Source organism: Triturus cristatus, chromosome 6, assembly GCF_964204655.1.
Source record: "Triturus cristatus chromosome 6, aTriCri1.1, whole genome shotgun sequence".
NCBI lineage: Eukaryota > Metazoa > Chordata > Amphibia > Caudata > Salamandridae > Triturus > Triturus cristatus.
In genome coordinates, this window is record NC_140589.1 from 873,207,537 (window position 1) to 873,495,894 (window position 288,358).

Genomic DNA, 288,358 nt, shown 5'->3' on the forward strand with positions numbered 1-288,358 from the left:
CACAGAAAAAAGGGCACTGCTTTTTAGTGCAATTGCCTTTGGTGTTGGAAACTAAATACCTTGACAAAAGTTTGCGCCTCTTTGTATCACTTTGTGTCACTTAGTGCTGCTTCAAACACTTAATAAGTCTGGCACATTGTAGCTGAAGCAAGGACCTTGTTACAAGACCTTGTGAAAACCTTGGAGATTGTTGTAATGCCTTGAAGGTGTGATTCGAAGCTCAAGCTGACTACAGAGACCTATTCTAATGAAATAAGTTGTGTTTTGGAAACTAACTTAAGTACTAATTTCCATTGCACAGGTGTATTCTAATATCTGAAGAGATGGAAAAGATGGTCCTCATCTTCAAAGATTGTTGCCATTACACAACGCATACATTTAGTGCTTAAGTGAAATATATGTACTTAGAAAAGTGATTCCTTGTTACGAATGCAGACCATATAATTAGGATAAAAGGAACCTTGAATATATATCAGAACCAGAAAGTCTGTACCCACAAAACATGATAGTTGTCTTTACATAAAAATCCAAGTAATAACAATTACATACATATTATTTATTTATCAATTTCAGGAATGGCAGAGTTCTACCAGTATGCCCGTGAGTCTGAGCCATAGAGCTATTCTAGAGGTATATAATTTGTTAGAGAACGTTTTCGATGGGTTTACGCTGACTTAAGATATTTGAAATATCAAACTTGTTTTTAGGTATCCACTGTTAGTAAGTAGATGTCAGTACGCAGTAGAGTGAGGAATCAAATACTGAGAATTCCTTAAAATACTTTCAAGCTGTAATTCTTGATTAGAAAGGAGTAGCTGCAACATGTTTCGTATCTTTGGAATGTTAAAGATAAATACTCTTTACTGGTAAAGTTGGATTTAACATTACTGTTTTAGACTCACCCACTTCAAAGGCACAACTGGGTATATACGTTCTGGGGCTCTGACCATACCAAGTAGTACACTACTGGGCCTGAGTAAAAACTGCTGTGCGACAAGGATTGCCACTTTGCCTGACTGCAGCTCTGAAGGAACTGCATTCTGCTGAGATGCCCTGCTGCCTCCTGATCTCTGCTCGGCTGAGGAAAAGGACTGGACCCATCTCACTTGAACTCAAAGTGACTCCAAGAGCTTGCTGGCTTGCACCCTGTTCTGAAGTTTCAGGCCTATCAAATACTTCCATAAAATGTGCAACAGCAGCTGGACTCCTCCATCTGTGAGTCCTTGCAGGTGGTGCCAATCCAGTCCTGGGCTCTTGAAAGGTGATATCTGTTGTCCAGAGCCATCAAAATCAATGCTGTGATGACTTTGTGCCGATCAGAAATGACACATTAACCTTCCACACTGACACAGGTGTCGGTCAACGACATCCCCTCCGTGGACTGTGCAGTTCGATGATGATGGACAGAATGGCTCGACGGCGACGCAACATCTGCATCGTAAAGGGGTTCAACATCGTAGGCATCATCGACTGCACGAGTCGGTACTGTATTGCATAATCACAGTTGACAGTTTCTATGACACCTGATCTCCTTTTGTTGCACCCCACTCAAACTGACTGGAAGATAATTTTCAAGATCAATACTAAATAATAGTGGGGTCAGAGGACCACAAATAACCCTCCCAGTACTCAGTAGATTTAGCCTTGCTTTAAATGAGAGCCTTCCAAACAGCCAGGAACACCTAATTCATTGAGTTGTAAGCCAGGGATCTTGGTGATGACTGAGATAGGAGAAGGCAAGCTAAAGATGTATGCATTGAGGTGAGTGGGAACACAACTGCAATGGCTGCCACTTACCTCTGTAACCTCACCCATTCCAACGCAAACACATGGGATTTAGGCAAAAGAGAAGTAAGATGCATCTGCAACTGGCTGGTTTTACATTGAAAAGAAACATAAATTTGTGTTGACGACACAATGCAGGTATGCTGAATTCGGAATAGGAGAAGGTATGTAGTGGAGGAGCAGGGAAAACCGTCCCCAGCAGCCTCCTCAGAAAAAATATTTTATGGGAAGGATTATTTTCTTCTCATATTGTCATGTCTACTGCATGAAGTCTACACACACCAGCCTCTGTAGAACATTCATCATTACTTCAGGGTTCGCTAATCTAAGTTTGGAATAGAGGACTTTGCGAGAAGGAATAAATGTGACTGCCAGCTTATTGAATGTGACCCAACCTGTTTTCCCTCATCTGGGCCTTTATCTGGCCTCAATCACTTCAGTCATTGGGTTATAAAAAAGGAAAAGATACCTAGATACCTGATACATTAGTAAAGTGGGGGATGGTCAGTTTTCATGGGTCAAGTGGATTGAATTCCTCTGACTCCTGTATACATTGCAACAAAGAAGATGGAAGATGTGAAAATAACTGAGAATGTTTCTATTAAAAATATAAATAATGTGAGCTCTGAAGATTATTTATCTGCTTGGGAATAAGAAACTCCCAGACCAGTGAATGTCAGTGCCCTTGCTAGAGATGAACAATGTGTACATTATAACTCAGCAGGTGCGCCATATGACCTTGGATTTGTCCTTTTAATAGCAGCCCCAAATCCCGAATTGCAAATCCCAAATTCATGCAAAGACCTTGGGCCAGGGAAGTGCATTGTTGGTAAAAACAGATCAGGGAACAGTTTTGAACTCTACTTCCTTAAGTGTTGCAAACTTACGCTTACCTTGACAATATTGTTGGAATTGCTACTGTGACATACAGTGCCAGAGACCACTGGCCTACAACAATATTAACAGAAAGAAATGCTAATACCTCGGACACTCCAAGAGAACGAAACGTCAGCTAAATACGAGGCAAGCGGTATGGCTGTACCGGACAGCTCTTTTTTTTTTCAGTTTGAAATGCTTTATTGAGAAAATTTTGAAAAATAAAGAGATACTGACCAATACATATGATATTAACGATGATGGGTTAAGGGTACAGTAGGCCAATACCATCTAGTAAATAAACAAAAAGCATTTTATAAGATTTTATAGGTGAGACGGGAGGGACAGAAGAAAGAAAGAAAAGAAAAAGAAAAGGGGAAGAAGGAGAACAGAAGAAAAGAAAAAAGGGAAACAATATGAAGGAGGTAGGAAGCAAACATGGCAAATAGAACAAGCAGATAAGAAAGTCAGAAAGAGATTATCAGTTGAGTGTAGGAAAAGATAAACAATATGAGAGATATGATAGGGAGGACAGAGCAGAAAAAATCATTCATGGAGGTTTGAAATTCTCAGAGGAAAAATGTGAAGTGCGCTTCGAAGCCATGTGATCAAGGTATGTTGTGAGGGGCAACCAAAACAAGTCCCTATTAAGAGAGGGAGTGGAGGAGGCAGCAAAGCGTATATCAAGCCTGTGGTGATGACAAAGAGAGTTCCACCAGCATTTTATGGATAGATTGGTGAGAGATTTCCAGTTAAAAGCTATGTGTTGGAATGCCAGAGCAAGCATAAGGTCTAATAGACCAGAACAGTCTGAGGGGATATCTAAGGAGTCAGAAAGGCTGCCTAAGAAAAGAAGAGGAATAGAGTAGGGGATAGAGATGGAAAATAATTGAGAAACATAAGACCAAACCTCACCCCACAGAGTAACAACAGGAGGGCAGAGAAAGAAAAGGGGAAGAAGGTCAGCATCAGTGGAACCACAGGTCCAACAATTAGAGCCATGAGTAGGAGAGAAACGAGAAATAGAAACCGGGGAAAGATATAATCTGTGGTAAAGAAAAAACAAAGACTGAGTCAGGGAAGCAGAGCGAGAAGTTTTCAAAGATCTGGACCACATTTTATCCCAAAGAACAACCGACCAGTCACAACCTGGATCTAACTCCCAAGCACATTCCAGCTTAGATTTAGAGCGGCTCAGAGGAGGGGACGAGAAAAATTTATAAATAAGAGAGGCTTTGGGAAGGTTGAGCAAGATTTGAAGGAGAGGAGGCTGGGAGATAGGAGATGATGATGAAGGGAGGGAATAGTAAACGTTGAGAATGAGAGTCATGAGAACATTGAATTTGTGCAAGAAAGATTGAGGACAGTGAAATAAAAGACGAAAACTAGGGAAGGAGCATGGAAGAAACCCATCAAAGAGCTGTTTAACCCATACGAGACCCTTTGATCTCCAAGAAGACCAATAAATAGGCCTATTGTTTAGGAGGATAAGCGAATTATACCAAATAGGGGATTCTAAAAAGGATTCACGGTAATAGGAGTAGAACGGACCAAAGAATGTAGAAGGGAGGAGGTATATCTGAATAAAGGACGAGAAGTAGATGGATTTTTAACAGAGAAATGTATGGTTTCAAGAAGAGAAAACGGAGAGAGTAGTGAACGTTCAATAGAAAGCCAAAGAGGGTCAAAAGGAGAGGGTTGTGAGGTAAGCCATCTAGAGGCCTGACGTAAAGAGAAAGCCTTATGATAGAGACGGAAATCTGGGAAATTGACTCCACCGTTCGACTTAGGTTTTCGAAGAATGGCTAAGGCAACCCTGGACTTTTTATTCTTCCACAGAAATTTAGAAAAACAGGAATCAATGCGCTTAAAATGAACATCCGGAATGTGTACAGGGAGCATGGATAAAGTATATATGAGAATAGGAGATATCATCATCTTAATCGAGTCAAGCCGACCCCACCATGAAAGATAAAGAGGGTTCCAAGAGGATAATAATTTATCAATACGGGAAAGAACTATAGACATATTCAATTGAATGGATGTGGAGATGGAATTAGAGAACCATATACCGAGATATTTAATTTTAGAGGAATTCCATGCAAAACCAGTAGAAGAAAACTGATGGGGGAAACAAAATTTTGTAAGAGGAAGAATCTCAGTTTTATCAGAGTTGATCTTATATCCAGAGACTTGTGAAAAGGAGTTAAACTCAGATAGTAGAGCTGGGATAGATTGTTCAGGGGCAGAAATAAATAAAAGAATGTCATCAGCATATGCAGAGAGTTTCAGATGTGTCTCGCCATACAGAAAACCAGAAATAGATACATTATTCCGAATAGACGTCAAAAATGGCTCAAGGGCAAGAACAAAAAGAAGTGGGGATAAAGGACAACCTTGACGGACACCACGTTGGAGAGGGAAATACGAAGATAGATGACCGTTGACTAGAACAGATGCCTTAGGGGCCGAATAAAGTAAGGAGATAAGGGAAATAAATTTAGGACCAAAGCCATGCCAGCGCAAGGCAGCAAACAAAAAGGACCAATCCACTCTGTCGAAAGCTTTCTCAGCATCAACAGAAATAGCAGCAAGAGGAATGGAAAGAGATGCGACTTTATTTAAAACGTTGAGGAAGAGGCGAGAATTGTCCGAAGTGAGTCTACCTTTAACAAAACCACACTGTTCCTTCCCAATAAGATGGGGCATAAGAGGGTCCAAACGCAGAGCAAGGAGTTTGGCAAATAATTTATAGTCCACGTTGACTAAAGATATCGGACGGTAGTTTTTACAAAGTTGAGGATCACGACCTTCCTTGGGGATAAGGCAGATCGTGGCCTCATGAAAAGTGCCAGCCGCAGAGCCGGAGAGAAAGAAGGATTGAAAAAGTGATAGAAGTTTAGGGAGCAAAAGGTCAGAGAAATGCATGTAAAATTCAACAGAGAAGCCATCGGGGCCCGGTGCTTTGCCTTTAGTGAGAGTCCTTAAGGCACTATCAAGTTCAGTAATAGAAAGGTCATGCTCAAGATCAGGGAAATTAATATGGCAGGTGGAGGGGGCAGGGAGCTTTTCAAAATAGGATTGAAGAAGTGAAGCGGGAGGAGGAGACTCGGGCGTATAAAGGGACTGATAGAAAAGTTGGAATTGGGTAAGAATATCCTGTTCCTTATGAAGAAGTAGGTTATCTGAAGAGTAAATGGAGTCTATAGAGGTACGCTCCTTACGGGTTTTAAGATAGTTAGCTAGAAGCTTACCGGATTTATTGCGACCCCCATAGTAACGAGCACTACTCCGAAGCAAAACTGAAGAGGCATTGTCAGTAGAGGTTTTATTAAAATCCAGTTTAGCACGTATAAGGTCTGGCAAAACAGAATTGTTAGAGGAAGTATAGAATTTATGCTCTAAAGATTTAATATGAGCCAACAAGCCTTTCTGTTTATTAAGAAAGTGTTTCTTCTTTTTAGAAACAAAATCAATAACAAAGCCCCATGCAGTCGCTTTAAAAGAGTCCCAAATAACATGAGGAGCCAAAGAGGGGTCAGAGTTAAGTAAGAAGAATTCCTTAGCAAAGGAAAGAAAAGAGGAAGAGAAAAGAGGATCTGTGAGGAGAGAATTATTAAATCGCCATCGGGAAGGCTTAGGAGGTGCAGGAAGAAGATCGAGGATCGTGACAATAGGGGCATGGTCAGAAATAACTATGGGTTCGATAGAAGAGGATAAGAGGTTCTGAGAAAGGGGTTGAGAAAGAAAGATATAATCAAGGCGGGAGAGGGAGGCATGAGGAGGCGAGAAAAAGGAGTAATCAAGGGTATCAGGGTGTGAGAGTCTCCATGAATCAATGAGATGTGACTGTGAAATGGTGTCGAGAAATTGTTTGTGTGATTTGTGAGGATTAAAACGGACAGAAGATTTGCGGTCAAGAAACGGATCAACAATCTGGTTACAATCACCTCCTAAAAAAAACATGGTATCTCTATGCTGAAAACATTTCGAGGTAATTACAGGCCAAAAATTACAATCAGGGTGAGTAGGACCATAAACATTAAGAACAGTTAGAGATACAGAATTGATTAACAACTTAGCTAATACCCATCGACCTTCAGTGTCAGTATCTTGGGAAACAACTTTACATTTTAACTTTTTATGGCATAAAATAGCAACACCATTCTTTTTATTAGAAGAGGGAGAGAATAAGACCGTACCCACCCAACTTCTTTTCAACATAAGCGATTCCGCTTCAGTAAGATGAGTTTCTGATAAAAGTACTAAATCGGGGTTATAAGAAGCTAGGTGGGAAAGGACTCTCTGTCTCTTAATCGGGTTAATAAAACCTTTTACATTCCATGAAATAACTTTGAAGGCAAAAACAGTAAATTATGAACATAGAAAGAAAGCCATAGTAACAGGAAATAAGAAAAAGATGCCAATAAATACATGTGAAGAAAGGACAGAAAAAAAAGAAGAATGAAAGGTGCAGTTAAAAGGGAATAAGAAAAAAGATGTAATAATAGAACAAGCAGAGGAAAGATAGAAATAAATAACAGGGGAAGCGAAAGAGAAGGGGAAGAAAAGGAAGGACAGGAAAAAGGAAGTGCAAGAAGAGACAGTACATATCCAAAAAGGATGACTGAAGGAGACATACCTGAGAGGGGAAAAGGGGAGATATTGGGGTTATGGAAGGATTCGACAAGAATGACCACCCAAAGCCAGGAGAGCCAACTGCACCAGGACGGGGAAAGAACAAAACGAACCACATGGGATGGAGAGTAATACACCAGCCAATCTAGGTAAGGAAGGAGATAATGCAGACAATTAGACTAAAAACGACAATATAAAAGCAGAAAATATACATGTGAAAAGAAAACACAATCCAGCAGCTAATAAAGAACAACGACAAAAGTGACAAAGGAAAGCCAACACGAGAACATTAACCGAAAAAACCTGCAAGAGAAGAAAGAAATTAAAATAGTCAACCATTAGCAGAGTTGGAGGTATCCATGCCAGCATTAGTTTGAATATGAATGAAATTTTTGAGTTCGGCAGGATCATGAAAAGTCCAGGTTTGATTCTGATGGGTCACCTTGAAGAGACAGGGATGGAATAAACCATACCTAGCACCCAGAGAACGTAGAGAAGGTCGAAGACTCAAAAATTCCTTTCTTCTCGCGGCAGTGGCATTAGAGACATCTTGCGAGAGGAACACCCTCTGGCCCATCCAGGAGACTTGGCGTTTGGATCGAGCTGCAGAAAGAACCAGAAGGAGATCAGTGAACTTCAGAAAGAGGATGATGACTCCTCGTGGTTTAGTTGAGGATGAGGAACGAGGGCCAAGTCTATGTGCTCTCTGAATACTAAGAGAAGTAGTAGTAGGGATGTCCAAAAGTTTCAAAAGAAAAGAAGAGAAAAACGCAACAGGGTCGTCTCCCTCCAAAGATTCCGGCAGACCATAAATACGTAGATTATTCCTCCTGTTTCTATTTTCCAAGTCCTCAGTATGTTGTTGAAGTGTGAGAACAGACTTTTCCAGCGAGGAAATGCGCTGAGAATTAGTGTGAATATCCGTAATCTGCTGCTCCATGGAGGATACCCGGCTGTCCATAGTCGCCCATCTTGCCTCAAAAAGTTGCATTTTTGTATTTGTCTCTTCCACAAACGGGCGTAAAGCGCGAATTTCCTCCAGCAGTAGCTCCATAGAGATAGGAGACAGTGGTTTATCAGGAGGAGGAGAGTCCTGTTTCAAGCGCTTAGAAGAAGTAGTAGAGGGAGACGATTTGTTTAAGGCTGATGATGGTGGAGAAGGGCGATTGGAAGCCGCTGCCGCCATTGTGTCTGTGGATGAAGATTGATCCGCTGTTGATGAAGAAGAGGAAGAGGGCGTAGAAGAAGTCTTCGAGGGCACAAAGACGAACTTTGGATTACGTAGCTTGCCCATAGAGACTCAAGCGTGCAGAAAACAGAGTGAAAAGGACCCTGGCGCACGTCGTGTTCCACAAATAACAAGATTCCAAAAGGGGCAACAATGTTCAACTATGTGTGATAATGTTCAATAACGGTCCATAAAGACGTGTGGAAACCAGCGGAAATATTAAAAGAATTACTGAGGGGCAGCAGCACACCAGGTACCGAAGGTAGTCCCAACCAACGGTGAACTGTCCATCAGAGAGTAGCAAAAATGACCTGTGGACAACCAGGAGCTATGAAGGGTATTTTTTAACTGAAGTGGGAAAGATATATCCCTTTGACATGGCGTCTAAAGCTGCTTTTTCATGATTGAGGCAGAGAAGCAGAAGTCACCCATGAGGCAGGAATAATGGCTGGTGAGGGAGAAAAACTGCAGCTTAACATTAGAGAGACTAGGAAGCAGCTGTAAAAATATAGGTAAAAGAGGAGGTGCAATTGTTCAGAGGCAGCGGACATGTATAGGAGGAGCCATCAGGCGCTATCGACTTGTCTCCGTGTGAGGAGAATTTCATACAGATCGGCCTCGGGCGAACATCGCGCCAGCCTCAAAATGGCGGACGCGCTGAGGCACCTACGGTTCCAAGCGAGAACGGAGCATTACCGCATGAAGGTCGGGTCTGGCGGTCACATCAGAGGCGCACCGCGGTCCGTAGGCGGCAGCCGAAGAAAATCCACAGGAACGGCCGAAGAACAGCAAAAACGGAAGAGAAGTCCGTCTCGGTGCAGCGGAGCTCCGGGATCAGGCAGCCATCTTGTTCGGCGTCCAAGCCACGCCCCCCGGACAGCTCTTTTATTTCACCAGGCAGTTCCCCAGTGGGTTGGAGCGACTGGTGGCCGATTTTGAAGAAAAAGGGGTGCTGCGGGTGCCCCATCACTTCTTCAGCTCCCTAGAAAATTATATTAGTTATGAGAAAGGCGAGAGAGGAGGAAGAAATTGAGGGGCATATCATCAAGGACCGGCGATAGTTATCTCTAAGCGCACTTAGCGCTAGGATAATTATCGCCGGGTAACGTGGGATTTTATCGCTGAGATAACGTGCTATTAGCAACGCTTATCTCAAAAGCGATAAAATTCCAAGCGCTAACTGCCAAATGTGAGATTATCGCTGGAAATCCAGCGATAATCTCACAAAGTTTGGCGATAGCTTGTTGATAGGGCAGAGCAGACTTAGCCATGATATCCACCTTACATAGGATATCATGTCTAAGTCAGTCTTGAAGCAGGCGTAAGGAAAGTAGCGATAACAGAGGTTAGCGCTACTTTTCTTATCGCTATGCCTGTTAGCGTGCCCCTTGATAATTGGAGAAAAGTCAGTTAGCGACATTTCTCCAGTTATTTTGGGACGGAACGCCCACTTTGCATCTCATTAGAGATGCAAAGCTGGGCGTTATGGGAAAGGGAGCTAATGCAAGGATTCACGCGATAGCGTGACCTTGCTGATGAGGCGATAAAATTATCGCCGCTTTTCGTCCGAAAACGGATGCAAAAGAGGCGATAATTTTATATCGCCTCCTTGATGATATGCTCCTGAGTGACAGAGACGAGAGAGGAGGAAGGGAGTGGTGCTGGCATAACATTTTCGCCAGAGCAGCTTTTGGTTCACTGTCCTGCCCTGGGTATGGAGATAGGGCGACCAGATTTTAAGAAGCAAAAACCTGGACAGGTCAGACATAAAAGTAGGACTAATGCCATCAGCCTTACTTTTATGCCTGTCCTGTCACGATTTTTGGGAGGGAAAAAAACGCACGCATGCACGGTACATTCACATAGATTAGCTATGGCAAGACTTCTAGCCCCTACCCTGACTACCCCTGCCCTCCTCTCCGCTGCAGCATTCATGCAGCCGAGGTCAACCTGCCTGAAACAGATACATTATTTATGGAAAGCATACGTTTAATTTCGCCTTTGCAGGATGACTTGACCGTTGTCCCAAAAACCGGGACATTTTTTTTAAAATGAATGAAAGCGTCGGGACACCGGGACAGTCCTCTGGAAACCGGAAATGTCCGGGGAAATCAGGGACGCCTGGTCACCCTACATGGAGAAGAAAAACATGGATTACATGCTTACAGTTGATGGAAAGAGGAAGATCACGCGTGCCGCTGAGTAATCCGAGTCCTTGACATGAATCCAAATGAAAGGAAAACTCATTGAGAATTCCAAGCTGAGCACAGACATAAATTCTATCACAATGGAGACAAATGATAATAGAGTGTTAGTGGCAGCCGAGACAATGGGAGCTTTCTTCTCGTTCTCTCTCTCACGGCTAAAGAACCACGTCTAGATAGAGCACATAATGGGTTTTAAGTACTGTTTAAAATGTGCCAATGAAAACAACGCATCTTTTCACGCTGTGGATACCCTAACACCCAGGGGATAACAGCAAGGCGCCCATCTACTCCAACAAACATCAGCACATTGTTTTTCAATTCCCCCCTTCAAGACTCGAAAACATGACTGTGCTCCTAATTGTAAAGGATAAAATAAATATTTGTCTGGAAAATAATGATTTAATATAGCCGACGAAGTTAAACTGGGAGCTCACAGGAGCCCTAAAAATTGATTATAACACTAGCCCTGTACTGCATTGCAAAGTTGTGCATTCTCAATACTTTTTTCCAGAAAGAAAGAATACAAAATATATGTTTGCAGGTCAATTTGTCATATTCATTGGGTAAAATTGGTTAAAATGTCATGTTTTTATGTCAGTTAACCCCTTTGCTGCGGCGCGAATTCCGCCGCAGCGCTGGGGGTGTTTTAAGTGTGCGCGGCGCCGCCATGCTCATGACGGAACCACGCCGTCATGAGTCACGGGTGAGCTGTGCTCATGACGGAGTGGTTCCGTCACGGCGCCGTCCACTTACGTTAGACGCCCGCACAGGCGGGGAAAAGGCGCCGCGTGGGCGGAGCGGCCGCCAACGGCCGCGGCATGACAGAACCACTCCGTCATGAGCACAGCGCGACCATGGCTCATGACGGAGTGGTTCCGTCATGAGCAGGGAAGGAGTTAAAAAAGGAATTTATGAAATGTCCTAATAATCCGCGACTCTGCACTTTTACTAGGAGCATTATTTATCCGCAGCAGCAAATCATTCATGAGCCAAAATGAAAATGGTATACTGCTTTTGGGACTGAATGGGTTGAGTGTAGGTTGACTTCCTCCCTCCATGCAATGATGGACACGGTTTCCAGTCCTGAACTTTTGTGGGATAACCTATTGCATTCTGGGAGTTGGAGTCTCACTTTTCTTCCATTTCCAAATACAATTTAAATCAATGCTTTGTTACTTGTGAAAGGTTCAAGATTGGAGCAGTTGTGGGCGACTCATATTAAAAGTGGTGGGGTGGGGGAGTGCAAGGAGGCACATGAGGGTTAATAATAAAGAAAGTAAATGTACCTGATGCTGCTTCTGTCGCCTCGGTGCAGGGCTGGCTTTAGCGCTGGTGGTGCCCTGTGCGACAATGTTTGTTGGCACCCCCAAATGACCACCTCCACCACAGATTCTCTCACTAGCACCCTTTAACAGTGACCAAGTCTCCATAACCGCACTCTCTCAGATGCATTGAATTAGTTATATAGCGCCACTCATACCAGTGTAGGGTGTCCGAGCACTTTGCATCACACACACATTACACAGAGAAAATCAATCATACGTGTGTAAATCAGTGTATAGGAAATGTTACATAAGCCAAAGGACTAAAAGTGTAGGAGTCACATGTCATGCATACTGGTAGGCAGTATATTTTAAGAGAGCTTGGTGTGGAGAAGCACAAACTCAGAGTCGAAAAAGAAACAGCATAGTTGAGAGTTTTCTTTAATAATAAGAATCGATTTCTAGCCAAATTAACCCTTTTTGCAACATTAATCAATGTTCTAATAATGTATACTTTGCAGTGTGTATGCAGTTCTGGGATGAAAGTTAATAGCTCACTATTCTATATTAGGACTTTAAGTTATACATTGCAAGTAACAAAAGGAGGTTTCTTTTGAAAGCAGTAACCTGCTGGTCTGTTTACATCATACGCACTCTGTAATCTACTTGGCACACGTTCTTTGCAGCAGGCATATTAACCCTCTGCACTAACTTCACATAAGTCAAAACCTCAACTATACAAAATGCTGATCTCTCTCCAGGAAGATAATGAATCACACGAGTTATCTTGACATTTATGTGAGGCCTGTCCATTGCCGGGGAAAGAACGGCTGCAGCAGGTGCTTCAAAAGCATAATAAACTTTCAACAGGGCGCCCCCAGGAAACCAGCACCCGGTGCGGTGGCACCGGTCGCACCGCCCTAAAGCCGGCCCTGCCTCGGTGCTCCACTGCTTCCTGTTCCCAGCAGCCCCTGGGACAGCATCAGAGATTCCCTGTGCAATCCCCACGCTTTTCTCATATAGCATGAGAGCAGCGCAGGGATTGGCCTGGGCGGGCTTGTTTAACGCTTGCTCAAGGATTCTGTGCTCTTCCTGCAACCCGGCTGTGCTACACAGCTGGGTTGGAGAAACCTAACTGCGCATGTCTGTTTGGCTAGCCCAACCAGACATGCCCAGTTAGCAGTGCACATCACTTCACTCCATCTGCCCTGGCCCGGCCCTGCCCCTCCCCACACACGCTGACTCAGGCTGCTGGCTCTGAGCCAGTGGGGCGACGCTCGTCTGCCATTGCGGAGGAGCCACTGCTGGACTGGAGACAGTGTAGGCAGTGACCTGGAGTGGGGTAGTCAACCTACTTGAAGGTCTTTCAGCCCATTGTGCACTCAAAGCAGCCGAATCTCCTCTAGCGACCGAGGTGGTTCCAGGCCATCATCAGCTCCATTTACTGTGCAATCAAGTCTTAACAAAGGCCTTTTTCAGTCTACAACCAGCAAGAGCTGGGCGACTGAACTGGCCTAGCCGGATCTGAACTTATAAATCACTGGGAAACTGAGGAGGTGCATTAAAGCTGACTTACAAGAGAAAGCAGACAAAGTAAGCCCCTAGTAGAATATGTTTTACTGTATCTCGTTACCACTTAATTACTTTTCATTGCATCTGTTTCAGGTTAAAATGTTCTTTGGATATTTGTTTGAACGTAAATGTCCACTTTATAAATACATCTTAAAAAGAAAAGGATATTTCTAACAGTGTCACCAAAAAGAAAAGTGGGCTCTGGAAGGTTAGGTGAATACAGATTGTAGCTGCGGCCTAGGATGGTGCAGATTCCTGAAGCTCCTGTGTCAGATACTCAAAGGACAAGAGTGGCAACAGAAACACCAACATCACCGCCATCTGCAAGTAAGGCAATAGGGGAAACGGGAAAAGGCTTGTAGAATGTAAAGAATTTGCATTATTCTTCAGCATTTCCTATCTGAATTCCTGCAGCTCAACAGGCCCATATTCTAATAATGCCACCCATTCATTGAGGAGAGGAGTTGGCCTAACGGCCTGTGCTGTCGACCTCGAATCTAGGGAACTGGGTTCGAGTCTCAGCAATGACGCTGAACATCCCATGATTCTGGGCAAATCATTCAATCTCCCTGTGCCTAACAAAAATTAATGTGTCCTCATGTAAGCAACTGGTGTTTTATAAAGCGCTCTGATACCCAATACCTTCATGTCAAGTTCGCGCTATATACAACTCTTTTTTAACACCTTTCCATTTTGGCCATCCATTTTGAACTATTAGTAAGATGATACACAACGACACCGCCTTTCAGCCTCTCTGCTATTGATGGCCCATTGCATGACATCACATAGGCCACCTTTGAATGCCTTTAGCATGGCATTTTGGATCAACAGCTCATCCACGGACTAATGGCCTACACCAGAGGTTACATTCGATAGGAATTGAACCTTTGAGGCACAATTGACATAGCTGGTCAGTCACTATAGTCCTCTGTACAACATTTCCCACACAGAATTCAAAGGGTAACATCTGAGCTATTATAACCACCACTGCAGACTATACTAATATATGGGGCTATTCACAAAGGTAAGTGTTAGACCTGACACCTTTGGCGGTGTATTCCCCCAGACTTCTTTATTTTCACTGCCTTGTTTTACAGAACCTGTTTTTGTTGGCATTAGGACTGTACCCCTGCTAACCAGTGGTAAAGTGGTTGTACTCTCTCCATTAAATATTGTAAAATTGGTATTCACCTAACTGGCACCTTTAATTTACTTAGAAGTGTCTAGTATCTGATACAACATGCGATCAGGGTTTGTAATTGAAATGCTACAAGTGGGCTGCACTCTTCATTGTGCCACCCACTAAAGTGGCACTGTAAAACATGTCTCAAGTCTGCCATTTAAGCCTGGAGTACAGTTTTAAACTGTCATTTCAACCTGGCAAAAAAAAAACTTTTGACAGGTCTAAACCTTTCTTTTTAATACTTATGTCACTGCTAGTGTAGGCCTTAAAGGATTCTGGTGCAGGGTGCATGGCATTTAAAAAGTAGGACATGTGTACTTAAGCTTTACATGTACTGAAAGTGAAACCCCCCACACATTATATTTCACTGTAGCAAGGCTACCTCTCCCATAGGCTCACACAAGTTTACCTTATCACACTTAATAAGTCATAACATGATATTGGGAGCTGATAGAGAAATACTTCTTCCACTCACTTAAACTGTCATTTAAAATCCTCTTTAACTGTAAAGTAAGATTTTGAGTTACTATTCTCAAAATGCCACTTTTAGTAAATTGGATTTATTCTGCCTAAAACAAATGTACCTTTAAGCCAGTGTCCAGGGTCCCATGACTGTTAATAGCTCTCCTGTGGAGTGATGTGTATTCCTTGCAGACAGGGGACAACACAGCTGTGGGTATGTGGAAGAGTGGTCCTCCCCTGAGCAGGATGGCATGGGGGTTGCACTCAGCCCCTCCTGGGCATTTTAAGGGTAGCCTCAGGACTGTGCCCAACCCCTTCCTGACTTCTGAAGGAGCCTACTCTGTCACTGGCAAATGCAGCTGACATCTAGGCCTTCCTGCCATTTGTAACCCTAGACAGATTCGAGTCACATCCAATTGAAGGGGAAGAACTTCCCAGATACAGTTTAGGGTCAAACAAAGAGAGAAGTCCCCATACACAGGTTGGGATTGGGTATAAAAGTGGAACTTTCAGAACCTTTCATCAGAACACTCTTGGACGTGTGAAAGATTCAGAAGAAGGGCTGTCCTGCTGCCTGAAAAAGGAAGAATGGACCTGCTTGCCTTGAATCCCCTGCAACTGCCCAGATGATCAGCACTAACTAGATATGCCTGTACCCTGATACTGGCCTCTGCTGGAGCAAGTGCTGATCCCCAGGAGGTGCCTCCCCAGGTTCCAGGCCCTTGGCAGGTGTCAGAGTATGCTATTCCAATCTACAAGAGCTGGAGTCTCGGTGGACTCCCGGTGAAAATAAATAAGTTCTGAGCTCTATACGACTGCAAATGAATGCCTGGGTCTCCTCCCAATACGCAGCTCCGACTGCAGCCTGCACTTCACAGCAACAACAATCTCTTTGTGCTCTCGTCAATGTGGAACCCCGGCTGAGGCTCCTCGTGTGGAACTGAACTGTGTGAGAAGGTAAACTTTCCACCGGGACAAATTCATACATCTGGTTCCACCTCTTGGATCTTTGCTGTTTCAGTGCCATTTTAAGAATAATCACAAAAGAAATCCCTCTGCCTGTATGCTAATACAAACAGAGCAAAACAGTCACTGATAAATAAAGACAGGCCAGCTGTCCTGGCCTTCCAAATTATGATATGGACAACATAATGTGCTAACAAGTCACATTTATTTATTTTATTTCATCAAAATAATACGAAACATGATGATTATCAAAAATTCCAAGCACATTCAATGTCACACACACACGACCTCTCAGTCAACATAACCAAGACACATACCCTGACAAACTCTTACATAATACCATTTCAACAATCACTAAACAACAGCATGACGTTATTATTAAATACATATAAAACTGAATACAAAACCCTCCCACTGGATAGGCAGACACAAAGATTGAAAGATATGATTAGAGAGAGTCCATAACAGCATCTGAGGATCCCATGATCAGTTGGTCAGTTGGTCATTCAGTTCATCATCCAATTTCTTCTCAAGAGGGTAGATGAGAACAGGGAAACTAGAATCAACTCCAGCACCGATGTGCGTTTCGGTGTCTAGACCAGTTGTGGGTCGCACCTTCTTCAGGGCACAAGGGTCATGTGGGGGGCATAAAAAATGATGCGCCTGGAAAGACAAATTGGGAAACAGGTCACCAACAGGATCATACAAAGCGAGGAGTCCGCGGAGAATGAGACTTCGCACTTGGATCCAAAGAAAGGGAGAAACTGGGTATTTAAATCAATTCAAGACGCCTCAGCAGCGGGGTTCCAAACTTGCTGAGCAAAAAGTCAAGAGGTACGAAACAGTTCAAGGAAACCGGGCTGTGGGGTTCTTGCCGGTTGGAGACCCAGGCCGGGCGCTATTCTGTGATTATGAAGTGTGAGACAGAGACAGGTTAGATACACCTGATTTAAGTGGGACCGCAGCGGCTGACTGTCTGCTTTGGATAGGCGCCAAACGGCCGGAAAGTCATCAGGACTCCATCGTCCTCAGAGGCACAGCTGCCTTTTATCAGCCTCAGGGGGCCCCTTCTGTGTGAGTGGCATAACTGCCTTTGTGCCAAGCTACCAGAGCATTATGCACATGCTTGTTTAGTGACTTTTGTGGTTGAACCTGACATGTATTGTGTTTATTACTTGAGTGGGGCTCTCAACCCTCTCAACTTTTAACTCAATGTCTTACAGGAAGTTAAACTTGTGAGTAATTTACACTTGTAAATTTACTCTTATATTTTTGAGTAACTTTACTTCTTTTAGCTCATTATAAAACCTGAATGTTAAGTTACTCAAAAGTGTAGACTTGCATGTATCCACCCTCTGAATAAAGGAGTGGAGCCTAACTTACAAGGGTAAGTTATTACAACAACAAAAATATCACTAGTAAGCGAATAGGAATTAGTGTTAAATTAAATTAAATTTGTTTAAATAGTTAAAATAGACATAAATATACTTTAATGTTAAATATTTAAAAACTAGTACTTATTTGAATTTTAATAATAAAATATTTTAATAACTTTTTTGGTTTTAAAAGTTGATGCAACGATAAACTTGATTAAAGATAGTTAAATTACATTTAATTAATTCTGTTCCTCACTTTTGATAAACATTAATGCATAACAAAACACTATTTTTTTTCCTTAGTTTGGAATCTATTTTTTAATTTAAACTTCAAAGAAATAATTTTAATGTTATTTAATATATTTTAAATAATTTATTTTCTAATCTAAAAATCAGTTGATAGTGCTGTAGCATTTTGTTCTTTACAATGTATTGACAATAAATATATAAAATGAATATTGGGGGCGACTCCATAACCTTGGGCACAGCGAAAACTAAACCCGTCTGCTCTCCCTACCTGGTACTGGTGCGGGCTTGCTCACTTTCCTGCCGCTGCCGCTGACATGCTCCCTTGCGTATGCTGAGTGCAGGACCACAGCCCCCAGGAGTCCTAGCGGCGGAAGTCCGCTTGCATCACCAACAACGCGCACGGAGGCGTATAAATTTGAACACAGCCCCCGCCTCGCGGCGCCGGGAGAAGCCCGGGACAAGGGCGGGACCGTCTGTGGCCGTCCGGGGCCGACAGAGGCTGGGCTGGGCCTAACCATTTGGTCCCTGAGGCAAGACTGTCAAAATTTTTCAAGGCCAGCCGAGCTAAGTTGAGGGGGGTCCTGTGGGTCTTTTATTGTGGGATTACTGCCAGACTCCCAACGAGGGGCTTATTTGGGTGATTTGCTATATGTGTCAGATGTGTATCTGGGTGTTATCCGCGGTTGGTTAATCAGCAGGCATTATTCACTATAGCTTGTCATTTTAACATCTTGTGATTTTTTCTTTTTCTTCTATCTTTGGTCAGCTAGAAGTGGTAGTTTAAGATCACGTAACCTACGGACTTTGATTCCCAACACCATACGTCTCTGAGCCCAAGTTGTGATATGGGGAAAACTAAAAAAAACCAAATTAGAGCGGGGGCGGGAGTAAGAGGAACTTTGGATGCATTTATCACAAGAGGCGAATCCCTCCTGACGCACGAAATACAGCTAGCAGAGCGCAGGTTGTCCCTTGATTCCCTTTTGGCTCATAAACGTTCCTCTCTGGGGAATATAGCTGAGTGTGTTACACCAGGGGTAAGCATTCATGTAGATCAGGGACCTCCTGTCCACAGCGAAATTCAGCACGTAACCACAGCACAAGTCCACATAAACAAGCGAGTGGGTGGGGAACAAGAGCCATTGTTATTGGAGGGGCCTGCAAACAATACTAGCCAACATGATACCTCTCCCACGGGAGTGCTTGAACATTCGACCACTAATGTGGAGGCAGACATAGCATCCAGTGGGGCTAAGGGAACCCACGAGCAGGAAGAAATCACTCCCGGGGGGAAGAGGGACTCCAATTCATTATCAGGAAGGGAAAGGGAAGTCGTCACCCGTTCAAAAAAAGCGTTATTGGTGCCAGCCCTCTCTATAGAAAATATCTCCATAGAGTTTACAAGGCCTACAGCTAGTTCACAAAGCAAAGGGACAAGTATAACGAAGAAAGACGGTAAGGCGAAAAAGGGAGGCCACAGAAAAGACCCAAAAGTTGTAGAGGAGGAAAGAAATAGGCCATCATGCCAACAGTGTGAAATCTGTTCTCCTGCAAAAAGAATGGAATGGTCGCAGGAGATACTGAAAACACTTGAGGCCAATTTGGAAGCCCTCTTTCTTAAACATCTGGCCCCCTTAGCGGAACACAGAAAGAAAATCGAGGAGAAAGTCAGTAGGTTGCTTGAACCGAAAAATGGTGAACACTCAGAGTCCCAGACAACCATGAATCATGAAGGGATAGAGATTGTACCCCGCCCGGGCAGAACTTGCACGAATAGTAGTAGGATGGTAGGGAATGAGCAGAGAGCTATCCCCATTGCGAGCAAGGATAAAGGCTTACCTTCTATTATAGTGCCCCAGAGTTCACAACAAGAGGTTAATAAAAAAGGGGCGGCAGTAGTTCACAGCCCCCCGAAGGATCAGGTGCAGAGCACACCGGGCTTGCAGACGTTGGATCTTCCCCCAGCCTCTTGCCCTTACACATTAGTTTTAGCTGGGGTCCCAACCTATAACCAGGTTAGAGAAGAGTCCACAAGCTCCCTGATAAACAAGGTTAACCATTGGCTCCACAACAATGTGAAGGGAGTCAACCTACAGAGTAGGCATATTCTCATGGCAAGGAGGGTAGCTTGGATTGGACCCTCGGAGAAAAAGTTTGCAGGGGACTGCGTTATTGTAAATTTTAGTCACCCAGAGTTGGTTAAAGATTTGCTTTTCCACAGTTCCGGGGTTTTTGAGAGAGGGATGACTATAAAAATGCTTCCCCTGAACTTTTTTTATAGGGACCCTGCAAAAGAGTTATACCAAGGGACATGTAGAAGAGGGGAAATTTCCAACACGAGGCCTTATAGACTGGGGTCAGTTTCAAACAGGTTCATCCCACTGTCTGATGTGGCAGTGATGGATGAACTAGATTGACTGGCCCAAGATCTGAATACAGAGCCTTTACCCCCCCCCCAGTTAACTTAACGTTAAGGGAGAATGTGGGCACTATAGGAAACAATTGCTCAACTGATATCCCCCTAAATGAGGCTGTATCAAGTCCCCCAGTTGACAGTCTAGTACCAGGAACGAGTTGTCTAGTAGGACTTTCGTCCCAAAAACAGTTAACCCCAGTGAGGAGTGAGACAAACTATGTAGCTGGAGAACTCAGGGTGGTATCGTGGAACATTGCAGGGATTTCGTCCAAATTAAGAAATAAGGAATGGTTGAATTTCACCCAACAATTTGATATTATCTGCCTACAAGAAACGTGGGAGACGGATAGCAGCGTCCCGCATTTAGAGGGGTATAAAATGTTCTTCGTGCCCGCCCAAAAATCCAAAAAGGGAAGAGCTAAAGGGGGATTAATAATGTATGTGTCTCTTGCCCTACGAGGGAGTTGGGAGGTTGTGGGCTGGAACTCGGTCAACATACAGGGTGTCAGTCACGGCAAAAAGGGCTCAAAATTTGTTCTGATAAATTTTTACAACCCGAACCAATCATTACAGAGACTGAACGAACTCAAGAACAGACTGGCCGACCTGCACTCCAGGGGAAATACCCCCCCAAATTTGATCTTGGTGGGCGACTTTAACTGTCATCAATGCCCATACTTGAAATGGGGTGGGGGAAAATGGGACGCTTGCCCAACTGTTTTGGACTGGCATCTAGAACACACAATGCAAGGCAGTGAATTGAGTAAGATCCTGGGCATATATGATTTAGTCCCTACAATGGACTTAATCAACCCCAGGAACTCTAATAGTATCAATCCATCCTTTAAAGGCAGGGGAAGGGACACAATTATTGACTTTATCTTTGTTTCACATGGTTTTAAACGTAAGATCATAGATTTTAATATAGAGATAAGTATTTTTAGTGATCACAACCCTCTGGTGTTGTCACTGATGGATGTGGTTTCACCCAGGCAGCCAAGGCAAAGGATGACTAGGGGAAAATTGGAAGCGACTGCCCAGGGCAGGCAAATTCGCTGGACTAACATTGATGGGGATGCATTTTATAAAAAACTTATTGCATCCCCAGAAAGTAGGATATGGGAGTGCTTGAATCAAGAAGTCAATGGTATAGAATTGATAAGCGCCTTTGAAAGTATGGCAAGGGATATTGACAGGTTATTGAGGGCCAATCCATCACCCATGTCTAACCTCTCACCAAAATGGTTTGATAAAGCATGCTCCAGAGCCCAAAAAGAATTAAAACAAGCACTCAAAAAGGTGCCTAAGGATAGGAGTAGGATAGCGGACTGTAGGGCTCAATATAAACTGGCCTTAAAGAAGAGGAAACACACTATCCAATATGAGGCCTGGGAGAATTTAAGGGAGGCTGCTGAGAGGAGAGACATGTCGAGCTTTTGGAGGGTGATTGATGATCCTAGTTTCCAGCCCCCGAATAATGAGAAGGTCGCTTGCAATATCCTGCCAGAAGTGTGGGTCTCTCATTTTAAAAAGTTGTATAATCAGGGCAGCGCCATTGTTCAACAAATTTCAGTTGTGGGCGCTTTACCGAGCACATGGGTGCAATTCACAGTGAGCGAGATTAAAGATGGAATACACGCCCTGACAAGGAATAAGGCCCCTGGCCCAGATGGAATTTCCCCTGACCTATTTTTATCTCAGGTTGACTTGTGGGCCCCGATACTCACAAGAGTTTTTAACACAGCAGTGGAAAGGGGAATGCCCAGGTCTTGGTCAACGGCTAGTATTGTCCCCCTATTTAAAAAGGGCAACAAAAGTGATCCTCAATGTTATCGCCCGATTTCATTAATCGACGTGTCAGCAAAGGTTTTAGGGAAGGTAATCCTAAACCGCTCAATGGATTGGGCGGAGGAAAACAAAATTATCACAGACACCCAGTATGGTTTTAGAACGGGCCGTTCCACATCAGACCAATGCCTCAATTTATATAATTTAGTGGCAAAGTACACCGTGGCTGGTGAAGGGACAGTCTTTCTAGCCTTTATGGACCTGACAGCAGCCTTTGACCGGTCAACCGAGAAAAACTATGGGAGATTTTAGAGCTGCTTGGGGTGAATCCATGCTTGATATTCATCTTAAAAACACTTCACAGGAACACAACAGCCCAGGTTAGATGCAGTAATGAGGGGAACCTCACAGACCATTTCGCTTGCACTGGGGGTGTGAGACAAGGCTGTATCTTGGCGCCTTTTCTATTCACGTTGTACATAAATGGTCTGGACAAAGCATTGAGAGAATTGGGGGTAGATTGTCCTAGGGTGACCAACAGAAGCATTCCTGTCCTTTTATATGCGGATGACGCAGTACTCCTCTCACGTACAGGGAAGGGACTGCAGTCTCTCATTGATGGTTTTTGTGGGTTCATGGCACAACTAGACTTATCCCCCAATTTAACAAAATCCTACATTATGGAAGCAGGGAAAAAACCAACGAGGAACTTTGCTTTTAAAATTGGGGGCCACAAACTAGAGAAGGTCGAGGTTTTTAACTATTTAGGGATAATCTTCGACTAACACCTCAATTTTAACACACTGATCGCAGAAAAATGTCAACAGCATCTGAGTATAATGGGCTCAATTATGAATCAAGCCATGAGATTAGGCCATTGGTCATTGAATGAAATACTGAAATTATATAATTCAATCTGTTGCTCTAAAATTATGTATGGGAGCGAAGTTTGGGGTCTTAGAAACACTTCCAAGATACAGTTGGAGGAGAACAAGTTTCTCAGGAGGATTTTACAAGTGCCCCAAAGCATCCCGGCTTACATTGTCCATGAGGAGCTAGGGCTCCCTTACATCTCTGACAGAATCAGTTTCAAACCATTAATGTGTTGGATTAAAATCTGGACCAATCCCGATGCTAGTCTCAGTAGAGAAATAATCAAAGACTGTATTAATAGGGACAAAGGTCACAAGATACCATGGCTTAAATATGTGAAGGATAAGTTGAATTGGCTGGGCTTTGCTAGGTATTTTGAGGAGCCCACGTCTATGACGCCCCAATTAAAAGTAGCTATAAAAACAGAATATCTCAGGCGACTAGCCTGCGCCCGGGAAGATAGTGAAATATTGAAAAGATCAGTGCGAGCACACATACTAACGAAATCTGTTGTAGGTTTAGAACCTTACCTGGCGCAGATTTATAACAAAAATGATAGATTTTTAATGTCCAGATTCAGACTGGACCTTTTACACCATATTTTAGCTGTCCCCGCAGGGTTCACAAAAGATATTGGATCAAAGGGTCCCTGTGGCTGCGATCTGGGATCTCCACAGGACACCCTCCATTTTGTATTCTTTTGCCCATTTTATGAATATCCGCGGGCTGTCTTTTTAAAAACCATCCTAAAAGCGAATAAATTTACCCAAGTTAGGGTTGCACTTTTATATTTGAAACTCTCTGCTGAACCTCTTACCCTGTTTTGTACTGTGAATTTTTTAAGACTAGCTACAAAACTGAGGAATTCTAGACATGAGGCGTAAAGAGTATTTGGGATGTTATATGGCTTTTTTAATATGTTAGAGTCCTTTTATAATATACTGTTTTATGTAGGCTATGATCTTGCAGTTTATTTATTTTATTGTGATGGCATTTCGCACTTTATAGTTCTCAGCACCCTGCACTTTAAAAAAGCTACAAATTGACTGCCTTTTAAGAAGCCACTGTGCATTACTGTTATTAAGGCCTTAGACAGGCCTACTAGAATTGTCTTATTGTCAAGGGCTTTTTATGATAAGTTGCCCACACTATTGTTTTGTGATATGTGTAAATGTATTGTGATATGTGTAAATGTATTGCTCTTTTCTTGGATGTTTTAATATCCGAATAAAGATATATTGATTGATTGATTGATTGAATATTTGTCATTAAAATATTTTAATACATTTTTTCCAAACTGAATAAACTTTTAAAAACTTTTCACTATACTTTCCCAACAGATACTCCAGAATCAGGTGGAGCTCTCCGCTTTGCAAAGTAAAAGAAAACATTTTGCATTCTATCCCGTATGGAGATATCAACACTTAAAGAATAGGGAAAACTATAAAAGGTTATTCAACTTTGAAAAAAATAGTTAAAATATTTTTATGCTACATATTCATGTAAATCAATGTTTTATATATTTATTTTAAATGTAGAACTAAATAAGAAAGTGCTGTGGAACTATTAACAAAATTTTGAATTAAAAATTAAAAGGATAAATTAAAAATAAATTCCCACTTAAAGTAAAATGATTACTATACATTCATAATTCTTAAAAGTTATGTATACAATTAATTAAAAGCAATTAAATTATATTAAATACAAATTATTGTCACATCAATTTTTAAATGCAAAAAGTGATTCAAGTATTTTACAATTTAATTACAAATATGTACTATTTTTTTAATTGTAAATTATATTAATATTTAGAACAACTGTGTAAGTAATTTAATTTGAGTTAATTTACTTAACACTATTTTCTACCGGGTTTACATTTAGTTCCCTACCTCCATTATTTTCTATTGGATGTTGTTGCAGTATCAGGGGTTGGCCAGCTGTGGTGGTACATGCACTACTGTGTTTTTTTAGCACTAACTTACAATTAGAAGTTAGACTCCAATGCCTTTTTCAGGGAGTGGAGACATGTATGTTTATACTGTTGAGTAATTTTACACTAAAAATTTATGAGTATCCAAAAGTAGTAAAGTTATTTGAAAGCATGAGTCAATGTACATGTATAAATTACTCACAAGTGTAAAATCTCTTTGTGAACATCCTCCCTGAATCCTGTACATGACATGAAATGCCACCTCTAAGTTCACAAGTCTCAGAGGAAAGCAGACTGCATGCACACTAGCAATGCCTAGAGCTCAGGCATGAAATGACACGTACAGTGATCAAATAGCAAGAAACCCTTGAAAGCAGTTTTACTAGAATGACCCAGAGTTCATAAACACCTTCACTCTCTGAAGTGATCTTGTCAGTAGTAGAGCAGTGCATTAAATGGACATGTACTGACTGGTACTTTGCAGGGTATATCATGAAATTCATGAGCACTGTGTGTTATGAATATCATGAAAAAAGCAACCACAAAAATATATCCCTTACTTGCTTAAATTGTGAAGTAGAAAAAGAATGTTGTCAAAAAAGTTGTATTTCAAATGACCAACATTACATTGATTACTATATAACATTGTTATAATTACAAAATGTTTTTATTCATATATATATATATATATACATTACCTACTGGCAGTCACCAGTAGGTAGTTATAGTTAGGACCTATTTTCTATAGGAAATCCGCAACATTCTATTTGGAATAACGTTGGCGCCGATTGACGAATCCTCGTGAAATTTTCCAAACTTTTGGCCAGCTTCGGTCCGCTCCTATCCTGAAAATTTCACAGTGATTCGTCGCGCGGGGGCCAAGAAAAAAGGGGGGTCCTAAAACGCGTTTTCCCCATGCATTTTCCCATAGGATCTGTTGACGCAGCTACAGCCTGAACTGCTGAACGGAATTACACCATATTTGGCAAAGAGGTAGTCCTCAGTTCAGACTCGTGCCTTTTGCTTAAATGGTGTAAATCCGTTCAGTAGTTCCTGAGAAAATCAAAAGTAAAATCACATATATATCTGGGCGGAGCGTAACCACACATCTCATCGTGAGATCTGATTGGCTGTCAGCACTTCATCCAAGAAGTGTTGGCAGCCATCTTGGGACCAATATACATGATAGCACCTCATTAAAAAGCATTGCTGTTAATAGAAGGTTTTAAGACTTTAGTTACATTATAAATCATTTGTTGATGGTACCATACTCATTTTAGGAATTGTGGTGTGTTCTAAGGTGATTTTACCATGTGAAAAAGCCTTCTGCTGTGATATCATGAATCATGTTTGAGAGTAAACTATTTTCTCATGCTTTTCCCACAGAAGTTTGGAAGGTGATCTATAAGCTAAACTGAGAGCATATTTTCTGTAAATTCACATTATCTTTCTCAGTCATGTGAGAATGAAGTCTGACATTCTCAGTAAAACATGTACATCCAACAAGGGCAGAGACTGTCAGTTGATTTCTTTGTGTTCTACTGCAGCTTCCCAGAGCGTTCCAAAGAACAACTAGAGTGCTAATAGTCCTACTTATGACAAACGTATGGCACACCTGAAGCCATCTTGATTGGAATAAAGTGGTAACTCTTAAAACATTTAATTTAAAAAGGAACAAAATGAGGGGGTTTATTTTGCCATAGAAAGTGTGATTAGTGCTGCAGAAAGAAAAATTAGGGCACATTTTGAGTGACTTCTCAAATCCTCTTCTATTTCATAAAAAAATTCTGACATGCAGACTGAAACATGCACTTTTAATACCAGCAGCAGACTTCCCTGGTGAGCAGTAGCTTTACTACAGTGATTTAATGAGCAACTAGAGTGCTAACATTCTGAATTTATGGCAAATGTGTGACACATCTGAATGCCTTCTTGATGGAACCAAAGTAAAAAACTGAAAGTATTTCCTACTGAGGAGACTGTAGTAAATGAGGAAATTAGGAAACTTCATAACAAATAAGTCTCCCAAAATGGCCACCAGAGACAAAAGAGCCCAAATGTAGCCCAAATATCACCCAGATGTAGCCCAAGTATAGCCCAATGACAGAATGTCCAGGAGTGTTCTACCGAACAACTAGAGCTCTAACAGCCTTACTTATGACAAAAGTATGGCACACCTGAAGCCATCTTGATTGGAATAAAGTGGTAACACTTAAAACATTTAATTTACAAAGGAACAAAATGAGGGGGTTCATTTTGCCATAGAAATTATGATTAGTGCTGCAGAAAGAAAAATTAGGGCACATTTTGAGTGACTTCTCAAATCCTCTTCTATTTCATAAAACAATTCTGACATGCAGACTGAAACATGCACTTTGAATATCAGCAGCAGACTTCCCTGGTGAGCAGTAGCTTTACTGCAGTGATCTAATGAGCAACTAGAGTGCTAACATTCAGAATTTATGGCAAATGTGTGACACATCTGAATGCCTTCTTGATGGAACCAAAGTAAAAAACTGAAAGTATTTCCTACTGAGGAGACTGCAGTAAATGAGGAAATTAGGAAACTTCATAACAAATAAATCTCCCAAGATGGCCACCAGAGACAAAAGAGCCCAAATGTAGCCCAAATATCACCCAGATGTAGCCCACATGTAGCCCAATGACAGAAGTGTGCAAAACACTTATTTTTTGTGTATTTGCAGTTTTATACAGTGCAGACTTGTCAGGTATTGGAGTGCTTTACATGAGCATTGGTTACATCACACAAGATCAAATTCATTTTGGTTGTAGACATGGGGAGATTAAGTGATTTGACCAGAATCACAGAATGTTGAGCTGAAGCAGAAACTCCAACCTGGTTCCCCAGTTGCAAAGTCTGCAGCTCTGGAAGTAACACCACTTCCTCTCCCCTAAGTGCAACATTTAATCAAGTGGTCAACTGGATAAAAAAACATAAAGATTATAAATAATTTAAACGTTCTTTGTCGCTATTTGAAAACTCAGAAAATATGTCCTCATTTTAGTTTTTTAGAGCACTAACCATAATTTTGATGCAGATAAGACCCTCTCATATATGTAATTTCTAAAGGAAATGCTCTAGGTATTACAGTTTTGATTACATCAAGATGACATCAGGCGTTCCACACTTTTGTTATAAATATAAAATGTTAGCAATCTAGTTGTTCATTGGGATACTGTTGAGAGGCAGAAACCAAGGGGCACGGACTCTGAAAATGGAAGGCAGGTAGGAGAGGGCAGAGGCAACAATTTGACCCCACTGGGCAGGTAGGAAGGGCAGTGGCAGCACAACAGAATATGGAGGGCAGTGGAAAGGGGGGCAGGGGCAACAAACCAACAATACAGGACTGGCAAGAGAGGCTGTGGCAATATAATAGACCATTGTGGGCAGAAGGAAGAGGCAGTGGTAGTACAACCATACATGCCAACAGATCCGTTTCAGCCAGGAAACGTCCAATGTTTTTAAGCTCAAATGGGCTTTATTTGATCTGTCTCCTGTCTACAATCTCCTCTTTTTCAATGTAACTCAAAGGGGAAAATCAATACCCCAGTTTTTTTTCAAAATCTCCCTCTTACCAAGTTCAAAATGTTCGCAAGTATGGTACATTGGATCATGGTAGGCATGAGGAATTGGGGTAGGGACATGGACTCGGATAACAGAGGACAGGAGGGACATGGAGAGGTGCATCAAACTGACCCTACAGGGCAGGCATCAGGGTTTGCAGCAGCACAATACACCACACAGGGCATGCGGGACGGGAGTGCAGCACAACAATCCATAGAAAGTAATAGGGAGGGGACGGGACCATGCACATGGACAACAGAGAACAGAGGGGAAAGAGGCAATGGTAGCTAGCTGACCATAATGGACAGCCAGGAGAGAAAGCTGCAGCATAACAGACCATAAAGGGCAGGAGGGACGGATCAGGGGCATTACAATGGAACAGCCAAGTCAGGAGGGAGGGAATAGGGGTCTGCACATGGAAACAGAGAGCTGGGGGCAAGGGGACAGGGCAGGAGCAGCAAAATGACCATGGAGGTCAGGCAGGATGGGCACTAGAAACAAGACACACCATGGAGAGCAACAGTGAGACTATGATGGCATACACACAGAATATGGAGGGAAGGTGGGAGGGGGTCATGGGCAGCTAGCTGACCACACAGGGAAGATGGGTGGGGCCATGGCCGCACAGAAGACCATGCATGGCAAGCGGGAGGGTTAGTGGCAGCACAATGGCTATGATGGGCAAGAAGGAGGGTGCACAGGCATGCACAAAGGACCATGGAGGATAGAAGGGAGGGTCAGGACCTGGGCACAGACAAGACAGTTCAGGGGAAGGGGCCTCACAACAGACTGCGTGGGGCAGGCAGGAGGAGCAGTTGCAGCACAACAGACCAGGGAGAGCAGAAGGGTGTGGCAGTAAAATGGACCACGGAGGACAGGAGGAAGGGGATAGGGGCATGGCATGTGGACAGGCAGGGTGGAGGTGACAGGGACAGGTTACAGTCATCTGACAATGCTAGGCAGGTGGGAGGGGAGTGGCAGCTCAACAGAACACTCAGAGGAGATAGGAGTGGCAGGTCCATGGAACATGGTGGGCAAAAAGGATGGAGCAGGGGCATGCACAAAGACATCGGAGGGCAGGGGGAAGGAGAATAGGGGCAGCAAGCTAAGCACAGAGGCTAAGCAAGAGGTCAATGATGGGCCATAGAATTGGGCAATGGAGGGCAGGAGGAGTGGACTGGTACATCATGCTGAATGGAGGGCAGTGGCAGCACATCAGACCATGCATGGCAGGAGGGAGGAGGCTAGTCCATGGATTCAGACAACAGAGGATACGGAGGAGGTGATGGGGCAGCAAGCTAACTGTTCAAAGAAGGTGGGTATTAGGAACTTTATTGTTTCTAAAATGTGTGCCTGGGTGAACTACTTAAAATATGAACAAGTATGCAGCATATTCTCACGTTTATTCAGGAAGAAGAGGACGTTTGTGACTGTGACTTCGGGCTCACTTGGCAGAAACATCCCCTGACCCTCCACCTCCCATCGCAAAATGTAATGCCCGTGAAAAGGGTAGGTGGACGCAGTGTTATATAGAACATAGTCCTGAGAGCACGATTGAAAATGAAAACTAGATATAGTATATGGTATAAACTATGCACCAAAAAGTGTGATATAAGATGAACTGGGGCGTGAAATATAATATGCAATACATTGTACGCAACGACAGATTCATTGGAGAGCGCGAGATAGCACAGGCACTAGCGCGTGCTATGCGATATGCGCCTTGGAGTATAATATGCACAGGGCAGTGTTGTGTAATCTAACTAGTCTCTAAAGTTGTAATATAAAATATGTGCTGGGGAGTGTAACGTTGCATATGCACTGTGACAAAGATATGGATCCCAGATTGTAATATGTATGGCATAGCGCTGTGCGTTATAACATAGGCATCGAGGAAGGCATTTTAGATGGGGCAATATAACCCGTGCGAAGGCAAGTGTGGCATGACATATTTACGGGGTGGTGTTACAGTGCACATGGGCTAGAGAGTGTCATAGCATACGCACTAGCTGGTGGAATACAACACAGAGGTGTGTGGCACTCGGCGGGCAATTGTGGGTGTTACACAGCATTGGGCTCAGCCAGGAGCACGCTATGACTCTCAAGTGAGGTTCGTCTCCTTTCCAGAGAGTAAAATAAAAAGTATTACACATCCGGCGGTGGATGTGTGTATTATTAACCATGAGGGGGGTGTTTCTTGCATAGTTTGGTCGAATTTTTCTCAAATCCCCTTTGAATGGCTTGGTGTGCGTGTGTATTAAATGTGCCCGTCAATAGCTACCCATGTTTGTATAAATAAACGACAAGGGTGTCTACTTGGAGAGTACCCACCGGCAGGGGCGCCAGGATTAGGCACGGTAGGGCGTCAGACACGTCAGAGCTTCACTAGCGGTGTAAATACATTCCACGTGGATTCATTGTATGCATAGTCGCCTTTTAATGAATATCACGCAAATCGTCATGGTGATAGGTTTATACGGTTTGTCCAGCATGTCCTAGGTGTTTCTATAAATATATATTTTTTAAAAATAATAAAAAACAAAGGCCGGCCCCTGGGGATGGGGTCCTCGGGGCCATAAGTGGCCTGTGGAGGGGGGCAACGCAGCCCCCCTCCTAAAGAATAAAAAAAAAAAGGCCATGACCCGGGGGTTGGGGTCCCCGAGGCTGATTAAGGCCTTGGGAGGGGGGCCACGCGGCCCCCTTCCAAATTAAGTTTTTTTCAACAAAAAAATTAGGGTGCAGGCCCTGGGGGATGGGGTCCCCAGGGCCAATAAATTTGAAAAAGAAGGGGGGCCACACAGCCCTCCTTCTTAATAAAATAAATAAAAGACAGGCATCGCGCTGGAGGCCACGCCCCCTCCTTGCAGCACTCTGCAAACGCACCCCCTGGCCAGTTGTAAGTTGGGGAATTAATTCCCATTCAATACTGAGGGTCCCTGAGGGCCAACTACCCCAACAGGTATCTCCAGTATGCACCAGGGAGCTGCGTTGCAGACAGGTGTTCTGAGGCCACACTTCTTTTTCACCTCTATGCAACGCAGCTCTGTGGCGCTTACTGGGGTTACCTAGTGGGCTAGTTTGACCCTAGGGACCCTTAGGATTCAAGGGGACTTAATCTCTCAACTTAGAATGGCCACAGGGTGCGTTTACACAGTGGTGAAGGGAGGGGACGGGGCCTGAGGTGACGTGTGCAAACACGCCCTGTGGCGCATTTTAAGTTGGGGAAATAATTCCCTTTCAATCCTGAGGGACCCTGGGGGCCAACTAGCCCACCAGGTGCTTCCAGTAAGCGCCACTGCTCTGCGTTGCAGACAGGTGGTGCAGGCCGTGCCCCTTTTTACACCTCTCTGCAATGGCGCTTACTGGACGTACCTAGTGGGCTATTTTGCCCCTAGGGACCCTCAGGATTCAAGGGGACTTAATCTCCCAACTTAAAACAGCCACAGGGCGTGTTTACACAGTGGGGAAGGGAGGGGACGGGGCCTGAGGTGACGTGTGCAAACACGCCCTCTGGCACGTTTTAAGTTGGGGAAATAATTCCCCTTCAATCCTGAGGGCCCCTGAGGGCTAACTAGCCCACCAGGTGCTTCCAGTAAGCGCCACTGAGCTGCGTTGCAAAGAGGTGGTCCAGGCCGTGCCACTTTTTACACCTCTCTGCAATGCAGCTCTGTGGCGCTTACTGGAGGTACCTAGTGGGCTAGTTGGACCCTAGGGACCCTCAGGATTTAAATGAACTTAATCTCTCAACTAAAAACGGCCACAGGGCGTGTTTACACAGTGAGGAAGGGAGGGGACGGGGCCTGAGGTGACGTGTGCAAACACGCCCTATGGCGCGTTTTAAGTTGGGGAAAAATTCCCCTTTAGTCCATCTCTCTGCAATGCAGCTCTGTGGCACTTACTGGAGGTACCTAGTGGTCTAGTTGGACCCTAGGGACCCTCAGGATTCAAGGGAACTTAATCTCCCAACTTAAAACGGCCACAGGGCGTGTTTACACAGTGGGGAAGGGAAGGGACGGGGCCTGAGGTGACTTGTGCAAACACGCCCTGTGGCGCGTTTTGAAGAGGTAGTTTTAATCCCCTGCCCTATTATATACTATGGGCTTACAGAGGAGATCATGCTAATCACAGGGGGACCCCAACACATAGTGTTCCCTAGTGTATGTAGGTGTTTTCACTGTATTCTGAGTGTCTTTTAACATAGCACTGGCTCTAGGACTGGTTAGTCAGACTCAGTTACCACCAGTATCTGTCTGAAAAAGTTGAGGGTACAGGATGATTTTGCAACAAGGCTTCTTTCTGCTCTTCTGTTTGATCTTTCTGCACGTTATCCTTCTTCCTGCACTTTTCTTCATCTTTAAGGGCTTTTGTTGCTTCTTTCTGCATTTCCTTTTTTTCTTTCTGTGCGTTTTTTCTTCTTTCTTCACATGTCCTATCTCTGTAGGCATAGTTAGAAATTAGCATTTAAAAAACCTTTGAAATTCACTGAAAAAACCATAGGTTTCAGGCACTTTATAGTTAGGAATTAGCATTCAAAAAACCTTAGAAATTCAGTGAAAAAACCATAGGTTTCAGGGGCGTTATAGTTAGCTGGACTTTTCCCTCGTACAAAACCATTGAGATTTTACCGTTATAGTTAGTTTAGCTAACTATAACTCGCGCGCCCGCAATGCACTGCTGATGACGTCACATATTACATCACTCATGACATGGTCAGTGACATCACTCATGACATCACTGATGACATCTCAAATGACATCACTGATGACATCACTGATGACATCATCCTTGTGATAGAGTGGCAGACCTCCTCTCCCCTAATATAACCTTTGATACACACATTCAAAAATAGAAACTAAAATTTTCAAAACAATGGACATACCAATACCAGTTACAACAACCTATTCAGTAATTCTAAGATCCACATACACATCCACTCATTCACCAACAGTCCTATACAGTCACTCATATGTGTACTCACTCATCATATGTATTCATACACCTATACATCCTGTTACACAGCGCCACTCATCCATAGAGTTACTCACACACATAGTCACTCATGCTAATAAAGAATCAAACATCCATTTACTTGCATATACAGTTATACACACACCACCACACTTACTTCTACAGAAACTTACACATACTTAGTCTTTTAAACAATCACTTATCGAAACACATACTTATTCATACAGGAACTCTTCCAATCTCTCACTCTCACATATACTCACTTATATACACCAATAGTCACATATACTAGTTTAAAACATATGTAGTTACTCATAAAGACACTATTGAGACAGTCATTCACTCACTAACACACCCATGCACACACTCATCCACCCATACAGTCCTGCACACATGCTGTCTTCAACACATACAAACAGTGAGCCACTCATTCATGCACCTATGCACTACGTAATACCCCCCACCGAACCATACAGGCACTCAGACACTCATACTGATACTCAAAAAAACAACTAATAACCTATATAGACACTCATGTAGCTACTCACTAACCCATGCAGCCACTTATACACAGATATTTACATATTTAAACATCACTCACTAAGCAATGTATTCACTAAGATACACTTAATCAGTCAGTTATACAATCAATTTTTCAAAAACAAATCATCCATTTAGACACTTATATACCCATTTATTTTTCCATCGACCTTGAGATATACATATATAAAACATATGTAATTTTCAGAACAACACACATTCACTGGATGATGTCATGAGTGATGTCATCAGTGATGTCATTTGAGATGTCATGAGTGATGTCATGAGTGATGTCATGAGTGATGTCACTGACCATGTCATGAGTGATGTAATATGTGACGTCATCAGCAGTGCATTGCGGGCGCACGAGTTATAGTTAGCTGAACTAACTATAACGGGGGAATTTCAATGTTTTTTTACGAGTGAAATTTTACCGTACGCGCCCGGAGCGCGCCTATAGATATATATATGCTTTTAAATGCTATTTTCTCAGGAAATACCGAACGGATTTACACCAGACCTGCAAAAGGCACATCCCTGACCTGAGGACTACCTCTCTGCCAAATTTCAAGAAATTCTGTTCAGCCGTTCGGGCTGTAGCTTGGACTAAAGGTCCTATGGAAAAATGCATGGGGAAAACGCATTTTGGGACCCCCCTTTTTCTCAGCCCCCGCTTGACGAATCCCCCCGAGACTTTCAGGGAAGGAGCGGAGCGCCCCACCTATTTTGAAAATTTCGTGAGGATTCGTCAATCGGCGCCAAAGTTATTCCAAATAGAATGTTGCGGATTTCCTATGGAAACACGGTCCTAACTATAACTATCTACTGGCGACCGCCAGTAGATAATATATATATATATATATATATATATATATATATATATATATTCAATGAAAAAACCATAGGTTTCAGACACGTTATAGTTAGAAATTAGCATTTAAAAAACCTAGCAAATTCACTTAAAAAACAATAGGTTTCATAAATGTTATAGTTAGCTGGACATTTCACTCAAAAAAAACCAATGAAATTCCCCCGTTATAGTTAGTTCAGGCAACTATAACTCACGCGACCGCAATCCACTGCTGATGACGTCAGATATTACATCACTGTATTTAGACACTTATTTACCCATTTATTCTTCCATTAATCTTTAGCTATACATATATTATAAATATTTATTTCACCGAAAGACACATATGTCATCAGTGATGTAATATCTGACGTCATCAGCAGTGGATTGCGGTCGCGTGAGTTATAGTTGCCTGAACTAACTATAACGGGGGAATTTCATTGGTTTTTTTCGAGTGAAATGTCTAGCTAGCTATAACATTTGTGAAACCTATGGTTTTTTAAGTGAATTTGCAAGGTTTTTTAAATGCTAATTACTAACTATAACGTGTGTGAAACCTATGGTTTTTTCAGTGAATTTCAAAGGTTTTTTAAATGCTAATTTATTTATCTTTTTTTTTTATGGCATTTACAGCTTGCGCGCAACATGCGCACACTGTGCGCGCACCTTTCCGATTTTTTCTCACCCTTCGGGGTCCTTCTGTGACCCCCTGACAAAGGCTAGGGGGTCAGGAACTACCCACCCTGCCCCCTTTTCACGTTCTCCACCTTTGTTTTTCACTGCCTCAGACTGCGAGAGACAAAATTGCGGCTGACACTTCCTGATTTCGACCGATTTGAATGTTTACTGACATCTAACAACCAATCAGAATTTCGCCCGCGCACGTCACCGTGCGCGCACAGTGCAAGTACCGTGCGCGCACGGTGCGCGCGTATAGATATTTATATGCTTTTAAATGCTATTTTCTCAGAAAACACTGAACAGATTTACACCAGACCTGCAAAAGGCACTTCCCTGACCTGAGGACTACCTCGCTGCCAAATTTCAAGTAATTCTGTTCAGCCGTTCGGGCTGTACCTTCGACTAAACGTCCTATGGAAAAATGCATGGGGAAAACGTGTTTTGGGACCCCCCTATTTTCTCGGCCTCTGCTTGACGAATCACCTCGAGACTTTCAGGGTAGGTGCTCAGTGGAGCGCCCCATTAGTTTTGAAAATTTTGCGAGGATTCGTCAACCGGCGCCAAAGTTATTCAAAATAGAATTTTCAGATTTCCTATGGAAACACGATCCTAACTATAACTCTCTACTGGCAATCGCCAGTAGATTATATATATATATATATATATATATATATATATATATATATATATATATATATATATGCCTTATAGCCGACAAATAAACTGAAAATTAAGCACTTACTTTGTGGTTCGGGCCTATATATATATATATATATATATATATATATATATATATATATATATATATATGGTGGGACGTTGCCTTTTGTGTTCGCCGCAAGGAGGTACAGGAAGTGTTGTGATATATATATATATATATAGTGAAAAAAAATTATTTAGTCAATGAAAAAAACAAATGTTAAAATGTAGTTATAGTTAGCCCTGCTACATTTACTAGAGCTCGCTCTTTTGCGATGCACTGCTTATATATACCCTTTCATACTACATCAATTGTGCAATGTGAAATCATAGCTTTCATAACAACATGTATAACATCTCAAATGTGTCATTTGTGAGAACGCTGTGCATAGTAAAGGCACGAGTTACAGTTAATGTAGTGTGGCTAGCGAGTTGACCACACTGTGTTTGAAGGTGTGCGAGTTGTGGTAATTTGAAGGTAATGCATAAACTATACATTTAAGGTATGACTATTGCTTTAGAATTTCTAATGTGTGTGCCGTTTCAGTTTGGTTTGTATAGAACAAATAAGAAAGGTTTCCCTAAATATAACTAAGTTCAAAGCTTTATTTTTTTCATTGACTTTTAATGTTTTTTAATTCAAAACGTATAGTGTAATGTTGTCAAGTGGACTGTTGTTAAGTGGAGTGTTATATAGTACATTAGAGGACAGTGTCATGCAGTGTAGTGTCATAGAGTAGAGTGTTAAGGAGTGGAGTGGTGTACAGTGGAGCTGTGTACAGTGGAATAGCGTAGAGTGGAGTAGCATAGAGTGGAGTGGTGTGGAGGGGTGTGACACTCAGGGGCCGATTCCGAAGGCCGGTCGGACAGCTGTCCGTAGCCTTACCCTGCGACCGACACGTACCCGGAGCCGGTCCGTCCTGTATAGGAAGTACGATGCGCAAAACTGCCAAAAACATGACCGACACGTAGGCTGTGAATCAAGACCCATTCTCCGTCCGAGCCGTAACTCCCAAAGAGGAACCGTGTCGCCCGGAAGCAGTATCCATAGCAGTTTCCGGCATGACAAGTACGATGCGTACTTCCTACACGCCGGACGGGTCGTCACGTACCGCACGTCACAGCATCCGGAAAACAAGCATATCAGCTACGATTCGCGCCACAAATCAATACACGGCTACGAGACGGACCAGCTTGCAGTGGGTACGAGACGGAGCAACAAGCAGCGTGTACGACACAAACACATCATGAATCCCATTGCGCAGGTCATACCAGTACTCTACATCTATGACCGGATCAGGGACCGACGCCGACGGCGCAGACGGTAAGTCAGACACCTACCACATAAACAAACGACACGTACCCGCAAAAAAGCACACACACACAGGGGATACATATCCTGGCCACTAACAACAGCCCACCATAGGGGTTGCATGGCCAGCACCACTAACACAACCACCCATAGGGGGCCTGTTGCCCATCACCCCTGCCACCCCCACTCACAGGGCTTATGTTGCCCATCACCCCTGCCACCCCACTCACAGGGCTTATGTTGCCCATCACCCCTGCCACCCACACCCATAGGGGGCCTGTTGCCGATCACCCCTGCCACCCCCACTCACAGGGCTTATGTTGCCCATCACCCCTGCCACCCCCACTCACAGGGCTTATGTTTCCCATCACCCCTGCCACCCCCACCCACAGGGATCCTGTTGCCCATTACCCCTGCCACCCCCAGCCATAGGATGGGTGATGCGCAACACATCCAGCATACGCAAACATCAGGTATGTCCGCAAAATACATCCCCCACGACATCATGACAACAGTGTGTAGTCTGTGACAAATGTCCACAGCAGTGAATATGGCTACGAGCATACAATGTAAGTAACAGCACATGTGTGTCCAACACATGAGTGTGACATACACAAGGCAAGCATCACTATAGCACTGTGGCAATGTAAACAGAACACCCCCTCACTGTGTAGAACAGAAGTCAAGTGGGGGCTCACAAAATGCAGCAGATGTGGAGCATTGTAGTGATGGGGACCAATCCCCCCTCAACACAGTGACCAAAAGGTAAGTGTCATCATGGTCAAAGCTGCAAATAACAAACAGCATGTATGATCCCTGCTCCCAACACATCAAACACCTCTGGTGCAAAATAGTGGTTGTGTCCCATACACACAGAGATGTGTTGAGGCAAACAGTGCTTTGAAAACATAACACTCTCGGCCATATGCAGACAAGCACAACACATGGGGGCTGACAATGCACACAGCGTACAATGACACAACAGCAGAAGTGACCATCACCAAGCATGCACACATCTTGAAAATAGACACACCAACCAAAACAACATGTGTAGACTGTAGGTGTCAGCTCACTAACTCACATTCCATGCCAGCAATGGCACCCAACAACCAGGATGAATGTGCACAATGATGTGAAATGACTCACAGGGACAGCATGCAAAGTCACAGAAACAGCATCTAGACAAAGACCCACAACAGCAATACAAATGCACTGTTGCAGATGCACAAACACAAACAGGCAAACTCACACTGCACATCGGACACAACATGTGTGTGTGTATGTGTGTGTGTGTCTCAGTGTCCCCAGGCAACTACACAACACATGAGGGGGGCTGAACCACAGTGACACAGATGTGGACACAGTGCCATACAAAAGTAAACCATCATTGGGACACCCTCAGTGGGCAATCAGGTGTTGGGAGATGAGAGGAAGCACAACAGACATATGTGACACTAGCTGGAATGAACACCAATTAACACAGCAAGAGACTGACACACAACAGCACAATCCCCAGGGACAAGACATTGGTGTCACACAAGCATGCATGACACCTCCACTGTGATGACAAAGGCAGATGTCATACAAACTGGGTAACCCAGACATGTGTCCTGAGCCACAAATGCACATCACACATACACAAAAACAAATCACTCAGCATGAGCACTCATCCATGGACAAACAGAAGCTAGGGGACCATCCATACAAACATTCACATCAGTCCACCCTCAACACCACACACCTGAACTGCAACAATGTGTATCTGTGAAGCCCACATGGACAGGTGACATTGCACATGCCCACATGACAAACACAGGAATGTTTGTGCAGGAACTAAGGTGCACACACACATCACACAAGGACTGCTTACAACCCTGGGGAATGACAGACACACTGCACAGTATGCGGTACATGGCCATGATCTCAAAGCTCATGTGGCCTCCACAATCCCTGCCACAGTCCCAGGACTAGGCAGATGCCAAGGAGGAACACAAGGCACCCATGCTGACACCTGCCAGCATCGCTGCTGTGAACCCGACAAGTGGGAGCAGTCAAACACACATACAAATGTCGCAATCACTGAAAACTACCACCTAGGGACAACTACATGATATTGTGAACAAACAAGTGCCTTGAGGAACCCTCACTGTGTCCCATCTGTGTCTGACAACATCATCAACACTCGGAACTGACAAATTACAATGATGATACACCAATTACCAGTAGTGAGTCATGCACCCACACATCTGGTAGCCCATTGGAAAAGTAGTGGGATGGACCCAGTACCACTCAGCAAGCATCAACAACAGGAACATATCAAGGGAACACTGTCTGTGTATGAACAGGGATGTGGACACATGCACATACAACACACACCATGGTCCCAGGCCATGTCACTGGACAACACACTAACTTGAGGGGACACAACTCCTGTGGGAGCCCAACTGTGCCAAACATATTCACCGCAAGTCCCACTCATGTCTGCAGAACACTTGGTCAGCCATCAGTTACCGCACACTGAAGGCTCTGGTCACAACAGCCTGGGTATGGGAGTCACCCCTAAGTCAGCTGCACATACCCCAAACATATGTCTAGCAAGTTGCACAGAGGACCCAGTTTCCCCTATTACAATGATGCCCACACCTGTAGGGCCAGTAGTGATGAACACGAAGTATGTGGAAGTGACAATTTGGACAATGGGAAGCACATCATGTGTGCAGGGGTGCAAGCCACAGATGTGACCATGCCAATGAAATGCTCACAGAGAGACGTACACAAATAGTTGATCCAGACACACCCAGGTAGCTGCAAAGGATGACATGGATACCCACCAGAATAGGATACATATCTCATGGACCACAGGGAGTACCTCACATCAACACATCAGTATGCAACATTATAAACCAAGCATTACAGGTGCAAGGGCATCTAAACAACCTCAACATGATGTACAGCTAAATGAAGTTCACAGGGACAAAGTAAAAAGCTTTATTCAGCATATGAAAAGTGAAACGTCTGTTCCAACAAAAGGCCAATGGCCAGTACATGTCCAAAGGGCAAGGAGTGAACTAGAGTCACAAATGCAGTATATGAAATTTGAAACGTCTGTGTAAACAAAAGGCCAATGGCCAGTCCATGTCAAAATTGCCAAGGAGTGAACTAGAGTCACAAATGCAGTATATGACATTCGAAACGTCTGTGCAAACAAAAGGCCAATGGCCAGTCCATGTCAAATTGCCAAGGAGTGAACTAGAGTGACAACTGTCACACCTCGCTTGCCTGCACTGCTACGGACCGGGGTCATCCCCTCAGAGGGGCATACATGGGGGCAGGCCAGGCACCGCAGGGACAGGATCAGGGCGCAGCAGAAGGAGGCAGTGAAGTGGTGGGGGATGCAGGCGAGACACTTGCAACTGCAGTGGAGATGACTGAAGTGGTGGGTGCTGTCACAACTGTGGGGCACAAGTCAGATGGGGTGGGTGCCGGAACAACTCCAGTGGGCAGGTCAGATGGAGTGGATTGGCTCACCACTGCAGGCCCAAGTCAGATGGGGTGGGCGTAGACTTCAAAGCAGTGCCTACATCCATGGGAGCAGAATGGGGGACAGGTGAGGTCTGCAGGGTAGGGGGTGGTGACACGGTCCCCACATCAGTGGCAGCAACTGTCTGACCAGGTGTGGAGGAGCAAGTGCTGGGGGGATGGTCTTAGCATTTTGGGGATGGTGTATCTGTGTGTGGGGGAACCCGGGGCAGGGAGTGGCGGGGAACCTCTGGAATGGTGGCCTGGGGGATGGAGGACGGAGACTTTGCCTTGGAGCTGCGTGCTGGTGGGGGGGTCTTGCTCTTCTTGCGCCGGGGGGACTTGCGGATGGTCGTCTCGGTCTGACTGCGCCTGGGGGAGGGTATCCGGATGTGAGGGGCATTCCCTTCTGTGTGTGGGGACTTCCAAGGTCACAGAGGAAGAGCTTCTGGAGGGATGGGGTTGCAGGTGAGTCAAGGGAAGGGGGCTCGGAGGGAGAGGTCTCGGAGGACTGTGGAGTGGTTGTGGATTACTGTGTGTGTGTCAACAAACCAGCCCCTGTGAGTGTGGAATAAGTCCCCTGCGCTTGCTTGTGTGCACGTCTAGACCTTTGTTTGAGGGTTTCTGTGCTTTGGACTGGTAGTGTGCTAGAAATTGTGGGTGCTGCAGGGGTAGGAGGGGTGTGGGACTGTTGGAGGAGGGACACTGCTGCTGTCAGGGGGAAGGCCACGGACTGGTTGGTCCTCTGTAGGGCAGACATGCCCAAGGAAATGGCCTCCATGAATGACAGCAGTTGTGTCAACAGACCTGTGTGTGCATGGAGGACCTTCAGCATCGACGTCTGCCCCACATGCATCTGTCGAAGTAAGTCCACAGACTCCTCACTCAGGGCAGCAGGGCACACAGGGGCAGGGGGTGCGGTGCCTGGCACAAAGGAGACATGCTCACGAACATGGGAGCCCACAGGGACCTCTGGGATGGGAGCCAATGGGAGGGGGGTGGTGGTGGCGGAGACAGCCTCACTAGCTGGGGTTTGGTGGCTGCTAACACCCGCCTCCACAGGGGAATCATCCTCAGAGCTGCTGTGGCCTTCAGCTGGGGGGGATGGTGCTGACGACTCCTCTGTGTGGCTCCACTCGCCCTCCGTGCCACAGGGTCCACCTGACTCCTCTACTTCTGTCCCTGTAAGGCTCTGTGGCTCCTCCTGTTCCATGGAGCTGTCCCCTCCTGTGGCCGTGGATGTATCTGGATAGGAATAGGAAGTAAGAGAACAACATCAGTCACCTGCACCGACTGCACACACCACAGTGAGTACATCACATCACAGGGCAAGCCCTGGCATCATCAGCTGAACGCAGCTCAAAGTGCCAACACTGTTTAGAATAAGACAATTGTCATTTTCAACATCAACCATGGCACACATATCCCTCCTTGACTTGCACACATATATCTGTTGCATGTTGGATGCTAATACCCCAATGTGCCAACATGCACTACCCACACATTAGTTGTACATGCAAGTGAACATGTAGGAGTATGTCACTAGACCTACAGCACATCTCTTGCGACTGACTCAGCACAGGTGTCCGTATGAAGGGATGGGCAGAGACTCATTTCACATGCTTGGGATGCATGCCAGCAACACACACTATGATGTACTCATGTCCTGATGGGCAAGGCCACAATGGGGTGCATGGTGCACACTTGAACAAAACGCAGGCTCACTCACAGCAAGTTCAATGCCATGGCACTGGGATGCCCTGTCAGTCAGTCAACACTGTCTCCTGTCAGAGGGGCAGGGCATTCAGACAACAACAATATGCACTGACTCACAATCCTAGCTCAGGGGCAAATATGACTCTGCAGATGACCGGCGCACTTGCCCATCCCATGCAAACACCATATCCAGGACCCAGAAGTCCCCACATCATGAAAATCAGACATATGAGTCTCAGCAAACACAAATCCATGTACATTAACATATCACAGTCTGCCATGCATATAACCCAGCTGCATGAGGGACACAGTTGCATACACCATTGTGCTCTGTCACATGCTCACACACCTATATGTCACACAGGTCTTGTCTCCCACAGTCACATTGCAGATGTCATGCTGACCCTCGGAATCATGGACACCCCAGTTGTACGTAGCAACAAGCCACACCCTAATGACACAGAGGCACACACCTGAGGGCACATGTCACTAAGCACAACCTGCAATTTGACACACAGGAGTGGGATTACAGAGTGTTTCTAAATGCCCTTGAGGGGACAGGACTGGGCAGGACTAATTGAAACAGTGTTTTGCCCCGGACAGTAGTCAGGTGGCTAAGCAATTGTGGCATACTTGTGATACCTACTCCTGATGCCCAAAAATTGGAGTACCCTGCTGCATGGTTTTGTATTGAATACCCCGAAACATTTTGCGAGTCAGACCAGCAATTGGTACACATCTCAAGGGCTCACACAGTTCACATGTCAGATCTCAGGCATTGTGTAAACAATTTACCCACCCATGACACACACAACAGAGTCACGGGAACTGATGCTGACTGGCACCTGATACATAGCTGACTGCAGGGACACAGTTCCCTAGTGACACAATCAAATGACTGTAGGGGCCACACCTGTGGAACAGATGAGGAGGGTGCATCACACAGATGAGGGGCCTGATTTTGGGACTACAAGTCCTACGTAATGTGGAAGTGTGACAGGGACAAAAGACTGCTATTTGCATGTCAGACATAGTACGCAGATCAGGCATGGACTTACCCCCTTCCTGCTGCTGTCTGGCCTTCAGCTGCCTATCCAGGTCCGGGAAGACCACCGCCAGTATCCGGACCATGTGGGGAGTCAGGGTCCGGTGTCCGCCCCTCCTGCGTGGAGGTGACAGCTTCAGCTGGACTCTAGCTATCCTCCGGGTCCAGTCCCGAAGGTTCTGCCACCTCTTCTGGCAGTTGCGGATGTGGCGCTTGTAGACCCACACAGAACGAACAGCCCGGGCAATGGTCAGCCAGATCTCCTGCTTCCGGTGGGCATCAACCTGTGAGGAGGACAAAGTGAAAAGTACATCAACACACATGCCCCAGATTTGTGCAGCACACAATTAGATATACATGTCATCATCAGAAAGGGAAAATAATTACACAGGTAGTGCAACCCTGGGGAATGAAAACTCACATGCATGTTTGACATGTTAACAATGCATGGATAGTTTAAGCTGGTAAAAATGCACTTTAGCAGCAGGAAAAATATTCAGTACATGTCTCTACACACTTTGGGGGATGAAAGTAGTCAGTGATAATGCTTGCCACTGCTGTACACACTGCTAGTACTGCTAGTCAGACAACATGCTTAATTAGGAAGGCAGTGGCCAGCACACTCACCTGCTCCCCTGGTGTCCCATAGAGCTTTCTGTACTCTGGAAGGAGCCCGTCCAGCAGGGCCTGGTTCTCCTCCTCAGTGAAGGCTGGGGCCCTCTCCAGTGTACGTGCCATAGCAGGAGCCAGAGGATGCGTTGACAGCAGCAGTGGTAGCAGGGATGTGGTCCAGTAGCATGTAGTGCAGGCAAGTGAGCTCCCTGGGGTCCAGCCAGCCTTATATCTGTGCTGCAGAGGCAGACTCTGTGCCATGTGTCCAAAGTGATAGGTCCAACACGGTTGCATTCTATGAATCTGGCCAATCCATTTAAAAGAATGACTCGTATTCGTCTTCCGCATCGTTCAAATCTTCACCTTCATGGAACACATGAAATTGCAACATTGTTTTAGGCATCCAACTGAATTTCCAGTGCACAACTTGTACAAGTTTTGAATCCGCATCCGTCTCCATGACAGTCCTGAGCCAATGGGTGCGCCCGGCTTGTTCAACTGACTGTACAACGCGTATTTTGAATGTACACATGCACCCGTCTCCATACGATTCAATGGCCAAGGCGTACGCACGGCTCGGACATGACCCGTGCAATGCGTACACATTGTCACCCCCGTCGGACCTCATTGCATTCAATGACAAGGCATACGCACGGCTTGGACATGACCCGTGCAATGGGTACGCATTGTCACCTGCGTCGGACCTTATTGCATTCAATGACAAGGCGTACGCACGGCTCGGACATGACCCGTGCAATGCGTACGCATTGTCACCCGCGTCGGACCTCATGGCATTCAATGAGAAGGCGTACGCACGGCTCGGACATGACCCGTGCAATGTGTACGCATTGTCAACCGCGTCGGACCGCATTAGTGTGACTATTAGACGGATGCAACACACATATTCTCGCCATGGACACCTGCACACACCTGTCACACTATAGCATTGCCCACATAGTGTCCCATGGCATGTGAGGCTGCATTCCCTGGGTGTTTGAGGGGACCACAGCAGTTTTTTTGTCTGGCACTTTGTGCAGCCACTCCCAGGCTGTTATCTTGTACATGGGGGCAGAGTCCTTTGTGTGTTGTGCACATTAGCACTGTGATGTGCAATTGGACAGTAATGGGCATGAGTGAAGGCCACAGTGTCAGGTTGGATATGTTTGGGGCATGTCACATATACCCTGAGTCCTGGGGGTGATGACATGTACGTCACAGTTAGACCTGTAGCCCCAATACTGATGTGCACCCACATTCTGTGTGCAAGTTGTGTCTCAGATGTGTCTGATCACATGTTACCAATGGGTGTCAGTCTCCAAATCCATGTGGTATATGCATCAACCTTGATGGGGTGTGTGTCTATGAGACATACATGTAGGGCCGGCATGAACAACAGTGGCCACTACCTGTGGGACTTACGCTTGCCTTGTGGTGTGTACGTGCTACGCCATGTCCATTGCTGTGTTGATGTGGCAATACAGGGAGCCTGGGTTTCTGCATGGCAAAGATCTGTGATGCCTGGGAGACATGAGTCCTCATTAGTCACTGGGGTGGGTTTTTTGAACGTTGCAGCAGCACATAGGTTGGGTGACACAGCCAGATGATTAGCCCATTGCACTGCATGTGACTCATGTGGACATGTGGAATTGAGATGTGAGGTGGTGGTCTTGTAGGTGACATATGTGTCCATGACCAACAGCACACACCTCAGTACATTGTGTAATGTCATGAACTAGCATGTGAGAGTGATCGTGGTCATGGCCACATGGGGGATGTACTGACAATCTTCCTTTGTGCATCTCTGTACTGCAGGGCACCAGCTGTGCATCGTCCGTTCCCAGACCTTGCAACCATGCAGGAACGCCACAGCATCAGACGGTACCACTTCACCAGGCCACTGATTGAGGAGTTGGTGGAGCAGTTGCAGCCACATCTGCTACCTGGCCAGACATACCCTACAGCACTGACCCCAGAGGTGAAGGTGATGGCAGCCCTGCACTTCTTTGCTACTGGTACCTTCCAGTACACTGAGGCTACTGCTGGTTGTATGTTGCAAACAATGTTTATTCGGGTGCTACGCGATGTCTTGGAGGGGATGTTGCAATTCCTCGACCTGTATATCAAGATCCTGAGCCAAGATGAACTCTCTGAAATTAAGGATGCCTTTTATGCACTGGGGAGGATGCCAAACGTCATTGGATCCATTGACGGGACACATGTTGCCCTGATACCACCACAGGCACATGAGCAGGCATACCGCAACAGGAAGCACTACCATTCGATCAATGCTCAGGTGGTCTGTCTTGCTGACATGTTGATCACACATGTGTGTGCACGGTTCCCTGGTTCAGCGCACGATGCCTACATAATGAGGAGTAGTCACATTGCAACGCTGATGTCACAGATGCCAGCTCAGCGTGCCTGGCTTGTCGGTGTGTACTGACTGTTTCTCATTGTGTGTGTTTGTCAGTGTTGTATTCCACACTCCTACCAAACTCATCTACTTGTTCATTTTTGTGTGTGTAGGTGACTCCGGATACCCCAACATGCCATGGTTGCTGACACCCCTCAGGAACCCTGTGACACCAGCCGAGCTGTGCTGAGGCACATGGTCGGAGCAGGAGGGTGATTGAGCGGACATTCGGCCTCCCGAAAAGCCACTTTCGCTGCCTGGACAAGACCGGAGGGGCCCTCCCATATGAGCCTGCAAAGGTGTGCAAAATAATACTGGTCTGCTGCATGCTACACAACATGGCGGTGCGGAAGGAGGTGCCTCTCATCCTGCATGAGGATGACGACTACCATGTTATGTCAATGTATGGAGGTAGCCAGGAATGTGTTGAGCCACCTCTGTTGCTGTTTGAGTGTGTCTGTGTGCCACTTGACTGGATGCGTACTGTGATGTGTCCATTCAGGTGGTGTGTACTCCACAATAGGGTAGTACTGCTAACTAGTGTTTGTGTAGGTGTTTTGTAACATGTTTTGTTCATGTGTATTGCATTTCTCTCCTGTTCGTCTGTGCTTTTGACTGTATCTTGTCTGTCCTTCCCAGGGTCCTTTGCCTGTTGTGTGGTCAACACTGACCCCAACACCCAGAAGCCAACACCAGTGTGTAAGTTGACAATTCCCATCAACTGATGTACCACACATCCCTGGACTTCCATTCTCCAAAACATTGTGAGCGTGTGTCCACTGTCACATAGAATTACCGTGCAACTATTGTTGCTGATGCGTAATGAACCTGTGCTATGCTTTGTTATGTGTGTTGTCTGTCTTCCCACATCTGAGTGATATCTGCTTACCTCACCTGTGGACTTGTTACCACTGACTGTGCTTGGTGTTGTGCCTGTGCATGCCAATGTGTTTCAGGTCAACATCATTGTGTGTGATGAGTCACATGGCGAGTATATTTTGTGTTGCCATAGTGGTGTGTCTCCCTCACATGTGTCACATCCCCATGACTGACCTTACATTGGTCACATTGTTGCAGTATTTGGCATGCGCTGTGTTGTGTAGCAGATTGACTTTGCCCTGAACATGACAAGTTTGAATCACAACAGAAACAAGTATGGTGTACTGGTGAGTTTATTTACAAACATGTGTGAGTGAGGTGCACAGGGTGGTGGGTGCTGTACAGTGGTTTGGGAATCCAAAGTTCACATTTGAGTTGGAAGTGCTGGTAGATGAAATGTCCAGAGTAAAGTCCACAGCCATCTGATACATTGGCCCAACATGAACCCTCCATGTCATGTGGGCGAGGTGTGTGCGATTGGACAAGGTGAACGGGTTGTGCACAAAGAACATTGTCCAGAACAGGTTTAGACGCCCTGGGGGATGTGCTGGGACATCTGCCTCTCACATGTCCATCTTCGGACGACCCCTCATCTTCCGGGGGGGGAGCCTCATTTGCAGGCCTCTGCGGTGCAGGGGACTCTCCGCCAGAGTCCTCCTCCCTCCCTGTGGCGCTGGCAGATGGTGTTGCGACAGATGTTGTGGGCACACATGGGGTGGGGACAGGTTGGTGTTGATCTGGCGGAGGCATTGTAGTATGTCCCGATGCACCACAGTAAGGGCATCCCACTTTGCCTCCATGCGGGCATGGTGGGTGACCTGCTCCTGTTTTATGTCCTTGAGGATCCCCACTACCTGGCCAAATCCTCCGGTGCTATCCTGGTACGCATCTATGATGCGTGCCAGTTGGGGGTCATCATGCAGTCCAGACCCCTCTGCAAGGCATGCCCTGTGCCTCCCACCCCTCTCGGTACCCCTCTCCACATGGGCAGGACCAGCGGTGGTACGCACAGGTGACGCTGGGACCCCTTGGGTGGTGTTGCTGGTGGTGTTGGCTGTAGCTTCCGGGGGGTCCTGTGTCCCTGTGCTGTGGGTGTTGATTGTCCTTGGTCTGTCCGTGTTGGCGGGGGTGCCCTGTCGGTGTCCAGATGGTGGCGGCGTGGGTACAGATGGTGACAACAATAAGGGTTCTGGCTTCAACGCAGTAAGGCTGCGCCAATACAAGATTCAACAAAAAAATGCCAGTACTGCACTTTGATTCAATAATTTCTTCTGATTGAGTAACAATCCTCAATTCATAAAGACCAATCTTTTAGTCTGGCTTCTTATAAACATTTCTTTTATTTTGATTATTAATCCTAGAATTTTTTAAGTTTTTTAAAAAAAATTTTTATAGGACTTTCTTTAAACAAAAATTTAAGTTCACAACAAAATAGAGACTTGAAAGGTATATACAATAACATACAATATATACAAAGACATAAAAAATGTCACTACTTTCATGCAATGTATATCAATTTACAAATTATTTGGTGAACACATTAAACATTCAAAAAGACAACATTGAGTGCACTTAGAGACATAAACATCAAGACTAAACAAATTGACGACACATTAACACATATAGCCTGTTCAAAGACAAGAGAAAACGCCCTGGATTTAATAAAGTTTTTTTGAGAGCAGGTGCGGATTCTAGTGATTAGTACAAAATTAATTTGTTCTTGTTTTCATATAATAGACCATCAGATAATTTAATTTTTAAATTATAATGCTGGAAAGATTGGTCTATTTGAGAAGACGGAGATAAAGGGAACAGGGGTCGACGCGTTTCGAATCCCTTGTGTAGCAGGGATTCTCATCAGGACCATGAGGATTCAATCTATAGAAAAAATAATAATAAAAACATTCTGTCAGTCATACTCAGAACACTCGACTTCAATCAATCAAGCACACTCTCAGATCATACCTGTATTTACGATTCAGTGGTCGATCTCCCAATAAAGTTTTATCGTGTGGCTGAAATGTTAAAAATTCAATGGGCTTAATTAATATTGGTGAACCAATGGAAAGGAAGAATAATGACTTTCGTTGAGGAACTTACATTGAGATGCTGTGTGGCCGCGTGGTCAGTTCCTAATTGTTAGTTTCTTCAAACAATTCTGAAATATAAAAAAATCTTATTTACTTTGTGAAGAAAAGACACGCACGAGCGGTTTAGTGAGTGAGGTTGACTCGAGCTCCTAAGTTTGTTAGCACGCGGCGAGTCTGATTCCTTAAAGAGGTGTGCCCATAGATGAGATGGTTTTGCGTTCGGTAGCATCCATTAATCAAAATATATTCAGGCGATGCAGTGTCTATACTCGTTTTAAATGTGGCCGCTTCCCAATTGCACGGATGGGTTAAAACTTGTCTGCTGCGCGCTAAGAAGATCTTACCGGTATTGGTTTTTCGAGTCTCCTCCATACGCGTCCATGTCCATCACTGAGGCGCGTTTGTAATTAACCCGGTTGAACCGGTTGTATAAGTGATTGAAGACTGCAACTAAGGATTCTGGGTATCGTAGTTTCCAATGTTTGTTAGCGCGGAATATGAAATGCTGTCTACTATATACTATACTGATTCCTTAAAGAGGTGTGCCCACAGATGGGGCAGATGTTGCTGCTGCTGCATGATGGCTCACACCGGAGGGGCCAGGTTGGCCGTCGTCATCCGAAGAGGACAGTGAGAGAGACCAGAGAGCTCAGTGTCCAACAGAGTCTGGGACTGGGTATTCTCGTCACTTTTGGAAGAGACACACAATGTGATTTATGTTTCTACATGCATCATTGGTTCACAAACATGACATTTTCTACTTTTCTAACAGATGCCTGCCTGTACACTGCTTTTTCCCAGCTTGTCACAGGCAAAGTTTGATCTTGTTGTTGGCCATTTGCCAGCATGGCCTTGTGCTCCCCACAACAGAGCCCAGTGTCAGACATCTTGTCGGTCCCTTCCCACTCCCTGTGAGGCGAGTATGGTTCAGGTTGATCTTGCTGGGCCATGTGGGTGGGTGTAGGCTGTCTGTTACTGCGAGTCCAATCATACTCTTGGCTACACCCCCCCTTCCCAGCATGCCCATGCTTCCTCCCTCTTGACTCTGCTTCCCTGTGAGGGGGTGTGACAGCAATGGCAAGATGGCTGACTGTGAAATCCTGGTGTTTGTTTGGCTACAAGTCCCAAGTGAGCCCCTGTGCTTCACACAGCAGCACCCAGTACGGGGGATCTTTTGCTGATATTTCAATGAGGTGTGTATCAATGCATTGTACCCAGTGAGTTGTGTGGAGTTTGTGTTGGGGGAGTCTCCCCATGCTGATTAGTATGGTCAGGGCTGTCAGTCCTCCTTCCCATCATGACACGTGCTTCCATTGTAGGGCGTGCAAGTTGTCTTTCAGGATGTCAGTCAGTGGTGTCCTGCTTCTGATTTGCGCACATGCCCTAGCAGGGCCTTGTGCTCCCCACAGCAGGACCCAGTGTCAGCCATCTTGTCAGTCATTTTCCACTGATTCAGAGAGGTATTGATGGGCCAATCAGGAGGGGGAGCATTATCTGTGACTACAGGCCCCATCATGCTTTTGTCTACACTCACTTCACCTGCATTCCCACTATTCCTTCCTGACAGTCAGCTGCACTGTGAGGTGGTCTGTTTGTGGTGGCAAACTGTCTTGCTGGATGTATTTGGCAAGTGCCAGCGGTTTGCTCTATTTGTTTGTAGGTTGGTGCTTGTCATGACACAGTTCCCAGTCACTATGAGATGGCAAGTATTGTGTTTGTGTGACTGGCATACACATCTTGGGTTGATTATCTATTGGTTAGTGTAGGTTTGCTTGGGGTGCATGGTTTCACTGTCCCCTTGCCACACAACCTTGGGTTTGTTGTTTGTGTACTCACCAGTCTCTGGGATGTCTGTTAGGCCATGGACGTTCTCTGGTGGTAGGATGTCCCGCACCTTCTCCTCCCAGGTCCTGAAGTAGACTGGTTTGGCAGGAGGGCCACTGCCGGTGCGCTGACTCAAGGCGTGATCTTTCTCGATGAGTTTATTGACCCTCCTGTGTACGTCATACCACCTGTTCTGAATATCGTCCTTTGTGCGCAACATTGGTGCTTGTGCGTTCACCTTGTCCACAATCCTCGCCCACATCTTGGTTTTCTGTGAGATGGGGGTCCTTTGAACCAATGTACCAAACAAATGTGGCTCTACTCTGATGATCTCGTCTACCAGCACTTCTAACTCACTATCTGTGAACTTTGGATTCTTCTTTGGAGGCATGAGGATGGGTGGTGGTGGTGAGGGATGTGTGTGTGAGGGTGCAAGTGATGGTGGGTTGGTGTTGGTTTAGCTGTGTGTCTGCGTGTGTGCTTTTGTATGGGGTGCTGATGGTGTGTGTGTTGTGTGATGTGTGAGTTGTGAGTGTGTCCATGGTTGCTGTGTACTGGTGTTTGCTGCTGGCTGTGTCTCCTGTTTGCAAAGGATGATGGTAGTGATTGTAGTCCTTTATATAGTTGTAGTTCTGGGTGTGTCTTTGTCCAATTAATTTGTGTTGTGTATTTATTGGCTTAGTCATTGCTTGTTTGGTCCATTTTTTGTGTTTTTTCCTTTGTGTTTTGTAGGCATGTAGGAGACGTTCATGTGACGGAAACGGACGCTGCTGTTGTCTCGTGTGGGCTTCTCCGCCTCGTTCACGCTGCCTGTCTTCTGTGTTTGGTAGGCGTCGTTCGCGGGGGTCTCTATTGCTTGTGTGCTGGGTTGTCTGTGTGTGTCGGTCGTGCGGCTTGGTCTCCGTGTGAGTCGGTCTGGTTTTACACGCATCGTACTGCGCTAATCGTACATCGCTGGTACGGGTCGGTCGGGTTGATTCCGGGTTCGTGTCAGTCGGTGAAAATCGCGTCGGTTTTCCGGACGGATCACTATTTTCCCTCCGGCTCGGTCGTACAGCTTGTATTCCGTACGTGTCGATTGTAATTCACTCGCGTTGCATCTTACTGCACGGGTCGTATGGCACTGGTCCGTGTCGGTCGGTATTCGGTCCGGGTCCGTGTCGGTCGGTTAGTTTTGCGGCCGGAATCAGAATCGGCCCCTCAGTGGAGTGGCGCAAAACGCACTGGCATAGAGTGGAATAGCATAAAGTGGAGTTGGGTAGAATGGAGTGGTGCAGAGTGGAGTGGCACTGAGTGGAGTGGCATAGACTGAATGGCATAGAATGGAATGGCATACAGTGGAATAGCGTACAGTGGCTTGCAGTAAAATGGCATATTGAATTTCAATGTTTTTTATTTTTTAATAAAAAAGTGTTTCAAAGTGAATACTGTAGTATCATTGAGTGGAGCATTGTTAAGTGGAATGTTATAAAGTACAGTGGAGGACAGTGTTGTACAGTGTAGTGTCATACAGTGGAGTGTCATGGAGTGGAGTGGCATATGGAGGAGTAGCATAGAGTGGAATAGCATAGAGTGGAGTCTCATACAATGGGGTGGCATTTAGTGAATATTGTAGAGTGGAGTGGGGTAGGGTGGCATAGAGCTGAGGAGCATAGAGTGGAATAGCTTAGAGCAGAGTGGCGTAGAGTGGAGTGACATACAGTAAAGTGGCATTAAGTGGAGTAGCATAGAGTAGAATATCATTGAGTGGAGTGATGTAGAGTGGTGTAGAGCCAAGTGGTGTAGAGTGGAAAAGAATAGAGTGGAGAGGCATAGACTAGAGTGGCATAAAGTGGAGTGGCATAGAGTATAATAGCATAAAGTTGAGTCGTGCAGGTGTGGAGTGACATAGAGTGGAGTGGCATAGAATGGGATACTATAGAGTGGAGCGGCATGGAGTGAAGTGGAGTGGCATAGAATTGAGTGGTGCAGAGTGGAGTGGCATACAGTTGAGTGGTGTACAGTACAGTGGCACACAGTGGAGTGACGTAGGGTGGAATAGCAGAGAGTGGAATGGCATAGAGTTAAATAGTATAGGGTGGAGTGGCATACAGTGGAGTGGCATAGATTGGAATAGCATAGAGAGGATTGGCATAAAGTACCACATTGTCAAGTTGACTAGCGTGGAACAGCGTAGAGTGGAGTGGTGAATAGTGGAATGGTGTACAGTGCAGTAGCACATAGTACAGTGGCATAGAGTGAAGATGCGTACAATGGAATAGCATAGAGTGGGGTGGCACACAGTGGAGTGGCATAGAGTGGAATAGCGTAGAGTGGAGTATTGTACAGTGGAGTGGTATAGAGTCAAGTGGCATAGAGTGGCTTGTCATAGAGGGCAGTGGTGTATAGTGGAGTGCCATAGAGTGGCCTGGCATAGAGTGGATTGGCGTACAGTGTACTGATGCACAGTATAGTGGTGTAGAGTGGCATAGCACATGGTGGAGTAGCATAGAGTGGAGTGACAGAATGGAGTGGCGCAAAAAAGGGAATAGCACAGAGTGAAGTGCTGTAGAGTGGAGTCACGTAAAGTCAAGTTTCATAGAATGGAATAGTGGATTGATGAGTGGCATAGAATGAAGGGCCGGAGTGCCATAGAGTTCAGTGTTGCAGAGTGGAGTGAAGTAGAGTGGAGTGCCATAGAGTGGAATAGCGTAGAATGGACTGGCATGGAGTGGAGTGGTGTAGACTGGAATAGCATAGAGTGGAGTGGCGAAGTGTGGCTGGTGTACAGTCATGTAGTGTAGAGTGGAGTGGTATACAGTGGAATGGCGTACAATAGAGTGGCATAGAGTGGAGTGGCATAGAATGGAAAAGCATTAAGCTTAGTGATGTAGAGTGGCATAGATTGGAGTGGTGTACAGTTTAAATATTGTACAATGGAGTGGCGTAAAGTTTAGTGGCATTCAGTGGAGTGGCATAGAGTAGAGTGGAGTTGTGTGGAGTGAAATAGCATAGACTGAAATATCACATGTGGAGTGGCATACAGTGTAACCGTATAGAGTGCAATGGAGTACAGTAGAGTGACATAGAGTGGAGTGATGTAGAATGGAGTGGCATAGAGAGGAATAGCATACAATGGAATAGCATGGAGTGGGGTGTTGTAGACTAGAATAACATTGAGTGAAGTTGCATAGAGTGGTTGGTGCATAGTCGAGTGGTGTAGAGAGGAATAGCATAGAGTGGAGTGGCTTATAGTGGAGTGGCATACAGTAGAGTGGTGTTAAATGGAGTGGAATAAAATGGAAAAGCGAAGAGTTCAGTGATGTTGAGTGTAGTGGCATAGAGTGGAATGGTGTAGAGTGCAATATTGTACAGTGGAGTGGTGCAAAGTGGAGTGGCATACAGTGGAGTAGCATAGAGTTGAGTGGAGTACAGTGAAGTGGGAGAGAGTGGAAAGGAGTGGAGTTGTGTAGAGTGAAGTAAAGTGGAATAGCACAGGTGGAGTGGCATACAGTGGACTTGAGTAGAGTGCAGTGGCATACAGTAGAGTTACGTAGAGTGAGTGGTGTAGAGCAGAGTAATGTACAGCAAGTGGCACAGAGTGGAGTGGCATAGAGGGTAATGGTGTAGAGTGAAGTGACGTATAGTGACATAGTATCTGGCATCCTACTGTGGAATAAAGTAGAGTGGAGTGACGAAGAGTGCAGAGGTGTACAGTAGAGTGGCATAGAGTGGAGTGGCATACAGTGGAATAGCATAGAGTGGAGTGGCATAGCATGGAGTGGCACAGAGTGGAGTGGTATACAATAGAGTGGTGTAAAATTCAGTGGTATAGAGTGGAGTAGCATAGCATGGAGTGGCGTATAATGAAATGGCGTACAGTGGAGGGGTTTACAGTGGAGTGGCGTACAATGGAGAGCATAGAGTGTAGTAGCTTTCAGTGCATTGGCGTACAGTGGAGTGTTGTAGGATGGAGTGACATTGAGTGGAGTGACTTACAGAGAAATAGTGTTGAGTGTAGTGGCTTACAGTGGAGTGGAGTGCAGAGGCATACAGTGGAGTGGCATACAGTGGAGTGGCATACAGTTGAGTGGCATACAGTGGAGTGTCGTAGATTGGAGTAGCGTACACTAGAATAACGTAGAGTGGAGTGGCATAGAGGGGAGTGACATGGAGTGGAATACCATTCAGTGTTGTGGTGTACAGTGAAGTGGCGTAGAATGGAGTGCCATAGACTGTAATATTGTAGCATGGAGTGGAAAAGAATGCAGTGGAGTGGCATGGAGTGCTGTGCTATAGAGTGGAATAGCGTACAGTGGATTGGCGTATACTTGAGTGGTATATAGGGGAGTGTCATAGAGTGGAGTGAAATAGAATGGAATAGCATGGAGTGGAGTGGCATAGAGTTGAGTGGTGTAAGCTGGAATAGCATACAGTGGAGTGGCATAGAGTAGAGTGGTGTAGAGTGGAGTGGCATGGAGTATAGTGGTGTAGAGTGAAGTGGTGTGTAGTGTACCAGAGTCTAGTTTAAAGAGACATAGCGTAAAAGTGTCTGACCTGAAGTAGATGAAATCTAGCAGGAGTATAGATTATGGGGTGGAAAGGGTTATTTTTGGTAATAGCTGTAAATTGGTTAAGTACTGTTAATGGTATAAGTGACAAAACACTTAGCGGCCTATTATGATGGAAGTCAGCCTGCCACCGTAACGGAACACGGGACCGGCCGCCAGAGGTGCGGTGGTCCCGCAAGCCTAATTAGGATGCGCCCCCCACCCTGGCGGGTGCATCCTCAACTTTAACATTGCTGCAGGCGGTGCTGTAAGCAGCACCCACCGCAATGTTAAAGCCCATGTTGTGCATTGCCATGCACAACATGACAAGCACCGCGTGGTGCCTGCCACCTTGTGCATGGCAATGATGGGGGGATACCATAGGTACCCCCCAGTGCAGCCACCCCCCGGGGGCCTGCAATGTTCTCCCACAGTGATTTCCTGCATGCCTTTCCATGTCGGAGGCTCCGCCATGGAAAGGCATTCCATCGCAGGCATCATAATATGGATGGCGGTGCCTGCAAGGCACCACCACGATATTGTGTGCCTTTTCCGCCCAGCCGGCAATCCAACCGGCAGAAAAGCGGTGGACGGTCTTTCCATCTGCCACAGTGCCCCTCGCCATACTAATATGGCCGGGGGTGACACAGGGACATTTGCCTGCCGTGCGGTCCTGGGCCATAATAAGGTGGCGCCCGCCATATTATGATGACTGCAGATTTTGGCCTTTCCATGGTGGCGATGCCGCCATGGAAAGGCATGCGGTCTTTGGGGGCCTGTAGCAACAGGCCCCCGTGGTGTTTGAGGGGTGGGGGTGCACTTAGGTACCCCCCTACATTGGCATGCACAAGGTGGCAGGCACCGCGCGGTGCCTGTCACGTTGTGCATACCAATGCACAACATGCATATTTCACATTGTGGTGAGTGCTGCACAAAGCACCGCCCGCCACAATATTAAATATGGGGGATGCGACCAACAGGGTGGCAGCAGCATCCTAATGGGCACAGCGGGACCACTGCACCTCTGGCGGTCGGTCCCATTTACCGTTACGGTGACGGCCGGACTTTGTCCGCCCGCCATTGTAATGGACCCCTGTGTTTGTGAAATATAATGCAGTACAGTATTTTTTACCAATGTAATGTAATAAAAAAAAAAGTACTGCGGTACTTTCTAGGTGGTACTGCAGTACTCATTTACCTTTTATTAAAATATGTAGAAACTTATAAAAAATCCCTACCTATCACCACTTTAGTAAGTAGTGATAGATAGGGGAAAATATACCAGGATAAGGTCAAATGTAGCAACGTAACTCCTATAAAAAATAATAAAATGATTCCTAAATAAAAAACAACTGACATACACTGTTCTAAATAACATCTAACAAAGAGGGGGGGAAATGCATGCATTTGGGGGATTATAATGTTCTACCCTAACACCGATCTACAAACATTTGGGAAACTGCATACACAAGCGGCAGATTTACTATTCTAATTCCAGTCTAACAAACATAAACAGAGCATCCACTGATTGTAGGAAGCACTCAGCCAGAAAAACAATAAATTCACCCATCTTCATAATAAATGATGGAACAGATATTGTCAATTATATCATGTCTGCAACTGTAATACTTTTAAAATAGGCAGCTCAAAACTTCAAAACTCAAATTTGAGCACATGTCTTCTTCTCTGTATGATTGAGATCATGGGAAAATTCCACAAAGGCCATCAGCTGCCAAAAATTCCTAACTAATGTGCGATGCTAGGTGGGCTGTTTTTCCTCCAATATATTGCTACCAAAGTCCAGTCTACCCCAAGCTTGTGCCATAATAGAGTTATTTTCAGAGGATCACTAATAGTCCTAATAATATCATCCCTGAATCTGCTGGAATCCCATATCTCATCATCCCAAACCTCCTTAATCTGGCTTAGAACCTCCTTTTGAAAAAGAGTAATTATGAATCACGTCACCAAATGTGTATCATAGTTCCTTTTTTCAACAAGCACTACCTGCAAATATCAGGCACAGCTGGATAGATCTGGTGAAGGTGTTTGGGGAATCAGATACCATTGATCTACAACCGTGTTGGTCAATTCTTTAAGAGGCACAGTCTCATAGGTTTTACAGAAGTTTAACCATGTTTCCCTCCAAGCCTCCTCAGAAATGTCATTGTTGAGGTTTTTTGTCACCTAACCTGAACATGAAACTTCCAAGGGGTCATATTCGAGGCATACCATAGAAACTTAAAGAAGCCTGAATCCATCCCTCAATACCCAGGAGGGTCCTCACAAACATTTCCATCAATGTTAGTTCTCTGATAGCCTCATGTCTAAGTGAGGAACACATAAACCAGTTTTATATCTGGAAATATTGTAGCCTATCATTTTCTGAGATGGCGTGTGCTGCTGGCTAGTTATAGTTGGGTTAGCGTTTTCATAGCACATGTGTTTTTGTGTTGCTAATAACCATGGCACGTTTGACAAATCTCCACAATATGTTCCAAATGCAGGCAGGGAAACAGATCAACAGATTTCTCCAGCCCACAGGGTGTAGCATAAAAAGCTGCTGCCTCTGGGTGGGAGCAATGCCGGCTTCCCCAGTATGACCTGGGGCTCCCTTCTCAGCCCCTAATTTTATGTACGGCGGGTGCCCTGGGTGGGCATCGGGTCACCCACCTGTACTAATCGCCCCGGGCCCTCCTCTTTGAAACAAATAAAGCCTGGGGTCCCCAGCTCTAATGAGATTGGGGAGGGACAGCTGCATGCCCCCTCCCCTTTTAAAATGCATTGTTTATTAATTGTAGCGCAATCTCTTCTGTAGTGACTGTCCAAGACGAGTGGGTTCTTTCTTGTCGTCTCCTGGTCTGAGAGTTGAATCCACAGTTCTTCCTTTTAATTGCTGCTGAGTATGCAAATGCGCCAAATCACCTACAAGGTCTGTGCATTTGTCCCCGCCTCTTCCACGTTAGTAGTAAGCAATGGTGCAGGCTCCTGGTGGGTTGTCCACAGGGTCTGGCCTTGGACAGTGCACCACATGGAGTTGGCTTTACGTATGGTAATAAAATACTGCTTTACGTTAAAAAAAATTCTAGACATTTACAGAAAAAAACAAAGGTTAAAGTAATATTATAGTTAGGTGTGATAAAAACAGTTGTTTTGGTTTAAAAAAAAAACCTTATAAATTCACTGAAAAAGCAAAGGTTAAAGTAACGTTATAGTTAGGTGAAAATTTCAGTGACAATGTTAATGTTTCAAACTAAAAAGACTACAGAAATTTAGCAGTTTTAGTTAGCAGAGTTAACTATAACTGCACCTCTGCCATGCACTGCCTATGACCTCACATTTTACATCACTCATGACATGTTCTTTGACATAATTTGACATCTCTGATGACATCACAAATGATTTAATTGATGACATCACTGGTAACATCATCCAATGAGTGTGATAGTTTGTTTTATAGTGTATATAGCGGTGGTTGTTATACCTGGCATCATTGGCGTGGTTTTACCCCAACGTTTTGCCTTTAGAGCTCCTGTTTTTGCTGACTTCAATTGTGCTGACCTGAGGACTCTGACTGATAGCCAGTGCTAATGTGCTTGTGCTCCTCCCCTAAAATATGGTAATATTGGTTTATACCCAATTGCCATATTTAATTTACTATAAGTCCCTAGTAAAGTGGTGCTACCTGTGCACAGGGACTGTAAATTAAATGCTACTAATGGGCTTGCAGCACTGAATGTGCCACCCATTCAAGTAGCACTTTAAACATATCTCAGGTCTGCCATTGCCACCTACAGTTTCCATCCCCTTTTGGCTGGGTGTTCGCACTCTTTCCTTGTCTCGCGCATGCGTGCCTGACGTATACATGGCATCGCTTCAAGGCTCATGCGCAAGGCTATGGCAGGAGCCGGTGTGTGCTAGGGGTGGCTTGTTCGGCGGCTGTAAGTGAGTGTCGGCAAACCATATTGAAGAGTGTCGATGGAAGTATGCTCTTCTAATGGCTCGCTGTTTTTGGAGGAATAAGATTACCTGAAACGGTGAGTTGCCTGACGCGCTGGACTCTTCTCGGCTCTGAACTCTTGTTGGTTCCTTTCGTGAGTGTTTGCCAAGCTGCGCTAGTCCACGCGCGTGACTTGCTGCTTGCATTCACCATGGCTTTGACTGGCCACTTGGGAGTCCTGCGTGCTTGGAGCAGCTGCCACTTCCCTTGTCTTTAGCATGTAACCCACTGCCCACGCTCACCATGGCCGTAAGAGTTCGATCGCGTTAGGAGCATGGGCATGTGTTGAAAGAGCATCTACGTCTGTATGTTGGAGATGCATTGGTACAATGAACTGTAGCAATCCGTGTTGTGTTCTATTGCTGTGTTTTGTTGTTCGTGGTGTGTTTGGGACGCAGTGCACAGGCAAGACGGATTGCATTATTGAGGGTCCGGCAGCGCAAGAATACAGTCTGTGTTTTACTTAAATATGGTGATTTGCTAACCATGGCCTCTGCGGCAGTGTTGGGTAGAATAATTTGCTTGGACAGCGTGTTTGGAGCTAATAAAGCTTTCTTCAAAAACTTCTGACACGGCCTCTTGTTGTCATATAAGGGCATTGCAATAAAGTTTTCCTTCGCGGGAAGGTTTAACTTCTGAAGGAGTCACAATACGCCCCCTCCGTGTGCAAATCTCTGACGTGGCATAGTGGCATAGGTCTTTATCTCACTTTGGGAGACACCCCTACTTACATCAATGTGTGACGGTGTTTATGGAGATTGGCTTGAATACTTTCAAATTTGAATGGATGCGGTACGCGAATTGGGAGACAAACTTCCCACACCACTGTTGGCATCTCTCGGCATCTTGTTGTGAGGATATTGGCAGATACAAGTAAGCCTTGGGGCTGGTTTTCTTTCTGTTGGTCATACTATTTTTCGCCGTTTTCTTTTGGTATGGATGTGAATTTAGCTGAACATGGTGTGTTCTGTTGAGGGTCTGTTGATTGAGGTATTATCTGTACAGCGGGAATATTCTTCCGGAGTACAGAACTACGGTATGCATGACTTGTACAAGGTATTGCGAGAAGAGTGCTAAATGGGCCAATTGTTTTGTGAAGCACTGCTCGTGACATAGGGGTCGTTTCAAAATGTGGCATGCCTCCAAGGTACTTGAGGAATTTAAAGGGCACACGGCGATATGACACTCATTCGTCTGACTCTATCGGATATAATAAACTAAACCTTACTTCATAAACATTTGATCTTCACCAGATATGAATCAAGCAACTGTTTTTCACAGGATATAATGAACTAGACTTTGTTTTTGAAGCAAACATCAGGTGAAAATATGGCTGTGTATTACATTTGCGGGTCTAAGGATTGCTCAGACTGAAGGGGGCCATCCATACTTGCTTAGTTAAGCAAGCCAATCAGCTGTCATTTAGAGTTCTTGAGGGATGCCGGGCAGCACGTGTCTTTTTTCTAGTTTCTGTGAATTTCCTTTCTGATTTCTTTTTTTTATGTCACCTTTTATTTTCCTTCCTCCTCCTGTTCAACTGGCTTCTTTTATTTGCCAAAGCACTGGGCCTGAAAGGGCCACACCTCGGCTCTGCAGCACCAGGGTTTGGCAGTGTAGGGGCTGGGTATGCAGTCACCGAGCTACAAAGGGCTGTGCCTATGGTATGTACTACCATTGCACAGATCCACTCCAGCCCACAAATCGCTTCCACACCCAAACCTGCACATATGCTCGCTTACTCCATTTTAAACTACACGCCATGCATGTTTGGAATTGCAGAATTTTGAATGGGCATTTACCAATTAAATCCACCTGTAGCTGAGGTGCTGCAAATATGTTTGTTTACTAAATTACCAACTATGCCTTTCACAACTCTATTTTATGTTCTTTTAAATTGGACCAACAACACCCGAGCGCTTCAGATAAGCACTAGTTATTTTAGATATCCCACTGGCAGCTTGCTACCTGCCCCTCTAAACTCTTGTTGCACCAATCACTTCTCCAACCCACATACCCTCCGACCACCAGTTCCCGCCATCTGTAAACCTGCTTGTTTAATTTGGGGACTGTGTTATAAAGCGCCAACACTCCATGAAGGTATTGGAGCGCTTTACCTTTTCACCACTTCCTTTATACAAACATCGAAAGGGCTTCTTGCATTTGGCTGCCTAACGGTCAGAGCAGCTGACTTTGGATCTAAGGAGCCAGGTTTGAGTCCCGGCGGCAGCTCAATATCCTCTGCTTCTGGATAAATCATTTAATCTCATGCCTATAAAAACTAATCTGGTCGTGTGCAGCAAAGCTTTCCATACCACACAATTCAAATGCACGCATTTCCAATCCACACGACATAATAAAACACCAAACCACATACATATACTCAACAAAACAATTTCACTACACACCACACACATCCAATCCACACTACAAAATTCCACATCATGCCACAAAAAATACAACAGCACACCACATAATTAACCTACACTGCATGTGATTCAACAAAATAAAATACCATTCCACATTATTGCACTCCAAAACCCACAAGGCCAATCCACATAATTCCACTACACTCAATACCACATAATTACTATCCACATAATTTCTACAGCACACCATGCCACATAATTCCACTACACAAATCTACTCCACACAACACAGTTCCACAACACACAATACCAACACTAAAACAATACAACCCACAAAATTCCAATGCACACCATATACATACACTCCATAACACATAGGGAAAAGGCACTGCCATTTACAGTGCCAATAGCTCTAACTCAAACAATTGCGAGACCTATTGCATTTCCAATGCTTGTTGCCATTGCATTTGTTTTTAGAATCATATCATTAGTATTTGTAAACATTTAATTATTATTTCATATAGTTATTGCTAATATGTTTGAAACATTGCACCTACATGAAATGAAAAAAGAATTTGACCCCAGCCAAGAAGTCGACCAAACATACATATATATGTATATCAAATTTCTTTATTGCACAAATAGAAATAAAAAACGTTTCTGTCATCAAATTACTCAGAAGATGCAACGACTGCCTCATTGCACAGTGCCTAAAGAAAAATAAGGGAAACGTTTTTCTAAATTAATGGTACTAGAAATACCAGCAGTAATCAATTACATTTGCACATTTTTTCTCATACTACTTCTTCCATAGTCAGATTCTGTGATCATCATGACATCATTTGAACAAATAAAAAGCACCTGGCATATAGGGAGAGAAAAGACAAGAAAAAACACAACCTCAGTGCTATTTCTCCCAAAAATGTAATTGAAAAATATAAATCTACAAATGCCAAAATTATGAAAGCTCCAAAATGATGACTAATAAAAATGTTTTCAAGAGGGTAGTAGCTTTAAAATAATGATACTTTAAACATATTTTGTTAAATAGAACAAGTAACACAAACCCTCCAAAAACATTCTTTACAACAATTTGTCTAATATTTTAAATGAAGAATTTTAAAAAAAACTACATGTTTCTGTCACTGCAAATTACTTTAATAATCCAAAGAACTTCACAGAAAACCAACCAAGAAAAGTATAGAGCAAAAGCAAACTAAAACATATACATTTCAAGACCATCTTTAGAGTAAAACAAGGTAAACAACGAGTGAACATAGTCAGCTTTTAAACTGTAAATAATATTACATGTGCAGCATGTAAATTAACACTTATTATTCATGTCTATTTCCTTTTTAAGGATACAGAAAAATTACAGACCATGGCACAATACTACACGCTTCATGTCAAAGGCGAAAGAACATATTTTAAAGCATTATTGTAACCTTTATTGTGAAAAATGCACACTGAACCAGGACTATTTGGAAGTGTGTCAATTATTTTCTATCCTGCTGCAGGGGCGGATAAGGTAGTCAGGGGACTTTGTTGAAAGAACCTCAGAACATAACTACTCTGCTTCTACAACTGAAAGAACGATTAAAGAATCAGTAACACAAATCATGACACAGTCATGCACTCCCAATGAGCCCTCTGGTGCAGTTTTAAGAGAGGTCGCTCAAAATGTTCCCATCTCCATTGCTGGACAAATGCCTGCCATCCCAAATTTGAAAAGAATTATTAATAGAGAAAGACTGATGGGTAAAGATCTCCTCCATCCCAACCCTTAAAATAAAATGGAGAGATGAAAGTAAGGTGTGGAAATTAAGTGAGATTTCTCACCCGAGATCCCCCTTACATTCCAAAGCCAAAGAGCCAAGAAAAAAAATGGAAGTTGCAATATTTAACAGAAAAAATACTATAACTATACAACAAAGGATTTAAAATAGAAGAGTATGGTTAAATTAACCATATACTGTACTGCTATACCATATATTTAAAACAAAAAAACAAGGCCCTGGTAGGCCCTTTTTTCAAAACTCGGCAAAGGCAAAAAGAGAAATCAACAAAACACACTAAAATATTTTAATACCTGAGAACACATCTCAAATGCTTTTCTTACATTGAGACTACCCCAAACTCTAGTAATAGTTAAAAAATATGGGCCACATTCTCATGGAGCTATCTCTGAATTAATGGCACTTTAGCGCAGCCAAAGTCGTGATAAATTTACCTCCCCATTCACAAGCTGGTGCAAACAGCCCACGGCACCACTTTTCCGGTGTTAGCATCCGCAACAAACATCGCCACGGATGACCCTGGCAACTATCGCTAATGAGATGCAGAGTAGGCGTTCCCAAGCAAAAAGCAGCAACAACATCACTCCGCAACATTCTCAACAACCAGCCAGATCTGCGATTAGAATCCAAAACAGGCGATAAGGTGCGTTAGCAGCAGGAAAGTAACACCTGCTCAGACCTGGTGCAAAGTCGGGACACAACCTGCACCAGACAAGGGAGCACAGCCCATAGCCACACATGAAGAACAACAGATGCCCCTGCGCAACTGAACATGCAGCATGGACACCCAAGAGGACCACAACACCCACCCACACCACACTCAGGCCCGCAACATCCCCCCGGGCCCACCCCAAACCCAGACAAAGAAACAGCACACCAACACCACAAATCCCAAAACAAATATTTTGCCTGATGTCGCACAAGCAGGAAAGTCAACATACATGCGTGGCCAGAAAATGGAGAATCAGTCATACAGCAATGCAATCATCAACACAAAACACCATTCAAACAAAAGCCAAAACAACCATTTGGTTGTCCTCCCTGGACAATCTGTAGGACACAACCTAGAAGACAAAATCCAAGAGAAGAAGGTGTGCCATGCGCCCAACAAAGGAAAGAGAGGGAGAGAGCGAGGAAGAGAGACGGAGTGAGATTGCACAAGCAGCGCAAGGCCTCTCGGGCACCTGGCTCTACGTGCCAACATGTGTGTGTGAATCGCCATCCGTACACCATGAGCCCAAGGCCTTGTCCCAGTCTCAGTGCCAAAGCCACATCACATTCCAAAAACGCAAGTAGTAGTCAGACAAACATCAGGGATGAAAGCTCCATTGTTCCAATGCAGAAGGCGGGAGGACACCTGCACCTCTGACCTTGGTCCAGAACGTGGCGGGAACACCCTTAGAGAGATGCCATGGCAGATGGGGACGACTCCCTCACCACGCATTGTGCAAATAAACCATCTGTATACACAGCCCACACACTGAAGCCCCTGCCTGAGGTACCCCCGCATACGATGCCCTTGACACTCACGGAAACAGCAATCCATTCTCCCCAACGTTGTACACACATTCGGATCATTGCTCAGAGCTGTGGCATATCCTCCACACAACTGCCGCTGTTCAGAAGAGTGCCGGTTCCATGAGACGCACCAACGCAATGGCAGGCCATCCCGGGCACATGCACAACCCCTGTCATGTGGAACAGTACCGTGCACGTATGCTGCATTTACTGGGCGCACTGCCACTGGCAGTTCTGCGGATCAGTTACTGGCTGAGCTTTCTCCTTGCCTACATCACTTGCGTCCAGCCCTGGTCCCACTGCCGAACATGCACATTCGAATGTCCCATGGATGTCTGCCTATCCAACACAACTGTAGAGGAACTGGACTATGACTTGTGTCTGCGCCCCCTGTTGGATCACGAACAGGAGTGTAACCGAGACAGCTGTGCATGGGATGCCTTTACATACTGCGAATGTATTGGCAGTTGTGCATGGGAGGTTGCACAATTCCTCGTGTGCAGTGATCACATCGAGGCGCTCCACTATTGGGCTGTGTTGCGGATTGGTGAAACGGTGTGGGCTGAGCACACCTGCCCGGACCAGTCAATGGATTGGCTCACCCTGGTGTTCCTTGAACACGACAACGACGTACTATTGGAACACATTCAACATGAAGCTGCACAGGCATTCATGGACGAGTAACTACGTTCCTGCAGCCACATCAGATTGTTACCCACAGCACAGGTCCCAACAACTTGTTGCATCATGGGGAATGCTCACATATCCCACCACAACAGAGGACACGTCTGCCTTCATCAGGACTCTGGATGCATGAGCATGGAACTACGCATATGTACACACACCTGTGCAAGGTGATGCAGGTCCATGGTCGGAGCAACACAGCATCGTTTGTCAACGTTGCCAATTTGGACACACTGCTGGGGGAGAGCACACACATGGCAATGTAGCACAACATGGGAACCTGTCTGACCCTTTCACCTGATCACTGTCAACAGAGCAGACAATCAGCGCACTCCGGTGGGAGAGCACTATGCAGAGCCCATGGGCAGTGAGTCGTGCCCCCTCACAAGGGGCAATGGTGAGACGCAAAATAAAACATGACTCATCCAGCAAGGCAAGGTGGGCTGAGACCGTTGCCATCCATGATGATTGTTGTCCATTTTTGCCTCACCATTTTCTGAACCTCTACATGTACCCATGCTGTGTGTAAGTGTCTTAAGCATGTCCCTGCCTGTTGTGGCCGTTGCCTCGTCCGTACTGACACACACATGCCAATACATTCTATGCCACTCCACTGGTGTCTAACTGTGATGTGTGTTGGTTAGATTGTCCACAAGTGTGCCACAATGAGCATCGTCCCTACACAGGGATGAACTGACTGACGCATGTGCAATGGGGGTGGGTCCCTTTTGCAAGCTCTACCTCTGTGAGCCAGACATTGTTTTGGGATAGGTGCGGGCCGACCTGTGCACTTACGTGACTTCAGCAATGTGAGTATGGTGTCCAACCTCTGACCATGTGGACCAATGTCATGAATCATGACAGAATGTGTCCACACAGATGTGTGTGAGTAGGTATGCGACGTGAAGTTCTGTTATCACATGTGATATAGCACACCACAACTGGCCTGCTACCGAGTTGGTCATTCTACACACAGCCCTATTCAACACATAGACATGTGCCTACGTTGGGGAGTTGTGAGATTGTTGTTGATGTGCATTGGGGACATAGCTAGTACTAACCTTCACAGTCATCCATTTGGCCATGTGTCTCAGGCATACACATGCACATAGATGTCAGTTACCAGGGTGTACCTTCATGTGCAATCATTGTCCCTACATCCAGCCATACTTCCATACTTGAGTGAACATAGTCATGAGACATCTGTGTGATTTAGAATGTTTTATTCACATTCTGGTGATTGAAGGAGCTGGAGCTGTACATGGCCATCCAAGCCCCATCACATTGATGCCCAGTGGTGGGCCAACCAGAGTGCTTTAGGAATTTAAAAGTGATTAGGAAGAGGGGGAGTGCAGTCTGCAGCAGGATTGTTGTGTATTTGTCCAGCAGTGAAGATATGGTAGTCCGTGTCAGGGTCCGGGTGAATGTCACAGAGTGTTCCGGGGGTCAGTGGGAGGTATTGTCCCAGGGCATGATGCATAGGTCAGAATCAGGCAGGGACAGGCCATATGGCAGTGATGGATGCTATTGCCGCCTTCCTCACACAGTAATTACCATACCCATCTTACTACCCTGATACGTCTTCTGTGTCCGGTGTGTCCGGTGTGTGGGGCGGGGTAATGGCTGAATCACTGTGTGCCACTGACACTTCAGGGGTCGGAGCTGTGTGTGTTGATATTCCCGCTTCAGTCATCTGGGCCAGGCTCAGTGGCAGCAATTGCAAGATGATGAACTGCAGGGCATTGAAGTTCCCAGCTACTACTCGCTGGTGTCCAGCAGTGGCAGCCATACTTCCAGCCTGCATCTCCTCCATGGTCTCCATTGACCTCAGCATCTGTGCCAACTCTGTGCTGTCATCGCTGGTGCCTGTCTGACCAGACAGTTCTTGTATTCGATTAATGGCCCCAGCGAGGTCAGCCAAGGTCTGTGGTGGAGCATGGAGCATACAGGGGGTGTCCAATAGGGACTGTACATGGTCCCTGATGGGACTCAGACAGCCACGTATGGCATCGAGTTTGACTGCCATGAGCTCGAAACCCACCCGCAGCTGTTCAGCCAACTCCACCTGGCAACCCCACACAAGTTGTTGGAACTTCATGTATTGGTTTGGGGGGTCCGGGAAGACAGCCATGGTGGTGTGTGTTTCCTGCTGTCTGGTCTGTGCAGGCGGTGGGCTCACCTCGGGGAAGCTGGCCTGCCCAGCTCCTGGGGATGGGGTGCGGAGGCTGTCCATGATCCGTTGGAGGGTGTCTTGACATATGTGCAAGTTGTCCTCTTCATCATCAATGATGGGAAGTGTATTGTGCTCTGCAGGAATTGTTGTTGGTCCCTCTGCAATGTAAAGGGGAGATGCAGGTTAAAAGAGTTACACATGTATGGTGAAGATTTGCAGATGTTTACATTCAGACTGCATGCCAATGTACGTTGTGACTGTTTTGGTGGAGCTGGCTTTTTGATGGCAGTCAGTGTGTTTTTCGACTACATGACAGATGTGTGGTAGTACTCGTGCATTATCATCACACAGTGTCAGGCAATGCGAGATGTAAGTGGACAGTTACTACGCATGTGGGGAACCTGTTGTGAGCCCTGCCCTGTGGTGTTGGTGTTGCACTTTGTACCACATTGCCGTAATTGCTGATGTTCTGTGATTGCTATGTGTGTGTGCTGCATTGTGGGGGAGTTGCCCCTGCAGCTCTGATTTTGTGTAGCCTTCTCCCTTTGAGGCGGGTTTCCTTTAAATTGTGTGCTTTTCGGGGACTGAATTGTTTTTGACTTGGGTCATATGTGCTCTCGGACAGATTTTGTGGCCTGGTGCATTGTTCGTCTGCTGCGTGTATTGTACGGCATGGGTTGTGGGTGCACGTGGATATGTCAGAGTGTGACCTGCTCCTTTACGGATTCGATCCGCACTGGGCCACCTCTATGTCGATTCGTGGGCCATGTCATGTTTTTTGGCTGCTGCCATGCTATTGGGTATGCAGTGTTACTTGCATAGTCAGTGTTGGTCACAGAGCCGCTGCTTTGCTGGATTCAGCACATGTGCATGGGTCGGTTGTGATATTGGTGATATGGAAGGGGGCCCCTTTGTACACATTGTGGACGGGGGCCTACTTGGTGTTTCTATGTGTGCTGCAGTGTGCCAAGGCTATCAGGGACATGTTCCAGGATCATTCTGGGTGTGCAGTGAGGTACACATAATTGTGCATGTGTGCCATTCTGCCCATCTCCCCAGTCCCTGGTCGTTACTCACCCTGTTGCTGTTGGGTCAGGTCGTATCGAGCTGTGTCTAGGCCCACAAATCCTGCCACCGTCTCCACACTGCTGACTGTGGCCACCATTTCCTCCAGCTCATCCAGCTCCTCCTGTGTCGCAGGACTCCCACTGCCACTCGCCGTTGCTGCCTTCCTGTTGGCGGCGAGTTTCTGTTTGGTTTGGCTGTGCACTTCATGCCAGCGCCTATTGAGCTCCTCCAGTGACCTCCGCGACACTCCGACTGCATTGACGTTGGTGACGATGGCCTGCCATATTTTCTTTTGGGTTGCTAGTGCCGCAGTGGAGGTGCCGAACAGTTGTTTAAGGTGTTCTATCACCTCTGTGACGATGATCCGGTCTTCCTGTGGACTGAACCCCGTCTTCCTCTTCCTCTTCTCCTTGCCCTTCCCCGAACACGGGGTTCTGGCTGGACCTCCGTGGGGCTTGTGGAGTTCGGCTTGTCCTCTGCACTCGGTCCGGGTGCATCCATGGTGCTACGCAGCTTAAATTGTTTTTTTTCTTTCTTTCTTTCTTTTATAGTGCATTTTCCCGTCAGACACGTGGGATTTGCAGGCCTGTGGCTGGTTTTCGCTGATTTTTGTACCGCGATTGGCCTCATCGCATGATTTTTCTCATTCGTGTCTCAATTTTTTGCGGCGTGGCATTGATTTTAACGCTGACATTTGAGGCGTTATCTGGTGACTATCGCATACTACAGCCGTGTTGTGAATACTTGGTTGGCACAGCGTACTTTTCCCGCAATGGGCTGCGATGTTGAGAGTTGCGTTAAGCTACTCTTGCGGTAGTTATCCCACGTTATTTTGAATATACCCCTATGTTTCTTACCTCTCTAACGCAGTACCATCCATCCAGCCTTCACTGTGACCCTCTACTGACCAAAAACAAACAGAAAAAAGACTGCTTCCTGTATGAGCTTCAGTGTAAATCTGTAACAAACTAAAATAAGTATTCTATAATGTTATTAAATATAGAAATATTTTTAAAAGCATCTAAATGTTTCTATATTTTTGCAAACGAAAAATGAATAAATAAAAAAATTATAAAATGTTAATAAAAGATTACAAAATAAAAAGTAAAATTAAAATTGCTGCTTTGTGTTGTGTTCTTGCACAAGCCAAAAAAAAGCAAATGCCCAGCCTGAATCCTAAACTAAATTGCCCCAACACATAAGAAAAATCCTGTCCCCCTAAATATATTTTTAATAATAATACATTGCTCAAACTGAGCTCCTAAAACCCATATGTTCACTCCCTAGTGCGTGACACACACAATAAAAAATTAAATGAAAACCTTGCTGCTAAATTCTAGACCTTAGATGCATAAGGTGTAAAATTCCCAGGGCCACATATTTTCATGTAATTTGGTAGAGTGTGAATGTTTCCCATTACTGCCAGGAGGTGGCACATGACTTGGAACAGGTGGTGGGATGTGTAACTTTTGTGAACCCTAAAATGGTGAAACTGGGTAATATGGATAAATGAGGGGCCCGCGTAGTGTTAAAACTTTGTTCAGCATGGGTCTATTACTGGCCAAGAGAGACATTGCCAAACATGGGTGGTCGTAGGTAGCTCCCTAAAATAGAAAATGTATAGGAGTAATGGATCACTACACCATGACCGTTGGTATACAGAGCCCCATGGATGCCAAAAAAAACACACCAAGATTCGGTGCAAATGCTAAGAATATTCCTATAATTCCCATTGAACTGCTCTCATGTGGTACTTTTGGTTTAAGTATTATAGGAAATGATTATGACAAGTGCACTGTACTATACTTTTGCACGTTTTTGCTCACATCATTGAACAGAGTTCATGAAAAAATTCCTTGGAGCCCCTTATCAGTCAATCAATCAACTGGGATTTGTATAGCATGACTAATCACCCACAAGGGTATCCAGGTGCTGGGCTTCTGCTTCAGTAGGTGGGATCAGTTGAACAGTCAGGTATTGAGTCCCTTCCTGGATTCCAGGAGGGAGGATAAGGTTCGGAGGTGCAGGGGGAGGTTGTTCCAGGACTTGAGGCAAGGTATGAGAAGGAGCGCTCACCACTGTTACTGCAGCGGATGCAGGGAATGTGCGTGAGGGAGGTGGAGCGGTGGTGCCTGGACCTTACCCGGGCCCAAACCATCCTGCTAGCACTAAGTAGCAGATCCTTGGTGGTATCTAACAACAACCCACAGCAGCCCAGCCATCCCTCCAACTTATTAAAGCTCTCTGACACTAAGGAGAGACTTTTTTTTTCTGCTGCTGACCTGAGGATAAATCTGTATGTCATCAGCATTTGAATGAAAGTCCTGATCCCTGAGATGCTTCAGGGATGAACATCGATAAATGTTAAAGTGAGGCATAGACAGGCAATACACTTGAGGTACATCACCCACCAGAAAATGTAAGTTATAAAAATCTAACCTTGCCTTTTTAATGTTGTTATCTGAACAGTTCTAAACCACTTCAGGACCCTCTCAAAATCTGCAAAATGGTGGTAAGGGACTTTAAAAGTAGGCTATTATTCACTTGGTCAAAGGTCACAGAGAGGTCCAGCATAAAGAGAATGGGAAAATCTCCATAACATGATGTAACCTTTAAGAGCTTTTGATTCTTTTTCATCCTTAAAGGCCATGATACTCTTGAATTGGGGCAAATATTGTTTAAGGTAATGAGACTGAGCATAATACTGTTCAAAAGAGGGATAATGGCAGCAATTACTTTTGACCACACATGGCACTATTCCAGTCCTGAGGAGCAGAATTACAAACCTAGCCATGATTTTCAGCATGTTCCTTTGGTGATAGATAAGACGGTACATCAATATGTTGGACAATAAAACTGCATTTATCAGCAATGTGATCACTCCTCATGGTATTTCCTGCTAGGTGGTATTCCTACAAGGTACAAGTTAATAATCTCTGTAACTTTTCTGTAAAATTATAGTTGAGAGTTTTTGCATCGCACAGCTGAAGAAGCAATTTCAGGAATGCCACAGGCGAGGGGCCATAAGATTAAAAAAAGTATAAATCTTCCAGATGTTTTTCCCACTGTTCATTGTAGATCTGTATTATACTCAGCAGAGGTGCGATCATGTCCGAGAGATGATATGATGTTAGCTATCGCCTTTTTGAAGCGGTCTGACCAAAGCTTCTCTTTGGACTGGGCAACTGCTATGGTTGAAGGTGAGCAGAAAATTGGTACAACCTGATAACAGGTAGGAAATTATATAATATAGTAGAATAAGCAAATTAAATTGCAGTTTTTACCATTTAAACAGCTTGCAGTATTCTCAGTCAAAAGAGGTCAAAACTAGTGATCAGATCACATAAATTGAACTTGGGAAGTACTATTTTTCAACATTGTCTATGAGATGGATTTTGACAATTTTTTTCTGCTTTTGGCTAGAAGATTGCAACATTTGTTGAAGTCTGTAAATGAGTTACAGAGCACAGCAGGAGAGTTGTCACCCCCCCCACTTCAGCAGCTTGAGTGAGGGGTGGGTGCTACTGAGCAGTTCTGATTAACATGATATGTTTAACTTTTTGTTTACAGCTCAATTCACTTTGATGAGATACTGCTACTCTCTGAACTGAAGCTCAAATTACTCATGTAGGAGAGACGTATGAAGGCATTGTGAGGTGGGTGAACAAATGGCACAGGAGAGCCTGGAGTGAATGACTAGAAAGAGGGATGAGAGAAGGGTGGATGGAAATATTTTATGGGGCAATGGGTGGAGAGGTGGTAAGGTGGAGAGATGGATGGAAGATGGATGGACAGAAGGAAATTGAAAAACAAGAATAGATGGGTGGGCGGTTTGATGGATGGATGGATAGATAGATGGATGGAAAATCACTAAGAAGGTGATAAAAGGATGATGGAAAAAGACAGAAAACAATAGACATAAGGATTGGGAGACAGATGGAAGGAAAGAATGCAAGAGGGATGGTAGCAGGAAAGATATTTCAGAATTCCTTTAGGGGGAGTCTTCCCTGAGAGCCTGTTGCGCTTGCTGCCATTTTGGATGTGGTTTAAGTGGGGAGTATTTTATTTTTCTGGCTACTCCCATGAGCACAGTGACACAATAGCAAAACAAAATCATAATACAGCAAAATCATAAAGTAACACAACCTGGCATCACAAGACAAAAACTCTAGACAACAATAATACATTACATACTATGACACACTACACCAACACAATTGGGCACACTCCAACATAACTAACACAGAACACCAAAACAAGAATGTAAAAAACAACAACACAGAACAACTTGATGAAATATAAAAACAAATGCAAAACAATTACAAGCTCACTGTAGAATTCAATAGCAACTAAAGAGACTATAGCAATACAACAATAAGGCAACAACACAACAGTTTTTACACCAGACTATCACAACCAACAATGCAGCAATACATCTCATGACAAAACCAACACATCAACAACTTTTATCGTTCACGTTTGCGACTGAGTCCACTATATGCCAAAAACTATGTCAGGCTCCATGTTTCTTGAAATCAATCCAAAAGATACTAAGGGCCTAATTACAAGTTTGGCAGTCTTCCTGTAGGACCACCTCCGTGGTAGTCCCAGAAAGACTGCCTAGCCCTTGGTGAACCCATCCACCAGATTATGAGTTGAATCAAGGGCAGGTGGGCGGGCGGTGGTGGTACGGCAGCGGGTATGTTAGGCTCATATGAGAGCTTAAACAGCATACTGCCTCTGTGACACCGCCTACAGCACATTTGTGTGAGGTGTGACATGCACCATGCTATGCATGCCACACAGTGCATGCACGACCATGCATTTTTTTGGGGGAACATCTGATGCTCCCCGTATGCACCCCCATGGGCAGATTTGCTTAGGGTCCCTGTTAGGGGCCCCTTTCCATGCCTTTCTGCCAAGCATTTCATGGATGCTTGGTAGAAAGGCCGGTCAGAATCTACTCGGCGGTGGCCGGTATCGGCACCACTGCATTTCCTGCCTGCTTTCCACACCACCATGTGATCCTGGATCTTGGTGGTGGCGGTGGTCTTGTGGCGGTCTCACCTCCACCATCGTAATATGGCAGTTGGACTGCTGGTGTGGTGGCAGTCGGACCACCACCACGAGTACGGTGGTCCCAGGACCGCCGTACTTGTAATAAGGCCATAAATGTGTATCTGTAATTACTAATTCAAGACAATACAAATCTACGTCAAATGTGTTTGATAACGTTATTTTCATGGTTTTTGCACTCATCTATCTACTACAGAGTTAAACATTGGTATTTCTAGTAAAATACAGTAAGCTAGAGGGCAGCTAGAGCCATAACGTACAAATAAAAAGTCTAGACAGAGATTACATTTTCTTCTAGTAATAAGGAACCAGGACCAGATGGTTTGCAACCTAAATATTATTAAAACATGGAGGCTCAGATTATGTATACATCTCTTCAATTAACAATCCCCAAGCTGTAACACAACTGAGTAAAAATACATCCAGAACTTTAAACACTATTCCTATACTGACATTCCATATTTATGTCCTTGCTGTTCAGAAGACAGAACAATGTTGTAAAGTTGCACTGTACAGTTCTTCTGTTCACGGTTCTGATATCCTCCTTTGGTCAAAGCTTACTTTACCCCTGGAGCACCTTGACAAAGTGAACAAAGTAATCTCAAATTTGGGCACAAAAATATGATTTTTTAAACTTCAGCAGCTCAGTTTCTTGACCTGCAAAGAGTGCATACAGCAGCAGATGTACAGCACGCAGTTCCCAACTCATTTTGCAGCTCTGTTTGATATTATTTGGAATGCTTTCAATAATTCAGAGATATTGCAGAAGCTTTTAAAGAAATTGCTCTTGTTTACAGACTGCCTAAAAGACTGTGCTTGCTACTTTTCCATTGATGTGGTCTCACTTACCTCCAATTTGCTCACCCGATGTTTGCCTGTTGTTATCATTTCAGGTGCTGACATAATTATAATTCCAGGACGATAAGTTTGATATATCTTTCTGTCAGAGCTCCTTTGAGAGGGTCACGGAGCATGCAGTGTTTGCTAAGCCTAACCATGGTGGTTGAGTCTTTTCACTTCTGATTAAACCTTGGCCTAACCTACCATGAATCCTAAGCAACTGGGCCAAGTGCCTCTTCTGCAGGTGACTCTCAGTGGTAGCTGTGGATGAGCAGTCAAAGCTTCCTGGGGGAGGTGTAAATTCAGGTTAGTGAACACGACTAATAACGCAAAAAGCACACAGTAGTGTCAGTAAATCAATGTCCAATCGAATACTTATTTTTATAATAAAAAGAAGGATTTTATTTCTAACTCTATGCATTCAAAGCAATCTTATGACATATATAAACAATAACACATTTTCTCTTGCGGTCGGGGCTCTAGTGTTTCACTGGTAAATCCCTGACCAAGCAATCTTATGACATATATAAACAATAACACATTATCTCTTGAGGTCGGGGCTCTAGTGTTTCACTGGTAAATCCCTGACCCACCCACTCTTTTTAAGGTGGTAGGGGTTATTCCCCATTCACTGGTGGACACATCCAGGGAAAGCTCAATAGTAATCCTAAACTCAATAGTCCACTCCAATTATTAGTAAACTAGTCAAAAGTGGCTTAGCAAACAGCACCCTTGATAGTGAATCCCATGGGGCTCGATTGGCCCATAACCAGTCCTACTCGCTCCAGCAGCGAGGAAGCGTGTAGTTTCTCAGCAGGTGCCGTACTCACTGGTATGCACAATGCTCGAGTCCTGTTCAGAGAGTTGGCTGTATGTGGGAGAAGCAGCAGCTACCAGCACGTGTGTTTTCCTCTGAGATTACGTGGCTGACTCCAGCAGTAATCTGAGGTGCTCTTTTCATGCACAGTAAGTTCTGTGCTCCCATAAACAGAGAGATGGGATTCTAATGCTCCTGGTCGCGGTCCCAGTGATTTTGCTATGCATCCACAATGTCCTCCTCAGTACATGGGGCAAATTCAGGTACAATCCTCAATGCTTTCTTGTGACCTCCGGTTCACTGGAGGCAGCCCAATCCTCAGAGCAATCTTGATTTTGGCAGCCACATACTGTACATCAGTCCATACTACAGTAGCCCCTCCAGGAGTACAGGGTCCCTGCTAGGCTCCACATAGGCTTCCCGCCTCCCTATCCACCAATAACTTCCAAGGGCGACCCTTCTGGCATAGAGGGTCACTGTAAACCACAACACACAGGCTTTACTTGCCCCTCAAGGCACTCTGCTCAAGGCTATCTTTCCAGCGGCTCTCTCTTGCCAGATGGGGATTGCAGACATAAATCTGCACATGGATAATGACCCAATCAGTGCAGCAGCCATCTCCTCACAGCTCACACTGGGAGTCCACTTAGCTGAGCGCCCAACGGTACCCTTCAACACTCTCCTCTTTCTCACTGTGTGCACTGGTCATGGCAAGCAGACAGGCAGTCATGGCTGATTGCCAGATGTAAAATATTTGGGGTCTCAACTTCTCCTTCTTATAGTCCATTTCCAGACACCAAATATGAATTTAGGGCCTTTTAAGTTTTATATTAGGGTTCTGTTTCCTTTAAAGCACTTCTCCTCTACCTCTTCCTCTTCAAAGGCTGTCACAGCAGGAGAGACTCCGAAGCTAATAGTCAAATAACACAGGCCATGGAGTGACTAGAGTTCACACCTGTATGTCAGCCGCAGTAATATGTTCATCAAATGGTTAATCCTGGGCTCCAGCCCTACTCTTTATGATTCCCTTATCAGCCCCATCTCCTTCCTGTGATGTGTCCAGGCCCCTACTTTGTGATCTATCACTGAATCAAAGAGCACCCTGTGAAGTGTACAGGGAGAGTCTCAATCTTAGTGTGCTCCACCCAGCTCACAGGTATGTAACATTATACAACTCTGTCTGGAGGGATTCCTCAACCTCCTCATGTCATCACCAGGCATGCCTGGACTGCCTAAAATGGAATCCAGTGTCCTGCATGTAATGTACTATTACAGGCACAGTTGAACTCAGTGTATTCACACAGCACACACATTAACCAGTGCTGTTACCGTCATGCATTGTGCCACCCCAGGCACACATACATTCAGCACACACATTCACTCTGTGCCACACTGCCCAGTATTGTAGCCTTTCTGTTTCGCGCCATGGTGTGCCACTTGCAAGCACATACTCTGCTAGCACACACATTCAATATGCACACGCTGCACAATATTTCATCCTTCATGTATTGTATTTCTCGCAGGTACATATACACCCAGTATGTGCATTCCCTGCACACGCACAGCACTACAACTCTCATGCAATGTACCCCTTGCAGGTGTACATACACCCAATACATGCATTCATCATGCATGCACTGCACAGCACTGCTCTCTCCCTGTACTATACCCTATTGAGACACACATACATCCAGCATAGTCATTACTCTTGCACTGCGCACCACTTCATAGTTAACTGATATAGGACAATGGTGAGTTAAGCACACAACAGCTGACCTTTAAAAAGATGAATGGGCTGGTTGGGCTCACTCCAGTAATGCAAGCAAAAAAGGGACCTGTTCCTTCCTACTGATAACTACACATATGCTGCCACCACCGCGCTCATGCTGGTTAACTCCTGGTGAGGGCAGTAGCCTTCACCACTATGAGCATAGCGCTTTGGGTGCCCCTACCAGTCCAACAAGACCACAATCCGTGAAACAGACCTATGTTATGGTGCACACACATGATCCGTGTTTGTTATACACAAAAATCAGCATTAAGGATCAAGACATCTGTGCAGTTGGGTACTCAGGGCTGAGATACACGTCCATTACCATGCAGAGGAATTTTCTGTCCGTACACCGTCAGAAAAAGATTGTCAACATGCCATTGCTTTTTATCTAGGGATGGATTTGCTTTCTAGTATGCACAAACTATGAACTTTGAGCATTTGAATGCTTTTACCACCAGGAATGAGGCCTTTGATCCCATGCTGTATCTACTATAATAAGCCCATTATAGTCAACATCCTTTTGGAACATCAACATGTGCTCTCTCTGGATTGATGGGAGTACATTCAGCATATTATTCATTGCTCACCGTGTGTGAAATTGCATCTTCCTATCATCATGAATGCTGCTTATGGATCATCTTCAATGTTCGCCTTATGAGCTGACACATCATTCTGTTCTAGCGCAGCTTGTGTCATTGATATAACCTTATTCAATGATTTCTGTTTCTCCTTATATGGCATCTATGACTAGTTATCCAAGACCTTTGACCACTTTTCTTCCTTGCGCATCAGCAGGTCATCCAACTACAATTTTAGTAAGTGTTTGCTTACCACAACATCTATGATCCAACTTCCTGTATATTTACCAGCACCTTTGATCATTTCGATTTGTTGTTTTCCCTTTGCCATCTTTGATTGAACCTATGTTTGATCCCCTTGATTTGGATTTTACAAGACTGACTACTGCTCAAACTTCAATTCAGAAAAAAACACGCATATTTTCCAAGACAGAATGTTTTTCTGAATCCAGCTTTTGTACCTGATTTTAACACTCTCCTGCGCAGTAGGATTATACCTATGGCTATTGCAATGTTTGATTATTTTATCAATATGCAACAACATAATGATATTTATTCACATGTAATGATTTGTAATTGAGTATATTTGTCTACTTTCAACACATATATACATATGTGTACTAAAGATGCCTACTATCATTCCAGGCATGTCATGTATGTTGTATTGTATCTACTGGTACCCATCATATTGTGCGCCTATACAGAAGGAAAAACTAGGATTAGAACCTTCAACCTGCCCAGTGTGTCCTACACATTATTCTAGCACTGATAGTGAAGTGTCTACCGGGAAAGAAATAAAGAAGTTTTGTGTTTTCTGCAACCTCTTCCCTCTTTATCTCCAAGTTTACATTTTTTTTTAAAAAAGACATGCATTTGTCTTGTATGTCTCTGTCTACCCAAGATAGGGTGAGACACATGCTAGTCAGACTCACCAGACCTTTGTTTTTTCCTTTTTCCTCCTACAGGTATCTTTCACACCTGTCTCTGCCCTTTTCCTCGATCGTGAGATATGGAACATGCTGGATTTGGCCTGCCTTTATGCAGTAGATTGCAGAGCCACAACCACGTTGTAGGTAAGAAGCACCGAGGAGCCAGTAATAATTATTTTCTGGATGCAAAAAATAAACCTGCCAGCGTTTTAAAAAGATACAGTCAGAGAAACAGATGGTCCCATGACCAAAAGAGGAAAGAAAGAGGAAAGAAAAACCTTGTGCTTATAAGTGAAAGGCCTAATAAAAGGGGTTACAAAAGTAAAAAAAAACATGGCCATAAATGATGAAACATGAGGAAATCCAAAGTTGCATGAAGCTCCCAAACTTTTACTGGAAACAAGTAACAACCCCAAGGGAAGAGCCCCAACTTCAAGAGGCACAAACCCTTGAAAACAGAGTGATCCTAGGGGTGCCACTTGTGTAAAATCCCAGGTAGCTTTCACTAGGCCTGGGCGAAAATTTTGTTCCACTCACGGCATTTGCGATATTTTGACTTTTTTTTGCGTTCCGCAGAGAGCGCAAAAATGTCAAAACCTTCGCAATCTGCCACGAAACGGAAGTATTTTTCTTGTTTGCGCCTTAAAAATGTGTTCTCACGCACGTGGTAGCGACTTACCGGGTCCCTGCATTCGCCGACAAGTTTTCCTATCCGTTCGCGTGCGCCACGAGATGTTGGATTGTTGGTAGCCGGTTGCGCTATCCCGCAAGAGTTTGCGATCGCGAACACGTCATTCGACCCGGAACAGGAAATAAGCATCGCGAGCAAGATGGCCACGCCCATTAGCGACCACATGGGCAAGTTAGGGATACATTTCCCCACGGGCACGCAAAAACACATCGCGAACGGGCGGGAAAAGTTCTGCGTGCTCGCGGAGGTTTTGAGCAATTTCGTGATAGTTTGCGAAAGTCAATTTCGCAAATTCCACCCACCCCAGCTTTCACAGCATGCAACCCAACTTACTAGGGATAAACAATGTGATCGCTTGGAAAATATTCTACACTGACAACATCCATCTTGTGCTCTCCTTCTCAACCATTAATCGCAAACCCTGGAACAAGTTTGCTGCCTGCAGGACTGAAGTTACCACCTGGATGAAAACCAACTGTCTCAAACTTAACACTGACAAGACAGAAGTCATGATCTTCAGGAAGAACTGTCACTGTGGGATTCCACCTGGCTGCTGGCTGAACATGACCCTGCACACCCTTCACCACCCACACCAAGAACCTCTGGATCATCATTGACGGCCAACTGAACATTACTGCCCAAGTCAATGCCATTATGCCTCCTGTTTCCACACTCTGAAGATGCTGAAAAAGTTCTTCAAAAAGCTCCCATTCATCACCTGAAAAACCATCAAACAAGTTCTCATCACTAGCAAGACGGATTTCAGGAACACCCTCTCTGCTGGGATCAGCAAACAGCTCACCAGATGACTTCAAACTATTGACAATTCATCAGTCAGGATCATACTCAACCTGCTATGTTGCACACACATCACACCACACCTTGAAGAGTTCCACTGGCTCTCAATTGCCAAACAAGCCCATTTTCAAATTCCTCACACACACCTTCAAAGCATTACATAACACAGCACCAGCTTACCTCAATAGCCGAATCTCATTTCGCAGACTACGCAGATACCTTCGCTCAGACGGACTCCTACTTGCACATATCCCACACATATGCAGAACCTGGACGGCAGCAAGGGCCTCTCCTACATTGCTCCTCTAGCCTGGAACGACCTGCCTTCACACATCAGAGCCACTTCTTCAATTCTAGAGTTTGGCATGTAGCTGAAGACCTGGCTCTTCAAGTAGACTCACCCTAGGCCAGGCCACAAATACACCTACTTCAGCACCTCGCCATTAGTTAGAGCCCTATTCTGAGTGAAGGGCTGCTTTTTACTGTGCCTAGTTTTAAAAAGAAGTTTGTTTTAATTCTCTGCTGCTACTGTGTGTGTTTAAAACTTGTGGGAGAGATCACGAGCTGTGTTCAATGCTCGAGGGGGGATTTTTTTATCGCGCATTAACCAAGGTCAGCAGTCTAGTTGTAGACGTAGACGCTGACATGATCAATCGGCTTTAAATTCCGTCGATGACGCTTCCTCGTTTGGCACCTCGCCATTAGTTAGAGCACTATTCTGAGTGAAGGGCTGCTTTTTACTGTGCCTAGTTTTAAAAAGAATTTTATTTTAATTCTCGGCTGCTACTGTGTGTGTTTAAAACTTGTGGGGGGGATCACGAGCAGTGTTCAATGCTGGAGGTTTTTTTTTTTTATCACGCATTTACCAAGGTCAGCGGTCTAGTTGTAGACGTAGGCGCTGACGCGGTCAATCGGCTTTAAATTCCGCCGATGACGCTTCCGCAAGCCCGTCTGCACCCGTCCGCGCCAGACCGGGCCCAGGAGCCAGAACCCCTGTTGAACTCCCCTCTGTTAGTCATGCGTATACCAGGGAACAGCTCATTAAACTTAGAGGTAAGTCCAAAAGGGAGTGCTCTCATTTTATGCTGCCAGATAGGATAAGCCCTCTCTGCACTCATTGTAATTTCAAATTTTGCCCCACTCTCACACCCCTTGGAAAGACGGATGATAATAATAAAATTAAAATGCTACTTTTGAATTGCGGATCTTTATCTAAACATGTTACTGAGATACACCTACTCATTGAGGACAATAGCCCGGACGTATTGTTTCTTACTGAAACCTGGCTTAACAAGGATTCCGATCATGCTATTGTCCGAGCTTTGCCCCCAAATGATGTTATTATGAGGCAAGACCGAGATAGCGGCCGTGGCGGGGGCATTGCTATCATCTATAAAAATATTTTCAGATGTAGGTCTATTAATAATCCCCTACCTCACTGTGAAAGCTTCGCTTTCTCAATTAGCTTTTCCCCCACTAATACCTTCTCAGGAATCTTAATTTACCGCCCCCCTGGTGTATCGTCTTATTTTTGTAAGGATCTCCCAGATATTGTCGCCAATTTGGCGAGCCCCCAACTTAATTTCTCCATCCTGGGCGACTTTAACATATATTTCGATGAATTGTCTTCTAATGCCCCTCTTGATCTTATTGAAGGCCTGGCCACTTTTCAACTCAAACAAAAAGTGACCGGCCCTACCCATGATCATGGCCATTTGCTTGATCCCATTTTTTCTAATGTACAGAACCTTATGGTGACGGACCCTATCCTGATCCCTTGGTCAGACCTTTTTTTACTTTCAATGACATGGACATTATCTGACCCCCTGTTGCCACTCATAAAAATTAGAAAATATAGTCGCATTTGGTCTAAACTACCGGTAGGAAAGTGGATCACTAAGCTAAATAAGTCAGTCCCCATACCTCAGGCTATAACAACTGGCTTGAATGTTCCCTAGATACAGTGCTTCCCAGGAAAGAATCCCTTCACCGAGTGGAAATTAATAAAAAAGCCTGCTATTCTCAGAATCTGAGCGCAACTCAAACAATCGTGTAAAAAATTGGAAAGAAATTGGAGAATGGATTATTCTGCAAATAAAAAAAGCCAAATACAGAGAGGCAATTAAATTGTACAAAAAAGAAATAAAGGTTGCTCAATCAAGCTATTATCATGAGAAGATTGTCTCGGCAGCCAACTCCCCCGCAAAATTTTTCAAATTACAAAGTCTCTTCCTACTCTTCCTAGCCCTATCTCTGCCCCCGATAGCTCTCAGCAGCGGTGTGATGAAATCGCAGAAAACTTCTGGTCCAAAGTCGAAAAGATTTATAATACCTTTTCACATCCTAACCCCTCTAATGACGGTGTCATCTTGAATAAGCTAACTCTGTTGAAAGAGTTTCCCCCTCTTTCCTTATCATCCACACAGGAACTCCTCAGACAACTAAAGTCGGGCTCTCCTACAGACCCTGTCCCTCTGTCCATTCTAAATCTAATCCCTGACACAGTTTCTCCAGTTATTCAGGATGTGATAAACTCCTCCCTCCGTAGCAGAGTGGTGCCTCCTCTCTGGAAACAGGCCAGGGTCAAGGCACTCTTAAAAAAGACTAATCTTGACCCAGAGGACTGGGCAAACTATCAGCCCATTTCCTTGCTGACTGGAATCAGCAAATTAGCTGAAAAACATGTCAACTCAGCCTTGTCATCATTCCTTGAAGACAACAAGTGTCTGCATCCCTCTCAGACAGGTTTTAGATGCCAACAGGGTACTGAGACCGCCCTCATCGTTGTGATAGAAGAGACCAGGAAGATCATGGATGACGGAGGCTGCGCTGCCTTAATATTGTTAGATCTTAGCGCAGCTTTCAACACTGTCAATCATCAACTTATGATTGAGAGACTTAAGGAGGTGGGTGTAGCAGGATCTGCGCTGGACTGGCTTCAGTCCTTCCTTGAAAATCGCTACTTTTGCGTCTATGAAGGCGAATTTGCATCAGAGCATATCCCTCTGCAGTGCGGAGTCCCCCAAGGATCATCACTAAGCCCCACCATGTTCAATATTTACATGAATTCTTTAGCTGAATTGGTATATCCTTGGGGGATCCAGATTGTCACTTATGCCGACGATACACAATTACCGGTTTCTCTTAGCCAGAAGAACAAATCAGAGCCTGGTCTTACATCATGCTTGGGAAAGATCTCTGAATGGATGGGCAAGTCATTTTCGAAGCTAATCGGAGCAAAAACAGAACTTATGCTACTTGGGCATACTGTCCCTGCCAGTATTGATGCTTCATGGCCCAGCTGTCTGGGTCCTCCACCTGTACCAAAAACGAAGATTAAGAGTCTGGGAGTTTGGCTCGACTGTAAGCTTGATTTAAAAGAACAGGCGCGTAAAGTTGCAGCCAGCTGCTATGGACTGACAAGGATGATAAGGAAGATTCTTCCTCTTCTTCCTTTTGATGCTAGACGGGTGTTAGTCCAGGCGCTGATACTCTCGCGACTGGACTATGCAAACGCAGTGTACCTTGGTGCACCCCAGGGAACTACCAACAGGTTACATATCGTCCAGAACTGTGCTGCCCGCCTATTAATGAACATCCCTAAACGCAGTTCAGCCAAACCAGCACTTATTGGCTTGCATTGGCTTCCTATTCAGGCCAGAATTAGTTTTAAGGCGATCTGCATTACTCACAAAACCATCTCTGCTAAAGGCCCCCCTCTGATTCAGTCGATGGTTCAACTCTATCACCTTAACAGGATGTTGATATCCAATCATAAACGCTTACTCATAGTGCCTATGATTAAGCGAGTTCGAACAGGAGGTCGTCGGTTCTCATACAATGTAGCCAAGCTATGGAACCAAATTCCTGAGCATATCCGCCTGGAACCTAACTATTTTAGCTTCAGGAAACAGCTGGAACCCTTCCTTTTCTCCTGATTTGTGCCTGCTGAGTGAGGCGTCACAGCAGCGGCATCACTAGGGTTTGTGTCACCCAGTGCGGTAACTCATGGTGATGTGCGGTCCGCACCCCCGCACCCCCCTAGTGACGCCACTGCTCGGGTGCGCTCTTCAAACAGCACCAATTACACAGTGGGGGAAGCCAGGCGACTGTCCCTGGCAGCACCTGCGGTTGGCGAGCGAGGGGCAGTCTGCAGCCAGGGTCCAGGACGCACACACTGTGTAACCTTCTTGATATTGTCACACTCTCCGAGGCTTTGTGTTCTCTGGTAAGGGAGAATATGTCTTGCAGCTTCCTCCATCGCACTAACATCTTTGGTCCCACTAGCACCTTTGGTCGTGAACAGACACACACACTCGTCATCCCGTGATACTAAGAACCTGGCTCTGGCTGCCTCCGGCCCTAGAATGGCCTCTGCAAGCGCTTCTGGGGCCGGATTTGGAGCAGCTTCAGAAACTCTCTCTCATCCTGGTGGCCTCCGCCCTAACAATCCACTCTGGCCTCTTGGCTTGAGCTTCTCTGCCAGCCTGCTATCTGTCCTCTCCAACACATACATACATATCACACACGTACAGACACATCCCACGCACCGCAAACATAAATTGACTCATTCAGCCTTAAGATGTGCCATTCTGAAAACTTTGGGTCATGCATATAACATACCAGAACGGAGACATACCAGAAGCACATGCACAGATCACTCACAAAAACCGGTCTCACGGACACGCACACACCGCTCATTATCACACCTATCCATACCAACCGTGCCCCTTCCTTCCACACACAAACTCACTGATCACACATATCTAAACTCTAACCACTCTCCCTGCTCGCGACACACGTGTTCACACCTAAATATACACAGACATCTCGCAGCTGTTTCCCACCACCCATATAGGCTGATAGCACATATACAGACAAGTTAATTCACACGTATGTACATACACACTCTGCACACTGACACTCCATCCATGCAGATAACACACACATATACCCAGAGTACACCACACACAGATCATTCACTTACGAACCAACCAAAATAGGATCGCATACAGATCATTCACACACGACCAGACCACAAATTCCCCATGCACCCATACCGACTATCTGCACAGCTACCTACACCCCAAATGCACAGTAATCACCCCCACACACAGACAGGGCAGAGAAACCAGATGATTCACACCTACGCACTACGATTATACGCATTCAGATAATATATACACCATAGCACTCACACCTCTACGAGCCCTCCACATACACATGCGCACATTGCTTGACCATGCAAGTATACACCATTTATACACACAGAGGACACATACACAGCAAATACACAGGTAAATACACACAATCACTCAGCAACGCTTCGCACACACACCAAGCAGTTTGACCGTGCAGGCCTGCCTGTCATGAGAAAAACGCACTTTGAGCGCCTTTTCAAATATGCCAAAATGGGAGAGATAATGGACAACAGTGGACTAAATTGATTTTGGAGTTTTTCACCAGCTAAGAGAAAAAAATGCAAACACGTCAGAGGACAAGTTGTTATTGTAACAATGGAATCTAATGCCTTACAGTTCATTTTAACAGCTACGCCATCTGATCCGCGGCCGCTTTTTGTCGGCTGAAGCACTTCTGTTGCCAATCAATCTTGCATTTTGGTGTCACCCCATGTGGTGGTGTCACCCGGTGCGGTCCGCACCCCCTGCACCCCCCTAGTGACGCCACTGGCGCTGGGATGCCCTCGGGTAGCCATGCGCTATACAAATGCGTATTCATTCATTCATTCATTCACTAGACTACCTACCCAGACGATTTGTAAGTAAACATAACATAAAATGAGCTAACCTAACATAGCATAACATAAAGTAACATAACATAACCAATCCTAGGAAGCCCAGTAAACCCAGGACTTACTTTAATTGCCCCAGGCTTGAATCTTGTGATGACTAACTGTGGAGACCGAAACATGCAACCGGCAGTACCTTGTGCCTCCCTCCCCCCCTCTATTGGCCAGTCAATGACTGATGGAAGGGTGGGATGGTGGGACTAGACTTTTTTAATGGTCTAAGGCTGATTCACGTGGTGCATGGATGCAATGTGGAATACCTCAGGTAGTAGGTAGTGGGATGCGAAATGGGAGTAATGGATTGAGTAGGTAATGCATGGACAGCTTTATTGATCGAGTACCCTTTAAATCACTGAGAGATCTAGGGGTTCTTCAGCACAGTGGTTAATTTAGGGGCAGGTTGTGAGTGGTGAAAATCTTACTCCTTATCAGATGTGTACCTGGGGAGGGTGGGGGCCCGCCCCGGGCTTCACTTTTATGTGGGCGGCCGCGAGCGCAAGGTAAGTCGGCTCCCCTCCCCACCTGCATTGGCCGTCACTGGGCGGCAAACTCAGGGACCACCCGGGGCGGCAAAAGCTCTAACTACGCCACTGCTCCTAAGTTTGCAGTTTAGCATTGAGTACTTTACATTGAATGAGCTAGTGTAACTAACACTGAATTCTCTTCAACAGCGTCTGTTAGTACAATGATGCACAACTAAATGTACATGGAAAGCTGGGGATAGCACTGTGACATCCATTTTTCAACCCAACCCTGGTTCCTCTATGATATTGCCCTCCATGTTGCCTCTTTGTTATTCTCCAAAGCTGCGTTCAGCTGCCATGCCTTTTACAAACACCCAATATTGTGCTGAGCAGCTACAAGTTTTCCTTTGATACAGCCGGCCCGGTCTTCCTTTGAAGTCAGGAAGCGCCAATATGCTGCAGCAGTTCAACCTTTCAGTTCTGAACTTAACTAAGCTGTAAATCCCCCGCTGCCGAAGCCGGAGTCTGAATATATGTTTCCCATAGTTCAGTCAAAAGACTAACTAAACAATGGCATGTGTGTCTTTAGGATGTAGGCTGGACAGACAAGCATGCGAAATAAATTTCCAAAACGCCCCGCAAAACTCCCTATGTCACTGTCAAATCCAAAGGGTGTGGTGACAGTATAAACACAAAACTTATTTTCTAAAGGAGTCCTTCCCAGTGAGGAAACGTATTTGTGAATGTTTCCAAATGACCCATTAATAAAAAATACGACTAAATATATTAGTCGCCCATATGTTTAGAAAACATTTCTTCACTCTCTCCAAATCACCCACAAACCAAACGAAAGTACTTCTAAGTTCTGAAACGCTTTATCCTGCTCGTCTAAAATGAAATGCTTTTTTGTGAAACAAATATAAATCATTAGAGAATATGTGTCATAATCTCATGAAATTCGAAAGATCTCGCCACTAAAATTCAACAAAGTTTCTACAAAATAGTATAATGTGGAAGTTTGTTTCACAGTACATTCTTTCAACTAACAATTTGTTACTGTGGAAGAAGCTGGGCATTTGATTGTATAAATAGTGGGGAATGCACAAGAGGAGTTGGGCAAATAATACAAATTATGGGGCATATTAACAAGGCGGCGTATAAAATTATCGCCGCTTTTGCGGCCGTTTTCCACCGAAAAGCGGCGATAATTTTATCGCCTTATCGCAAAGACACGCTATTGCGTGTTTTGCTGACTTAGCTCCCGTTTCCAGCACACCTAACTTTGCATCGTTAATGAGATGGAAAGTAGGCGTGGCTGTGAAACCAACCAGGGAAAATATCACAAAGGCAGCTTTGCGATATTAACAAGGAAGGGTAGCAATTATTTACATCGCATTAAGTATGCCTTAACACAGGAATTTAACGTCAGTTAAATTCCTGACTAAGGCATACTTAACATGGGGAGTGGATTCTGTGGCTAAGACCACAGACCCTATCATCTAGGATATTGCCGTTTTCCACCATGGAAAACGGCGATATCCACACTATCTCTGGAATTTTTATCGCCTCGGCGATGCGCATTGGTGATAATGCGCTAACCGGGCAATACATTCCAGAGATAGCCGGTGATAAATATGCAAGCGCTAAGCGCGCTTTGCGATATTTATCGCCGGCCCTTGTTGATATGCCCGAGCGTGTTGTAAAGCTGCTTCGCGAAAAAGCAAACAAATTCCACTAAAGCAGTGCTGTCCAAAATTTTTAGAACCAGGGCCCAATTTGTAGAACTTTGCACGACCCACTTAGCTTTAATGAGCATGAGGCGGTCAATTTTTTGATGTAACTAAGACATCATGTTTTAGTGCGGTGTCAATTACAGGCAGCACATTTTCCATTGAAATGGCCTTTAAAGTTGCACATAAATAAAGCTTTACTGCGAAAATTATATTGCAAATAAATGATAATGTGTGAATTTGGGTTTCAATAAATATTTATCATTTGTGCATTAAGAAGTAAAGTTTCTTTACGTATTTTGATCCTATTTACATCTTTTTTCCATCACACTTTCTGAACAACCGAATGTGTACAGTTTAATTACAGGTATCTACATTATTTTGTTTTGTTTCAACAATGTCATCCTACAGCCATTCCTTTCAAAAGCCTATACACCATAAAGATTGTCAAAAGACACAGCCTTACATTTGAAATCTGTCTTTAAAAGCATAGAAAATGTGACAAGTTAAATTCAGAATTTAAAGGCAAAAATGTTCATAACAACCTTATTCCTTTCTTCCCCTTTCTCTTTCAACCCATCCATTCTCTGTCTGTCTGTCTGTCTGTCTCTCTCTCTCTCCTTTTTTCCCCTCCCACGGGCTCTCTTTATGCTCTCTCTCTTTCCTTGCACTCTCTTTACCTCACTAGTGTCTCTCTTTTTCTGGTCTCTTTTCAACGTCTTTCACCCTCTCTCCTTTCGCTCAGTTACCCTCGTGTGTGTGTGTCTCTCTCTCTCTCCTCTCTCCTCTCCCCTTCTGCTGCAAAGGCTGACAAGAGTGGCAGAAGCACCAGTAGAGGCAGTGACCCCTCAAAAACCAGCCACTGCTTATGTAATAAATGTCCTATTGTGGTGGCTCCCAATCATTTTAATCCAACAAAGACCCATTTGCTGGCAATAGGATAAAATTGTGACCAATATGAACCCGTAATTTGCGCAATGTGGAGGTGATACACTTTGAGATAGAGGTGGGCAAGAAATAATAATCATATGCAAATTTGATTCAGGGACAAACCAGTTTGAACAGAATTAATTGGTTTACATGTTGGTTGTCCCAAAAGTGTCACTCAAGCCAAGCAATGCCACAAAATGTGACGGGTGAAATGTTTGCAAAAGTCTCCGGCACTCAGCCCACATCCCATGCAAATTTTTTTTTGCCCATTTTGCCACTATAGTGGGGGCGAAGCCCTTTGTGAATCAGGCCCAAAGAGTCTTGGTTCCGCTTCAATAAGACTAGCAGTCCAGTCAGTACTTTGATGTTGTTTACTTCAGGAGAACAGGGACATAACGTGATTTGCCCAAAACCAGATTATCCAAGGTCACTTAATGTGGTTAGACTGGTTACACAGCTTTGCAAAAAAGGCAATAAACCATATCTTCTTCACTGTCTAGTTGTGCACCAGAAGACAATGATTTGAGCTTACAGGTACATATCTTTCAAGAGCATGAAAACTACACTGAGTACAATAATATAAGTTCCAAAAAAGACACTAATTATAAGACAAAGGAACCTTACACATGGCAACAATAAACCTCTCCAGCCAGCAATTATCCATTTCCACTGTTCTGCAGAGCTTCACTAAGGAGACAGAAGTAAACATGCATAGCTCGTTTGGCCTCATGGGGGAGTCACTGGGGAGTCATGGAGCTACAAGGGCATATGCTATCTGAAATTAGCCTTCTGCCCATGAGCCCTTTAAGGCAGGGCAGCTGGCTTAACTGTATTAGAAAAGCAGTACAGCACAACTTGAAACATCACATCAGGGAAAGCTGCAAGTTAACAGGCTTTCGGACTATGTCTAAGACAGGCATTTTCAGCAAGGTTGTAGAGAGTGAAAGGGATGAGAGAACTTGAGCAACTGAATCACCGCCTCAGAAAGTCGAAGGACATTTTCATATTTCTCGAATTCAAGTGGGTCTAGAAAAGCACAGACACAGTGCCCTCTGGTGCTTGTACCTCTGTACAGATATGTTGAAGAAGCACAGTGTAAGATCCATGTACGTTCAGGATAAATTAGAAATATTCGGTAGCTTTGGTGCTCCTTGGTCAGAAAGATAATTTGAATGGCTTTTGTTGCCCACCAATAACTGTTGACTGCTGACTATGGATTACATAGGAATGTGCATCGGTAGTAGAAGGAGGTAAGAATCACCATGGAGAAGCCTAATGGGGGCATCTCTAATGGACATATATCATTGTGATGGGGATTGGTTCGAGTGTTTTTCCTGGAGGATGTAACTGAGGACTGATGGTAATGGTCTGAGAATAAAGGGATTTGGTCAATAACAATACTTGGTGTGGCATCTTAGATGGTCATGGTAGCCCTCCTGCCTGCTGAGTTAAAGAATAGAAAAATTAATGCTGCACAAGCAATGTAAAGCACAGTAACTTGTGTACACTTGTGCAATATCATGTGTTTCAAGGAACTTGTCAACATCAACAGAAGAAAGAATCAGGCAAGTTTAAAAGATTAGCAAAAGGAATGAAGTCTGTTGAGAGGTAAAGCGCAGTGACACAATATTGCATCTTTACTCAGGGTTCATATAGAAGCAAGCATACAGTAGTGTATCACAGCATGCAGCCCCACAGCATTCAAACAATAACACTTTCCCTGATTTAAGGTAACACAAAGCATCTTAATGCAGCACACATAGAATGTTGCAAAACATCATTTTTTAAATGATTGTTTATGTGCAGGGAGGGACACCTTCCTGCACACAAAAAATCAATGGTGTTTTGCTGTTTCTTTGTGTGCTGCACAATGCAGCACACATGGAAACAGCAAAAACGAGGATAAATTAAACATTTCTCTTCATTGCCCCAGGGTAAGACCAGGTTTTTCCTGGTCTTAATTTTGGCACTGCCCCATACTTAGGCCACCCTTGTAAATATGGGGTAGTGCCAAAATCAATGGGTGTTGAGTTGGAACGCCCACCACAACACCCATTGACTTCCCCTTTCACGCTAAGTATAGCGTGAAAGAGTTCCTTATTTACAAGGCAGTGTTAAGCCATGTTAAGTGGCTTAATGCTACCTTGTAACTAAGGTGAAGCCCCTATCGCCACAACGTCCAAAAAAGTGATGTTGTGGTGGCAATAGGGGCTTGTAGATATGCCCCATAGGTCCTTCTAACAGTTTTTATCCTGTAAGGATCTTAAACTTAGAGAGGCCTTCTACAAATGCTTCCAGGTCTTACTTTAACCAAATTACCAACAGAGTACCACCCTCTAGTTTTCTCGTCTTGCACAGATTTCACTCTACCCACCAACTTCTACAACTATACTATAAGCATTTTAGTTCCTGCCTCCCTTCCATGCATTAAGAATAATGGGGTTTAATGGGTTGATGCATTTACAGTCAAGTGGCGAGCCTGCACTGTTTCAATAACAGTCCTTTAAACATTCAGTTTGCTTTTAATGACCATTATTATTGGTTCCTCAACCAATCTATTTGCCCACTTGACCATACCATTTGCTTCATGATTTTTAGAAAATATGGTAATGTTTACACAGATCACTGACACTATATTGTTGTAAAAAAATATAGTTTTTGGAAATTATTGTGTCAAAAGTATTGTTTACCACAATATCGTGTTACTATACTTATAATGGTCAGTACCAAAATATCAGAAAAAATATTGCTAACACTACTATCACACAAACAAATGCAAAAATAATATTAATATAATGTGACATAAATAAATTACACTAATACAGAATGCTATAAATATATACTTACATAAACACACACACACATATATGTGTGTGTGTGTGTACATATATATATATATTCACTGAAAAAAACCATAGGTTTCAGGGACGTTATAGTTAGAAATTAGCATTTAAAAAACTCTTGAAATTCACTGAAAAAACCATAGGTTTCACAGACGTTATAGTTAGTTGGACATTTGACTCATATAAAACCAGAGAAATTCACCTGCTATAGTTAGTTGAGCTAACTATAACTCGCGCGCTCGCAATGCACTGCTGATGACGTCACATTTTACATCACTCCTGAAATGGTCAGTGACATCACTCATGACATCACTGATGACATCTCAAATGACATCATAGATTACATCACTAATGACATCATCCAGTGAATGTGTTTTTCTGTAAACTGTAAATATTTTTCTTATATATCTATGCCAAGGTCTATTGAAGAATGAGTCGATGTATAAGTGCCTGAATGGATTATTTAGTAGTTGCATGACTGACTCTATAAGTCACTGATTGAACGTATGTTACTGAATGCATGGATTAGTGACTAAACTGTGTGAATGTCTCTATTAGTTTCTCAGTTGGTTTGTATACAGGTGCATGGGTTGGTGAGTAGCTACATCAGTGTCTATATGGGTTATTGATTGTTTGTAGGAGTATCTGTATGGGTGTCTGAGTGTCTATCTGGGTGGGTGGGGGGGTGTCTGACTGTGCATACATGTCTGAATAGCTGTTTCACTGGTTCTATACATTCAAAACTGCATCTCGGAAGGGCTGTATGGGTAGCTAACTGTGTGTACAAGTGTGCTAATTAGTGAATTGATGTCTCAGTTGTATATATGTGAGTAACTATATATGTTTTTAGACAGTATATGTGAGTGTTGTGGTGTATAATTGACTATACGAGAGAGAGTGATTGCAAGAGTGTCTACATACACAAATGTGTACTTGTATTAGTGATTGTATAAGAGAGTAAGTATGTGATAGTATCTATATAAATAAGGGAAGTCGGGTGTGTATAAATAAGTCAGGTGGTGTGTATATATCTACATAGGTGAGTACATGGGTGTGTGTTTGATTTTTGGTATGACTGAGTAGTTGTGTGAGTAACTCTATGGATCAGTAGCACTGTGTGAATGTATGTATAGGTGTATGAGTGGATATTATACTGATGTAATAATGAGTGACAGCATATATGAGTGACTGTATCAGTGTATGTCCGGCTCACAATATATACATAGGAATCAGTGGATGGGTATCTAGTATCTGGTGTTTCTATGGTTTCGAAAATGGTAGTCTGTATTTTAGAGTGGGTGTAATAAAGGTCATATTAGAGTGTGAAGAGGTGTGTCAGACTATCACGTGGATGATGTCATCAGTGAAGTCATCAGTGATGTCACTTGAGATGTCATCAGTGATGCCATGAGTGATGTCACTGACCATGTCATGAGTGATGTAATATGTAACGTCATCAGCAGTGCATTGCGAACGCGCGAGTTATAGTTAGCTCAACTAACTATAACAGGCGAATTTCTCTAGTTTTATATGAGTCAAATGTCCAACTAACTATAATGTCTCTGAAACATATGTTTTTTTCAGTGAATTTGTAAGGTTTTTAAATGCTAATTTCTAACTATAACGTCCCTGAAACCTATGGTTTTTTCAGTGAATTTCTAAGGTTTTTTAAATGCAAATTTCTAACTATAACGTCTGTAAAACCTATGGCTTTTTCAGTGAATTTCAAAGTTTTTTTAAATATCGAACTACTATTGTGCTATTTGTCATTACTACTGTTTTTTCTAACTTTTCAACTACATAAAATAAACTGAAAAACTACTATGTAATCTAATATATTTCACAAATTACAGTGAGTTTTTAAATAATACAAAATAATTTAACATTCAAAAAACAATTTTTCTCCCTTTTTTTGCTGTCATCAGCTACTACTTAACTTCACTATTCACAGTGATGTCAGAGTAGTTTCATCATAAACAGCAAGGAAAAAAAAACAATCAACTAGATTGTTAAAAAAAACAAATCCCTAAGTCTCACAAATATAATACAAAATCAACACATATAACACATCCAATACTATTTCCAATCTTCAAATCTTACCTTCGTAGTTTCTGTGAACATTTTCCAAATCCACCAAATAATGTATAAAAAATTTCGCTTTGAAAGCATCCAGTATGAATTCCTTAAAGTATCTTTACACCTTCCCACAAAGCCGAATGGGGCATCTAAAATCTTTGTTTCAGAAATATCAAGTATGAGTTAGGTAATTCATAAGGCAACCTTGGTTTCATTTCCAAGTGTGTATCGTTGCAGTTACTCCAACCATTATTACACTTTAAATAAACTGTATAATGTCCACTTGTGGTAGTACTTCCAGCATGGAAAACAATAGCAACTGTTGAAAAAGTTCTTCCAGAAATAGATACTTGACTAGCAACAAAATATTTAATTTTGGTTTCCACTTTTTTTCCATTTGGTCTACAGCGTTGTAGCATTATAATCAAATTTTTTCAATATCTTTGTAGGCATAATGTAGATAGCATTGTTGATTTACAACGAGAACATATCATCTTGTGATCTGCTTCTTTTAGCAATTTGGAAAATGGTACAGATTTGCAGTCAGGTATTGTCAAATATAGAAATCGTTCTCTGTCAACTATAGTGCCTGAATTTAATGAACACTGTTCACATTTATGTTCCCATTTGTAACTGAGTCCAAATAAACTCTCAGTCTGAATTCCTTCATCTTCTAGTACTTCAAGCATAACTACCAAAAATTCTTGTGCATCTTGTATATTAGCAGTGAACGTTAAAGATCCAGTACATGTATCCAACAGTTGGCGAATACCAGAAGCAGAATAGATCTTACTTCTATCAGTTCTCAATTCTTGAAATAAAGTATAAATTGCCGAACATAATCTTTTTTCCTGACTTTCCATAATTTCACCATAAACATCTTCAAGATAAAATATAACGTTTAGAATAACATTACCATAGCAGTTGACACCAGAAGCATTTTCTAATTGGAATCCGACAACATCATCACTTGTTTGTATTTTCTGCTTCTTTACATCTTTTCTTTTCTCTTGATTTTGTTTCTGCTTTCCAATCATAGTTGATTCTTACCATGTTTGCTTTTTGAATACACAAACCGTTTCTTATAAATAGGATATTCACCTAAACTTGGAGCATAAAGCTTTCTCAAATGATTATATTCTCTTACACAATTAACATCAGCTCTAACCTTGTTCTCATCAAAATCAATTAAATACAAACCAGACAACGTTCTAACTCGAGATAATGCAACATATACCATTCCCTCTTTAAACACAGTTCTTACTACATTTATCAAAGCATTATCTACACTTAAACCTTGAGATTTATGAATAGTTTTTGCATATGCTAAACAGAAGGGAAACTGTTTTCTACGGACATACAAGTCTTTTACAAGCAAAACATGTACAGCACAATGCGCAATCTGTCTTACCTCTGTAATCTGATCAAATTTAACTTTCAAGAATTTAATTTCATTTCTATTTTGATATTTCACAAAATCAACAACTTTCCCCATTGCTCCGTTCACTAAACCTTCTTCTACATTCAGATTACGCCTCAAAATTACCCGACAGTTTAAACATACATCTACATTTTTTTCTAAGCCAGCAGTTTTTGATACAGACTTTTCCAAAGAATGCAATTTAGTCTGTAGTTTTTCTGAAAGAAGAATTATTCCTTGATGCTCGATTTTATCAATAGCTTCAATGTGAACTATTTCTTCATTTTCCAATTTCATAAGCTCTCTATTAAATGTATAACACTCTTCCACTGTAGACATTAAGCAAACTATAGACTTTTTTTCTTTCATTTTCTTGTACATTACTTCTGCTGGTGTGTGTTCATTTGTAAACAAGTTCTTTAGTAGACGACTTTGAAAATCTTCTTTACCATGTTTGATTAGAACACCAATTCTTACATCTTTTAGAATATTTCCATAATCTTCATCTCTTGCTTGTCGCATATTCTGAGTGAGTTCTTTATATTCAACATTTAACCACAGATTCACATTTCCAATACTTCCCAGAGATTTCTTAGTGTCTTCATGTAGAAGAGTATTAAACACTGGTTCTCCTTTTACAGGTGTTAGTTGTAGCAGATCTCCAAATACAATTAAATGTTTTCCTCCAAAGAGACCTTCATAATCTGTTGCAATCTTAAATTTACAAAAGCAAGCATTAAGTTTGAGACCATGCTCACCTCATCAATAATTAATAGTTTCATTTTCTTCAGCACTCTTGACACTTCATGAGAAGCTTCTCCAGACAATGTCTGATATTGTAATTTACTATCATGCTCAACTGGTAACATCAGTAATCTATGCAAAGTAACTCCTTTAACATTGTGTGCAGCTAATCCAGTTGGAGCTGTTACCACAGAACATAAATGTGAACCAGTAGTTTTTTGAAAATAACTGGTCAAAACGTGAATTAAAAAACTTTTACCTGTCCCAGCTTGACCACTGATGTACATCATAAGAGGTTTAAAAGATTAACACACACATTCTTTTTTCTCATGCAACAAACCATGTTATATCTGTTCTCTCACTTGTACATATATTTCTTTCTGTTCAACATTTAGTTGTTCTTCTAACTTTTCCAATGTAATATTCTCGTTGTGTGATTGTTGCATTGCAATTTCGACTTCATGCATAGCAATCGCTGCTTCATTTTCCAGTATTGGTTGTCCAAGAGGATCTTGACTACATTAACCACTACTTTGACTATTTTGAGATCTTTCATTAGCTATTTCAGCTGTAATAGTCTTTTCCTGTTCAACTTCATCATTCAACATTTTTAAATAGGTAGAGAAAATTGTACATGCAATGCTATCTTTACATGCATTAAAAGAATCTTCGTAGAGGTCAAAGTCTCCAAGTAATTCACTTTCGCTACGCCATGGTTTAAAGAGTTGGAGAAGTACTAAATAGTAAAATTCTCGCTTATCTGGAGTTTCACAACTGAGTTTCTTGTGGTTTATAAGATTACCCTTTGCATGTTTTACTAAACAACCATGACATCCAACTACTGTATATTTTCCTTAGTTTCAATTCTATTTAACATTTCTTTTGAAGCTGTAATGCTGAAGTACTTCATACAGAAATAGCTGTTCCAGATGTGGACTCCTTTTTGGATAGTATGTGTCCAACATATTAGTTTTAAGAATGTCTGTACTGTCTGGTTCATTTGCTGCTAAGTATTCAATTTCTTCTAATGATTTCAACACTCTATTCCGTGAGCAGGCAAGACCTAAACTTACCCAAATGATTCCTTAAGACTTTGAATATAAACTTGAAGAGTACAAGCGGTCTGAACATTCATAGGATCCGATTTCTCGGTGGGAAAGCATTTTCAAAGTAAAGCTGTACAATTTCTCTTGGGCAATTTCTTCCCACATTTGTTTCATCTCTGTTTTTTTTTTATTTTGTTATGTACGAGGTCACATAACGGGCAACAGCAATTGAGTTATCTGCAACATACTGTATGTCCATGTTCGCATTCCACATTTTTAAAATGACTGGATTGTAGTCATTGACATACTTTGACACTTCTGTTTTAAGTTGTAGGTATTCTTTGGAGATTTCCGAGTTATTGTGTGCCTTACAGAAGAAAAAAAACAATTTACTCTTCCTTTACAAATGACTGGACGTGGAAAACCAAACCGACATTTGGTGTAAAATTTTCCGTTAGACTTGTATTTTCTTCTGCAGTACTTTCCACAACAGTGACTTTGGAAACGTAAAACTTGCTGTCTCAAGCTTCTATCTCCTTCTTCTCTCAGAATCTCACATGTTACATACTGTTCGATGAAAGGCAATACTGTTTCATCAGAATCAGTTCCAAATGTAGGTGCATCCTTGACCCATAGTAGCATCTGTATATGAGGTGCACCTCTTGCTTGGTACTCCTTTCTCCAAAAGAAATTGGTAACTTCTCCAAGAGGTGGATTATTTTTATTGCAGATAAAAGACATCACAGCTTGAAACCTATGATTAAAATATCTGCACACATTTACAGGATCCAATGAACACAGTTCACCAGGAGAATTTATTTCAACATTTTTAATATTGGAATTCACTTCTCTTAGAAACTCAAGCAAATCTTCCCATGCATACTCTGCACAGCTAAGTGTGACAAACCATGTTGGTGTACCTAAGTTCTGTAACATACACTTGAGTTCTCCATGACGACAATACCAATACTCATTTGTTCCACGTTGACATACCATCAAATTGATTAACTGTGCTTCTAAATTTTCATCTGTTTTTTTAACTTTTTCCACAAATTCTTTCGCATAAAGAAGTGATTGATGAACTCCAGTTTTAAGTATGTGGTTCACTGCATACGAAAGAGAAGATAAATCACTTTCAAACAAAACGTGAAATATGTATGGAATGCACTGTCGAAATCTAGGATCTTCAGAATATAATCTTGTTGACCCATATTCTGAAGCTGGAATACGTACAGGTCGATCATCATGTCGTCCACCTTCTCCAGTAGGAAACAGCTGTGGAAAACAACGAGCTTCCAAGCTCTTCTCCCATACAGTCATTGGAGTTCCCTGTGCTTTTTTCATTTGAAATAACTCAACGCTGCTTCCTATTACTTCTTTTGAATGCAAAGGACATATTGTGTAATGTTCATAAATCTCTTCAGTCCTTGACTTGTCCACTTTCTCTATTTGACCACTTGAAATTTCACATTCATCTTCTAAACTTATTACCTGTTCATCCACATTTACAGTTTTGTGATAAATATTGTTCTCTATAAGATATAAGGCAGCCTTTTCAACTTTATTAACATCCACAAATTCTTGCCATATTTTCCTACTCTTTGTTGGTACACCATTTACTAGAATGACTACTGCCTCATTTTCCTCTTTCTCTCCAGCAATAGTTTCAATACACCACTCTTCCTTTCAGCCCTCTTTGCAAGTCTGTTGGTGGCAGTTTACCTGTTTTAGGCTCCATCCGAATTATAGTTTAAAAAGGATGAACAGATTGAATTAGAACCGACTCATATTTATTCAATTCTGCCAGTTCCTCCGGAATAGCTACTAATTCGAAGTTATTATGTACTGCTCTAGCAAGCATTTTGTTCTCTTCTAATTTGTTGTAACAATATTTACATATACGTTGATCACTACCTAACTCAAATCGACCTTCCACCAATAAGTAAGTTGCAAATTCTTCCCACTTACTATTGTTCTCCTTTTCACTTTTCAAATACAAATCAACATTCCTAGTTTGACTTTTATAATGAGTACGTCGACAACAAACACAAACATAGTTTGGTATTTCAGAGCACACTACATTAAACCTTCCAATTTCTTCTTCAAACTGATCAGTGCTAATCACTTTCCCATCTCCTTCAACAGCTATAATTGTCAAACTTTCACTTTCTATTGACTGCTCTTCTGAACCAAAATTTCGCATTTCAATATCATCACACTTTTTTTGAACATCTGATAAAGAACCATGTAAAAGAGTTGTATTTAGTTCACTTAAACATAATGCAGGACTTTTGACATAGTACAATTTCCTTACAAACTTCCGCATTTCTTAATGGTGTACTGCTAACATCCTCAAGTGATAAAAAACACTTTTACACTCTTTTCTTGAAAGACAAGCCAGAGAATACCCATGTTTCTCAGTATATTTTCTTACATTACATGATTCTAATCCTTGCAACAACTTAATGTTCTGTTTCATACTTTTCTCGTAGCAAATTTCGCATTATATCACTAGATTCCTGTCAAATACTACAAATACTGCTACAACCCCACTTATACACAGGAGCTTGTGTACGTTTCCCTTCCACTTCTTCAACTATTAACTCTTCTGCACTTTTACCAACCAATTCCTCTTTTGGAAGGGGACAACCATCCTGAACTTCGTAGCAACGACCTCCAGTATCAACTGCAAATGGTAAACTATTTTCCTGGAAGTAACTTTCCTCATTAAAAAAAGGCTCACTACTAGAAGTATGTTTCCAATGTCCTCTAAAGATTTTGCAAAAGTTGGTTCTGTTCACAAATCTTTTTCTTCTACTTTTCTCTTTCAACACTTTGATTACTTTATCTAATACTTTGATCCTCTTCAAAATCACAATGAATAACTTCTGTTTTAAAGTAAAAGCAGTATCCACTATACTTTCGATACACTGCTTCTGTTTGAATTGCAGCACTTTCTTTTTATATTTGCAGCATGTTCTCATTAAATTCTGAATCACTCTAGTTCGAAAAAGTCTCTGACGAATTTCTTGAAATTGTTTTTGTCTCCGGGTAACAGATACTGTTTCTTTATCATGTTTTCTTTTCCTTGTATTTGAAATTGAAGTCTCCTTCTCCTTACTTGAAAAATTCTTCTTTTTCCTTTGTGTGATGTTATTTTAATTAAATGTTCGTAATATTTTTTTCAGAAATTGTCTAGTGTTTTCACCAGAAGAAACTGTTTGTGTAGTGCTCTCATTTTTTTGTAATTGAAAATCTTTTCTTTTCTGCAAATATAAATGCTTCTTTTCTTGTCTTTTTTTCTCAGTTCTTGAAGGCATTTTCAAATTTTTATCCAAACGAAATAATTTTCTGAAAAAAAATAAAAATAGATTCAATTATTTTTTACATCTGTTCAATATATTGCAATATTAACATACAATTACATAAATTCTTCTGACGTCTTCCAGAGGCAGTGCTGCAACGTGATGGAGCACGGCAGGGGAGCAGTAGGATGACGGGTAGTGCCATAGAACATACAGCAAGTATTTAATTATTTACATATACCTTTACAATTTATATGTAACTGCACTACCTCATACTTTTCACCTCTCCACAGCACCCCACCACCCCACACACTCCCTCTACAACCCAAATTATTTAAAATTATAATCTATATACTTAGGATGATGTTATCAACCAAACGGCACACAGAAAAATTACCATTATTAGCCTAACAGTTTTATCTACAACTTCGCAAACATAACACAGCACCCAAAGCTTTAATTGGAGGGGAGGGAGTCTGAGCACCGGCAGTTTATTTTTGGGGGCCTTTCGAAATGGATCTCTATGGGGCTCTATTTTCGGGCATCGCAAATGTAGTCCGTTGTTTCTTTTTTTGGACTGTAGTGAGACAGTGAGACCATGCACATTGCTCACTACTAAAAAGTGGAGACATCATGCCAGGTGAGTCGCGTTGTAGGAGAAAAGAAATCCTTTAAAGAGAGCCATTTTCTCTCATGATTTACCTTCTCTTTTTGCACTGAAGGAGCAACATCATCGTGGCATGATTAGCAGAGAGACCACCAGGCGCACAACGCCCATTGCCCCGGACACCCTGAGACAGCTTCCCAATAGCACACACAGAGCGGCACCCGAGTACTTCACAGGTCTTCAAAAGACCATTTGCTTGTAAATGATGCTCTGTTTCCCCCCCCCCTTTTTAGAGCCCCTACATCCCCTCTCTGCCTAATGCTGAAAGAACTATCCTCCCCCGAAATTACACTCTGGTTGCGCCTTTGGAGACAACCACACGCATCCAACTCCAACACAACCCTGCTCTCACCTTTCACAGGGTGTTGTTGTAGTGCTACGAAAACACACGCTTTGCCTGGCTCACTTAGGGGCATATTATCAAAAACGGCGTTAAAATTATCGCCGCTTTAGCGGCAGGAAACTGCCGCTAAAGCGGTGATAATGAGCTTGATAATATGCCCTTGTGAATTCCCATAGAAGCCCAGCTTCACACCACAACCTGGCCAGCTATGGGAATTGACATGGGCATATTATCAAGCCCATTATCACCGCTTTAGTGGCAGTTTCCTGCGGTAATAATTTTAAAGTCGTTCTTGATAATATGCCCCGTTATCTTTCTAAATTAACGTCTTACACTGAAAAGCTGCTTTACATTTCTTTCCCTACATCAACCTTTGTTTAAAACACCACCAGAGAAGGGTGGTGAACTCTGGTCCACAAAGAGCAACTCAAAACTTTCTTGTTCTTTATCAGAAACTTCATCTGCCTCTCAGTGATTATCGTCAGCCTTTTCGGGCCCCTTAAGAGGCTGGGTGGATGAGTATAATACGCAGTATTTAGTTTCCGCGACGGAGAGTGCACGAAAATAAGGACGGATAGTTGAATAAAGGGCGACTGGATGGATGGCCAGATGGATGAATGGATAGCTAGATGGATGGATGTATGGTTATATGGATGAATGGAAGGATAAATGGATGCATGGACCAGTTCTTAGGATACACGGATGGGCTGATAGATGCATAGGATTGGTTCTGGGACAGATGTATGTGTGGTGAATATATGGGCGTATAACTGGATGGATGGCACAGTGCCTACCATGGGCGAGTGGGCTGATAGATACTTAGAATAACTGCAGGGACAGATGTATGTATGTATGTATGTATGTAGGAATGTCTGAATGAATTGAAAGATGGTTGGATGGCGCAGTGCTTAGGATGAATGGATGCAGGGCTTTAAGTGGGCCGGCTCTGAGCACCGGCAGTTATTTTCAGAAAAACTCGAAACAGTTCTCTATCGGGCTCTATTTTCGCCTGTGCAAAGGTAGTGAAGTTTTATTTTTATTTTTACTGGAGTGCAGTCAGAGCATGAACATCGATGTGCGCATGCTCATTTTGCTCACTACTGAGAAGTGGAGACATCATGCTACGTGAGCCACGTTGTAGGAGGAAGGGCAATCCTTTAAAGAGCGTGTTTCCCGAACGTAGGATAATTCGAGGAGATTTTCTTAAGCACACAATGCTAGTTATCTTCATGTAGACCATGCCCCTACTTGGATAGCCCACACCCCTTTTAGAGCACCCCCAGTTTTTTTTCCCACTTTAAGCCCTCACTGCACCATAGTAACAAAGAAATGGTCCAAGCTTCCATTTAAATGTACAATGGCACCAAGTTTCATAATTTGCCATCAACGCTGGCAGCCTTCTACTGCAGTGCAAGAGTGTCTATCAGCACGAACATTTGTTATCCACAGAAATGTTGTGTGATTTGCATAGCTGTCTGCTCGAACACTCATCACCAAAAGGTATTAAAACAGGCAGATTTGCGAGAAAAACGTATACCATACCATAAACCGCTTCATAAATGGGCCCAGTGCCACTACACCACCCTCATCCCCATTCTTGCTTAACCTTACAAAATCAAAGAACGATCCCAGCAAACCTGGGAGAGCCACTATAGCAATACAGGGACTTAATTTGAGCAAGTCTCTGCCAGAACGCCCAGCAACAAAAGGTATTAAAACATGCAAATTTCCGGATAAAACATATACCATGCCATAGAGCGCTTTATAAATTGACCCAGTGGCACTACATCACCTTTACTAGCTACACATATGCACGTTACAAATGTCCGTGTTATAATCAGCAACATACCCACCTCTCCCACCCCCACCTCTTCCCTGGCTTAACCTTACTAAATCAAAACAACAAGCCCCAGCACTCCCGTTAGCGCCACTATAGCCATACATAGCCTTAATTGCAACAGGTGTCTGCCAGAACGCTCATCAGCAAAAGGTATTGAAACCTGCAATTTTCCAAGTAAAACATACACCATACCATAAGGCGGTTTATAAATAGTCCCAGTACCACTACACCACCTCCACACCCGCCCTTGCTTAACTTTACGCAATAAAACAAAGAGCCCCAGCAAACATGGATGCGCCACTATAGCCATACAGAGGCTTAGTTTCAACAGATATCTCCTGAAACACTCATCAGCAAAACATATTAAAACATGCAAATTTGCGGGTAAAACATATACCATGCCATAGGGCGCTTTATAAATGGTCCCAGTGGTACTACATCACCTTTAGTAGCTAGACATCTGTACGTTACTAAAGTCTGTGTTTTAATCACCAACATACCCACCTCCCCCACCCCCGCCATTGCTTAACCGTATGAAATCAAAGAGGAACTGCTACCATTCCTAGTAGCGCCACTATACCCATACTCAGGCTTAATTTTTAAAGGTGTCTTCCGTAACGCTTATCATCCAAAGTATTCAAACATGCAAATTAGCGGGTAAAACATAAACAATCCCATAGCACGGTTTATAACTGGGCCCAGTGGCACTACACCTCCTTTACTAGCTATACATCTGTATGTTAATAAAGTCCTTTAAACACTCTGTAGAGTGTATAGCAGAGGATAGGGAGAGTAAACAAAGTTGTAATTCCCAAACTTTTGATATACCGTCCCTTTACTGTATGTATATTAAGGACATTAAATTGAATGAAAAAATTGACGAGTGTCTCAAAAGAGATAGTGAAACTGAGCACTGGTAAAACCCGGACCACCTACGTATATTCAGCACAGGAACACAGCCTGACAATGACTATCACTTGTAATGACATATACTTTTACTAATGTCAAGAAAGTCATACAGAAAATATACCGAACATTTTCATTTCTTTTTTATCTCTCACACATTTATAAAACATCTCTTCTAAAGAAACACTCCCCAACCACTTCTATTTCATAAGAACAGACAATAATTAATACGTTTACTACCATATATTTTAGTATATCTACCTTTTTATTATTCACTAGTCACAAACTACTAAAACTATTAACTATACCCAAATGCAAACCAGAAACCGTGTTAATATTATATCTCAACCTATATTCAAATGATTCAAACTATGCGTACATATAAAAGGAACTTATCACTTTTACTATCTCCATCTCCTCTCCATGTAATCTCCAAGCACTGTAGACGGCCTCACAGTACAACAACCTACCTAGACTTGTATTCAAATCTACCTCTCACTGTCAAAAATGAGACCACAACCTGTCCACATAACATTTCTGGGTTTAGTTTTATCGCTTTTAACTTAATAACACATACATCTCCTACCCCCCCTTGCCCACTACTTCCACAAAAAGTATAATTTGCAAACGTGGGACATTTTGTTTATCTCGCCTGAATACATTAACAAACCCAAATTAACACTGCACCTCATTTTCAAAACCATACAGTCCTTTAAAGATGACAAACTACATTTCTTCTTTGTGAAAAATTCCTAAACATATATAAAGTACTTATATAACAATAGGCCGAACTTTATGCATATTTTATAACCAATATGAAACACCACACTTTACTAACAGGATATCATTTTGAAATAAAAAATACTTGTAAACTTAAAAATATCACCTCAAATACTTAATCACTACTACAGAACACATAACACACCTTGTTCATTTCTACCTCACCTTTGTAGTTGGTATGCAGATTTCAAATGTCACACACGCATGCAATTCTTTCTTTCTCACACAGTGCATGTAATGCACCGCTTTCATCAAGAATGAAACCAGTAATGGCACAATTTCTCTGTCGCTCCACATATAAATACATGTAAACAACAAATCAGAATACTTCACTCCTTCATCGACATTCCAAAACTTATCTCCATTGGTTATTTTTGAATTTTGTATCTGAAAAGCTACTTAATATTTCACGCCACACACAGGTCAGAATTTCAACCTATTTATCACCACACTTTCTGGAACATTCTACGACACCTGCAGGTTAAAAGTTCATGATTTTTTAAAACTTAACCTTTTTATTTTCAGCATATTCTCGAACATCTATCACCACCTGCGGGCTAAAAGTTCACCATTGTTTTAAGTTACAAATGTACCTTCCAAATGCAAGTAGCATGTCTGGTTGAGCTTTGCACATTTCATCCTATCGTATGTACTCCACGTTTAGACTGCTCTTTATTAACCAATGACAAAGATGCATTTTCACGCAACTAATATGCACCCTAGTTTTTAGTACCCAATGCTTCTTATCGTCCAATAAATTATCCTATTCTTTGTAGTTTGCACTTTACAAATACCGTATTGATTTACCTTCGCACTCCCTGTATAACGCCACCTAAGCACCATATACAAATTACCATGTTCCAAACAAAATTTCCTCCTACTACGTATAAAATATAACTGACACTACTTAAACCCGTGTGGCACAGCGGCCAGGGCACATGACTTCACACCATAAGACACACAGTTTAGGCTCACGCTTTCATTCCCGACTACCGCACCAGCTCACCTTAGCAGCATCAGACTCTAGGCAATGCCTCACTTAATTTCCGTACCCAGCACTTTCAGACCGGTAGCTATGAGTAGTTCGCTTCGCACACCCTCTATAGCACACCCTAAACACGCCCACAAAGGTTACAGTGCTCCTACCATCCTCTTTCCTACTTTTTTAGCCCTTTTTTCCCCTTACTCGCTTCGACGAAATAAAAAAATGGTGGCCAACACTTCCTAGTTGCAACCGCTCATGGCGCTCCCAACCAATAAGCAGAAAGCTTGTGCTCGTAACGCTTCAGCCAATCAGATGGCAGAATTCCCAAATATCGATATCTGTAAATTTCGATATTTCTCAAAAACTACTGAACGGATTTACACCAAGACCCTTCTCCTTGTCAAATTTGGGGTAATTCCATTCACCCGTTCGACGTGTAGCCTTGTCTAAAGTTTCCTATGGAAATTAACATGGAGAAAGCACGTTTTGGGACCCCCTTTTTACTCGGCCCCCTCTTGACGAATCACCCCCAAACTCCCACATAGGAGCTGTTATGAACAAAGAATTAGTTTGGAAAATTTCATGAAGATTCATCAAACGACGCCAAAGTTATAAGCAAAACAAAAAATGCTCTTCCTATGGAAACTTGGTCCTAACTATAACTACCTACTGGCGACCGCCAGTAGGTAGTATATATATATTACCTACTGGCGGTCACCAGTGGGCAGTTATAGTTAGAACCTAGTTACCATAGGCAATGCGTTTTTGAGTTGCCAATATCTTTGGCGCCGTTTGACGAATCTTCGTGATATTTTCCAAAAAACAGGGTTGGACTGCTCAGTTTGTGTAGACAGTTTCGGGGTGATTCATCAAGCGGGGCCCGAGAAAAAAGGGGGTCCCAAAATGTGTTTTCTCCATGTTAATTTCCATAGGAACTTTATTACAGGCAACAGCCCGACCTGCTGAATGGATTTACACCAAATTTGGCAAAAAGGTAGGTCTTGGTTTAGACTGCGCCCTTTTTATTAAATGGTGTAAATCCGTTCAGTAGTTCCTGAGAAATTTAAAAAAGAAAAATATCGATATCTGAGCACTGAGGAGGGTTTGTGAACCCTCCAGGGCATGAGCTTCACTCTGATTGGCTGCCAGCACTCCAAACCAGCTATGTTGGCAGCCATCTTGTGACTCGGTAACCGAGTCACAAGAATAGAGTGGAAAAAAGTTGAAAAACAAGAAAAGGGGAAGGGTAGAAACACCTTGACCCCCCAGGCCTCCTCACGGGTTCCCACAAGGACCCCAGGTCCGAAAAGAGCATTTTTTTTTTTTAAACGGCAGAATTCGCACTGGGGTTGCGAATCCTGCTGAGAAGATTTTTAGAAAATGAAGTGCGGGCTCCCGTGCTTTGTTTTAAAAAAGCCCCCGGGTGGGCCAGGTCTCGGGGGCAATAAGTGATTCCATCGCAGCTCCGGGGGCAGCCACCTCCTCGGGGCTTAATAATTTGAATGCGGGGGGCACCACAACCTCCCCGGGGCTTTGTTTATAAAGGTGTGGGGGTCCCAACACCCACCCATGCTGACCTAGGGACCGCCACCTCCCCAGGGCATTGAAATGTAAAGGGTGGGGGCCCTTTACTGGCCCTCCCAAGCCCCGGGGACGGCCTAATCCCCGGGCCTCAATTTGTTTTAAAAAACTGTGTTGGGGCGTGGCCAAGATGGCGACACGGTAGGACGCAAGATCATGTCCCTCCGGTGCCGCCAACCTACAGCCTTGCTATCCTGCCCCATCATGGTGCCATCGAGCGCTGAAATGAGACTGGGTAGTTCTGGGGCTCGGTACCATACCTGTTTGCTGTGTGGCTGGGGCAAAGCCGGCGTCCTACTGCTGCCTGAGCGGCTGGCCAGTTCGGAGGCCGGGCGGTAGGAGCGCTCGGGCCTGGGGCCGAGCAGCGAGAGTGGAACTGAGTGGCTCGGCTGCGGAGCGCTGGGAGACCACCACAGTGCTGAAATTGACTGGTGAGCAGGGCAGAGGAGTCGGCGGGTCTCGGAAGGCCGGAGCGCTGCGATCGGCAGCATTACGGGATGTGAGGACAGACAAGCAGCGGCGGCCGGGGAGCAGAGTTTCTGGGGTCCCGCCATTTTGTTAGCCCCGCCATCTTAAGCTCCTGCTGACTGTCTGGGCCTGTGTGCGGCCCGCATTCCCTTTTCCACAAGCTTCTGCCGCCGCGAGCTTGGGTGGCATTCCCCCGCAATGCAGCGACTGGAGACCTGACTTACACCGCGGCTGATCTCAGGCTGCAGAGGAGGGGCCTGGTACACCTAAGGAGCGGGAAGTCCGTGGAGCTCCCCAGGTCCTGTGGAACTTTTATGCACCCCGCTGGGACAAGTGATGGGGGCTGAGCATGCAGACAACAGCCCATGGGCCATTGACAGAGGAAGCTGCTGCGGGCTGGGCCGGCATGTGGGCATAGAGGCAGGCGGGCATGGGAGGCAGCGTGGCGTGCCACAGCGGATCGCCCTTCGGCTCTGTGCCCGTGACAGGGTAGGACCCTCTGAGAGACGGAGAGGTGTCTGTGGATCCATTGGTGCCTGCCTAGCTGGGGATCCTGACCACTACACCCGGAATGTGGGTAGCAGGCATGCCCGACTCTAACCCTCCCTCACCGGCCCACTGGAGGCGGGCCCACTAAAAGCACCTGCAGACAGGCTGAAAGCTATTGATTCATTGACGGTGACCTGTGCTGGGCCCCCTACATGGTGAACTGGCCCAGAGGAGGTTGACTATCAGCATGGGCTGGGAGTGAGTGGGGCTCAGAAGTTGATCCCCTGTGTCATGGCGGTGGCACGCAATAAGAGGAACAAGATACTAAAAGATATGCTCCTGAAGCAGCAGGGGACCGTTGCCTCTACTAGCAAGTAACAGGAGGGAGCGATGGATGGTGAGGACAGCCCGGCCACCAAAACTTTCATGCTGGAACTCTTTGCGTCAATAAAGGAAGGCATTCAGGAGCTTAAGGGCCAGCTGGCCGTTGATCTTTGGGAGGTGCGGAGGGACCTCGATGAGGTGGGAGAGCGTGTGGCCATGCTGGAGGAGCACGAGCTCAGCCGGGAAGAAGAACTCCACCACCTGCAGCAAGACATGCTGCGCCTCCAGGAACAGTACCTCGACCTCCAGGCACATGTGGAAGATCTAGAGAACCGCTCTCAGTGGAATAATATACGGAATAGAGGCGTGCCATGGCGAGAGGAAGAGGACGACCTTGGGGCCTATGTTGGGGCTCTGTTTCAGCAGATCCTGGGAGAAGAGGGCCCAAATGACCTCCAGATGGACCGAGTACACAGAGTGGGTCTCCCATGAGGAAACAAGGCTCCGCCACTGGACATTCTTGTGTGCGTCCATAATTTCAAGATAAAAGAGCGAATACTTAAGCGACGTGACTTCAAGGTGGTCACCTCCCACCTGCGCGAGAAGGGACTCACCTACTCCTGGGGTCACCGCTTCCGCATCATCTTTACACTCCAAGGGAAACTGCACCAGATCCGCTCACTTACAGAAGCCCTCAAAGTCCTCGGCCTTGACAGCATATCAACAACAGAGCAGATGGAGAAGCCTAAAGAGCGGGGCCCTCGTCGAGCGCCAAGATGGCAGAGAGTGGGCAAGTTGGCTGCCACCTTGAAACCTGACCAGGCTACAATGACCAAGGAGAGGGAGGCTGTGCTCTCCTCCCTTTCACAGCCGTCGGACCATCCAGCTACCCTTTGAGCGGCACATTTGGAGTGCACTGGGGTGGGTAATATGTTGGGCTGCCAGGGGGGCACGGGTGGTTATCCCTGATGCCCGTTGACAACCTCTCCGCTGGCAGGGGAGATGTTCTTGGCTCCCTACAGACCGGATTGCGGCTCGAACCAGGACCTTCTGGGTCCTCCATTCCCCGAAGAACTTTGGTCGTGTTTTGTTTTAGTCCCAGGTTCTGATATTTGTTCTCCCTATGGGCCTCAGAGTTTTTGGGGTTTTTGTCTGGGGTAATCCACACCAGTTAGTTCTTTGGCATCGCCTCCCTGACACAGAGGGAGGCTTTTGGTTCGGCTTACATCACGTCGGTGAGAGGCCACTACACCAGCACGATCTATCACCACACTCACTTGATGGGGAAGGGACTCAAGATAGTTAGCCTTAACGTTCGGGGCCTAAACAACCCCGTCAAAAGAGCAGCGGTATTATCCTTACTTCTTGAGGAGACACATCTTCTATCGAAGGATACACCACGTATGTGTACGAGGCATTTCCTACAGCAATTTTGGTCAGCAATGCAGGCCCATCTAAGAAAAATGGGGTAGAGCGATAGGGGTTTAGGGTTGGGTAGGTTTACTACTGTTTCTTTTTTGTTCTCTTATGTCTTTCTTTAGCCTCTTAAGCTTGTTCTTGTGCAAACTCAGAAGTCATTGATTACTACAATGCAGACGCATCACCCTCGCTGCCGGCCTCAGGGTTGTTGGCTCAAAAGCTGTGTACTGCTGCAAAAGATACGCTCTGCTGGCCGGTGTATGTAGGCAGGAAGCTGTGTCCGCCTATTGTGACTTCTGACTAATAAAAAGATTGGTTCTTAAAAAAGTGTGTGGGGGTGCTCCTGCCCCTCCTCAGACTGCCCCGGGGACCACCACATCCATGGGGCATCAATTATTCAAATGCAGGGGTCCGTTACGGACTCCCAGGCCCCGGGGACCATCACCTCTCCGGGGCTTTGAAAACTCCTGGAGCCCTTGATGCCCCTGGGGACCGCCACCCCCCAGGGCTGGCTCCTACAGTGTCCCGGGGTGCCCACCCCCTGGACACTGCTGTTTGCTATGTCTGCATGTCAGCAGCTCTCCTTGCTCAAAAGCAATGTCGGCTCCCGCAGGAGGCGGGGAGCCAGCAGGACCGTGGGGGCATTTGGGCTCCCCCCACGGTCCCCAATGCAAAAGGCCGGCCCCGGGGGATTGGGTCCCCGAAGCCAGAAGTGGCCCGGGAGGGGGGCCACGCGGTCCCCTCACTCAATAAAATAACATTTAAAAAAAAGAGGCACAGCCCCAGGGGATGGGGTCCCCGGGGCCAATAGAGGCCACAGGCGCGGGGCCACGCAGCCCCTCTCCTTAAAAAAAATATATTTTGTAAATAATAAATATGTGGCCATGCCCCAGGGATGGGGTCCCCGGGGCCGAAATTGGACTCGGCAGGGGGGCTGTGTAGCCTCCTTCCCGATTTTTTTTTCTTGAAAAAAACAGGTCAGGCCCTGGGGGATGGGGTCCCCAGTGCCCCAAATATTGCAAAAGAAGGGGTCCACACAGCCCCCGTCTAAAAAAACAAAATTAAAAAAAGCTGGCATCTCGCCGGAGGCCCTGCCCCCTCCCTGCAGCACTATGCAAACGCGCTCCCTAGCAAGTTGCAAGTTTGGGAATTAATTCCCCTTGAATCCTGAGGGTCCCTGGGTGCCAACTAGCCTACCAGGTACCTCCAGTATGCACCACAGAGCTGCGTTGCAGAGAGGTAGTCTGAGGCCATGCACCTTTTTACACCTCTCTGCAACGCAGCTCTGTGGCGCTAACTGGAGGTACCTGGTGAGCTGGTTGGCCCCCACAGATCCTCAGGATTCAAGGGGACTTAATCCCCCAATTTACAACATGCCTGGGGGCGCGTTTGCACAGTGGTTCGGGGAGGGGCAGGGCCTGACATAACAAGTGTGCAAACGCCCCAAGGCACATTGTAAATTGGGGAAATAAGTCCCCTTCAATCCTGAGGGTCCCTAGGGGCCAACTAGCCCACCAGGTACCTGCAGTAAGTGCCACAGACCTGCATTGCAGAGAGGTGGTCCGAGGCCATGCCCCCTTTTACACCTCTCTGCAATGCAGAGCTGTGGCGCTTACTGGAGGTACCTGGTGGGCTAGTTGGCCCCCAGGGACCCTCAGGATTCAAGGAGACTAAATCCCCCAACTTACAATGCACCAAGGGGAACGTTTGCACAGTGGTGCAGGGAGGGGGTGGGGCCTGACATAACAAATGTGCAAATGTGCCCCCTGGCATGTTGTAAATTGGGGGATTAAGTCCCCATCAAACCTGAGGGTCCCTGGGGGCCAACTAGCCCACCAGGTACCTCCAGTAAGCGCCACAGAGCTGCGTTGCAGAGAGGTGTTCCAAGGCCACGTCCCTTTTTACACCACTCTGCAAACGCAGCTTCTGGTGCACTGCTGGTAGGGCGATGTTGTCCTCTTGTGTCCTGAGGACCTCAGAACACAAGTGGACTTCATCCTCCGAGCAGCAGTGTACCAGTCAGTCAGTCAGAAACCTTTATTCGATTCCAGATGAATCATAAAAGTTCACAGGAAAAACATACAATCATAAAATAAGACAATACATACAAAAGAGCATAAAAAATATCTTTGAAGGCAATTAAAAACGTAATTACATACTTTTACATTGCATATCGTTTCCTTATTATAAAAACATTTTTTATAAAACTAAGCACAGAGCTGCAAATGGAGGAATTTGCTAAGGAATGTAAATAATTAAAACCCTCTTTATGGGATCAAAAACAGTTTTTGTTTAAAATTGGTTTAAGAAAGCGTGCCCTGGGGTCTTTATATAATGTGCAAAATAGCATAAGGTGCATAGTATTTTGTTGGGCTGTATTATTACAAGGACAGGGGGGTAGCCTCTCACAGCACCCCACCTGTTTTGGAAAACCACAAGAAAGTGCAGTGTGCCTAAACGGAATCTTGTCATTAAAAAACGTGCATTGCCCTGCAAGCTAAAAGACAAATAAAATTGTTGCTGTTTTAAGAAAGGGGGGTCCGGTGTATCTGTAGGCCTAGATGATATACTCAGCTCAGATCCAAAAGCTTCTTTTATGGACCGCCATTGCGTTGTCTAAATTCATGCAATCTTTTAAGACAAGTCGGGAGAAATTAAATTCCTCCGAGGACCAAATTTTCCCCCATAAAAGCAGGGGTGCCATGTGTATTCTGTCTGTGATATAATCCATACCCACCTCCGAGTGGCAAAATGATGTAGGGGAGCTAGACGGGATAAATAAGAGTCTCTTCAAATATTTGTTCTCGATTATTTGAATCTGGGTACTCTTTTGATATCCCCACACTCCTGCACCGTAAGTTGCTCCTGACAAACATTTTGATTTATACAGTGTTATCAGCTCTGTAACAGGCTTATGGCCAAGTTTGGCCGCAAATCGAAATAACCCCTCAATAACTCTTGAAGTTTGATGCACCCGGGATACCAAAAGTTGATCCCAGTTTAAGTTAGAGTTAAAAACAATCCCCAAATAGCTAAAAAATGTTACTTTCTCAATAACTGTCCCATTCACTGTATATTTTTGTCTTTTTGTTAATTTTGGCCCACATACCATGACAAAGGATTTCTTATAATTCACCTTCAGGTCTAGTAACGTCATGTATTTGGTGAAAGCATCCAAACATCTCTGAAGTCCATTGGCAGTCAAGTCCATCAAAACCGTATCGTCAGCAAGCATACCACAGTAAAGGTACTTGGGCACCTGCTATTTTTGGGCAGTCCAAGTGTTTATTTAACAGAAACTGCTCCAGCCCATTTGTATAGACCAAAAACAAAAACGGGGCTAGAATGCAGGCTTGCCAGACCCCCTCTGTCGAAGCGATGGGCTTGGTCTTCTCTCCCCCTGGGCCATAACGGATAACTACAGAGGTGGAAGCATGTAGTCTGTGGAAGAGAGTGACAAGTGGTTCCTCAAAGCCCAGATCTTCCATCAGCGCCCACAACGTGCTCCTGCACACCATGTCAAAGGCACTGGACAAGTCCATGAAGGCCAGGTGGATCGACGCCCCCCTAGCCTTCATGTACTTGCCCATGATCATCGACAAGTTGAGGCACTGTTCGACAGTTCCTATTTCCTTCCTAAACCCATATTGGGTATGTGATATTAGCCCAGCGTTGTTAGCCCATGACTCCAGGGGTGCCAAAATAACCCTCCCATCACCTTGCATCTATAAGGGTTTCTATTTCCCTTTTTAAATATTGGCACTCCCACAGCTTTCTTCCAAGATTGTGGGGTCTGGCCCGTTATGGCAGCTCTAAAAACATTTAATAGTACGGGGCCCCAGAGTGCCGGATTTCTTTTAAAAAGGTCTAAAGGTACTGGGTCTGGGCCTGGGGCTTTAGAGGCAATGCCCTTTCTAAGGGCCTCCTCCACTTCGCCTAAAGTTAGGGATACACTTAATTGCCGGGCTGATTCAGGATTAAAAGGTATATCTGACTGACTGACCTGTTGACTAATGTCATTTGGGTTAAAAATCTTCGAAAAGTGGAACTCCCAAGCTAAACCCGTTATATTTGTTTCAACGTTCCTGCTTACTTCCGTGAAGAGTGGACGATTAATCACCTCCCAGAAGGACCTAGAACCTCTTAGCAATCCTGCCTTTTTTAAATCTTCCCAGGCCTGGCGTCTCAATTCTTCTTTTCTACGCTCTATTGTGTTTTTGTAAGACCGTCTAGCTTCGTTAATCAAGGCCCTATCCCATGGTACTGTGCTTCATGCTGTTTTTAAAGCTCTATTTGCCACTGAGCACTCCGAATCAAACCATTTATATTCAGGGCGATTCATTTTTTTTTACTCATTTAAGCAGATTTTTTTGCCACATCTTCACATATGATTTCAAAACTCCCTATGATGGATTCCGGGGGGGGCTAAACAGGTTAAACAGGTCATCACGTCAGTTAAGTTAGACTTAATTATATTCTCCTCAAATTTGACATGATCCAGAGTATTCCATTTGAACCTTACCCCTTGATTACAGTTATATTTTATAGGACAGTCCACAGCCATCCCCTTTGGGGCCTTAATTTTTAGAGAGGCTGTTAAGAGGGTTGTGGTCACTGGCAGGGTTCAGTTCAACAAGGAAATTTTCTAAAAGATCGGGATACCTCCCGGTAATTCACATAAAATCAATCGTACTGGTTCTGCCCCTGCCCTGAAATGTCGGGAAGTATGCCACCGAACTGCCCACTAGATTGTTCGCCAGGGATAAGTCATTAACAAAAATGATTGAGTTTAATGCATCTCCCTGGGGAGTATGTTTAAAATGGGCAAGCGGTGAATCATCAAGATCAGTCAACCCGCACACTTTGTTACTGCTTTGCTGACATAGTGTACAGTTGAAATCTCCAACCCAGATAATACATAAAGGGTAGAATTTTAGTGCTATTTTGTCAATTTCCTCTTGTAGGTAAATTATGACCCCCGTGCTTTGCTCATCGAAAATATTATAGTACCAATTGATTAATAACAAAATTACATCCAACAAATTAAAACACATGATCAATTGGTACAAGGGTAAATTAATTACCTTTTCGATTACGAGCGCCTCATACCCCACTGAGATCAAGGTTACCCATCCCCACCTTGCCCTCCCTGACAGTGATGGTTCAGCTAAGACATTTAGCGACAAATATCCATCTATGTTAACGTCCGTTCTACTCCATGTTTCCTGGGTACAGATAATATCTAATGTTTTAATGTACCGAACCCAAACCTCCTCTGTTAGCTTTGGCATGATCCCTGCTACATTGTAGGAAAGTAGGCGTAGCTGTTGACAATTTCTTTGGAAATAAGGTGCTTGCATGCCTTGTCCGTTAGGGCCACTCGGGTCTGGTCGGTAGGGACAGTAATTAAACCCAATCCTCCCAGACTCTCACTCATATTATGTAGCTGGGATAAAGGGCGTTTATCGAACCCTTGACTTGACTTTGAACGATGTTGCCCAGAATAAGCATTTAGTACCGCAACACCAGTTTTATAAGGATCAAAAATGTTTTCCTCCAACCTACCCCATTGGTTGGCAGTCAATCTATTTCAGCCAAATCGTTCAGTGGGGCAAATCGGTTTCTATGGAACCAGGGTTGTGTCTCACAGTGCTTGGGGCGCTGGTAGATCCAAGTATGTCTCACTTCTTCCATATTATGATTTAATGGTTTGGGTGGAGGATAAAAAAAGTCCAACGGAATTACCGAGATAATATGATTATACCCAATTTGATTTTGATTTGTCATCATGTCAAGTATTGTTTTAACTAAGCCTGGGGATCTAAATATCTAAAAATCCTGTTTTTGTATTTAAAAAATGTAGTTCCCTATTCCTCAATGAGGGCCTATGTTCCCTCTGACCTAACGGTAGTGCCGGGACATTAGCTAGGATGATGATATAAGGTGTAGCTTGTGCAGATTAATATCAGCATCACTTATGATCCGATTGTCACTCTGCTGACCCATAGTGGGGCCTTGACTTAAAGGATTGGTGACTGATTTAGCGTGCTCCGGGTTTACCCTTTTCACATCAGAAGAATTATTTTGTGTGGACTATCCATCTCTTTGCATGGGATCCTGGATCTGTAATGCTAGGTGGCTATCATATGGGTAGGCCTTCTTTTGGTCTAAACCATCCTGTAACTGTGCTTCAACTGGGGGAGTCATGATCCATAATTCCTCCCCAACAGCCCCAACCGTTTTTTCTGTTGGCTTATGCATGTGAGCTAGTGAAGGTGGGGGTACATTGATTTTCTCCTCAAGTAAATGTAGCCTATTCCCAATATCAGTCAGTTTTAGGAAGATAGGGTTTAAGTGTGCTGCTAATACCGCTTGTAGTTTGTCCTAAAAAAGCCCCCCTTCCACTGATGGCGCGGTTATTGTGGGGGTCACCTCTACTTGCGATATGGACCTATTGGCTTCCAAGTTATGGGCATTGTCTACTTGCTCACACTGCTCAATATCTAGCCTAGGTAGTACATTGGTCGATTTAAGATGCACCAGAGCCTGTGTTTGCAGCGTGGTGTAAAAAGGGACATGGCTCAGAACATCTCTCTGCAACGCAGCTCTGTGGCACTTACTAGCGGTACCTGGTGGGCTACTTGGCCCCCAGGGACCCTCAAGATTCAAGTGGACTTAACCACTCAACTTACAACTCATAAGGGGGTGCCTTTGCACAGTGGTGCATGGAGGGGCGGGCCTGATTTAACAAGTTAGCAATCCTGCTGTGTAGGAGTACAGGAGGTAATAAAAGGGGTAGTTGCCCCCCAAGGTTGACATTGGGGGCTATCTTTCCATTCTGTTACCTTCACTAAATCCCACACAGTCAGATTGCTGAAATGTGTTTGGAGGCCACACTCACCTTTCTCCACCACTCTGCAAACATGACTGCTATGTTATAGTTAGAAATTAGCATTTAAAGAACCTTTGAAATTTGCTGAAAAAACCATAGGTTTCAGGGACGTTATAGTTAGAAATTAGCATTTAAAAAACCTTAGAAATTCACTGAAAAAACCATAGGTTTGAGGGACGTTATAGTTAGAAATTAGCATTTAAAAAACCGTAGAAATTCACTGAAAGAAAACACAGGTTTCAGGGACGTTATAGTTAGTTGGACATTTCACTCGTACAAAACCAAAGAAATTCAGCCGTTATACTTAGTAGAGCTAACTATAACTCGTGCCCCCGCAATGCACTGCTGATGACGTCACATATTACATAACTCATGACATGGTCAGTTACATCACTGATGACATCTCAAATGACATCACTGATGATATCATCCATGTGATAATCTGATGTACCTCCTCACAGCCTAATAAAACCTTTTATACACCCACTCTAAAATACAGACTACCAATATTGAAAGCATAGACAGACCAATAGCAGTTAGTATATACCCAATCAGTGATTCATAGGTCTACACACACATCTACTCATTTACACATACAGTAACTCAGACATGCAGTCACTCATCCATACAGCACTATCATATGCACTTATACACCTATACATAAACTCACACACCGCCACTCATCCATAGACTTACTCACACACCTATTTAATCATGCAAAGAATAAATCACACCCATTTACTCACCTATACAGTTATACACTGATCACCTCACTAATTTATACAAATACTAACACATACGTATTCTCTTATAGAATCACTGATACAAGCATACACTCATCCATACAGCCACTCTCACAATCACTCACTCTCACGTATAGTCATTTATATACTCCAACACACCAACACTCACATATACTGCCATTCACATATGCAGTTAATCAAATATATATTGCTAAGACATCCATTCACTCACCAATACACCCATACACACACTCACCCACCCATATAGCCCTTCACAGATGCACTCTTGATCCCATACACCCAGTGAATCACCCACTCACACATCTATGCACAGCCACACACCCCCACCCACTCACAAATACAATCAGGTACCCATACAGATACTCAGACAACCAATCAAGTCATGTAGCTACTCATCAACCCATACAACCGCTTATACACCAACTGACAGGCCACGTTACGCATTTCGCAGAATTTTTCCATTTCTACCGTACGCGCACGCTATGCGTACTCTGCGATTTTTTGTAAAAAAATTTAAGGAAATTTTGGCCCTTGGGGGTCCTTCTGGGACCCCCTGATAAAGGCTAGGGGGTCAGGAACTGTCCACCATGCCCCCTTTTCACGTTTTCCACCTTTGTTTTTCACCCCCTCAGACTGCGAGAGACAAAATGGCGGCCGACACTTCCTGGTTTCGACCGATTCGAATGTTTACTAAGATCTAACAACCAATCAGAATCGCGCTCGCGCACCGCAGCGTGCGCGTACGGTAAGCTTACCGTACGCGCACGGAGCGCGCCTATAGATATATATATTAATTTAAATGCTATTTTCTCAGGAAATACTGAACAGATTTACACCAGACTTGCAAAAGGCACATCCCTGACCTGAGGACTACCTCTCTGCCAAATTTCAAGTAATTTTGTTCAGCCGTTCGGGCTGTAGCTTGGACTAAAGGTCCTATGGAAAAATGCATGGGGAAAACGCGTTTTGGGACCCCCCCTTTTTCTCAGCCCCCGCTTGACGAATCCCCCCGAGACTTTTAGGGAAGGAGCAGAGCGGAGCACCCCACCTATTTTGAAAATTTCGCGAGGATTCGTCAATCGGCGCGAAAGTTATTCCAAATAGAATGTTGCGGATTTCCTATGGAAACACGGTCCTAACTATAACTATCTACTGGCGACCGCCAGTAGATTATATATATATATATATATATATATATATATATATATATATATATATATATATATATATATAAAAACCAAAATGAACCTCCGAACAAGGGAGTCTCTGACCCTGCAGGGCGGCTTTGGGAAGGAACAGGCACGGAGCAGCCTGTCAGTCAAATCAAAGAAAAGAGTTCCAAAGCCCAGTTCCTTAAACACCCACACAATTATTTGTAGATGTAAATTGCAGCATACTTGCAGTTCTCTTCCTTACGCGTTTCGGCTCCAAAGTTCGCCTTGATCACAGGTGAGGTAGCTTATATGTAAAGTAATTCCGTGCTCAATTAAAATCAGGTTGTTTCATTACCTCCAAGATATCGGATCATACATATACCAGAATGTACTTTGATTGTTATATGCAAAACCTACTAAAGTAACAGGAAATAAACGTACATGAGATAAGGTAAACATAAAAGAGAGCCTTTCCTGTGCAAATTCTTGTAAGCCTCTCAGGAAGATGCTAAGGGCATTGAAACACGTCAGGCTAAGAATAAACAATCTGGAATGCAGAGGAGAGTTTAAGGTAAGAGCCGGATGGCTGGATTGCTTTCGAGTGCCCTCTCGAAGCTCTAGGGAATTTGTTGAATAAAATTACCACATGGCAGTCCGGTCGTGGGGAGGTGCACCATCTCGCTTAGGAACAGAGAGGCTGTGCTGGGAAATGATTTTGTCACCGTACAGCGCAGCGATCCAAAAAATGAGTAACCTTTCTCTGCAGCCGGAATCCTACGAAGGATGTGATAATGACTTTCAATTTGAATTTTTTTACAGAAGCCCACTAAGGGAAGATTGACTGCTCAAGGGAAAATACATATCCCAGCATGCCATTGACTGCACTATGCAAAACCTACAAAAGGAACAGAAAATGAACATGCATACGAAAAAGTAAACATAAAAGAGAGCCTTTCTTGTGGAAGTTCTTGTGAGCCTCTGAGGCAGATGCTACGGCATTGAAATGCGTCAGGCTAAGAATAAACAAACTGGAATGCAGAGGAGAGTTAAAGGTGAAAGCCGGATAGCAGGATTGCTTTTGAGTGCCCTTCTGAGGCTCCAGGGCATTTGTTGAATAAAAAAATATATATATATTTATATATAGATATATATAGATAAACATATATATAACCAAACCTTTGATAACCAAATATTTTTAGACTAGGAAGGGCAGCACTAATTGTATTAATTCCTACAGCTCGGTAATAGAAATGTCCAACTTATGATGGTGACTCAGATCTGATATCTAGCACTTTAAAAACAGGAAAAGGTGTATAAGATCATTGGAGATGCTAGTAATTATATGCGGTTTTTGCACAGAGAGTATTTGTTTACAGACAAGTCTTTGTTTACGTTTGCACATAAGAGTGGAATGTTTACAAAGTTTAAAAAAGACAACAATAAGTGAAATTTGCACAAGAAGTGTAGTGTTTACAAACCGATGGTTATGCACTTCGAGAAACAAGAAGTGTAATGTTTATAAGCCAGTCACTGTTTACAAAAGTAAGGTATTTATTAATTGGTAATATATGTGGGGTGGGTTCAAAATTGGAGACAGTGTAAAAATGAAAAGTGCTAAGTTTACTTAAGTGTACATGTTTCCTATGAAGCACAATGCTTTTTGTAAACATGAGAACATCACTGTTGTTCAATGATGGATTGTGGACATCTAATTAGTGCACACATTGATGTAGGGGGGACAGAATACAGATCAAAAACTAAATGAAAACAGTAAGATGACAAAATAAAACCAAAAATAAAAAACAAGAATGAACAAATGAAAAAGAAAGTAAAGAGAGAATAGTCTCTCAAGAGACTATTGAGAGTAAAGAAAGTAACAGGCTATTCAAATGGTGCATCATTAGATTATTAATATAAGGGACAGATTCTGAAAAGCAATTAGAGCAAGAAGGCAAAGATGATACTTTAGCAACCAGTTCCATGATGATATGTAGGTGGAATCTGAGGGAATATATATATATATATATATCTATATCTATATATATATATATATATATATATATATATATATATATATATATATATATATATATATATATATATATATATATATATATATGTACTTATTGGGTGATGTTAGAACTATGGTACTTTACCATTTACCAATTTTCACCATTCATTTGAGGCACTTTCTTTGAACATCATCTATATTGGATGAAATATATTATGTTATTTGTATTGTTAAATAATGTTAAAATATTTTATATTGAAAATTGGAAAATTTAAAATGTAAAAATTGAATAACTGCACTGTATTACACAATTCAGAAGAAAATAGTTCATGAAACAAATTTTGACAAGAAACTTTGACAAGAGAGAAAGACTCTTTGCAAATTTTTAAAGTACTTTGAAAAAAATATGGAAATAGTTTGTATGTTAACAAATGTTGCACAGAAAGCATATTTACAAGCTTAATAATGTGATTGAATGCATTATTTACATATTTAAATGGTTGATTTCCTGTAAATTAGAATGAATTTTTTAACGTGGTGATGGTAGGAGGTTGAGGTCTCCTTTAAAAAGGACACTATACATACACGTTTCTATTGCCCTGTGGAAGGCTACAGCCAAAATGCGTAGGCTATATTGAACTGTTTGATGCTCTTGGTGGAATATATATGAAGTAAAATAACCAGATTAAGCAAAAACAACTGAGGTACTACATACTGTTCCTTGAACGGATTCAAGTGGAATTTGGGAGACAGTTCAGAGGAACAGACTCACCAGGATATATATTTATATATTACCTACTGGCGGTCGTCAGTAGATAGTTATAGTTAGGACCTATTTTCCATAGGAACTCCGCAACATTCTATTCCAAATAAGTCTGGCGTCGGTTGATGAATCCTCATGAAATTTTCCAAACTTTTGGCCAGCTCCGCTCCGCTCCTACCCTGAAAGTTTCGTGGTGATTCGTCAAGCAGGGGCCGAGAAAAAAGGGGGTCCCAAAATGCATTTTCCCCATGCAATTTCCAATAGGATCTGTTGTCGCAGCTACAGCCCGAACCGCTGAACGGAATAACACCAAATTTGGCAATGAGGTAGTCCTCAGTTCAGACTTGTGCCTTTTGCATATATGGTGTGAATCCGTTCAGCAGTTCCTGAGAAAATTAGAGTTAAAAGTACATAAATATCTATGGCCGCGGAGGATCCGCGCACCCTACCCGCACCGTAAGCGCACCCTCTCCGAACCGAGCGCGCACCCTCCTGATCGCGCGCTGAATGCTAATTGGCTGTTGAGTGTCTCTCTACATTCGAAACCAGGAGCTGTTGGCGGCCATTTTCTGCCTCGGTAGAAGCAAAGCTAAAGAAGCAAGGGGAATAAGTGTGTAAAACATATAAAGGGGGCAGAGTGGAAATACTCTGACCCTCTAGAGGTGCTTAGGGGGTCCCAGAAGGACCCCCTGGGGCACCCTTGTTAAAAAAAAAAACAGCGAAATGCGTGCACAGTGCGCGCATCCTATTGCGTTGGGTGCACGGATTCTTACGCGTTGTGTGCGCGGATCCACGGCAATGTTTTTTGAAAAAAGACAAGAAATCATTGGTTGTATGACTACTTTCTACACTGAAAGGTAGGATGTATATTTCAGTTTTTTAAAGGTATGATTCTTATTGGTTAACAAAAACAGATTGTAAGGAACAATATATATGATAAGCTGATATGTTGAAAAGTCAAGCACACTTCCTGTCTTGTTTAGTAACATTGTGTGCCGAACTTGTGACCGGTGAGCTCAGTGCAGTGTTTCATGACCTGTTTCTATGGTAACAGGCAGAAGGCAGAGTGGGGGAAGGGTTGAAATGTATTTCAGGTGGAAAGGGTTGAAATGTTTAACCAATAGAAATGTGTGTTTGCTTTTGAGTTTATGTGTGAAGGATTGTGATTTGATGTTTACATGTATATGTGTGGAAAATGAAAGGAAACTTTTCCATTCTTTGTTTTTGCTGAGAGGTGCACAGTGCAGAGATTCTGTAAAAGAAAATATGGTGAGTGACTGATATACTTCTTAATCTACAAAAGAACTTGAAAGATGAGTTATTTAATTGTGAGGGGATGTAAGTAGACTATTTTGATTTTAATCAGACTAATGTATTTCTCCTGCTAAAGTGTAGGGAGTACTTTTTTTCTCTACAATCTTATTGACAGTGTGTGTGCATGTAGAAACCATTCTGTGATAAGCATTTGTGTTTTTCATGTGTTTGCAGACAGATAACTGTGCTGTTTTTATATTTTGGTAGAATTATAAACCAGTCATTTTTTATGAATTTGTGAAATGAGTTATGTTATGTTTCTATACTAAAATGTAGTACTACTTCTAGATGAAGAAATGTGTTTTGGTATAGTACAAGGTATAGTGTTGTTTGTCTAGAATCACACAGTGAATCTGTGTGCATTTGGGAACCATTGTGAGAGAAGCATTTGGTAACATTGTGTATTTGCTGACAGATAACTGTTTTAACCTGTCATGATGTGAAGTTTTAGTAGCATTAGAAGACAGTTATGGCTTATGATTTGATTAAATGAGTCAGGCTTTGACAGAAAAGTGCAGTCTTGAAATATGTAGATTGTGTGCAGTTCCCTTACCACTTGCACTGTAGTAAATGAGATTTGGTAAACTCCTAGGGATAGTGGTGCTTGTCTAGAATCACAGTGTGAGTTAGTGTGTATTTGGGATCAGTGTGAGAGAAGCATTTGGTGACATCATGTATTTGCTGACAGATAACTTTTTAAAAACCTGTCATGTTGTGAAGTTTTAGTAACATTAGAATCCAGTCTTTGCTTATGCGTTGATTAAATGAGTCATGCTTTGACACTGATGTGCTGTACTTCAATATGTAGATTGTGTTCAGTACCATTAACTCTTCTAGACTAGTGAATGAGTTTTGGTAAACTCCTAGGATAGTGTTGCTTGTCTAAAATCACACTGTGAGTCTGTGTGCATTTGGGTAAGGATTGTGAGAGAAGCATTTGGTAACATCGTGTATTTGCTGACAGATAACTGTTTTAAAACCGGTCATGTTGTCAAGTTTCAGTAGCATTAGAAGCCAGTCTTTGCTTATGCTTTGATTAAATGAGTCAGGCTTTGACACAAAAGTGCTGTCCTGAAATATGAAGATTGTGGGCAGTTCCCTTACCACTTCCACAGTAGTGAATGATTTTTGGTAAACTCCTAGGTATAGTGGTTGTTGTCTAGAATCACACTGTGAGTCTGTGTGCATTTGGGAAGCACTGTGAGAGAAGCATTTGGTAACATCGTGTATTTGCTGACAGATAACTCTTTTAAAACCTGTCATGTTGTCAAGTTTTAGTAGCATTAGAAGCTAGTCTTTGCTTATGCATTGATAAAATGAGTCAGGGTTTGACACTAAGGTGCAGTACCATGTACTATTCTGTTCACTGTGGCAGAACTGAAAATTTAAAAGTTTTACCTACGCACTGTCCTAGAAGTAGTCTGATTATTTAGTCAGTTTCTAAGTACCAAATAGATTGCTTCAAATGTCTATGCAGTATGCATGTAGTGTTCTAACATACTATACACTTGTCTTTTACACCTTCAATTCCCTAGTCAGTATCCATACACTTCCAGGAAACACCCTGTCACTTCCTTTGCAGTCCTCTAGAGACCCATTCAACAGCATGTACTAATTCATTCACTGTGCCAAAACCCAAACACTTATAAATTCACCAAGACACTCTCTTTCCAGTACTCTAATGATTCAGTCACTGCCTAAGTATTCATGCACTGAGCTAGGTCTTAGCACATGGACTTCTTCAAACCCCTATCCACTATGCTTGCAGTCCTCTAAGCACCTACACACTTGTCTTTCACACCTTCAATTCCCCAGTCAGTATCCATTAACTTCCAGCAAACACCCTGTCACTCCCGTTGCACTCCTCTAGTGACCCATTCAGCATCATGTACTAATGCATTCACTGCGCCAAACCCTAATAAATTCACCCAGGCACTTTCCTTGCAGTACTCTAATCATTCAGTCAGTACCCAAGTACTCATCCAGTGACCCAGGCCTTAGTATATGGACTGCTTCAAACCCCTATCCACTATGCATGCAGTCCTCTAACCACCTACACAATTGTCTTTCACACCTTCAATTCTCTAGTCAGTATCCATAAACTTCCAGGAAACACCCTGTCACTCCCTTTTCAGTCTTCTAGTGACCTATTCAGCATCATGTACTAATCCATTCACTGTGTGAAAACTCAAACACTTATAAATTCACCAAGATAGTATCTTTGCAGTACTCTAATCCTTCAGTCAGTGCCTAAGTATTCATGCACTGAGCCAGGCCTTAGCACATGGACTGCTTCAAACCCCTATCCACTATGCATGCAGTCTTCTAACCACCTAGACACTTGTCTTTCACACTTTCAATTTCCTAGTCAGTATCCATACAGTCCAGCAAACATCTTGTCACTGCCTTTGGACTCCTCTAGTGAACCATTCAGTACCAAGTACTAATCCATTCCCTGTGCGGAAAGCCTAGTACTTATAATTTCACCTAGGCACTCTCTTTGCTGTACTCTAATCATTCAGTCAGTACCCAAGTAGTCATGCAGTGAGCCAGGCCTTAGCACATGGACTGCTTTAAATGCCTATGCAGTATGGATGCAGTCCTCTAATCACCTACACAGTTGTGTTTCACACCTTCAATTCCCTAGTTACTATTCATACTCTTCTAGCAAAGACCCTGTCACTCACCCAGTGTGTCTCCTTATAGTACTGTAATCATTTAGTCAGTTAGCATGTAGAGTTTTAGTGAGGTAGGCTTTAGGGCATGAACTGCTTCAAAGTAGTATGCACTATGCATGTAGTGTTTTAACCATCATCACACTTGTGGTTCAGGGACATAGTTTCTATGTCAGTATTTATATAAAATGTGTTTGTATAGTAATGGAATAGTATAATTTTGAAAGTTATTAATATACATTTATTTGTGATTCTTTTTTACAGATACAGAATAGGACTGTTTCTCATCTGTTTGCACTCTTCTCGTGCAAGATTGTTCGGATGAAGGGTCTTTAGGTGTTTGATCATACTTGCCGTGCCGTACAAGTATTTCTGATTAGGATCCCCTCGTGACAGAACTCTTTTGAAAATCTTGCACGTGACCAAGGTGGCATTGGTCTTTGTTTGCTCCTTGGGAAAAGTAAAAAATTTCCTCACCACTGAAGAAAAACGTTGTGTGCGTGGTGCCTTCTGTAAAAAAAATTCCTCAGATTCGGTAAATATTTTAAAGCGGCAACATTTACAGTTTTTGTAAGTTAAACTTATAACATTGTGTTAGCTGTATGCATTTTATATATCTGTGATTTGTTTCTTGTGGTATTTTGTTGAGAATAGCAAGTTTTTTTTTTTAAACAATCTTTCTGATTTTCCAGGTCTGTAGTCGACATCCATGGTCCCCACAGGAGTTTTCCGCCTTGTTGTTTTGTATTATTGTTGATACATTTTGTTTATTAGTTTATTGTTCATATATATGTTAATAAAAAAATACAGTTTGAAAATAGTTTATCATATACATATTTATGATTATAAAAAATAAAGTTTGAAAAAAAATTAATAACGTTTTATGGTTGTTCTCTTAACTGCTGTGTGACTCTTTCTTGTTCTTATTACTGTTATTTGATGGAGTCCACCATGGTGTTAAATTTTGGGGCACTTATCGCTGGAATACTGGTGATATCTGCAGTTTGCACCAACTTCTGAATAGTGTGTTAGATTTATCTCAACTTTACTTCCGTTAAAGTGCTGATAATGAAATGGAGACTAGCAGTTCCCGTGCAAAAAGACACGAGGTGCACCTTTCCGATTTATTCTAAATACTAAAATCCTGTATTGAATTGCACTGAGGTATTGGCTTCACTTACAGTGTACACACAAAATCTATTAAGAAATCTCATTGTATTTATATTGATTGGGAATAGTGCGTCAGGTGCTGGATCTTGACGAGATACACTGCTCAGTTCGTATATTGTTCTGCACACGAAAAAAGTCACATCACAACTTTCACACCAATTGCAATGCGAAACAAATTCCGGCGATAAGACACGTTAGCACCAGGGATTTTACACCTGCTTTCTGCTGTTGTTAAGCAGGACAACTACCTGCACCATGAAAGGGAACACAGCCAAGAGCCACACCAGAACACCCACAGGTGCCATAGAGTCAATGAGAATGATACAGGGATACCCATGAGGGCCAGAAGACTCATCTCAACAACTCCAGGATCGCCAATGCCCCCCAAACCCACATCTTAGCAAGTGTGTCCCTGTGGTCATTGTCTTAGCATGATAGGCACGAGCCCTGCAACATCACAGTGTGCTGTCACCTCAGCATTGGCAGTGAGCCTGGACGTGTAGCTACGCACGCATCCTCCTGCATGCACAACTGGCGTGTGCTGGTCTGGGGTTCACAGGTCAGTGCAGGGGTGTGGCTATCCGGCAAGGGGAACGGGGTGTCTCGGACATGTCCGTGTACAGGAAGTGCGATAAGTGTGTCTCTGTGTTCTGGTGTGGCCTGCTACAAGAGCCGCAGCAGTCGACTTAAAGTGGCATGCACCACCTCCAAATGGCACTGTGATGGTGTAGTTGGAATGTAGCAGGACATGCGCAAATAGGCATTACAATGGTGTGCTGTACGGGTGCACGAGATACAACAGCGCACCGTACAAAAGTGTGGGGGCTCGTGGGAGGGAGGAGCAGCCGTTTGGCAACATAACACACAGTGAACTCGACCATGTGCCACATGCTGGGCATCTCATCCATGATGACCACGGTCGCAGACATCCCACAACACTAACGACTGGCCTTTGTACACATCCTGTATGAATGCAGCGTGGTTTTCACTTCTATGCTCGTTCAGTGGTGTGATGTTGGCGGGTTGTGTGACTTGTGCTCCTTGTTGGTGTGTTTCATTTTGGCCATTGTTAGTCTATATGTGTGTTGTACTTAATTGTGCATGTGTGCCATTCTGCCCATCTCCCCCCCCCTCCCCCCACTTCCTGCTTCTTCCTCTTCCTGGTGCTGTTGTGTCTATAATTTTGTTGCTCCACACATAAATACATGTAAAAAATAAATTAGAATAGTTCCTTGATTCTTTTAGGTTTCAAAACTTCTCTATTGGTTTCTTTTTAATTTTCCATATGAACCGTTTTTTAAATATTCAACAACACATAGAAGTCAGAAGTGTAACATATTCTATCAACACACTTTCTAGAACATTCTACAACACGTGCAGGTTAAAAGTTCATCAATTTTTTAAAACTTAACGATATTTTTTTGCAACATTTTCTTGAACATTTAACGACACGTGCAGGTTAAATGTTCACAATTGTTTTAAGTTCGAACAGTGCCTTCCAAATGCAAGTAGCAGGTGTGGTTGAGCTGAGAAAATTTTATCCTATGATATGTACTCCACGTTGAAACTGCTTTTTCTTAACCAATCACAAAGATGCTTTTCCACAAAACTAATGTGCACCCTACTTTTAAAAAAGAATGCTTTTCATGATATCTTTAGAGATAAGTTATAGATAAGAATTAGCATTTATAAAACCTTTGAAATTCACAGAAAAAACCATAGGTTTCATGCACGTTATAGTTAGGAGTTAGCATTTAAAAAACCTTAGCAATTCACTGAAAAAAAACATAGGTTTCAGGGTCGTTATAGTTAGCTGGACATTTCCCTCGTACAAAACCCTAGAAATTCCCCTGTTATAGTTAGTTCAGCTAACTATAACTCGCGCCCCCGCAATGCACTGCTGATGACGTCACATATTACATCACTCATGACATGGTCAGTGACATCACTGATGACATCACAGATGACATCTCAAATGACATCACTGATGACATCACTGATGACATCATCCATTGAGTATGTGTTTCTGAACAGTTTTAATATGTTTAATATATATAGGGAAAGGCCTGTTGAAGAATAAGTGGGTGTACAAGTGTGTGAATGGATGATTTTCTAGGTGCGTAACTGACTCTATAAGTGAGTCATTAAATGTATCTTACTGCAGACTAGTGACTAAACTGTGTGAATGTCTGTATGTGTCTGTGTGTTGGTGTAGAAGTGGCTGCATGGTTTTGTGAATAGCTATATGAGTGTCTATATGGGTTATTGATTGGTTGTCTGAGTATCTGTATGGGTGCCTGAGTGTTTGTGTGGGTAGGGTGTGTGTGACTCTGTGACTAGATGTGTGAGTTGGTGATTCTATGGGTGCACGGTTTTAAGAGTGCATCTGTGATGGACTGTATGGTTGGGTGACTGTATGTAAGGGTGTGTTAGTGATTGAATGTATATCTCAGTTGTACATGTGTCAGTAACTACATATGTGAAACGCAGTGTATATGTGTGTAAGAGTATATAACTATCTATATGTGAGAGTATGTGATTTTGGGAGTGACTGTATGCGCCATAGTGCAAGGATATCTGTGTCATGTGCTGTTTGTTTTTCGGCAGGAAGACGCAGAATTTGTTAGTATTTTTATGAGTAAGTGAACTTGAGTGTGTTTAACTGTATAGGTGAGTAAATTGGACTGTGATTAATTATTTGCATGACTGACTAGATGTGTCAGTACCTCAATGGATGATTGGCGGTGTGTGAGTGTCTATATAGGTGTATAAATGCACAGAGTGACTGTAAATATGAGTGACTGTACAGGTGAGTGAGTGGACATGTATGTAGACCTAAAATTCAATGAGTGGGTGTGTAGTTATTGGTATTGGAGTATCTATGGTTGTCAAAATGGCCGTTTGAAATTTTGAGTCGGTGTATCAAAGGTTATATTAGGGTGTGAGAAGGTGCACTAATGATGTCATCAGTGATGTCATTTGAGATGTCATCAGTGATGTCATGAGTGATGTCACTGACCATGTCATGAGTGATGTAATATATGACGTCATCAGCAGTGCATTGCGGGGGCGCGAGTTATAGTTAGCTGAACTAACTATAACAGGGGAATTTCTAGGGTTTTGTACGAGGGAAATGTCCAGCTAACTATAACGCCCCTGAAACCTATGTTTTTTTCAGTGTATATATATATATATATATATATATATATATATATATATATATATATATATATATATATATATATTCCGCTCCAAAGTTTGTCCATCAGGTGAGCAGCACTCGATCAGCAGCTTTGTTTACGATAGGCATGGACGAGGATCCACTTGTAGAAGCCGCTCCGTAGTGGAATTGCCTGACGCGTTTCGAAGCTCCATATGCTTCTCTTCAGAGGCTTTAACGGAGACGGTGTGTGCAAGCGCTGAACCTACTTCGCCATTTTCATATTGCACTCCCACCAATGGGAAGCTCGAATGAGACTGTGCATTGTGGGAAATATGGTCCGGATAGCACACAAATTTTGTCCTGTATGGACCCTGCAAGTGGACTCGTCCTCAATCCTGTTTGCCGCTGTTGGCCCACATTACTGACATGATGGTTACCATGTCAGGTGGCCCCCGTAACATTGCGGGGTGGTGCAAGCTCTGCGGCAGGACGGACGCGTGTTACATTCTGCTCCAAAGTTTGTCCACCAGGTGAGCAGCACTCGATCAGCAGCTTTGTTTATGATAGGCATGGACGAGGATCCGCTTGTAGAAGCCGCTCCGTAGTGGAATTGCCTGACGCGTTTCGAAGCTCCATATGCTTCTCTTCAGCGGCTTTAACGGAGACGGTGTGTGCAAGCGCTGAGCCTACTTCGCCATTTGCGTCAGGCAATTCCACTACGGAGCGGCTTCTACAAGCGGATCCTCGTCCATGCCTATCATAAACAAAGCTGCTGATCGAGTGCTGCTCACCTGGTGGACAACCTTTGGAGCAGAATGTAACATGCGGCCATCCTGCCGCGGAGCTTGCACCACCCCGCAATGTTACGGGGGCCACCTGACATGGTAACCATCATGCCAGTAATGTGGGCCAGCAGCGGCAAACAGGATTGAGGACGAGTCCACTTGCAGGGTCCATACAGGACAAGATTTGTGTGCTATCCGGACCATATTTCCCACAATGCACAGTCTCATTCAAGCTACCCATTGGTGGGAGTGCAATATGAAAATGGCGAAGTAGGTTCAGCGCTTGTACACACCGTCTCCGTTAAAGCCTCTGAAGAGAAGCATATTGAGCTTCGTAACATGTCAGGCAATTCCACTACGGAGTGGCTTCTACAAGCAGATCCTCGTCCATGCCTATCATAAACAAAGCTGCTGATCGAGTGCTGCTCACCTGGTGGACAACCTTTGGAGCAGAATGTAACACGCGGCCGTCCTGCCGCGGAGCTTGCACCACCCCGCAATGTTACGGGGGCCACCTGACATGGTAACCATCATGCTAGTAATGTGGGCCAGCAGCGGCAAACAGGATTGAGGACGAGTCCACTTGCAGGGTCCATACAGGACAAGATTTGTGTGCTATTCGGACCATATTTCCCACAATGCACAGTCTCATTCGAGCTTCCCATTGGTGGGAGTGCAATATGAAAATGGCGAAGTAGGTTCAGCGATTGCACACACCGTCTCCGTTAAAGCCTCTGAAGAGAAGCATATGGAGCTTCGAAACGCGTCAGGCAATTCCACTACGGAGCGGCTTCTACAAGCGGATCCTCGTCCATGCCTATCATAAACAAAGCTGCTGATCGAGTGCTGCTCACCTGGTGGACAACCTTTGGAGCAGAATGTAACACGCGGCCGTCCTGCCGCGGAGCTTGCACCACCCGGCAATGTTACGGGGGCCACCTGACATGGTAACCATCATGCCAGTAATGTGGGCCAGCAGTGGCAAACAAGATTGAGGACGAGTCCACTTGCAGGGTCCATACAGGACAAGATTTGTGTGCTATCTGGACCATATTTCCCACAATGCACAGTCTCATTCGAGCTTCCCATTTGTGGGAGTGCAATATGAAAATGGCGAAGTAGGTTCAGCGCTTGCACATACCGTCTCCGTTAAAGCCTCTGAAGAGAAGCATATGGAGCTTCGTAACGCGTCAGGCAATTCCACTGTGGAGCGGCTTCTACAAGCGGATCCTCGTCCATGCCTATCATAAACAAAGCTGCTGATCGAGTGCTGCACACCTGGTGGACAACCTTTGGAGCAGAATGTAACACGCGGCCGTCCTGCCGCGGAGCTTGCACCACCCCGCAATGTTACGGGGGCCACCTGACATGGTAACCATCATGCCAGTAATGTGGGCCAGCAGCGGCAAACAGGATTGAGGACGAGTCCACTTGCAGGGTCCATACAGGACAAGATTTGTGTGCTATCCGGACCATATTTCCCACAATGCACAGTCTCATTCGAGCTTCCCATTGGTGGGAGTGCAATATGAAAATTGAGAAGTAGGTTCAGCGCTTGCACACACCGTCTCCGTTAAAGCCTCTGAAGAGAAGCATATGGAGCTTCGAAACGCATCAGGCAATTCCACTACGGAGCGGCTTCTACAAGCGGATCCTCGTCCATGCCTATCATAAACAAAGCTGCTGATCGAGTGCTGCTCACCTGGTGGACAACCTTTGGAGCAGAATGTAACACGCGGCCGTCCTGCCGCGGAGCTTGCACCACCCCGCAATGTTACGGGGGCCACCTGACATGGTAACCATCATGCCAGTAATGTGGGCCAGCAGCGGCAAACAGGATTGAGGACGAGTCCACTTGCAGGGTCCATACAGGACAAGATTTGTATGCTATCCGGACAAAATTTCCCACAATGCACAGTCTCATTCGAGCTTCCCATTGGTGGGAGTGCAATGTGAAAATGGCGAAGTAGGTTCAGCGCTTGCACACACCGTCTCCGTTAAAGCCTCTGAAGAGAAGCATATGGAGCTTCGAAACGCGTCAGGCAATTCCACTACGGGGCGGCTTCTACAAGCGGATCCTCGTCCATGCCTATCATAAACAAAGCTGCTGATCGAGTCGCAGCCGGAAAGTCTGTCCGCCGCTTTCTGCTGGTCGGCAATCGTTACGATTGCTGGCGGGCGGAGCAGGGGCATAACATGGTGGCGGTGCCTTCCAGGCACCACCATCCATATTACGTTGCCGGGTTGACAAGGCCTTTCCATGGCGGCGATGCCGCCATGGAAAGGCTGGCGGGAATTGCTTTGGGGGCCCGTAGCGTGCCCCCGGGGGGTTGGGAGGCTGCACTTGAGGGGTACCTATGGTACCCCCTTCATTGCCATGCACAGCATGCCTCTTTGGCATTGGGGCGGGTGCTGCAGCACCTGCCGCAATGTTAAAGATGCGGAATGCGACCGCCAGAGTGGTGGTTGCACCCTAATTGGCGGTGTGGGACCGCCGTACCACTGGCGGCCGGTCCCAGCACCACTAGTTTGGCGGGCGGACTGCCATTCTAATGGGTCCCTTGGTTTCAAACAGTGTATGTCTGCTCTTTAAACAAAAAACTTCATTATCTACATGGAAAACAAACTTTAACCCATTCAGCGCGGCGCGGATTTCCGCGCCGCGCTGAAGATTCCGTGCGCGGGCGGGGCCATGACGGAGCGGTTCCGTCATGCGCACAGCGCAACCGACGCACGTGACGGAACCGCTCCGTCACAAGCGTCGAAGGGGTTAACATACTGATGCCGTCACAGTCCATATATATATATTTACAATCACATCAAAAGAGAAAAACATATTACACATGCTGTTATTGTTCTTAATGTACATTGGATGCATTGTCATTAATCCAGATCAAAGCATCAAATAATGCTAATGTCCATTAAGCCAAACCGCAAGTAATGGGGCAGAGTTTATATAAGCGCCCAATCAAATGGTTCTTCAAAGCCCACAAGTGCTAGTGTTTTCATGAAAAACTACTTATGCTTGCAGTGGCAATTTAAAAACTCGATAGATTCAAACTTTTGCGCATCGTAGCAGCCAAGTGGCCGACTCCTATATATACTAGTACCCGCATGAAGGCTGACTTGAAACCAAAACAATAAGTGCAATGAACAAATAAAAAAGAAATCATACGTGCCTCCATATTATAAATTATCACTAAATATATATATAGTCACTGAACAAAACAAAGGAAACAGGGACGTAATAGTTAGGCTGAGATTTTACACGCCCAAAACCATAGAAATTCAGCAGTTATAGTTACTTTAGCTAACTATCACATATGCCCCCACATTGTACTGCTTATGACCGCACATATTACATCACTGATGACATGGTCAGTGACATCACTGATGACATCACTGATGACATCTCAATGACATCAACGATGACATCACTGATGACATCATCCAGCGATTGTGTTTTCTAAAAGTTGATAAGTGTTAAACATATATACTAATGTTACTACTAAAGTTAAATTAGTATACTTTGTGTACTGCTAATGAGTGATACTATTTCTAACATAAAATACGTAAGTGGCTGTGTGTCTCTGTCTATCTGTGTGTGAGTGAGTGTCTGTTTTAGTGGGTGTTTAGTTAAGTGAGATGGTGTGTGAGTGGCTGTATTGGAGAGTAAGTGTCTGTGTCAGAGGCTGTATGGGTGAGTGAGCGGGTGTGTAAATTGTTGTATGGTTGTGTGAATGAGTATGTAGGTAATTGTGTGGGAGCATGAGTGGATGTGTGAATTGTATGGGTGAGTTAGTGTGTGTGTTGAGAGGTTGCATGGGTGAGTGACTGGGTGCGTTAGCGGGTGTGTGGGAGAAGAAGGGTATTTGTAAGAGGATGTATGGGTGAGTGACTGTGTGAGTAGCTGTATGGGTGAGTGGGTGTATCAGCCACTGTATTGGTGAGTGAGTGGGTGTGTGAGTGAGTGACTGTGTGGGTAACTGACTATCTGTGTGAGTAGGTGTATGGGTAAATGAGTAGCTGTGTGAATGTCTGTATGGGTGAGTGAGTGGGTGTGTAAGTGACTTAATGGATGAGTGAGTGGGTGTGAAACTGGTTGTATGGGTGTGTGAGTGGGTGTATGAGTGGTTGTGTGGGGGTGTGAGTAGGTATGTGGGTGTGTCTGTGAATGATGTCATCAGTGATATCATTCATGATGTTGTTTGAGATGTCATCAGTGATGTCACTGGCTATGTCTTGAGTGATGTAATATGTGAGGTCATAAACAGTACATTGTGGAGTGTGAGTTATAGTTAGCTCAGGTAACTATAACTGCTGAATTTCACTGGTTTTGTACTAGTGAAATCTAAGCCTAACTATAATGTTCCTGTAACCTTTGGGTTTTTCAATGAATTTCTAAGTTTTTTAAAATTTTATTTCCTAACTATAATGTCCCTGTAATCTTTGGAATTTAAAGCAAATTTCTAAGGTTTTAAAAATGTTATTTCCTAACTTTAACGTCTCTGCAACCTTTGGTTTGTTCAGTGAATTTCCTATGCTTTTCTAAACAAAATCAGATCTTTTTTCACTCTTTACTATAATGTTACTTTAGCCTTTGTTTTTTTCTGGGAATTTCTAGTTTAAAAAAAATATATTATTTAGTTACCATAAATAAATACAATCCTCACCATGATGTCACTGATGTCCCTTGCTTAGTCCCCACACATCTTCTTTCAGGACTTGTGCTCTCAGCGTAAGTGCTGTCTATACTGTGCCACACTCCGAGTCTCAGCCAGGATACAAGGAATGGGGGAGTCCAGCTGACAGACACACAGGCTGAGCCTCTGCTCCCTGCAGCAGTGCATGCTTTATCAGGGGTGGAGGTGTGCAGGGAAGTGACAAGCAGGCTATAGACTAGGCTCCTATTCTGCTGTTGAATTAATGTAAGCATGCAGACCTTGCCTCAGAGGGACCATCTGTGTGCTCCCACTGTGCAAACCGTATTTTAAGGATCGGGGGACACTACCTTCCAGATACACATTCTCGGACTTTACTTTCAGTTATTTTAAATTCAGTAGTCTTTACCGGAATTGTTTCTCTTTTATGGATTTAGAAGGATCTTGAAACACCACTGGAGTTTGTCTAAAGCTGACCCAGTAATAGGTGCGGTCGTGGACGAATCATATCTGGTTACATAGAGAAACTTAGATCCTTAGAAGTCATGTTAGTCCATCGTTTTCAGTAGAACCGTCAATCTGCCTCCTGCCTAGGAGAACGGGGGGGGGGGAGTTCTTTTCACATGCAAAGAGCATGTAGAGCTTGCAGAAACAGTCAAAGTTGCAGGATTTACACTGCCTATAATGGAACAAACACACAAATTTGCAAGTTTATTACATGCACTACAGATTTTGTCATATATTTTTTAGAGTGCACTTGTGGCCTAAGATATATAGGCAGTACCAAGCTACCATTAAAGATGAGCATTCTCCAACATTTACTGGCTATAACTAATCGAGATTTTAGTTATCCTGTGGAAAGACATTTTCATATGACCTGCCATGATTTTTGGGAATTGACCGCATCACAAAACATACCAAGGGAGGTGACAGAGAGAAACAGTTGCGTATTCTGGAGTCATGGTACATAATTTATCTCAAAACCAGGATACCAAATGGTATGAATAGTGGGGAAGAACTGACAACACATATTGGTGTTTAGAAATGCCTCTTTAGAATAGACTAAACCTTTCATTATCATGTATTTTTTATTTATTATTCATCATATTTTTATATGTATATTAACATTAATTTACTCACAACAATAATTCTTTAGAAATCATATTTCTTCACTTTCGATGGTCACTTTTATTTATGTAGGAATTTTGACTGCTCTATGGGATACACATGGCCTGTAGAATGGATTTCTTGAACCGCCTACGAATTCTGAGTCATGGAGGTATGTGGGCACTTGCCCCTGATTGATATGTACTCGTGTAGGTATGACTGGAGGTTGTGTTGCAATTAGTAAGTTGCAAGTTGCAGCTCTACAATTAATTGAACTTGCAATAATATTGTGAGAATCATGATTGAGGCCCAACAGTTCTTATAACTTATATGGTATTCAGCATTGGCATTTAGCTAGCCAATAGCAGGGAGCAGCTCCTCCATTCGTATAATATGATTCCTCATCTATAAATTTTGAGGGTGAGAATAGAACGATGCCTATGACCATATTGGACATCTGTCACCTCCTTGTTCATTCCTTTAATTTTAATCTGAGTATATCATAATTCCACTCAGTATATACATAAGCACATGTTTTTTTAATGAGATAATACTCATTTTCACTATCACTGCATCAGGGAATTCGGGTTGTGTATGTTCACTGCTTTTAAAATTGGTTGTACCATGTTTTGAAAAAATGATAAGAATATCAGATTTGGAAGTCATTTTCTATTATTCATGTAAATATTTCTGACTATACATAGGATCAATTGTATGGATGTTTTCTATTTCTATGATGAATTGTTATAAAAAATAATTCTTAGCAATAGAATGATCTAATATATCAAGTTTACAATGTTAGTATTTCATAATATTAACGTATTTGAAAAACAATGAATTTCTATCAAAGGGTGCATTTTAGCATGCTTTGTCAAAATCATGAAGTATTTTTTGCATGCCTATGAGATTGCAAATGCATTTCTACGGTGATTGAAGCACACCACGTAACTTGACAAAGGCTTTTCTGCTGAAACACGTCTTTCTGTACAATAAATGTCAGTGCTTTCACTTGGTGTGATGCATCCATGTTCTTTGTATTGGATTGAATTTGTTTTGAATATATGTATGTATAAGTATATATAGACACAAATAAAACAACATAAATAATATAAACAGTTCAATTAAAAATTAATTAATTAAATAAAATATGAAAATATAAGAATTGATTTACAAATAATAGTATGAACATTGTAAAACATAAAAAATAAAAACAATCTATTACAATAAGAAAGAAAGGAATAAATCTAATTACATATAATAAATTCAACTTCCATAAAAACCAAAAAGAAGATACATTCATTAGTAATATATTTAATTCTAATAGATAGATAAAAAACGATTCTAAAAACAAATATCATACCAGAAACAAACTGTCACATATACTTACGATAAAATAAATAAAAAATGTTAAAACGCTTTTACATTTTAAAAGTATATAAATAAATAATTACCTATTAATAAAATATATTTAAATGTCAATAATTATTACAACATATTTATTTTCTTCCAAACCAACTCCTCCAAAAATATTAAAACACAAAATGTACGGCTTAGGTTCATTTTGTCACAAACTAAATCGCTAGGATCGAAACACCGTTGACATACCAGCACTACTCCTGGCGCCTTTTACCATGGTTCACTAAAAAGCATAAAATCTGTAGAAATCATGTAAATAATTACCTGTGAACCATAAGTCCCTTTCTATTTTCTTATCACTTTCACTCTGCCCTGTTGCTGTTCTCACTTGTCACCTACGCCGTCCACCTTTGAGTGTCATGAGCACTTGTGTGCACAAAGTTTTACAGGTTATTTAAGTATTAATTGCTCACAGTGCTGCTACAACGGTTCCCTTTTTTTCGTACCTTTCCTTCTCTCACTTGTCCTGCGTATTTCTTGAATTCATCCAAATACATGATGCTTTGGGCACATTCAAATGAATTATGGGTCTCCCTGCCTTCCTTTCTTGCAATGTATTGTGCATGCCTACTTACGAGTCTTTTCAATAATACCGGTTTAGATATTGTTGTTTGTTTATAGCACCAGCTCAGGCACCCTGCAGCCATGTTGCAATGGTGCCTACTCTGCAGAGACAATTGTTTATGTGCAGGAAGGGGCACCTTCCTGCACATAAACAATGAATAATGGTGATTTTAACCTTCTATGTGTGCTGCTGAATGCATCACGCATAGCAAGAACAATCAACAAGGAAAAAATAATAATTTCTCCTTGTTGTGGCATTCTAATGCCTGGTATTCCATGGAATTCGTTTTTGGTTCTGCCTCAGCCTTGTAATTCTGGGGCAGTGTAAAAAGCAATGGGTGTTGCGATGGAACGCCTACAGCAATACCCATTACATGCCCCTTTGCCGCAGAGGACTGCGGGGAAAGGCGCATATTTACAAGGTGGCATTAAGCCATGCAAAGTGGGTTAGAACCACCATGTAAATATGGAAAATGGTGCAGGGCCACCAGAGTGCACAAAAAGTGACACTCCAGTGGCATTGAGGGCTTCTAAATATGCCCCTTTGTTTCAGTGCTTAATATTCTACGTATTATTGTCAAACAATTATTTCAGTTTGATTAACATGTACAACAGAGGGGCATATTTATAAGCCCCTATCACCACCACAACGTCACTTTCAGTGAAGTTGTGATGGCGATAGGGGCCTTGCCTTATTTAAAAGGCAGCAATAAGCCACTTAACATGGCTTAACGCTGCCTTGTAAATAAGGCACCCTTTCACGTTGTGTTTAGCGTGAAAGGGGAGGGCAATGGGTGTTGCGGTGAGCGTTCCACCGCAACACCCATTGATTGTGACGCTGGCCCCTATTTACAAGGGCAACGTGAATAGGAGGCAGCACCAAAATTAAGACCAGAGAAAACCTAGTCTTAAAAAGGTAAAACAAGGAGAAATGCTTTTTTGGAGAGCAAGGAAGATACATACTAAGCACCCCTAACCTCACCCCCAACTTCATCCTAAGGAAAACACAAAGAGAGGAAAACAAGGCATCAAGCCACCAGTGACTGTAGGAGATAAAAAACAACTGCACAAACAAAAACAGGGACGTCCCTTATACTAACACAAAACACCTGCGAAAGGAGAGACAGCAGAGAAGAAGTTAGAGCCTAAGCCTATTAATCAATTAAGACATGAGATCAGAGCATGTTCGGGCAGCCGTCCAGCCCAGACAAGCAGGGAGCAAGAGAAAGAAGGTCTCTCCAACCCAGCCCAAAATTTACACAAAGTTCAACTTCTTAAAAGACATTGGCGCTGGTGTCTACTCAAGCAACGAAGCACTTAAAGGGCTTCAGTCCCGCCTTCAACCGGTTCAAGCTCTTTAATTGCCACAGCTAACTACAGCCTTAATACACATTCAAGCCAGTGACCCGAGCTCTCCTCCAGCAGAGGATCACACTAACTCAGTCCTTAACAGGAATTCAACCTCAAGCGCACCGGGTGCAGACTCCTCCTCATCCAGCACAACAGTAGCAGCGCCTACACCGTCTACACATCATTTAGCCCCAAAAACCGGACTTCTGGCAAACGCCGAATACCTAATGAAGCCTCCAGAGAGTCACTCAGGGACTCACCCAATTCAACTATCGGCAGACCAGACTTCAGACAGTTCATACTAACCAGCAACAGCAATGCCCCTGCCCCAAGCAGCAGGGGATATTCAGCAAGCTCTTACACCAACAAGAACAAGTCAAACAACGCCCACGGAAAAGAGAAATCAGAATAAACAACTGCTGACAGCCCCTCAAACAGCACCCCCAAACCCCTCAGCGATGAGACAAGCAGGACGCAATCTCCATCGGCATCTCCTGGGTAAGGCATTTGCAGCCTGCAGCCACCTGTCATTGCCGACATTACTAACATCAATACCTCGGATCTTACAAACGCTAGTATCAACCCGCTGACTTCAACAGTGACCACTAACAAGTCCAAGCAGGAGCAAGGAAGGGCGGCATTATTCTATCTGAGCACCCAAGAATGGGAGGACATGTTAGCAGCATACTCTCCAGACCATCAAATAGGCATACCTCCTGCAAAGCCATCTTCAAATTCTTCAGCCAACAGCTAGCCCCCAAGGGACACAGGAGATCGAAAGGAGATGGGTGGGCCAAAAGAACAAGATGGACGTGTCTGGGCCTCCACCCTAAACACCATGCAATTGTCGGTGGAGGCGCTCCAATACCTGTCTGACAAAATGGACATACAGCTCACCCTACTAAACACCCTGGCAGTGTTCACAGGTGGCATAGATGAAAAACTGGGGGACCTCAATGGCCTAATTAGAAAAGCACAGACGGAGGCACATCTCCGATACGGCTGTAGTCAGATCGTGGGCAAACTTACGACCCTTCCAACAATGCTCACAACGGTACTAAACAAGCTGAAGAACAGATCACTAGCCAATGCTGTCTGCTCACCAGCTGGTGCCGTGTCTTCAAAACCCCCAGCCCTTGTATGCGAGGAAGGAGATTCAGCCAGCTCAACTAATCGGTATCTCATAGGCAGCGACTCTCGCACCCAGCATAAAGTAGGGTATCCACGTACTGCCAAGGAATGTTCTAAGTCAATCCTAATTGACCCATCCATCACCAAAGCAAATGCCAAACAGCGCCGCCAGCAGAAACGGAAGGGACGGAATAAAAATCACTTCCCCTCAATCAAGCAGGTACCTACTCAATCTTCGGCAAGCAGTGCTCTAAATCAGAGTCTAACCCAAAAGAGGAGGGCAAGCAACACATAGCTCCGGCTCAAACAAGCATCCTTCAAAACACAGCAGCATCTTCAGGGCCTTCTAACACCGAAAGCTCTCCAGCTGTCATAAATAACAGGAACTTGCCAAAGGCAATGCCAGCTCTCGACAGAGGAAAGGCTATCATCAACCCAAGTGTAATTCCTATATGCTCATCACTAAAGCCATCAAACAATTCAATCTGGCTGGATGGACAAAGAGAATCTTTAATCAGCACCCACCCTGTGACAGAAGAAAACAGGGCGTCTGGAACGGACACAATCTGGCTAACGATCACTTATCAATATGTCAACCAAGATAAGACAAATAACAGCTTAAATCATAACAGCGAAAAAACTTGCTTCACCGAGAGAAGGAAAACAAATATGGAAGGCCCCAGACGAGTTACCTCAAGGCTCATTTAATGCACAGGATTCGAGGCCATTGAGCGAAATAACACGGACAAGAAACAATGTAACCAATTACAGCCCCCCCAAAGAGGTGCGACTACCGGAACCAAGGGAGGATGCACAACTAACCAATCAGCAAGAGCACCCATTGTACGCTGGAGAATCTACAAATCAAGTGCAGGCCTCAAAAAGATTGTCAATTAGCTTGAGTTTCACATTGTTCAAATCCGAGTACACATCAAAAGGGCACCAAGATATACTAAACAGGGGCAATGTCTTGAAACTACTAAGGGCCATTCCCAGTCTGGCAGATTTGAATACAACTGATCTTCTTGCAATAGAGTTTCTTGCACCGGAAAATCCAGCAATGCCTGAGGCAATGAGGGTGTCATGGAAAACAGCTGCCATCGCCCAAAGAGTATTAAACGAGCACCACACTTTCAAAGCCTGGGGAATCAAGGTCACCTCTTACCAAAATCCAGCTTACCCAGCGCCTCTACTAAACCCCAGTCCAAGGCCTGGCCTCAATCGCCACCCAAAGCCCCCAATTTCCGTCCTCAGAGGGGCACTGAGCTCCTCTCCTCAATCAAGGCCTCTCTTCCAGGGTTCTACCCATACGCCTTATGGTGAAGAAGCTGTACCTGGAGAAGGTCTTTGGTTTGCTGAGCCAATCACAAGAACCCTAACCCTGTTTCCAGAAACTCAATGACATCATAGCCAAATCAACAAAAAGGAAGTGTGTTTCGCCTTTGCTCATGGAACATCAATGGCCTAGCCTCAAAAGCTTCTGATCCTGACATTTCTGCAATATTTCAAAACATCCGATATAATCCTGTTGCAGGAAACATGGCTGACTGAACCATTACATATACATGGGTTTACCATACAGCTACAAAAGGCGGAAAAACCAGTCACTGTTCAGGTGGGCTGGCAACTTATATATCGACAACTACCATACCTACAGCATCCACAGTCGATCCAGGAACAGAAGTTGCCCTAGCAAACAAACTCATTCTCTCTCTGGTGGGTGCACAAAAAGAAGTAACGATTGTCAACTCATATATCCACCCTAAACGTTTAGCAACAGATTCGGTGAAGCTATTTGGCCAACTAACTACTTATATAGGCAGCACTGAATCATCAAATATTATTCTGTTGGGGGACTTGAATCAATACTTATTGGGATCATCAGACGAATCTGAAGCAAGATTTCAAACTTCATACTTCAATATACCAACACAAGGTGTCTTCTCCCACGGGAAAACAAACAAGACAAACAGAAGCCTTCTCGAGGACCTGGAACACTCCAATCTTAGGGCCCTTAACGGAAGATTCACAGGCGACACTCCTCTTGTAGCCAGTTATTATACTGCAACAACTTCCTCGATTTTGGACTATACCTTTACTAGTCTCACGCTGTTTTTATTTATCATCAATTTCAGAATGGGGGACAAGGGAGATAGTGATCATCACCCACAAGAAATAACTTCAGCCGCAACTGCTTCCTCTGGTATCCAGTTTACCTCAGTCTTGGGCACCATCTATACGTCAGCCTATAAGAGAATTAAATTCACAGCAAATAACATTGAATCCCTGTCAGAATCGGCATTGAATCTCATACTCTCATATCCGACCAATATGGACTACAATCAAATCTGGGAACGATTCACCAAGAAGCTCAGCAAACTACACGCGTCGCAAACAAAAATGAAGCACACAATCATTAACCCGCAACGTGGGGGAATTCCATCACTAATATTAGACGAAACTTTGGCTACTTATATGCACACCCACTTCTACTACTTTACAGCAGGCTCCCCTCACCAGGACCAGAGCAGGGCAGGTCCAACTGACCGTGATGCGGCTAATCTAATAAACGATAGAGTCTCATATATATCCTCAAACGCAAATCAACTTCTGGAGGAAACGTCAGACGAAGATGCGCATCTGTTAATTAGGCAGCAGATCACAAAGGGAAGAAAGGAAGGGGCACCAGGCCTGAATGGAATCCCGCCCGCTCTGTTTAAACAGAGGGCGACAGAGTGGGCAATAATACTTCATCCAATATTCCTGGACGTGAGACAACGGGGCGTCATCTCTGATTCGTGGAAAGGCTCCACGATAGTTCCTATCCACAAAAGTGGCGACAGGGCTTCACCCGGCAATTATCGGCTGGCGGCACTAATCGACAATGAGGCTGAATACTTTGCGGGCACATTGTTGGAAGAGCTCACAGCCTGGGCGGACACGAATTATATAATTCCACTCAATCAGACAGGTTTTCGTAAGAAAACTGGCACAACAACGAACATCTTGACATTATCCCTGCTCATAGACGACACAATTTCGAAGAAAATGAAACTGCACCTTTGTTTTATCGATTTTAGCGACGCCTTCGACAATGTGGACAGATCAAGACTGGGTGAAGCTGGCAAGCTGGGGGATGACAAATGCTCTCTTAAAAATGATAATGCTCCTCCATACCAATACCTGGGTACAGGTCAAACTTGGCACAGGGACGCGTTTGACAAGGAAAGTAAAAACAACGAAGGGCCTCAAACAGGGCGGTGTGCTGGCACCCATGTTATTTAATTTATTCATGGCAGACCTTCCGCATTTACTCTACACTTGCAACTCTCACGCACCCAGAACGGGGGGCACAGCTCTGTCCAATCTCCTCTACGAGGACGACGTAATCTTGCTCAGCCACATAGTAGTAGGCTTGCAACATCTTCTCAACAGCATCCAGGACTACGCTGAAGCAAACAAGCTGTCAATCAACTTAAAGAAAACTAGAACTATGTAAATTATTAACAAAAGGAAGGCAGAGAGAAGCTGGTAGCTGGGCGGCAAACGAATAGACTCAGCAGGAGTCTATAAGTACCTAGGTGTTTACATTGACAAAGAAGGAATATTTGCCCAACACCTAGAGGAGATTGAAAGAAAGGGGTTGGTGCTAGCATTACCCATGAAAAGCTTAACATATAAACTACTGAGCCCAACATTAAGTCCCCTACTAAAAGTACCACACGCCAAAATTCTACCCACAATTACTTATGGTAGTGAAGCCTTAAGAGGGAGAGATGCAAAACTGTTGGACACAAACTTAGTAAAAGCATACAGAACCATGTTTAACCTTCCAAACTACACTTCCCCGGCGCAAATTAGGCTGGAATTCGGCCTACTGAAGCAAGCATGGGCCAGATACGGCGCATATATCAACTGCTGGAACAAAATTAGACTACCGGCCCCCAAAACTCTAAATCAGCTTCGATGGCAAGATCTTCAGCAGAGGGAGGATTCTCCCACAAGAAGCTATCTTCAGGAGGCTCCAGCATGCACTGGATTCTTGGCCCTTTGGAACACGCAAATCCACCACTCTGGGGTATATTCACAAGAACGTGTGATAACTACCGCAAGAGTAGCGTAACACAACTTTCAATATCGCAGCCTATCGTGGGAAAATAACCCCGTGACAACATGGAATTCACAACAAAGCGGTAGTAAGCGATAGTCCGCCAAAATAGCGGACAATGTCCGCGATACAACCACCACCACGGAGATAAAACCACAACACCAAAAAACACGCGATGGGCCAAAGCGCGATGAGGAAATCAGCGATAAGCAGCGCCAGGCCTGCAACACACACCTGGCAGGCTGAAAAAATCACCATAAAAGTAGAAAAAACACCCACACACAAACTGACTTACACCCAAGCACCATGGAAGCAGCTGGAGCAGGCGAACAGGACAAGCGCAACCCCACAAGCACCCCAGACGACCAGCCCAGGACATCGGGGACAGGGAAGGGCAAGGACAAGAAGACGAGGAAGATGAAGTTCAGTCCGCAGGCGAACACGATCATAGTCACAGAGGTGATGGAACACCATCAACAACTCTTCGTCACCTCCAACGTGTCATTGGACACCAAAACTGGAATATGATGGGACATTGTCGACAAGGTAAATGCGTCGGAGAGCACAAGCGGACAATGGACAAGGTCAAGAGGCTATGGAATGACATCAAGCGGAAGACCAAGGAGAAACACTCCGCCAACCAGAAGCCAGCAACGCAGACTGGAGGTGGGGGCCTAGCGCCACAGCTCATGCTGGATGACATGGCAGAGCTGGTGTCGACAGTCATCAATGTGGATACTGTGGCTGGAGTCAGGGGACCAGACACTGCTCAACAGGACACAACACAACCGCAACAGGGTGAGTGACCACCAGGTACTGGGGGGACAGGTGGAGATGGCCACAATGGCACACATGCACAATCAAGCAGAGCACAGTGCACACCCACAATGACTCTGGGTCATGGCCCTGATCTACAGACTGTCACAATGTACAATGCCATGCTGTCTGAATGTCAACATGTACCATGTGGCTACATACATGTGGACACATAGTAATGCGCCATCCCCTTCACATTGCAGGGGCACCGTCAAAACCTCCTGCATAGCAGTCCCAGCCACTCTTCACTGATGACAAGGAAGACACCCCCAGCATCGACACCCAAACCCTCTGAGACATCATTTACCTCATCCGCCACTCACCTCCAGGATCAGGGCAGCCCAGCTACATCGATGAGACCCCACCCACCACCCAATACACCCAGCAGGTGGTACCCACAGCCCCGGCACCCTCCCAAGTCCCCCAGGAACAACAAATGGCCTTCCAACGCCGTGTGAGGGAGACGGCTGAGCAGGTACAGGTGGGGCTCGAACTCATGGCTACCAAACTGGATGCCACCCTTGTCCACCCCATGGTCTCCAACGAGCCCTGACTGATATCGCTGGAGTCATGACATGGAGAGAAGAACAGCTGTCCGCTCATAGTGGCTCCAGCGATGCCAGCCATGAGCTGGCACACATGCGAAAGCTCATGTAGGACATGGTGCGGATGGAGGCGGAAAGGATGGCAGTCATCACTGCACATCATCAAAATGTAGCTAGGATCTATCATGCCCTGCAGACCTCCATCATGGCCTTGCCGCCACAAGGCGTGGCACTGATGAATGCTGCTGCCCCCACTCCATCCACATCCCTGCCCCCTGGTGTGTCAGTGCCTCCCAGTGCGGCAGGCGTATCCACTCAGGCACCAGATGTGTCAGTGGTACACAGTGCTGCCGACAATCCCCCTCCGGCCCCTGATGTGTCAGTGGCACACAGTGCCACAGCCGGTACTGCAACACCCACAGGTGGGGCTGAGCATGCATCCGGGGACGAGGACGTGGATGGGTTTGAAATCAGGAGGCACTAGCATTCATTTCCCCCACCCGGCCTGTTTCTGCTTGGTGCCTGCACATGGCCTTCGACCTTCCACTGGCCCCCGATACACTCCGATGCACTCACCTTGGACAGCGACATGGACTGCCACATCCTGTTCGACGACTAATGACACGGCGGACAGACAGCGGACTGTATCCTTCTTCTTCCGCTGTACATGTCATCCCCAGATGGACTCTGGCGGGCCCTCCACGGGTCCATATTGTGTAGTGTGCTTGGCATTGCACTGTACCACTCCAGCTGCATGACTGCACTGGGTGTTCAAATAAACATTCAGTGACGCACTGCTGTGTCATGTCTTACATCATACAGGTATGGATGTGTGAATGAATGTGGGGACAGTGCCTTCCCTTTCGTCAATGATGTTCATCCTGTGGGATGCGAATCAGAGGGTGCGACATTGCATTTTGTGTACCTGGTCCCATGAACACTAGAACAGGGACACACGCATCAGTCACTTCCTTGTCCGGACATGGACTGGACCACGCCCGAGCCCACGAGTCATTGTGGCAAGCCCTGCGCTGGTCCAGCGTACGACAGACCACTCCGATGACGCACCGAGGGGGGGCCATCATTGCTACCTGTCGCAGACATACTCGCTGGTGGTGTGCAGGTCACTGGTCTAGTCATCAGCATGTCACAGCCACTCCCTGAGGGCAGGTTTGCACACACACCACACCCATCCTGCACTGGCGTCACTGGCCATGTGACTCCGCCAAGATAAGGGGCAGAGGACGTCACATTCCCTCTTCTGGTGGTGACTGGATGACGGCCGCTCCACGCTTCTCATTCATAAAGGGCCCATGAGTTGTTGCCCACAGGGTTACTGGCATCCGAGGCCTGGTGGACGGCACAGGCCTACAGCCACGTGGTGCAGACTGGGGTGGCACAGGGTTAGTGGCATCCAAGGCCTGGCGGACGGCACAGGCCTACCACCATGTGGCGCAGACTGGGGTTGCACAGGGTTAGTGGCATCCGAGGCCTTGCAGACAACACAGGCACCCCGCCACAGGACGGTGACTTTGGGTGCACTGAGTCAGTGGCACCTTAAGCTGCTGAGTCGGTGTGCAGCCTGCTATGATACCCCGTCCCGGCGTTCCGGACAGCTCAGGTTTAGTGTGCCCTGCTGGACCACAGTGTAGGACAGAGCCAGCGGGCAACCCGGGCCTAACACCACGTGGTGTCGCTTCTGGAATCCCAGAGTTAGTGGCACCCATTGAGTGGGTGTGCAGCCTGTGATGGTGCCAGGTGCACTGATATGTCATCTGCCATGGAGTAATCAAGACCCAGCATTAAACGTGAGACCTGTTGGCCTGCGGAGCGTGGCTGCATGGTGTTGAGGGTGCCATGTCCGCGGGCCCTGGGCTTGTGGCTTGCAGCGGCATGTGGTGGGATCTCCTGTCTACGTGCCGGTGGACGGAAGGTGAGCAGTGAGGCATGGGTGTGCATGGGCTGGCATGCTCCGATGGGCGGCAGGAGGGGTTGGGGTGCCTCTGCCTGGGTGTGCTTGGGCAGGCAGGCGATGTTGTCTTGTGCAAGTGTGTGTACTGTGCCAATCATGTATCTGGACTCTGTTTCAGCTGACGGCTCTGACTCAGATGTGTGACCTGGTGAATTGTGATACATACCGGCACGTGTTTGGAGACATACCGGTGGCAGCAGGTGAGCACTGTGGCCTGGGTGCGCATGGGCGGCACACTCTCTCTTTCCCCCTTTCTTCTTCTCTCTCTCCCTCTCTTCTCTCTCTCTCTCTCTCTCTCTCCCTCTCTTCTTCTCTCTCTCTCTCTCCCTCTCTTCTTCTCTCTCTCTCTCTCTCCCTCCCTTCGTCTCTCTCTCTCTCCGTCAATTCTTCTCTCTCTCTCTCTCCCTCCCTCTCTTCTTCTCTCTCTCCATTTCTCTTCTTCTCTCTCTCCTTCGCTCTTTCTGCCTTTGATGTGTGCAGGACACACCTTCTCATCATGTTTTTTGTCTTGCAGGCTGGGACCTACGGATTGTCCCAATGGGAGCGGCCATGTGTCTTCATTTCATTTCACTGTTAATTTTAATAAACTTTCATTTGTTGCTTTGAAAGTGAATGTGTGCTGCTCATTTCTGTGTCGACACATGCATTTCACCAGTTGTGATTGTGCGACGTCAAGCGGATTATTTTGTACATGTTTAGGTGTAGCTGATGTGGCATGTCTTTGGTCGGGGTGCCAGGGTGGGTGGTCCTGGGGGTGGTGGCGGTGGGTGTTGTGGCCCTCTTGGGTGTCCTGGCTGCATGATGGGTGGCTCCATGGCATCTGTTGCCCTTCCGATGTGGCCCTGGGCTGTGCTCCATTTTGTGGTGCAGGCTGCCGTCTGACTTTACACCAGGTCAGAGCAGGTGTAGATTTCCTGGTGCTAACATGCCTTATCGCCTGTTTTGTGTTTTTGTCGCAGATCTGACTAGTCGTTTAGAATGTTGAGATGTGATGTTGTCGCGGCTTTTGGCACGGGAACACCCACTCTGCATCTCATTTGCGTTAGTTGCGGGGGGCCTCTGTGGTGATGTTTTTTGAGGCTTCTATCGTGGGTAAACTGGTGCTGTGGGCTGTTAGCACAAGCTTGTGAATGGGAAGGGAAATTTATCACGACTTTGGCTGCGATAAAGTGCCGTTAATTCAGCGATGGCTGCTTGTGAATATGCCCCTCAGTTTTTGAGAAATTAGTGTGGAAATCCTTGAAAAAATTGCCATTGGTGGAGGACAAAGCAGCTTTCTCAGCAAGATCGCACGCCTGGATGACTGAACAATTACAAAGTCTTAGCCCCTCAAAAATATTTCAATCTGGGCTACCCGAAATCACAGAAATTAAAATTCTTAAAACTTGATCCCGTGCACTCAGAACCTTCCACCATGGAAGAGGGAGCCATCTCGAACATCTTGTAGTCTGTGCAAAAATGGACAGGGCGACATTATCCATTTATTATGCTCCTGCAAGGAGCGGATACAGGAAAGGAGACAGCTGCTATGAGTCCCCCTAAACCAAAGGAATATTCGCTCAAGGAGACAAGCAGTTTTGGCATGCTTTGACCCAGCAACACCTCAATTAAATTGTGGACTAGTGGAACTCCTAGAGGCAGCCGAGAAAAATGCCATTGAACGCCTAAACTCCACCTATGCTAAGGGGAAGCCGCGACTACTGTGTGCACTCTTTTAACTATGCAAAAACAACAGTTGATGGACAGAATGCAGAACAATGTCATACATTCACCCCGGTACAGAGATCTGGGCTTCCCATGAGGCACAGGGTCAGACTGATTTGCATATGGCCATGTCTGAACTGGGGTGGCGGAGTGAGCTAAAGAATGATGATGGATTATACCCAGATCAGTTTACCTGGGGCGAGTGCTTGCATTGTTCAACACTCCATCCATCATCCACTTTGGTTTTGCTTTGTTTGCCCTAAGTTGGCAGGGTATGCCCAGACGTGGGTCCCTTGCTCACTTCGCTACTGGATTCAAGCTAGCCTGGCTGATGACTTCTGATTAGCCAGAAACCGGTCCCAGGATGCTTGTTTCCGGTCCAGGGAAGACATGGCTTGGCAGTTCGGGCTGGACTGTTCCCATGAGGCACAGGCTCAGACTGATTTGCATATGGCCATGTCTGAAGTGGGGTGGCGGAGTGAGCTAAAGAATGATGATGGATTAAACACAGATCAGTTGACTGGGGGTGAGTGCTTGCATTGTTCAACTCTCCGTCCATCATCCCCTTTGGTTTTGCTTTGTTCGCCCTGAGTTGGCAGGGTATGCCCAGACGTGGGTCCCTTGCTTACTTTGCCAGGGAAGACATGGCTTGGCAGTTCGGGCTGGACTGTTCCCATGAGGCACAGGGTCAGACTGATTTGCAAATGGCCATGTCTGAACTGGGGTGGCGGAGTGAGCTAAAGAATGATGATGGATTAAACCCAGATCAGTTGACTGGGGGTGAGTGCTTGCATTGTTCAACACTCCGTCTGCAGGTCGACTTGGGAAACCTCCATGTAAGCACTTGGACTGGACTCTCAATAAAGTCCCTTTTTGGTTAATAGCACTGCCCAGACAGAGTAAGGAAGCCGGGCAGAATACATAATTTACATTGAGAGCTATGTGTATGAAGAACAAATCATTTTTTATTTGATAGTAATTTAACTGTTTTAAGCTTTAAAGGATACATGAATTTTGCATATGTGTAATTATTATCTTATCATGATTTTATTGTATTAGCTGAAATTCGTATTGCAATGGTTTTAACTAACTATGCAAATGTAATAAAATTCAAATTCAAATCCTCTTTTTTGAAGTTTCCATGTATGCTGCCTTGTGCAGCACACATAGAAACAGCAAATTGCCTATGACTGTTTATGTGCAGGAAGGTTCCTTTCCTGCACATAAACAATGATTTAAAAAAAATATTCTGTTTTGCAACTTCTATGAGTACTGCAGTAAGCAGCACACATAGAAGTTACAAAACAGCATTTAAAGATTGTTTATGTGCAGTGGGACCTTCCTGCACATAAACAATCTTCCCTCCAACGCAGACACCCTTGCACTATGGTGCAAGGGTGCCTGCATTGGCGCTAGGCAGCTGAACTCAGCTCCAGCGCTAGAGGAAGCGCAGGGGTGCGTCGCCTTCTTGTGAATGCGGCACATCCCTGCATTTTCAGAATGGAGATGCATGGCGTTAGCAATGTTTACTTAACGCCATGCTTCTCCATTCTGCTGTAAATATGCTCCTCAGTGAGGTTTGCAGGTTACATTATATTTTGTCTGAAAGACCAATTTTACTCTTGTCTAAGCCAACATTTGTCTTTGTTTATGCAAACAAGTTTTTGGGTCCGTTTCTGTAAGAGTATAAGCAATGTTTCCCATAGAGTGAATGCAGCAGCATTGTGCACGAAAAATAGCTGAGGCTGGTTTCCAATTGGAATGCATTTATTTTCTTCTTTCACCTCAGTAACTGATCGTTTTTCATTTATTTATAAATGTAATCAAACAAATAGAAATTGCTTCTTACTTTTCCACGTTTCTGATTCATGATCACAACAACTGTTTATGGCTGCAGCTTCGCTTGCCACTGAAATCCCTCAAAGCAAATACTGCAGGTCTCTAAGACTGATATTAACCCCTTCGCTGCGGCGGACATTCCGCCGCAGTGCTGGGGGGGGCAGCGCGGTGGCGCTGTGCTCATGACGGAGCCGCTCCGTCATGACTCCGCCCAGTTGCATTGTCCCCCCGCACAGGCGGGGAAACAGCGCCGCGTAGGCGGAGCGGCCGCCAACGGGCGTGTCATGACGGAACCGTTCCGTCATGAGCACACGGCAACCGTGGCTCATGACGGAGCGGCTCCGTCATGAGCGGGGAAGGGGTTAAACAGAGATTATGATTAATTTTCTTCACTGAAGATTCAGACAGCATTATGAATTTCCTTCTAGTCTGCTTGTGGTGAACACCTTCAACATCAGTGGCCGCTGGCAATTTTACCAGGTAGGGGTGCCACACACGCACACATACACACTCATTCACACCCATGTATTTACACAGGCACACACACACATATACACACACCCATTCATAACACTCGCTAACACATACACATACATTCATACATACACACATGCACCAAACATACAAAAAATCCATAAAACGTACCTTCACTGTAGAGAGGGCATCATCGGAGGTCCAAGGAGGGTTCAGATTGCTGCCTTCCTTCATTGGCTGACCTAATGCCAGCCAACGAGGGAAGGCTGCAGTCTCTCACTCATCACAGAGTTGGTTGGGGTCAGTGAGACTGCTGACCCCACACTACTCTGTGATGAGGTGTGACTGATTGACACTCAGCCATGGCCACTTCAGGGCTTAAAACTGAAACGCCCAGGTCCAAGGCAATCAGTGACGTGCCTCCTCATGACAAGGGGGAGGGCCTCAAGGTACTTTTGCCAGGCTAAGGAGTTATATGAAGGAGAGTAGGATCTGCTTCACATGGGTACCCCCACTTTTTGCTGGTGTTTCACTGTTTTTCGACCTTAGTCTGGCTGTGGCCCTGCTAATCAGGACCACAGCCTAGCTGCTTCCTCTCTAAAATGGTTTGCATGTACATTAGGTACATATCTAATTGGATTCTGGAGTGCCTTATAAGCCCCTAGTATATGGTATACTATGTACCTAGGGCATAGGTACCTCAGAGGCCTACCAGGGGCAGAAGCATGTATTATGCCACCCCTGGGAAGCACTCCAAAATGGCACCACAGGTCTGTTACTGCAGCCTGGGTAAGGGTGTGCTTGCACCCCTTACAGTGGTATAGGCTACCTATATCACTACCATTGCACACACATATAAAACCTATAAGTCACTCCTATGGCAGGCCTTAACAATCCTGAAGGTAGAGTGCTTGGTTTTTATGTGAGAGGGTGCCCCTGCATGAGCAGAGCCCCTCTGCAGTGTTCGGAGTACCTCCTCTGATGCTGTTTGTGGTGCAGCCTGACCATATACTCTTAAGTGCATTATAACCTTGCGGCAGTGCTTAATTTGTGCCGGTGCTTTCCGGTGCTTAGCACCAGCACTTATTTGACAGGGCCGGGGCTATTGAATTATGCTCTTGTATGCAATGGGCCTCGAAATTATTCAAATGAATGTACTTTCCTGTTCTGCTTCGGCTCCATGTCTGCCTGGGTGTCTAGAGAGTGGCCCGCCCAGGTCCAGGCACCACCGAGGGTGTGACGGAGTCATGCGCAGTCAATGTAAACGGCATGTGCGTCGTACATAGGACAGAACCAATTTGCTAGCGCCTGCACTGCCACACGTGGTGAAATCAGCCGCCACGCCGGAGATTTCTTGTCAGAGGTTGCTCTGCTTTGTAACGGCCCAGGACATCTAGTGGGCAAGATCGTCTATTCCAGCTGCAGAGAGAGGGAGAGGATCGTTCGATGACGCCAATCACGCCATGTCCTATTATAGAAAGATGTTTCCGCAGAACTGAAGCTCTCTTCACCACTTTTGCCCATTTAATCCTCGAGTTCACCCACGCCTTTCTGACGTGAGGCTTTGTGTCCTTCTATCTGCACCAATGCTGCCATATGTTCAAAAACCGATAATAATCTAAATCAACATTTCCTTTCGTCCTGCTGCAGCCGTCATCAGTACAGCTGAAAGGGTAGGAGAATATCGTTTTCTTTGCAGGTTTAAGTAGCCGAAGATTACGTTTACGCAAGGACACGTTCTTTCTTTGTTAAGTAAGGGGAGATTAAGTGATTTCCCCAGATTCACAGGTTGTTGAGCCCACACCAAGACCTGGTTCCACAGCTCAAAAGACTGCAGCACTGCCTGTTAGGCCACATTCACTCCACAGTTAGTAATTTTTATCAACCGAGGCGTACCTAAAAAGGAAGATATTATCACAAAATTTAAGGGAAAACGAGAATGCCATTTCTTCCAACAACATACACCCATTGTGAACATTTTTACCGTTCACATACTTTTTAAAAACGCTACAAACACCATAATTCTTTCCTGTATATAATCTGTATGTGGCCCCAATCTACCACTATTTTAAAAGGCAGTACATATTATTTATTTTTCATGACTAGTGCATTTTAATGTCAAAAATGTTTTCATTTGTAACGTTAAAATGTGACAAAACTCTGTGCGTATGTTATATTCATAAGCCTCTGAGTTGTAAATTTGATCAGTTTAACAGACAACATGTGTAGTTTTGCGCAGTTCCATGGTTGCTACGTGCTGCTTTTGTATGACCTCCATGTTACCTAAATGACAAAAGTCAGTATATCCTCTTTGTTTAAGGTGTGTGGTAGGTGTTATGAAGACTTGGAGGTAGGTGGCAAGCTGCAGCTTCAGCCAGTACTAGCTTTGCAATCAGCATGCCTTTTTATGTTGTTTTGCACAAAACTAGAAGCCCCGTGATACAAAGTGATGTTGTGTACAAAGTCAGGAGTGATTGAACATGTCAGATGAAACGCCGAGCCTCCCAGCTGCATTGAACTTGACACTCACCCTTAATACTTATACAAATATTGGGAGAAGGATTGAGTTTTAGGAAGGCCAGATCAGGGACATCTTAAGGATTTTGTGATCCCCGGGCCATAATTTTTTTGTGGGATAATGTTGAGAACAGGTTTGAATTTATGATCCAGTTTCAGCTCTTTCATGCCCTCATTGACCAAGTCACAGATAGTGCACAGGCATACTCTCCAAATTTTAAATGTGTTTTTATCAAATATTCAGTGATAGTGACGTGTGTTTTCAATATTGTAATATAGCAGCTGACTAAAAGTATTATAAATAATCTCTGTGGCCATTTCCTGTTTTGAATATGTGAGGTCTTGTTTCAATCTAAAAGAAGCTTTATGAATGTTACATAGTGTGTATGATCAAAGTCCCACAGGGCCAAGGACTGTATGATTAATTATTCTGTTAAAGGTCTAGTGGTAAGACACATGTGGGAAAAGCTGACAAATGCCAGTGTGGTAAAGTTCCCAGTGGAAGGATTCAGTTACGTATGTGTGGTAAAGAGGCTGACGTGTGGAAAATGTCTGTATGGTAAAGTAAGTCACTGGGTTAAGATGGTTCTGCGGTGTGATTGTGTCTTAAACAGCCGAGTACAGTGTATTAAAAATGTCTTGTGTGATGCATGGTTCCTTCCATGTGATAAATGTTCATTTGGATAAAAGATCTCCCTAGTGCTGCAGGATCCCATTGGGTAAAAGTGTGTTTAGAGTGTTGTGAACTGTTACTTACTGTTCATCAGGCAGACTGGCATGGAAGCACTACATGCTTCTTGAGGCGCTGGGACCCACTGTATCTACGTGGTGGTATTACATCTGGCTTTTAGCAGTACCATTTGAGGATGTGTGTGAAGCCAATAGAATAAGTGGATGGGGCAAGTGGAGTAAGTGGATGGAGTCCAGGGAAGTGGGTGTGCCTTCCTAAAAATTTTCAGCACCTGGACTTAATATTTTACAAATTAAGCACTGCCTCGCGGTAAATGCTAACTTTGGGATGGCTGCACGGAAACATGTCGTGTTTGGTGACAAACGTTTTGGAATACTACCCTCGCCGCCTGTTCTGGCGGCGGGGGTAGCATTCCACCCTTCTAGAGGGAGAGACATGTTCACACTGATCTAACCCGGTAGGACTTTCCGCGGCCCTGGCATCACAAAATCGATGCCTCTGCCACAGACACGGGTCTGGCCTCCTGCTGCTGACCGAAACTCCGGCAGGGGAGGCCTGTACAATAGGTTTCCTGTCGAAGGGAGGTGTAACCACCTCCCCAGACAGGAAGATGTGTATTGGGGCTGTGCGGGAGCACTCTCTGGTGCTTTGAAGTCCTGCATTGGGGGCACACTTGGTGTCCCTGTGTATAGTCCAGTTCCAACCGGTTGCAGGGGCTACCTGCCCCTGCTCTGGCGTGAAACTGGACAAAGGAAATGGGTGTAACCACCCCTCTTTCCAAACCCTCCCATAGGTGGGTCCCTAGAGTATGTGCAACCCCCAAACTTAGTATAAGTATGGGAACCCAGTCCTTGAGACTTTAGATTACCCTGGACAAAACTCTGCAATATATATCCTGGACCTTCGACTTTCTATCACGACTAGAAGACAGAAGAAATCTCCCTTGGGGTCAAGGAGTGACTCCCCTGCCTGGCAGGCACCAAAGAAGCAACTGACCAGTCTGCATCGCTGAAGCTCCCGCCGGACGCTGAAGTCTTTGCATCACCAGAGGTTGATTTCCAGACTTCTCCGCGGCTACCCTGAGTGCATAGCAAAGCTGAGGCCCGTGGCTACCGTGGGTGATGTGGAACCGTGACCCCTGGACACCGTGAACTTTTACACTATCTTCCTGGTCCTCCTTGAAGTTGTGCTTTAGGCTCTGAGTAGCCCCAGCCTTGAGCACCTCCTGCACCGAAGTTTGCTGGCCTCCACTCCACAAGTGACCCGTGGGCCAGTTTCAAGTGCGACCGCTTGAGGCTCCTTCATGATCACTAGACCGTTGGCTAGCAGGTCCCCACGAAGGCAACTCCTCTTCTAATTGGGCTTTCCTGGTTGCTCCGGATGTGCCCCGACTTACCATCACTGGGTGAGTCCCTCAGACCTTACTGGTCTGCACCGCAGTTCTTTTAGTGACTTGCCGTTGCCAAGGCTTGTTGGGTCCAATCTGGTTGCCGACACCGCAGCACTCAACAGACTTTGTGGGACAGCTCAAATCCAGCTCCTGGTTGTCATCGGTGCCTTCTGGACCTTGTGGCTGAAGAGTCAAGACACCCATCAACTCAACTGAAGCACCCGACATCTGTGGGCATTGGTCCATCCTGCCCTCGGTCACTGGCTAGTGACCCAGACTCTGTCCCCTCTGCTTTCAGGTTCCTTCCATCCTAGATCCAGGCTTGGATCTCTTCGGACACTTCTCCTCTTCACGGCAGCAGCAGTTCTTTGCCAGCTTCCATTGCAATCGACGACGTGACCCGACACCAAAAGACACCTATGCACCCGGCTTCCCTGGGTGAGGAAACTCGAGTACTCTGGTGCTCCCATGGGTGCTAGCCCTAGAACTTCTTAAGTCTAAAAGGGTTTGGTCCTGACTCGATTCTAAGTGTCCCTAATCTTTAAATTTCCAACCGTGACATTGCCCATAGAAGCTAACGCGAACCCGTGGTTGTGTTTACACACTGCATACAGTCCCCCTGGGTCCCCTGTGTCACTACCTTGGGTGGTTCCTTAGGGTCCCAGCGATTTTACAGGCTCTAGGCATTGTGTCTATTCCAGTCATGGTTCTTATACCACTTTTTTGGTATGGTTTGGTACACCCCTAGGGCCCAAACGTGTATTTGTGCTATTACTGTTGATTGCTAACTTGTAAATTAAGTACTTCGAACTCCAGTCTCATAGAGAGACTAGAGGGGTGTGTTTTATCTTAAATACCTATATTTTGAATATATTCCTGGTGTGGCTGTCCTTTCATTTGATTATTCAAGAGATTGAAGACTGGTAAAACAAGCTGATTTACTTTCCTTCAAGACCACTAGGATAGCTTTCAATAAAGGTTGTCTTTAACCTATCACCATAACGGGTTGTTTGGACTGATACAAGGTGCCCACTAGAACTAGTGTACAGCATATATCAGGCCACCTTCTCACATTATATTCTTGAGTTATGCCCATGTAGCGAAGCAGCTTATTTCTAACAAATAGCATTTCCAGCTGTGACCTTTTGCACATATTTGCATGAACAACAATGTTGGATTAGTTTCTCTGAAACAGAACTTGTTTTTACATCTAGCTTTGCACAACATTATCACAACGTGCTGAACATCATGTACAAGGACTTGTTTCACACTACGCACAAATGTCATCACTATCTTCATCCATGGGGTGACAGGGCTATCTATATATCTAAAACATCACTAATCAATGCGCACATCACAAGGTTGCTTTCTATTAAAAAAGAGGAGCATCCCGCTAGATTAGCAGAGGGGTTATTTCCGCTGACACCGAGGATCCTTGCATGCTGAGAAATCACTACGCAGTGGTCTGACATCTCGTGGGGGTGTCCAGTTTGTGACCAATATGGGGTCCTTCACTCTATCCCATCATGTAATGGGGTTGGATCATCCCTTGAGGAGATTCTTGGCTCTACACCTACACACACTCTAGGTACACTTGGAGGTATATTCACAAGAACGTGTGCTAAATATCACCAAAGGATGTTAAAGCAACTTTACACATCGCAGCCTATCGCAGGAAAGAAAACTGTGTGTCAACGTGGAATTCACAACAAGGCGGCCCCATGCGATAGTTTGCCGAAACCGCGCCCAAAGCCTGCGATACAACCACCTCGATGGAGATAAAAACACAAACCCCAAGGCAAAAAAACCTGCGATGGGCCAAAGCGTGATGAGGAAATCAGTGATAAGCAGCGCCAGGCCTGCAACACACACCTGGCAGGCAGGAAAAATCACCATAACAGTAGAAAAAACACCCAAACAAAAACTGACCAACACCCAAGCACCATAGAGGCAACCGGAGCAGGCGCAGAGGACCAGCGCAACCCACAAGCACCCCGGACGACTAGCCTGGGACCTCGGGGACAGGGAAGGGCAAGGACAAGAAGAAGAGGAAGACGAAGTTCAGTCCGCAGATGAACAGGATCATAGTCACATAGGTGATGGAACACCATCAACAACTGTTCGTCACCTCCATCAAAAATGGAATATGGCGGGACATCGTGGACAAGGTAAATGCCGTCGGAGAGCACAAGCCGACAATGGACGAGTGCAAGAGGCGATGGAATGACATCAAGCGAAAGACTAAGGAGAAACTTGCAGCCAACCAGAAGGCAGCAATGCAAACTAGAGGTGGGGGCTCTGCGCCACAGCTCGTGCTGGATGACATGGAGAAGCTGGTGTTGACAGTCATCAGTGTGGATACTGTGGCCAGAGTCGGGGGACCGGACACTGCTCGACAGGACACAACACAGCTGTAACAGGTTGAGTGACCACCAGGTACTGGGGGGATGGGTGGAGATGGCCACGATGGCACACATGCACAATCAAGCAGAGCACAGTGCACACCCTCAATGACTCTGGGTCATCGCTCAGAGCTATAGACTGTCACAATGTTCAATGCCATGCTGTCTGAATGTCAACATGTACCATGCGGCTACATACATGTGGACACATTGCAAAACACCATCTCCCCTTCACATTGCAGGGCCACCGTCAACACCCCCTGCAGAGCAGTCCCAGCCACTCATCACTGATGAAGAGGAGGACAACCCCAGCATCGACGCACAAGCCCTCCTGGACATCATTGACATTATCCGAGACTCACCTCCAGGATCAGGGCTGCCCAGCTGCATTGAGGAGACCCCACCCACCACCCAAACCAGCCAGCAGGTGGCACCCACGGCCCTGGCAGTCTCCCAAGACCCCCAGGAACAACACACAGCCTTCCAACGCCGTGTGCTGGAGGGCCAGAGGGAGATGGCTGAGAAGTGTGGGTGGGGTTCGGCCTCATGGCTACCAAACTGGACGCCATCCATGGGTGTCTAGGCCTGCTCCATGGTCTCCAACGAGCCCTGACTGTCATCGCTGGAGTCATGACACGGAGAGAAGAACACCTGTCCGCTCAGAGGGGCTCCAGCGATACCAGCCGTGAGCTGGCACACATGAGGAGGCTCATGGAGGACATGGTGCGGATGGAGGCAGAAAGGATGGCAGCCACCGCTGCACACCAGCGAAATGTAGCTGGGATCTACCATGCCCTGCAGATCCTCATCATGGCATTGCTGCCACAAGGCGTGGCTATGATGAATGCTGCTGCCCCCACACCATCCACATCTCTGCCCCCTGGTGTTCCATTGCCTCACAGTGCAGCAGACGTATCCACTACAGCACCTGATGTGTCAGTGGCACACAGTGCCACAGCCCGTACTGCAACACCCATAGGTGGGGCAGAGCACACATCCGGGGACGAGGACGTGGATGGGTTTGTGATCAGGAGGCACTAGCATTCATTTCCGCCACCTGGCCTGTTTCTGCTTGGTGCCGCACAAGGCCCCATGACCTTCCACTGACCCCAATACACTCCGATGCACTCACCTTGGACAGCGACATGGACTGCCATATCCTGTTTGATGACCAATGACACGGCGACCAAACTGCGGACTGTACCCTTCCTCTTCTGCAGTACTTGTCGTCCCCGGATGGACTCTGCCTGGCCCTCCACTGGCCCATATTGTGTAGTGTGCTTGGCATTTCCCTGGACCGCTCCAGCTACAAAACTGCACTGGATGTGCAATAAACATCCAGTAACGCACTGCTGTGTTATGTCTTTCATTATTCATGTATGAATGTGTGGATGAATGTAGGGACATTGATTTCCCTTGCGTCAATGATGCTCATCCTGTGGGATGCCAGTCAGAGGGTGCTACATTGCATATTGTGTACCTGGTGCCATGGACACTACAACAGGGACACACACATCAGTCACTTCCAAGTCGGGACATGGACTTAACCACGCCCAGAGCCCACGAGTCATTGTTGTAAGCCCTGCGCTGGTCCGGCGTACGGCAGGACAGACCACTCCGCTTACGCTCCGAGGGGGGGCCCTCATTGCTAACCTTCGCAGGCGTACTCGCTGGTGGTGTCCAGGTCACTGGTCTAGTTGTCAGCATGTCACAGCCACTCCCTGAGGGCAGGTTTGCACACACACCACACCCATCCAGCACAGGCGTCACAGGCCATGTGACTCCACCAACATAAGGGGCCGACATCATCACATTCCCCTCTGCCGGTGGTGACTGGATGACGGACGCTCCAAGGTTCTCATTCATAAAGGGCCCATGAGTTGATGCGCACAGGGTTAGTGGCACCCAAGGCCTTACGGCCGTCATGGGCCTACCACCACGTGGTGCTGACTGGGGTTGCACTCGGTTAGTGGCACCCAAAGTTTTTCAGCCGGCACAGGCCCCTCCGCCACGGGACGGTGACTTTGGGTGCACTGAGGTAGGGGCACCTTAAGTGCTGAGCGGGTGTGCAGCCAGCGATGATGCCCCATCCAGGCGGTCCAGACAGGTCAGGTTTTGTGTGCCCTGCTGGACCGCAGTGTAGGCCAGAGCCAGCGGACAGCGCGGGCCTACCGCCACGTGGCGTCGCTTCTGGGATCACAGAGTTAGTGCCACCTACTGGGTTGAGCGGGTGTGCAGCCTGCGATGAGGCTGGGTGCACTGGTATGTCCTCTGCCATGGGGTAATCAAGACTAGGCCTGGGCCAAAATTCCGTTCCGTTCGCGGAAATTGCGATAATTTGGCATTTTCGCGTTCCGCGGAAAGCGCGAAAATGTCAAACATTTCCGCATTCCGCAGCTTAGCGATAATTTGTTTCTTGCTCGCGCTGTAAAATAATACATTCTCGCGTGCGCGCGATCGCCTTACATGAATCCCCGCGTTCGCCGACAAGTTTTCCCGATCCGGTCGCGTTCTCCACGAGATGTTGGATTGTTGGTAGCCATTTGCGCTGTCTCGCGACAGTTCGCGCCCGCAGTAACGTCATGCGTCGCGCGATCACGTCTTTCTTCTCGCAATCATGCACCGCGAGACAAGTGAAAACAAGATGGCCGCGCCCGCGAGCAACCGCATGTGTAAGTTGGCGAGCCACGACCACGCAGAAAATACCACGAACGGGCGGGAAAAAAACTTCCGCATCTTCGCGATATTTCCGCGTGTTTGCGGAGATTTTTAACATTTTCGCGATAATTTGCAAAAGTGAATTTTGCAAATTCCGCCCACCCCTAATCAAGACCCAGCACCAAATGTGAGACCTGGTGGCCTGCGGAGCGGGGCTGCATGATGTGGAAGGTGCCATGTCTGCAGGCCCCAGGCTTGTGGCTTGCAGCGGCACATGGTGGGACCTCTTGTCTGCATGCCGGTGGCGGAAGGTGAGCAGTGAGGCCTGGGTGTGCATCGGCGGGCATGCTCCGATGGGCAGCGGGAGGGGCTGGGGTGCCTCTGCCTGGGTGTACATGGGCTGGCTGGCGATGTTGTCTTGTGCAATTGTATGTTCTGTGCCAATCATGTATCTGGACTCTGTTTCAGAAGACGGGTCTGTCTCAGATGTGTGACCTGGTGAACTGCAATACATACCGGCAAGTGGTTGGAAACTTCTCTTCTTAGCTCTCTCTCCCCTTCTCTTCTTCTCTCTCTCTCTCTCCCCCTTTCATGTTCTCTCACTCTCCCCTTCTCTTCTTCTCTCTCTCGCTCCCCTTCTCTTCTTATCTCTCTCTCTCCCTCTCTTCCTCTCTCTCTCCTTTGCTCTCTCTCTGTCCTTTGATGTGCGCAGGACACACCTTCTCATCATGATTTTTGTCTTGCAGGCTGTGACCTACAGATTGTCCAGAGGGTAGCCGCCATGTGTCTTCATTTCATTTCAGTGTTCATTTTAATAAAGTTTCATTTGTTTCTTCGAAAGTGAATGTGTGATGCTCATTTTTGTGACGACACATGCATGTCACCAGTTGTGATTGTGCGACATCATGCGGATTATTTTGTACATGTTTAGGTGTAGCTGATGTGGCATGTCTTTGGTCGGGGGGTGCTGTGGAGGGGGGTCCTGGGGGTGGTGGCGGCGGGTGTTGTTGCCCTTTCTGCCCTCCGGGCTGCATGTTCAGTTGCCTGAGTGCATCTGTTGTTCTTCAGGTGTGGCTCTGGGCTGGGCTCCCTTTTGTGGCGCAGGCTGTGGTCCGACTTTGCACCAGGTCAGAGCAGGTATTATTTTCCTGCTGCCTTATCGCCTGTTTTGTGTTCTTATTGCAGTTCTGGCTGGTCGTTGTGAATGTTGTGAAGTGGTGTTGTCTCGACTTTTGGCACGGGAACGCATACTCTGCATCTCATTAGCGATAGTTGTGGGGGTAATCTGTGGCGATGTTTTTTGCGGCTGCTATTGCAGGTAAACTGGTGCTGTGATTGGGGCGATAAGTGTATCGCTACTTTGGCCTCAATAAAGTGCCATTAACTCAGCGATAGCTCCTTGAGAATATGCCCTTTTTTTTAAAAAAATGTTTTAACAAACAAGATCTTTATTGTTATCGTAGGCCATACAGCTCATCCACTGCCTACATCCCGTCGGGCCGGCAGGGCCAAAGTACCAGTGCTAGGTGGTATGTGGGAGGACGTAAAATACACAGAAAGCCGCCTACAACCCCATGAGGGGCTGGCCGCGTCAGGGGGGCAGCGGTGACAACACAAGGTGACTTAGATCTTGTTTTTTGTTATTTTTTTCCATTTAAAACAATTATATAACTGAGAAAGAACTAGGGAAGGGAAACTACTATCATCGAAGTGTGTGCTAGGGGATGTGCGTTGTGACAGACCGTGTTAGAATACGCAGCAGGGATGGGGGCTGGGGGTGGACCGGGGACGAGAATATGCCCCTTAGAGTAGGGTTCACATAGTAGGAGTACGATAGACTACTTCCTTGTTTATATGCCTGCATATATACATTGTTTAGCACCATGGTAGAAATATATCTACTATTTATTCTTTTGGTGCTTGTAATCACGTTTATCTACTTCTGTCTACTAATCATTGCAGCACACGTATTGTATGCAAGAAAAACGCAGGTTCAATAAATATAATTGAAAACGTTCCACCGTGTATTCTCTGTATATTTCTCTGAGACTAAGTAAGCACGAGTGACTGAGTAAAAGATTCTGTACTGTTTCCATGTTCCCTGAGGAGTCAGGGTTGTCATGTTCTGTGGTTGCCAGAAAACCATTCGCTCCCTGGTAGGTTAGGAGGGCTTATGGTGGCACTGTGAGCTAGCTGGTCTATAGGCCAACATATCCTGTGAGGGCGTCCAGAATCAGTCTTGACACCAAGCCCTTAGTCTATGTTGTCCAAACAATGCGCAGGTCCTACGGATTGATAGGAACTACACAACAAAGGAAGTCATACCCACTGTGCTGTGAAATCCGCAGTCTGGCAAAATTTAGCTCAGGCAGCCAAGAACATGCACATTTAGCGCATGTCTAGTTCCTGCCCGCCTGACCTGAACAAAAAGAGTGTCTGTCAAACTGACCTTTACTCAGCCTGACAAACATTCTTCTTGCTGGGAAAAAGGTGGCCGGTTGTGGCCCCACAGCATATTTGGACGGGCTACTGCAGCTCCCCATGCAATTACTTTAAAATGAACAGTTGATGCTTGAAGTCTTGCTTGAATATAAAAACAGGAAAGTGAAATTGATTGGACCCATTGCACCAAAAAGAGCGTTTAAGTTCATGTATAGATATACATCTTCACCTGAATGTACTTTGTTTTTTCAAGTTCACAAACATTCCGAGTAGACTTATTTGTACAGACGAAAATATATTTGTGAATTGGCCCTAAAGTCTATTTGCATGATGTAATTGGAGAAACAATGGGTGTGATTCTTTGGAAAGTTTCTGATCTCCTAGAACGCTCCTGATAAACTCTGTTTCACTGTTCACCACTCACAAAGGAACCAGTGTATACAAGATCACTCAAGATTCCATTATCTGTCACCAAATGAATTAAATCAGGAACCCATCAGAACAGAACAAGTTGTTTTTTTCTGACTATGCCCATCACGTTGTCTTTCATGGTCATCATGGTGTAAGAGATCAGATTTCTAGATCTGTTTGCAAATAGAACTAACGTGTTTGTGGCAAAGTAATTTGTAATGCAACTATACAATGCAGCAGGATGTGTACTTAATATCTCATTTGCAATGTTTAATTTAATATTTTCACAAGATTTTATAAGTTCACATTACTCATCAAAACTTACGATACATCGCACACTGAAGGCATCCCATCAGATAATAATGTTAATTGCTATTATGTGCATTTCCAGTTTATCCACGAATCGTAGTGCGGCGTAATCCTCTACTCAAATGATGTAGTAGTATTATTTGGAATAAACCAACATATGTGCCTGTTATTTCACCAACTGATTGAAGCCAGCAGCATGAGAAGCCTCTTTTAGGTGTTATACTCATCTTGTTTTCCAGCATCTCTCACCCAATTGGCAATGTTCTTATATATCTAGTACTAGTTCAATGATTTCATCCAAAAGGAAGTGTAAGTTCCTTGAGGTTGGCAGCACACTACTGACCTCGCACCAAGTGCACGAGTACATTGTGACTTGTATTGCTTTGCATGCTAACACTCAACATATACAACATCTTCTCTGTCTTCTCAGTACTGCACAGCCACTATGTCTAACTATCAAAAGTCTGGCTTCAAGAATCAGTTTCTCAATAACAGGGTGCAAAACTACTCTGTCTCCTTGCTTCATGCTCTTAATAGGGAAATACCACTAGATCCTGACATCATTGAAAGTCTGTTCACTAACTATGGGATGAGTAGAAGTACTTTCATGTTCGGTATGGACATAGGCGATCAGCTAAAATGATAGTGTTCATCTGGTACTGATAAATAGTGATTCTGTAATGTGCAGACTCTAGGAGAAAAATATATCCTTAGTGGAGAGAAAGAGAAAAATATAAGAAATCAGGAGGGATGGGTCATGGATATCCATGTGCAAAGAAAAGATTCATGAAGTCAAAATTGGGAATTGACTCAGATTGCGAGGTCATCCTCACTCTTCATTTATTAATGATATATTATCCAGTGCACTGTGTAGCAATAATGAACAATGAATGACACTGAACACAGATTTATGTAGTTCAATCACTCAAACAAGATTTATAGAGCGCTTCTAATCACCGGCTAGGGTATCCAGGCACTGAGAGCCGAGCTACCAACAAGTAGTTGTGTGTGATATACACATCATTCATTAGCGAGTAAAGAGTCCTGCAGCCCCTGTAGGAGAGAGCAGTCCCCACTCTGTGATGGCTTCTAGTCTTTTCTCCCCAAGCTGATATATGTCAGTGTAGCACCCAGTTATGGTGAAATGTGTGGGTCCTTCATCAAATTGTGCATAGGGGTACATCATCCAGTGACACTCGACTGTTACCAGTTAATGCTAATGAATTCTAATAATGGTTTGTTATTACTTTAGATTACCAGGCGAGATCCTTTCTGTTTCACACTGGTATGGTTGATTATGCTAAATATGAAGGTACATACTATACCTTGCAGTGATCAGAAGAGAGAAGAAAGCAGTGACTACATGGTCAGCTTTCAGATAGGGGTAGGATAGTGCTCTGATGTAAAAGGGATTTCTGTATGGTTGGGCAGGTCCAAGTGAGACATCAGGTCAGCAGTGCAGTGAGAGGCAAATCGGGGTGCAAGTCCTACCAGCGTAGCAGTGGAGCAGAAAATGTGATGATGTAGGGCGTCTGTGTGAACACAAAGTAGAAGAGCACACTAAATCCGCGTTTCCCTTATCTAGAGGGAAATTTTGACTGTTAATTATTGGCTCTTTCTACTCTGGCCGACAACTGTGTGAGTAGGTAATTAAAATATGTTATTTTCCACAGATAATTGCAACACTTCAGTGTTGAAAGCTCCAGTGAAGATAATGTGGTGTCAGAGGCCATTTGTTGGCTGGTTTAGATCCTCTATCTCTAAATTGCAATATTACTCCCCTGCCTATTTTGATTCTGAGACAGCTATGCAAAGTACTTCCAGGAGAGTCAAATACTTAGCAGAATTTCAGGATAACCACTGACTATGTAAATAAGTTCCATGTTGATTAATTGTTATTGTTATTGAATATAGCAGTGTTTGAAATGGAGAAATAAAAGTGCAGGTACTCAGAGTACCTGCTTGTTTCTGAGAAGTGCAGGTACTCTCCAATTAAAAGTATTACGTTTCGCTTGAGAAGTGCAGGTACTCTCCAATTAAAAGTATTACGTTTGGGAACGGCCACTAAAACGCGGCCGTTTCCACGCAAACCTTAACCACGCATACATTACAATGCATGCGTGGTTACCACGAAAGCCTTTACCACGCATACCTCTACTACGGGATACGTAGCAAAGGCATGTGTGGTAAAGGCTAAAATTAGAAAAAATGGGGTTGGGGGGGTCTCCCTCCAAAAATAAAAAATAAAGCATGGGGAAGAAAAGGGAGCCTGGGGGGTCTCCCCCACACAAAAAAATGCACCTGATGTCACGTCGCGAAGTGGAGGCAAACGGCGTCGTTTGAGAGGAAACAGAAAGAAACTTCCGCTTCCTCTTTACAACATACGACGTCACCAAGGAAGATGAAGGAGAGGAGACGATGTGAAGAGGTAAAGGGAATTTTAGTTTAAAAAAAATATACATATAAGGATTGAGGGTTCAGGGCAGGAGTAATTATAAGAAGGATTGGGGACTGGGAGGTCACGTAAGGGTACAGGGGAGGGGTACAACCTTTACCAAGAGTATGCCCTTACCATGCATAAATTTACAACGAAAATCGTTGTAAAGGTATGCGTGGTAAAGGAATATTCGCGGCATGCGTGGAAATAGCATTCCGTTGTAACGCATGCGTGATAAAGGCATGCGTTGCAACGGAATGCGTTGTAACGACATACAACCATTACGTTTCGCTTGAGAAGTGCAGGTACTCGCCCTCTCAAAATAATAGCCTATGTGACTAAACTGAACATCTGGCATGCACCTGCCCCTTCCAGATCTCAGCTGGTAAAATGTTCTAATAGCATCATGGCCTGTTACCTCAGACTTTGCTTTCCTGAATGTAGTTCAGGGCTCCAACCTGGGCACAAAATTGCCTCTATACCCCACTACGGCAAGCTGGAACTGTATATTAAAACATTCCTTGTAAAGTTTAGAAAGGGGCAGCCAATCCGATCACTCAGAGAGAAGCGTGTAGCTACCAGGGCAGGATCTCATCAAGACCCTTCTTTGCAACAGGCAACCTTTTTTTTGTATTGCTAAGTGGGAACAAAATTCCTCTTTTCCTAATTTATTCAACATTTCTGTCATGCTCAAATGCTACAAGGTTGATTAATTTAGAATAAATGGAGGTACTCCCGTCAAGACTTAATTGTGATACATTGTTTGTTAATCTCTTGTCTGGCTATCTGCTTGTCATTTTCATAGAGGTACAAACAGTGGAGGCAGCATCAGGGGAGGGCGATAGACTATAAGCCTCATTTAAACTTGAGCAGACTGGCCACCAAACGGCTGCGACGGCAGAGATCAACTGGCCCTACTGTTTGAGTTTGTGCCATATATGGCAGGAAACTCTGCCCCCACCCTGGAGTTACCAATGCACCAGGTATTAGTACCTCCAGGGGACAGACTTAGGGGCATATTTACAAGGACGGCGATATATAAACGCAAAGCACGCTTAGCGCTTTTCTATTTATCGCCATCTATCGTTGGATTATATCGCCCTGTTAGCGCGCTATTTACAACATGTTTCCCCAGGGCGATATAATTACCAGCAATAGCGGGGACATCGCCGTTTTGCAGGTAACATCGCTGGTTTTCCAGCAATGTTCCCTGCAAAACGGCTATAACCTTGGTGATACGACCCTGTGGTCGTATCAGCACAATCCACCCCCATATTAGGCATGCCTAAGTCTGCATTTTAGCAGACGTTAGTTTTCGGTGAAAACAGCGGTTTTTGCCCAAAACTAACGTCTGCTAAAATGCGTTGGCAGCCTTGTAAATATCACGATGTGTACATCAGCGATATTTACAAAGTTGTACTGCCCAGTGACGCCCACTTTGCATCTCATTGGAGATGCAAAGGGAGGCGTCGGGTAAAAGGGTGCTAACATGCGCTAATGCATGTTAGCACCCTCTTGTTAATAGGACAATAGTTTTATCTCCGCTTTTTTGGCTTTAAAAGCCAAAAAAGCAGCGATAAAGCCCTTGTAAATATGCCCCTTGACGGGGCTGGAAACAGGGCGCTCATAACGAGGCTCATTGTACTACTAAGAAACATTTCAAAGTAACTCTGGCAGCATGACGAAATGCCACAATTGTGGTCAGTTCCCCATATCATAGAAGAACAGAGAACTGCCCCTCATTTTTTATTTTCCAAAAGAAAATTCTAAATTGGGCGATGCTCACCAAAGGATGGGAGGTAGAGCTGCTTAAGAGTCCTCCATTGGAAGCACATCTTTTCACCCACCTCTAAAAGATCCATTGTAACTGGGAATCACACAGACGGTTTGCTGAAAGATGCCCTGTTAACGCCTGACTCTAAATAGAACCCTATATTTAACAGCTCCATAATGTCATTGGCCATGTCCACAAGTTGTCACTGTTGAATCAGGATCTGTTTCTTTTTCCTCAAGCGGTATGGAGGTGATGAGTGCACTCAGCAGCACAAATCACATGGGAACTAGTAGGAGGTAATTAGAGCTATGAATATACTCTTCAAAACTGATAATATCATTAATTTTTAAATGATAATGTTGCAGAGAACTACGTAATGCCTGAAGGTCATTGACAGAAGTACATTGGAATTAATCACTGATTAAAGTTCTTAGTCACTGAATACAGGTTCCCACAGTAATTCAGAGAAGCTCCAACATAAATCCACGGATTCTATGGAGCTTATTTACAAGCCTCTTGCGCTGCTGCTGCGTCACTTTTAACATGGGAAAAAGTGACGCACGGGCGGTGCAAGGGGCTTGTAAATAAGCCCCTATGTATTTCACCTACTCCGGCTGCTGTCAGATGTTATATTCACTAAGTGAACCATATATTGGTTAAAGTACCCCTTACTGGTAATTATAAGGATATTGCAAATCACAGATGAGTTCCTTGACCATAGAAGAATGAGGGCAAAGGCAGAGCTCTTTTAAAAGTCCCTTTATAGGATCATCAGGCCTATAATTAGACAAAGGGTGAAAAAATACACATGTTGCCATAAATATCTAAAATCTTGAAAAACAGAGAAGTTTTCTTTTCGTTCTTTTTAAAGTGCAGCTTTAATTATGCTTTGTGACTTGCATTTCCTCTGGGCTGCTGGCAGCAGGCATTATGACCTCAGTACTCTACTATAATAGACTATTACTAAGGGGACCCTAAGGGTCCCACTCAAAATTCCGTTAACTCTGCCCCTACACTGGTTTTACAGATGATATGTTATTAGTACCTTCAGGGGATGGACTTGGCTGGGCTGGAAACAGGGCACTCATAACGAGGCTCATTGTATGTTAGACCTGGCTTCCTTAGGGTTATGTATCCCTAGACGTTTTGCTTGTCGCTGCCTTCTTTTGCTGATTCATTCTGTTGGCCTTAGGACTCTGAGCACTTTGCCACTGCCAATCACTGCTAAAGTGCTTGTACTTCTCGACCAAAACATAGTTTGTTTGATGTGTCCACAATTGGCACATTTAATTTACCTGTAAATCCCTAGTACAGTGCACTACATGTGCCCAGGGCAGGGGAAATAAAATGCTGCTAGTGGGCATGCAGCACTGATTGTGCCACCCACACAATTAACACTGCAGTGCCTGTGTGTGCAGTTTGCACTGCCACTTAGACTTGGCATTTGAAACCCCTTGCTAAGCCTTAAACTTCCCTTTTATTACAGATAAGTCACACCTAAGGTAGGCCGTGGGTAGCCCAGTTGGCAGGGTGCTATGTAATTAAAAGGAAGGACATGTACTTTTAGGTTTTGCATGTCCTGGTAGTGTAAAACCCTCAAACTAATTTTTCACTTGTGAGAGGCTTACCCCTCTCATTGGTTAACATTGTGAATTCCTTATGAAACTAAATAAGCTGTAATTCCTAATTAATAGAAGGTTGCGATGTCATGTTTGTTACCTATGGTAATGATGTTTGGTACCTATGGTCATGACAAATTGCCTTTAATGGTGAACGTGGATTTGTAGTTACCCTTATGAAAATGCCACTTTTAGAAAGTTGGATATTTTCCTCCTCTTAGCTCTTTGGTGTCTGCTGCCTGTCTCCGATCACTGGCTGGCCTGGGTGACGGTTCACTTTGTGTATTCCCTCTAGACACTCCCACACAAAGGAAAGGCTGGGTATGACTTCATGCTTCCTTCTGGGAGGAAAGGAGGGAGGGGCTGGGCAAGGCCTCACACTTACACCTGAATAGGCTGTGCTCTGACCACACACAAAGATCTACATAATCCCATGTAGCGAGTCTGGAGCCAAGGCAGGATGAAGGGAACTGTGTGAACCTCAAAGACCCTTCTTTGAAGTCATCCCCTCTTCAAAGGCACAACTGTGTATAAGTACTGGACCACTGACCCTACCAACTCAGTACACTTCTGGACCTGAAACCACTTTGACAAGAAAAAGGACTACTGTGTTGAGGACTGCTGCTTGCTGGACTGCTGCTCTGGAAGACTGCTGCCTTGCAGTGCTAACTGCTGCCTGCTTGCTCACTCTGACTGTCCCATGGTGTCTCCAAGGGTTAGTTGACTAGCCTCCTATTCTTCAAGACTCAGGGACATCAAAGTCTTTAACCCTGCTTCTGTGTCTCGGTCATTGGAAGTGACTCCAGGTGCTTGCTTCCATGAAATGGACGCATCCTTTGCTGTGACAGGCAGAGTCAGACAGACAGACAAAGCCACTTTATTCGATTAAATAAAATCATAAAAGTACAATACATAAATAGAAGGTTAAAATAACATAAATGATCCAATCTACAGCAGGAAGTCACAATCCTAGTTAAAATACAAAACAAATTAGAGTTCAATCAGAGTTGACCAAGGGCAATGTTCTTTTTCTGCGGCGAACAGCAGCAACAAGAAAACTAGCCACACAGAAAATAGTCCTAACATCATCCAGCAGTTGAAGGTGTAATAGGGCTGGTCTAACCTGAATAAAGCCCTTTTCCTTCAGAAGAGGGACTAAAAACCTCCTCCGTAGGTCGTTATAAGAGTCGCAAAACATGATAAAGTGCAAGGTGTCCTGTGATGAAAAGTTGTCACACTGGCACGGGCCCATCTCCTCTATTTTACACCAACCAGAATAATTACCCAACAAGGGGTGAATTAAGCTAAAACGAAATCTAGTCAGGAGCAAGCGATGGTAAGGTTTGGTCACAATACTTAAGTAGGGCTCAATCAGTGGAGAGGAAATTGTTTCATAATGGGCCTTGACCATGGGTTTTTGTAACTCTAATTGCTCCCGGGCCAACATTACTGTGGTTAAAAAATGTGTTTTCATCCAGTATACATCTTCTTTTTTGATCCCTGCTGGGGTATTGTAGATATCAGGACGCCCTAGTTTATCAAACATGCACTTAACGTAGGACAGCCATGGGATACTACTAGCATTATCCAGGGCAACACAATCCCGCAAGATCTCGTGATTTAAGGTCAACTCCGGGTTTAGCCATGTTTTCATCCAACAAACTAATGGGGCCAATCTCAGTTGGTCAATCACATACCCCAACCCTAATTCCTGGTGGATAGAGAATGTAGGGGATGATTGGGGCACAGACAAAAGCGTACGTAAAAAGTTGTTTTCCGCCGACTGCACCCCTATGGCAAGTTTGTAGCCCCAGATAGCAGCGCCATATGTGGCAATGGCCAAACATTTAGAGCAATAAATAGCGAGAATGGCTTCTAAGGGTCTGGCTCCCAACCGCTTTGAAAACCCCAATAATGCTGAGGTTGACCTAACTACTGCGTTTTTCTTAGCTTTAAATTGGGGGACCCAGGAGCATCTTTCATTGAACAAGACCCCCAAATACGTAAAAGAGGACACTTTGGAGACCTCTGCCCCGTTACAAAAAAAGGTTCTGGGTTTTCTGGGTCTTTGACCCATTATCATGACGTGTGATTTGGACATGTTCACCACCAAATCCAAAGATTTCATATGGGCCCCAAATGCATCCAAAAGTCTCTGTAGCCCTATGACGGTCCGTGATAATAGCACAGCGTCATCCGCATAGAGGAGGACCGGGACAGACTTGTTCCCCATACGAGGAACGTCCAAACTAGCCTTGTCAAGGGATTTATCTAGGGCATTAATAAAGAGTGAAAAGCAACGGCACCATGATGCACCCCTGTCGGACTCCTCTATCCGATTTAAAAGGTCTGGAGCATTTGCCATCCCGGGTAACTCTAACTACCGCTGAGAGATCCTGATGTAGAGCTGCTAAAAAATGAACCAGGCACCAATCAATGCCCATATCAAGTAAAATGGACCACAGCTTCGATCTGTTGACCAGATCAAATGCCGAGTTGAGGTCCATAAAGGCCATTAACAGGGAACCTTTTTTAGCTATTGTATATTTGCCAGCCAGTAGATGTAAGTTCAGGCACTGGTCCATGGTACCTCTTCCTGACCTAAAACCGTATTGGAGATTGGATAACACCCCATTGTCATTGACCCAGTCTGTGAGTTTGGCCAAGATCACTTTACCCAAAATCTTTACGGCAGAATCAATCAGAGATATGGGCCTATAGCAGCGTGGGTCCCCTCTCTGGCCTTTTTTGAAAACAGGTATGATGGTCGACCGTGACCAAGATTCTGGGAAGCCCTGGGCGACTGAAGCATTAAAAACATTTGTTAAAATTTTAGCCCAGAATTTAGGTTCACCTTTGTACATGTCAGCAGGAACACAGTCAGGACCCGGGGCCTTATTGGTGGGGGTCTCCAATATTGCCTTTTCAACGTCGCCCACATTAAAGACCAAGATGGGGAGTCCCCCATTTTTATCTAAAAGAGGCAACGGGTCCTGGATCTCGCTTGAACCATAAATGGACTCAAAGTGCTCTAGCCACTGTTGTTCTGGGATATTAGAGTCTAGGCTATCGTTCCCTAGACCCACAAAAAAGGGGGTATTAACAATGGCCCAAAATTCCGAACTATCCTTGAGGACTTCTACCGACATAATGCGTTCCAGGCCTCAGATTTAATTGTACTTTTACGGGTGTGTAATGTTAACTTATAGTGCTTCCTGAGACTGGCTATCTGCTTGCTATCTCTTGGTGTTTTTTTCAGGGCTAGCATTAAGGTTTGGTGGGCCCTGGAACAGTTTGCGTCTAACCACCTTTCACCAAGTTTAGGTTTTAGTTTCGAAGGAACGGTCAAATCCATTGCGACCTGCCCACAAATCCCTTCGAATGCTGAAATAATCTCAGCTTTGGGTATAGTATAATCTGTGCATATAGCAATATCAGTTTCAGCCTTCAGACAGAGATTAAAAAAGAAGGAACCTGGGATTACCTTTGACCATTTGAGCCTTCTCCCCTGATCTGAAGTTACCAACCGGTTAGCTTCTGGGATCTTACCCGGGGAAGTCAAAAAACCCGTATCTATATATAACTCAAGGATTACTGGGTTATGATCGCTGAAAGCGGACAAGATAGCATTGTAAAACACTACACTGGATAACATGGAGGGAGACAAAAATATGTAATCAATGATCGTGTCCCGTCCCTTGGCCTTAAATGTCATGACCCGGTCAGATGGATCATTAAAACCAAGTTCAAAAAGGTCCGTTCCCGAAAGAAAAGCCTCCAGTGCCTCCCCCTGTTGTGAGTGCTCAAAGTGCAGTGGTAACGAATATTCAGGGCCCATATCATCATCAACACGGCAGTTCTCAGCACAAGGATGTATATTAAAATCGCCCATGAGTATAATTTGAAAAAAAGTGAATTGCTTCGCCCTATAAGTTTCTAAAAAAGTTTTTAAAAAGTATAAATGTTCATTCCTAAATAGACATTCCCCCGAATTATAAAAATGAATTAATAATATTTTGGGCAGGTTGGGTGTGGTTAGTTCCACTATCAGACAGTTATGGGAACTTACTTCAATTAGCTTTGTTGTACCTTTGAACTTTAGGGAAAGTAAAAATATCAGGCCCCCCTTGGCTCTGCCCGACGTAGAAGGACGAGTGGGTGAATGAAATGTTTTAAACCCATCCAACCAAAAATTACCCTCCCACTCCCACGTTTCCTGGAGGGCAATAAGATCATAGTTTTTTATAAGATCTAGCCATCTGGGGTCATCCCTTTTAGATTTAAGACCCGCAATGTGACAGGCAGAGTCAATGCATCACTGCTGAAGCAGGAACAGAATCAGCGCATGGCACTTGGGACTCGAGCACCAACATTGGAATTGCTGCAGAGACCACTGCTTTGCCGCCACTTCTGAAGGATGATTGACACATCCCTTTGACAAATGGAGAAACCCAGCGCATCGGCCATGGACTCACTGCAGAGACCACTGCATCGCTGCCACTGCTGAAGGACAATCACGCATCCCTTTGTCCCAGCCCATCACAACTCATTAACTCGTAAAGCGCTATTTGCTTATAATCACTATTTTTGCATTTCATCTTTAAAAATTTATATCTCGACTTCTACCTATTGGATTACTGTCATTTTGGTCTTCTTTTTTTAATAAAAATCATACTTTATTTTTCTAAACCTGTGTGGAGTCTTTTTGTGGTGTTTTCAATGTTTTACTGTTGTTATAGTGCACAAATACTTAACACATTGGCTCTTAAGTTAAGCCTGACTGCTCTGTGCCACGCTACCTGAGGATGAGCACAGCTTAATTTAAAGTGTGTATCCGACTTATCCTGACTATAATTGTGGTTCCTGCTGGTACAGGGTGCATACTCTGCCAACCAGAAACCCAATTTCTCACATAGTACTACTGAGAAACAATTCAAATTTCACTCTACACCAACTGAATGGTTAATAGGCTTAATTCAATTTTCTGTGATAATTACAGAGCACTCCGGAGCCTTTTTGAGTCTTTATACACACATAGGGCCTGATTCACAAAGGGCCTATGCACTCAAGGCAGAGGACCCACAGTTGTGGGGGAGTCTCCTCATCGAGTGGAGTCTCCACAATTAGAATTGTCATTCCAGAGATTCCGCCACAACTGTGGGGCCTCTGCCACGAGTGTGAGGTCCTTTGTGAATCAGATCCATTATGTTCATTCAGATGACATACTGTGTTAGCAGAGGCAGGACTGATGGGGCAGATCCGAACACTTTCTCATCATGAAAAAGCAGTGCTGTAGACTTTCAATTTTTACAGCTTCCATAGAGGAAATATTCATTTACCAACTCTGAAACTAGAAAGCCAGGTTTGAATCCCAGCCTCGGCTCAACATTAAGGGCTGCACAGGCCTTTTATTCCACCATGCCTTTTGAAAGTGTGAGGAGCCCAAGGAGGCCGATTTGAGAGCCCAGGGCAACTCTTGGTACCTCTGTCATTTTCCTAGCATCCAAGGTAAGTAGCAGCAGGCACAGACAGTCTTCTAAAAAGCGAGAGAGACAGAGAGAGAGAGAGAGAGATTGAGTGTGAGAGAGAGAGAGAGAGAGAGAGAGAGAGAGAACAGATGAATGTGGAGAGAGAGAGAGATTGTGCGAGGAGACGAAGGGAGTGGGGCTTCTTTGAACATTTTTGCCAGCAGGGCTTCTTTTGGTTCCCCAAACCGGCCCTGTCAACATCCAGTGCCTCTTGGGAAATCTATTAACCACCCAGTGCCTAAACAAACGTGGGGTAACAACTGTTTCTTATGTAAACCGCTCTTATGCCCTTTGGCTATGGCTGCGCTATAGAAACTGCAGAAAACATAGTTCATGGAACGAGCCTCCGGTGCCTGTCACAGAGACACTGGTACTCATGGTGTTTGATGACTCTCATCATGGCGCTGTGCTTGATGGCAGTGACTAGGGAATGGATGACTGTGGGCAATGTACATACGCTTTAAGTATGTCTTTAGCTTGTTACCCACAAGTAAAATATAATTCGTCGTGTTTTAGATTTATCCTGCGACAAATGCTGTAATGTGTGCATATAATATTGAATGGTTTTGCAACATGTTATTAAAATTTACAAAATGATGTTTAGGGTGCCAGATCTCAGCACGCTGAGGAGAAACCAATATTTTTCTTGTTACCAAAGAGTAATGGGGAAACCTGCAAACGCCTTTTTCATTTTGAAGCCAGGCTCAGCTGTAACCTTTCCAGATGTGCGGACAGTGACAGTTAAATCTTAATCAATCAGTCCAACTGTGCACCTCTGAATGCCCATGAAGGGCAAACAAAGGATAAGCATGCACGAACCTCATTGGATGAATTATGTTTTGTCCTTCCTGTTGAATCGCTTTCCTTAATTAATGTCGACTTGATCAAGACTGAGGCATTAGGCGAAACACAAAGAAGGCAGTTTGTACCCCAAGTGACAACTGTCTTTGTAAGGAATTTATTGGGAAGTCCATGCATCCACCTTGGCAAGCCAAAATGTGCTCTCTCCTTGTATGTCTTTTGCATGAATTTTTCTTCCCCTTTTATTTAGGGAAAAAAACGTAACTTCAGAGTGGGCATTGGGGAAAATAGAAATTAGGGCACAAGTGATTCTCAATTTGCAGGATACAAATGCTGCTTGTGTTCAATGAAGTCTCCATGGACGCATACCAGTGATCCAAGGCTTACATGATACAGCAGCATCAAGTCAGAAAACTTCATAGCCTTGGTGTGGGACAATCTCCCCAATCCCAGCAGCAGGGCAATTCAAACCAGCAGCACTCTATATAAGGCTGCAAATAAATTGTCCGTTAGGGCCTTCCTGTTGCAGTCATGGTATCCCATTCAGCTCTAAAAGCCGCACGCTAGCTTGGAGCCAACTGTAAAAATACTAGAGTAGCAGGTTAGCCAGCCCGCCCCTGCATTTGAGTCACTTTTTATTAGGCCAGTTATGGGTTGTTGCTTGCTGCAAACCTGGGAGTCGCATGCCCTACCTTAGAGGGTCACATGTGTCCAGTGACGTACATAACTTTCCACCTAAACCCGAGCTATTAGTAAGGTACAAATAACACGAACATGAATATGAGAATAACCACATTGAAAAAATGGGCTGATACAGTTCAGAGTTCAGTGGGTCACATCACATCAGTTATAAGGAGGGAAATTGGAGACTCGTCTCCCAACACCTTTAGCCTCTTATGTGCTGTGTTGGGATGTCTTCTCTTTGGAACTTCTTGTAACGGACTGTAGGTGACACTGACATCACAACACCACCCTGATTGGCCATCATTATAGCCCCTGATTGGCTATTATCATAGTACTTCTCAGGTGTTTGTTGACTAGTCCCTCTTCCCATTATGCCAGGGTCTTATATAACTGAAAGTCTTGAAAGTAACACCTTGAAAATTCTGAGTTGGAACATAGCAGGATTACGCTCTAAATTGTTATGCCCTGAATGGACTTTATTAATCTCCCAGTATGACTATTAATCTCCCAGTATAACATCCTAATGTTGCAAGAAACTTGGTCTATGAAAGAATCACATATTAATGGCTTTGTTGGTTTTCACAACTTAGCGCCTCTGTCAAGCTCCGGTCGTGCTCTCGGGGGTATGGCGACTTGGGTTAATATCAAAGCAGGAGGAAGTGCCAAGATCGTTAAAACAAATAATGTCAAGCTCCAAACGATAAGATATAAAAGAGGAGGCACACTATATCTGACTGTTATAATAATGATTTTATTAATGCGCCAAACATTAACTTATCATCATTATTCGATCATATCTCCTTTCTTCAGAATAATATTTCAGACAGTGGGCAACCAGCGGGAATATGTATAGGAGGTCATTTTAACATAAGACTTCATTCAGTTTCTCGATATAATTTACACACAAGAAACCCGCACTCCGATGATACAAAGGATACTGCCACTTATAGCAATCTTGATGGCAGGGGACGCGAGCTGATTTCCCTGCTGGCTGGTTAATATTATGGATTTCGCCTGCACTGATGTTGATATCCCCCCTACTTTTACAGGATGAGGTTCTAGTTCTACTATTGACCACATTTTTATATCTTTTTTTCTTATAGATTACATATCACATGGTAATGTGATTCCCTCTAGTTTCAGTGACCATAATCCTATTGAAGCCCATTTAATGATGGCCCCTAGGCCAAAGTACATTAAGGTGCTTGGGGCGCAACATCTTGATCCTTCTACAGATTGTCTAAGACTAAAATGGAGATCTGTAGCACCAGAACACCTATTCCAAAAGGTAATAGCGGGAAATGATCCCCTGGTACAGGCAAGCCTCACAGGAACTGATACTATTAACACTGCAGTAGTTCCCTTTGTAGATCTCTCTAACACAATAAAAAAAGAGCTCATAGCCCCAAACCTAGAACATACTAGTAGACCATGGTGTTTTAATCAGGATTGTTCGCGTGATAACAACCATTTGCGGCGTACCCTTAAGGTCATACCCAAGAACCCCATAACTGTAGCTGAAGTACGCAAACAATACAAGCAGGCACTACAAATAAGAAAAGCTGAACTGATGACACAACAATGGGAATCACTTATCTTAGCTGCATCCGGGAGGAATAGTAATCTTTTCTGAGCTTCAGTTAAACAGATGAAACAACCCAATTGTACAGTTCTAAAGATTGGTTGTTATATCTCTAGCCAAGATTGGGAGAACCATTATTCCACAATTTATGACCAGGCTAACTTAACTATAGATACCCTGCCAGATCCTGATTTTAGTTGAATTCAATTGTCTCTGGAGGCGGTAGAGGAGGCATTACAACAGAGTGCTGGGGGCAAAGCACCAGGCCCTGACGGCGTGCCTATAGACCTTTTTAAATAGAACCCGACATTCTGAGCTCCATTACTACTGAATGTCTTTAATTGCTTCGCCACTGCTCCCATTCCTGAATCCTGGTTGATATCGATCATAGTTCTGATTTTTATAAAAGGGCACCGTTCTCTGCCCAGTTGTTACAGACCTATCTCTCTAATAGACACTACTCTAAAAATATTTGGTAGAGTTTTATACAAACGCATAAATGGGCACAAGAAAAAGCAGTATTGCATCCCAGCCAGTATGGCTTTAGACTTAAAGTGGGTACTATAGAGCAGTGCCTAAATCTCAAAATAATCATAGGAAAGTATACATTAGCAAAAAGCTCCCTATGTACCTAGTTTTTATGGACCTATCAACAGCGTTTGATAGCATTAATCGGTCTAAGCTATGGTATATTTTAATTTCTCTTGGCCTAGATAAAGCACTAGTACACTTTTTAGCCTATTTGCACAGAGGGATGAATGAAAGCCAGAGTAAGGATTAACATCAATGGTGAGGGTTCAAATAATGTCAGTATTATGAGAGGTGTGAGACAAGATTGTGTTTTAGCACCGCTGGTTGTGTTTTAGCCCCGCTTTAATTTTTTTATATATAGATGATCTCCACTCCTTTTTAGGTCTCGCCTGACCCAGCGCATGCGCTGGTCTGGCGAGACTTTTTGAGAGGGCTCCAAAAAGTGCTACCAGGCCAGCCTAGAGCTACAGTGCATGTGCGCGGGAGTGCGCGCCGCGCTTTTCCGCGATTACTTCCACTTTCGCGGCCGCACGGCTGCTTGGCATAGCCAATAGGTCTCGCTTTTGGGATCTTATAAGTATTTAGTTATGCAACTGTTGCATGGCTAAACACTTATAAGGACCCAAAGGCGAGACCTATTGGCTATGCCAATGCTTGTTTACTACTGTTACCACTGATGTTCCCTTGATTCGAAGTTCACCGTTTTAATTGCCACAACAAGCTAGGTCTCTCCTTTGTTGAAGATTATATCAGTGCCCGCCCGCTGCTTTTCTGGTATGCCATTTGGCAAAATACAGAGGGGCACTCACAAAAGATCTCATAAAAGATTGCCTTGCATGCGACAATGGTAGGAAAATCCCCTGGATAAAGTACATCGAATCCTGTCTGCGCATGATTGGTCTCAACCAACTATTTTAAAACCCTGAGGGCCCTTGTTCTATCACTAAGAAACAGCTGCAGGCTTGTTAGTATCAACATGTGCAGGAAGAGACAATAAAGAGGGAGTTAGCAAAACCAAGAGTATCGGGCTATCTAAGTAGGAATCAGGGTCAGTTTGGCTCACCTCAAAGTTACATGATTGGCCATATGAATGGTTGGGAGCGCAGCTTAGTCTTCCGCTTTAGAGAAGGCACTATAAAATACTTACTGAACTTCCCAATAGGCTTTCAAGCTAACTTAGACACCCGTCCGTCCCTGCCCCTGTGATGGGAAATCCGGCCAATCGATGCCGCACTTTTTATTTTTTTGTAGTTTCTATTTTATATACACCAAAACTATCCTGCTCCCTCTGATCAAAAAGCGACATATTAGTAATTTCAGAGAATCTAATGATGTACTACTCCGAATGGATGATGAGGCCATTATTAATTCCGTCACCTTGTTTCTGAAAGTCACAGTGTTAGCACGAAGTCAATGTCTGCGTTAGAATTTTAGCTTGTTTGTGAGTCTATATCTGTATTCTAAAATCTGTTGCCCCATGTTCGATATGAACTTTTATTATGTTTATTCTTTTTTTAAGACAAAGGCGGATCAGTTTCAGAAGTGTATAATGCATAGTGTGCCATTTTTATCTTACATTTTATTCTATCTTTATCATGTACGTTTATGGTATAAAACGCTTGTACCGAATAAAGAATTTATTGATTGATTGATTGACTTGCACTGTGTTTCCTAGAGATGGTTTGTTTTTTGCCCCCCATTGATAACTCATAATCATTTGGATGCTTTCTACCTATTGATAGGCCATAGGTGTCAGGGGAATAATTGGTGAGAATCAGACAAAACTGAAGAACCGGGGTTGTGTGTGTTCTCTGAAGTGAAAATGGATTTCCTGAGAAGGGGTGTAATATAGAGTGCCTGAAGGCTGAAAGAGAAGCAGGACAGAAGCTGACGACTGAAGTTGGTTCAAACAGGCAATGAATAGGGAACTGGAAGTCTGCATGAAAAATAGAAGTATAAGCAACAGAAAGATAAAGCAGGGAAACGATAGACAATCTATTATTATAAATTACAGTTTGTCTGCTCCTTGTAAATGATACCTCTGTGAGATGCAAAAGATCTTACTAGAAAGCAAGGAGCAGATTTATCTCACAGAGTTCTTGGAGACACCCAGAGGCTCATATGGAAAAAGAGCACTGGGCGGATCTCTGTGTCAGGGGCACAAGGTCCCAGAAACACATTGGCACCGATGGTAACAATGACAATCAAGATTGTAATATAACACACGAGAAAAGACCAGCGGGAACAGAACAAGGAACAACAAAACAGAAACTGGGATCAGAGAAAAGTTGGACTGGAGTCAGGGTCAGGAACAGAAGTGGACTACGCAGAACTGAAATTTTGGACTAGGAAAGATCTGCACTCTAATAAGCCAAGACAGAAATATGCATATAGGAACACAGAAAAACAAGACAAGGAGTCTGCATATCAGAAGAGTGCAGTCAGGAAACTATGAACAATGGCAAACACATGATGCAGGAAAACAAGGGACGAAAAGAGATACTACCAAATAGTCAAACAGAGAAATGGGTTAATGAAATAAGGGAAAGAGAATCAAAGAGCAAGCCTGGAATGACTGCAGTAGGAACCTGATAGAGCACAAGGAGGCTCAGCAGCTGCCAGTTCCGAGCCACTGCACTCAGAGTTCACAGAGCTAAAATAGATTTAGGCTCAAGGGAAGAGAACAGATGCAGGGAGAGAGCCAGCTGCAAGGCATACCAGGTGCAAGGAATCAAAGAACCACCAATGAAGTGAAGGCTGAGCTGGATCTTATAAGAGAGAAGACCAAGGTAATCAGGAGACACAAGAAAAGGAACAGGAAAACCTGGAAGGTATTATGGATTAGAGCAAACATAGAGAAGGGTCCAGAATGCAAATATAAACAGTCAGAATAACCGTAGGATCCGGAACCAATCTAGTGAGCAGGAAACCACTATCAGAACGTGATCTAGGAAGGGGCTGAAGACAGAGAGGACTACAAGGACCATAATGCATCAGGAAAGTGGAACAGAAACCTGGACTAAAAGGTAAAACAAAACTAAGTATGGATAATGTGCATAATTTGCACACATCAACAATGCTTAGTTTTGCTTCGCCTTTTAGCCCAGGTTTCTGTTAATGACCAATACTGATGTAAAAGTAGGTTAACAAAGGACCTTCATGATCGTCACCTATTGGCAGGATTTACAAATCTCAGTGCCTTCCTATTGCTATGTATGGTGCTGAGAGATGGTGGATTTCACACTGTAAGGCAATCCAGCAAGAAGAAAATTGATTCCTCAGAAGGGTGTCATCTCAGCCCTTGTCAGCCGCCCACTCTATTTGTCATAAGGAACTTGGGCTGCCACATCTTGAAGATCTGATTCTGGCACGACTGGCCCTGTTTTGACTGTCGATTTGGAAAAGCCCTGAGGCTATTTTAATACAAGAAATAATACTAGCCTGCCTTTCCTTGGATAAGGGATTACGGATCCCCTGGTTAACTTATGTAAAAACGGCATATTGCCAATTAAGGATAGAATTTATCTTCTCAGACACCCTCTACATGCGACAATCGAGGTAGAAGAGTGTGACCAACACATTTTTCAGTTATGAGGCTAAAAGACCTTACAGAAAAACTAACTGTGATTAGCTATCCTGACCTATGGGATCTGAATTGCACTACTAATTATATTTGGCTTGCCCGCAGTCTGTGGGAGCGCTCCTTATTATTCTGTTTTAGACCAGACACTAATACATACTTGCTTTGCTTCCCACTGGGCTACGCTCTTCATCTTGAACTCTTCCATTGCCCTTGTGATGAATTATTTGGACAAACAATGCTCCATTTTACTTTTTTTGTTAGTTTTATGCTCGTTATTCTAGGCTTTTTCTAATACCCCTTTTAAAGAGAAATCTGTGACCTGCTTTTAGATTTTTATTACTTTTAAATAATGAAGAAGTTATTTTAAGTGTTGGTAGCTTTTTAAAAACTGCCATACATGCCCGTAGATCAATTCTCTGATAATAGAATTGCTGTTTTTCTGTTCTGTATACTGTGTGTGTACGCTGATTTGCACTTGATGTATTTTGAAATGTTTTATTGTAATTTTGCACTGTGACTCACTTACATGGTCGCTAAAAATTCTGCCGATTAAAGTTTGAAATTGAATTGAATTTATGGAGTAAGACCGGAACTGAAAATTTTCAAATTGCTTAGAGGACTTCAAGAAATATTCTCTATAGCCACTCATGGCCCCAAAGAAAGCAATGCTTACTAATATTTGTGACCCTCAGAAAATGGTGTACCAAACAAAATAATCACTCTTTAAAGCTGTGCAGTTTCTGAATCCATATTCAGTTATTCACAGATATCTGTTATCTCCCATTTATATATATCTTTAAATGTTTCTACATTTTCAGCATATTACTCTGTCAACCAGTCAATGGCTTTTATTCGGCTGAGCGCAATAGAAAGATTCAACATGGACACAGAAAGGAATATAGTCAATCAAATAAGCAGCACAAGTCTCAAATGTAAAAAAATCACACAAAGAAATAAATAATGCGTATATCAAGGTACATCTATATGACTTATAAAACCTTGCCATTTTATAGTAGAACAACCGAAAAGCAGGTTAAAAAATGTTTAAAAAAATATACAATAAAAGTAAATGAACGCCACACAAAAATAAATAACATTAAAACAATGAGGTCAAAAAAGTCTAGCATTCTTTTACTCTCCTGATCCTAAGTGCAAGTTGGGCACAGCGAATAACAAACAGGTGGCAAGTAACCTGCGAGTCAAGACGCTATAAGGATTTCAGACTTGTGGTGTGGGATCTAAGACCAGATGAGCGAAGTATAGGGCATAAAAATTGAAGTCCGAGTCTAATATAGAAACCACAGAAAAACATGAAATGAGTAAGAGATGGTTTTGAAATGTTATCACGGGGACAGCGGGATAAGGTAGAGTACCAATTACCCTGCTGGGGGAATGCTTCCTAAAAGTACAAAGTGCCTAGTCTGAGACTGGTCAGGTAAAATATTTGTTCAGGGTTAGGTATCCATAAGCACATTACTCAGAAACACATGAAAGAAGCATCACCTGGCTCCATGCCATTTTAATGTGGATAAATTCAATGCTGTGTATTTTTTTGTGGAAGACTAATATTGAGTTGTATATTTTTTCATCTTATGCACATTAGTCAAGCATGGTCAAACTCATTATCAAATCAAACACGTTTTCTTTTTTTAAATTCTTTTTATTGGTTCCAAAAGATCTTATGATTAAGTTTGTCATAGTGAATTCATCTTCATTAACATAAGAAATATACTTTAAAAAATTGCATTATCTTAACAACTCATTATTAGAAATCAAGCAAAACATCTCATTCTTGGGAATCAAGGAAAAGAGGGAAAACACAGATTAAATAAATACTGTATCAATACATAATTCATAATACCATCCCAGAAAAAGGAAAAAAGAAAGACCAGAGGAAAGAAATATTATAAGAGAGACAAGGAAATAAATAATGACAAATATCTTAAGGGTTAAACAGTTTTCTCTATCCATCTAGTAATTGGAGACCATATTTTTTTACCCCATTCTCGTCTCCTTCACCCTCTCATCCGATATACAGAAGATTCAATATTATATAATGCTAATATCCTGGACCGCTAATTTAGGAACGTTGGGGGTCAGAACTAATCCGCTGAGAGGTTATACATAATCTTATAATAGCCATAGCAATAAATACAAATCCAATCTCAGAACCTATACGAGAATGTCCTTCGTCGTTTCGTTCTACCCCCAGAATGATTAAATCTGATGTGAGTGTAACTGGAGTATCAAGAATCGAGTTCAGAAAAAATTCCATGTCTCCTAAAAAGTGTGCTATACTGGGGCAAGCATAAAACATGTGTACAGTATCTGCGGCCCATGCCCCAGAGCTACCCCGTGAACTCGCCCACTTAGATGTCTTTGCGGGAGTGTAATATAGGTCAAAAATAGACATAAAATGCTGAGTCTTCAGGCTACCGGATATAAACACCTGATTAGCTAATTCCAATGATCCTTCCAGATGTATCCCTTCCTTTCCTAACTTTCTCTCCCAACTAGCAATTTGGGCCATTAAATCATCAGGAAACCCATCCAGTAATATCTGGTATATTTTCCCGATCCAAGATCGTTTCCACATCAATTCTATCAGACCAATTTCTCTCAAATTTGCATTCGCCCCTTGCACGGTTGTGCCTAAGAAGCTCTGAATTTGTAAAAACTTAACAAAGTCTCTCCTAGAGTGGCCAAACTTTTCTTGCAAAGACATAAATGAGACTATTTGGCCATCGCCGCATACGTCCCCCAAAACATTGATCACTGCATTACCCCAGCTAAACGTGATTTTATCCTGAAATATTGATGGTAAAAGACCACACTCCGAGAAAGGGGTATATGCATTAATATTTGATAGCCTGAGTCTGCATCGTATCTTCCTCCAAATTGAGTAAGCTGACTGAATTATTTTGAATTTGGTCTTTTTGTAATAGCTGGGCTCTAAAATTTTAACTAAACTTTGCCTAGCTTCCTCTCCAAACAACATCTCATATATAGTTGGACTCCGATATTTTAGCCCTAGCTCCAACTACGAGTATCCCCATATGCTGCAAGAGTGCTGCCCAGTGATATAAGAAAAAGCAGGGTACCCCCATCACCCATAAGCCTGGGAAGAATCATCCACTTAATTGTGCTTCTGTACCTGCGGTATCCCCATAGGAATCTGAAACAAGCCCTTTCAGCTTTTGCAATACAAAATGTCGGAAATTCCAGAGAGATTGTCCAAAAGAGATATAAAACTTTTGGAGAAATTGACATCTTGATAACGTTGCAACATCCATATAGTGATAAATGTAAATTATCTAATCTCTCTAAAGCCTTATTGACTGTATGAATCACTGGTAAGATATTGAGTTCTGGTATACGCTCCACTGCTGCTGTAATCTTAACCCCCAGACAGATGACTTCTGACACAATTGGAATATCTGCCGGAAATAGACTATCCGAATGTAAGCACTGAGTCTTATCTACATTTAATTTATATCCCGAAACAGTGCCAAATTGTTCCGCCAAATCTTTCACTGCTGGGAAAGCTAACCTTAAGTTGCCTGTAAGAATCGCAATGTCATCAGCATACGCCAGTGATTTATATCTAGTATTGCTGAACTTAACCGCTTCGATGTTCAGATCCGCTTCCAATTTATTAAGGAAGGGATCAATATATAACGAAAATAACAATGAAGAGCAGTGGCATCCCTGCCTTGTACCTCTACTAATACTAAATGCTTTTGATTCTTGTCCAGATATGCGGATGTGAGCTTCTGGTGATATATAAAGTGCCTGTACCGCTTGGACAAATTCAGTAGCGAATCCCTTCCATTGTAAGACTGACCACAGAAACCACCAGGAGACCCTGTCAAACGCTTTCTCTGCGTCTAACAGGATCATCCCAAGCGGTGACTTTGTGGCCTGAGCCCAATTCAAAAAGGGCAATAACTCGCTTAACATGATCTGTTGTATTCCGAACAGGGATCAACCCATGTTGACGGGTGGATACCAATGGAATTATAATTTTCCCCAGTCTGGATGCGATTATTGGAGATGTTAAAAAAATAGATGACTTTCAACAGCTTATCGCAGTCATTAAAGCTAAAATACATCAATATTTTGGGGAAGTGCTAGCTGTTAAATCTGTGCAGCACAGAGCTGACATTTATGATTCGGGGAAAACACGGGGAGGCTATTGGACAAACGTATACAACAGAGGGGGGTGGCAAATAGAATATGTAGAATCCTAGATCTCCAGCTGAAATTCTGGATGTATTCCAACATTTCTTTCAACAATTATACACAGCAGAAGGTGAAGCAACTTCGGAGAGAATTACAGAATTTTTAAGTAATCCGAATAAAATTAGATTCTTTGCTGCCCCGATCTCATGGGAGGAGATCAAGAATACAATGATCTCCTTAGCCGCTGGTAAAGCTTATGGGATTCCCTTAGAATTATTAAGAACATTCCGTCAAGCACTTCGATCTGAGTTTATGTCCTTATTTCAGCTTTCTCAATCGGGCCAGACGCCTGAATCATGGTGGAAGACTACTATAGTAGTTTTTTAAAAAAAAGACAAATCCGAACTCAACCCGTCATCATATAGACCCATCTTACTTATTAGCGCGGATAGTAAGATCTACTCAAAAATAATCAAACACGTTTTCTATTCACTAATTACCTTAACCATAGCAATAGAGTTTCGATCCCTTCTGCTATTACACAAAAAACAGTGCCTATTTACAAGGAAATGGCAGAGAGCAGAGCTGTGCAAAATTTAGCTGAGCCGCGCTCCGTCATTTCCAAAATGCAGGGATATGCCGTATTAACAACAATGCGGCACACCCCTGTGTTTCCCTAGCGCGGGTGCTAAAGATATCTGGCTTGTGCCAACGCAGGCACTCTTGCACTGTAGTGCCTGCATTGCAAGGAATGATTGTTTACATGCAGGAAGGTCTCCCCTCCTGCACATAAACAATAAATAATGGGATTTGCAGAATGCAGCACACATGGAAAAAGAAAAAGTGAGGAGAAATAAAAGTATTTTTCCTTGTTGCGTCATTCTAATGCCTGCTATTGCACGGCGTTGGCTTTTGGTGCTGCCTCAGATTTACACATCCTTGTAAATCTAAGGCAGCATCTAAAAGCGATGGGTGTTGTGGTGGAATGCACACAGCACACCCATTGCGCGCCCCTTTCACACAAAGTGATGCAGGTAAAGGGCCGTACTTCTATGGTGGCGCTAAGCTACTCAAAGAGGCCAGGCACCGCTTTGTCAATATTGAGAAGGACATAGTGCCACCAGAATGTTGGTAAAAGTGACTTTCTGGTGCACTATCCTCATGTAAATATCCCCTTATGTTGCAAAGAATACAAAAACTGTGGGGCATATTGCCTTACTTACATGGCAGTGTTCAGCCACTTAACGCTGCCTTGTAAATAAGGCACCATTTCACGCTGTAGCTAGCTTGAAAGGGGAGGGCATTGGGTATTGCGGTGGGTGTTCCATCGCAACACCCATTGATTTTGACGCTGCCTCCTATTTACAAGGGTGGCGTAAACAGGAAGCAGCGCCAAAATTAAGACCAGGGAAAACCTGGTCTTAAACAGGCGAAATGAGGAGAAATGCATTATTGCTCCTCGTTTTTGCTGTTTCCATTTGTGCAGTGTTATGCAGCACACATAGAAACAGCACATTGCCATTGATTGTTTATGTGCAGGAAGGAAGACCTTGCTGCAAATAAACAATCTTCCCCTCAACGCAGGTACCCTTGCACTATGCTGCAAGTGCAAGGGCGACTGCGTTGGCGCTAGGCAGCTAAATTTAGCACCAATGCAAAAACAACAATTGATGGACAGAACGCAGAACAATGTCATTAATTCACCCCAGTACAGGGATCTGGGTGTAAATCCATTGTTTTTTGTTCACCATGCCATTCCAGTTTGAACCCAGCCATATGCAAATCAGTCGTGATCCTGTGCGCAATGGGAACAGTCCAGCCCAAACTGCCAAGCCAGGTCCTCCCTGGACTGGAAACAAGCCTCCTAGGAAAGGTTTCAGGGTTTCACCCCTCTTCAGCCAGGATAGCTTGACTCCAGTGGCATGGAGAGCACGGGATCCACGTCTGGGCATACCCGTACCACTAGGAGTGACCAATGCAAAAACAACAATTGATGGACAGAATGCAGAACAATGTCATACATTCACCCCGGTACAGTGATCTGGGCCTAAATCCATCGTTTTCTTGCTCCCCATGCCATTCCAGTTTGAACCCAGCCATATGCAAATCAGTCGTGATCCTGTGCCCAATGGGAACAGTCCAGCCCGAACTGCCAAGCCAGGTCCTCCCTGGACTGGAAACAAGCATCCTAGGACCGGTTTCGGGGTTTTACCCCTCTTCAGTCAGGATAGCTTGACTCCAGTGGCATGGGGAGCACGGGACCCACGTCTGGGCATACCCGTCCTACTCGGGGTGACCAATGCAAAAACAACAATTGATGGTCAGAATGCAGATCAATGTCATACATTCACCCCAGTACAGAGATCTGGGCCTAAATCCATCGTTTTTTTCCTCACCATGCCATTCCAGTTTGAACTCAGCCATATGCAAATCAGTCGTGATCCTGTGCCGAATGGGAACAGTCCAGCCCGAACTGCCAAGCCAGGTCCTCCCTGGACTGGAAACAAGCATCCTAGGACCGGTTTTGTGGTTTCACCCCACTTCTGCCAGTATAGCTTGACTCCAGTGGCATGGAGACCACTGGAGCCATGTCTGGGCATACCAATCCCACTCGGAGTGACCAATGCAAAAACCACAATTGATGGACAGAGCGCAGAACAATGTCATACATTCACCCCAGTACAGAGATCTGGGCCTAAATACATCGTTTTTTTGCTCACATGCCATTCCAGTTTGGACCCAATCATATGCAAATCAGTCGTGATCCTGTGCCCAATGGGAACAGTCCAGCCGGAACTGCCAAACCAAGTCCTCCCTGGACTGGAAACAAGTATCCTAGGACCGGTTTCGGGGCTTCACCCCTCTTCAGCCAGAATAGCTTGACTCCAGTGGCATGGAGAGCACGGGACCCACGTCTGGGCATACCTGTCCGACTCGGGGTGACCAATGCAAAAACAACGATTGATGGACAGAATGCAGAACAATGTCATACATTCACCCCAGTACAGAGATCTGGACCTAAATCCATAGTTTTTTTGCTCACCATGCCATTCCAGTTTGAATCCAGCCGTATGCAAATTACTCATGATCCTGTGCCCAATGGGAACAGTCCAGCCCGAACTACCAAGCCATGTCCTCCCTGGACTGGAAACAAGTATCCTAGGACCGGTTTCGGGGCTTCACCCCTCTTCAGCCAGAATAGCTTGACTCCAGTGGCATGGAGAGCACGGGACCCACGTCTGGGCATACCCGTCCCGCTCGGGGTGACCAATGCAAAAACAACAGTTGATGGACAGAATGCAGAACAATGTCATACATTCACCCCAGTACAGAGATCTGGGCCTAAATCCATCGTTTTTTTGCCCACCATGCCATTCCAGTTTGAACCCAGCCATAGGCAAATCAGTTGTGATCCTGTGCCCAATGGGAACAGTCTAGCCCGAACTGCCAAGCCAGGTCCTCCCTGGACTGGAAACAAGCATCCTAGGACCGGTTTCGGGGTTTCACCGCTCTTCAGGCAGGATAGCTTGACTCCAGTGTTATGGAGAGCACTGGACCCACGTCTGGGCATACCCGTCCTACTCTGGGTGACCAATTCAGCGCCAGCACAGTGGGAAACGCAGTACTGCACCATATTGTAGTAAATATGGTGCAGCATTGCGTTTCTGAAGTGACAGAGAGCACCGTTAAGCCAAGGAGGCTAACGCAGGGCTCCGCCACTTTGTTTTTTCTCAGAATTCTATTTCGGAAACGTCGTTATGATGGAATGGCTCCCTGCATGGTTTTGCAGATGTAAATCTTCGCCCTTAGTTACTCAACTATATGTTTTACAAATATTCTGGCGCGCTGAAGACTAGGATGTGTGGGAGATTCTGAGACTAAAAGCATAGCTCTTTGATCGGCAGGGAAGCACCAAATAAGAATTTCTAAGACTCAGAGCTACAGTCTGCATCCAGGCACACAATCATGGAGCAGTTTTGGAAGCACATAGTTTTCTGATCTATAGTACAGGACAAGCTTTTTTCCTGTACTTTAAGAGTGAGATGCTACTGGACTTACATTTGTAATTTTCCACTACCTCGATTTGCCGAACTATTTACTGATATCCTGAGTCAGTTATGTGTACACAGTTGGTATAAATGGAGTCTGATAGGGTGCCTCCAGGTTCAAATATGTGACCGCAAGGCCAATGGGATTCATTATTGATCACCCCTGGTAAAGAATATCACAAGATAGAGGTCCAGGGATAGCCTTCACAGACTAGCAAAGTGTATATCTGCCATTATTGAGCTTTGGATTTAGTGTCAGGCAGTAAGGTGTGGGAGTTTGGAGACAGGGTTGTTTTATTTAAGCAGCAGTGACGTTTGTAGCAGAGGCCTGTTGATTTTCTCTTCCTGAGCACCACCAGTTACTTTGATGAGGGGTGTGAGGAGGTGGGAACAGTGGTCTAGTTTGTTGTGTAGAGGGAATGATCCAGGCAGGTCCTGCCCCTTTGTTTTCTCTCTGAGGGGCAACTTCTAAAGATTTATGGCTGCCAGGTGCAATGTTTTCATGTATGATTGTACTTATGTTTTGGGTGCTACAGTTGATACACCCCTCACCACTACCTCCTGTGGAAACCATGACCTGAAAATAAGACTCCGCAGAAGAGAGATAGTCTAAATGAGAGTACTCATATAGACTGGTTCAAGGAACCTTACAATGTAATCTACATTTCCTGTCTGCATCATGACTGTAAAAACAGGGCTGAAATTTTCCCAATTGGTTCCAGATTTCTTGCTGACTGACGCGGCGATACTCCGCTGAGTACCAGAGGAATTCCTGAGATCTGGGCCTACTGTCTCTGACAACCAGTCTCCCACAGGTGAGAGGACACTACCTGGAAAGTTTGCAAGGAGCTAATGGAGAAGTTGTAGAACTGCTTCAGTACCAGAGCATGCTTGGACTGCTGAGAGAGGGGAGCAGAAGATACCCCTGCAGGATGTACTTTCCTAGAGGAGTCAAGCAACTGTGCCTCAATAGAAGGGACAGCCTAGAAGAGACGACTAACACGGGATAGAAGGAACAGCGTAGAAGTGTGGACTAGCATGGGAGTGATCCAAGAGCAGATTCAAGCTCTGGAGTGGGTCTCCCTGCTTCCCGGGTTGCTAATAAATCATTCATTTGCCCTGTGCCCAAAAAAGAGATAATGCAAGGCAGGAGCTAAACTGAGCGGTAGCGTGGGTCTCCTTGCCTCCCAATCACTGTTGAGCATAACTGGTGAACGGCACCAACAAGAAGGAGAGAGCATGAGAGTGGGACTACGCCAACAGCATCCAAAGACTGTACCGGATGTCCTGTGCTGATTCTGCTGATGAGTGGAGGAACACTGGCCTTGGACATGGCAGCTGCACCCAATGACCACTCATGGTCTGCACAGATCTCCAGGACAACATTGGAGGAAACAGGAATCATCGCACACACTCCGGAAGGAGGGCCTCATGCTCAGAACCTTACTGCCAATTTGCAGGTACCCCCACATACTTGTGCTCACGAGACATTGGGACTCCTTAGGTTTTAAGAAAATCTAAGCTGGGAGCTGCCAGTGCTTGGTGCATTGAATGACTGACATTCTGGCTATTGTCACATAAGCCTGTTTATGCTAATCACAGTGAGCCTGCAACTGTGAGATCATTCTACGCCTGATACTTTTTTGACTATATTCCTTTGATACCTGTTATAAAACCCTGTGCCCACTGTTATATTCCTACGTGGGGAATTTCAGACATTCAGAAAGATGACTAATGCATCAAAATATTCGATCACTCTACCGACCGTAATTTCCTTCACAATCTGTTTTATCTCCAAGGGGATATGCTCAAGAACCTTACCACATGATGCAGTAGGATTACGATTTTCTGGGGCCACTGTAGCGTCTATTGCAGCAGCACTGCACATGACCATGCCCTTTGATTACCTCCATGTAGACATAATTCAATCTGCATGGCCTTAGGCTGCGTGCAGCAGATGTTCAGCCAGATCTAGGTGTGAATATAAATCCTTGCAAGCCTCTTGCAATGTGCAGTGTGGTCTGTGAGGTGGTCCTGATCTTGGCGCATGCACTCAAGCCAACATTTTCAGATTTAGACCCAAGCCCTGCCCTTCAGGTATGCAAGGTGCTGAGCCCCCATATGAACCCAAGCCTTATTCTCATTGACCAAAATAGACTTTTTTTGTTTGCATCACTTTCCCATTAGTCAGATGCAGATTAAAAGTGAGACTTTGCATTCATAGTCTATCAGGTATAGCAAGGATGATTTCCACTTCCATAACTGTTTCACTTTTAGTGTAGACACTGCTTACATTTTTTATAATGACACCCTCAGAGATGTTGTGTAATACATCAACGTGTTCAATGTTGATAGTGAGAAGATATGTGATGTCACCAGTGATGTTATCAATGATGCTGTTAGGAAATTCATTGGTAACATCATATGTCCTGAGCAATGAATTGGGAGCAAGTTATGGTTATATGCTTACTATAACTGTTAAATATAAGTGGTTTTCAGAGTGAAAATTGTGTACATAATGTCCTTTTAACTGACTTTCTCAGTAAATTATTATGTTTTTTAACAATTGATTTGTGTTTAGACAATTTATCCATAGCGCTCTATGGGGCAGATTTATGTTTCCTGGCGCATCCCTGCAAATCAGCAGGGATGCGCCAGGAAAGATGTATCACGCAAGTTTACCCTTGCGCCACCACAGATGCGCCGCATTTACAATGCAGCGCCTCATGGCGCAGGGATAAACAGATGCGTGACGCATCTGATGGCATAAGGGCGGCGCATTGCTGGAGTCGTGTCACAAGCACGACGCAACTCCAGCAATGCTCAGGGGCTGCCCATACCGAACATGCTGCGTCATGTCTTACGCCTGCTTCAAGCAGGCGCAGGGTTTTGACGCAGCAGCGTCGGAAAAGTGACTCAGTGAAATCTTGCAGATTTCACTGCGTCACTTTTCCGAGGCTTTTTCCGACGGAACGCCCACCCTGCATACATTAAACCCGATGCAGGTTTAATGTAGCGCAGGGCTTTACAACGTGACGCATCTCCATAGATGCGTCACGTTGTAAATAAGGCGCAACATGGCGCATGGTTTACGCCGCCGCTGCGTCACAGAAGTGACGCAACTGTGGCGTAAATGTCTCGCAAGGGGCTTGTAAATCTGCCCCTAAAGGTTTATCTGAGGTTATTTATAATGTTATATGTCCACCCTAACCCAACCCAAGCCAATTGAATGGGACCCTAGATCTTGCAGAGCAGTGCCTGGGAGCAGGACATTCGGCCGTACATAACGAGTTCATCCACCAGGCCCTGGGCATAGCCACACCCCATCCAAACCAACTCCACTTGCCTTCAGTCATGCGCGTCAGGTTCTGAGAGCATGGCCCAGCTGAAGACCAGTACTCAACCTTATTCCACCTGAAGTAGTTGTGATTGGCACCTTGCACCTAGTCTCCATCCCTTCCAAGCCATCTGCACTCACCCTTCAACCATGAACAGTGGCCTCTGGCAGTAGGTCCCGATATACAGCCAATTGCTCTGATTAGTGCCCATCCTAACTTTCACAAGGCCCTGTAAATATTGTTGAGTCCTTTATTTGCCAGAGGTGTATCTCGGAAACATTTGGGATTGAATAGTTCTTGCTACTGTTGTATACTTTGGGGCTAGCCCTAAATTATCTGCAATAAGAATGTATACTGTAAGCAATTTTGATCAAGAGATACCCTAACTGTACAACATTTCGGGCTTCTCATCAATGGTGTCTCCTGGTGTATGTATAGGGGAAAGGTGACAGCTGCACTACATCCCAGGCTCCTCATCAATGGTGTCTCCTGGTGTATGTATAGGGGAAAGGTGACAGCTGCACTACATCCCAGGCTCCTCATCAATGGTGTCTCTTGGTGTATGTGTAGGGGAAAGATGACAGCTGCACTACATCCCAGGCTCCTCATCAATGGTGTCTCTTGGTGTATGTGTAGGGGAAATTGACAGCTGCACTACATCCCAGGCTCCTCATCAATGGTGTCTCTTGGTGTATGTGTAGGGGAAAGATGACAGCTGCACTACATCCCAGGCTCCTCATCAATGGTGTCTCTTGGTGTATGTGTAGGGGAAAGATGCCAGCTGTACTATATCCCAGGCTCCTCATCAATGGTGTCTCTTGGTGTATGTGTAGGGGAAATTGACAGCTGCACTACATCCCAGGCTCCTCATCAATGGTGTCTCTTGGTGTATGTGTAGGGGAAAGATGACAGCTGTACTATATCTCAGGCTCCTCATCAATGGTGTCTCCTGGTGTATATGTAGGGGAAAGGTGACAGCTGCACTACATCCCAGGATCCTCATCAATGGTGTCTCCTGGTGTATGTGTAGGGGAAAGGTGACAGCTGGACTACATCCCAGGCTCCTCATCAATGGAGTATCTTGCTATATGTGTAAGAGAAAGCTGACAGCTATCCCTTCCCTTCTTCCTACGTCTTACACCTGCCTGTCCAGGTGTGAGTGGCGTGCTTTGCAATATTGCAAGAACTAACTGTGTCAATCAGAGTACAGCATGAGTGATTCTCATGAGGCTGAAGTAAGTGGCTGCACTAATTAAACAAAAACTAAAACTGTGTCAGCAGGCATCAATACGATTAAATTCAATGTTCAGCCTCATATTTACTAAGACGTTTCTCTGCTTATGTTGGCAGGTGTAGAACAATATTGTTTTGTCTGGACTGGATTCCTTACAGAACCGCTCTGGTTTCACTGATGGGAGTGGTGTCTGTTGCCTCAGTGTATCTTGAGGATCATCACAGCTTGTTAGGACACTGCAAAGGTTCTCCATGATCCCTCTGTCCAGGATGCACGAATTTCTCTAAGACTACATTTCGGCTGTCAGGTAATCATACATGTATGCCTTCGAATTTAGAAGTTGAAGAATTAGAGTTCTGTGATTCTTCGCAAAATTCACGCTTTCTTCTCTGGGACGATGCTCCCTAAGGCTTTCCTTAGCAATTATTGCTGAAAGGCGGGTTACATGCTTATTGGGTTCATGTTGAAAGATGTAATAATATCTCAATATACAGAACAGAATAATTTCTGTACTTTTAGTGAGTCACCAGTGACTCAATGATTCTTCTGAATCATATACGGGGAAAGGGAATGCTGTGGCGTAGGGAGGGGGGTGCAGTGGGTGCGGGCCGCCCTGGGTGTCATCACTGGGGGGGGGGTGACAAAATGCCAAAAATATGTGTTTTTAAGATAAATAAAAATTGGGGGGGCTCACAACACTTAAAGAAAATATATATATTATTTAAAACGAGTTTAATAACTTCATCTCACAATTAATTAACCTCAACAAGTCAACATAATACGTATTGAAATTTTTTAGTTCAGTCAACAAACGCAACGAAACGTGGCTGAACTCGACGCTGTGTGGTGGAGAGAGTATGGATAAGGGAGAGGAGGGGGTGCTTCTTTCCACTGAAGTCTGTCTCTGCAGTTTGTACTCGAGCGAGATGTAAACAACGGGTGACTCATCATCACTCAACCCGCAACCAATCCTATCCGCTGCCGTGCCGGGCAGTCACCCCACGTCATTCTGTTGAGTTAGTTGTACACTATTACTGAAGTTTACAAGTGCTGTGCTGAGTTTATTTTTGTTACATTTTTAGTTCATTGATTCATTGTGATCATCCGCTTCTCTATGATATAGAGTTTGATAAGTAACATAAATGTTATGATGCATGCTATTTGTTTGTATTTGTACGTTAAGCTGGGGTTGACAAGAAATTATCCGCACCGGGTACCACCTGACCTTGCTACGCCACTGAGTGAATTCATATGAGTGTGGCCTGATGTGATTTTTGCCCCAAATCGACCTTGTTATGTCCTAGTTACCATCCTAGCAAGACCAGAATCTATACCCATGACTGCACCAGGCAGTGGCGTAGTACAGGCCATAGTGGCGGTTGCCTTGGGCGCAAAATTCTTAGGGACATGCTTAGGGTTGCAAAATTTTAAAAGAAAAGTGGAAGCATAATTGCCTTGACTGGGGCACTGGCAACCCACGCTACGGCGCTGGTACCAGGTCCCATATAAAGCAGATGCCCATAGCCTGGGCCACACAAAGCAATTTTTGGGTGCATGCCCTGGCAGGGGGTAATGTTAAAAAGGAGATCAAAAATCTTTTAATTTGCTAATTACTTAGCGCTGTTTGAACTTTGCCAGACATTTTGCATATTGAGGCCAATTCTGGCTTGTCTTGTTACGATCTGTCAAATGGTGCCAAAGTTATTAGCAAAATGAAAGCATTTTTGACCCCGCCCTTGGAGCTGCGCAAAACTTTTGGATTACATCACCGAGCTTGACTTAGTTAATTCCAGCTTAATTTGATGCGGATTTGTCAGATTTCGACAAGGTTATTGGTAAATGAACATGTGTTTGTTTAACAAACCCTTTTAATATTTCAGCCAGTGACAGACCTGTATGAAAACTGATATAAGAAATAAAAGAAAAGCATGCTAAAGTTCCGCCGAAATTTGTGCAGATTTGCTTAACAGCACTGAAGGTCTAAGCAAATCAAAACTACTGAAAAGATTTTCATGAAGCTACAAACAGCGTCATAAAGCTACAAAAAGGGTTCAGAGATACCTGGCAGTGTTGCAGCTGTCTTGAGGCCGCAATATGCTTGGTGGCCGCTGCAGCCCCACCAAGCATATTTTGAGTTCCTCTCCGCCATGGTTTTCATGACGGTGAGTCCACCATGAAAAGATTGGTGCAGAGAAAACAAAGGGGGCCCTACTTGAAAATCCATGCTCTGCAGGGACCCGTAATGGTGTTCCCATTGCGGTGCCTTTTACGGGTACCCTATGACCCTTTAAAGAGGCAGTGCAATGGGCCAGGCCCCACAGCACTACCTGACTTGGATTCCAGTCGGAATCCGGCGGGTCATCTAATTATGGCTCTGGCAGTGCTGGAGCGGGGCGCTGGCGTGGCTGTCCAATCCCACACTGCCAAAGTCATAATAAGGCCCCAAGTTTCTTTTTAAGTACCTGGATGTGTATGAAATGTAAAATTTCAACAATTTAGCTGAAACTGCTAACCGTGTCCCAAATTTGGAGAGTGCTCTTCAATTGTCCCCAAAGTTATTCCCAATCCCTCTTTACTGTCTTTCAAAACTCTCTCCCCCACACCGTGCCTCTGGCAAAATCTTAACTCATTTCATAGTCAGAGGCAAAGTGAGTACTGAATGAAGATGTCAGGCTTATATTTTATAGCTGCTCTCTGGTATTCAGGATTACATTCACCCTATGCAAAGTAAGGGATGGGGTTGGTTACGCCTACTCCAGGAGTCCGCACCTGTTTAGAAAATAAAAAAATGATTAGCAGGTCAACAAACTGTATATGCATTATAAAGCTAAATTGAAAATTTGAAGGAATTGGAAATTAGAGGCTAAATAGAGGTTGGTATCCATAGCTTGATTTGTGGGAGCAGCACAGGTTCTGCAAACAGAATCTAGTATGAACGGGTGGTGGCATAAATTAAAGCACCGGTATGCACAGAATGAAAAGAGAACCTGCATTAGGAGCAAAAAGGACAAATTGTTATGCCGGAGTCTAGCAAATTGCTTCATTTTTTAAGAATAAAATAATTTGGAAAATTTCCTTCCCATACTCAGATAAAAAAATATATTTTTAAATTTTTGTGTGAATTAAATGAAATATTTCATAATTTGTGTTTTTATGTGGATTTTATGTGAGTCAACATTTCTTCAGTAGCGATTCAGTGGTGGTCCACAGAAGTCAAAAGGTTAAAAGCAGCTGCGCCCGACTATTTATAACGCTGAACTAGAATGTGTAATTATATTACTTGAAGGTAAACCATACTGTTCTGTGAGTGTTAGAAGTGGGGGTCCTTATCCCTTACTGCCGCCACCAAATGCTGGAGGCGGGAGTCCCCGACCCCTCGCTTCAACGTTAGGCTAAGTAAGGACACCATCTGAGATATCCCTGCTCACCCCCTTAGTATCTTGGCACGAGCAGCCAGGATTATCTCCAGGGCACGAGTGTTCAGCATGTGCAACCACGCTCACAGTAACCCCATGATGTCACCACAAATAGACTCCACACGAGTTTTGATAAAATGAGTATAATCTTTATATTAGCAATTATACGATACGACCACATGATACAAAATCAACATATGAGAATGGGTAGTATTCTTTCCGGTGGGTTGGTAGGTTCTAATCCCAACCACTGTTTCTAACCAACAGTTAAGCTCACTTCTAACCGTTTCCAAAAGGTTAGGCCAGTCGTATTGCTAGAATCACACACGTTGCAAAAAGAAACAAATACTGCAATGCGTAACGATATTCTCTTATACTGTGCAACAGAGAAATAATGCCATACGTAGCGCCGCAGTCATGTACTTTGCAATTGAAGGAATAATGCAATGCGTATCGCCACCAGCATGCCCTGTACCGCAATGCGTCACGCTACAATCCTGTACAGTGCAATGAAGAAATAATATACTGCGCCACATTATACTCAGATACTGTGCACTGAAGAAATAATGCAATACGCCACATTACAATCAGGTAATATGCAAGGGAAAAATAACGCAGTGCGTCGCGCACCAAGCATGTCGTTCGTCAGGCACAAATGAGGTCAGGCGTCATACAACAGTTCGGTAGTTCGTTAGCAGCAATAATGCAAAGTGTAATATGACAGTTTTACGTGCTCCGTTAACAGTGCCCCCGTTATGGATCAAATGATGACACAAAAGTACTGCTTCCCACTCCGGTCCCAGCACTGTCCCCCCTTGGGTCAGCACGGGCCGGGATCTGAGCCGAAGCAACAGCTCGTGTAGCTGACGGAAACGGGAGGCCGAGAGAGTATCCCTCCGGGCCCTCACCCCACCCCAGGTGTTGATCCAGGTTATCTGGGGGGGCATGACCCCACTCTCCTCCCCGACATCAGCGACTTGGGCCTTGATCCAGAACTCCATCACGGAGTGTGGCGGAATCGGGCCGGTGGCTTAGTTCTTCCGTGGCTGCCAGTCCGTGCTGCTGCGGGTGACTCCGAGGGCCCAATGACTTGGCCCTCCTTCCAGCGGTCTCTGTCCTCACCGAGATGTGCCCTCAGCACTGTGGAGACTTTACCTCCGGTTTGGTGCACCCCCTTACTCAGGCACTCCTCACCAGCGCCTCAGGTTGCACTTCGACAAGCACATTGCGCGTCCGAGACTCACCTCTTCTCTGGTGCTCACGATGATCCGGTGCTCTTCACCAATGCTCCGTTTGCACCTCCACATGCACCCTGTGCATTCGAGTCTCTACTATCCTCCCGGTGCACATGATGTCCAGGCACTCTTCACCAACACCCTGGCTGCACCACGACACTCACCCAGCGCGTCTGAGATTCACTTCTTCTTTTGGTGCCTACAAGGCCCAGGTGCTCTTCACCAAAACCTGGGCTGCACCATGACACGCACCCAGCGCGTTCGAGACTCATTTCTTTCGGTGGCACACACGCTGCCCAGGCGCTCTTCACAAATGTCCTGGCTGCGCCCGGACACGCACCCAGCGTGTCCAAGTCTTGCTTCTTCCTTTGGTGCACATGAGGCCCAGGCGCTCTTCACCAATGCCCTGGCTGCACCCTGACACACACACTGCGCTTCCGAGCCTCACCTCGTCTCCCCGTGCACACCACGACCAGGCTCTCCTCACAACGCCTTGGCCAGCACTTCGACACACACCCAGCGCGTTCGAGACTTAGTTTACTCCTGCGTGCCCACAGCACAACTTCTGAGGGTCTCAAGGTGCAAAAGCATGCACACATCGCATTGCTTGGGACTTCTCCGGAAACTTTTATGGTCATGTATTTCCAAACAGGGAGCCAGCTCACCTCTGGCCCTTGGGGGTTACAAGACACAGCACAAAGCACAGTCTTCTTCAAGCAGAGGGACCCAGCGCCTCCAAGCACAGTCCCAACAGCCTCTCCCTTATTTAGAACAGCAAACTGCAGACCAGCCCCAGATCACACAGCAAGGATTAGTCTATCCACAGCAGTCTCTTCAGTTGCTTCTTCTTTAGAAGAGGTTCCTCTTGACCACAGAATGGGTCCAAGCCTTTACAGTCTCAATCCATATCTGTTTCATTTGTACTTTCAGGGGTTTCAACTCTCCTAGTTATACCCCTTAATGTCTTTGAAGTTCGTATGTGCTCAGGGGTCCCTGACCCCTCCCTAAATCAGTTCTGGGTGTCTCCCTCCCTGTGTCACTTCTCTCCCTTTGATAATGGGGGTCTGGATCCTTAATCACTCAGCAGGAGATGGGTCAATTGGTTTATAGCACCAGCCCAGGCCTTTTACCTCCCTGGTTTTCCTCCCCCTACTCTCCAGATGCAAGGCAGCCTGGTGCCATCTCAACCCCTCCCTGGGTCAAGACCTCCCCCAGCTCCTCTCACCTTTCAGTTCCAGACAGACAATCCACATTTCAGAGACACACAGAAATGCTCAGAGCACAAAACTCAGCCACTTTCTAAAAGAGTGGTTTATGAACACACAGTGATAAAACCACCTTCACAGACATATGTGTTATAACACTGTGAGTTCATACATACTAAACTTCACCTCTCCATTATAAACTGACAGGAAACTAGGCTAACAAACACAACACCCAGCCTCCCCTATCCTGTCCTATGGGCAGGATGGCCTTACAGCAGTAAAAAACGAAATGGAGAGTTTTTTTTACTGTCAGAACATAGCACACACCTCAGTATATGTTCAGCCTTTTATCTACACTGCACCCTGCCCAGGGGTTACCTGGGATCTACCGCAGGGGTGCCCAATGTGTATGTAAAAGGGAAAGTCAGGCCTGACAATAGGTTGCACGTGTCAGGACAACATGCTAACTTAGCATTTTGCGTGCAGGCCGTACACTGAAGGATTGAGTTCCCTTCTCTGTGCACCCTTGCATTACTAGCCCTTGCACACACAGTGCACATCACAAGGGATTTTTACTAGTAAGGCAAAGATACCAATCATGGCCAACCAATCACCATTACATTTTACATAGGGAACTCTTGGGCTTTGACACTGATCAGCAGTGGCAAAGTATCCAAAGCATCTAAATTGGCTATTCTAGGTCAGGATAATGGTCAAGGGGGAAAGCTAAAAGTTTAGGGAATTTTAGCCAAAAAGGCCACGTCCTACAACCAGATAACCGTGAGTGCTGCTTTGTGCTTTTAAGTGCATTGCTAACCTGAAGTCTGTAAAATTGCATATCTTTGGTTCTACTGATTGGCTTTTTGTCATTTTAGTGTAAAACCATTTATTACGTTTTCCTCTATTTTTCTAAATTGGTGTAGATTTTTCTTTTTTGTGTTTTCACTTTATTGCTGTTTGAGTGATGTATAAATACTTTGCACAGTCCCTCAATCTATCAATCAGGGATTCTTTTAAGCGTGCTACTCACCCGTGAGGGTCTCATGGCGCTGGGGGAGCAACTCTGGTCAGTCGAAGAGCCAGGTCTTGAGGGTCTTCCTGAAGATGTGCAGGGTGGGGGCACGTCTGTTGTCAATTGGGAGCTCGTTCCAGGTCTTGGCCACGATGTAGGAGAAGGTTCTGCCACCCGTTCTTGCTCTGTGGATGTGCAAGGGTTCGGCGGGAGCACGGCTGGTTGAGGTTCCTCTTGGGTACATGAAAGGAAATTCGATTGTTGACATATTGGGGTCCGTGTTGTGGAGGCATTTGTAGGTGGGGTGAGTATCTTGAAAGTTACTCTCTTCTCAGCGGGGAGCCAGTGGAGGTTGCACAGGTATTGGGTGATGTGTTCGTGTCGAGGGATGCCGAGGACGAGTCTGGCTGCGGTGTTCTGTATGGTCTGGAGTTTGCGGAGCAGAGACTTGTTTATCCCGCCGTAGAGGGTGTTTCTGTAGTCCAGTCTGCTGGTTATGAGTGTGTGGGTGACAGTCTTCCTTGATTCGGGGATCCATTTGAAGGTCTTTCGGAGGATGTGGAGGGTGTTGAAGCAGGTGGAGACGACGGCATTGATCTGTTGGGTCATGGAGAGGGAGGAGTCGAGTTCAATGCTGAGGTTTTGGGTGTGGTCTGTGGGGGTGGGCCACCAGGTGTTGTCCCATGCAGAGGGGGAGGGTCCGAGTACGCAGACCTTTGTCTTCTCCGAGTTGAGCTTCAGGCAGCTGCTGCTCATCCTGGATGCAACATCCTTTATTTCTTCCTTGAAGTTGAGTCTGGTGGTGATGGGGTCCTTGGTGAGGGAGCGGATTAGCTGGGTATCGTCGGCGTAGGACACTATGCTGAGCCTGTGCTGTTTGACGATTGAGGTGAGGGGGGTCATGCAGATGTGGAAGAGCGTGGGGCTGAGCAACGATCCTTGGGGTTCTCCGCAGTTGATTCCGTGGGTTAAGATAGGAAGGGTGGCAGTCTGATTCTTTTGGTTCTGCCGATGAGGAAGGAGCGAAGCCAGTCGAGGGCGGTTCCCTGTATGCCGGCATCGTGGGGTCTAGCAGTGAGTGTGTGGTGGGAGACGGCATCGAAGGCTGCAGAGAGGTCGAGTAGGATCAGGGCTGCGGTGTGTCCTTGGTCGAGGAGGGTGCGGATGTCATCTGTGGCGGCGAGTAGAGCGGTCTCGGTGCTGTGATTGCTGTGGAATCCGGATTGGGAGGGGTCGAGGATGAAGTTTTCTTCGATGAAGTTTGTTAGTTGGACATTGACAGTCTTCTTGGTGACTTTGGCTGGGAGCATCGAGATGAGTTGGTAGTTCTTGAGGTCCATGGGATCTGCTGAGGGTTTCTTTAGTAGGGGTCTGACTTCTGCACATTTCCAGTCATCGGTAAAGATGCCTGTTTCGAAGGTGACGTTGATGGTGCGTCGTAGTTCCGGAGCGATGGTGGCAATGGCTCTGTGGAAGATGTGCGGGGAGTAGAGGTCCATGGGGGCTCCTGAGTGGATGCTTTTTATGGTCGAAGAGGTGTCTTCGGTGGTGACTGGGGTCCAACAGGAGATGGTGGGCTGGCTGGCATTGCTGGGGGAGGGAGTGGTTTCGGATTCAGGTGTCTGGTCATTGAAGTCATCGTAGAGGCCCTTGATTTTCAGATGGAAGTAGGAGCCTAGTTTGTTGCAGAGGTCTGTGGTTTCGCTGGGGGGTTTGGTGAATTCCTGGATGTCGCTGAAGAGTTCCTTGGAGTTGCTGGAATTGGCGAGGATCTTGTTCTGGATGAAGGTCCTTTCGGTGGATCTGATGGGCTGGTGGTTTTCCGACATGGCGTGCTTTTAGGTGGTGTGGTCTTCTGAGGATTTTCTGTTTCTCCAGTTCTTCTTGAGACATCTGCAGGTGCGTCTGGCTTCTTGGAGGTTGGTGGTGAACCAGGTGGCCTTTCTGGGGCACTGTCTGTCGGGGTTACTTTGGGGTGCAAGCTCGTCTGCGTAGTTGGTGATCCATCTGTGTAGTTCTTTGGCTGCGAGGTTGGCGTTGGTCGAGGCGGAGGGGGCATCGTGGTTGAGGGTGGAGTTGAGCTGCTCCTCGGTTACCTTGCTCCTGTTTCTTCATGGAGGGTGGGGTGCAAGATTGGGTGGTGTGGGTTTGTTGACAAGGAAGTGTACACAGTGGTGGTCCATCCATGGGGTTGTATGGTGTGGCTGAAGCGGATGTTTTTCCCACCTGCGAAGATGGGGTTGAAGGTGTTTCCTGCCTTGTGGGTAGGGGTGGTGATGAGCTGTTTCAGTCCGATGTTGGCAAGGTTGTCCAGGAGGGTGGCGGAGTTGGGTCGCTGGGGTTGTCGAGGTGGAAGTTCAGGTCTCCAATGAGTATGTAGTCCATGGAGGTAATGCCGTGGGGTGCGATGAGATCAGCGATGGTAGTGGCAAATGAAGCTCGAGGTACGGGGGATGTGTAGGTGAGGGTGCCACAAAGTGAGGTTCTAGGGCTGGACTGGATCTGGAAGTGAAGGTGTTCGGTGGTGGAGGAGGAGTCGCTCGTGGTGGAAGTGGAGAGTTGGAGGGAGCACTTCTGTGCGATGGTGAGTCCTCCTCCTGGGCCGTTGGGGGGGTCCTTCCTCTGGATCTTGTATCCGTCAGGGATGGCGGTGGTGATGTCGGGGTTCGGAGGAGGCTTTGGTCCAGGTTTCTGTGAAGAAGGCGAAGACTGGCGAGAGGGTGTTGAGGAGGTCCCAGATCTCTATGGCATGTCTGTGCAGGTAGAGCACGTTGAGGAGGTTGTACTTCAGGGCTACTGTGGTGTTGGCCTCCGACATGGGGGTAAAGACCATGGGAGTGCGGAGGGTGGTGAACGTCTGGAGGCAGTGATGGCAGGAGAACTGGCCATGGGTGGTGTTCCGCGTGGACAGCTGACAGGTGTTGTTCCTCCCGGGGTTGAGTGCGAGGAGGGCAGCTGAGTCATAGTGGAGGGTGGTCAGAGCTACAGGGACCCTGGTACTGGTAGGGTCACGGACAGGCACAGACGGCCAGCCTTTGGCGCTGCGTGCCAGCGGCGTGGCCGAACAGCAGCCGCCATTAAATAGGGAAGGTGGAGGGAAGCACAGCTGGGAGCTGGGAACCGGCAGGGGTAGGGGGCAGCAGCTACGGGAAAGGAAATGGGCACGGGGACGCAAACAGGCCAAAAACAACATGGAGACAGAAAAAAACAGAACAAGGCACAATAACAGGATACAAGACACAATAACAAGGCTCTAATAAAGACAAATAAAAATGGGCGCAAACACAGAAACGGACAATAGAGGACCAGCACAAGAGCAAGGCTCTCCCACTGGACCACCAGGGATAAGGCGCAGGCAGGAGCCTGCAGGTGGAGAACGGCCTCCAACACCTACCAGGCAGAGATGAACGGGGTCAACGGCAACAGCACAGACAGCTAAGCTGCTGGGGAGAGAGCAGGCCTCAGACCTGGAGGACATAGGTCTTGCTCCTCTAGGTTAAGCCTGACTACTTTTGTGCTTAGCTACCAGAGGGCCAAGCACAGGTTCATTTAGTGACTGTTGTGATTCACCCTGACAACAATTGTGGCTGTTGCTTGAGAAGGGCTCTCAACCACCCTAACCATCAATCCAATTTCTCACAGCTGCTAACATTATGAACAAAGAAAAGCAAAGGATCAGGCATGCACTTAACGGCATTAATAGGAGGAAATAGGAGAATTCCAATTATCAATAAAATGATTTAAATTCATTAATGGGATGATAAAATGGGTATCCCTAATTACATCCGCAAATTTACAGGATTGAATCAATCATGCAACTTCATACAATTTAGTAACTGCCTATCTACACTGCTAAAACAGGGCAAATGCGATAATGTACCAAGAATTTAAAAAAATAACTATCTGCCAAGAAAAATACAGCAAATGTCAATCAGAGTTTGTTTATAAAGTTGGTTAAACTGCAAACTCACATACATATAACAAGGAATATGATTCTGAGGTACATTAGCAATAGCACAGGACTCCACAAACAATGCACAAAAGAGGAGCAGTCCCAATGCACAGATGACTGGAATATATTGCATTTGGCATTGGTATATATAGCACATTGCTTCTATTGGTGTGGAGAAAAGTGCTGTTTATCCTCGTCCGAGTTGTTGCATGCTAGGGCTTGCATGTGTGTTTGGTTGAGTGTATGGTTGCACAGTGACTAATATGAAAGGTGTTGTACCGAGGACTAGTGGGGTGATCTTCTCTTGTTGTTGTGGGGGCATTTATTTCCTGCACTTCCTGCACAAAATCAATCACAAGAGGTGTTTTCCTCCTTCTATGTGTGCTGCAGCACACATGGAATAAGGAAAAACAAGGAGAAATAAAGGTATTTCTCCTCGTTGTGCCACCCTTACGCCTCACCTCGAGAGGCATAGGAATCTAAAACATTCCCAGGTTTATTAAACCGTGTAAATCTGGAAATGCGTCAGATTCCATGGATGTTGTTGGAAACACCCACAGCAACACCCATGGAACGCCCCTTTCATGCAGAGTACTGCTTAAAAGGGGACCATATTTACAAAGCCATATAAAGTGGCTTTGCGTGGCCTTGTAAATATGGGCCAGCACACTGGGCCACCAGAGCGTTCAAAAAAGTGAGGCTCTAGTGGCTCAGGGTCCTCCTAAATGAGGCCCTAAATCCTTAAAGGTGAATACCCTTTACACTATCAGATTTTGAAAATACAGCATACATAGACAAAGCAAAGTATTTACGAATTATCTCACAGAAAAAGTAATTATAGGGTGGTGAGGAACTTACATCTTAGAAGCACGATGCGGCAAGGAGAGAGATGCATTTCGGCTCTTCAACAGGATGACTGATTGCATTTAATTATAGGTTATTCACAAACAGCGAGCATTTCGTTTGTACTTATTTGCCAAACCGTGGTTTCTGCCTAACGTGTGAAGTCTATCAACAAACCCTTTTCTTTTATTAAAAGCTCATCCTTTCAGATGTTACCACAAGGTAAGATAGAACCCGACCTTGACAAGTTGTGAAACTTCAGTTTGTCACCTGTAATAAATAGTAATTTTTATAGCAGACAACTAAAGGAAAAGAAAAAGAGCTGCTGATGAAATAGCTCAACAGAATTGCTGAGAGGTACATGCATAGATGTCTCGACTCTCATCCATTTGCAATTTCGGAGCTCTGAAAAACGCAACGCTTGGCTAAAGTCTGGCTGCAGAAATGAACAAGCGTGGGACCTTCAGTGCTCCAAGTAAAATAGAATGTTGCATCCTGGAGCCCTCCTGATACCCTGAAAATTCCAATTTTGTGATGCTTTTTTCAGTAATTCGGTTCTACCACTAGGAGGCACCATGAGGCCGCCACCCTGACACGCCTTTCAACAGCACTGGCCTGCAGAAGATGCATCTAAATGTTATTTGTGCTACTCATTTGTCGTGGAGTCATCGAAACAGCTTGCCCATTTGCTTGGAACACTGGCTTTGAATGTGAAACTTATCAGGACATATCTTGCGGACAGGGTTATGCTAGGTGGAATGGTGAAGAGGCTAAAATAATTGCATACTATAGGCCAGAACAAGGATGTGCTGCTCCTGAATTTTGGTAAACTGACACATTGTGCAAAATTGCTACATTTATTGATGCCGAATTATCAAATGGTCCGAAATGTGGTTTGCCGGTATCTTGCATGACATGTACACGGGTTTGCTTCACATAAACAGCCAGGTGTGATATCAGCAGCAGACAGGGTTGAGCATAAAATGCCTCTGAGCCAAACGTTTTGTACTCAAACGAGTCTCCAACAAACAAAAATGATGTGACATTTTTGAAATATCATAACACAAAATCAGGACATTTTTGTGAGAGTAATTAAACTTTCTGCCAGAGTTTGAATAGATGCTGCACATTGACACTTGTTTGATTGGTTTTATTAAGAGTTTGATGTCTTGCCAAAAAGGCAATACAAAACATTTCATATACATACACATCATAAGATAAAAAAATGCAACACACTGCTTAAAAAAGAACTCGAGCTGTCCTAAAAACATATACATTTTTACACTATAAGAAACTATTACTACCAAGCACTACCCACCCGCCATAAATAGATATTTTAGGATCCAAAAATGCTAGGTTTTAACTACTGTCTAGCTAATATTTATAAAGCTTAAATGTATCCTGCTTCTAATTCAAGCCGGAAGACTCTACCGTAAACCCATTTTCACAAAAATATGTTATTAGTCCTATATTTAAACTGGGTAAATATTATCATTGTGCATAATACAATTCTTTTTGTGCAAAATTGAACAACAGTAGTGCAAAATATAATGTATATATTTATACAGTGTACTATTGATCAAGATATGCACTAACATTGTACAAAATACCATTCCTTTTATAATGGGTAAGACCGTAGCAATACAACATACAATTATATCTGTGCAAAAATTAATTATAGCGAGGAGCGCTCAGTGTTCCCATTCCATATCACTAATGCAGTGGGCCACTCTGCTATGTTGACTATTCGTAAACAACAGGCAGGAATTTCCCTACGGCGTAGTACAATGATATGTTATCGCACCTTAAGATTACTGTCATTAGATAATTTTTTTTAAATTTAATTTCTTTAGTCGATCAAGTTAAAAATGATCATAAAAGTACAAATATATACATCATCATAAAATTGTACAAGTTTTTGTTTGCAAAAATTACAGATATTTGAACAATGATTCTAGAATAAAAGCCATAAATGTTTTAAAATCTTTAAAAAAAGAGAAACCATTTCAAATACACTCGAGCCTCTTCCTCTTACAGGCCCATAAGAATGACGCTACTGAGTAACAAACCAGAGGGTCAGGTAATGATTTTTAAAAAGTAGAGTGCCACCCGACACTGCTTAAAATTCCCTTTCTTTAAAATTGGTTTCAAGTACTCATTTCTTTCATTCCTATATAGCCTGTAAAATAAAACTAAATGAAATTCGGTTTGGGATGACGGATTATCACAAGGGCATGCGCTAAGCTCAGAATGATTATATGTTTTTCCCGGATAACCTAGCATAAGGGGGATCAAGTTAGTGCGAAACCTGAGTAATATGAATCTGTGTTGGGTCCTATTTACATTCACTAAATAAGAGAACCGCCCCCTTCTGTTAATGATGGATTGAGGCTGTATAGACGGATGGTGTGTTTCTCTTTTTGCTGTTCTCTACACCTGTACTCAGACATTAGCAGGAACATGTTGGCAACCTTCTGCTTAGAGACCTTCTTACAGGTCATGGATCTTTAAATAATTCTTGACGGCCAATCTCCCTTAACACTGTCTCCACGTAACTAAGCCACCTAGACCTTTTCTACTTATCCATGGTTAAGCAGCTCCTTATTATTGATTGAGTAAGTGGCACTGTATCTCTTCTCAAAATTGAGTGCCAAAGGAGGAGTGGGGCTAGTTGTATATAATCTGAAATATAGGGCAAGCCTGGTTCCGTATGTAGGATACTATTGGCAATAGAAAAAGGGAGGCCCACTATAGATTTAAAAAAAAAAAAAATTCAATCGTTTGTAGTTGTGTTGGTACCACCACACCCCAAACGCCGGCTACATAGGTCGCTGCTGACTTTACTCTTGCCTGATAGATATTTTTTATTGGTAATAGGGGTTTAGCACCCAGTTTTCTAGCAAAGGATTTTACAGCAATAATACCCCTCTCCATCACCATCTTTCTTCCTTCCATCAGTTTAGCCCATGTCAGGTCTTTATCAAAAAGAATCCCCAAATAGGGGAAAGAGTCCACTACCTCTATTATTTCCGTTTCTGCATGGAATTGCGGGATTTTTTCTTTTTTTGATGTCCCGGCTGCTATTATAAAAGACTTTGTTTGGTTCACTTTCAAATAAAGTGAATCCATGAATGTGACATACGCAGTTATCAGTCTTTGTAACCCAAGGCCTGTTCTAGCAATTAACACTGCGTCATCCGCATAAGACAATATTGGTAGCATTTGAGTTTCAAAAAGAGGGGCCATGGTGAGTGCTTCCTCAACTCCATTCATATGTATGGAGAAGAGAAATGGGGCCAATACGCATCCCTGCCTTACTCCCTTGGAGATTTTAAAAGAACGTGTACATTCTCCATTTTTGGTGTAGCGCACTGATGCAGTTGCCTTTACATACGACTGCCTGATAAAATGTAATATAGCTGAATTTACCCCCATCATCTCCATTATGTTCCATAGCTTATCATGGACCACGCAATCAAACGAAGCGCTCAGGTCCATGAATGCCATGTAGATTTTCCCATCCTTCATTCTATTATATTTTTCTATGGTCAATGCCAAATTCAAGCATTGATCCCCAGTGCCCCTTCCCTGCAGGAGAAGGCGGCCAATAAGCTTTGATGTTGTATCCAGCAATGAAATTGGTCTGTAGTTCCTTGGGTTGGCCCTATCTCCTTTTTTGTGAATGGGTACAATGACCCCTGATGACCATGAAGGGGGGGGGGGGGGCTACCAGGGCTATACTGTTCAGGACGTTCATCAGGAGAGGTATCCATAAATCAGGATTTTTGTGAAAAAAGTCAATTGGGACGTCGTCCAGTCCCGGGGCCTTTCCCAGACTACATGAATCCAGCCCTGATCTAACTTCTAAAAAAGAGAACAATAAAGACTCTGGGCGTATTTCCTGCACTGCCACCTGATGGGGTGAAATATCAAAATTAGACGAAAAAATATTCTCAAAATTGGAGACCCAAGCCTCCTCATCGACATTTATATCTGTTGTTGGATCACTAGTGGTTTTAAAAAATGGTGCATTTACTAGTTTCCAACTTGAAACTATAGCATGATCGCTAAAAGTCGTGAAGGAGTTACCTATCTTAGTAATCCTTACACTAAGAGGGAGGGTTAAAAGTATGTAGTCAATCGTGGACTCAGCCCCATTTCAGTGGAAGGTATTCAGTAAAATATCTGTTGCGGGGTCTGGGTCACAAATTATTTCCATGTTTAAAGGAGCTATTAGCTTATTTAAGCCGTTGCCATACTCACTGTGTGTAAAATGGAGTATCGGATTTCCCGCCATATCCTCAATTCCGCAGACAGGCAGTGTGTTATGTTTGCACAGGTGTATATTAAAATCACCTAGCCATATAAAGTTTATGTTCTCATTATTAATGTTGCACATTGTATCGGCAATTGCTTTATCGACTTCCGCCATGATTGAGTGCATATTTAGACCAAATCTATTATTATAGTAGTTTATTAATATCAATGTCCCTTCCTGTTGTACCTCCAGCATCATAATGTGAACGTTTAAATTTAGTTGGGCATTCATCTTTACTTTTACAGGTAGGTCAGAATGCCCCCCTTCGCCCTTCCCAAGGTAGATGGATTAGCTTGGGTCTGAAAAGATCGATAACCATTAATAAATACTGGTTCCGTGGCCCATGTCTCCTGAAAACCTACTATTTCAGCCCTGCCATGACTTTATCCAATTAATATCATTCAATTTGAGGGTGATGCCAGCCACATTCCACGATGCTATTTATAGATCAATTGTCTGGCGAACCTGTAACATTCTAAAAGAAGGCAATAGAAATGTTCTTCTACTATTATCAAAACGTGAAGACTATAAGCAAATGCAGAAAGGTTAGTGAAGCATTTTTGCAAAAGGGACACTTAACCCTGTCTGCTCCTGCCTGTCTAACCAATTTCCATCTTATACAGGCGGGGATCTGCCCCAGCCTAACTTTCAGGGCCCACCTCCTTATGTGATCACTTTTTATATCCCTCAGGTAAGGTTGAATAGGCCCCCCGTAACTTGACCCCTTTAGATTAAATAAATTATCTCTCTTACACACTTCTATATCACCCTTCCTGTAGCCCTATTTTGCTAAGAGTTTTTATGTTTGTTTCTGCTGTCCTATAGACATTCCTTGAAATTCTACCCCTACAGGGGCATCCAGGGAGACCTTAATATCAAGGAGATTAGCAGCCCATTGAGCATACTTCTCCAGCAGAGATAAGATTTTACTATTTGTCTCAAGGAGCCATCATCAGCTCTAAGGAGATTAAACCAATAATTAAGGAGTCATTGTTTGTACCTAAATAGTACATTAGTAAGGCCCAATTCTAACCTCAGGAAGCTATTTAGAGATCATCTGGGTAGGCCAAGACATTATGTCCAGACATTCATTTCTATTGTCTGCACCCTCTATAAATATTTTAGGAGCAGCACCTCACATCCATACAACAGCAGACCACCAATTTTGGCGTTATATGTCTCTCTTAGCACTTCAACGGACTTTTGGCCCAATGTTAAGTCCATCCTATATAAAGCGCCTGCAAAAGCCTTAGTTCGCACCTCTTGGAGATTAAAATGAGATTTAAATTTAAGGTTCTATCTAAAAAGAAGACCAATATAGCAATATTCCTTTACCACCTCTACTGGGACACAACTTAGCCACCACTTAAACCTTTTCTTCTGTACTCTCCCTTTCAAGAAGACCATTACTATGGTTTTAGCCACATTTATTTTCAGATTATTGGACTTGCAATATCAGGCCAACTGGCATAAGTTCAAACAAAACTGTATCGTCGGCATAAAACATTACTAAGATGGCATCATTGCCTTATTTTGGTGGAAATGATCAAGCTAGGTTTAATCCTACCATGGCATCCGCAATATATATAAGAACAGGAGCAGGGCCATCATACACCCCTGCCTGACACTGACACTTGGTGAAAAAGCAACATCATGAAGAAATCATACTGAGGTTAAAATAACCTTAGTTTTGTAAGCCATTAGGTGATAATGGATTAGAAGAAATCACCAGCAAAGTTTCCTCTTACCAAAGAATTATGTAGTTTTGTATGAATTAAGACTTTTACAGTTTGACTCTAGTTATAAAGTAACAAATAACATAGAGGAGTAAATTTGGCTTGTGAATTATCCCCTGGATTTATCACTTTCTTCTGACACCAGAGGATTTCCAATACAGCTCTGCATATGGGCCAAAGTAATAACTTGTCTTCCTATGTTAATAGAAAGTGAAAGATTCTGTTACAGATACTGTGTGAACAAAGAACCCTGCAGGACTGAGACTGTATACGGTACCACAAGGAAAATGTTTTCTTAGGTGAACAAAAAACTATGGACATTTAGTGACAATTTCTGTAAACAGAGATAATATGTACTTAAGTTGATGTTGTTTGAACAATGGTAAATGTATGCCTCTTCTAATTCAGTCTGATTCTAGTTTCATAAATCTGGTTTTCAGTACATTCTTCAACACTTTTCTAAACTGAAGCAGCATTGGAGCGGTCCTGAAAGGAGACAGGCTGTTTTTCCTGATCCTGAGCCGAGGGACACCGGAGATGGTGAGTTTATACGCAAGGTAAGCAGAGGTACTGGTCATGATGCTTTTGTAAGTAATGCAGCTGGTTGTGATGATGGTGCTGGCCGGTAAGGGGAACCAATTGAGTTCCGTCAGAATGGGTTGATGGAGATGAGTATTTTTCTTTCTTTTCTTATCTTTATTCCAGTTGCAGCCACAATAAGCAAACTATGTTTCCCATGCTTCAGTGGTATAAAACAACCAAGGAATGCTTAATGGTAGCACACCAATCCTAAATAAACTAGCCCATGAATAGTCTTCACTGAGAACATCAAGTCCTCTTGTCTTGTGGGAGCTAAATCTTTACAAAAAATGGAGAATGGGAATAATGAACAATAGAAGATTTAAGTCCAACCATAAGGTGAATAAATCTTGGCTAAACTCCATAAGGGCAGGCCATTGACAGGACATTCAGGAAGGAAGAGATTTATATTAGGGTAAATTATAATGTCCAACTGTTGGAGGTCTGGTGAGAGGGCTGCAGTGACTATGAACGAGTTTTGGACAAATACCCACTTTAAGATGAGACAGGCACTCTTACTGAAGGGGCTGAACAAAATAAGGGATGGCGTTATAACGTAGATATACATAGGTAGGATGATACTCAACTCTGTGTCTTTAATAAAATCAAGACTTTCTGTCACAAAATAGCTCAGAAAATCTACATTTTACTACAAAATTGTTGGCTCCTATTATACTTGGCCAAACCATAGCAAATACAGAATTAGTCTCGTGCAGAACTGATTTGCAATAAAAGGTTCAAATAGTGAAGACATTAGACCAATTCACTGATCTGAGAATGTCCTCTAGGCTAGCTCTGGCCAAAAAGGCTTTCAAAGCCACAGCTTCTCTAGTAGAACAAACTCCAAAAGTGTATTGATTCTAGCCAAATTCCTGATCCACCTGACCCACAGAGCCTAGTTAGGGGAGGATACAGGAACTGAAGTGGAGACCCTTAAGCACATATTTACTGGAGAGAAATAGAACACACGAGGGGGTTTATCCTCCACTGATCAACATAAACAGATATGGGAGACCTATAAGTAATTTGGGGGTATATCAGCAAGGACCGGCGATAATTATCGCTCAGAGCGCTTAGCGCGAGGATAATTATTGCCGGCTAGCGCTGAATTTTATCGCTGAGTAAGCGTCCTATCAGCAACGCTTATCTCAAAAGTGATAAAATTCCAGGCGCAAGCTGCCAAATGTGCCATTATCGCTGTAAATCCAGCAATAATCGCACAACGTTTGGCGATAGCTTGCTGATAAGGCAGGGCATACTTAACCCTGATATCCACCTTCCATTGGATATCATGGCTAAGTCAAACTAAAAGCAGGCATAAGGAAAGTAGCTATAACCGCGGTTAGCACTACTTTTCTTATCGTTATGCTTGTTAGCGTGCCCATTAATAATTGGAGAAATGTCGGTTAGCGACATCTCTCCAGTTATTTTGGGACGGAATGCCCACTTTGCATCTCATTAGAGATGCAAAGCGGGGCGTTGTTGTGACGGGCGCTAAGTCAGCAAAACACGCAATAGCGTGTCTTTGCTGATAAGGCGATGAAATTATCGCCGCTTTTCGCCCGAAAAAAGTCAACATAGCGCCGCCTTGATGATATGCCCTTTGGCTCTTAGAAAAGGAGGCAAGACTTCTTAAAGTAAAAGTGAAGAAGGAGAATTCTGAGACACAAGGACAAATGGATATAGCATAATTAACTGCTTGATTTGCTAAGTCATGCCATCATGATGGACTCAAACTGTATGGTTAAATTTGTCTCCCTACTGCTATTTAAGCTTATTTGTATAATTGTCTAAATCCAAACTCAGAAATTAATGAAGACTTTTTTTTGTCTTGTCTATCAGTTCGATGTCATATTGGTGGGTATAACATGTCATGTTAAGAGAGTTCATTTATGTTGAACTGATTTTTGAATCATAAGTACAGATAGTGTTTATATGTATGTTTGTGTGTGAGAGAAAGATAGAAATGGAGAGAGGCGAGGAGTTTACATAAAGGAAAGAAGAGGAAGCAGAGGTGAACAGGAGAAAAAGACAAAAAGCTAATATAAAGAAAAAGAGGGTGAGATAAATTGGGTCAATAAGAGTGAGTAGGGAGAGTGAATGCAAGGAGAGATAGACTCAACAGAGGAGAGGTTAATAAGAGAGAGTGATGGAGGAAGTGGGTTACAAAAAGTATTGAAATCAACAAACAGGCATGTCAGTTTGAGGAACTCATCTTTTACAGGAATACAATAAGGGGAACCCAAAGTGCATCACTGTTCTGAACAAGAGTGGCTGTTGCCCACTTAACTCAGGCTAAGTTGAGACTGGTGGTAGTGACAGTGATTAGCTATCCTTCTTCAACATGAAATGTTTGAAAACCATATTTATATTTATGTTTAAGTGTACATGATGAAGTTCTTTTGGATTTTTTGTCCAGGTTGCTCAAGAAAATACTTTTGTCTGTACAATCTAGTTTTATCCAGGTGGGCATGCCAGCTTGCACATATTATTGCCCCAGGACTCCCTTTCCTTAACCCTGATGTACATTGTGGGTGGTGGGAGACCCAACCAGTTTCCTTTGTTACAGTAGGTTTCACCCTGCTCCACTGAAAGACAACACTATAACTCTTCCTTTGTTGCAGATGGTCACAGAAGCCACAGTGGCCTGTACTGAGTGGTGACTGATTTGGGAATGCACAAAATCCCCTTGTCCTTTCCATCTTGTTTTTTATTACTGGAGAAGCCTAGGAAACCTGGATATCAATGACAAGATGCACTTCAAAAGGGTTCCATTACCTTTTGAACTTTTTAAAAGGCCATCACTTTTTTTTTTTGCTCTTAATTGCTGTTTCACCAAAGTGGGATAAATAAGGGCACCTATGAACCGTAAATTGTACTATTTTAGACTTTCACTGAACTCTGCGCTCCACTGCCGAACAAATGTACCTCCTTCTAGACTGGGTTCAAGTCTAGACTTCTGATTGATGGTCAGATGATTTGTGGGTAAACAGAAAGCTTCTCTGCCTTCACAAAGAGCGGTAGGGCTCCTTCTTGGACAAGAACATTCCTAATTGTCGAAAGACAAGAACAAGGTCCTGATAACTGTACAATCTGAATGGATGATGAATCAATGGGCCGATAATGCCATGGAGCCATGATATTCTAACAATCTAGATTTCTAGGAGAAGGAAAAACTTGCCTCATCTGGGCCGTGGAACTGCACTGTCACCTATATCTGTCAAAGTGGTGACTCTGCAGAATCTTTGAACTAAGTTTACAGTGTGGCTATATCTCCTGTCTGCCCCCAGTCCCAGAGGTAACATAAGAGTCCCTGTCTTCACACTGTTGGCATGGGTTCCTGATAGAAATGGGGGTCTATAGTTGGCAATGGTTTGCACCTTTGTCCAAGTAGGGACCCTTATTCCTAATCAGGGTAAGGGGGATACACTTCTAAAATAACCCCTGCTCACCCCCTTGGTAGCTTTGCATGAGCAGACATGCTTATCTCAGAGGCAGTGTGTAAAGCATTTGTGCACACATACAGTAATACAGTGAAAACACTACAAATGGACACCCCACCAGTTTAGAATAGTACGTAATCTTTATCTAAACCAAACAAGTCCTAAACGACGAAAATCCAACATACAATAATTTAAATGTAATCCTTTGAATGTAAAAACATTTCTGTCCATAGCAAACTAAAGATGCAACACTTTCAACACAAAGGGGCATATTTACAATAAAGTGGTGAAGCGTGTCATTAATCCAAGAAGGCTTAACAACACGCACTGGTCCTCGATGCAGCAGCGGCAACGGCGCTGTGTTGGTCTCTCTTGGTTTTTGCAGCCGCCCAGCAGGGCCTGCATCGAAATTGGTGTGGTGATCTCGGACTTCAGAGATCAGTGCACAGGATTCGGCATGGGACAATTTCTCCAACCGTGGGCAAACGCTGCGTCGGTTTCTTCAGCGGCACAGCGGCGATGCATCGGAAATGGATGCGGATGGGTTGCGCTTCTCTTATTTGCATATCTTTTCCAGCTCCCAACAGCAGGAACAACCTTCAGAGATCCTACACAGCAACAGGCACCTCTTGGCAGGTTAGAACTCCCAGCAAGGAAGTTCAGGGGAGCTGGTGGCAAAGTATTTGTGTCACTGAGACTTCAGAACAGGAGGCAAGCTATACTTCAACCCCTTGGAGATCTTCTTCAAGCAGGATGCACAGCATACACAGCATACAGCAAAGTCTTTGTCCTCTCCTTGGCAGAAACAGCCACTGCAGGCCAACCCCAGAGAGCATATAGCAAATGGGCTGTACTTCTCCTTCAGCTTTCTCAGCTTTTCTCCTTGGCAGAGGTTTCCCTTGAGTCCAGAAGTATTCTAAAGTTCTGGGGTCTGGGCCCCAATATTTATATTCCATTTTTCTTTGCTCTCTTGTGGCAGAGAGGCGCTGTGCTCAATCAAAACCAGTTCTGTCTTCTCTGGTCCAGCTTCCTGGCTGAGGTGGAGACAGCATTGTGTAAGGCAGACCAAGCCCTTTCAGGTGAATGGAAATCTCCTCCCCCTACTTTAAATGCAGCCCAGGTCTATCCAGCTAGGCCCTTACTCATTCAGGAAAGGCAGGACAAACCTCAACCCCCCCAGTGGCTGTCTACAGTGAATGCACATCCCTAGCCCCTGTCATTCCAAAGCCAGACAGTCAATCCACAAACCAGCAGAGACATACAGGATGGCTAAGAAAGAAAATATCCACTTTCTAAAAGGGGTATTTTCAAACACAGAATGTAAAAAGTATCCTTACTAAAAGATGCATCTTTACATTCTGAGTTCAGGCATACTAAACTTTACCTCCCTATCTTTTACCAAGGGGCATCTATAGTTTTAAGATGTTATAAATAAACTCCCATTATATCCTATGGGACAGAAAGCCTTTCAATAGTGAAAAACGAAATTCACTGCAGTTCACTACCAGGACATGTTACTCACATCAGGACTTGTCCTACCTTTCACATACACTGCACACTGACCACAGGGGTACCTTGGGCCTACCTGAGGGGTGACTCACATGTAAGGAAAAGAAAGGTTAGGGCCTGGCAAGTGGGTGCACTTGGCAGGTCGGCTTGGCAGTACCAGACTGTACACAGGCACTTCAGTGGCAGGTCTGAGAACCTTTTGCAAGGCTGCTTGTGTGGGTGGCACAATCAGTGCTGCAGGCCTACTATCAGCATTTGACTTACAGGCCCTGGGCACACACAGTGCACTGTACAAAGGACTTAGTAGTAAGTCAAACAAGCCAATCATGGAAACACCAATCCATATTAACAAATTACATAAGAGCATATGCACTTTAGCACTGATCAGCAGTGGTAAAGTGCCCAGAGTCATAAAACCAACCATAACAGGGTAAAAAACAGGAGGCCAAAAAAGAAAAATGTCTGGGAATAAACCCGCTGGAAAAGCCAGGTCTAACAGTTCCACTTCTGTTTGACTTGGGAAGGTGTCATATGCTGGAACCTTTGAACTATTTGTATGTACCCTATTTGGTTGTATAGATATCTATTAAAAATGCAGTTGAACTTTTGGGTTCAGCGAGTGCCTTCACTACCCTGGTAGCGACTGCCACTAGAAGATGCCAGACTCAACATATAGTTCAAGATGATGAACCTAAAGTTGTGGTGACACCAGGGGATGGAAAATTTACAGAATGTCCCTATTTAGACAAATTAGAATTGCTTATAGACAGGGTACTATAGTTGTTGGAACAAATTATTCGGGTTTATGCAAACACTGTACACAATAAAAGCACTTTAGGAAAACTCTATGTGAGATAAAATTATTAAAAATTATCATTTATTTTCATTCATATAGTGACAAATAGACAGATACCTATAACTCCCAATACTGGGTTACAATCTATAATCCTTATAAAATGAGTTAATTCAATACATTTAAAACACAAGAATTAAAAGTCGACGCAGCGTTTCGGTGTTGTGTGCAATATTTCACCTTTTTCAGGACTAAAAAAACTGTTTATTTCATCTAAAACAAAAGAAAAATTATCCATTTAAACATTTTTATATAAAAAAGTGCAAATTAGCAAAATAAAATGACAGTGTTTCCCTATTCTTTCACAGTAACCTCTGTCTTTTGACAAAAACTACCACGTTGATCATCTAAGGTAGCAGTTTATGTATCTTCTAGTATTGACACTGAATCTTCTATCTCGCATGTCTCTTGTAAATTACAATATAATCAAAACTGCATACCTCATCTTAAATTTGAGAGTGTGTTAGGAAGTGGAGGATGACCTTCCAGTTTCGAATTCCTGCCAGGTTAAATAATTTCGCCTATATTATAAACAGAAATCACTTTTAGATAGGACTAACCATTTCATTTGTTCTATTTATTTATTATAAACGAAGGTTGGCATACCTGAATTATATATAAAAGTCTTTCTTTTTGTACCACGAGAAGCCACCAAAATTGAGTATTGTTTCCTTTTATTCCCGGACACCAGAACTACTTAAAAATAATCGGTTTTTGTAGTCTCTGTTGGGAGTTAAATGAAGAACCTTGTTAGCTCAACCACCCCCTAGTGACACGTTTATGTCTGGAGTCATGCTAAAATCTCTCACCTCAGTTTCGAGAGCAGATCAGACTTTATTGTCCTGGTTATAAATTCTTTAGGATGGTACCTTTGCATCAGGTAAAAGAAGTTTCAATTTTCTTCAGTCTCATAGAGTGCCTAAATATATAAGATGCGTATCATATAATCGCTCACATGACATATAATCACCATTATATAATTGCTATACATAGGCACTCAATGTTTTTATCTCAATTAACACCCTTAGTCCCGGGTTATTATTATTGATTGCCAAAATCCCTTGTTCTTTAAATATGCAACTTCCGTTTTTTTTGTCTTTGTGTATCTTTATCGTTTCTTAGATTACATTGCATATTGGTTGAGTTATCTGCAATGTGTTTTATATAGGGCAAATAAAGTCAGCTAAATTAGAACAAATATTGGCTATTGTTAGGACTAAAAACATAGAGCAGGGCGGGTTAAAGAGGAACGCCTCATGCATGCTAAATGCTATAATCTAGCTACAGCCTTGTGGAGTTTGTTGCCGCTTACCTCGTCACGTTAATTCGGCCTCCCTGCTCTCGTGGTTCATCCAAATCGGGTTTACGAAAGGATTGCAATTTCAATTTGTTTTAAACCCGTTCAACCGGGATGCCATAGCCACATGCTGCAAGATCTGGCTCTGTTGAAAGGCAAAACCTATTACGATCTAAACTGTGTTTTAAACTCCATTGGGCTGTGTCATGACTGAACATTGGTGACTGGATCCCCAGCTGCCATTGACGTGAAGAATGGAGCCCTCATGCATCTCTGAACTACACCAATGACTTTACTGGATGTTGGGGGTTTGTGTCTGAGGATTTTATACTATATATTTTTTTTATTGCTGGAAACTCAAAATCTGACCAGTTTAGTACCTGCAACATAACTAGTAAAAAGACTTGGTCAGAAACTACAGCAATTTTTGTCCACAGCACAAAACTTAATACACTGTGAACAAAAGTGTTCACTTAAGATACCGAACATATGAGCTCCTTCAGTGGCAAAGCACAGTCCCATATCAGCCATATTAAATAAAACCGAGAGCTTCGTACTCAGAGCTCTGTATGCATGTTATGTCATATCTCTACTTCAAAATGTGCCAGTACCTTCTGTTTTTTGTGTGAGTCATATATTTAACTGCTTTATTTCCTTTACAGCAATGCAATGTTCCAGTCTTCCCTGATGTCATGGAGCTGAATGAACACTAATGTTACTGTATACCATTTGCAGTGTAATGCACATTTTAGTTTCTTACCCTTACCGCCTCATAGAGTAGGCCTTGACTGTTTTTTCCTGCTACCTTAATAGAGTCAAGGGTCCAGTAGCACTAATTTTAGTACACATTTGCAGTGCAATAGTAGACGTGCACTTCAGATACAAGAAGTAAATATCAGTAACCAAACAGGATCCCATCTAGTAACCTCTGACTGCCCCAGGACCTCAAGAAAAGGCCCCACTGGGAGGCCTTAAAGAGGACAGAATGCAAGAAAGAGAATAAATAGAGAATAGTCTGAAACATTCAGAACTTGAGCGAGAGAGAGAGAGATGCTGTGATTACTTTTATAACACAACAGGGAAAAGACAAAAAGTGAATAAAAATGTATATCACTGTAAGTGTCTGTCTCATTTCACATATTGTTCACAAGAGCACCTTACCAATAGGGGTGGACATAACTTGCGTAATTCCCAGCAGTGACCCATACAGGTAAGAGCGGTGGGGCTGGGTGGAGGGGATTTCGACAGATGATGATGAGGGAAAAATTATTATTTATTTAATTTTCCCTCAGGTCGTCTGTCAAATCCCCCCAACCCGGCCCCACCTCCCCACCGTTCTAACCTCCATGTCCCGCTCCTGGTAATTCGGTGTAGCGTTATAGGCAATTCCACATCGAAGAGTAGCACGGAATAACCTAAATGAATCCTATTACCCCCAGACCTACTTACAAACATGAACATAATTCTACTGTAAATGATTGTGAATATCGAACCACAGAATATTGTGGTACATGATATCAAGGACAGAATACTGAGGGTCAAAATATTGAATGGTAAGTGCATATAATGATGTATAGATTTTCTATCCTAAACTCCACATCTATGTACCTTGAACAAATATGCATGCACAGATACATATATGTGGTGTTAGGACTAGAAAATCTAGACCTATCTGTCAGTATTAATTTTTCAATTTTTATCAACAATATCATGTCCCATTGATATTCTGGGGGCGAAATTCAAGGTGTACACCATAGTGAATACCGAGAATAGCATTGTTTAACCAGAATCATTCTCCAGCTTAAGGAGACTCAAGAAAGGCAAAATAAAGTAATTCATATGATGCGAATTTGGTTCCCAGTAGAAACGGTTGCTGTATTCCAACACTTGGACTACCTATTTAACATGTTGACAATAAACCACTGAATAAATTAAGCTAAGGTATGTGAACTAGTTTGGAAGCTGTCAACATAGATTACAAATGACAGAAATTCAGATATTCAGTGAACTGTTTTATACACATCAAACATATTAATAATAGATGAAATATAATCAGACTGACACATGTAGTTATTATCACATTATTTTAATAAAGATTCAAAGTGTAATGCGTTTCAACACAGAGCCCACCTATTCACTCCAGCTAAATACCCACAGAAAAGCTTGTCACTCTATGTCTAACATCAGTAGTTTTTTCAACATAATATAAAAATAATAGCCTGTCAGCCAATTAGATAATTTTTCCTCATGCATGCAATGTGAATGTAGCTTTTGCTGTTTGAGGTGCTATTTATAAATGTAGATGAAGCTTAGTAAAATAACTCCACGTTGTTCATTTTAAATTTCAAACACATTAAAAGTACTTTGGCGCCCCTCAGAAAAAAATGCAGGGACCTATTTATAGTTTGGGTCACCCTTGCACCATGTAATGTTGTGCAAGTGCAACACAAACCTTACATGTGATTTACGAAGCCGCGCAAGGTCACTTTGCGTGTCTGTTAGAAGGGCGCTCTCCGGGGAGACAGATGGTGTCGGACTGACCACCCCGAGAGCCACCGTTCCGTAGGAAAGTAGCCGAGCGCCGCTGAGAAGCCTCCTGGGCGAGGTCCTTCTCCTATGATCGTACCAGTCAAGCAACCCTACCACCACAAAGGGACACAACAAGGGTATCAATTCTCACAAGTCTTTATCGGTATTAAAGGCAGGTTTCTGTGGCAATATTTACAGGCGGATCAAGGGATCCAAAAGAGTCTCAGGGTCTTTCAGGGACGGGGTAGCGGGACAGTCTCAGTACCAGCCTGGTATGGGAACACCCTGCGCCCAGCTCTCAATCCTCGAGCTGGGGGGGTTCCGGGAGCCGGGACGTCGTCCGCAGGGCCTCGGATCGTTACATCTGCGAGGTCGAGCCACGACGAGGTCAGCAGGGCTCCGATGGTTAGCTCAGCGAGGTCGAGCCGCGACGAGGTCAGCAGGGCTCCGATGGTTAGCTCAGCGAGTTCGAGCCGCGACGAGGTCAGCAGGGCTCCGATGGTTAGCTCAGCGAGGTCGAGCCGCGACGAGGTCAGCAGGGCTCCGATGTTCCGTGAGGGTCTTCTTCTCAGCAAGGGGGAGCCGCGACGTAGTCAGCAGGGCTCGAGTTCCAAGTTCCAGGCAATGAGTCTCTCTCCGTAGGGTCAGCCGCGATCCGATCAGCAGGGCTCTTGACTCCAGGATACAACTGCTGTCCTGATTTTGGGCTGCCCCAGATATAGGGCTGGAGCCCTTTGATGTCCGGACCCTCGCGCCTAGGGGAGTCCGAGGGGCAGGGATGAGAGAGTCCAGACATCCAGCGGGGGGGGGAGCCAGCGCCTAGGGAGGCCGGAGGGCGTTTGGAGCCAGGCGTCGGGGGACGGCTGGAGGCCCCATCGAAACTCTCCTCCTCCGGGATCTGTGGAGTGGCCACTCGACCCCCCTTGGTCGGATCTTGGCGCCTCGATGTCGGGGCTTCGCTGGGACTGAGGCCGGGGTGGGCCGCGTCGCGAAGGCTGGTGCGGGTAGCGGGGTACAATCCAGGGGGACCCCGAAGGGTGGGGGCTGCCCCCGTCTGGTCGGGTAGGAGGGTTCGGGACCACGCCACGAGGCCGGGTCCAACAGGCGTCCCCCCCAGCTGAAGGCAGGGAGAGTCACCCATCGTATTGGGGGTTCTCCTCACCGAGGCGGAAGAAGCGGGACAGGCTGTTGGCGTTGGTGTGGTCGGTGCCAGGCCGATGGTCTACCGTGAAGTCCATCCCCTGCAGAGTGATGGACCATCACAACAACTTCGGGTTCTCGCCTCTCATCTGCATTAACCACCGCAAGGGTCGGTGGTCGGTTTGGACCCGAAAGTGGGTGCCGAAGAGGTAGGGCCGGAGCTTCTTGAGGGCCCACACCACGGCGAAGGCCTCCCGTTCAATGTTGCTCCATCTCTGCTCCTGGGGCAGCAGGCGCCGGCTGATGAAGGCCACCGGCTGGTCAATCCCCTCAGAGTTCACTTGGGACAAGACAGCCCCGACTCCGTACTCCGAGGCGTCCGTCTGTACCACAAACTCTTTGCTGTAGTCGGGGGCTTGTAGCACGGGGGCGGTACACATCGCTGTCTTGAGGGTCTCGAAGGCCGCCTGACAGAGGGGCGTCCAGTGCACCTTCTTTGGTTGCTTCTTTGATGTGAGCTCCGTGAGGGGGCCCACAATGCTTCCATAGTTCTGAATGAACCGCCTGTAATAGCCCGTGAGACCCAGGAAGGCCCTCACAGCGGTTTGGGTGGTTGGGGGCTCCCAGGCCACGATGGTGTCGATCTTTGGCTGGAGGGGAGCCACATGGCCGCTCCCCACTTGATGTCCCAGATAGGTTACGGATCTTTGGCCTATCTGACACTTGCTGGCTTTTACGGTGAGTCCGGCCCTTTGGAGGGCGGTCAGGACCTCCCAGAGGTGCCTCAGGTGCTCGGCCCAGTGGCTGCTGAACACCGCAATATCGTCCAGGTAGGCGGCGCTGAACGCTTCTAGGCCGGCCAGTACTTTATTCACCAGTCTTTGGAAGGTCGCCGTGGCATTTTTCATGCCGAAGGGCATCACTCGGAAGTGGTAGTGGCCATCGGGGGTGGAGAAAGCGGACCGCTCTTGGGCGCCTGGGGTGAGCCCGATCTGCCAGTATCCGGCGGTGAGGTCAAAGGTGCTAAGGTAGCGGGCTGCTCCTAGGCGGTCGATCAGTTCATCTGCCCGAGGAATGGGATGGGCATCGGTTTTGGTGACGGCATTCAATCCCCGATAGTCCAGGCAAAACCGGAGCTCCGGGGTGGTGCCGGGGGCGGCAGCTTTCGGCACCAGGACCACAGGGCTGACCCAGGGACTGTCGGAGGGTTTGATGACCCCCAGGGCCAACATCTTGGCGACCTCGGCGTGGATGCAGGCCCGCACCCGTTCGGGGACCCGGTAGGCTCGGTGTCGCACGGGGGGGCTGCCCCCGGTGTCGACGTCGTGGACACACCATCGGGTGACTCCGGGAGAGAGGGAGAAGAGAGCAGCGAAGTGATGCAGTAGCCCTTGACAATCTTGGCGCTGCTCTGGAGTCAGGGTGGCGGAGAGGATGACTCTCTCTACGGAGCCGTCCTTTTTGGAGGTTTTCAGGAGGTCGGGCAGAGGCTCGGAGTCGTCTTCGGCCCCATCGTCTGTAGCCATCAGCAGGCTAAGTTCCGTTCGGGTAAAGTGGGGTTTGAGCCTGTTGGCGTGGAGGACCCGGAGGGGGTTCCTGGGGGACTCCATGTCGACCAGGTAGGTGACGGGGCTCTTCTTCTCGACCACCTTGAAGGGCCCGGTCCATTTGTCTTGGAGGGCACAGGGGTCGACGGGCGACATGACCCAGACCTGCTGGCCTGGCTCGAACTCGATGGAGGAGGCGTTCTGATCATTTCCTCCTGGCTGGCCTCGAGGTTGGCTTCGGCCAGTTACCTGAATTTCCGGGTTTGGTTTCGCAGGGTCAGGAGGTACCGGTAGACATCGGGGGGAGCATCTTGGACGGTGGTCTCCCAGCCTTCTTTGACCAGGCTGAGGGGGCCTCGGACAGGGTGTCCGTACAAGAGTTCGAAGGGGCTGAACCCCAGAGACTTTTGCGGGACCTCCTGATAGGCAAACAGGAGGCAGGGCAGCAGGACGTCCCATTTGCGTCTCAGGGGCTCCTCCAGGCCTTTGATCATTCCGTTCAACGTCCGGTTAAATCGTTCAACTAGTCCGTTCCCCTGGGGGTGGTACGGGGTGGTGAACTTGTAGGTGACCCCGCATTGTTGCCACAGGGACCGCATATACTTTGAGATAAAGTTTGTGCCTCGATCGCTCACAACCTCCCGGGGGAAACCCACTCTGGAGAAGATTCCCATCAAGGCCCGGCCCACCACGGGGGCCATTACTGTTCGGAGAGGGATGGCCTCGGGGTATCGGGTGGCATGATCGACCAGGACGAGGATGAAGCGATGTCCTTGGGAGGTTCGGGGGTCCAGGGGCCCCACGATGTCGATCCCCACTCGCTCGAACGGGGTGTTTACTATTGGAAAGGGCTGGAGAGGGGCTTTGACCCTTCCCCCACTCTTCCCGCTGGCTTGGCAGGTCGGGCAGGTTCGGCAATGATTGTCCACGTCCTTCCGCATTCGGGGCCAGTAGAAGTGAGTCACCAGGCGGCTGTATGTTTTGTCTTGCCCCAGGTGCCCGGCGAAGGGCACATCATGCGCCAGATTGAGGAGGAAGTCCCGGAATCGGTAGGGGACCACCAGCACTCGGCTGCACCCAATTCTGCGGTCTTCTGCTCGCTGTAGAGTAGGTCATTGTCCCAATAGACCCAGTGGGTCCCTGTCTGATCTCCGGCGGCCTGGGCGGCTGCTTGCTGTCGGGTCCCTTCAAGGGAGGGGCAGGTCTTCTGTTTTTGGCGGAACTGCTCCCTTGTGGGGCCACCTTCTTGGCGCCATTGGGCGAGTTCGGGGAGGTCGCCGAGCGTGGCGACCTCGTCCGGGGCGAGTTCTGGCGGCCCGGACTCGGCGTCGGCTTCTTCTTCGACGGAGGGAGGTGGTGGCTCGGGCCACTCCGGCTCTTCGGGGGGAGCAGCCACGCTCGGTCGGATGGCCCGGGCGGTCGTGGATCGGGTGGTTGCGCAGACCCACTCGGGCAGTCCCAGCATTCCCAGATGCTCTCGGCGCTCGACGTGGGCCCAGGGGGAACTTTCCAGGTCGTTCCCAAGGAGGCAGTCTATGGGGGCGTCGTCGCGGACGGTCACCTTCAGCATGCCAGACACTCCCCCCCACTCGAAGGGCATCCAAGCCATCTGGCACAAGCTCTCGGTGTTGTCTGCCGACCGGACGGGGCACAGTACATTAGGCATGATCTGTTCGGGGGTCACCAAGTGGCAGCGGATGGCTGTCACGCTGGCTCCGGTGTCACGGAGGGCTTCGGCCCGGCGTCCATTAATGGTGACCCACTGTTGGTACTTCTGGGTGTTGCTCGGGATGGGAGCCCGGGGCACCATTTCCCGGCTGCCCAGGCATGCCAAGGTCATGGCGGCGGGTTCCCACTCGGTTGGCCCGGCGTCGTAGTTCTCTTCCTCTTCTCCCCCTTCCCCCAGGGCAGCGGCCGCCAACTGGCGGGGAAGGTGGCCCGGTGGTCCCAGCTCGTCGGTTCACAGGGCAGGTTGGGTCACTGGCATAGTGCCCTGGCTGTTGGCAGTTGTAGCACGTTATTGTCGGTCGAGGTCCTGGTCGGGCTAGGGGGGCCCCTCTTCGGGCGAGGGACGGGGACGTGCGGTTCGGGGGCGGTCCCCGGGGAGGACTCCGGGGCGGCCCTGCGGGAAAGTCTCTGTTCCTGTTCGTACTCCTCCTCCGCCACGCTGGCGGGGGGGCCCCGTGGTGTTCCGTTGGTGCTCCCCCATTGAGTTCCGAGGGACCCGGGTGTTCATCCATCGATCGGCCTCGGCGGCAAGCTTCCGCGGCTCGGTCAGCTTGCTGTCGAGGAGGTGCTGTCTCAGCTCGATGAAGCAGTTGTTGGAGAGGTGCTCCCATACAATGAGGTCGAACAGCTGTTCGTAGGAGGTGACCTTGCTGCCCTTGATCCAACCTTCCAGGGCTCTGCTGAAAAAGTCTACGTATTCCACCCAGGTGGTACCGGGGAGCTTCTTGCAGTCCCGGAAGCGCTGGCGGTACATCTCTGAGGTGAGACCATAGCGGGTGAGCAGGGCCTCCTTCATATGGTCATAAGAGGTCATCACCTCGTCTGGGAGCTGTAGCAGGGTGTCTCTGCCTTCGCTGAGGAACCGTCCCCATAGGCCGGCACCCCAATCTTTTCCGGGTACCCGATGGGCGGTCATGGCTACCTCGTAGGCCTTGAACCATTGTTGGATGTCGTCGTTCTTGTAGTACTCTTTGACAACATCCTTGGGGATATGTACTTTCACCCCGGCGGATGGGTGTCCCTGTTTCCGGGGGTGCCGGTCTCTCCATTTTTAGACTTAATTTCAAGTTCTTTAAGGCCCCGCTAATGCTCAAGGGTTAGCCTCCTCTCTTCCAGTTCTCGGTGCCGCTTTTTCTCCTCTATTTCTTCTTGCAGCCGCAGTTGCTCTAGGGCCAATTTCTTTTCGGCTAGTAGAAGTTCGCCGTCCAGGCGGAGTCGGGCGAGCTCCAACTCGTGGGTCCTGACCCTCTCCCATTCTCGTATCTCTTCCGGGAAGAGGCCGGTCTCCATGCTGGTTCTTCTCCCATCTGCCGGGGCTGCGGTTGGTTGCCGGTGCACGTTTGGCACCGGGTTTTCTTCGGTTTGGGGGAAGGCCGCTTCGGACTCTACCCAGGCCTTTAGGGCTTTTTGCAGGTCCTCTTTTGTGTTTAATCCGGTGGTCGCGATGCCTTTGTCTTTACAAAACTGTTTTAGTTCCTTATGTGTATATTCCTCCAACCGTTCTTGTTGGAACTCCGCGGTTGGGGTGGTCTCTTGGTTGCTCATGGTTACTCTGTGTCTGGGTGGGTAGTGGGTGAGTTACTCGCTGTACGATTTGCGTCGGGCTCGGACCGCACCGCTGGCCACCAATGTTAGAAGGACGCTCTCCGGGGAGTCAGATGGTGTCGGACTGACTACCCCGAGAGCCACCGTTCCGTAGGAAAGTAGCCGAGCGCCGCTGAGAAGCCTCCTGGGCGAGGTCCTTCTCCTATGATCGTACCAGCCAAGCAACCCTACCACCACAAAGGGACACAACAAGGGTATCAATTCTCACAAGTCTTTATCGGTATTAAAGGCAGGTTTCTGTGGCAATATTTACAGGCGGATCGAGGGATCCAAAAGAGTCTCAGGGTCTTTCAGGGACGGGGTAGCGGGACAGTCTCAGTACCAGCCTGGTACGGGAACACCCTGCGCCCAGCTCTCAATCCTCGAGCTGGGGGGGTTCCGGGAGCCGGGACGTCGTCCACAGGGCTCGGTTGGTTACTTCTGCGAGGTCGAGCCGCGACGAGGTCAGCAGGGCTCCGATGGTTAGCTCAGCGAGGTCGAGCCGCTACGAGGTCAGCAGGGCTCCGATGGTTAGCTCAGCGAGGTCGAGCCGCGACGAGGTCAGCAGGGCTCCGATGTTCCGTGAGGGTCTTCTTCTCAGCAAGGGGGAGCCGCGACGCAGTCAGCAGGGCTCGAGTTCCAAGTTCCAGGCAATGAGTCTCTCTCCGTAGGGTCAGCCGCGATCCGATCAGCTGGGCTCTTGACTCCAGGATACAACTGCTGTCCTGGTTTTGGGCTGCCCCAGATATAGGGCTGGAGCCCTTTGATGTCCGGACCCTCGCGCCTGGGGGAGTCGGAGGGGCCGGGATGAGAGAGTCCAGACACCCAGCGGGGGGGGAGCCAGCGCCTAGGGAGGCCGGAGGGCGATCGGAGCCAGGCGTCGGGGGACGGCTGGAGGCCCCATCGAAACTCTCCTCCTCCGGGATCTGTGGAGTGGCCACTCGACCCCCCTTGGTCGGATCTTGGCGCCTTGATGTCGGGGCTTCGCTGGGACTGAGGCCGGGGCGGGCCGCGTCGTGAAGGCTGGTGCGGGTAGCGGGGTACAATCCAGGGGGACCCCGAAGGGTGGGGGCTGCCCCCGTCTGGTCGGGTAGGAGGGTTCGGGACCACGCCACGAGGCCGGGTCCAACAGTGTCCTAAGTGGCTCCATAAATCTGGAGTTAGGCAACACACCACAAATCGCTGTGTTGCCTTACTCTGCCCTGGAAGGGGTGCTATGGGCATTGCATGGGTGTTCCCAGGCAACTCCCATGGTTTTTGACACATTCTCAGATTTACCAGAACTTGTAGACCTGGGAATGCATAAACACAAAAGGAGCATCAGGGGGTATATAGTCAGGTCACCACCCACTCAACAGTCTACAAACACAAGTAGACCTGACCAATTCTGAACAACTGAATATATTATAAAGACAACTGAGGAGTTTGTAGAAAATGTCAAAACTTCCTCCAAAGCAAGGCACATTACCAATAGCCTAGTGTCCAATTGTTCAATTTCAAAAGAAAAATGTCAATACACCACATCTCATATGAAAGAAAGATTTTTGTGTCCGGACAAATTTTGTTAAAAAATGTGAGAAAAGGAAGAAAGTACCTCAAAGTAGTAACACCAAGGGGGCCTTGCTGGTTGGTACTCACTAGCTCACCCACCTATCATCATTGGTAACTTCCTTACCCAAAAAGAAAAGAGTGTGCTGCTTCATAGAGTTCTCGGAGGTGAGGAAAGAGAAAGAAAAAGTGAAAAACCATGTGTAAATGCACTGTGAGTGCTTGTGTCACTAAAGTGCCCGCCGGTCCCCGTGTGAACAGAAAAGCCATTCTCAAATTTAAAACGAGGTACCACTCACTTGCTAAATGTAATTTTATTTGGTACCGTGAGCGTCCTCACTTTAAAAAATGGTCTAATTTAAGCCATTTTCACAAGCCAAAAGCCAACATGTTTAGTTGCCACCTATTTATAGAACTTCATCAGGACTGTCAGGGTAACCAGTATTCACCTCACTTGTGACTCACACCGGATCTGTGGTTATATGACATTAAAAAGAAGAACGTGCCAACTGTAAAAACCACCATACTTCCAACTGCACTTCAGAGTTATCTCAGAACTGCTCTGTATGTGTATAATTTCCGAGTGGTTGATGTCATGCCTCGTACCTGCAACCCACTCTTCACGGGATTACACGCCAACCAGTTACGTATCCCAGTGACAACTGCGATCGTCAGTATCACATAAAAATACACATGTAGCAAACATAACTCATATTACAAAGATCAAATGCACTCATTATTCAACCCTGTATAAGACTCTCACAAGTCTATTGCCAGAATTTTTTATTTGCCACTTTTCACTCTTACAAAGTTAAAAACCCACTGTGACACGACTACTATGCCCCATCGTGAGCCTTTGTGCCTTGCTCGCAACTTACAACACCCATTGACAAGCCAAACATTACAAACAAATGGACCTGCGGGCGTTTGAACAGAGAAAACATTCCCGTCCTCGTCCCTGCTCTCAAGTCCTGCACTCGTTCTCAGCCCCTTACCGCTACCGTGTATAGCTGGCCGCTTAGTGCTCCGTCCTGAAGACCGAAGATCTCCTGGGGACACGGGCATTTAGAATTTAAACACCGCCCTCAACCTTAGGTCCACGTGTCCCGGAAATCACCTCACCGGTTTCCTCGTTACACGGTGGCCATATTGGAGTGGAGTTAAGTTGCACACTCACAATAGTGATTCCTACTTTGTTTCAAACCATTGATATAGACCCACTTACTTTAAGCCTATTTGGTTCATCTAGGGGTATAATCACGACAAACTTTTCAAAAAAATTATTAACGTGCTCATCTATTCTATTTTTTTTTTTAAATATAGTGAATATTTTAAAATTATGAAATACTTTTCAATATTTCAATACTCATACACTAAAGTGGACTTAAAACAAAAGAAGGGAACAGATATTAATTATACCCTACATTTTATTTTATTTTATTTTGACCACTATTAATTGTGTTTCAAATAAATAATCCTTTTCAATATTTCTATTTTACATAGTCGTGTGCTCGTGTGGGGTTGGTACGGGGGAAACAGATGTAAATACTACCCTACATAAAGGTATTAGAAAGTCTACAGCAAACGCATGATCAAGGTTACAGACAAAAATCGGTAATTTCATTGGCTAATCTCTCTGGGTTATCTAGACCCCTCAGTGACCCAGGGCATGCCCAGGACTGCATCAGGGCTTTATTGTCTGCCAATTTTAATCCATTCAATGGAATCATTCAGGCCTAAGCGGTCCGCTTTCTCTGAAAAAATCCACCTTGTCTCCATTCTGGCTAGAATACTGTCAATGTTATGTGTTCTGTCTGTAACCCTCTCGAGCACAGTCCACTTCAGATCCCTGAAGTTATGTTTCTTTTCCTGAAAATGTTGGACAAGGCGGGTTGTCAATTTTCCTGCTTTAAGGGTACTCAGATGTTCTTGTAACCGCACCTTCAATTTGCATGATGTGGGTCCAATGTAGTGCAAACCACATGTATACGAGAGCCTGTAAATTACATGTGTGGTATTGCAATTGTTGAATTTATTTAAATACCACACTTTCCCACCCATGAGTAGAACACTTTTGGTGGCTTGCGTGAGATCACATACTGAACACCCACCACACGGGTAATGGCCAGATGGCAGACTCGATTCCTGTTGCTTTTGACTTGGACGGATATGGACCAATTTGTCTTTAAGGTCCGGGGCTCTTCTAAAGGCAAATCTGGGGGGCGGCATCTTCTCCCCCATATCTAATAGTGACCAGTGCTTGCTTATTATCTGTCTAACTTTTGTAGACAGTTGATCAAACGTAGTCACCACTGGAAAACATTCGTTCTTGTGTTTAACATTCCTATCTAGTAGGGTCTCACGAGGTGTATTCAGGGCACGTGTGCGTGCTCTCTTGATCATTTTTGCAGGGTATTCCCTATTTCTTAATTTTGTGATCAGCTCTTCAGATTGCTCCACAAATTTCTCTGAAGAGGAACAGTTCCTGCGGTACCTCAAGAACTGTCCTACAGGAAGGTTGTCATGCAGCGCTCTTGGATGGAATGAGCGGTAATGCAGTAAGGAATTCCTGTCAGTATGTTTTTGGTGGACAGTTGTGGATAATCTGTTGTCCATTGCTTTTATATCCACATCTAAATACACCGCAGAGATCCTACTTATAGTCCACGTGAACCGCAAACAACTGTCTGCTTCATTCAACCATGCCAAGAATGTTAATAGCTGATGCTCAGATCCAGTCCAGATACATAGGACATCATCAATGAACCTCCTCCAAAGAGAAATATTCTCTTTGAAGGGGTTGGAGGCATGATTAATCACATTTTGCTCGAACTGACCAACATAAATGTAGGCCAGACTCGGCACCAATGTAGCCCCCATCGATGTTCCCCACACCTGGAGGTATAATTGATTTTTATATTCTAATTTTTTTTTGGGCAATGCCAGTTCTATACACTGCAGAACAAAAGATTGTGGAGTGTTATAAAACTACAACAGTGCCCCAAGCACACACGCTGCTGCCACCAGCGTGGTGTCTTGGGGTATGCTGGTGTATAGAGACTCAATATCTATAGTTACCAGGAATTGCCTCTGAAGGTCAAACTCAACTGTATCTAAAATGTTCAGTATGTCAGTGGTATCCTGCACAAAAGAAGTGATGACTGCTTCTCTTAGAATAAAGTCCGCAAACTGTGACAATGGCTCCAATACAGATTGGATCCCCGACACAATAGGTCGACCTGATGGTGGGCGCTGTGGTTTATGGATTTTCGGCAAGATATAAAACGACGGCACTCTTGTTTTTAAATTAATCAGGAAATCTGCTTCCTTATACGTTATCCATTTTTTCTCTTTAGCACCCACCACCAGTGTCCTGATGGTCTCTTGCAGTTCCGGTGTGGGGTCTCGTGCTAGCGGTTGATAGTGCGTACTCCTAGAAGTCTCAAGACTTCCCTTTTGTAATCTTGGGTGTTAAGCACTACAACCGCACCACCCTTATCGGCTTGTTTAAACGTTATCAACTTATTTTCTTGTAAGGATTTCACTGCCGCCCAGTCGGTTCTACTCATATTGTGGAGATGAGAATGATTTTATGATTGTTCCAAGGTCTCAATATCCCGGAGAACCCGTTGTTCAAAAACAGTCACCTCCGGGCTCACTGAGGAGCTAGGTGGACAAAACCCTGAGGAGCACTGTAGATTAGTGGCAAAAAGAGACAGATATTCTCTTTTCTTATTCATAAAGAACTTGTGAATTTAAATTTTTCTCATCAATTCATGGATCTCAGTTCGACACTTGAAGGTATCATGTTGCGGAGTGGGGACAAACCCCAACCCTTTGTTCAAAACTCTTAATTCTTTTGAGGATAGAGAATAGTCAGAAAGGTTAACAACTATATCCATAGTTACAGGGAGAGCGGTGTTCTGTACCTGCTGTGTATTGTTAGGAGGCTCAATTAGAGTGGTGTTCTGCTCCTGCTGCGGGTTATTCGGGGTGGGTATGCCTGTCATGTGGGTTGTTGGTTGGCCCTGCCTCTGCCTCTTCCCCTTTGAGCCCACCCTCCCCTGCTGCCCCTTTGATTCTGGCCACAAAAAAGACCTCAGAAGGGCACCTAGGTCTTCGTTGGCTCTACTCTCTGGTGTAAATCTATCCCTGCTTTGGTTTGATGCAGATGGTTTCTCTACCACTTCCTCCTCCTCGCTACTGGTATTCTCAAAAGTCCAATTATATGGAGTCCTCCTTGCCTGTCTATGTCCACCCCTCTGAAAATTCTGGAAGTGAGCCTGTTCAGTGTTGATCTGATAGTGTTTATCTTCAACGTATGGAAAAACCCACTTGTGTGAGAAATGGTCTAAATTGCGTTTAAGACCCTTAATCTTCTGGTTCACCATATACGTTTTATAGTCTAAGAGGTCACTTTGAATACAGTTGTTATGAATTGGTCAGGTCTACTTGTGTTTGTAGACCTGGGAACGCGCCAAAAAGATACGCCTTTTCTGATGAGGAGTAACAAGGAGAAATATCTTTATTTCTCCTTGTTACTTCCTCTTTCTATGTGTGTTGCATTCTGCAGAGCACATAGAAAAGGGAATATACCTCTCAGGATTGTTTTTGTGCAGGAAGGTGTCCCTTACAGCACAAAAACAACACTGCATTATTGGAAGGTGGTTTATTAGTAGGTGTAGGTAGGTACCTACCGACAGTAAAAATGCCACAAAGCCACAATCACAATGTAAGGCTCAGTGAAGGTCTCAATAAATTATTCACTTGCTCAACCCTTGGTAGCTGGCTGCGAGCAGGCTGGCTTAATTTACGAGACAGGTATGTAAAGCATTTAAAAAACGCAATACATCAAATAAATAAGACACAACACACCATAAAACTCCAACACTGATTTATACAAATAGGAAATAATTATATGAATAAAATAACACCAAAAGGACAAAAGTCCAATGTAGGGAACCGAAGATATACATATTTAAAGATTAAGGGCCAGATGTCCGACTATTGGATTTTGCGACTCGGAAATTGCGAGTCGCAAAATCCAATGTACAACAGTATCTCAGACACTGTTTGCGATTTCCGAATGGGGTCGCAAATTGCATACCTCATGAATATTAATGAGGCTGCCGCAATTTGCAACCCTATTGGCAATGGCTGGCACTTCCAGGGATGGTGGCCTGCTGGGGTCAGCAGACCACCATGTCTTTGACTGCTTTTTTAATAAAGCATTTTTTTTAAATGCAGCCCGTTTTCCTTGAAGGAAAACAGGAATTGCAGTTGCAAAACATTCATATGTAGGTTATGGACTCGCTATTAGGAAGGGACACCCTTGGCATGCCCCTTCATAATAGCAAGTCGCTAACCCTATTTTGCGAGTCGCTAATTGATTAGGGTTAGTACAGTGGGCTGACCTATTTTGCTGTCGCAAAGGTGCCGAAATCCCCTTTGGGACCGCAAAAACAGTCATACATCTGTCCCTAAATACTTTCATGTGCTTAAAAGCCAAAGACGCCAACTTGAGACATCTGGCCGTGCTTGACTGGGACAAAGTCAAAGCAGACTGACTGCGAGGGAGCAGGGGTCGGATACAGTGAGCGGTAGGGCCCGGCCAAGTTTTTACCTTCTGACTTAGTGACTTTATGGAGCTTTTTCTCTTGATGTTGAGTGGGTCTCCTCGTCAGGCCGGCTTGCAGTTCGACAACGGCCACTTGCATCAGTGCGATGCCTCAGTCAGCTTCGAGAAAACTCATCGACAGTGAAAAGCTCCAGTGCTTCAGCGGGGCAAGCCAGTATCTCATGCTGAGTCGCGGTTCGAAGTCGCCGGCTTGACTCTCGAAGACGGATCAGCCAACTTATGGAGCTTTTTACCACAACTTTTCTAATTGTTCTCAAACTTCTGTATCTTCTTCGAGAAGTTCCTTTTGGGCTCTCGAAGGGTCAACAACACCCATCCAAGGTTGCCGAATCTCTGAGCTGCTCCTTGGAAAGTTGTGACTACAAGACCCACAATGAAGCCTGGCCAAATGCTTTAAAATCCACTGGATGCTGTCCAGCTGGGTTCTTCTTGGTGGAGATGATGCAGGTGGAGCTATTTTAACCTATTGCTTTCATGTAGTCCACTTCTCAGACTTTAAGAGTCAGGCAACTTCCTTCTCTTGCTGAAGCCCAAAGTGTGCAGCAGGTGCAGTTCTTCAGAGTGCAGACCTCTTTGTTCAGGACATAGGTTCAGCAGGGCAGTCCTTCTTGTTTCCTCCATGTAGGGATCTAAGTTGCTGGGCAGATCTCACCTTTTTATCCAGGCTTCTGGACTGGCAAGCAGGGGGGCACCACTAATCAATGGGGTGCAGGATGCCACCCTCAGTGATGACCACTTCCCCTGAAGTGTGGCACTGTTCTTTGAAAACCAAATTGGAGAAAATCTCTCCTGTAGCTTAAGGTCTGGCCAACCCAACCCTCAGGTGAAGCTAAGTTTCCCTCACACTCCACTTCCAGCCCCTTTACTAATTCAATTACAGGGGCTCCCATCTGGCTTGCGATGCAAGAAGTGGGGTTGAGACTGAGGCCTGTCCTAAGTGTCTTTTCCTATTTGAAGAACATTATGGCTACCCAGCCCTCTTCCCACCTTTAGATCGGCAGCCTGCAGATTTCCTCCCACCATATGTCTCTTTGTTTCCCTTTAGGCCACCTCACACCTCATCAGAGCAGCTTGGCTCAGCCTGTCAAAGACTAGCCAATTAGTAGAGGCTACTCTAGAGCTGGATTTGGGCACATCAGAAAACCAAGTTCTCTAACTTCTTTTTAGTCATAGTTATAATACATCTAACTTTGGCACGTTTACAGATTTATTCTAGCAATTATTTAGACACTTTAATGTGTCATTTTCACTCACTCCTGTCAGTAGTTAGACTTTATTCAAGTTTAATAAAGCCTTCCCATGTTAGCCTTTGGAGCTAGCGTACAAGAATGGGGAAAAACGAAATTGGCAGTTTTGCCTTCACCAAGGCATATAAAACATCTTTTATAAGGTCCCTGCTTATAGTTACAATGCACCCTACCCCTGAGGCACCTAAGGAATACCTTAGGGGTGACTTATATGTACATATAAGGTAGTTTAAAACTTTAGAAGTACCTTTAATTCCAAAGTCGAATTTGCATATCATATTGAATTAAAAGCAACCTGCAGGGCTTTTAAAATGACAGCAGGCCACCCGGCAGTGCGCACTTAAGTGCATAAAATCTGCTGGGCCGCTAAACCTACATGCCATACCATATACTAGGGACCTACAGGTATGTTGTCATACCAATTGTAATTACACCTATTTCACATATACCTTTTAAATAGAGCACTGGCCCTGGGCCTGTATAGCAGAGCCTAGGGCACAATTAGAGCCAGTAACCACCAGTAGCAGTCAAAATATGGGGGTGAACAGGACAAAAATATTGACTTTCTCAAATGCAATGCAGGCTGCCAAAATGGCACCAGTGCAAGGGAAAAGGCAGGAATGTGCCATATTGCCTTAAATACTGAGCATTCATGCCCTTTCCCTGTCATGCAGTTCAGCGCAGCAGGGTGACTTGCTGCACTGCACTGGGTGACATTCTCATAAATAAGCCCCACAGATCCAGACTTGTGTATGGAGAAACATCGCACCCAGAAGAACTTGGGTCCAGATTCAAAATCTTTTCCCACTGCAGCATTGTGTACCCATCAACAGTGTGGTATCCCTGTGGTACGCCGCAATTCAGTTGGACCTTGGCTGAGCAATAGCGAAAGAGGTGAACTGATTGGGAGTGGTCTTTAAGAACGGATTTAATCCACCTTAAAGTATCACCTTGTAAACCTGCAGCCATGACCCAGTCAGTCAAAATCGCATGATGCACCATGTCAAAGGATGCAGATAGATCTAAGAGGACCAATGCCTTGGTGTTGCTTCCATCTGCTTTCTCTCTCATGTCACCCGTTCACCGAGAGAATGACAGATTTTGTTGTATGGATGGGATGGAAGCTTGCCTGGTAGGGATAAAGGAATTTAGATTCCTCTATGAAGTAGCATACGTGTTGCACCACATGTGCCTCTAAAAGCTTGGCTATGTGGGGAGAAGAGAGATTTGTCTATACTTTCTCAATAAAGAGGGGTCCTCACCAGGTTTTTCTTTGTAGTGGGATTACCACGGCCTCCTTAAAGGATTGAGGGACATAACCTTTATTTAAGGATCGATTCAGAAGGGAGGTGGCAATATCTGGGAAGAAGGAAAAAATTGGTTTTGGGATCCGAGGGGGACAAACATCTTTTGGAGATCCAGATTTAACTTTTGCCATTAACTCCATGAGACTATCTTGACTAATAGTAAGGAAAATTGAGAGATAGGTTGAGTTTCTATTTTCATGGGGTGTCTCTATATAAGATGTTCAAACGAGGATGGCATCTTTTATCTCCTTTATTTTATCCAAAAAAAGAAGTTTAAATTATCTCATAGTTTTTTTGTGGGAATCACTGTTCGGGTTACTTGATCCGGGTTTCATAGGTCACTGAAAATTTCAAAAATATCTTTAGTTTTGTTTTTAGAGTTAAATAATTTGTTTGAAAGTTTTTTGTTTTAGCCTGCAAAAAAGATTCTTTCAGACTTTGGGTAAAAATGTCCTAATTTTCAGGCAGATACATTTTTCGCCATTTCTATTCCACCTAGCGAAGTTTTAGTTTGGTGATCTTTACATCTTCTGAGAACTATTTGGCCACCTCGTGTCGTCGGAATGATTTAGTTCTTTGAATGGGGGCATGATTGTTTCTGGTCATATTTTGCCTGTCTGATATTTCCTCCTCAAATTCATCCAGGCTCTCCATAGGAGGGAGCAAATGAGATGCCAGAGTGTCATCAAACAAAATTACGTTTAAACGATTCCAATTTCTGGAGAAAGTTTCCCGGACCGGTAGTGAATTTAGGTAGGGCAAGATCATCTAAATTGATTAAGTGGTGGATCGACTATATGCATCAGAAAATACAAAAGATTGGAAGATCATCTCATTTGATTAAGTGGTGTTCCGACCATAGGCATGGGGAAATACAAAAGATTGGATATGGTCAGGTTAATGGACCATACCTGGTCCAATGTGTGGCCTTTAATGTGTGTTGGCACAAATATATGTTAGTCAGAATTGAGACTATTATGCATATCTGTCAGGTCCATAGAAATTTGACGACCAATCTCCTAATTCGCTCAATAATTCAGATCTCCAAGAAGCAGGATTTTTGCATGGTCGATAGTCACATGAATGTAGGAATGGGGAGTACATTTCCTAAGGAAAATCTTCCAGCTACAGCTGGAGGAACTTGTGTGGAGTATTTGCATGGGTGAATGCACATTTTGTATGGGACTCGCAATCAACAATTAGGTACAAACACCCCTTGCCTCTGATTTTTTAAGCTCACAATGAAAACCCTAGAGGCTAGAATTATCAATGCTCTGCAAACTAAACATGTGGATCCAACATTATTGAGGACTTGCTATGGTTGTATTTTGGAACTTGGAGTTGAGTTGTGGGGTTTGATGTTTAGGTGTGATGGTGAACAGATATGAATGAAGAATCCTTGTGGATAACACTTTGGGATAAAAATGTAGAAAGCACATTGATACATTAGAGTTTATGGCGGTCTCGTAATTAACCCGTAAATGGGGACTGTGGTAGCAGAAGAAATCTAGATGTAGTGTGTGCACTATAAAAAGTATATATCACGTCTTGCTGTTCTGTATCTTATATGAGGAATCGAAAAGCTTCCACGTTGGACATCAAGAAAACACAACAATTTCACTCCTGGGAGATTATCATGACAATTTGTCTGAAAGACATTAACAAATTTATGTGCAATCTGTTTCTTACCGGAGTAGACTGCATAATATCAAGATTTTATGCCAGAATTTCAAACACAGAAATATGGTCCAACATAAATATTTGATACTTTTACTCAATTTATGTGGACTACGGCCTGGAATTTGGGGCTCTCTAAAGCCTTTGATAGAAAGACCTTAGGGCCTGATTTACATGTTGGTGGAACAGGTCCTGCCATGGCTTTTTCAACGGTCTTCCCAATCGCCGACTTGGCGGTCCACCCGCATGCCGTATTTAGATGTTGGCTGGTCCATAGATGAAAGACCGCCAGAGTTCCGGGGAATCCTCTAACATTTTTCAACCGCCTCTCCGGCAGAAATGAGGTAAAAGGTTACCTTTTTTCCTGCTTCCTTTTCCATCTTGTACGCCATCATCCAGGAACCTCCTCTGCTGCACCGACACCGCCATAAGGCAAAAGACTCCATTGTCACCGAGATCTATGGTTAGCTACTTGTTCAATTGGCCTATGTATCATGTATGGACTATTGCTGTAGCCTTGTGTACTTCTGCATTGGTCTTGCATGCAACATTGTTCTTAGGTGTAATGCAGTAGTGTTCATCTACCTACTCATAAATATTGCTGTTGTGGTTTTATGGGTGTTGTGCTTGTGATGCCTGTGGGTGTGTATTCAATAGTTTATGAATGGTGTATGCGTGGCATGCAATATGTAATGAAAAGGGGCATAACACATTACCTACATATAAATTATGACACATTCAAAGCATATATGTATAGTCGGATAATTATGATTAGTACTTACCTGTCTCCACACCACCATGTTCACACTCGATCAGGACACTGCTACCAGGACACTGCCAGCACAATGAGAACATCTAAATCTGCTCAGTGCAAAATCGCCAGCATTGCGATGACCGTGTACCGTTAGCCAGCAGAGATGACCGCCGCCACCTCAGTCTCCTGGCTATTGCTGAAAAAATCTAAATATGGTAGGCGGACTGCCACCAGCTTCACGGAGTACTTGGGACCGCTGCCGTAGCAGGACAGTGGTAGTCCCACCAAGATCTAAATCAAACCTTTAGTTAATCTACTAATCCAGAGACAGAGAACCCGGTGGATTAAAACCCCAAGAACCTTCTGCACACTAAATTGAGATAGTGCATTCTTGATAAAGTTTATTCCACTGAAATTCACAGGAGTAACCGTTGTTAATAGGTTCCAAGCTCTCTTTCACCATAAATAGACACACTCCGAAATACACACTGAGGATATATCTTCATAATTTGTATTTAAAATGCCAATATCAAAGTCCTTAGTACATAAAATATGCATAGCAGTAACTATATGAACAAACAATATAGTGACACTAACAGTGTCTAATAGGCTAAATAAAAGGAGAAACTGCAACATTGTATAAGCAGTTCAGTATGTCACTCTATTTATTGAGTGTACAGTTTCTATTATTAACTCCATGGGGTGATACTTATGTAAATTCGATTTAGGGCATGATATTTATTTCAGATGATATTTTGACCACGTATTCTCTTACGACACCCTTCAAGAGCTGGGCAGCATGTAAGATGCTGGCTCGATAGTTACTATCCAAGAATAAAAAATGGGGCAGATTTACAAGCCCTTGCAACAACTTTACACTGCCGTTGCGTCACTTCTGTGATGCAGAGGCATCGAAAACAATGCGCCACGTTGCGACATATTTACAATGTGATGCATCTAGGGAGATGCGTCACGTTGTAAAGCCCTGCGCTACATTATACCTGCGTCAGGTATAATGTATGCAGGGTGGGCGTTCTCAAGCAAAACATCTACAAGATTTCACTGAGTCACTTTTACGATGCCACTGCGTCAAAACCTTGCGCCTGCTTGAAGCAGACGTAAGGAGTGACGCAGCATGTTAGGAATAGGCATGCCTAACCATTGCTGGAGTTGCGTCGTACTTGTGACACGACTCCAGCAATGCGCTGCCCTTACGTCGAAAAGATACGTCAGGCATCTGTCCATCCTTGCGCCATGGTGCGTCGCTTTGTAAATGCGGCGCATCCATGGTGGTGCAAGGTTTTTTTACGTGTCACTATTTAACTGGCACATCCCTGCTAATATGCAGGGATTCGCCAGTTCTTGTAAATCTACCCCGTAATGTGGAAAATTCGGCCATATTCTTTCAATATTACTGAAGGACATTAAATGATGGAGGAACAATTTGGTTTTTAATGGACATTAATACATAAATTACAGTTGTGCTTTCTTTGGGTGATTCTCTCATTTCTACTTAGACACTTACTCACACTTCTGCACATGCTGGTAATATCCGTTGTGGACTCCAGTAACAGAATCTTCAAGGGCCTCCCTTCCAAGACTCTGAAAAAAGAATTGTGAGCACAAACATGCAACCCATCTAATCTTTACCTTGTGATCAGCATACAGCCACCTTACCACATTCCTGAAATATAGGTGTGGCTGTCCAACAAGAAAAGAATTGTGGGTAAAATACTCTGAAGAGTGCACAGGACAACCCAAGTTCAGCTTCATATCACTGGCAGAAGTAACTCCACTTTAAAGATGTCTGTCTTGGCAAGTACTATTTCCCATAAAACGTCTACTTCACAATGGGAGGAGCCAATGTCAAAGGAAATCTATGGTGGAAATTCCATCATGCCCGTTGCAGATTATGGAATTTCTGCTTCCATTTTTGGGAATTGGCAATGCATCCTCAAGTTGCAATGCATATCCAGTATGCACATGGTATGCCTTCCTCACATGTTGACTATTACTTGGAGAAGAATGTAATATATTCCAGATAAATAGGATCCTCCTTTCCAACATGTTCTTTCAAGGGCAAACACCGCCAATTATAGTGGTGGAATAGTCATGTAGATTGAGTGGTTGATCCACCACCATTTCTGGTGGTCTGAGTACATTCCCTTGGTGGTCCAGAGCATGGACACAGTGTAGGCTCCTTCATCGAAACATCTTCCAGCTTCCACTCTACAAACAGATAATGGAATGACAGGAGAGGACATTCATTCCTTCTCTTTTTGGCAAACTTCCATCAAAGACCCTCCTGCAAATCACCACTGAAGGCCTCATTGTCAGTGCTTTTCAAGTCCCAGTTTGGGAGTAAATCAGGGTTTGCGTCTGAATCATGAGTTTAGGTTTTGTAGTAATTACCACACATCTGCAATTTTCTCCAGAAAACGTTTGTGAAATGTATTCAAGGAAAAATGGTCAGAAAGAGGCAGATCATGTAGCAATCAGGAACGCAAACTCCACTACTGCATGCTAAGCCTCATTCTGACCAGCAGAACTGTTAATGAGTGGGTAATGCTTTACCCCATCAGGGATGGTCTAATTATCTAACTGCCCATAGACCTTGTCACACCAGTGATGTAGTTCCTATATAGTTTGCCTTACTAAAATTGCTTTAGTTGTCATCATGATTCACGTTCTGCCTTACAAACTACACCTCCCTTGAAAACTCGTCTTCGATACTATTTCAGGTGCAAAATAAAGCTTGATTCGGCTAAACGTACCCCCACGCTACCCAAAGATAGCGTCCATCCATCCTTTCCCGCAAACGTTTTTACATTGACTGGAGAAGGGATAATTGCAGAACAGTGCTACATGTCTTTTGTAGACACTTCAGGTACCAAAATTACAGACAAATAATGAATGATGACTCTGTATTGGAGATAATGGACCTGCATTGAAAATACTTCCTAATTTATTTTTTCTTCACAGCCTGCGATAAATTTCTGTTTCACTGCCTGCGATTGATTACATTGTGAAAACTCCGTCACTACCACCTACACTAAGATAGCGACGATGCGCTATCATTAGGATAACCCATGTAAGTGACGAATGAGTGTGTGATTTCCACTACTAACATTATTGTTCAAACATTGTTAGAATTTGTATCCCCCTTTCTTCTCTCATTTTTAGAGCTATTTGGATTAGATCGGCCGATCTTCTCTTCACTTGAAAAAGGTAATTAAGTGAGTATTAAGAGGATCCTGGTGTATTGAGAGGTGATTGGACGTTCTAGCGTTAATTATAAAGGTTTTTTGTCATTTTTTAACCTGATGAGAGACCCTCAAAACTAAGGGGTCTCGAAATGCGTAGACCTTTTGGTGCGACCACAAGAATTTGGAATTTGTTAGAAAGAAACAATATTGAGAGCTATTATTTCAACGATACTCTCTGTGGTCCTAGAAAAGTATATTGAGTGTTTATGGTTTTTTTCAGAAGATTGATAGAGACGTTTGCATGTGTGATGGTACCAGTGTGTTTGGAGTGAAGAAGATTGTGTGGTCTAGAATGTTTGAAATGTGTGATTAAAGGGTGTGACATACATTGTACGAATTATGTCTCATTTATGTGAGTTGTAAACGTTTGAATTTTGTATTATGGAAGGACGTTAAAGAATTTTTGATAAAATCAAATTGATTGAATAAATCAACAAAAAGAAAGGTCTCATACGCATTTTGTTGTCTCCCAAAATGAGTCCTCATAAGTTGGTTTGAGGTTTAAAACAGTGGCAGTACTAGCAAATTTGTTGTTTATTGTTTATTTTTTTTACCCCATCAGTATACACCGCACCCTGTGCATCTGAATTCACCAGATGCAGTATTAATACTCAAAATACCTAGGCACACAGAATGAGTCCCTTAGAGAATTTTTGTATTAAACAAATCAATTAAAGTTGCTGCACTGTGCTGCTTGTAAGGGAGAGAGCAGAACAGTGCCATATCTAATAAGATATGGCGCTGTTGCTTTCTCCTGTAGCAATGACACACTTTAGGCTATCTTGCGTCAACTCACACACCCTTGCACTATAGTGCAAAGGGGTGTGTGTGTGACGTCTAGTGTAGGTTTTCTACTGGAAGGGTACTCCTCCAGTAATAAATACTATACTTTGACAGTGTTTAACACTATTCCTCCTTTGTGTGTGTGCTGAACGATACAGCACACATGCAAAGTTGGAAAGGTTTGGAGAAAAGAAAACATGTATCTGCCATTAAGCCTTCCTAGAGGAAACATACTATTTTAATGCAAATCCCTGTCTGCCAATGCTAGTAGATAGTGTCAAAATCTGTGGGTGGTTGCATGGAAACGACCCTGTTCCACCCATGTTACCCAACTACCCCTTGACATTGAGCTGCTTTGTGTTACTTTGAAGCTACCCACACTGCAAAACAATTTTTGTTCTGGAACATACATCCCAAATCAACACTTCATATTCAAATGTCAAAACTTCATTTCAGCATGGGTCATAAAAGCACATGATAAAACAGTACAAACCATTTTGCTTAAACATTCATGAATAAAATAACATTCATAATTCATTGCATATAATATTTCTATTTCTATAATATTACAGAGAAGGATTCAAACACAAGTAAGCCCTCCTTCTTAAAACGTTCTGTTCCTTAAGCAAATTGCTTTACAAATAAACGAGGCTACCTTAAAGCAAATGGCAGGGTATTCCAAGCTAAACTACAAAGCCAGAGCAACTTTAAAATTTCTAATATTATGTGCAATAGAAATTGGTTTTAAAAAGTATTTCCTTAGGCTTGCATAAAACTGACAAAAAAAGCTAAAAGTGCAAAGTGCATTGTTGGTAAACTCCATTGCATGGGCAAGAGGTTGTACTAAAATCCAAATGTTTTACTTTATTATTATTATTATTTTTATTATTGATATATGGGTTTATTAAGCACGGACATCGCACCCTATAAGGGTCTCATGGCGCTGCTGTGAGAGTTCCAACAGATATTGACAGCAGGGTTAGGAGTGATTAGAACATCCATGTTTTTAGCCCTTTTTAGGTCTCGCCTACGCAGCACGCATGCTCTGCTTGTCATAAAGGCAGCCGGGCTAGTACTGCAAATAGCCGGGCCTCGATGTAAAATGAGTTCCTTTTGCACGGAAAGCTTTAGAACCTCGGTGAGGAAGGAAGAGCAGGCAAGGAGACTTTGGTTATTTTATTTTGGTGAGTGTGCCTCATAGTGTGTTAATCGTAAATGTGTGATCCTGTCACTCGGTTGGTTCTCATAAGTAAATGTAGGGTTCCTTAGTATTGTTCTGGTCAGCCTGCATGGAAGCACTCGCTGCTCGAGTGCTCGGCCTCGATTTTCTTTTCTTTTTTTCCCCCCGACATTCCAGGAAGAGCAACACGAGTCTATCTGGGAAGATGTGTTCAGGGAAAAACAGCGGTTGAGACAATTGTAAAAATCTTTGAAAAGAGCAGGTCACCTAAAGTACAAAAATGTCCAGCTTTTCTGCATTGTGCACTGCTCTCCAAAGCCATGCACCACAAAGGTCAAACACTTTTTTATTATCAGAATAACAATTTCGTCGTTGTGGCTGCGGCATGCATATATAAACCTAAAGGTTCCACTGAGCTGCGAGGCCGGCACCTACATCCGGACCCTGTATGTGCACATGGGCCTGCTGCTGGGTGTAGGGGGACAGATGCAGGAGCTGCGGAGTGTCCGCTCTGGTGTCCTGGAAGAGAAGGTATGTATGCTGTCTCGGGGGTGTGCACAGACCCCATCCAAGGCGTTGAGTTCAGCTCGGGGCTCCCCTCCTCTGCTGGTATTTAAGCCTTGGGAGAGTGAGCCGGGCTGCAGGGCAGCGGGCGGGGTGCAGTGCTCCATTCCGCTGCTCTGCGGCCTACACTTGGGGTGTTTGGGTGGCTGGGGATCGTTACAGCAATCCCATTAAAATTATGACACCAATTTGTTCAGTTTACTGAGCAGGGTAATTATCGCCCATTCTGCCTAACTGTGAAATAGCATGCATATTCTTTGATTGCGACACCAATCCGCGTGTCCGGATAAATGCACAGCTCACTCCCTTATAATTGCACATTTTAAAATGTAACACGGGTGTGAATTTCATCATCTAGTTACTGGATGTTCTAAACCTCTCGGCACTCATTTCTGTTCCGTTGCAAGCTTGCCTGGTAATTCTGGGGGTTGTTTGGGGGTGCGTCACTGTCCGATGGCAGATGGGATGCAGCTTTGGAGCGGTGCCCTGGTCTAGGAAGTAACAGTCCTTGTTCCTTGCACAGAACAACATGGTGACCATGCATGACGTGCTGGGCGCTGTGGCAGTATGACAACACCAAGGACGAGGCCTACCTCTGACGCGTCATCTACCCCCTGGAGAAGCTCATGGTCTCATACAAGCAGCTGGTCATGAAGGACAGTGTGGTGAGTGCTTCGAAGGCTGGGGTGGGCGCTGGCGGCGCGCGACGAGCCACATGATGAGAAGCAGATTCCATGAACACTCGTGTGAAAATGAGGGGAATCTATCACCCATGGCTAATAGCTCTGTCTGTCCCGCCCCCCCCCCCCCCCGTAGGTGGCTTTTATGCGAGAGTACGCGCCGTGCGTAGATCGAGTCAATGAGGTTTGTAGTTTAAAAGGAAGCACCAAGTATAACATTTTGCTTTAAATGAAGGGGAAACATCAAATTCAGAAACCCTAAAGATGTGCTTTAGCCCTGCAATTTGCCAGGTCTGTCAAACGGACATAACTGATCACAATATATATGAAGTCTGTCCCTTTAACCATTGGCTTTCTTCAACCAGCCTCTTTCCAGTAAATACCGGGCATAACCCCCATAAATATTGGCAGGTTTGGCGTGCTGGTGTTGGTAGTATTGCAGTGTGTAATGACGGGTCGCTCTTGACTGTTGCAGTTAGCGCTCTAGCCTCCGGCTAGAGCGCGAGGGGGCAATACGCAAGTTGCGCTCATGTCGACGGACGTGACAGCGTCAATATATAATAAAGGGGCGGGCGAACAGTTAGGCAGTTCGCGCCCAACGGCAATAGCGGTGTGAGTGTCTATTTATTGCGCACCGCGCGCGCCAGGCCGTAGACAGGTGCATGCAGGTGCTGCAGGCCCCCACCCACTACCACGAGGGGAGAAACACAACACTGGCGACGAAGATGGGCCCCTGCTTCAATTTCAGGGATCTGAGCAGCCCCGGTAACCCACGCCACCGGCCTCTGAGCAGCAGACGCACCCCTCGAGCCCGGGAAGGCCTCGCCTGGCGGTGCAGCGCACTGAACCTGCCTGTAACGAGCCACCGGCACATCAAGTGAGTGGAGGACCACTGTAGTCACGGCAAGCACGCGGGTGGTATTTCGACGCCATAATGAGCGACACTGAACAGGCCAGCCCAGCAAGGGCGCTGCCCCATCACCCCGCGTCAGGGGTCTTGCCTCCGTTCAGCGAAGCTGCTGACCCCACGACAGCTGCCCCGCGATGGCAGACCTGGCTGGGCAGGCTAGAGAACTATTTTATTGGGTCAAGGGAGACGGATGGAGCAGTGAAACGATCCCTCCTCCTCCACTACGCCGGGGAAGAAGTGAAACTGCTGTTTAAGCACCTGCCTAACACAGGGAACCCAGATGACTACCCGGCAGCAGTAGCGGCTCTGAATGCGCACTTTGACCCCCAGGTCAACCCAGACTATGAACACTTTAAACTACGCCAAGCGAAGCAGCGCGAAGGGGAGTCTGTGGATGCTTTCCACACGAGGCTAAGAGCCCTCGCAGACACGCACCTCGTAGGGGACAGGGCCAAAGAAGAGATCCGGGCGCAAATAATACTAGGAATCAGGAGTAAGACGCTTCGAGGGCTGATACTTCGCCAACCCAACATCACGATGAACGAGATCCTGGTCCTGGCCAGAACACATGACTTGTCAGCGGCGCGAGCGGAAGAGATGGACCAAGCCTTAGTCAAGGGTGCCGACAAAGGCGTAGAAGTGAAGGTAGAAAAGACGGACGCGGTGCGAGCGAAAGAAAGGCCACAGAAGCCCCGGGACCGGCGGGCCCCGGCTCAAGCCCGGCACTGTGGATACTGCGGGTATGACGACCACCCACTCAAAGCATGCCCGGCTAGAGGGAAAACGTGCACCAACTGCGGCATCGACAACCATTTTGCGTCAGTCTGCCGGAGGAAAGCGCAGAGGAGCGGACTCAAGCGGGACAGGCCGCTGAGAAAGCTGGTGAGACAGCTATCACACACGTCGCTGTCGTCACAGCCGAAGCCCAGGATGGGACAGACCAAGGGCTATCAAGACTCAAGCACAGAGTCCGACGATGAAGACGAAACGTACCTCATGTCGTTCACCAAGGCCCTAAAGAGTACCAGACGACCGCAGCCACGGTGCGACATACTCATAGACGGATCGGAAGTGAATGCCGTGATCGACACAGGCGCGTCCGTAACAGTGATGGGTGTACAGCAGTATAACCGCCTCAGGCCAAGGCCTGAGCTCCGACCATCCAAGGCCAAGATATACGCCTACGGAAGTGACACGCCGCTTCCGCTAAAAGGCAAGATGACGGTAGCGGTGCAGTCGGGACAATCAGAAATTTTCATTGACATTCACGTAATCGACCAAGAAGTGGACACATTGCTCAGCGGGCACGCCGCAGAGGATCTAGGGCTCATCACGTTCCTCCGGATGGTCCAGGACAGGCAAGTCGAAGACCTGTTGGAAACATTCCAAGGCCTATTCTCAGGACTAGGGAAGATCAAGAGGCCACTGATACACCTCCACATCGACCCCGCGGTACAACAGACAACCCTCAGGCACAGGCGAATTCCATTCCACTTACGCCCGCTGGTAGAGGAGGAGCTCCAAAGGCTGGAGGAACAAGGAGTGATTGAGAAGGTCACAGGGCCCACACCGTGGGTATCCCCAATGGTGATAGCTGAGAAACCACGACAACCTGGGAAGATCCGGCTGTGCATCGACATGCGCCTCCCTAACAAAGCCATCAAACAGGAGAGGCATATCACTCCGACCATGGATGACATCGTGTCGGATCTAAATGGTGCCCGATGGTTCTCGAAACTAGACCTAAACGCGGGCTACCACCAGCTCACCTTAGCGAAAGAGAGCCGGTACATTACGACATTCAGCACGCACCTAGGGCTGAGACGGTACAAACGCCTAAACTTTGGGATCTCGTCGGCCGCCGAAATTTTCCAAAATACCATTAAAGACATTTTGATCGGCCTACCTGGCGTCCTAAACGTGAGCGATGATATCCTCATCTACTCCAAGACAGTGGAGGAGCACTACAGACATGTCCGTGCCACCCTAGCACGTCTACAGGAGCACGGTGTCACCTTACACCGGGAAACGTGCCAACTGTTTCAACAGACGATCGAATTCTTCGGATACGTGTTTACTAAAGAAGACATCCAAGTGGATCCCTGGAAGTCACACGCCATAAAGTTGGTGGCAGCCCCTGCATCAGTGGCCGAAGTCCGCAGCTTCCTGGGGATGGCCACTTATTGTGGGAGATTCATCCCGAATCTGGCCACCCTGGCCGAACCTCTCAGGCACCTCACCAAGACAGATGTAATGTTTAAATTTCACCTGGCAGTTCAGTAGAGAAACAGCAACGTATCTTGACCTTGATATTATTGTGCTTGATGATAGACTTAGCACCAGCGTTCATCACAAGCCTACTGATAAAAACTCCCTATTGCATTACCAGTCGTACCACCCAAGAGCTCTTAGGGATAACCTTCCGGTTGGCCAGTTTCTGAGATATCGCAGAAATTGTTCTTCTACAACAGATTATCTGCACCAATCAGAAGTGTTGAGTACGAAACTGGCACAACGGGCTTACCCTAAGAAAATCATTACCAGAGCTCGTAAAAGGGCCCATAACACACCCAGAGAGGCCTTACTTGAAAGGAATAAAAAGGAAGCAAGGGAGAGCTTGCCAGTAGTTCTGACGTTTGACCCTTTGTCCAACAAGATCAGACAAATAATCAGGCGACACTGGTCATTGCTATCGACCAGTGAATTTCAGATGCCACAGCCCAGGTTTGCGTTCAAAAGAACGCAAAACTTAAAAGACAGATTGGTGCACACGAGACCAGTGCACGTGAAGAAGAATGTCAGCCTTCCCCCAGGACATCATCGCTGTGGTAGTTGCTCGGTATGTGGACTGACGGAGAAGACAACTGAGATTCTACTAGGTAGTGGCAGAACCTGGTTTCTCCGCCAGTTCACAAATTGCAACACATGCCATGTAATTTATAGACTGACATGTCCATGTGGCTTACATTATATTGGCCTAACATCTAGAAAGGTCAAGGTCCGCATACAGGAACATCTGAGCACGATCAGGGCCGGTAAGCTCACCACACGTTTGGTGCAACACTATCGAGACCAGCAGCATCCTTTTAGATCTCTAAAATGGGTCATTCTGGAAAAAGTTGTTGGTGAGATCGGCGAAATAGACAAAAAATTGGCTGTGAAGGAAGCTCGCTGGATCTACTCAGAGAAGGGGGATACCATTGGTCTTAATTACCAAATTGAGTGGAATAAAGTTAGCAGATAGGTGGTCATCTGGAAGTTTAGTATAACATCATGTAAACCTTGACCCCCATGACACTCGCCTTTCTTTAGATGTTCTATGTGTGATAATCTAAGTGCAGTATAATACAAACTAGGTATAGCCTTATGATCTGGATTGATTGATTAATTGGGGGTGACACTGTCTCTGACATGGTCTCTGCAGGGCCTGTGGGACAATTTTATGTTGATTGTTGTGTCCTCCCCATATGCAATATTTCATGAGGCTTACGATCCTGTTCATTTATCCATGAATGAGTTCTGTGCTACAGATTGGGGTACATTTTATTCAAAGAAACTTGATTTGATAAAATCGATTAATTTCTATTACAGTGTGTAGATGGCCGCCCCGTATTCAAGGAAACTTGAGTTGATAATATCGTCCAATTTCTATTACACTGTTAAGATGGCCGCCCCGTTCTCACCCTTGGGTCGGTATTTGTTATTTACCGGATGGTTGTTTCCTGCATGGGCAATAAGTATGCCCGGAGCTGGAAAATGATGTGGCATATACCCATGTCCCCGTTTACAATAGGGAACATTCTTTCCAACTGGACTCTTAATACCTGTAAATAGGACTAGTGACAGTTCTAATATGGCCGCCGCTTTCCCTATGAATATTGTGTCACGAGACGTGAAACCGGGGAGTCTCGCGAGACATGGGGAGAGCCGCCTTGAAAACAGACACGGTCGAGCATCAACTTGTTCCAGTGCTGAGTTTCCGCCTGGCAGTAAAGTTACCGGGTAAGCTGGGGATACATAGGCCACTGAGATAAAGCTGTTCGTATTTTAGATCTCCACATGGAGATTGATGATGGGTAGAACCCGAGCGTTGGCGTAATAATGCACATGCCAGAGTGGTATTTTTAACGAAGCCTGGGGATGGGGGACGACATGGCTACGAATTGGGTAGTTTGGTGGTACAGTATACGAACGGGTGAACAGCCACCAGTGTGCTCTTTCGATTCGCCAGGTGAAGCACACATGAGAGTTCTATGAGCTTTATAAAAATACGGATCGTGTTAAATTGGGTTAAATATATGTTACCGATACACTCTTTTCACAGGTGCTGGCACTAACTACGGTCGTGCTTTGCAGAGCAGGAAGGCAAAAATAAAGAGGTTAGAACGCCCCTGCGACTGGTTGGTGGCTGGTATGTGGGCCCATAGCCCCAACTAGGTAAACGGCTCTAAGCTTGTAATCCTAACCAGTTTTGGGATTGACAGTGTACACATTTCCCGCGGAATGAATTAAGCTGTGTGTTGTTTTTGTGTTTGTCAGTCCGTTTTTAAAGGTGTGTGTCCAGGGAAGGCGATCTTTGACTCCTTCTTGCCCTGATGAATTTGCCTCAAATCAACTGGCAATGAAACATGTTGGCCGTCATTATCAAGGTATGCAACATGCTGTGTTTTTAAAGAGAGGGATAGACTCCTAACCAGAATAAATAATTACTTGAGAGTCTATTACCCCTCCCCACCTTTCCCTGTCCTTGTTTGCACAGTTTATGTGTCTTTTTTGTTTTCACATTACACTGCCCTGTGTTTTGTGTTGTCTCACTGGACACTATACACCCCCTTTTCTTTGAGAGAGAGTCACCAATGATGAAAACTGACGTGGGCAAGCTGGTGAGAACCAACCAGTAGCTCCTCTGGTGGTGCGCACGTGAGGTACTCTCTCTCTCTCTACACATTTTTCACTTCTTCATTATTTGAGGGTCTGTGTAGAGTTTCTTTATCTTTGGACTGACTTCACATTCTCTCTCACTCTGTTTCTCTACTTTGACTATCTTGACTTTTACAATTTTTAATTTGTAGCATTCTGGATGGGTCAACTCTATATAATATAGTGAGCATGGGTGGTTAGTGATAAAATACACTTCCTCCACTTATTCCAGAACACAAATAAATGTTTGCTACACTGTGCCAGTACTTTTTGTGTTTAAAGTAATGTGGCAGTGGACCAACACCGAGGAGGCAGCGTTTGAGGCGATCAAAGGGGCGTTACTGGACCAAACCACACTGGTCTACTTTGACCCGAGCAAAAAGACCGAGATCCTGGTGGACGCGAGTCCTGTGGGGCTAGGGGCGGTCCTGACGCAAGAACAAGAACCAGGCCAGTGGGCAGCTCTAGCGTATGCTAGCAAGGCCCTCACAGACACAGAGAAATGATACTCTCAAATCGAGCGTGAAGCTCTGGCGATCCGATGGAGCTGCCGTCACTTCCATTTGTATGTCTGCGGACACCCATTCACAGTGGTGACAGACCATCAGCCGCTAGTACCACTATTCCGAGGGACAGCGTCACACCCGCCCCCACGGATAGAACGATGGGCCATTGGCCTTCAACAGTATCACCTAAGCGTAGTATATCGGCCAGGGGCTAAAAACCCAGCGGACTTCCTATCCCGACACCCAGAGAGTGGTAGCAAGCCCACGCCAATGGACAGTGAAGAGGAGGCGGAAGGTCACCTCAACATGGTGGCTGCGCTGACGTGTCCCCGTGCCTTAACTCTAGAGGAGATTCAAGAGGCGGCCGCCCACGACCCAGTAATGGTCAAAGTCAAAAGCACCATCCTCGAAGGCTCGTGGCAGCACTTCCTACAGACAGCAAATTCATGGTCCAACGAGAACAGAGACGACCTCCAACACATGTGGAGAGTACTCCACGAGCTGAGCGTAACCAGAGGAGGACTCATCCTAAGAGGCTCCAGAATTGTCGTCCCAGCTGCCCTCAGGACCAGAGCTACGCAGCTAGCCCACAAAGGACACCAGGGGACGGAGAGAATGAAGGCCAGGATGAGGGAGAAAGTCTGGTTCCCGAGCATGGACGAATATGTAGATGACACCGTTCGCAGCTGCCAATCATGCCAGCTAACCAGCAGACCCCCAACCACCAGCTCCCATCATAACCGAAGAGCACGGACGAAGTCCATGGGAGAAAATCAGCGTGGACTTCGGGAGCCTGCCAGACGGGCGAGTCACGTTAGTAATCATCGACAGCTACTCGAAGTACCCGATAGCGGAGGCGTTGCCGTCCACCGCCTTCATGCACGTGGGACCAGCCCTGGAAAAGGTGTTAAGGATGTTCGGATGCCCGGAGGAGCTGCGGAGTAACAATGGGCCCCCATTTTAAGGACATGAGTTTGAGGAGCTCTTAAAATCACATGGCATCCGCCATCGGCGCATCACCCCGCAGTGGCCCCAGGCCAATGGGGAGGTAGAGCGGCTTATGCGTACCATCAACAAAATACTGCGCATCGCCGTGTCCGAACAGGTAGACCCGAAGCAAGAACTGCAGCGATTCTTGGGGGAATACCGCAGCACTCCCCATTGTTCCACCCGCCAGGCGCCCTGGGCCCTCATGTTCAACGGAACTCGCAGGGATGGACTACCAGTCGCCCCAGGCTGGACAGCACCGCCATTCAATGAGGAGAGTGCGTTCCGGAGGCACCAAGAACGCAATGACCGAGTCAGCAAAGCGCGAAGAGCCATGCCGCGAGAGATCTACATAGGAGATACGGTGGTTCTAAGAGAGCGACGTCCCGGAGGAAAGTTCAAGACACGGTACGAAAGAGGCTACTGGAGAGTAGTCGACCAGCATGGGACCATGGTGACGGCGTGCCGGGGAAGATATCTGGTCACCCGGAACATATCATGGTTCAAGGTGGTGAGGAGGCCTGCTGACGACCAGGAGGCTACGGGAGTCGACGAAGACCATGACTCCGGGGGCCTCCCAGCGAGTGTGCCCAGCTCCGTCCCACGGGGCAGCCCAGGGACTGATCTGGACAACACCGAACACCCAGGTGGCGAACCAGGACAAGAGGCTGCACCAGCAACCCAAGCCCCGGCCCCTCGGGGGGCCTCAAGGTATGAGCTGAGAGAGAACCCCAGGCCCAGCAGCCGGTTGAGAGACTTTTCGTGCCAAGTAAGTGACCACGCGAATTAGAAGCTGAACTGCCGTCAAGGACTAAAGTTGGAGAGGGATGTTGCAGTTAGCGCTCCAGCCTCCGGCTAGAGCGCGAGGGGGCAATACGCAAGTTGCGCTCACGTCGACGGACATGAGCGCGTCAATATATAATAAAGGGGCGGGCGAACAGTTAGGCAGTTCGCGCCAAACGGCCATAGTGGTGTGAGTGTCTATTTATTGTCCACCGCGCGCGCCAGGCCGTAGACAGGTGCATGCAGGCGCTGCAGGACCCCACCCACTACCACGAGGGGAGAAACACAACATTGACCAGCTCATAATGTGAGGGCCCTGGCGCGGCTTTTGTCTGACTTCATGTCCTGTTCTCCACGTGAATGCCATCTGCTATGGTGCCAAGATCATGCTTCCAGGAGTCCTGCGTTATGAGGATGGCATCAAGATGAATTGTGGTGATCACCACTAAAAGAGAAGCAATCTGCATGGGTAAGACAACCTGTGACATGCAGCGCACGCGCAGACCAGTACAGCAGGAGGTGCATTAACCACCCGGGTTAACTCACAACCACTAGAGCGCGCGGTTTATAAGGTGATCCTGCAGAAGGGAGGGAGAGAGTCTTTCTCTCCCCCTCTCTCTCTTTTCCCCCTCTCTCTCTTTCTGTCTTTCTCAATCGCTCCCTCCTTCTCTCCTCTCTTCTCTCTTCTTTCTCTCCCCTCTCTCCTTTCTCTCCTCCTCTCTCCTTTCTCTCCCCCTCTCTCCTTTCTCTCCCCCCTTCTTTCTCGCCCCCTCTCTCCTTTCTCCCCCTCTCTCCCTCTCCCCCTCTCTCTCTTTCTTCTCTCTCTCCTCTTTTTCCCCCTCCGATCCTTTATCGCCTGAGGTCAGTAGGACTAGTATGGTTGAGTTCTATAGTAGTAACTCCTGCTATTGAAAACGCTGCAAAGCTATTAAAAACAAGCATTGGCAAAGCCAATAGGTCTCGCCTTTGGGACATTATAAGTGTTTAGCCATGCAATAGTTAATGTTGTTGCAGTAAGGATATTGTGCTGCATAACTGAATACTTATATGGTCCCAAAGGCAAGACCTATTGGCTATGCCAATGCTTGTTTTAATAGTCCATGGTCAGTACATGGGGGTGTATGGGGAGCTGCTCTAGAATTGCGGGGATAGATATCAAAATGATCTGCAGCCGTTTCTGGCAGTGTAGGCCCCATGAGGGAGCAACAAAAGTTTTCCACTCAACTTTAGGGAACAATACTTGCTGATGTACATTATTCAACCGTAGTCTAGTCAAGTTATAACAATATAGAACCAAACACAAGGCTAGCGGTGGCCCTCTAGAACAGCACCGGTTTTGAAAATTACCCAATATCAGTTATGGTGATATAATTCAATCACCGCAAGTGTGCAAACTTGGTAGACACCCGCCAGCACAATGTCCTCATTGTCTGATCCAAATTTGGATGTGTGCTCTCTCATATATTAACTGGCTTTGCCACCATGACATTGATTTTTTGGATATGAAGTAAGTTCTGCTCGCCTGGTTTACATGATTACATTTTGTTGGTGCAATTCTCTATCGGGCATCTGATCTAATTATGGACGTACATATATTGTACTTGTTTTCCTTAGATACATTGACCCTAGATTTCATCACTGGGTATATCGGCACTGGTGTTGAAAACATAAGATCAAGAACCATCTATGGAGATACCTTTCACGTCACACTGATTATTTTCGCTTGGTGTGTATATATTTTATATTCTCATCGTGCTGGCATGGCCGTTTAGATTTTTTTGACATTTGGCAGTGTTTTTCCTGCGTTACCTCTTCACTACCATCCTATCCTTTCTCCTCCCCCCTTTTTTCAGACTTTTTTATACTTACTTCTGTAATTCTTTTTCATTCTCTTCCCTTGGTCATCTTTTCTCGTTTTGGCAGATAATTTAACCAGACTGAGGACGAGACATTTTGAGAGGAGTGCTCTGATACACAAAAAAAAGTTTTTTTGACCATAAGCCTTTCACAGATGATTATATGTATACTGATTCTATGCATTTCTCTCTTATTTAAACTATTGTTGTATATTGTAATTTATAGATTTCCACATGTAATGGCTCATTCTTAGTTTGTCATGTTTGTTCTGTGTGGGTTTGAATAACCTTTTTAAGAAAATATTTGTATATGTGCCTGGTAACACCTAGATGTTATCCTAAGCATTTTTTTATGTCAACTTGTGTTTTGTTTGTTTGTTAAAACAAAGTTTTCAATACGTCTTTGTATATATCTGTTACAGCCCTGAAGAAGTCCTTTGGTGGACGAAACGCGTCGGCTGTTCCGGCTGTTCTGGAAAACTTTGATTTTTAAGTGTAAAAATTATCGCAAAATAAAAGTGGATCTTTTGTAAAAACATAAAACTACTCAAGAATCTGAATATGATTTAACTTACAGTGTTTAAGTGGTGCATTTGGTTTGGTGATTGTCAAGTTATAACAATGCTGATAATTTGTCACCCAGGTAAGATAGGATTTACAGCCTAGGGGTAAAATACGGGGCATATAAGTTACCACTGTCTGTTTTTTCTCATCACCCACTGCTCTGCCCCTTGCCCTAGCATCAAGCATAGTAACCTTTATTGTAGTCTTCACCAGTGTTAACATTTGTAGTGGGCCTACAAGACCTAGAAGACCTAATACAGTTTAAACGATTTTATCAATAAAAGACATTCATGGTATTTTTAGGGCGTAATCCAGGGTAAAACAATTTTGTATGATTAACTTTGTTAGTTCAGTTTCTGGACTGGCCCATATCGAACGCCACAAGGATATAGATTTGACTGTCAAGATTTCATCCAAGTGGTCCAAACCCACTTCTATGTGCAGAATGGTAACTGGAGCGGTTGATAAGGTGCACAGCAAACGTCTAAGACATTTGTTTTCCTTAATCTACAAGGATTTAGTGTCCATGTAACCCCACACCCCTCCACCATAGGTTAAGCAGATACGGCATTTGCCTTGAAAATTGTGACCATCTCTTTAATGGGTCGGCTGCCCAGGTTACTGGAAAGGCTAAAACCCCCCTTCCAGGCTCTTTTCATCTGCAGCCGGGCATTAAGTACATGGTTTGTCCAGGAGGCCTTGGAGGTGAATAAGACACCCATACAGCAAAAGGACTTAACCTTTGTTATCTTGACCCCCTCAGGATAAAAAGATCTTACATTTTTGGGTGTTTTCCAACAGCTAATTATGGAAGGTTTCCTAGATGGCATAAAATCTGCAAAGGAATTCAATAATCTCTGGAGTCTGACCGCTGTTCTTGAAATAAGGACTGCATCGTCTGCATAAAGAAGTACAGGTACCAGGTGGCAAACATCCATCGCAGCATAGGCATGCAAGGACTGTAAAGTGTCATCAGCCCCGTTTATAAATAAAGACATTTTTTAAAAAGCCAGCACGCATCCCTGGCGGACATCGTGCCAAATTCGAAAAGGAGGTGTCAGCTTCTCATTTTGGCCATACTGCACTTTTGCTGAGAGGTACTCACATAAGTGTGCAGGAAGGATAACAATCTCCATAGGGGCCCCATAAGTCAGCTATAGATGCAATAAAAGTGAGCAAACTACTAAGTTGGATGCACTAGAAAGATCAGCAAAGCACAGATGGAGCAATCCTGCTTTGGATCTTGTATACTTCCGAATCAGGACTTCAAGGTTTAGGCATTGCTCCACCATCCTAAGTCCCTTACTGAATTCATACTGAGCTTTATACAAGATGTTATTAGCAATTGCCCGATCCTCTAATCTCTTTAAAACAACTCTCCCCAGGAGATTTACTGAGGAGTCCAGTGGGGAAACGGTGCAGAAGCATTTTGGATCTGCTTTATTGCCCTTCTTAACTATAGGCACTATACCCGACTTAGCCCAGGAGGAAGGGAAATCTCCCCTACCTGCTGCATTAAAAATACATGTTAGTATTAGGGCCAACACTTCACTCACATCTAGGAATGCGTCCACCGGCACCCCATAAGGTCCGGGGGCTTTCCCTTTTGCACACTTAGGAGGGAGTCACTTTCTTAGATTGGTACTGGGTCAAAAATCCCCTTGAAGGGATCGGCCCAAGCCTGTGGGGGGAGTGAAGGATGTTAAGACGGAACAAGTGCTGGACTTCAAAAAAGGAGTATTTATGGTACTCCAGAACAGTGAGGTAGTGTTGGTTTCTGCAGCCTCTTCCAAAATTTGCCCATGCCCTTTCCCTCAACTTCGCCTTCCTATTTCTCAGGACATCGTTATACTGTTTCCTTAGCCCGTTTAGCAAGGGTGCGATTTCTTGGAACCTGATGTAGGGCAGTCCTCAGCTTTTTTTGGATTTGAGTGCATTTCTGATTAAACCATCCCTGTCTAGGGAGTTGCCTTGATTTTACCGGGCAGACTTGGAGATAGTTAAGCACTAGGATGATCTCCTCAAAGGCCGGAACCAAGATGTCATCCCTGACATCAGGGGCTAAGCATAATTCAAACTTGATAGTCTCTTGGGTCAAAAGCTACTAGAAAATACACTTGGGATCAATTCCCGTCCATTTCCATTAAGTCTACTTGGAATAATATGTGAGATCTTAGTGGGGGTTTTAAAGCAATGAGTTTGCATTAGGAGAGAAGGAACTAAAGGGTTATGATCACTGACTACCGTTTGTAGGACCCTAGAATTAATGTCCAGATGATCAAGAGATGAACTAATCATTATGTGGTCAATTGTAGAGTGCTACCATCACCCTTAAATGTGTGGATCTGTGAACTATCATCATACCTGAGTCCTTCCAGTAGTATCAAATCATGCCTCTTTATCATATTTTTCAAGAGGTCCCCATATTCGCTATGCTCAAAATGCAAAGAACCCCCCCCTCCCCACCCAGTTCATAAAACTACAGACTCACTATGCTGGGTAACAACATCTCTGATTATTGAAATCCCCGGCCTTTATATTAAGCTATTCTGTATTGGATTGCATAAGGAATACATCAAGATCCAACTCCAAGGAACTCATGACGTCCCCCATGTGGAATCAAACACATTGTTATAGTAGTTAATGATAATCAATTCAGACACCTCCTTCAAAATTCAACCGTACAAATTGATAATAAGGGGTGGATGTGTCGTGCCTTTTTATCCTCACCGGGAGAAAATGGGGAACCGGCAGTTGAATCCCACCTTTTGATCGCGCTGCTGGAAATGGAGTGGCAGGGCTGAACACTGAGTAAAACCCCTCAATGTGTATAGTGTTGCCTTGCCAAGTCTCTTCGATACAGATTATATGTGAGGACCGGGTGGTGTTCAGCCAGTCGTGGCATTTACTTTATTGTTAAGCCCAGCAATATTCCAGGGTACAATGCCACATACTCCATCATACCCTTGTTGGGGCATGGGGTTTGTGTTGTCCTGACTACAGCTGCTGCCTGTGTCCCTGCAATTGCCTTGGGGATAAATGGGTAGTACTAAGTCCACTACAGCCCCAGAAAAATCAGCAAGTTAGTCTATATCCTACAAATCACTCAGTGGCTCAAATCTATTTGAAAGCGTAGGTTAAGACTCCTTGCTTCCTGCTAATAAACCAAAGGCACATTGGTGAGTTTGGCCTCCTCGGCCAGAATATAGGTGTCTGTAGTATAATCCTAGAGGAAGAAGTGATATCTTACCCTCTGGCAGCAGTGTTGTATGTGTGTCATGTAAAATCATTCCCACACATCTGGGATGTCTAAAATTAATAGTAACACAATCTCCTGCAAGTGAATATTTAGTGGGCCAAATCCATCCCACCTTCCGCTCTTGGGAATATTGATCCGGCATGAATCCAGTGAAGGACTTTGGGGCATATTAACAAGGTCTTTCTCTCCGCTTTTTTGGCTTTAAAAGCCAAAGAAGCGGAGATACAAATATCGCCCTATCAACAACAGAGTGCTAACATGCAAAATCGCATGTTAGCACCCTTTTTCACTATGCTTCCCTTTGCATCTCTAATGAGATGCAAAGTGGGCGTTCCAGAGCAAAATAATAGGAGAAATGTCGCTAAACGACATTTCTCCTATTATCAAGCTTCACGCTAACCCTGTTAAAGACAAAAAAAAGCAGCGCTAACCACGGTTAACGCTGCTTTTTTACGTCTGCTAATTTTCAGATTTAGCCATGTAATCCAATGGGAGGTGGATTCCATGGCTAAGTCCACCATGGGCTATCAACAAGGATATCCCTATCCTTGTAGTTTTATCGCTGCATTACCAGCAATAACCTCCCAAAATGCAGCTATCGCTGGATTTTTTATCGCCTAGGCGGTTAGCGTTGTTAATAACGCGATAACCAGGTGATGTTATCCAGCGATTGCGGGCGTTAAAAAAATTAACGCTAAGCGCCCTTAGCGTTAATTTTCCCTGTTCCTTGTTAATATGCCCCTTTGTTCCTTAGTCAGTTAGGTGGTTCCACAGAGCCTTCTGGCAGAGGTGGGACACTTGCCATTATTACTACATAGCATGCGGGTGGAAGACTAATCACATTGGAGTTCAGGCAGCAGACCCTCTATCAGGGACTCCTCCTGTCCAATCTTTCCTCTGGGCCGGGTCCACATAGCGGGAACACCGCCTAGAGGCCGCCTTTTACTCTGGCTATGCTTGCTGGATTATTCTGATTAGTGTTGTATTCTAATGTATAACTTTAAGTAGTTATGATGTATAAGTTTTCTGTATTAGAGTGTTCTTTAATAATGCTGTAATGCATTCCTTAGAAAGTCAGTTGACTGCTGGCTGGAAAGTGTGCATCACCTACAGTCATTTACTTCATAATTAAATATTTAAAGTACGTGAAGCTTACGAAATTGCTTTACAGAATTTGGCGATGATTCCAGCCTTGGTTACTGTGCCCTAGGTGGTGCAAGAACTCATGCTGAGATCGAGAGATGTGATACATTTGAAGAACCTCTACTCTGAGCAGAGTATTAAGTGCGAAGTGCTGTTAATAAGGACCCCCCCTCGTTAGATCTGCATTCCGAACGAGCAACTTGAACCGTAATGTACATTTCTTAACTATTGTGTGAATTCATACCTCCTTGCCACTGTTGAAGCTTAGTCGCGAGCATCCTGTGTGATTGCGTGCATGGCGTTCAAATTCTGCTGAGCTTAACGTTCTTCAACACGCAAATAGCAAGCAGTGCGGTTGCGTCATCACACACGTCGTGCCCTTCATTACGCACGTACGCAGCATACATTTTAATTGGGAAGATTTGTGCATCGTATAATTACATGCACGTTTATCCCATTTTCCTTTCGTCTTGTTTCTTCAGGTTTGGAAAAGACTATCAATAACACGTTTGGCTTAATCAAGGACTTCGAGTGATTTACACATCGTCCGGTACAGGTACTCTATAAACTTGTTTCTTTCTATAGTGATGGGCACACTGTGATTGTTCGGTGATTGGCACACCATACTTTATCTGTGCCCTCACATTAATCTGTGATAAGCACACTGCAACGTAGTTAATTTCATACACACTGAAGTTATGAGTGCATAACTATTTTAACAATAAGTTTCATCTTTCTGCAGCAAATGAGTACATGCTGATTAAGTGGTGACAGGTACACCTAAATTAGTTTGTGCCTCCAAGTTCTGCAGTGATAGGCACACTAAAGTTTCTTCATGCCTTCACATTCATTGGTGATAGGCACACCATAATATGTTGCATGTTTAAGTGGGATACATTTATATTTTTACTTTCACCAGTGATATACTATTTGCTTATTATTCAGTGTTTGCAAGAGCAAGAAGAGTAGAGGCTGATAGTGTTCAAACATGGAAACTGCAATTATACCACTACCTGTGTTCCTAGCTAACCGTGGGCGGAGACCTCCACTCCACCTGTGGAGTGTGCAGAGTTTTGCCAACGCGGAGTAGGCAAAACCCCACACACTCCGTAGCAGAGCGGAGTTGGCTCGCCGACCTCCTCTACCCCCTATTAAGACATACGTTAGCAGTAATGTAAAATACTTAAAAACCACTTACCTCCTTACCGCGGCGTCCCCGGGCTGCCCTGCTCCTGTTCCTGGCCATTCGGATACTGCTTAAGAAAACTGCGCATGTGCGCACGCCCACGCATTTCTCATGAGAAATGCGAGTGCGCGCTTGTGCAGTTTTCTTAAGCCTAATCCAAAATGCGAGGAAGAGGAGCAGGGCAGCACTGGGACGCCGCGGTAAAGAGGTAAGTGATTTTTAATTGTTTTAAATTACTGCTAACGTATATCTTAAATAGGGGGGTGGAGGCGGGTGGCGTAGCGGAGCTACGCAGAGTGCCACGGACTTTGTTGCCAACTCTGTGGCACTTCGCGTAGCCCTGCTACACACACTACGCCCATGGTTATTCCTAGCACAAGCAGGAACTCCATCCATTGAGTGGGATGAGTGGATTGAAGTTTTCTAAAATTATATTGAGGCATTAGATGGTAGTGAATTTAGCAATGCAAGAAAAAAAGCTTTGATTTTAGGCACTTCAGGAAAGGAAGGTCAACACATATTTAAGTAGTTACCTGTGACGATAGATAGTAATGGTCAACAAATTGCGAATTTATTCTTAGGAGAAAAGGTCAGTTTGAAGAGGCGGATTGCAAAAGAAACTAATATAGTTATGTGTAGATATAGTTTTATACCCAACCTCAAAAGATGGATGAAATAGTGGATCAGTTTGTGTCTAGGCTACGTGAAATGTCAGTAAAATGTCAGTTTGGAGCCATGAGGGAGAAGTTAATTTGTGATCAATTAATTGTCCAATGCAAAAATAAAAAAATGCAAGAAAGGCTATGGGCAGCTAAAACCCCATATTTACATGATGCCATAGAAATTGCAAAAGTTGTAGAACAATCTGACCTATGGAAAAAAGAAAGATTGATGGTGAAGTCTCATGTGTTGATAGTGAAGATGTTGCGGTGTTAAATGCAGGAAAGTCAGGGGTAAAGGATGCGAAGAAGAGTCCTTATGTCAAACGAAGTGGTACTGCTACGCCATCCAAGTTTCCAGATAGTAGCAACCAGCAAGGGAGAGTATGTTTTAAATGTGGGAGCAATTTTCATACTGCTGATTTTATAAATTGTTATGTCTTGGGGAAGGAGTGTAGGCGCTGTGGTCATAAAGGACACTTTGCACCCATGTGAAAATCTAATAGTAAGACAAATGTAGCATTAGTACAAGAGAATTAATATCTAACTAGTGAAGAAATAGTAATAGAGTACTGTGTGTTGATGATGAGGAGAGACAATACATGAAGTCTAGAACCAAGGCAACATTCATAGTTGGGAATGTGTCAGTTGAACTCATGGTGGATTCAGGGTCTTTGTACACAATTTTACCTAAAGAGATGTTTGTTGAACACTGGCCAAATGTAAAGTTATTGACAAAAGATATAAATCCTGGAGGCTACGAAGGTGAAAAAATAGACATAGAAGGGTACATGCATACAGAGATAAGCTTTCAAGAGAGAACGGATAAAGGAAATGTTTACATGGCTAAATCAGGTCCTCCAATTTTGGGGTGGCAATATCAGTATGATTTAGGGATTATCACAAATCCCTGTGCACCAAATTAAGTGTTGGTAGTAGGAGAATTAACTGTGGAAGATATAATGGAGGGGACGAGCAAAGTGTTTTCCGATGACATTGGTGTGCTGAAGAACTATGTACATCAAATTATGTTGAAGCCAGGTGTAACACCTGTTCAACATACAGTTCAAAAAGTCTCTATTGTGGCTAGGCCAGAAGTAAAACATATGTTGAAAGAGAGGGTTTTCAAGGCATTATTGAACCGGTTGAGACATCGAGTTGGATTTCTCCAGTGGTGATTACAGGCAAACCTGATGGCAGTTTCCGTCTATGTGTGGACTTACGCACTGTCAATCAACACATTGTTATGGACAATGTTCCTCTTCCAAACATAGGAGAATTGGTATTGTCTTTGAAGGGTGGAAAATATTTGTCGAAACTGGACTTAAAAAGTGCGTATCATCAAATGATATTACATCCGGATTCAAAAAATCTTACAGCCTTTATCACTACTGAAGTTGTATTTCAATTCACGAGGATGGCATTTGGACTTTCTTCAGCGGCCAGTGTATGTCAGAGGATGATGGATCAAGTATTGAAGGACATTAATGGGGTAGTGTATTTTCAAGACGATGTCCTTATATTTGGTGAGTCAATTGGTATCCACAACGTGATTCGTAAGAGGGTTTTAGAAACAATTGCTGATGCAGGGATGCAGGGATGACCCTCAAGAAAGAAAAATGACAATTTTGTGTTGAAGAAGTGGAGTACCTTGGATATACCTTGTCGTCCTCCGGTGTCAAACCAAAAAGAGAATTGTTAGAAGCAATAAGGAAAGTTCCATCACCGCAAGACAAGGATTAACTTAGGTCCTTTCTTGGACAAGTTGAATATTATGCAAAATCTGTAAAGAACTTCGTGGAAAAAACTGAAGAATTAAAAAACCTTTTAAGAAAGTAATGCCTGTTTGAGAAGACTGAAGATCAAGAAAAATCATTCAATAATATCAAACAAGAGATATGTGATGCAAAGTTATTGACTCCTTTTGACACAAGATTGTTATCTATTCTTACTGTTGATGCTAGTGCTGTGGGACTAAGGGCAGTATTCTCTAAATGCACAAGGAGGGTGAGCGCACCATAGCTTTTGAGAGAATTTATTCTGTGTTCGAGAAAGAAGCATTGACTGCAGCGTGGGCAGCTGAATACTTTAGGATGTATGTTTGGGGGGTTCCGATAGTACTACGCATTGATCATGAACCATTAGTGAAAATGTTAATGCGGGTGGAGCAGAAAACTTTCAGCAAGGTTTGCTCGATTAGCTGCATTATTACAAGAATATCAGTATAAAGTGGAATATGTCCCTGGATGGAAAAATACCCAAGCTGATGGTTTATCCAGACTACCTTCACCCTGACAAGATGTCGACCAAGAAGGGGTAGAAGCAGTTGGTGATGAAGGTGCAGTTGCATATGTGTGTGAAGCGATAGGAATGGCTCAAGGAGCAGTTGGAAAGGAACATTAGTTTCAGTGTATGAGAGAGGACGGGGTAATGGTTGAGGTTATTGAAATGATTAATAAGGCTGTCAAGCGAGAGAGTGCAGTATCAGTGTTGGTCCGCCGTTTTGTCAGGATAATTGATTAAATGTTTGTATGTTGTGGCAATCTAATCTCTAGAGGGGATACGTTTGTTCCTCCTCAAGGAGTATGTGTGGAACATATCAAGCTGGCACACGAAGGCCACTTAGGTCAAACCCTTACAAAGAAAAGGTTACATGAAAACTTCTGGTGGCCAGGTATAGATCAAGATGTTATGGATTGGGTGACTCAGTGTGTGGATTGTAAAGAAGGAGAGAAAAGATTGAAAATCAGTAATCAATCTGTCATGGGTGAGATAAGTGATCCTGGTAAACCATGGCAGACGGTTTGTGTGGACTTCATAGGGCCAATGAGAATACCGACCTCTGGGTGTAAGTTTGCTCTTGTGATGGTTGATGTGCTCTCAAAATGGTTGCTGGTCAAGTTTATGCATGACCAAGAAGACTATTGAAGGTTCATAGGATGTGTTCAGAGAAGAGGGTTATCCAGTCAAACGTATTACTTACAATGGCACTCAGTTAACTTCTAGTGAGATGAAGAGGTTTTTGGAGGCGTGTGGGATTTGCCATTCCTGCACATCACTCTATAACCCACAGGGTAATGGTGTAGTTGAGAACTTCTTGATAAAAGGTGTGGTACCAATGACTTGTGTCAGTAGAGGTAACGTCAGGAGGATGGTGGCCAGGTCCCCATAGCGGGAATAGCGCTCAGAGGCGGCTTTTTACACTGGCTGTGCTTGCTGGATTATTCTGATTAGCATCACTTTTGTGACTCAAACATGACACAAAATGTTAGTTAATCTCGTTTTGAGTCTCTGTAGGGCTGTTTTAGGTTATACAAATGTACTGCCCCATTACATTGTTATATCGAGTAATGATACTAGACCAATATATCCCCTCCACCTGTAAATATGCCTGGAAACAAAAGTATTCCTGGATTCACAGTCCATCCATAATTCAAAACTATGAGGACGCAGGGTATATATTTTCAATTACACAGGAATATAACCCATTAGAGATATTTCATAAAGCTTGATCACACAAGTGTACAATTGCAAGGAATAATAGCTACAACAAATAAACACAATGAAAATTGGGATCTAAACCCCTGTAAAGTACTTGAACTACAATGCTTCGGAATGGTCATGCAGGGCCTGTTCTAGAGCGGTGCGACCGCACTGGGTGCTGACTGAGTGGGGGGGTGTTTGAAGTATATTATGGATTTAAAAGTACTTGCTGTTGCATTCCTGGCCTCCAGCAATTTTAAGCAACAATAAAATTGTCAAGATAACTCCAGTGATTAATATTCTTCTTAGAGAGAGTTCAGAGTTTTGTCTAGTGGAAGTTTTGAATCACAGTAAGGTAGTGCAGAGGGTTAGTATGCCTACTACAAAGAATGTGTACCATTTAGATCACAAAGCGTATATAATGTAAATAGGGCAGTGGGTTGCTGCTTTTGTCTGAGAGATCCTTTGTTACTTGAAGTTTATATGTTATAATCCTAACATTGAAAGCGGTGAGCTATTAACTGTCATCAAAGAGCTGCATGCAAACTGCAAAGCATAGATTAGAGCGTTATGATTTTTTCCCCAGTCTTTCATTATCCTAATGTTGGAAAAAAGGGTCATTTGGATAGATATCAATTCTGATTATTAAAGAGAACCCTCAAACATTGTGATATGTTTTAAATTCTTATGTTGTGCTTCTCCAGACCAAGCACTCTTAAAGTATCCTGCCTACCAGTATGGATGACATGTGACTCCTACACCTTGTAGTCCTCTGTCTTATGCAGCAGTTCCTATACATTGATTTACACACCTATGATTGATTGACTCTGTGCAGTGTGTGTGATGTAAAGTGATATGACACCCCACACTGGTATGAGTGGCGGCAGGGCACCAGTCCAAAAAAAAGAAGAGGGGGGACTAACCAGGTTAAGCAGTATGCAAGTGAGATCATGACGTATTCCATCACAGCGTCAGATGATGTCACGATGCTTGACATTACAAGAAGTGACATAAGATATTAAGACCTCACACATAGGTTTATCCGGTATATCATGAGTATATTTCAGTGCATTAAGAGATTTAACAAATGAGATTTGGCATTGGGGTTGTACCAAAAATGTGGCGCAATCCCGACGCAAAATCTGGGCCTAAAGTAATACATTTATTTTTTAACCCCTGCCTCAAAGAAATTGGCAGCAAGGAGAAGCATGGTATTGGATCTGTTATGCTTAATTGGGTGCAAAGTATACATTTAAAAATATTTGATGTTACCTGTCTATACCTATCATTTTGGTCATTCAATCCCTTTGTACAGCGCTCTGATACCCTTGGGTCATGAGCGTGCTTTATAAAACACTCTAAATAAATAAATATATATATTTTTTTATCAGGTTAAGGCATCTACTGTAAAGGTGCCCAGTAAATCTCAGGGAATAGTAATAATGGTGAGATTACTCTGGTGGTTAATGCACTTGCTGGAGAGATCTGTGTTTTGTGAAGTCCCAGATTTGAATCAGTATAGGGTTAATGTGTCTCCTGCAAAGCACATCACGTAACATGCAGATGACAAATTTTTATTTTATGTTGATAGTATAGTGGGTTACTGCTTTTAACACAGAGATCCTTGTGTTATCTGCAGTTCATAAATTGTAATCCCAGTAATATAGCACAGTGAGCTATGAAGGACATGTGACTCCTACACCTAGTAACCCTCACTGTCTCAAGTAACTCATCTTGTACATTGATTTACACATGTACATGATTTATTGTCAATGTATAATGTGTATGTTACGTAAAGAGCTCTGACACCCTGCATTGGGTTGCATAGCGCTATATAAGAAATAAAATAATGCTATTGAAGTTGTTATTTGTGTAAATACTGGGACAGACAAACACACCTGACATTCTTCCAGTGCATGCATCTATGATACACAGGGAGTAAACGAAGGCAAAAGCTTGCCTCTCCTCAAAAGTACTTGTGAAGAGATAACAAGCTATGTGCCCTTGTTTCCCTTCCGTGGCATTTACATTTAAATGTGAGGTTTCAGGCCGCCTCCAGTCAGGCTATTCAACCAAAAGGAGGCCTGATGGTCCTTAACTTCGGCCCAGCTGGAGGTGAAAACAAACTCCCTGGCTGCCTGCACGTTGCTGCTGGGAATCGAAAACAGACAATGTGCAGGAGCTGCTGAATGTGTCCCGGTGTTTGAAAATTACACCGGGACAAGTTCAGCATATTTCTGTAGGGCCCAACTTCTTGGCAGGGGGGACGGTGTCCGCCCTGTGAAAGCAGTGGGTGGACGCTGTGTACCTGCGTAGAACCCCAACTTGTGCCCTGAGTGGCGGCGCCGCTATAAAACTAATTGAATGCATGTGAAAGAGAGCGGTTATGGAGACTTGAGAGGCACTGTTAAAGGGTGGGAGTGAGGGAATCTATGGCAGAGGTGGTCATTGGGGGGCTCCAACAAACATTGTCACGCTGGGTGCCACCAGCGCTAAAGCTGGCCCTGTGGTCGTGCATTGAGGATACTGCAGACTTAGGTCATCCACACCTGTGTGAGGTGGCTCAGTGAACCAATTCATCTGCATCAGATATCTTTGCTTGCACATGCACAGTTTAGTGGGTTCACTCAGCCTTTCATCGTCCTGAGGTTGATACAATTACCACCATTGAGTTGTGTATCAATAAACATCCGTTATCTGTTAACAATGGTAAACAGCTTTACACCGTAACCGTTAAAACGCATGCATTTACCCTGCATGCCGTTGCAAAGAAAAAGGTGTGTAGCAGCCCGATGAAGGTGTTGGATTTCACTCCAACACCTTCCCTATTGTTGCACACACTGGAGCTGGAATAGAAAATTAATCAATTCCAACTTCCAGCTCTCCGCAACAGCAAGTCGGAGTAAAGTTTGGCATTGCAACGGCGTTGCAACGGCATGCGGGGTAATGGCATGCGTTGTAATGTCACATAACCATTAACAATGCCAAGAGCTCTGCTCTGAGGTGAGTAGAGTGTGTTGAAATGCACCTCTCTAAACTGACATTATTTTAAAAGATGGAGTTAAAGCAAGAAACTACAAGTACCAGTGCATATAGGGGCAGTACATACTCCTGGCATTTGTCCACAGCATAAGTAAGAAAGGAGAATGGGGTATGAAATAAAATATTGTTAATTCTCTCTGTGAATTTTGAAAATCCCGCGATGGTTAAAAATCTGTGCAAATCATAAGTGAGAACCTACGATGCAAAGATTCCTGTATTTAAAAAATGCATTTTTGAACCTCCTCCCCCCAATCTTTCCATGTGCCCCGAGCCAAGCTCGGATCTTCTGATGGACCTTGATATCCTGTGAGCAACAAACGAGAGGGAGGGACTCTGTTGTGTTCGTCTTTTCTTCTAATCTTCAAGAGACAAAGAGGGCCGCCGCTCTTTGCATAGATCCACCTCAGTGATTGGCTAACGGGAAAGAAACGCCATGTTGTAATACTTTCAGGCTGATAGGAAACAGAAGATCGAAAAGGGAGATTGCCTCTCAAGTGACATTTGTTCCAGATGTGGAATTTGACGGGGCTCCTCACAATTTCCTGTACTATTAAGCGTTTACCGACTCCCTTACCAATACAATCTGTGGTCTAGGCTCATTTTGTAAGTGTTTGACAACAACGCCCTGTGGTATATGGCTAATGTGTCTGCATGCTTTAACAACATGGCCAGATGGATGGACTGCATCTAGAAGAAATTAGTGCAGATGACCAGGAGGTTTTCAGTGACTGAAAACACATGCTGTGTGCCAAATGTAGAACAAGCATTTGCAATGCAATAGGTCTCGCATTTATACGAGTTTGAGCTATTGGCATTGTAAATGACAATGCTTTTTATTTAAGTTTGGTTTTTTAAAAACATAAATAAAAGGCACTGTCATTTACAATGCCAATAGCTCAAACTCGTATAAATGCGAGACCTATTGCATTGCAAATGCTTTTTTTTGTTTTGATATAGCGCCATGTAGACCTCAGGTATGTGCTAAAGCACTTTTAAAAAACAGTCAAAACTTTGTGTATCATACATTGAAGCAGATCAAAGCAAAACATACTAAACAGGGAGAACAATGTTTGTAATTATTAAAACAGCTAATTAACATTTCAATACGGGTCCATTCTTGTACTTGGGGATGTCAAGGAGTGAAACTGTTTGTCCTCTCAAAAGTATGTTTTCTCCTGAGATGCCAGGTTTGTGTGCGAGGTTATTGGGGGGGGTGCCCATATGTAAATAACTATGTAGTGCGTAGTGTCTGATCCAGGATTTCTAGGCGCTGTGTGCCTAATAGGGTTAGCCAGTTCAATGAGGTCATGGCCGGTTTGAATAGCCAATGTGCTGGGAAATAAGCGCAACAACCCCCCTACTTGGGCATTATAGTGGGCAGCAGATGTTAAGATCACAGTGGCCGTAACATTCAAAGGCTGGCCCGGAGGAATCTTTTAGCAGCTAGAGTGCTTTGGCAATAACAATTATAGGGCGGCCACGTTCCTCCTCTCAGGATGCTGCGTTCATTGTGGGCCTCATTGTGTGGGAAGAAAGGCGGCCTGGTGTGAACTCCATCCTGTGTGGGGGGGGAGGGAGGGGTTACAGTTTACAGTGCCGGACACACAATGGCCCCAAACATCCGAGGGCCGTGCAGGCCGCGAGCCCTCCTTTGCTCAGCGAGGAGCTGGTAAAAATTAGCACCTGAAAGGTCGGTAGAAAAGGGGAAGATCTGAGGGGTTTGACCTTTCAGTAACTCTGATAAACATGCAGTTGCTAATGTAAGTGGTATGCATCGGTATGCATGCGTATGGAAAACAATACATGGCAAACAAAGGGGCATGGGCCACCCGAAATGTGAACTCGCGAAGGGTTGAATGGCTGGCGCGCCCTCTCGACCAGCAGGTTTCATGATTCTTAATTAAAGACGGACAGTGAAGGGAGACACACTCAACCCCGATGACTCGCTTTCAAAAGCTGCTCACTAGAACAAGCAGGAAGTGGGATAAGGGAGGAGGTGGCAAATGGTGTGCACTTTCGCGGGCGCTTTGATGTTCGCAGTGGCCGCTCGGCTCACTGAGAACATCAAAGCACCCGTGAAATGTACACGCAGGCTGCCAAATGGTGCGCGCGCCCCCCGGCCCATAAGCTACTGTGGATAGTGAAGTTTCCAAACATGAAAGAGGGCTTCCCTTGATACGTGGATGTCATGGCTCCGAGAAGCATTGTAGCGCTGCGCAGAAAACGTAAGTTATGTAGCAAAAGCATCTAACGCATAAGAGCTGCAAACATAATTTCTTAGGGGAGAGGGCGAGGCAAAACCACACGACAAGTTGACGAATTGGTAAATTACATGACTCGTCCAGAATCGTCATGGGTCGGTCCGTTGTCAAAGTCAGGATTAGAACCCACGTCTTTAAATTCACAGGTCAGACAGGACATTAGCATTCAAAACCTCTCCGCTTTGTGCGCTGTCTTCATTAAAACACAAACAGGAGACACAACACGTTCTTCAATCTGTCACGTTCTTCAATCTGTCACGTTTGGGCTGTATAGGAACGTTTATTATTTATTTTACTACAGCCTCGATGCTATGACAAATAAAAAAATAACAACATGCTAACGGCTTTTACCTTCATACCGGAAGGTGAGGAGTGTTTACCCGGGCGGTGGATGCAGAAGTCTAGAAAGCCGCCTAGCAGAAGACGTATTACTATATAACTTTGAGACACAAATGTGTGTGAACGAATGGCTTTGTAAAAGATCTGGTGACATTAATGGGGGGGTGCGGGAGGGGGGCGGAGTGCCGAGGTAGGCTGCCGGGACGGGACACAAGACGGGACTGAGTTAAACAAGCGCGCACTGAAGCTGACGGAGTGGGAGGGGGAGTTGGGGCGGGCACGCAGGCTGCCAAATGGTGCGATGAATAGTGAAAGCGAAGCTGACGGAGTGGGAGGGGGAGTGGGGGCGGGCACGCAGGCTGCCAAATGGTGCGATGAATAGTGAAAGCAAACAAGTGGTTGCAGGACTCCAAATGGTGCGCGCGCCCGGACGGGTCACATGCACTGTAGTTGGAGGCCTGCAAAGCCACTGTTTGCACTTCCAAAACGCGCTTACTATAAGTCTCGCCAGAGCCAGCGCTAAAGCGCTGGTCAGGCGAGACCTAAAAAGGAAACAGTACCCGAGTCGATGATACATTGTTTAGACGGGCCTAGGTAAACCAGGCTAATGAAGCAGACTTTTGTACACATATGGATGCTGAAAATGTTAATTTCTCTGTTGGAATTGTTACATTGACCACTGTTTATTGTTGTCATCGTCTTTAAGAATCTCAGTGCATAAAATGTCCTTGATATATTTTTCATGCTTGTTCATTGGAGTAGAAACCACTCTTTAATGTTATTCCTCAAATCAAATGATTTTTTGTATTCTCTGCTTCAATAACTTGCAGAGGAATAATGTTCACTTCCTCCCATTCCCTGGTTTGTCGCTCAATTTCTGCCAGACTGTACTCATTTTGGTGATCGGCACAAGGATGTTTAACCACGTCAGCTGTTCAGAATGAATGTCTGCCACTTTGTTCTCTGTGGAGCACATTGTTGCAAAGAGCATAGGTGGGCCGTCTATCATTAACCTTCTTTCCCCTTCTTGAGTAAGAAAAGGATCTTCTAGGCAAGTGCCTCCTTGTTCCTCTGGAGGTGGTTGGAAACTCTACTACCTCTTTAGCTTCTTCACTGCACAAGACGGTGGATGACGCTGCCGCTGACTTCCTCTTCATTTCTGCTGCTATATGGGTGAAACATCTTTATTTGGCTGTTTTACATCACTCTATTTTTAAACTAAGTGGAACAGAAAATGGTGCCTATGTGGAAGTTGGTATCCTATTTTCGTTAGGAAGTTGACTTCTTTTTCTGTGTGTGAAATGTTTCATTCAATTACAGCTCTCCTGTTTTTTGCTGTTTCCGGATTATCAGATCATCCACGGCCTCTGTAAAAAACAAAGCTATGGCGCGACAAGACTTTTTCTGCGTCCATGACTCTTGCATATTTACAGAGGCTGGAAGAATTTTACGAGTTCTCCGAATCCTAAAACGAGTTCCGCAAACCTCCATAAAGTTTTTAAAAGTTATGTTTGTTATGAAAATGAATTGTTATGTATTGTCTGAGATCACAGATTACCTAAGAGCAACTAAAAAAGCCACCACTGAAGGTATTTATTTCAATTTTCCACGTGTAAGCATTTTAGAATGTAATGCACCTGGATCTGTAACTACAGATCCAGGGTGTCCCGGATCCACACATGCCTAAGTCCTAGGAATCACAGAGGATCCACAAATCATTATGGACAATTACCACGGTTTGTTTATGTGCTGAGAATGTATTGGTTCACATTCAAATAGTTCTTGACTTTTATGTACACATTATTGCACTCCTTGCGAAAGGAGAACTGAGCAGCAAAGGAGACTGTATATGCTTTTGCTAAACTTTTATTTTTTGAGGAAGCAAAACTTTTCTGATTTTTCTGGTGACTCTGGACAAGACAAAAGGTGGGGGAGAAGTCCAGATGAAGAAGAAAGAAATGAAGAAGAAGACGTTTCAATCAAGGACTCTAGGTCGCCCACAGAATTAATGGTATGGATGTATTTTTTTAATTTTCACTGGGTAAAAAAATTGGCAGCCAGGTCTGTAACATGCACTTTGTGCGACCAGAAATTAGTTATTAATGGGCGCAAAAAATACAGCTTCAGAACCTCATTGATTCACAAGCATCTAGGGGGTATATTCACAAGAACGTGTGATCACTACCGCAAGAGTAGCTTAACACAAATCTCAACATCGCAGCCTATCGCGGGAAAATAACCCTGTGTCAACGAGGAATTCACAACAAGGTGGCCCCATGAGATAGTTTGCCAAAACCGCGGCCAATGGCCGCAATACAACCACCTCGACAGAGATAAAAACACAAATCCCAACGCCAAAAAACTTGCGATGGGCCAAAGCGCAATAAGAAAACAGTGACAACCAGCACGAGGGCAGCAATACTCACGCGTAATGCGGGAAAAAGCACAAGAACAGCATACGGAAAATGCCACAGAAAGAAATACATCAACAATAGAGTACCACGGATGCACCCTGACCAACTGCAGAGGACAACATGTACACCACAACATCCAAGCACTGTGGAAGAACAGAACCGACAGGCACACCGCATGAAAAAGCCCAGTGGCAGACAAATCAGAGCCGCAGGAGCGACTCACCCACCGTGCAGCATATCCACATAAGCAGAAGTGCACCTCGACATTGACAACATCCCGGTACAAACAGCAACCCCTCCACAACTGAACACAGGACACAACTAGTTCCGCAAATGTGCACAGCATGGCAAATCACATCTGAAACCGCAGGAAAATGTAAAGTGACAATGTACAAGTACAACCTGTAACCTGCAAATATGTTTGAATCACACATGCAGTGCAACTGGACATCTTCTATTGTCCATGCTTGCCATGGACGGCCACAATGTGACTTGCTCATGAGAAGTAAGTGTCAATGATGGAGTTCCTAAGGGCCATTCCTGCCGCAGCTGCAGTGGGATGTGGGCCACCTGCCCCATCATCACCATCATCGTCCGGTACCTCTGGAACTGGGATCCATGGGGCATTGGTGCGAACACAGATGTTGTGCAACACACAACATGCAACGATCATCTTGCACACGATGTCCGGGCTGTACAGAAGCTTTCTACCTGTGCCGTCCCGGCACCTGAAATGTGACTTCAACACGCCAAATGTGCGTTCAACGCTGCCCCAGGTGCGTATGTGGGCCGCATTGTACTGCCTCTGGGCGGATGTGTCCGGGTCTTAGAGGGGTGTCATCATCCAAGGGGAGAGTGCATATTCTTGATCACCTGTGACAGTGCAGGGAGAAAAGAGTCAATACTTGGTTCGGCAGGATGTGATGGCAGGCCCACTAATACAGGGACGCCTGTGCTGGCTGTGTGTGGGGTGAGTGTAAGCCAGCCCTCAGGGAGTAGCTGGTGATGGCAACAACTCCAACAGTCATCAGGCACTCAGAAATGCAATGTCAGTACAACAAGGGGGAATGACTCGAGTCACACAGGGCTAGAGACCCCGGATGCACAGCGGCCGACACGGGCCCACCGCCATGGGACGCTGACCTGCGGGAGACTGGTGTAGTGTCATGAGGGCAGAGCAGGGCCCCACATGCATCATGGGTGCCTTCTGTGGAGTGTCACAGGGAAGAATGGGAGGCCTACCCCCAGGGCATGATGCAGAGGGCACATGCCAGCTGTGTCCGGCAACATGGCGGATATGAATGCCACAGACCCAGGCCAGACACCAAGTCCGTTGCTGATGACAACCCCCAGGCTACAGGTTCAGACACCAACGATGTTCCACTGGAGGATGACGGTCAGTCAAGGCGCACAGGGTTAGTGGCACCACGTGTCTCCGGCTTGCGTTGAACAGGGTTAATGGCACCACGTGTCGCCGGCTTGCGTTGAACAGGGTTAGTGGCACCACGTGTCGCCGGCTTGCATTGAACAGGGTTAGTGGCACCACGTGTAGCAGGCCTGTGATATGGAATTATGCCTCACTGATCGAAGGGAGTCTTGTGGCCGCTGCCACGGACTTGGGGTCACTGCCATTCAGGACTCAGGACACTGTTCCCCATGTGGGACATACTGGGCCGAAGAGGACGCTGGTGGAGCATGTAAATAAGTAAGGAGTGATGTGGACCAGCATCGGGGGGCCAGCGATGGTCTGCGGAGGCTGCAGAGGTCACGATACTGGGGCTTGGAGTTTGCACCGGCACGTGTTGGGCCCTCTTTGACACACAATGGTGTCGGCAGGTGAGCAGTGCGGCACTGGGGCGGGCAGACCTGGTCTGTGCATCAGCGTCCTGGGGTGCAGCAGGCGCACAGGGTCGCAGGCCCTGCTGCTCACGGCATCGGCCTTGTGGCAGGCCGCGCGGGGCCTCACTATCAGTGACGTTGGCCTTCCCGGGAGTGGACCACACCCTGCGCAACGGGGTTTGTCACCACACCCCTGTGCAGCCCTGGCATACTCAGGGCCAACCCACTACGCTCACGCACACAGGGGGACACACAGCGTGCAACACTTCCTATCTGTCCCACGGCCTGGGGTGACATGGTAGCTTCCACTGCTCACTACTCTCCAGTCACCAGCAGTTGTGGTCTGCATGGACATATCAATGGTTTGCATACCCATGTCTGTCCTGCACATCCACCCTCACTTCTCGTTGTGTACATTCCCACTCACGGGTCACTTGCATCCTCGCACATGGCTGCATTCCGCATCTCCACACATTCAGCTGTAGTGTGGCTGTGGTGCCATGAAATGTCTGTATTGGGTGTAGGGGTAGCCCAGGATGACCATGGAGTGGTGTTGTCGCGTCTGGTAGGTGGTCGTGTAGTTTGACATGTTGTATGTGTTTGGTCACGTGTGCATTCCAGCAGTTGTGCATTGGTGGCTTTGGGGTGTGTGATGTGTTGATTTGGCACTTACCAACGAGCAGTCCTGTTCCATATGTGCTATCCTGGAAGCGCTGGTTGATGATGGACTGTCAGAAGATAAAGGAATGGTGCACACTGCCTTAGTAGTTGGTGACGACATCTGTGAAGAGTCCCCCGTGGTCCACTATTGTCTGCACATTGATGGAATGCTGATGCTTTCTGTTGCGGTAGTGGTGTGCAGTATCCACAGGGGGCACAAGTGGGACATGTGTCCAGTCGATTGCCCCCAGCACGGCCAGGAATCCGGCTATGGCATAGAAGCCTTGCTTTGTCTCCAGCTATTCCTGCGCAGTGTTGGGGAAGTGAAGGTACTGGGGAATGAAGCTGAGGATGGTGTGATGAACTTTGATAGGGCTGGCTGTGAGACCCCTCCCACTCTGACAGTTGTTGGTTGGAAGGTACCAGAGGCCAACGGGTGCAGCACAGCCAGCAGCTTTGTCTGCGGAGGGATGTTGGTTCCGCTGTGTTGGGACCGTCAGCCTGTGGGCGATGTGGGTCATGATGCGGAGGATGGTTGCCCTTTTGAGCCTGTAGTGGGCAATGACTTCCTCAGGTGTTAGGTCTGTGAAAGTGGTGCGTTTTCGGTAGGTCTGCTGTCTCACTCTGTGCTGCCCTGTGGTGGTACGGGGGGGCGGGTCCGGGTCCTGGGGGTGGTGGCAGTCCTGGGGGTGGTGGCGGTGGATGTTGTGGCCCTGTTGGGGCTCCGAGCTGCATGATGAGTAGCTCCATGGCGTTGTTTGTTCTTCGGGTGTGGCTGTGTGCGGGGCTCCGTTGCCTACTGCAGGTAGTCGTCCGTCTTTACACCTGCTTGAGGCAGGTGTTAAATACCTGCGGCTACCGCGGCTTATGGCCTGTTTTTGGTTCGCTTTGCAGATCTGGCAGTTCGTTGTGAAAGTGGTGTTGTGGTTTTTTGTGTGTTTTTGCACGGGAATGCCTACTCTGCATCTCATTAGGGTTAGTTGATGGTGTCCGCCATCGTGAAAAAGTTTTTTTGCATTTCCTTGAGTTTCTAGCATAAATCACATAGATATCTCTGTTTGAGTCCTGGCAACAATTCTGACCCGTGATATCACTGTAACAATGTACATGGTAAGCATATCTACCCACCCTCTCTTGGACCATCATTCCCAAACCAGCCCCCACTCCAGTGTCAGCAGTTACATAACGGGTGTACAATAACCCTTCCAATCAGCAACCAACCTCATCACCAACCATTCCATAGAAGTTCTACACACCACGCCACCCCCATCCAAACCCTAACAAGAACAAAACACCCCAGCTTAAAGAGCCCCCTTTTATGAATAAGCATAAAAAAACATGAAAAGGTACATAGCCAGGTGTCTAAATGGGTCTCGTGTTATCATTCACCTACATATTTTGAATGTAGACATCCCAGCTGGTAACCCCTTGTCCAGAGCCCCACCTTCTGCCGAACTCTGCAAGGACATCAGATTCGGCCCTCACCCATTTTAACAACAGGTAGAGCCAGCACTTCATTTCCGCGGCCACCTGAGACACCATTGCAATTTACCTCTCATATAAAATAAACACCATTCCAAGAAATATATGAAGGTATTTATCGCCCTTATTGCTTAGCAAACAAAATTCAGGGGTGGACAACACAATGCTGTCAATCAGGCAGGAGGTAGTCCTTGCTCTCCTCCCACTTCCGCCCAATTATTGAGCACTACCTCACCATATGAAGAAAACCCGCCTCAAGAGCCTCACAGCGAGGGCACCCTGAATTTGCATTAGCATATATGCGTGCTATGCGGTGTTGGTGTGAGATATGATTGATGCAGATAGTTAAATTGGTTAAAGCGAATGCGGGGATTTCGGGAGACCCCCACTCACCTGCTGTAGGGCCTGTGTCCACTGTTTATATGAAAACTGTATTTGGAGTGCCATCGTCTAGTGGTCTCAGATCAGAATGTCGGGTGCCTGCCCATGGGTCAGTGGAGCAAGATAAAGCGCTGATATAACCTTCCACATGATGGCATAGGACATTATCATGTAAAGGGGAAGCCCTGGCTCCAGTGTATGTACTGTATTATATGTCAGAAATTGTTCTGATTTCATGCCGAAGTTGTAGATAAGTTCCTGGCAGGACCAGAATGGTCCCTCTGCATAATGGTCCCCTGCCTGTAGTACACCTGTCTCCCTCCAGCACATTAAATTGTGATGTTTGGCAGCCTTTTGCATACCAGTCATGTGCCAGACAGGGATTGAGAGTGAGTATGACATCTGGAGCGTCTCAGCCAGGAAGTGGGGCCCAGGGATCAACAGCCAAGTGTAACCTGACCAGGAAACACAAGAAATCGGTCCTTTCAGCACACATAGTTGCCCAGAGCCAATGCAACGGCCATTGTAGTTAAGCGGCTGCATAGTAGAGCTTGTAATTAAGCACATCAAGGCCACCCTCAAGTAGCGGTCTACATAATTTGTCAAAGGCCACTCGCCACCTACCAATACCCCAAACCAGCTCCAATAAAAGCACGTTGAGATGACTGAAGAAAAACATGGGGAGAGCAAGTGGGAGGGCTGCAAAATAATATAACAGCCGCGACAATTCAAGCATTTTTTAAATTGCCATCCGACCCAGCGGAGAAAGTGGGAGTGACGTCTAATTAAACGATATCGATTTCTGCACCGAGCTCAGCGCCCTATACACATTCCCCTCCAAGAGTTAATTATCATAATTCTAAATTTGTATACCCAGATATCTGAGCATGTCAAATTGCCATGGGAGCTGTAACCAGGGTAACCCCTCTGTCGTGCTCAGGAATCGGATAGAGGGCAAACAAGCAAGACTTGGTCCAGTTCACCCTGAGGCCTGAAATCTCCCCAAACTCATCCAGTAGGTCTATTTTCGCTGGAAGCGAATTCCCCAACTCCTGCAGATAAAACAGAGCATCTTTCACATATAAGGAGACCACATGATGAGCCCCATGCACCTCAATCCTCCACAGACTCGACCATATGCACAGCGGACATGCCAGCGGTTCCATGGCTCAGGCAAATATCAATGGCGACAGAGGGCAGCGTAGTCTTGTGCACTGGTGGATATCGAATAAAGGGGCCGAGTCCACCCCAGGTATCCCGAACCAACATCCATCTTCTTTAGCGTTCCAGACAAATGGTCCCATCCTCAAGTATCAAAGTTTTTTAAAAATATCAAACGCCATTGAAACAGGCGCCCCTATCTCCCCCAGGCCTGTCCATATCAACCGAAGAAACTGACTATTAGTAAGGAATGTGTTACGGCCTGGGATAAACCCACTCTGATCCACATGGACCAATGTACCAAGTATGGGGAGGAGTCTATTTGCAAGGACGTCAGTGAGAAGTTGGCCTGGTATATGATGACCACTAATTAAAGTGGGCACCTTGTACCAGTCCGAACAACCCTTATTGATGATCAGGTTAAAGACAACCTTACTCGAAAGCTGTCCTAGTGGTAGCTATGGAGAGCAGCCTTCAGGCTAAGTCTCGAAGAAATGTAAAGCAGCTTGTTTTACCAGATCAGAACCTCCTGAATGACCAAATGAAAGGAGAACCACACAAGAGATGTATAAAATAAATGTATTTATTACTAAACACTCTCTAATAACCTCTTTATGAGATTAGAGCACAAACCACACAATATTAAATCATTTGAACGACAGTAAATAGCACAATACACAGCGGGCTCCAGTGGTAGATGGAACCATATACTAAGAAAGTAGTATAACAACCAGGACTTAACTAGACACAGTGCCTAGAGCACGTAGAATTGCTGGGACCCCAAGGAACCACCCAAAGTAGTGACTCAGGGGTCCCACGGAGTACGGGTGCAGAGTGTGAACACAGGCGCGAGCTCCGTACAATCCTATGGGAAAGTCACGGTTGGAATTTTAAAGATTAAGGACACTTCGGAGAGGACTTTAAGCAAACCCTTTCAAACATAGAAGGTTCTAAGGCCAGCACCCTTGAGAGTACCGAGATACCCGTGTTACCTATCCCAGAGGAGCCGGTGCATAGGGGTCAAGTGATGTCGGAAACCTTCGTAGTTTTCAATGGCGTGATGCGGAAAAGTGCTGCTGCTGGGAAGATGAAAAGTGTCCGGTGGGATCCAAGCCTGGATCTGAGGTGAGAAGAACCTGAAAGCAGAGGGGACAGAGTCTGGGTCACTTCAGGGTGACCAGAGGCATGATAGATGAATGCCCACTGATGTCGTGTGCTTCAGTTGACATGATGCAATGCTTGACTCTGCAGCCACGGGGACCAGGAGACATCGACGACAACCAAAGTCCGGAGGTGAGCTGTCCCACGAAGGATGTCGAGTGCTGGGGGGTCAGTGTCTGGATTGAACACCAACAAGCCTTGGCAACTGCAAACCACGCAGGCAGAGTAAATAAGCTTTGGTGAGGACCAGCAAGGTCCTGGGGACTCTCCAAGCAACCAGGAAAGCCCACAGAAAGTCAACGTTACCTTCACAGGGACCCACAGGCCAACGGACCAGGGATTGCGAAGAGACCTCAACCTGAATCACAAAATGCCAGCCCACGGAACACTCGTGGAGTGTAGGCCGTAAATCTTCAGTGGAATTACTGCTCGGGGTCAGTACTACAAGTAGCTCAAAGCACAGCCTCAGGGATCGCTGAAAAGCATATGCTGCTGCATAAGTACACGGTGCACAGGGGTTCGGGTTGCATGGTCCCCACGAGGGATACGGGTCTCGGGATTGCTGAGAGAACTGATCGACCTCAGGGACGCTTGGGAACCCACCTCCTGTGTTGCAGAAATCTTTGGAGTCCTCAGGAGCTCAGGAGATGCAAACCGGTCAGATATGTTAAAGGTGCCTGCCTTGCAGGAAAGTAACTCCTTTACTCCAAGGGAGATTCGTCAGTCATCCAGCGTAGTGTAGATCTTCGAGGTACTTGGTTTCTGTAGCAGAGTTTAGTCTAGGTAAAATCTAAAGTCCTAAAGTCAGGGGTTCCTACTTTATACCCAAGGAAGGGGTGGGACAATCTCTGGGGACCCACCTATGGGAGGGTCAGGACCGAGGGGTGGCTATACCCATGTCCTTTATCCAGTTTTGCGCCAGAGCAGGAGCAACCTGCAACCGGTTTGAACTGAATTATGCACAAGGACACCAAATGTGCCCCCAGTGGAGACTTTAAACACTCTCAGAGTGCACCCACCCAGCCCCAATACACTAAATCCTGTCTGGGAGGTGGTCACACCTCCCTGTGACAGGAAACCAATTGTCAAGCCTTCCCCTGCTAGAGCTTGGCTCAGCAGCAGGAGGGCAGACTAGTGTCTGTGGCTGGCAGCATCCATTTTGTGATGCCCAGGTTGAGAAAGCTGGTAGCGGGTGTACCGGTGTGTCACATAAGTCTCTCTAGAAGGGTGGACTCATACCTCCCCCGCCAGTTACTGGCGGGGAGATATGATTCCAAGGTGTTTGACATCAAACACAACATGTTTCTAAGCAGCTGTTTTAAAGATCGCCTTTACCGCGAGGTTATAATGCACTTAAATATATATGGTTGGCTGCATCACAAACAACCCCGGAAAATAGGTTCTGAAGGCTGCAGCGGAGCTCTGCTCATGCAGGTGCACCCTCTCACATAAAACCCAGCACCCTACCTTCAGGATTAATAAGGCCTGCCATAGGGGTGACTAATAGGTTTATATGTGCAGTGATTTAGAATAGATATAGTGAACCTATATCTAAGTAAGGGGTGCATGCACCACCTTACACAGGCTGCAGTAGCAGACCTCTTGTGTCAGTTTTAATGGTCTCTCAGGGGTGGCATAATACATGCTGCAGCTCCTGGGAGGCCTCTGGGGTACCTATGTCCTGGGTACATTGTATACCGTATACTAGGGACTGATAAGGGTACCCGATAATCCAATCTGGAGTGTACCTAAAGTACATTCAATCAATTTAGAGGAGAAATCAGCTAGACTGGGGTCCTGAATAGCAGGATCCCAGTCAGTCTAAGTCGAAAACAGTGACACATCAGCAAAACGTCGGGGTAACCATAAGAAGCAGATCCAAACCTCCCCCAGTATTTTAAAGTCAAGATTCAGCAGCAACAGCGGCTGATTGAAGTGAAGATCTAAGGGGTCTCTGCTCAGTTTGGGCAGCACCACTGTGAGGGCCTCACACACCATATCCAGGAAGTTGCCTTGTTCCCATGCTTCATTAAAGACCTCCAGCAGTTTTGGGGCCAGGGTCGCACTATAAGACACATAGTAATCTATGGGAAAGCCTTCTGTGCCCAGAGTCTTGTAGCGAGCAGTTTGAGAGATGGCCATACATATCTCCTCTAACATTAGAGGCTTGCTCAAGACGAACGTCTGTGATGGGTTAAAGAGGGGGAGTGGCTTTCCCCATAGATAACCGTGTAGTGTGGGCCCAAGGGCCTGACACTGCTGTGTGCAGGGAGTGATGAAAATCCATAAAGGCATCATTAATTTTCCCTTGGGTATTTAAGACTGCTCCCCCAGTCAATTGAAGCGCTCCTATGGAGGGGGCACGATTGGTCCATACGAACCAGCCATGCAAGCATCCTTCCGACTCAGTTGCCCTCATCATGTAGCCGGGCCAGATAATGCTTCTAATCAGTTCTCTCTAATTGAGCCATTAATTACCGCAGTGGTGACTCATTCTCCAGGGAACGCAGATTCTACTCCTTAGCCAAAAATGCCCTGCATAGTGTCTGATGGCCCCCGTATGGTCATGATGCAATGACCCCTCACCACTGCCTTGTGTGCATCTTGATGCTTCACACTATAAGACACAGTGCTATCATTATCTTCGAAGTATTGGAACAAATGATCTGCCAGATCCGTCCAGAATAGGGCGTTGAGAAGCAAATTGGTCTAGAATTTCCACGTCGGTATCTGGGGGTGGGCACGCCCCATCTCACCGACATCAAGAGCGGGAATTGGTCCGACAACATGCACACCTGATACTCCATATGGAGTATCAAGGTGCCGATTGATTTGCTACATAGGAAAAGGTCCAGTCGAGTGTGGACAATGTGCACTGGAAAATAAAAAGAGAATTCACTA

General features: G+C 44.8%; 1 long non-coding RNA gene and 1 other non-coding gene across 2 annotated transcripts; both read left to right on the plus strand.

The window, feature by feature from the left end:
- The first annotated feature begins 59,950 nt into the window (after window positions 1-59,950).
- LOC146817989 (uncharacterized) lies at window positions 59,951-198,192 on the plus strand. The gene is made up of 3 exons (XR_014962607.1): window positions 59,951-60,111; window positions 79,730-79,837; window positions 198,008-198,192. It is a non-coding gene; the product is annotated as an uncharacterized LOC146817989 (long non-coding RNA).
- Window positions 198,193-249,783: 51,591 nt separating this feature from the next.
- Window positions 249,784-249,912, plus strand: LOC146817990 (small nucleolar RNA SNORA36 family). Its single transcript, XR_014965180.1, has one exon. It is a non-coding gene; the product is annotated as a small nucleolar RNA SNORA36 family (small nucleolar RNA).
- The last annotated feature ends 38,446 nt before the right edge of the window (window positions 249,913-288,358 follow it).